Here is a 272016-nt window from a genome sequence, read left to right on the forward strand (position 1 = left end):
TTTCACCAGGGTATGTTTGGCAGCATGAATGAAGGATGCTTTGTTGCGAAATAGGAAGCCGGTTCTAGATTTAATTTTGGATTGGAGATGTTTAATGTGAGTCTGGAAGGTGAGTTTACAGTCTAACCAAACACCTAGGTATTTGTAGTTGTCCACATATTCTATGTCAGAACCATCCAGAGTAGTGATGCTGGACGGGCGGGCAGGTGCAGGCAGAAATCGGTTGAAGAGCATGCATTTAGTTTTACTTGCATTTAAGAGCAGTTGCAGGCCACGGAAGGAGAGTTGTATGGCATTGAAGCTCACCTGGAGGTTAGTTAACACAGTGTCCAACGAAAGGCCAGAGGTATATAGAATGGTGTTGTCTGCGTAGAGGTGGATCAAAGAATCACCAGCAGCCAGAGGTCCGGACAACAGGCCCTCCGATTTGACATACTGAACTCTATCGGAGAAGTAGTTGGTGAACCAAGCGAGGCAATCATTTGAGAAACCAAGGCTGTTGAGTCTGCCAATAAGAATGTTGTGATTGACAGAGTCGAAAGCCTTAGCCAGGTCGATGAATACAGCTGCACAGTAATGTCTCTTTTCAATGAGGTTATGATATCCTTTAGGACCTTGAGCGTGGCTGAGGTGCACCCATGACCAGCTCTGAAACCAGATTGCATAGCGAAGAAGGTACGGTGAGATTCGAAATGGTCGGTAATCTGTTTGTTAACTTGGCTTTCAAAGACCTTAGAAAGGCAGGGTAGAATAGATATAAGAGGTCTGTAGCAGTTTGGGTCTAGAGTGTCTCCCCCTTTGAAGAGGGGGATGACCGCGGCACCTTTCCAATCTATGGGAATCTCAGACTATATGAAAGAACAGGCTAGTAATAGGGGTTGCAACAATTTCGGCAGATCATTTTAGAAAGAGAGGGCCCAGATTGTCTAGCCATGCTGATTTGTAGGGGTCCAGATTTTGCAGCTCTTTCAGAACATCAGCTATCTGGATTTGGGTGAAGGAGAAGTGGGGGAGGTTTGGGCGAGTTTCTGTTGGGCTGTTGACCGGGGTAGGGGTAGCCAGGTGGAAAGCATGGCCAGCCGTAGAAAAATGCTTATTGAAATTCTCAATTATTGTGGATTTATCGGTAGTGACCGTGTTTCCTAGCCTCAGTGCAGTGGGCAGCTGTGAGGAGGTGCTCTTATTCTCCATGGACTTTACAGTGTCCCAGAACGTTTTTGAGTTTGTACTACAGGATGCAAATTTCTGTTTGAAAAAGCTAGCCTTAGCTTTCCTAACTGCCTGTTGGTTCCTAACTTCCCTAAAAACTTGCATATCACAGGGGCTATTTGATGCTTTTGTACATGATTTGGAAAGGCAAACACCTGTCTATATAAAGGTCCCACAGTTGACAGTACATGTCAGAGCAAAAACCAAGCCATGAGGTCGAAGGAATTGGCCGTAGCGCTCCGATACAGGATTGTGTCGAGGCACAGACCTGGGGAAGGGTGCCAAAACATTTCTGCGGCATTGAAGGTCCCCAAGAACACAGTGGCCTCCATCATTCTTATATGGAAGAAGTTTTCAACCACCAAGGCTCTTCTTAGAGCTGGCCGCCTAGCCAAACTGAGCAATCGTGGGAGAAGGGCCTTGGTCAGGGAGGTGACCAAGAACCCAATGGTCACTCTGACAGAGCTCCTCTGTGGAGATGGGAAAACCTTCCAAAAGGACAACCATCTCTGCAGCACTCCAACCAATCAGGCCTTTATGGTAGATTGGCCAGATGGAAGCCACTTCTTACTAAAAAAGGCACATGACAGCCCGCTAGGAGTCAGACCCTGAGAAACAAGATTATCTGGTCTGATAAAACCAAGATGGCCTGAATGCCAAGTGTCTTGTCTGGAGGAAACCTTGCACCATCCCTATGTTTTTTTATTTGTAATAAATTTGCTCAAATGTTTTTGCTTTGTCATTATGTGTAGATTGATGAGGGGGAAAAAACAATTTAATCAATTTCCAAATTGGCTGTAATGTAACAAAATTTGGAAAAGGTCAAGTGATCTGAATACTTTCCGAAGGCACTGTACATGCTACCACACATTCTAATTAGGTCGTGTTTCATGTGTACAGCATAAAGGACAGAGTAGGATACAAAATCTATCCAGAACACTAAGAGAAACGGAATCGCTTATCCATAAATCAGATGTCGTGTGCACACAGTATGACACAATGTGTCAACTATTTGTAATATCTACTTCCCCTCCCCCTTAACCAAACTCTCGAGCTCACAAAGCAGCTTGTTGATCCTGCTAAGTCACATCTCTATTATTTCCCCACATATTGTTCACTGATAGGGGGAAACAGTGCAAACATAACATTACGCAACTTTCACTGGGGATGGCGGGGGGGGCGCATGTCACAATTACATTTGTCTCCCCCAGTTTTATCATTGGAATGTGATACAAAACAAGGCAACGGTGTGCTTTAGGACCATGCAGACGCCTCCGAGTGGTCGGGTAGGCTGTTTGGAGTGTTTATCCAACTGGACACTTTAAAGATTAATGCCCCCCCCCCACTTCTAAAACTAAAGTTGCGCCCCTGGTTTTCCCTCAGCCTGAATGTGGAGGTGGAGCAGCTCCAGAAAGAGCATGAGCGATGCCAGAGAGGTCAGACACCTCTGGAATCAATAGTTCAAAGATTAACAGGAAACATTTTCTCTGTGTGTGTTTATATAGCAGCAGAAGGCCTTCGTTGAGCTGAATAAAGCCCCGTTTTTCCACTGGCACTTTCGAGCTGGCTGGAATGGAATTCTCAAATTTGAGCGCAGTCAGGAGTAAACCCAGGCCAGCGCAGCCCATTTTCAAAACTTGTGCTAGCTCGATTAGTATGCAACCATCAGCTGATCACTGTTGGATGCTGACAACATGTTTTGCTAGCTCATCCGGTCCTGTTAGCTTGCACATAGACAAGCAGTACTGCAGTAGTCAGACATGATACCAATTACCACCATAGCTGGATCCTTCATTAATTTTTGCACTACAAAATAAACTTTTATGAGAACAGTCAGTCCTAGAATGCTACCTAACGTTAGCTAGCAAATCAGAATTGAAAAAAGCTGGCTAGCTACTGATAGCTAGCAGAAATCTTAGCTTGTCAGGTCTTAATGAAAGCTAGCTAGCTACATCATATCAAACCTGTCGTCTGGTATGCTTGGTTAGATGGCTAGCTAATAGCCAGTCGAAAAATCCATGTTAGGGGTATCATCTCATGCAAGACCAAGGGAGTAATCTATCTCATCACCTGTTCATGTGGGAAAGCCTATGTAGGACAAACAAAAATACAATTAAAACAATGCATAGCTGAACACCGCAGCTCAAATCAGGTGTAAGAACATTGACTATCCAGTAGCAGTTCACTTTGTTGAAGCTAACCATCCTCTCAAATACACATGCATTGAGCATGTTGCTCTACCAAGGAGAGGTGGTAACACCGAGATCCTACCACTACAAAGGGAGTCTTACTGGATATATCTAAAAACATTGACCCCTAGTGATCTGAATATTGACTTTGATCTCAGGCCCTTCTTTATGAACAGTTCTCTCTTTTATGAACAAGTCTTATAAATGGACACACCCAATATGTTCCCCCCTGTTGATGATGCTTATTATGCATTATGGTTGAACCAAAAGATTACATGTAACAAAACAATGTAATGAAATAGGTAACAATTACATACATATACACACACACACACACACACACACTTTAGAGGATGATAGAACATGACAAATGTGTGAGGAAGGGTATTGAGGCTGGCTGACTTGCCTAGTTAAATAAAGGTTACATTTATTTTTGTATAATTAAATAATAATGTCAAAGTGGAATTATGTTCTTAGAAATGTTTACAGTTACAGTTTTGACTCACTCTGTGTGCAATAATAGTGTTGAACATGATTTTTTAAACAACTACCACATCTTTGTACCCCACGTACAATTCTCTGTAAGGTCCCTCAGTCGAGCAGTGAATTTTAAGCACAGACTCAAGCACAAAGGTCAGGGAGGTTTTCCAATGGTTCACAAAGAAGGGCATCTATTGGTAGATGGGGGGGATAACTGAGGATGGATCAACAACATGTTAGTTACTCCACAATACTAACATAAATGACAGAGTGAAAAGGAAGCCTCCTGTTTGCAATAAGGCACAAAAGTAATACTATTGTAATGGCATATTTCCTCTTCGTCTGAAGAGGAGTAAGGATCGGACCAAGATGCAGCGTGGTAAGTGTTCATGACGATTTATTAAAAACTAACTGAACACTGAAATACAAAACAATAAACGATGTGATGAAAACCGAAACAGTACCGTGTGGCGACAAACACTCACACGGAAACAAACACCCACAAACCAACAGTGAAACCCAGGCTACCTAAGCATGATTCTCAATCAGAGACATCTATCGACACCGGCCTCTGATTGAGAACTATACTAGGCTGAACACAAAAATCAACATTGTTTGTTTTTCTGACTTTTCTTGCTCAGGACAGACGGGAGACTCTAGCGGCTCAGGACACACGGGAGACTCTAGCGGCTCAGGACACACGGGAGACTCTAGCGGCTCAGGACACACGGGAGACTCTAGCGGCTCAGGACACACGGGAGACTCTAGCGGCTCAGGACACACGGGAGACTCTAGCGGCTCAGGACACACGGGAGACTCTAGCGGCTCAGGACAGGAGGAAGGCTCTGGCAGCGCTGGACAGGCGGGAGCACCTGTAGGGAGAAGACGGAGAGACAGCCTGGTGCGGGGGGCTGGAGGTTTTACCGGATAGACCGGACCGTGCAGGCGCCCTGGAGCTCTTGAGCACCGAGCCTACCCAACCTTACCTGGTTGTATGCTCCCCGTAGCCAGACCAGTGCAGCGAGGTGGAATAGCCCGCACTGGGCTGTGCTGGCGAACCAGGGACACCATGCATAAGGCTGGTGCCATGTACGCCGGCCCGAGGAGACGCACTGGAGACCAGATGCGTAAAGCCGGCTTCATGGCACCTGGCTCGATGCCCACTCTAGCCCGGCCGATACGAGGAGCTGGAATGTACCGCACCGGGCTATGCACACGCACTGGGGAGACTGTGCACTCCACCGCATAACACGGTGCCTGCCCGGTCCATCTCTCTCTCCGGTAAACATGGGAAGTTGGCGCATGTCTCCTACCTGGCTTCACCACACTCCCTGTGTGCCCCCTCCCAAGAAATTTTTGGGGCTGCCTCTCGGGCTTCCAGCCGCACTGCTGTGCTGCCTCCTCATACCAGCGACTCTCTGCCTTCGCTAGCTCCAGCTCTGCCTTGGGACGGCGATATTCCCCTGGCTGTGCCCAGGGTCCTTTACCGTCCATAATCTCCTCACAAGTCCAGGAGTCTTGTGTTCGCTGCTGCCCGTTACCACGCCGCTTGGTCCTTTTGTGGTGGGTGTTTCTGTAACGGCAGATTTCCTCTTTGTCTGAAGAGGAGTAAGGATCGGACCAAGATGCAGCGTGGTATGTGTTCATGACGATTTATTAAAAACAAACTGAACACTGAAATACAAAACAATAAACGATGTGATGAAAACGAAAACCGAAACAGTACCGTGTGGTGATAAACACTCACACGGAAACAAACACCCACAAACCAACAGTGAAACCCAGGCTACCTAAGTATGATTCTCAATCAGAGACAACTATCGACACCTGCCTCTGATTGAGAACCATACTAGGCTGAACACAAAAACAAACATAGAAAAACAGACTGCCCACCCCAACTCACACCCTGACCATACTAAATAAAGACAAAACAAAGGAAATAAAGGTCAGAACGTGACAACTATAAAAAAAAATTGTCAAAGAAATGTACTTTTTGTCCTGAATACAAAGCGTTATGTTTGGGGCTAATCCAGCACAACACGTTACTGAATACCACTCTTCATATTTTCAAGCATGGTGGTGGCTGCATCATGTTATGGGTATCCTTGTCATCAGCAAGGAAGTTTTTTGGGGGGATAAAAAGAAACAGAATAGACCTAAGAACAGCCAAAATCCTAGAGGAAAACCTGGTTCATTCTGCTTGCCAACAGACACTGGGAGACAAACTCACCTTTCAATAGGACAATTACCTAAAACACAAGGCCAAATATACACTGGAGTTGTTTACCAAGACGACATTGAATGTTCCTGAGTGGCCTAGTTACAGTTTTGAATTAAATTGGCTTGAAAATCTATGGCAAGACTTGTAAATGGCTGTCTAACAATGACCAACAACCAACTTGACAGAGCTTGAAGAATGTTAAAAGAATAATTGGCAAATGTTGTACAATCTAGGTTTGCAAAGCTCTAAGAGCCTTACCCAGAAAGACTCAGAGCTGTAAACGCTACCTAATGTGATTCTAACATGTAATGACTCAGGGGGTTTAATACTTATCTAATCAAGATCTACAGCATTAGTGTTTTATTTATTTATTTTATTTTCTATTAAAAAAATAGTTTTCTTCCACTGACATTAGTATTTTGTGTAGACAGTTGACAAAAAATTACAATTAAATCAATTTTAATTCCACTTTGTAGCACAACAAAATGTAGAAAAAGTCAAGGGGAGTGAACTTTCTGAAGGCCCTGTATGCATTAATTAAAGCAGCAATTTTAAAATCAAATGGTACATTTGACTTTGGTAAAAAACAATCTAACAACATAATGTAATAATGTTTTTTAAAGCTAAATCTCTTGATAAACTGGGTAAATTAACATTTACATTTAAGTCATTTAGCAGACGCTCTTATCCAGAGCGACTTACAAATTGGTGCATTCACCTTATGACCTCCAGTGGAACAGTAGTGCATCTAAATCTTTTCAGGGGGAGGGGGGGTGAGAGGGATTACTTTATCCTATCCTAGGTATTCCTTAAAGAGGTGGGGTTTCAGGTGTCTCCGGAAGGTGGTGATTGACTCCGCTGTCCTGGCGTCGTGAGGGAGTTTGGCATAGGCCTATTTACAATACAGGTCGATGCAGTTATCGAGTTGTTTTAGCTGCTCAGCGGAGTCTATGGTGCTACAGATGACAAACAATCTGTTTGCCTTCCATTTGGGGACTTATATTAGCCTGCTGATCAAACTTTTTTTGCATAGAAGCATCACTCTTGCGTGTCACACATCAATCACTCTTGCGTGTATGGAAGGACATCATATAGGCTCTGCTGTTAGTTTGAGAATAAAAAATATCTATTCGATGCAAATTGGTCCAACGTAACATCACGATTTATGATAATTTATGAAACAAGTATTTTTAGTAATTTTCTGTGATTGGGAGATTATTACTTTTTTAGCTGTCAGGACTCATCTCAAAACAATTTGGTTGCCAGGACGAAATTCAAAACAACTCAATCGGGCAAGGAAGTGTTCAGGAAAGATCATCGCAGACCCATCCCACCCGGTCACCACCTCCTCCAAAAATTCACCCCTGGAGGAGTATCTTCCCCGGGGCTATTGCCCCCACCAACTGGCCACTTGGCCTATAAAGACTAAAGGACTATGCACTCTATGCTGAACACCACATCAAGCCATTTGTGAACTGCACACAAAATAACTGCACTACACTGCATTGCACTCTGTCCATCTCCCTGCATTTAGATATACTGTATTCTTACTGATATTGTAAATGTGTACATCCACTGTATATCAACTGTATACCCACTGTACATTTGTATATCTGCTCATTCTCTTATAGCTCTAAACTCACTCTACCTAGTATATAATGTATGTCAACTTTGTTTAAACTCAGTTGTCTGTATGTCTCTAAATGTTGTTTATCAGTAGCAGCACCATATCACCAAGAACAATTCTGAGTATGTATAAATGTATAGTACTTGGCTAATATAGGGGATTATGAGGACTCAAATCTGCCAATAGTTTAAGTGAGAACGGACACACACACGGTGATCTACAGCGTTCTTGGTCCATAAACATGCAGGAAGATTCTTCCTAAACTAAAGCTATTGCCAACCTTTTTTTAGGCATTTTAAAACACTTCTTTCCCTATTACGACAATCATCTAATCCGAATATCAATTTACGGGTACGACTGCGGCTGGTCAGATTAGCACACCAGTAAATAGCTAATGTTACAGCGCAAATCAGATGGCTCCTTGCTGAAAATGGTGCATGTTCAAAATGATAACCAGCTAATGTTAGTTAGCTACATTGGCTAAATATCTCCTATCAAATATCATAGCACCATGTTTATCTAGCAGGCTAGCTAGCATAGTAGTTAATGTAGCTAGCTAGCTAACACCACATATGAATGGGTTAGTTATCGTAATATTTGGTAACAGGTCACATAGCTTGTTTATTGCATGCATGTCCGGATACGTTGACTCAAGCCTTATTTGCAGCATGAGTTCGATTTTGGTCACTGTGTCAATTAATACTTTTCTCAATACTGCACCTTTCTGTTGGAGAATGAGCTATTTTGGTGCTGCTGCTGATTTTCCCACCAGCTAGACATTCCTCGGCATTGTCCAGTGTTCGTGGCTCAGGCGGTGAGTGTTGGCTGGCATAGCAGCAGTTTTGCTATGTACAGTAGTGGGACTATCGTCAAAGCCGATAATCTTTTCTAGTCTATCGGTCGTTCATATAGATATTCCACAATACTCAGTGATTGTGTCTTTGCTGACACCACCAGGTGAAGAAAGTTACTCGAACTGTTGTAATTACTTCATTACAAAAAAGGGAGATTGTAGCTAGTAAATTAAGGATGGCAAAAACACTTAGAAGAAGATTTGGTTTGAGAGTCTGGCAAATATATGTTTGGTTTGAGAGTCTGGCAAATATATGTTTGGTCTTCCTCGGGTCTACAACGAGAAGCTTCAGAACCACTCGTTAATAGGCTTGTGTCATCTGGGGTTGCCAACTGTCGCGTATTAGCCGGGATGTCCATTATATTGGGTTAAATTGATTTGTCCCATACGGGACCTCCCTTGTCCCATATATTCATCCAATCACAGTATAGCGTAAACGCACCAAATTCCTGCAAAGTAATTTATGTTGTTGTTCGGTCGGTTCGGCATATCAAAGAAATATGGATAAACCTGCAAAAAAGTAAATACTGTGCAGCTACAACAAACAATAGGAAGCAAAAATAGACGTGGGTTAAGCCCGTCAGTGGTGACTCGACGAAAGCTTTCTGTACTTTATGCCGTAGGCAATTTTCAATTGGCCATGGAGGAAAGAATGATATAACTCAGCATGCATCCATAGAAATGCACAAGAAGGCCAAATTAGCTGAAGGTGCTAGCAATATCGGTGCATTCTTCGTGAAAATAACAAAATCGCGGCAAGTGAAGCCTTATGGTTACTGCGTACCATACCGTTAAACGCAGACTCAGCTACAACAGCACCGACTGTCTTGTTAAGCTCAAAGGTGCTTTCTTTCATGACTCAAATGATGTGAAGAAGATGCACTTGGGAAGAACGAAAGCTGAGACGATTACAATGAATGTTTTAGGACCAAACACTGTGTGTGGGATATTTTGGATGATCTGTCCCCAACCGAAGGTGAGCCCGTCTATTTCTCAGTTGCCAGTGATGCCTCAAACAAGGGAAATAGAAACATGTTTCCAGTGTGCGTGAGATATTTCTGTGTCTGATGGAGAGCAGTGCAAGTTACTTGACTTTTATGGAGACAATGATGAAACTGCAAATGGCATACATCAAGCTCTGATGAACTGTCTGGAAAAGCATGAACTGGATATTAGACACATCACAGCCCTATGCAGCAGATAATGCCAATGTCAACTTTGGAAAACACCTCTCCGTTTACCAGTTATTGAGCAGTGCCAACAATCGCATTCGGAAAGCTAATTGCCCAGCTCACATAGCTCATAATGCCTGCAAGCACACCTGCGATCAGCTGTCAGTGGATATTGAGACAATTGTTTTAAAGATCTACAGCCACTTCTCAGTATCTGCTTCCTGAAGAGAGAAACCGAGTGCATTTTTTTGGCCATTGTTGACATTGAATGGAGGGAAATTCTGCGACATGTTTGCACACGATGGCTATCTCTTCATCCAGCTGTCGATCGTCTCCTGCAAAGCTGGCCAGCTCTTACTTCGTACTTCAGGTCCCTTGGGGAGACCTGTCCTGTGGCACTGAAGAGTATTTTTGAGTATTTAGAAAAAACAGAAGCTGCTGAGATTTATCTGTGCTTTTTCCACAACGTGGGGTGTGTTTTTGACCAACTCCTAAAAAAGCTGGAGGAAACAACTCTCTGCATCACAGATGTTTACGAGGAAGTCCAACATTTCAAAATGAAGATGTTTCAGCGGAAACAGAACAGTTTTTTGGATACCAGACCAAGCAGCTAATGGACAAACAATTGTCAGCACAAAGGTCCAAGTAGCAACAGGACTTTGTGAAGTTCTATGACACTGTCATTACATACATTTTCTGGTGAGAAATCAAACCACTTATCAATGTAATGGTGAAACTGAAACCGATCAGCCTCTGAGGAGCTCTCCTTCACTGACCTGGAGCAGGTGGTGGTTGCCCTCAAAATGACAGAAACAGTCAGTATGGACCAACTCTACGAAGAGTGTTGTGCCTGGAGGAAATACAGAAAGACAGACAGAATATCACAAAATCCACCAGTGAGAAGTGGGTGGCAGTTTTCCAAAACCCAGGGAAAGACAACTTGATCAACATGTTCAGGATTGTCTCATTTGTCCTCCGTGTGCCAGGCTCAAATGCCTTTGTGGAGAGGATTTTCTCTCTGATGACCATTAAATGGTCAGACTCAAGAAACGGATGCAGCACAGAGGCTCTGTGACAGAGCTGATCAAAAATGAACTTCAAATATCTGTGAGCTATGCAAAAGGACAAAGGACTGCTTGAATCAGTCAAGAGCAGCAAAAAAATATCCATGGAAAAAGTAGACTTGGTGAGTGACTCGTGCCCCTCTTTTCCTCTTTTGCATTTGAAATGTTTTTTTTATTTTGTTTGCTGTAAAGGTCCAAATTGTGAATTCTTTGATAATTTATTTTGAGGTTTATTCCCATAAGTTTACATAATGATAGAGTTTTAGTAAAGCTATAGACTAAATGGAATATCATTTTTTTTTGCCTTTCCAATTGACTAAGAATATGATATACACTGTATATTCATTCACACAAGACCATACCTACACCGCCGTGGCACCGTGCACGCCACCTTTTGTTCCTTATTTGGTAGTGAGAAAGTTGGCAACCCTAGTGTCAACCCCCAGTGGACTCTGCTCAACACCATCAAATATAGGTCAGAACCACATATCTTAATGTACATGGCACATTCGTTGCACAGAGTTGCATGTAGAAGTGCTTTAATATGATATTTCTCTGCTATATAAATACATGCTTGAAGTATTCATATGAGGTTGCTCAAGGTTCTGAATATTTAGCTTTTTTTTTTTTTCAGCCAGGAGCTATTCTGCCCCAAAATATTATACGACTTCGGCAACCTGTGCATCTTGTGGTTATCTATAAGTATGGTGCTCATCAATGGGGCGGCAGGGTAGCCTAGTGGTTAAGAGCGTTGGACTAGTAACGGTTGCGAGTTCAAACCCCCGAGCTGACAAGGTACAAATCTGTCGTTCTGCCCCTGAACAGGCAGTTAACCCACTGTTCCTAGGCCGTCATTGAAAATAAGAATTTGTTCTTAACTGACTTGCCTGGTTAAATAAAGGTAAAAAAAAAAAATGCCTGGAAAATGAATTGAAGTGCCATACTAGAGATTGGTACTTTTCTTATAACCAGAGGCTGTGATTCTGGGCCTGTTTTCACTAATAGTTTTATAGTGGGAGTTCTGATATAGGATCAGTTTAGCATTTCAGATCATAATGAATAAGATAAGGACAGGAAGGACCTAATTCTAGATCAGACACTTTGAGAATACATGCACAAATACTTGGCTCTGAGTGAGTTTGTGACGTTGTATTGTTGCTGGAGCTTGCTATGACCAGGTATGACCAGGCCATAAGATCAGTATGTCTTGTTTGCAGGAAGGAAATCTTGCTGGTTTGCCATTGCTGCTTGACAACTACACCCCTCGTATGGAGGGTCTGCCCATGTTCATCCTACATTTGGCTACTGGGGTGTGAACTGTGAACTATATTCTTGTCCATGACCATGTCCTATCAATATGTGATCAATATGTATCAATAAGTTCTTCTAGACTAGAGTGACTAATTGGAAGGTTTGTGTTATGTTGCGTAGATGAACTGGGACAATGCCAAGGATTGCTTCAGAGACTTCAGCAAGGAGTGCATCCTGTTCTATTCCATCAGGAAACAGTACGTCCTAGAGGTGGAGGTAGGAGAGGGCAGGTATTTCACATGCACCATCTTGGGTTGTGTTCATTCGGAACCAAACAGAAGACAACAGACTGACATGGATGGACTACTGGACTTTGCCAATAACAAACTATCATTTTTACTTTCTGTTGCATGCCTAATAAACACAACACTGTTGAGTGATTAGGATGGGCCTTGCACTTGTCAGTCTAATATAAGTGGGCAGTTGATGGCATCTAGGTTACATTTAGTAGGTACCAAGAAAGGATTCGGGAGCAAATCTTTTTGAAATGGAAGAAGTACTGCCAGAATGCCAAATAGGAACCCAGTCTTGTGTTTTCAGTTTAAACTTTTGGTCCGATTAAAGGGATACTTTGGGGACTTTGTCTACTTCCCCAGAGTCAGATGAACTCGTGGATACCAGTTTCACGCGCCAATGATAACTAGCATTAGCTAAAAATAATAATATTTAAAACGGCCGTTTAATCGGTATCTGCTGTTTTGGTCCTCCAATAATCGGTATTGGTATCGGCGTTGAAAAATCATAATCCGTCGACCTCTAGTCTGAATACTTTCCAAATACACTGTATAACAAAAAATACTTTAATATACGAAATAATACACAAAGGTATGTGGACACCCGTTTCTGACGGATGTATAAATTCGATCACACAGCCTTGCTATCTCCGTACACAAACTTCGGCAGTAGAATGGCCTTACTTTAGAGCGCAGTGACTTAACGTGGCACCGTCATAGGATGCTACCTTTCCAACAAGTCAGTTCGTCAAATGTCTGCCCTTCTAGAGCTGCTCCAGTCAACTGTAAGTGCTGTTATGCGAAGTGGAAACGTCTAGGAGTAACAACGGCTCAGCCATGAAGTGGTAGGCCACACAAGCTCACAGAATGGGACCACTGAGTGCTGAATCACGTAAAACTTGTCTGTTCTCGGTTGCAACATTCACTACAGAGTTCCAAACTGCAACTGGAGGCAATGTCAGCACAAAAACGGTTTGTCGGGAGTTTCATGAAATGGGTTTTCATGGCAGAGCAGCCTAAGATCACAATGCCAAGCGTCGACTGGAGTGCTGTAAAGCTCGCCACCATTGGAGCAGTGGAAATGCATTCTCTGGAGTGATGAATCACACATCACCATCTTGCAGTCCGACGGACAAATCTGGGTTTGGCGGATGCTTGGAGAACATTACCTGCCCCAATGCATATTGCCCACTGTAAAGTTTGGTGGATAAGGAATAATGGTCTAGGGCTGTTTTTCATGGTTTGGGCTAAGCCCCTTAGTTCCATTGAAGGGAAATCTTAATGCTACAGCATACAATGACATTCGAGATGGTGCTGTGCTTTCAACTGTTATGTTCCCACAAGACACACTAAAAATGTTGGTTACAACAAAGGCAACTGACAAATAATATCACTTTAACAACCAAACAATACAGAAAGGGGTTCAAAACGGGTTCTGAAAGGCACCCACTGAAAGTTGGCAAAGCCTCTAGTAATGGGTTCTAAAAGACAACCACCATGGATGCCCACTAGGTTTGCCTCTCCAAAGACAAACTAAAAGAAATGCCCACAACAACTTAGGATAGAGAGCAAAAAGACTATGGAGCAAAACAAACAGGGGTTAACACCAAAACTCAGGCTTCTTTAAAACTTAAATAGGTAGAGCTCAAAATCACACCATAGCAACACCCACCCATAGCATGCGCTCCAGCAGGTATATTGCACTGGTCATCCCCAAAGCAAACACTTCCTTTGGCTGCCTTTCCTTCCAGTACTCTGCTGTCAACGACTGGAACAAATTGCAAAAATCTCTGAAGCTGGAGTCTTATATCTTCCTCTCTAAATTTAAGCATCAGCTGTCAGAGCAGCTTACCGATCACTGTACCTGTACACAGCCCATCTGTAAATAGCACAGCCAACTACCTCATCCCCATATTATTACTTAACCTCTTGCTCTTTTGCACCCCAGTATCTCTACTTGCACATCATCATCTGCACATCTATCACTCCAGTATTAATGCTAAATTGTCATTATTTCGCCTCTATGACCTATTTATTGCCTACCTCCCTACTCTTCTACATTTGCACACACTGTAAATAGATTTTTCTATTTTCCTTTCTATTGTTGTTATTGACTAGGTTTGTTTATCCCATGTGAAACTTTTTGTCACTGCTTTGCTTTATCTTGGCCAGGTCGCAGTTGTAAATGAGAACTTGTTCACAACTGGTCAACCTGTTTAAATAAAGGTGAAATAAAAACATTTAAATAAAACATTAAAGTGTAGCTCTCCCCAACATCTCTAAAGCTCCACTGGAGCACTGGGCTAGCCACTCCTAAATAGCACCTGGGCCAACACAGGTGAAACACCTTCCCACTAACGAGATGGCAACCAACAGAGGTGTTACACATACTGACTGACGAGGTGACACCAATCGATGCACCCTACATGCTATAAGTGCTAAAGTCCAACTTCATAACATAAATGGAAAAACCAAAACCAAAGTTTGCTCACCACCAATAGAAAACAACTTCCATCGCACAACATAATCAACTTAAATGCATCGCTACTTATGCGTCGCCTTCTCCAAAATAAAGGAGCTGTCAATCATTAAATACAAGACAAAAACAGCCACTTAAAATAAATATATTATATATAATATTTATTTTATATAGCTGCTGAAAACGTAGACGTTTTGAAAAACGTACATATTTCTATTACTCTAATCTATTACTCTCATGGAACGAGTGCAACCAAAACAATATTCATATCTAAAACGGCAAAACGTACAGTCAAAATAAATGGTGAGCCAGGGCTACACACGGGCTAAAGACAACTCAAAATTTATGAACTGACCACCCTTGAAAGATAATCAACAACCAAGTTGTCCTTACCACAGACTTGTCTGATTTCAAGGGGAAACTCCTACAATATTCTTAGTAACTTTCCTCTCTTTAAAGGGTTCACTCGATAGGCATGTTGTTGGATTGGGGCAGAGTCCCCAACGTCAATGTCATGCTCGAGTACATTTGGTTGGGTTGACACGTCTGAGAATAAACCCTAGTATTCTAAAAGCAGTGGAACAATGTTGCCTTTTTCCTCTGGAGACAAGTATGCCAAAAATACATCAATGTTTTCCAAAATCTCTGAGTTACTCAACCGTTCAACTGGCACAGGGTGTATTGGACTTTCCTCATACTATTGAGAAGACTATAGTCAACGGTGACAGCAATGGCCACAGGCAGAACATGATTACAGGTTTCCACCAACTTTGCCTCGGATCGTAGTGGATGAAGTGTGGTTTCAACATGTTGACATGACACAGCCAAGTTTCTCCTGAGCTCTGGTGTGGCATTGATGTAATCCAGATTACAATGTTTTTTCATTATGAGGTAAGGGTCTGAAAAGTGAACCTGCAACGGTGACCCCAGAGAACGGACAACAAAACCAGGACATACCCCATGCGAAAGTGCGGTTTCTGGGCCTTTTGATCATACCAAACTTTCATTTTCGTTTGCGCCTTCTCCAGATTCTCACTGGGAAACTCACAGGCATGGTGTAATCTGTATTGAAAAGTGATAACATGCTCTGACAAATTTGTTTAAGGGGTCGCTGATAGAGGAATTCTAAATTCCTTTAATGTTTTAATTGCCAATACCAATTAGCACTCATTTCTAATTCATTTAATGAGTTGTAAGTTCATTAATTATGCATGAAGTAGATTGAGACCAGTCTTAAAAGCCAGGTTAAAGAGCGTTTAATTCCGAGAGTACTCCCCCCATACACAGATTTCCACAGGTTATAAACTCAAAATGACATCATCAGTTTCCCACGATAGCCCCATTGTTTTTTTGTTTAGGTCCGGAGATGCTTTCTACTCCCCTCATAAACCAGACATTACAACCTGTCTAGAAGATATACTTTTCTCTCACCAATGGAACAAAACCCAAACATTTTTATCTTGTCTGAAAAGCTTTTTCTCCCCCTTGACCTTCCCAAGAGGCACAGACAATCAAATTAGTTCTGCTTACATTTTCAGTAACAGCTTAACCAATAACCTTTACTTTTCATATCATAACATAATAGTATTAGAATAAATGGTTTCTAATCATTAACGAATACATAATTGATCATCTAAACTATATTTTCCTCTATCAGTCGCCCTGCAACAATCCTTCTCTCAGCAAACTCAAAGGAAGAGTTCATTCGGACTAAACCCGAGAGATTCCTGAACAACCTCACGTGCTGCAAATAGCACAAAAGGGACCCCTTCATCTGAGTCTCTCAAAGCAAAAGTCTGATAATCTCTCAAGAGCACCTTGAGTCTCAGGGTGGTAGGCACACCAAAACTCAGGCTTCTTTCAAACTTATATAAATTGTGCTCGAATTGTAGCTCTCCCCAACATCTCTCATCAGCACTAGGCCAGCCACTCCTAAATATCACCTGGGTCAACACAGGTGAAACACCTTCCCACTAACAACATGACAACCAAAACAGGTGTAACACATACTGACTGATGAAGTGACACCAATCGGTGCGCCCTACCTGGTTAAATAAAGGTGAAATAGTGGCGGACCCATCATTCAGGGCCTGTTTTGCATGTTATTTTGGCATTAATACGTGTCACACATCAGTCTGCAAACAATGTAAAAAAGAATAATTGAGTTAATAAAGCTGCATACAACAGGTGTAGATATTACCGTGAAATGCTTACTTACAAGGCCTTAACCAACAACTCAGTTCAATAAATAGTTAAGAAAAGATTTACTAAATGAACAAAAGTTTAAAAAAATAAAAATCTAAAAGTAACAAGAAAATTATGTAATAACGAGGGTATATACAGGGGTTACCGGTATCCAGTCAATGTACGGGGATACAGGTTAGTCTAGGTAATTTGTAAATTGACTGTGGGGGGGGTGGGGGGGGGGGTCAATGTATACAGTCTGGGTGGCCGTTTCATTAACTGTTCAGCAGTCTTATGGCTTGGGGTTAGAAGCTGTGAAGGAGCCTTTTGTTCCTAGCAGAGAGAAGAGTCTATGACTAGGGTGACTGGAGTCTTTGACAATTATTTGGGCCTTCCTCTGACACCGCCTAGTATATAGGTCCCGATGTCAGGAAGCTTGGCCCCAGTGATGTACTGGGCCGTACGCACTACCCTCTGTAGCGCCTTAAGGTCAGATGCCGAGTGTTTGTCATACCAGGTGGTGATGCCACCAGTCAGGAATCAGGATGCTCTCGATGGTGCAGCTGTAGAACTTTTTGAGGATCTGGGGACCCATGCCAAATCTTTTCAGTCCTCTAAGGTGGAAAAGGTGTTGTCGTGCCCTCTTCACACCTGTCTTGGTGTGTTTTGGACCATGATAGTTCGTTGATGATGTGGACACCAAGGAACTTGAACATCTCAACACACTCCATTTCATTAAGATTTACCCGTTGAGTAAAATCTTCGGAGAAAATGTCAAAACGGAGCTTGAGGGCATGTTCATATGTCCTATAAGAATGGACCCATGGCTATTTGTACTGGGTGTCTTCAGGGAACAGGCCCTCACTTACTTTAGCACAGCTCAATCTTATTAAAAAAGTATTATTTGTGGCCTGCAAATGCATTCTCCTTAACTGGATAAAAGATCAGCCACCAACAATAAATCAGTGTATTGTGAGGTCTTCAAAGTGTTGCCACTGGAGAAAATTAGTGCTAGGAACAAAGGAGATTCCTATACAATGTGGGACCCCTTTTTGCTATCTCTTCCCCCTAATCTTGCAGATACCCTGAGAATTGTCAATATAAAAATTTGATTAATTTATGGGTCAACCGGACCTTGGTCACTTTCTTGTATAAAATAGATATCTTGTTGTGTAGGTATTTTACACCACTACAGCCACATGTTTTGCGAGTCAAATTATTAAAGGTATGTAAGGAAGAAAAACAAAGTGTTAATGAAATGTAAAAAATAAAATTAAAAGCAGAGAACTGAAAGGGAATGTATAATTATTGTTTTGGTGTTTGTTGGTTATGTTTCATGTTACCGTTTTGGAATTCAAATATATGTACATACTGTGTGTACAATTTGTTGATGTTGACCTGAAACAAGGAAAATTATATAACAATAATAAAAAACATCCAACAATTTGTTCATGTTTGATGGAAAAATGTAACAAAAAAAGGGCAGTTTATATCTGGAATAGAGTTGATTAAGTATTTCAATGCAGTAGGTGCCCCAGTCACAATCACTGTGTGGTCCTGAGACTTGAAACTGCTTGGCTTTCAGAGCAGTGAACAGGGTTTGAGGAGAAAGTGGTATTGTCTGACCTTAGAGAGCCTTTTTATGTCTCTATTTGGTTTGGTCACGGTGTGATTTGGGGTGGGCATTCTATGTTCTTGTATTTCTATGTTTTGGCCGGGTATGGTTCTCAATCAGGGACAACTGTCTATCGTTGTCTCTGATTGGGAACCATACATAGGTAGCCCTTTTAAAAAGTTAACTTTGTTTGTGGCACATAGCCCTTAAGTGTCACAGTTGTGTTTTGTTTTTGTCTGTGTCATTTCTAATAAAGGGAATATGTACGCTCACCACGCTGGTCCTCTTCATTCGACGGCCGTGACAGGTATGTAGTGCTGTCTTCTGTTGATGTTACTTGCCTTTCTTTTTTAGCTCAAAGAACCTCGATTCATCACTCCTCTTCCAAAGACAATTCAATGTGCCATACATGCCCCATGCAAAAAAAATCCACCTTATAAAAAATAAAGGGAACACTTAAACAACACAATGTAACTCCAAGTCAATCACACTTCTGTGAAATCAAACTGTCCACTTAGGAAGCAACACTGATTGACAATACATTTCACATGCTGTTGTGCAAGTGGAATAGAAAACAGGTGGAAATTATAGGCAATTAGCAAGACACCCCCAATAAAGGAGTGGTTCTGCAGGTGGTGACCACAGACCACTTATTAGTTCCTATGCTTCCTGGCTGATGTTTTGGTCACTTTTGAATGCTGGCGGTGCTTTCACTCTAGTGGTAGCATGAGACGGAGTCTCCAACCCACACAAGTGGCTCAGGTAATGCAGCTCATCCAGGATGGAACATCAATGCGAGCTGTGGCAAGAAGGTTTGCTGTGTCTGTCAGCGTAGTGTCCAGAGCATGGAGGCGCTACCAGGAGACAGGCCAGTACATCAGGAGATGTGGAGGACAACAACCCAGCAGCAGGACCGCTACCTCCGCCTTTGTGCAAGAGCCCTGCAAAATGACCTCCAGCAAGCCACAAATGTGCATGTGTCTGCTCAAACGGTCAGAAACAGACTCCATGAGGGTGGTATGAGGGCCCGACGTCCACAGGTGGGGGTTGTGCTTACAGCCCAACACCGTGCAGGACGTTTGGCATTTGCCAGAGAACACCAAGATTGGCAAATTCGCCACTGGCGCCCTGTGCTCTTCACAGATGAAAGCAGGTTCACACTGAGCACGTGACAGAGTCTGGAGACGCCGTGGAGAACGTTCTGCTGCCCGCAACATCCTCCAGCATGACCGGTTTGGCGGTGGGTCAGTCATGGTGTGGTTTGGCATTTCTTTCGGGGGCCGCACAGCCCTCCATGTGCTCGCCAGAGGTAGCCTGACTGTTATTAGGTACCGAGATTAAATCCTCAGACCCCTTGTGAGACCATATGCTGGTGCGGTTGGCCCTGGGTTCCTCCTAATGCAAGACAATGCTAGACCTCATGTGTCAGCAGTTCCTGCAAGAGGAAGGTAAGGTATTGATGCTATGGACTGGCCCGCCCGTTCCCCAGACATGAATCCAATTGAGCACATCTGGGACATCATGTCTCGCTCCATCCACCACAGACTGTCCAGCAGTTGGCGGATGCTTTAGTCCAGGTCTGGGAGGAGATCCCTCAGGAGACCATCCGCCATCTCATCAGGAGCATGTAGGGAGGTCATACAGGCACGTGGAGGCCACACACTACTGAACCTCATTTTGACTTGTTTTAAGGACATTACATCAAAGTTGGATCAGCCTGTAGTGTGGTTTTCCAATTTAATTTTGAGTGTGACTCCAAATCCAGACCTCCATGGGTTGCTAAATTTTCCATTGATCATTTGTGTGATTGTTGTCAGCACATTCAGCTATGTAAAGAAAAAGTATTTAATAAGAATATCATTCATTCAGATCTAGGATGTGTTATTTTAGTGTTCCCTTTATTTTTCTGAGCAGTGTATATACACACAGTTGTCATTTGCACATTTATTTTCTAGAAATCTTTTTAATAAATCTTTTTTTACATTCAATGAAATCTCATAACAATTTGGTTCTATATATTTCATCAAATCATGACTGCACCTTTAAATACATTTTGTACAAGTTATTATATTTGTTTAGAATCTTAAGATAATGTAAAACCCTCAGTCTCTAGGTGTGAGAAGGCACTTCACTGTGTGAGGTATTATAGATGGGTGCAGGCCAGAGAGCAGCCGTGAGGGTTTAACCGTTCAAAAGTCATTCGTGCAACTTATCAAAAAATACAAAACACATAAATAGCCAAGCACCCAGCCAGAGAGAAGTAAAACATTGTGAATAATATGTAGTCCCGTAATGAGTTGCGAATTTCTTAGATTCATCTTCCCCTAATAACTATGGTTTAATAGGTTGAGTCTCCCTTTGAAAGACACTGGCACACAAAAGACAAACCAATGCCTATATTTTATTTAAAAAATAATTTTGCCTCTCTGCTACCAGTGTTCTTTTCTGTAAGTGTTTTTGGTTTTGCTACACAACCGGTGTTCCTGAGGAAGAATGGAAACTGACTGCCATATTGCATCTGGAGCACAAGGTACGAGTTTAACGGCTTCTGTGGCAATCCAGCGGCCTTCACTGCTGAGACAGAAGGGCATTCCGATTGGCCTTCATCTTCTCGAGGCGCTTTACTAGGTGGTTGTTGGTCAGCTCCATCTCCTCAATCTTATCTAGTGCAATCTGCAGCTGTGGGAGAAAAATAGGGGAATGGTTAGAAATAAAAAGACTGTTTTATGTCAAATCAAACATCAGCCACTGACATTTTTAATCTATTTTTTGTTCCTTACCTCTCTTTGAAGTTTCCTTTTTTCAATTTTCAGTTCATCTTCTATTTTCTGAGTTATCCGCACACTTGTCCTTCAAGTCTGTTGCTCTAGATATGAGGATAATGAAACAAAAACAAATGAAACACAACCTTCACATTTGAAGCTGACATTTATTTTCATTTTCTCATTCAAACACAAATGTATGTATATTAATGTGTCTGGTTCAGCAGTTTGCATTTGGTCAGCTAGGGTACATATGGAAAGTGTGTCAGTGTTTCCATGACTTACGTTTTGTTCCATTGTGCCCATTTCCTATTCTGCCTTCGAGAGCTCGAACTTGTATTCACTTATCTGTCTGTTTGCATCTCCTGCAGACAGTAAAAGATTAGAACGTTTGAGTTAGTACGTTTACATTACACAGGACAAGGGAATTAAGATGTGAGCCTTGCTGTTAGTTTCTTTTTGGCAGTGTATGTTTAATGTAAAGAGAAAGCCTTTTAGTGAGTGTGCATAGGCTTTGTATCAATGGTGACATGTATGCCTTTGTATGTTTTCAATGGTGTGAATGGTAGTGTGAACTTTTGTAGGTTTGGGTAGGAACCGAACTTACTTTGCATCTCAATGAAGTGCAGGTCAGTGCCATTCTCCATCCTCTCACCATCTGTAAAGGCATTCTCCATCTTTGAATGCTTCTGCATTTCATCCTCCAGTTGCATTTTCAACTTCCTGATCTAAGGGACAACACACAGAATGGACAGCATGACTTAATAGCTGAACAGACAGTTAAAAAAGACATGAGAAAATAGTCAAGAGGAAACTAGTATAGCCCTGCCAGACATCACTGGGGTCGAAGAGGAAAATTACACATGTACCTGGGCTAAGAGTTCGTCCTTTTCATCCGCAAACTTTTGTATTCTAACATCTGCAAAGGAGAAAAAATATGATAATTATAAAAAAGGTGCCTTGCAACTATGACCGCAGCACCATTGTGCTAAAATAACAATGAAGTGCACCCCCTGGTGTATTATTGACTGAATAACACATGTACATCAGATATTAATTCATTTATTTCTCCCATCGCTCCCTTTAGGAGAACCTGTTCTTTCCCTTCCACTCACCCAGAGACCCTTCTCCTGCTGACTCCAGCACCTGGGCAGCCTCCTGTGTGACCACGGTGATCCCTGCGGCTTGGTCGTTAGACATTCCCTCTGGGATGATGGCCAGGCCGTGTTTCTAAGGAGTCAAAGGTACACAGGGTTAAAAGAGGAATTCAACACAGAGGGGCAATGTCCCAATATCCACACTAGCATACCACTCAGTGTGAATTGAAAGTATGTTCATTGAAAATTGGCCTAGAGTGAGGTAGCAGAGGAGGGTTTACAACTAAATGCATTTCACAGTTTGAAATGCAATAAGCCACAGAGCTGTATGAAGTAATGGTTTACTGAGGTTTCCATTGCTTGTACACAGACTGACAGACACACAGCATACACTTAGTATACAAAACATTAAGAACACCTGCTCTTTCCATGACAGACTGAACAGGTGAAAGCTATGATTCCTTATTGATGTCACTTGTTAAATCCACTTCACTCAGTGTAAATTCAGAGGAGATGACAGATTAAATAAGGAATTTAAGGCTTGAGACATGGATTATCGTTCTTTGCTTCACGGAAACATGGCTCATTCGAGAGACTATCGGAGTCGGTGCAGCCAGCTGGTTTCTTCACGCATCGCGCCGACAGAAATGCATCTTTCTGGTAATGTTGTGAATGGTAATGTATGTTTTGAATGGTAGTGTGAACTTTTGTAGGTTTGGGCAGGAACGGGACTTACTTTGCATCTCAATGAAGTAGGGGGTATGCCTTATGATTAACGAGACATGGTGTGATCAAGTCCTTCTGTTCACCTGACTTACAATTCCTCAATCAAATGTCGACCTCATTATCTACCAAGGGAATTCTCTTCAATTATAATCACAGCCGTATACACAGTGCCTCTTCAACCTCAGGAGGCTGAAGAAATTTGGCTTGTCACCAAAAGCACTCACAAACCTCTACAGATGCACAATCGAGAGCATCCTGTCGGGCTGTATCATCGCCTGGTACGGCAACTGCTCCGCCCACAACCGTAAGGCTCTCCAGAGGGTAGTGAGGTCTGCACAATGCATCACCGGGGGCAAACTACCTGCCCTCCAGGACACCTACACCACACGATGTCACAGGAAGGCCATAAAGATCATCAAGGACAACAACCACCCGAGCCACTGCCTGTTCACCCCACTATCATCCAGAAGGCGAGGTCAGTACAGGTGCATCAAAGCAGGGACCGAGATATCTGTTTTTCAGTATCTCAAGGCCATCAGACTGTTAAACAGCCACCACTAACATTGAGTGGCTGCTGCCAACACACTGACTCGACTCCAGCCACTTTAATAAAGGAAATTGATGTAAAAAATGAATCACTAGCCACTTTAAACAATGCCACTTAATGTTTACATACCGTACATTACTCATCTCATATGTATATACTGTACTCTCATCTACTGTATGTTGCCTATGCCGTTCTGTACAATGACTCATTCATATATCTTTATGTACATATTCTTTATCCCTTTACACTTGTGTGTGTATAAGGTTAGGTTAGATTACTCGTTGGTTATTACTGCATTGTCGGAACTAGAAGCACAAGCATTTCGCTACACTTGCATTAACATCTGCTAACCATGTGTATGTGACAAATAACGATTTGATTTTGTGCCATTCAGATTGTGAATGGACAAGACAAAATATTTAAGTGTCTTTGAATTGGGTATGGCAGTAGGTGCTAGGCACACCAGTTTGTGTCAAGAACTGCAACGCTGCTGGGTTTTTCACACTCGACAGTTTCCCGTGTGTATCAAGAATTGGGTGGTGGACCAAGGACATCCAGCCAACTTAACACAACTGTGGGAAGCATTGGAGTCCACGTGCGTCTGTGTTATGCTTTTGACACCCTGTAGAGTCCATGACCTGACGAATTTAGGCTGTTCTGAGGGCAAAGGGGGGGTGCAACTCAATATTACGAAGGTGTTCCTATTGTTTGGTATACTCTGTAGTTCAACACATTTGTGGAAGAAACAACAGAGTAGGAAAAAAGACAAATGTAGGTACACAAGAAGACATACATAGCCACATACCACAAGTTGCTTTATCATCACTGTTGTTTCTAGCAAGCTTATTCCTGGAACCTACTTCGTCTATTCAATGGGGATATAGACTATTCCCAGCCCTCTGGTGGTGAGACCTACCTCTCCTGTTTTGGCCTTTGCCTTTATGTCAGCCAGCTCATCCCTCTCATTCCTAATGCAATCAAATAACTCTTTCTGCCTTTCTAGGGCTTGGTGGCCACACGCTGGAGGGAGAGAAGACAAAGGAAAGAAAGGAGAGAAGTATAGGAACAGTTGGAAAGACTGCTACGTACAGTATATGCATGCACACTGAAATGACTTTTGTACATGCACATATGTCTGTGTAGACATGCAAATGGTACACCAGAATGGTACGGTTGAGTTGGAAAGGCAAAGTGACAGATGTTGACACAACCACCACATGCTCACATAAAACACCACATGACAAAACAGTTATGTAAGGGAGAGCTAAATGCCAAATAAAAAGATCAATCTGACACTAGACAGGCAGAGCTTTAAGTCTAGGCCTACATAACTTAAATGGATTTCATGCTGTCATTTCAGGGTAAATAAATGAGTTTTAAAGGGGATAAATGTCTATTTTTTTCCCAATACACATCAAATGCTTGCAGGTTCACAGTTTCCCTGCACTGACTAAACTTTACAGATTGCACACACAACCTACATCTTAACCTAAAATGACCACAGCATCCAAAGTTTATTAAATTAGTGAACCCACAATCATCATATCACATGCAAATTTAGGGAAACTAAACTGAATTAGAATTGGTCCAACAACTACTGGCTATTATCCAGAGTCCCTGTCATGCAACTATGAGAGGCAATAAACTGTTTAGGACCAGTCGATTACCCGATACAGATTTCATTGATCGGTGAATCAGCACCAAGTTTCCTTCAGGCAACTCTACAGCTTTATATGGGTGGCCCGATTCTTTAGCCTTCTGCTGAATTGTCCACTGATAAATTTAAAAGGAATTGGACTGATGTAAGGAATATGGTGGAAACTCCCTCCAGCCATGCTTGCACCAACCCAATGCTTTTAAATACACGAGAAGGAAGTGAACGACTGTACACTTCTGGGTGAAGGGTATTGAATCTAAACACAAACCTTAAGTTTCCATTTGGTCAGAGAGAAACATACAAACCAAAACAACACAAGCTGTCTGTGCACATCTATTGCCTCTCACAATCCTTCAGAGACCCTCAAGCGTGACCTCCTACCCCAATGTTTTTGTCCTTCCAGTTTATCGTTTCCTACAGGGCAAACACCTCTCTGGTGAGGGTCTCTAACTTAGTCTGGATTCGCTGGTTCTCCTTTAGTGGTATTGCGTACAGAGAGAGAGAGACAGGGTAAAGTAGAATGAAAAACAGAATAAAATAGATGAAAAGGATGGAAAGAGAAATGACAGGATGAAACATAAATGTAGATAGCCTTGAATAGAAATTGAGTCATAAAGTGATGACAAGTAAGGGACCAGAAAAAAAAGACAGGTGGCCAGAAAATGATCTGGAGTAGAGAGAATTTCAGTATAGAGAGACGAGGCAAAGAAAAGTGACAAAGACCAGTCAGAGAAAACAATGAAATAGGAGAGGAGACACGGATGAGTGTGAGACTATGAGAGGGAGAAGTGTAGTCTCACACTATGGAACTTCAAGCTGCTGCAGTACACAGACTACAGGACTGTAAAGAATGGAAGTGTAGAAAGAGGTGTAGGTGTGAAATGGTCACCAAATGTTGGTTTTCTTAGTGCAGCCATACCTCAATGTGCTCATCTCTTCGGCGGATTCCCTCCTTTAAATCTACTTGTCTGTGCTGCAGGACTGTGCATGTGTGCTTTTGTCTTTCTAGTTCCTGGAATGAGAGAGGGCCATTGTAAGAGTCACAATCAATCAGAAAGTGCAACCATTCTTCATTACACAAGTTAAAAATCACAAAACCACCCCCCCAAAAAAAGAGTGCAGTCATGGGCAGTGAGCAAGATTCCATTGATGTTTACACTTATAGCATTTTTGTCTAGCCAGGTAATTGGATCAGGGAGCATTTTGATTTGGCCTCGTTTCCTCTGGAATTATATAGCTACACCCATTGTCAGTAAAGAGCAGTGGATCTCATAGTCAGACAGACAATGGTGCAGTTGTACTTGGCCGCTTTGCTGATTATAAGACCTGCACACATGAATGAGTTCAAGTATATGAACAAGTTGATAGAGCGGTTGGAGACTTAGCTGCAATTTGCATATGCTCACCTCTGTCCGAGACTGCATTTGTTAACAGTATATGATAAAGGTTATCTACTATGCTGTGTGTGAGTGAGTGAGTGAGTGAGTGAGTGAGTGAGTGAGAGAGAGTGTAACACTTCACCTTAGACTTGTCCTCAGTTTCCCTACGCATCTCTGCCATCTGCTCTTCCATCTCCTCGATGACATCTTTGAGTGTGTCCACGTTGTAGACGAGGTTGGCTTTGTCATTGTCCAGCTGTGCGTTCGACACCATGGCTTTCTTATACTTCTCCTCCACCTCCGACAGCGACTCCTAGCTGACACACACACACACACACCTCTTTACAGAATGAACCATGAGGGAGATACCACAGAACAATAATTACTATAGTAATTACAGTAATAATAGTACAGCTCTGCACAACCACACTTGGGTTGGGCGATAGTATCATCTGTCGACGATGATTGACAGCCATCATCGATGGTGACAACATCGTGATGTGACAGACCACGATGGTTTAGCCTATTTGAACTTGACTGGAGCCGCGCAGTAAAGAAAACAGTCTTGCAGTGCACAGCGGGGCAACACACAAGTGACAGTCAAATTACTCGGCCTATTCTTTTTGCTATAGCCTGTTTCAATAAATATTCTATATAGAGTGCAAGAGAGGAATGTTGGCCAGACAGAGCGGAGAATTCCACCAAAGCAGCGCAAAATGTCCATTCAGACATTATTTCTCTCTCTCTCCCATGCATGGGCATTAGGCTATAGCCTAAACCTATTTATTCTAATTTTTTATCATCAAAAGGACACTCGTGAGATCGACGGTGCATTGATTCAGTCGGCGGAATGATTCAAGCCACTGATTAAAAAAAATAAGGAACCCTCGATTCCAAATAACTAAAATATATCATAAGTGGAGCGAGTTCAGCTATTCTGTTTCAGCTCAACCAAAGTGTAGGACATGCCAGGAATCAGGTGTCTGTAAACTACCTTTTCTAAACACAAATAGTTGGTTCCATTTTATGAGGCAAATAAAGCAACTATTATCCAGTTCTGAAGACTGCAGGCTGCTTCTATCCAGGCCATGATGTAGGCCTCTAACCTAGCTCACTACAGTAAGACAGACAGATCCTCAGACAGTCACTGCTCCATCATGTGCACACCAGACACAAATAAACCTGTTCAACTCCTCCACCAGAAAGGAATATCAGAAAAGATTAGCATTGCCTGCCCTTAGCTTCTGCCCAGGCGTTCAACATCATTTTTCACCAGGATTCATCCAGTAGGCATCGCATATCACAATGTTTTATGGGTACATAATCACAATAGGACAAAGGTTGACGTCGCCAACCCTAGACCACGCTGATAATAGGAGCAACAAAGTATTTGTACATTAATTTAGTCTCAACTAGGAAACCATGTTTGGGATGTTTGAAACACACTGGCGAGTCTTAAATGCAACCTCTACTTCAGTCTCACCTTCAAATGACTAATTCAGTATGACGCATTTAACAGCTTCCTCTGAAGCCCACCTTGGACTTGGCTTACATTGTAATCCATTTCACAAAACCCGAGATGGACAAGTGATACAGCAGATCCACTTGATATCGATGGTGCATTGATTCAGTCGGCGGAATGATTCAAAGCACAAAATAAATTAAATAAAACAAATTGAGACCAAAGATCAAAAATATATCAAACTGGAGTGAGTTCAGCTATTGCGTTTCAGTTCTACCAAAGTGTGGGACATGCCAGGAATCAGGTGTGCTACCCTTTTAAACACAAATAGATTCAGAGAACAGTGAGCTTTTAGAGTGACTACAGAAAATAAACCAGGAGTTCCTCAGAGCTGTGTGAATGAAAGCTAATCATAGATTTTAGCGTAGGACTACAAACCTGGAAACCCATCCAACAGTCAGAAGATTGTTGAAAGACAAGACAATTCATAGTCTTGTTCTTACTGCCCAAGCACTGCTAGAGTTCAAACGAGGCTTTTAATCCATGCCATAAACAGTGCATTTCAAACTGAGCAGGAAAGATCATGCAGGGAACATGCCTTCAGCGGTTACAGTCAGTGGGGCCATAGAGGGGGTGCAATGTAGGTACAGTGGGGTTAGTGATGCCATAAGGCTACCAGGGGACAAGAGAAGGCACACTGTGAGCTCAGGTCCCTCTACCTTCAGCTCTTTAAGTCCCTGCACGTACCGCCCCTCTACATCCTGAATCTGGTCCTTTAGATCATAGATATCCCATGGAGCAGATGGGAAGAAAGGGTTCATGGGTTGGGGTGAATTGGGGGAAACCAGGAAGAATTAAGGACAGATTTCAAACAAAGCACCCATGCTGTTGGCATCTCCAGACAGTAATTTACCCAACGGAAGGCCCAGACATACAGGATGACAGCTTTATAGGAAGTTTAAAAAACATGTCACATATAATCTTCCCGTGCATACATGAAGTCCACATGTTGAATGAGGTGCTGAGTAGCAACGCACATGCCCCGCCCACCTGAGGATCTGTCTTTTTCAGCCATCCATTTCCTGTTTGAGGGATGCAAAATCCACTTGTCACTTATATCTCGCTGGATTGATTGCTTTCATTTTACTCCAGCGACTCTTTCATACTCTTGTTGGTGCCTGTTGTTTTTCCCCGTTAAAGTTACGAATGTGGAAATGTTTAATGACCTGTCAAACACCAAAATGAAAACTTGGATAATAGTGATGTCTGATCTCACAATGTAAGGTATGTATAGATAGGTGATATCTAGAGCCAAGCATGTAGATTTTTGATCGGAGGGTATCTTGCTATTGACATGCTTGTTGAATTATGCAACAGAACGTGACAACAGTAATTAAATGAGGAAATCTAGACAGTGCAGGTAGGCCTAGACAAAGGAAGTTTGTGGTTCCAGCCCTTTATATTAATGTATTCATACCCCTTGACTTATTCTACATTTTGTTATGTTACGTGGCTGAATTTAAAATATATATATATTTTTTTTTTTACCAATCTACACACAATATACCCCATAATGACAAAGTGAAAACATGTTAAGAATTTTTGCAAATTGATAAAATGAATTCACACCCTTGAGTCAATACTTTGTAGAAGCACCCTTGGCTTCGATTACAGCTGAGAGCCTTTCTGGGTAAGTCTAAGAGCTTTCCACAACAGGATAGTGCAACATTTGTCCATTATTCTTGATTAAAAATAAAAAAATTCTGTCAAATTGGTTGCTGATCAATGCTGGACAACCACTTTCCGGTCTTGCCATAGATTTTTAAGTAGATTTAAGTCATAACTCTAACTCGGCCACTCAGGAACATTCTTTGCCTTCTTGGTGAGCAACGAAAGTGTATATTTTGGCCTTGTGTTTCCTGCTGAATGGTGAATTAATCTCCCAGTGTCTGGTGAAAAGCAGACAACCAGGCTTTCCTCTCGGATTTAGCCTGTGCTTAGCTCCATACCGTAGATTTTTTATTCTGAAAAACTACAATCCTTAACGATTACAAGCATACCCATTACATGATGCAGCCACCACTATGCTTGAAAATATGGAGTGGGTACTCAGTAATTTTTTCCAAACATAACACTTTGCTATTCAGGTCAAAAAGTGAATTGCTTTGCCATATTTTTTTCAGTATTACTTTAGTGCCCTGTTGCAAACAGGATGCATATTTGTACTATTTTTTATTCTGTACAGGCTTCCTTCTTTTCACTCTGTCAATTAGGTTAGTATTGTGGAGTAACTACAATATTGTTGATCCTCAGTTCTCCCCCATCACAGCCATTAAACTCTAACTGTTTTAAAGTCACCATTGGCCTCATGGGGAAATACCTAAAGTGGTTTTCTTCCTCACCGGCAACTGAGTTAGGAAGGACGCCTGTATCTTTGTAGTGACTGGGTCTATTGACACACTACCCAAAGTGCAATTAATAACTTTGCCATGCTCAAAAGGATAATCAATGTCAGTTCTTTTTTTTTCTTTTTTTTTACACAACTACCAATAGGTGCCCTTCTTTGCGAGGCATTGGAAAACCTCCCTGGTCTTTGTGGTTTGAAATTAACTGCTCAACTGAGGGACCTTTCAGATAATTGTATGTGTGGGGTACATAAAAATTTAAAAAAAAAAAAAGTTAAACACTATTATTGCACACAGAGTGAGTCCATGGAACTTGTGACTTTATTCCTGAACTTATTTAGGCTTGCCATAACAAAGGGGTTGAATACTTACACTCAAAACATTTGAGCTTTTCATTAAAAAAACAAAAAAAAACAGAGTTCAGTTCCATTTTGACATTATTGGGTATTGTGTGAAATTCAATTTAATGCATTTTCAATTCACGGCTATAACACAAAATGTGGAAAAAGTCAAGGGGTGTGAATATTTTCTGAAGCCACTGGACATCTAGTATATTTATGCAAATAAGGCAAATCTAATTGTCTTTATTTTAACACAAAATAAATACCCGATACCATTAGAAAATGTATACGAGTGAATTCTAAGAAAAATAACCTGTGAAATTTGACTAAATGAATACCTGAATTCCCACCAGAATCCCTGAACTCTATTCTTAGTCTGTGCCAGTAAAACATTTTAATGCTATAATTCAGTAAATACCAGATGCATACCAGTTTGGAGTATCTTCATCATTATCCAACTGTTGCATTTATTTGAATTGTTTAAAACATTAACCATTTTGATTACCGTTGCAAAGGAAAGCAGAGAGAAGTGTGGATGTTTCAGATATTATTCTCTGACCTCAAAACAGTAGTGTGGAAAAGAGTAAACTACTACACAAATGGTTCACTGTAAAAAGTAAATGGATTGACATTTAAATGTTAGTGTTTATTAGAAAACATTGGCATTGTTACTGGTACTGACACAAGTGGAGGAGGTGTGTTGGTGCGCAGGCATCTTACCCTAAATTCACTCAGGCTGGTGTCAGGGTCGACAATGCTGCCTGTGTCTGCACGTCTCGAGGAGGTCCCCCCCAGGGATGCCAAGTTGGCCGCAGAGAGACAGGGAGTCGTGCAGCGTGAAGACGGCTGGAAAACAACAAAACAAAGCACCTTAGTTAGACCTCAAGTCAACACAGCAAATAAAAACAGTCAACACACCCCTGGACGGTCATTCAACACCAACATTGCCATCTAACACCACTGGGCCCTGGCTTCACTTACTCTCCCACTAAGCTTGAGCAGTATATACCCTGTATAATGGGGTATTCTGAAATACCAACTATTTAGGGGGTTGGTGGTCACTGCTTATTATAAATTAACTATCTAAGATGTGCCAAATAAATTATCTCCAGCTCAGGGCTCAAGCTATGCCCCCTTCCATAGACCTACATGGTAACTATGACGAGTTACATTACATTACATTTAAGTCATTTAGTTCCGGAGGACATACTCTAACCAATCAAAGCTTTTGCCGTATGAACTGATATGTTGTCCATCCAATTAGAGGATCAGAGAATGAACCAAGTACTACGCATGTGATTTAGAAGCTTGGTGAAATGGTGACATTGTTGGATAGTTAAGCATTTTTTGTATATTATTCAATTCAAATGAGTTTCTTCAATCTACAGGAGATGGAGGAGGTAGATATATTTTTTCTTAGTTTTAAAAATGTATTTTCGTGTCAAGTTAGCAAGGACGTTTAAATAAATTTCACAAACTTTAGTAGCAAGCAGCTAACTAACTACCAGAATCCAGTTATATCCACCAGAATGACAATTTAGTGGATTTTTCTTTAATTTTTTAAAGAATGCTTTTTATTGAAAAAGCTGCATCAATCAGGTAATGGACGAAGGTCTGCATATTCAAACTGCAACTCAACGAGAAGGTACGAAGACACGGACTTCAACACTACTGCAATTTTGGGCAACATACAGTACCAGTCCAAGGTTTGGACAACATACAGTACCAGTCCAAAGTTTGGACAACATACAGTACCAGTCCAAAGTTTGGACAACATACAGTACCAGTCCAAAGTTTGGACACCTACTCATTCATGGGTTTTTCTTTATTTTTTAAAAACTATTTTCTACATTGTAGAATAATAGTGAAGACATCAAAACTATGAAATAACACACATGGAATCATGTCGTAACCCAAACAATTGTTAAACAAATCCAAATATATTTAATATTTGAGATTCTTTAAAGTAGCCAACTTTTGCCTTGATGACAGCTTTACACACTCGTCACATGGTTGTCTAAGTCTTAACTGAAAGGAAAAAACTAAAATTAGCAGACACCAGGTCCTCCATGGAATGAGTTTGACACCCCTGGTCTAAACCATTCGATTATGAGACGAGGGTGAATTAAAGTTGTGCACATTTTTGAAGATAAATATTGATACATTACTAGCTCAAACACATTTACATTTGCAAAAATGACAAATTAATTCGTGTGTGATTGTGATTTCAGATCAAATGGGTGGGCTCAGGTGCCTACACACACACACAGCTCAGATGGAGCTTATGAGCTCTCTGAGCTGGATCTATCAGCAACAGATTTGAATTTAGAATGGAAAATTGTGTTTATGCAATAAACGTTTGTGCATCGAATCAAATAGCATTGAACCAAATCGATTCATTCCTCTAATCAAACCGAATCGTTTTAAACTAAAACGTATTGTTCCTGTATCGTAACCCATGTACCTAGATACACATCGAATTGTCTTGAAAGGAAAAGATCATCCCTACTGGTTAATATGTCTAAAAACAAGTTTGTGGGTGTCCTAGCAAGCTAAACGGACAATTAGCTAGCTTGTCAGTGACCGTAAAAGTATGTAAAAGCTTCCCCTGGCTGAAACCACAGACATCAAATGTCGCTTGCAGTTGTAAGTTATAGCCAGTTATGTGGATGATCAGGGCTTTATTAAAGAACGTTTCTTGGGCTGCATTGATGTGTTAAGTGGGCGAGATGCACAGTCTGTGTTTGACTTTAAGAATTCTGAGATGTCAGAGTTTAACTTCATGGAGAAATGTGTTGCCCTAACCTATGATTGTGCTGCTGTAATGGACTGTGCCCTCCTGTTCCCCGATTTAAGAGGTGATGACCACTCAACTACAAGGCCTGTGCCTTGGAGTGCACAGCCCCACCCACTTGGCAGCCAGGCCCACCCACTGGGAGGCCAGGCTCAGCCAATCAGAATGAGTTTTTCCCCACAAACGGCCCTTTTGACAGAAATACCTCCTTTTTTTCTTACCCTCGCCCCCCTTCTGAGATATTATGCACACTGATCGCAAATGTCCTTAACATTTGATTCATCATAGTAGCAGGCTAACAAGAGGCAGTAGTCTGAATGATCAGACTGAAACAAGTGAAAGTGATCAGGTGAAATTATGACAGGAGTGGACAGAGAAATACAGCTTCACTATCCAATCAGAGCAGCAGGACCAAGGTACACCCCGCCCTTCTCTTTACAGACAGGCAAACTAGCCAGTTGAGTTATTTAGACCACGTAGAGCCTCACTTGACTGACTAACATGCGAAAGATGCGTGCTGGCACCAGAATATTTTTTTTTCACCCCAATCATGGATAATTACAACATATATTTAGATCGTTATCATATTCAGTAAACTGCCCATATACGTTACGATTCTAATTGTGTCTGACTACAAGGCCTCTACTTCTTAGCAAAGAGTAATAACTCAAACAAGAATTTTGCAAGGACCATCTGGGAGTGGTCCGAGTGGCTGTTATTGGCAGAGAGGTTTGGAACGCTTTTCTATTGGTCTATTAACTAATTTACCACCTGGTGATGTCACCAGGCAGGCCAAAACTATCCCACCAAAACAGGCAGAAATTTAAGGCAGCCTTTTCAAACAGCTCTTACAAAGGGCATTCTCATTTTTACAATGTTATTCCAACCTCAGTGCGGAAATAAAATGAACAAAAATATGAACGCAACATGTAAAGTGTTGGTCCCATGTTTCATGAGCTGAAATAAAAAAACATCTCAAATGTTCCATATGTACAAAAAGCTCATCTCTCACATTGTGCACCTTTTTTTTTTTTACCTACCTGTTAATAAGCATTTATACTTTGTCAAGATAATCTATCCACCTGACAGGTGGCATATCAAGAAGCTGATTAAACAGCATGATCATTACACAGGTGCAACCTTGTGCTGGGGACAATAAAATGCCACTCTAAAATGTGCAGTTTTGCCACACAACACCACAGGTGTCTCAAGTTGAGGGAGCGTGCAATTTATATGCTGACTAGGGATGCCCACCAGAGCTGTTGCCAGATAATTTTATGTTAATTCTCTACCATAAGCCTCCGTTGTTTTAGAGAATTTGGCATTACATCCAATTGGCCTCACAACCGCAGACTAAGTGTAACCACACCAACCCAGGACCTCCACATCCGGTTTCTTTGCCTGCATTTTATCGATGGCAATTTGAATGCAAAGAGATACTGTGACGAAATCCTGAGGCCCATTGTTGTGCCATTCATCCACCACCATCACCTCATGTTTCAGCATGATAATGCACAGCCCCACGTTGCAAGGCCAGGGCTCTACAGTGCGAGTATTTCACTTACATTTGCCCCTAAAAATGTATATGTGCGAGCACAGTGTGGGAGTAAAGATTACAACCTATCGCTACTAATTGTTTAAAAACTACAAGTCCTACATTCCACAAACGGCATGCGCCAATCATAGTAGAGTTTTCTGTGATGACGCAGTCCAGTCAGAGTGAGAGAAAGGTGAACAACACTGGGAAAAAAGTATCGGTTTTAGGCTATAAATGAATTTGCAGACATCTCTAAAAATGAAGCCCATTCAATTTATTAAGCGAAAAAGAGACGAGGAGAAAGAGGAATCCGGCGAGGTGGATTCGCAAGGATCAACTAATAAAGCATTTTCACAAGGTTTACCTGAGGTGGCTAATGTTAGCAATTGGATATGTAGATGGGTGAGCCGGTCAAGGATCGATTCAGACTAAGTGGTAAATTTTATGACAAGTAAACAGTTTATTCAGAGTGAAAATATGTAGTACAGCGTAATTACGGCTCTTCCGTTAGTTCGTGTTGGAACCGCAGGCAGAGAGCGCGTAAACAGTCAGCACAGCCCTTATATACGTCACAGAAAGTAGGTTGACTCTAGGAAGATCGGATCTCCGGATTGGTTCAGCTGGTTGTAGTCTGTAGTCTTCCGCCATTGGCTCAGTTGTCTGTCCGTCATCGTAGAATCTTCTTCGGGCACACAGTGTTCGGTTAAAAGGGAGATTATGTGTGTAATGTGGGAGCTATCCTGTAGGGGACCCCACAGGCTTTACTGTGAAAATACGTTGCTATGTGTTATCTCAGTTATATTCAACTGAGACTGCTCTTCTCTGTATCACGGAGGCCCTCCGCACTGCTAAAGCTAACTCTCTCTCCTCTGCTCTCATCCTTCTAGACCTATCGGCTGCCTTCGATACTGTGAACCATCAGATCCTCCTCTCCACCCTCTCCGAGTTGGGCATCTCCGGCGCGGCCCACGCTTGGATTGCGTCCTACCTGACAGGTCGCTCCTACCAGGTGGCGTGGCGAGAATCTGTCTCCTCACCACTGGCGTCCCCCAGGGCTCTGTTCTAGGCTCTCTCCTATTCTCGCTATACACCAAGTCACTTGGCTCTGTCATAACCTCACATGGTCTCTCCTATCATTGCTATGCAGACGACACACAATGAATCTTCTCCTTTCCCCCTTCTGATGACCAGGTGCCGAATCGCATCTCTGCATGTCTGGCAGACATATCAGTGTGGATGACGGATCACCACCTCAAGCTGAACCTCGGCAAGACGGAGCTGCTCTTCCTCCCGGGGAAGGACTGCCCGTTCCATGATCTCGCCATCACGGTTGACAACTCCATTGTGTCCTCCTCCCAGAGCGCTAAGAACCTTGGCGTGATCCTGGACAACACCCTGTCGTTCTCAACTAACATCAAGGCGGTGGCCCGTTCTTGTAGGTTCATGCTCTACAACATCCGCAGAGTACGACCCTGCCTCACACAGGAAGCAGCGCAGGTCCTAATCCAGGCACTTGTCATCTCCCGTCTGGATTACTGCAACTCGCTGTTGGCTGGGCTCCCTGCCTGTGCCATTAAACCCCTACAACTCATCCAGAACGCCGCAGCCCGTCTGGTGTTCAACCTTCCCAAGTTCTCTCGCGTCACCCCGCTCCTCCACTCTCTCCACTGGCTTCCAGTTGAAGCTCGCATCCGCTACAAGACCATGGTGCTTGCCTACGGAGCTGTGAGGGGAACGGCACCTCAGTACCTCCAGGCTCTGATCAGGCCCTACACCCAAACAAGGGCACTGCGTTCATCCACCTCTGGCCTGCTCGCCTCCCTACCACTGAGGAAGTACAGTTCCCGCGCAGCCCAGTCAAAACTGTTCGCTGCTCTGGCCCCCCAATGGTGGAACAAACTCCCTCACGACGCCAGGACAGCGGAGTCAATCACCACCTTCCGGAGACACCTGAAACCCCACCTCTTTCAGGAATACCTAGGATAGGATAAAGTAATCCTTCTCACCCCCTTAAAAGATTTAGATGCACTATTGTAAAGTGGCTGTTCCACTGGATGTCTTAAGGTGAACGCACCAATTTGTAAGTCGCTCTGGATAAGAGCGTCTGCTAAATGACTTAAATGTAAATGTATAACAATGCAATAGCCATGTATTTAGCAATAGATTGGTCTCCTGCATAATAGCAATTCTTTACACTAACGTTAGGGATGCTGAGAACAATGTTAGCGAAGTTACCGTGACCCCCGCTGTCACTTCAACCTCCAGTGTAGCCGGCGGAGGGAAATCATATAGATTCAATGCGAATTGGCTCAAAATGTTCCCATGTTCCCATTCCCCGCATCTGAAAAGAGAGAACAGAACATCTCGCGGCGGCATGTCCATTGCAGAGATCTGTACCTGTTGAGACGGTGTCAGTCACGGTGTCAGCAGCATTGAGGAGGCAGGTGCTGCTGTCCGAGGAGAAGAGGAGGCAGCTGAAATTGAAGATAAACATCGCATATTCATTGTGAAGGAAGAAACGTTAGTCAAATTTGGGCCGTTTATCAGACTCCACCACAAAAACGGAGTTGACATTAATCTCGCATACGACAATGAGGTAAAATGTTGCTGACCAAACCGGACACGTCGCGTACGCGAGCGTCGCAAATTAAATTTAGAAATCCATGTTATTCAATTATTGCGCCAAAGAGCGTCTGCGACACCAAGGGCTAAAATAGAACTCATAACTATTTCTGACGCAGATCGCGCTGAAAGTCCTGCCTCTCCCATCTCATTGGTTTATAGAAGCAGGTACCCACGTGCCAACTCCTCATTTGTTATACCCACGTGGGTGACTGAAAGACGAACTGTTTTGCTGGTAATACAATGAAAGTTTAGATGCGATCACCATATAAGTTAAACGATGAAAAAGCCTGGAAGGAGGAGAGATGACTAGAAACGATTCGGTTGGCCGTTTTATGTGTGAATTAATTGTCGGAGTAGAGGTCCTTGTGCATATCAGGTAAAATAACAACTCAATGTTTATATCCCAGGCCAAATTAGCTAGCAACGGCAAGCTAGCTAAATAGGACAAATTAACGTTAGCTAGCAATAGCAAGCTAACTAGCTAAATTGCCATACATGTTTAATGATTTTCGACCTGTCCCCAAATTAATGTCATTGGTTCAGAGTTTGCTTTGATAGTCTAACCTGCGCGATCAAGTTTGGGGGCAAAATACATTTATGCACGATAGCGCACGCGCAGCCGGTTTGGGTTCCGTGTGAGAGAGAGCCTGTCAGCAAAGCTGAAATCCGCAAAGTACCTTGCCGTACTAATAGACGGAGACACTGATACATCCAACACCAAATGCAAGATTTTCTACGTGTGCTTGTTGGAGGATGGGAAGCCAGTCAATCTCCTGGTCGGACATCAGACACTTGAGCACTCTCATGCCATTGGTAAATTGTTTCTCATTATAGGCTTTATTCTTGTGTCAAGTTTAATCATTATTTGTAATGGAGATAGAATTTAGTTTGTCAGAAATACTTTTGTATAATCCTTTTTTTATGTTGTCATTTAAGGTGTTTTGGATGCCACCAAGGCTGCAGTTTGTCCAGAGGAGGATGGAGGGTCATGGATGAAGAAGTGCATCTCCTTCGGGGCAGATGGTGCCTCCGTGAACATGGACCACCGTGGGGAATGTTAAACAATACTGTGTGTCTGTGATGTCTGTGTGCATGCGCTAAGTACTGGAATGGTAAATACCACAGAATTGTTTTCTGTTGGCACAAGAGATGGGGGAAGGAGACAGTGAATTGTTTGGAAGATTCTGTTCTGACTTTCACAGGCTAGAGCTGGCAATACTGACCATTCAGAAGAAAGTTGTCTGTCGTGTACAACCTTCTGAATCTGATATGGAAGATGTATCACTTCAGCGGAAGATCCAAATGAGAGCTCTATGTTCTCGGGCAAGAGCTCGGTGTGGATATTTGCACACCGTCTAACGTCAAGGGAACTCACTGGATCCTCCATGTCCACAGAGCCCTCAGTGTTCCTGCAGCATGGACAAGACAAGGACCTTGCCGACGAAGGCCAGTACTCCGTTGTTCTGCAGGACCTGGCAGTAGTATCAACAACAGCGGAAGTTCAAGGGCGGGCAAAGAAGTTCAGTTTTATACAGGAAATGTAATACCACACTAGTTTAAAAAAAATATGTTCAAGACTCAAATTAACTTTCAGAATCAAGTAATTGATAGGTGACAGTTTATTTACTCACTATTTAACAGATAAAGCGGGAAATGGAGAATGCACTCGTGTATTCTGCCATTTTCTCTCAGACATGTTTGATGAGCTATCCTCACTTAGCCTCACCCTGCAAAGGAATGACCTGATCCTCCCCCAAGCCACATCATGAGAGGTGGGTGCACTGTTTAAAATGATTTGGTCTAGGGTCACTACCAGACTGGAAGCACTAAAGCTTAGGGCAAAGGCAGGAGGCATGCTGGAGAAGATCCAGACCATGCTTGCTCAGCAGCAGGGTGATGAGGAGATTCCAGGTGTGTTAGGATGAGAGCTTGTTAGGATGTAAGAGAAATTGATGATTAAGACAGATTCTCAGTGTGAGAATCAATGTACTTTGCCCAATAGAATGATTTGAGGATAAGGAGGTAAATGCAGTGGAGTAGTCTTTAAAACATGTTTTATGGGAGACAGACAAATGGCCAGACATTTCATTGTGTTGGTGTGTGTGTGTTATTTCTGTTAGAGGGAATAACACTGAAGGGGAATCTGAAAGGCTTCATGGACCTCACCAATCCCCAGCTGAAGCAGCACATGGAGCTGGCTATAACATCGGCGTGGATGATCTCAAAGCCAGGATTGGTGGTTTGCTGAAGGATGAGCGTGTCCAGACCCCAGTGGAATCTTTCACAGTGCTAAACCCTGAGACATGGCCAGAAGACCAGGCCAGCCTTCTCACCTTTGGCGATGATGGTGTGGCAGACCTGATGAGGCATTTCAAGGAGCCCTAGAGAGGTAAGAATTTATTTCACACTGCATTGCCATGAGACAATTATGTTTGCAAACTCACTTGCTCTGTTCAATCCTGCAGATCGGAGTGCAACATGGCTGCAATCCAGGATGAGTGGCAGGGGCTGAAAATCCTGGTCAGCCACAATTTCAAGTACAAGTCCTATGGGAAATCATGTTGACAAAGGACCCCTACAGGCACAATTACAAGGTAGGCTAACAGTCCTGAGTGGTTATGAATGGTATCCAATATCTCTCTCATCATCACTCAATACCTAGGTTTAACTCCACTGTATTCACATCCTACCATACCTTTGTCTGTACATTATACCTTGAAGCTATTTTATCGCCGCCAGAAACCTCCCTTTACTCTCTGTTCCAGACGTTCTAGACGACCAATTCTCATAGCTTTTAGCCGTACCCTTATCCTAGTCCTCTGTTCCTCTGGTGATGTAGAGGTGAATCCAGGCCCTGCAGTGCCTAGCTCCACTCCTACTCCCCAGGCGCTCTCTTTTGATGACTTCTGTAACCGTAATAGCCTTGGTTTCATGCATGTTAACATTAGAAGCTTCCTCCCTAAGTTTGTTTTATTCACTGCTTTAGCACACTCTGCCAACCCGGATGTTCTAGCCGTGTCTGAATCCTGGCTTAGAAAGACCACCAAAAATTCTGACATTTTCATCCCTAACTACAACACTTTCAGACAAGATAGAACGGCCAGGGGGGGTGTTGCATTCTACTGCAAAGATAGCCTGCAGAGTTCTGTCCTACTATCCAGGTCTGTACCCAAACAATTTGAACTTCTACTTTTAAAAATCCACCTCTAAAAACAAGTCTCTCACCGTTGCCGCCTGCTATAGACCACCCTCTGCCCCCAGTTGTGCTCTGGACACCATATGTGAACGGATTGCCCCCCATCCATCTTCAGAGCTCGTGCTGCTAGGCGACCTAAACTGGAACATGCTTAACACCCCAGCCATCCTACAATCTAAGCTTGATGCCCTCAATCTCACACAAATTATCAATGAACCTACCAGGTACCACCCCAAAGCCGTAAACACAGGCACCCTCATAGATATCATCCTAACCATCTTGCCCTCTAAATACATCTCTGCTGTTTTCAACCAAGATCTCAGCGATCACTGCCTCATTGCCTGCATCCGTAATGGGTCAGCGGTCAAATGACCTCCACTTATCACTGTCAAACGCTCCCTGAAACACTTCAGGGAGCAGGCCTTTCTAATCGACCTGGCCGGGGGTATCCTGGAAGGATATCGATCTCATCCCGTCAGTAGAGGATGCCTGGTTATTTATTTTTTTAAATGCCTTCACCATCTTAAATAAGCATGCCCCATTCAAGAAATTTAGAACCAGGAACAGATATAGCCCTTGGTTCTCCCAAGAGCTGACTGCCCTTAACCAACACAAAAACATCCTATGGCGTTCTGCATTAGCATCCCCCGTGATATGCAACTTTTCAGGGAAGCTAGAAACCAATATACACAGGCAGTTAGAGCAGAAATTTGCTTCCTGCAACACAAACTCAAAAAAGTTCTGGGACACTAAAGTCCATGGAGAATAAGAACACCTCCTCCCAGCTGCCCAATTCACTGAAGATAGGAAACACTGTCACCACCGATAAATCCACAATAATTGAGAATTTCAATAATCATTTTTCTACAGCTGTAGAAAAATCGGAGGGTCTGTTGTCCGGGCCTGGCAGTCTCTATGGGGGTGCCACAGGGTTCAATTCTTGGACCGATTCTCTTCTCTGTATACATCAATGATGTCACTCTTGCTGCTGGTGAGTCTCTGATCCACCTCTACGCAGACAACACCATTCTGTAAACTTCTGGCCCTTCTTTGGACACTTAACAACCCTCCAGGCGAGTTTCAATACCATACAACTCTCCTTCCGTGGCCTCCAATTGCTCTTGAATACAAGTAAAACTAAATGCATGCTCTTCAACCGATCGCTGCCTGCACCTGCCCGCCTGTCCAACATCACTAGTCTGGACAGATCTGACTTAGAATATGCGGACAACTTCAAATACCTAGGTGTCTGGTTAGACTGTAAACTCTCCTTCCAGGCTCACATCAAAAATCTCCAATCCAAAGGTAAATCTAGAATTGGCTTCCTATTTCGCAACAAAGCATCCTTCACTCATGCTGCCAAACATACCCTTGTAAAACTAAACATCCTCCCAATCCTCGACTTCGGCGATGTCATTTACAAAATAGCCTCCAATACCCTACTCAATAAATTGGATGCAGGCTATCACAGTGCCATCTGTTTTGTCATCAAAGCCCCATATACTACCCACCACTGAGACCTGTATGCTCTCGTTGGTTGGCCCTCGCTTCATACTTTTCGCCAAACCCACTGGCTCCAGGTCATCTACAAGACCCTGCTAAGACCCTGCTAAGTCCCCCCTTATCTCAGCTCGCTGGTCACCATAGCAGCACCCACCTGTAGCACTCGCTCCAGTAGGTATATTTCTCTGGTCACCCCCAAAACCAGTTCTTCCTTTGGCTGCCTCTCCTTCCAGTTCTCTGCTGCCAATGACTGGAACGAACTACAAAAATCTCTGAAACTGGAAACACTTATCTCCCTCACTAGCTTTAAGCTCACAGATGACTGTGCATAGCCTATCTATAATTTAGCCCAAACAACCCCTACAGTATTTATTTATTTTGCTCCTTTGCTCTAGAGGTCGACCGATTTAAATCGGAATGGCCGATTTAATTAGGGCCGATTTCAGGTTTTCATAACAATCGGAAATCGGTCATTTTGGGCGCTGATTATTATTATTATAAAAAATATATTTAATTTATTTATACCTTTATTTAACTGGCAAGTCAGTTAACCTGTTAGTCCTATAGGGGCAGTATTTCATTTTTGGATAAAAAGACGTGCCCGTTTTAAGCGCAATATTTTGTCACGAAAAGATGCTTGAATATGCTTGGAATTGATAGCTTTGGAAAGAAGACAGTCTTACGTTTCCAGAAATGCAAAGATTTTCACTGTGAGTCCCTTAGAACAAATGTTTCGGGCAAAACCAAGATGTATGACCAACCAGGAAATGCACAGGATTTCTGAGGCTACGTTTTCCATGATCGCCTTATATGGCTGTGAATGCGACAGGAATAAACGGACTCTTTCTCTTGTTTCCCCAAGGTCTCTGCAGCATTGTGACGTATTTGTAGGCATATCATTGGAAGATTGACCATAAGAGACTACATTTACCAGGTGTCCCGCTAGGTGTCTGCGTGCCAATTGGTGCGCAAAAGTCAGGTCCCGGTATTTTTCCATTCAAATCTCAGAACAAACCAGGCTACAAGGACGGTGCTTTCAATGGAGAGAAATATGACAAACCACCTTCAGGATTGATTCAAACAACGTTTTCCATGTTTCAGTCGATATTATGGAGTTAATTCGGAAAAAAGTTTGACATGTAGGTGACTGAATTTTCGGTTAGTTTCGGTAGCCATATGCATAGTAACAAAAGGGAACGATGTGTCCTACACAAGAATCTTTCAGGAAAAACTGGACATCTGCTATGTAACTGAGAGTCTCCTCATTGAAACATCTGAAGTTCTTCAAAGGTAAATTATTTTATTTGATTCCTTGGCTGGTTTTTGTGAATATGTTGCGTGCTAAATGCTAACGCTAAGCTAGCTATCACCACTCTTACACAAATTAGTGATTTTCTCTGGTTCTAAAGCATATTTTGAAAATCTGAGACGACAGGATTGTTAAGAAAAGGCTAAGCTTGAGAACAGGCATTTATTTCGTTTCATTTGCGATTTTTAAAAATCGCTAACGTTGCATTATGCTAATGAGCTTGAGGCTGTAGTAACGATACCGCATGCGGGATGGGGCGGACTAAGAGGTTAAGGACACATTCTTATTTTCAATGACTGCCTAGGAACCGTGGGTTAACGGCCTTGTTCAGGGGCAGAACGATAGATTTTCACCTTGTCAGCTCGGGGGATCCAATCTTGCAACCTTACAGTTAACTAGTCCAACGCAATAACAATCTGCCTCTCTCGTTGCATTCCACAAGGAGACTGTTACGCGAATGCAGTAATCAAAGGTAAGTTGCTAGCTAGCATTAAATTTCTTAAAAAACAATCACTCACTAGTTAACTACACATGGTTGATGATATTACTAGATATTATCTAGCGTGTTGCATATAATCTGACTGAGCATAGGAGTATCTGACTGAGCGGTGGTAGGCAGAAGCAGGCGCATAAACATAAATTCAAACAGCACTTTCATGCATTTTGCCAGCAGCTCTTCGTTGTGCATCAAGCATTGCGCTGTTTATGACTTCAAGCCTATCAACTCCCGAGATGAGGCTGGTGTAACCGAAGTGAAATGGGTGGCTAGCTAGTTAGCGCGCGCTAATTGTCGTTTTGTTGCTGGTTCGAGCGAGGAGAGTGACAGAAGCTATACTGTTACACTGGCAATACTAAAGTGCCTATAAGAACATCCAATAGTCAAAGGTTAATGAAATACAAATGGTAGAGAGAGAGAGAGAGTCAAAGGTTAATGATATAATTCCTATGATAACTACAACCTGAAACTTCTTCCCTGGGAATATTGAAGACTCATGTTAAAAGGAACCACCAGCTTTCATATGTTCGTTCTCATGTTCTGACAAAGGAACTTAAACGTTAGCTTTCTTACATGGCACATATTGCACTTTTACTTCTCCAACACTTTGTTTTTGCATTATTTAAACCAAATTGAACATGTTTCATTATTTATTTGAGGCTAACTTGATTTTATTGATGTATTATATTAAGTTAAAACAAGTGTTCATTCAGTAGTTGTAATTGTCATTATTACAAATAAATACATTTTTAAAAAATTGGCCAATTAATCAGTATCAGCTTTTTTTGGTCCTCCAATAAAATCTGCATGTTGGAGACATATCTCCCTCACTAAATTTAAGCATCAGCTGTCAGAGAAGCTTACCGATCGCTGCAGCTGTACACAGCCCATCTAACCAACTACCTACCAATATGTTTTTCTGCTCTTTTGCACACCAGTATTTCTACTTCCACATCCTCATCTGCACATATCACTCCAGTGTAAATGGCTAAATTGTAATTACTTTGCCACTATTGGCCTATTTATTGCCTTACCTCCTTACTTCATTTGCACACACTGTATACAGAATTTTCTATTGTGTTATTAACTGTTTGTTTATCCCATGTGTAACTGTTGTTGTTTGGGTCACACTGCTTTGCTTTATCTTGGCCAGGTCGCAGTTGTAAATGAGAACTTGTTCTCAACTGGCCTACCTGGTTAAATAAAAGGTGAAATAAAATGTAAAAAAGTAAAATAAAGTCTCGGGTAGAAATGACAAATGTATCCGATATCGAGACAAGACCCAGACGCTCAAAATGTGGTCTCTAGACCGGACTCCAGTACTACAACACTGGAATCAGGAATGAGGGGCAGCGTCGGGCACACGTCGAGATATAATAAGCAACTAATTCCCAAACATTGAGCAATATGACATTTAATCGATTACAAATGACATGACCCTCCCCTGGACTATATATATTTTTTACAATTTAAAAATACTCCCTGATTGAAATATGAAAAGCATGACCCTCCCCCATTTTCCTCCAGGTGACAATTGTGTAAATTTCAACGCTCCCTAAGAACATTTTAAACATGTTTTAAAAAACACATGTCTTTTTCCACATTAACAGTGTGCAGGTCTCTCTTTTCTATCAATAACTCTGTAATAATAATTGGATTTATTGCGCTTTCCCCAATATTCAAATCACTTTTCATTATATGGAGGGGAACTCTCCACATAACAATCAAGTAATGATATCAAGCTGAACCTCCAGGAAACAGGATTCTGCGATTGTGTAATTCAATGCCTAATCAACTATTGTGAATACAAAGCTGTATGAAACCTCACACATCTTACAATGCCTAAGGGATTTGATGATAGCCTATATACACCTTTTTATTTAGTCATTGTTTAAACATGACCTCACTTTTAGAAATTACTACAAAAATTAATTGATTAGCTTCCAACTTACACCGTATTCCAGGGTACTCCAACCCTGTTCCTGGACAGCTACCCTCCTGTAGTTTTTCAACCGAAACCCAGTTGTAGTTTACCTGATTCAGCTTATAAACCAGCTCATTATTAGCATTAGGTGAGCTAGATTAGGGTTGGAGGGAAGACCTACAGGATGGTAGCCATCCAGGAACAGTGTAAGAGAGCCTCTGAACTATTCCTTATATAGTACACTATTTTGGGGTCAGGCTCAATAGGAGCAGGAGGACCAGCTACCCAAAGGGGCTGAGGACAGCTGTCCAGCAGCCATACAGGGAGTTCAGGTGTGTATGTGCTTGTCGTCACTACAGGGTGTTCTTGGCTATAGCGTTCAGAGAGCGGACTTTGCTCACGTCTGCCACCTTCAGGCCATACTCGGGAGCTGTCAGCGAGGCGCCCATGTTCACACAGGAGTTTCTGCAGGGGAGAGCAGACAGAACTAATAAATGAAGTACTAATTTAATTTATGTAGCGCTTTTAACTAAAAGCATTGTCACAAGTGCTTTATGGGTAAATGGGCTTGCTTCATGGCAAGGACTCACCTGAACTTCATGGCAGAGTCCTTACTGGAGCGAGCAGAACAATGGAACTCCAGAACCCCAGAACTTTCTAGAATCCTTTGGAGATTCCGCTCTGTAATACCCCCTCCTAGAACAGACACACATATTAAAAAAAGATAAGAACATTAGGTACATTGTTACTGCAGACTTGTATGCAGTATCCAGTGATAAATCAGCTGAAAAGGGGAATTCACTTGACTTAAACGAATGTAGGGAACTTACCAGGCATAATGGTTATTCTCCCTTTAGCCTGTTGGATGAAAAGATAGGATTGGTGAAAAAGTAGCAAAGGACAGATCAGAAAACATGTAAGGGGACAGAGGGGCAAGACAGCTGACATGATAGGTAGGATGAATAAGGTGTGAAATTAGTTTTGAAACCTATTTCTTCGAAGGTGAATGGGAGCACATTAGGCGAGAAAGTCTCTTCAGACTATTGAGGTGCACCCTGTGTGTATGGTGGTTTGGGGTTGTTTTGGAACTGGGTAGGAGGAGTAAGTTTTAGGATTGGATCCCTGCCTATTGTTCCAGACTCACCTGTTCCACCAGGCGTTTGATGAGAGGCAGTCCCTCCAGAGCTGAACAGTCACATCCGCTGGTCAGAACACGCTCAAACCCCAAAGACACCAGCGTCTCCAAGGTAACCATGGGGTCGTGCACCATGTCAAAGGCTAAAACACAGCAATAAAAGGTCAGGGTTGGGGTCAATTTCTTTCATGTGTCAGTCTGTCTTAACATAAATGTCACCAAGACCAGACCAAACAGTCATGAAACCATAGGAAGCTGTTTTACCTCTGTGAAAAGTAACAGGTAGAGGACGAGAAACAGCTGGTGGAGAGGGAATAAAGGAATACATTTGATTAAATTATAATCCGCATCACTGACAGTTTGTCGATTTTCAAACCCTCGCTTAAGGATCCCAGGAATCTCAGATGGCAGGGCCAAGACTCTGTGCCCACTTAAATTGCATGAATTCACACACACTCCTACCTAGCAATTCCATACAGAGTTCAGCGTCTACTCTCCCATCCTCAGTCAGAGCTCCCAGCACCAGTCCATCTGCCCCATGACTCCTCACCAACTCAATGTCCTTTTTCATCACCTCCACCTCGCGGTCAGAGTACAGGAAATCCCCCCCGCGTGGACGGATCATGGCATAGACCGGGATTCGCACATACTGCTTCACCACCTGCAGCAGACCTGGGCCAAACCAAGTGATGCAGAGAAAGAGAGGTTACAACACAAAAGTGAAGACAAATGTGCCTTTTCATTATCATGTGAAAACACTACAGTCATTCAACATAAAGCACTTTGAGACAGTGAAAAGCGCTACATGAACGCAATCTTTTATGCCATCCGTTGACAGACACCCATAAACATGAATTGAGATCTGTATGGGTTTACCCATATACAGGCTGTGGGTCTCACCCTCACCTATACTGGGCGTGATTCCTCCTTCTAGCAGACTAGAACACAGCTCCAGCCGACCAGCACCTGTGGGTTACAGACATACACCAAGTATTTATTTTGATTTAACTAAGAAAGTCAGTTAAGAACAAATTCTTATTTACAATGACTGCCTACTCCGGACAAAGCTGGGCCAATTGTGCGCCGCCCTGGATTCGAACCAGGTACTGCAGTGACGCCTCTTGCACTGAAATGCAGTGTCTTAGACCACTGTGTCACTCGGGAGCAGATTGGTGTAGGGTCTAAACTAGGCAAGTCAGTTAAGCACAAATTCTTGGTTAATGACGACCCACGGTGTGTAGTGATGATCAACTACATATCTCGCCCACCAAGTTAAGCCACGTGAGAGCTGGGTTCAATAGGGTCTGGCTTCAACAGACGTGTGCTAGCTAGCTAGCGTTGTACATTCTAGCTAGCACAAGCTAGGTAGCACACGCTAGCAAGTACACACTACCTAGCTAGCTAGCATTACATCAATACATGCCGCACCCACTAGCATTACGTCACTAGAAGCATTACATGCACACTAGCTAGTACTAGCGTATATTAGCTAGCGTGCATGTAATGACGTAATGCTAGTGGGTGCGGCATGTAGTGACGTAATGCTAATGGAAGTTGTACTCCTACAAGTACCCTCAATGACAGTGAGTGCCACTATAACCTTCAACCTGGCATTTCTGCTTTCCACAACCCGAGTCGTGTTGACAACCTTACCAATGAAAGCTATGAAGTTAACTTTAGTCACTATCAAAGCACATTCATAATTGCAAACCATGCCAGGACCAGCAGAAGCACCAGCCCCGACAGTAGGTACACTTAGTACAGGAGCAGCCATGGAAGCTCCATCAGTCCGCACTGTAGTTCCACCAATCTGTCTTTGTCTCTGCATATGATACATCATGACTGATGATATATCTCAACCTCTCTGCACCTGGTATCCACCGAATACTGCACTATGTTCCCCTCCACAATTACAACACTTAACCTTCACATTGGTCCCACATTCACGTTCCCCTACACACTTGGCACATATTTTCTTTCCTTTACACGGATCAGCTACATGTCCCATTCTTTGACATTTAAAACACTGCAATGGGAATGGCGACAAATTCTCTGACATTAAAACTAAGGAATCCTATCTGTACTTGTCCAGGCAAAACCTCAAACCTCAGCAGCACTGATACACTTTTACATCTTTGACCTGCTTTCCTACTGATCAACCTTTTGGCCTCAATCACTGCCTCCCTTCACATTAATATAATCTATGGACATAGATATTGGAACCCCAGTGATCACTCACTCAACCTAGCATAAGCACCAGGGACATGGCTTTTAATCGTCTCTTTTACTATTGGCACGATCTTCCCTTGCTGAACTAACACAAAATATTATCAATCTACCTTTTCCAACGAACTGGGCTAGTTTGACTTCACCTCTCTCTACAACATTGGTTAGTCGGATATGGTGTAAATGAGACCCTGTGGTCTCACCAAACACCATCACCACTTTCCACTCCAACACATTATTACTCTTGCTTCCTACCATGGCCTTCTTTATGATATCTCTTCTTCCTTGACCCTCATCCTCCCGCTCCATATCATCAGAACTGACACCCATATTGTTCGCATTCCAGCACAGCTGTTGCTTCTCCAACCTTTCCTCCATTTCGTCCACAGTACTGGCTGCCATTTCCAACCCAAGTGTGTTGTCAAGACCTTTCTCACACTCAAACAAGGGCCAACTTTATGTTTTTGATGAGGTAAAGAACATTTAAACGGTTTTCAGCGTCACAAGTCTACTCCTCTTCGGCAAGCACACAGCCAACCCTAATCTAATGCACCTGATTCTAATAATTAGCTGGTTGATAAACTGAATCAGGTTAGTTACAGCTGGGATTGGATTGAAAACCTACAGGAGGATAGCTCTCCAGGAACAGTATGGAAGAGTCCTGGTCTAAAGTCAACTTCACTTAGGGGAGGTTAGTTTACACTATAGCATTACAGCAGCATAGCCTACCTCCCCTCTCGGCGTTGATGGCAGACTCCACACTGTCCACACACACCTCCATCAAAAAGCCCTCTGCCATCCTACGCACACACGGAGAGAAATATTGTTTCCATGAAATGCCAGACTGGTGTAACGTTACTCAAAATCGATTCACACAGCATATGTCGACAAATACCAAACTTTTAAGCTATTTCAAGTTTCGACTTCGGTGTTCACCTACCCGTCAGTCAAATATTTGTATTACTAGCTCCTTGTTCTGTGTGCGTGTCAACTCTCCACCGTTTCAGCATTCACTTGTTGTCAAGAACCAACCCTTCATTCGGCCATCGGTCACGCTCATCTATCTTGCCCTATCTGTGATCGATTAATCGTCCTGGTGAAACGTCAATCATAGAATGAGTTGATTGAATATGGGTTTTTAATCCACAAGTATCAATTTATACATGTATGTTTGTGATATTAAAAATGTTTTAAAAAGTACAACTGTAAAATGTTATTTGTATAGCCTCGATGTGACGTCAGAGGTCAGAGTTGAATTGCATGTCTCTGTTAGGAAACACTTACGGTTGTGTAACGTTTTTTTTTTATCGATGCCCAGTCTTCCTACCGCTGTTGCGTGAGAGGACCATTTTAAATAAGGATGCTGCTCCCTTCGTTACGGACGTTGGTGTCGTGTGGCTGTCGAAATGCTGGGAGAGGATTTCAGCAGAGCAATGTAAGTGGAGGAAATGGGCTAGCTAGCAAGCTGCTAACGTTATCGTGACTGACTAACCTGCATCATGTCGGAAAGTGGTTTTCATGTCTTGCTGTTTTCAAGGCAACTTGGAACTCGGGGAAAAAAGGTCAAATCATGACGCCAGTGATTTTTTTTAGGTCGGAAAGTCGGAGCTCAAGAAAGATGCCCGATTTCCCGACTTGGAATTCTGGGTTGAATGACCGTTCAAAACTATTGTTCCCAGTCGGACCTGGTTTTTCCACGGAGTTCCCAGTTGTCTTGAACGCACTGACATCGGAGTTTCGAGTTCCCTGTTTTAAAAAAAAACTAGGCATACATTTCACTCAAAGGTGAAGGAAGCATACAAGTAGATGCGGTAGCTAAAAGAGGGCAATGTAACGCAGACCGTGTGGTATAGAACAAGGACGCTCGATTGAAGCACATTAAACAACTGATCTAACAAAGTGGATATTCGTCATGATTGATGTATTGTAACACGCCCACAATGTGGTTACTAAAGTCCAATTTGGATATGTGGCTGTTTTTCGCTGAAAAACATTTAGAAGTTGTTCATTTTCAGATTTAGAAGTTACTTCTAAGTCCAGTTCATATAAACTGGTATATAGCTAGCATTCAGAAATCGGTGCTGGTAGGCAGTCGTTTTTAACTGCAATGTTGTGACGATGACATTTATGGGGTCAATTTAACGCCAAATGTATTGAATTAAAACGAAATAAATCGTGAACATGAAAAATAAAGTTGAGAATGTAAACATATGATGACGGTTTAAATAAGTATGTTGAATGCAAATTATTTTAAAGCGAGAGCAAAACTCCGACATGATTAAAAAATATTTGAAAACGAATGCAAAAATCGTTTTAGGTTAAACTTTCCCAGCAATCGATCCTATTAAATACATTTTGCCTACGCCCTTGCCTGCATGTACTACCTTTTGGTTACGCCACTCGTATCTTTGCTTTCACTGCCAGTCTTTTCGATTGCGAGTTTTGTCATTATTTTCCCGTGAAGGGCGGGGTTTAGAGGGAGGCGTAGCCAATGAGTATCCATTGGTCCGCTAATTTTGGAGTGACGGTTCGTCTTAACCCAATCAAATGAACATAATAGACAGGCTTTTTCTTCTTCTATTGCCTATTTAAGTAGATGGTCTGACTTCATCTCGTTTTAGCTAACTTTTTTCACAATTGTCAGTCACGAGTCAGTAATGTACAGATATTAGAAGCATGTCTATCTAATTCATTTAATGACAAACTATCTAACTACTTGGTTAAACATATGAACTACATGTTGCACATGTGTATGGCAAACCAGTTTCCAACACCTGCGCCGAACGTAACGTTGTGCAACAGGTAATTCATATGTTTAACCAAGTAGTTAGATGGTTTGTCATTAAATGTATTAGATAGACATGCTTCTAATATCCGTACATTATTTTGAACTACCAAATTAATAATTTTCTTGCTAAAAACACCAGGTTATTGATGATTTAAGATGATATTTTCCAAATTGTCTCAAAGAGAAATCTTGGCTACCTCCTCCGCTAGCAATGCTCAGGCATCATCCAATGTCGTTATACAGGAGGTAAATGTAAACTGCCACAACTATACTGGCCTGACAGACTCTGACACTTACCGTGTCAGATGAGGATTTTCCTTCTTTGCCTATAATCCCAAGCAAACCTTCAGCTTCCAAGAAAGGCATGTTTGAACTGGGCCCAGATGCCACTGCCAATAATGATGTTATCGCCACTCTTTCCAGGCTCATCAATGCAAGGCTGATGCCATAGAGAAAATGGCCGGTGACAACTCAATGAAATAGAGGGCTTAAAAAAAACAGTTGACTTTGCATGCATGGAAATCAAGGATGTTAAGAAAGTCGCCCACATCGAAAGCGTGTCAAAAAGGAGGGAAAGATGGACTTGTGCTAAAGAAGAATCGCGGAACTCGAAAGCTACTCCAGACGGTGGATTCTGAGATTATGGAGTTCCCGAGGCAGATGGGAAGAACGTGTGGCAAGAGACCATCAAAGTCTGCCAAGCTATCCTACCCAAGGAGAAGGCTAAGCTAGCAGATGTTGTCGACACTAGATTGCCTCGACACGAGAAGGTAGGGTGACTCCATGCCCAGAGGTGTCATTCTCCAGTTCACGTCATGGATCTACAGGGATGCCACTTGGAAAGCAGCCAATAAATCTACCTTCCTACGTGACAACAGCCTTTTGCTGAATACCTCTTGAAGGCAGACAGAGAGAGAAACTGTGGCTAGCTGTGGAAAAATCACGAAAAGAGGGGAAAGCGGCTTACTTCATCAGAGGGTGTGCTTTCATCAACGGATCCGAAATCAACCTTCCTCCATGAGGACTGTCACAGACTGTGCCTGGTGATCAACATAGGCTACCTAGATAGCTAGCTCTGTGATCAGATCCCACTCCTGGCTCTAAGGTTTTTTAACTTTCATTCTAACTGCACAGGACTGCTGGAGTAATGGATATTTACTATTTGATTTGTTCTCTCACTTCTGATATTTTTACCTGCAGTATAGGCAGTGAGCAGTTGTTTCTTGTTCTGGCAGTTATCTTTGTTATGCTAAACTATTCTCACTCAATCATTTATATCTATATGGTGTGCAATGCTGGTTTCTTTTCATTCTTACTCGATTTGGGATTGTTGTTTCTGTTCTGTACTCCACTTTGTCGTTGTCTATAGTTTCTCTCAATAAAGCTAGGGAGTTAAGAAATAATGTAAAGTCGAAAGCCTTATTTTTATTTAAAACAGATTTATGTTTTTGTTCAAGAGTCTTATTCAGTTTCTACCGACGTCAACTTCTGGAGGTCTCAGTGGGGAAATTATGTATGGCTCTCATGGTTCTGAACTCTCTGCTGGAGTTATCACTCTAAAGAATAATTTCAATGGACGCATCCAACCAGGAAGTGCTGTTTTTCTGAAACTACTCTGTTCCATTGCAAGCCTATCCTCCATTTCAAGGGATATCAACCAGATTCCTTTCCCTATGGCTTCCACAGGGTGTGATTAGTCTTTGGACAGTTTCAGGCTTTTATTATGAAAAATGAGCGAGAATGATCACATCGCGTCAGTGGATAGCTAGATGTCCTTAGATTTGTTCATGCGCGCGCCACTGGAGCGAGACCTTTTCTTTCTCTCTTGTATTGAAAAGTTTACCGTCGGTTTGAAATATTATCGATTATTTGTTGTAAAAACAACCTGAGGATTGATTATAAAAAAACGTTTGACATGTTTCCACGAACTTTACGGATACTATTTGGAATCTACTTTGCTGCTAGCTGTTTGTAATGTTTTGTATGCTGAAAGCTGTCCTCACATAATTTGCTTTCACTGTAAAGTTTTTTTGAAATCTGACACGCCAAGTGGATTAACAACAAGCTAAGCTGTGTTTTGGTATATTGCATGTGATTTAATGAAAATTAAATATTTGTAGTAATTTAATTTGAAATCGGTGCTCTGCAATTCACCGGATGTTGACGATAAGGATCCCGCTAAAGGAATCGGTGCGCCAAAAGGTTAAGGAGAAGTTTATCAATATTTCCATGTATAATAACACTTGTATTTTCATCAACATTTCTAATGAGTATTTCTGTAAATTGATGTGGCTCTCTGCAAAATCACCGGATGTTTTTGGAACTACTGAACATAACGTGCCAATGTATACTGCGATTCTTTTGTTTATTGTATAAACAAACTTTATTGAACAAAACACACATGTATTGTGTAACATGAAGTCCTATGAGTGTCACCTGATGAAGATCATCAAAGGTTAGTGATTAATTCTATTTCAAATTTTGTGACTCCACTCTTTGGCTGGAAATATGTCTGTGTTTTTCTGTGAATAGGTGCTGACCTAACATAATCGTTTGTGGTGCTTTCGCTGTAAAGCCTATTTGAAATCGTACACTGGTTGGATTAACAACAAGATTACCTTTAAAATGGTATAAGATACTTGTATGTTTGAGGAATTTATTTATGAGATTTCTTGTTTTGAATTTGGCGCCCTGCACTTTCACTGGCTGTTGTCATATCAATCCCGTTAACGGGATCTCAGCCCTAAGAAGTTTTAACAGGGTAGTTCTGTTAACATCCTTGCCACTCCCCTTACTGATCATAGAGCTATTTATATTGACATTCAACTTTTAATCTCTGATTATGGCCTTGGCAGAGCATCCTACTGGAAGCTAAATGGCTCTATTTTAAAACATGAGTTGGTCAAGATGGAGATAAACAATTTAATCACATACTTCTGGAACAAAGCTATAAATTACAATTCATACAGTAATAACTGGGAGATTTTTTAAATAGGAGGTTGGAAAATATTTACGAAACTATGGGAGTATTCTTGCCAAGAAGAGGAGAGCTGAAGAAGTGTAATTACAAATATCACCTGTCTTGTTCAAAAGCCTGTTGAAAGTCTCTCAGAGGACAAATATGTTCTGAGTTACAACACAAGTTGGAAGATATCTATTAACTTAAAGCAGAGGGAGCCTTTGTCAGATCTAGGAAGAAATGGCTAGAGGGTGAACAAAATTCATATTTTTTTCAGGTTAGAAAAATACCACTCTAAAAATAATACAATGAAATGTTACTTTTCTCATCACAGATTAATTTGGGATCATCTAACTTTAGTTGCAACTTCTACAGTAATTTAATTTATATAGTTCTATGTATTGTGAGGTTTCCTCAACTCTTTTGTTGACTCTCTGGGGAATGTGAAATCAATTGGGGAGGGTGAGAAGGAACAGTGTGATGACCCTATTATAGTTGAAGAGGTCATTTATTCTATTGAACACCTTAAAAATAATAAGTCTCCTGGGACTGATGCTATATCTGCTGAGTTTTACAAAACCTTTTCTCAACAGTTAGCCCTATCTGTTGGAGGTCTTTTCTGAAAACATTGCAAATAATGCTTTCCCTCCCAGTTTGACTCAAGGTCTGATTACATTAATATCTAAGCCCAATAAAGACTTAATTCTCCTCAATAATTGGTGTCCAGTCTGTCTACTCAATAATTACTACAAAATATTAGCCTCTATATTTGCAAAAAGAATGAAGGCAGTATTGGACTCAATTATATATGAGACCCAATCTGGCTTCATGTGAAATAGACATATATCCAACTGGTGTTATTGGTGTTACCTTATTGACTATTCTGATCTAATCTTCAAAGATAGTTTTGTCTTCTTAGACTTTTATAAAGCCTTCAATACAGTGGAACATGTGTTTCTATTTCTCTCCCTTGAAATTTTGTTTGGGGGAATTATTTTGTAGCACTATTAACTTTTTATATGAATGGGAACAGTTCCATTAAATTAAAGCATGGCACTTCTCCTAGATTTTATTTGAAAAGAGGAATTAGGCAAGGTTGCCCAATTTCGCCTTATCTCTTCCTGCTTGCAACCCAACTTCTTACAAGTTCTGTTAAATCCAGCAATATAAAAGGGATCTCTATTGCTGACAGAGATATTATCATAAGTCAACTTGCAGATGACACCACCCTCTTTTTGAAAGATGCTGACCAGATTCCTAGAGCAGTCGATATGATAAATATTTTTTCCAAAGTGTCTGGTCTTTGCCTAAACCTTAAGTGTGAATTGTTTGCTGTTAAAAACTGTGATACCCTCTAAATGCAATGTTCCAGTCAAGGAAAAAGTAACATACCTTGATTACCATATCTAAGGATCAATAGGAAAGATGCTCATGAAATGTCATACCTATTATTGAAAAAAAATAAAAGAAGATGAACCATAGGTTGCAAAGGGATTTATCCTTGAAAGGTCAAGTATTGCTTTCTAAAGCTGAAGGTATTTCAAGACTTCCTTATGCAGCCCAGTCCCTACAAGTATAGGTAAAGCGGTTGTCCAGATGCTTTGCAACTTCATCTGGAAAAATCGTACACATTATATTAGGAAATCTGTTGTTATGAACACATATGAATATGGTGGTCTCAATTTTTTCTTTAATACTTTTAAGATACATTGGGCTAAACATTTCTTAAAGAATCCTACTTCAATTTGGAATTTCATCCCTCATCTTCTCCCGTTTTGGTGGCTTCAATTTCATGTTACTTTGTAACTATAACATTGATAAGATTCCTACAAAATGATCTGCTTTTCAAAGACAAGTATTCTTAGTGTGGTCGTTAATATATAAACAATTTCTCCTAGCATAGGTATTTCATTTGGAACAATAAGGATATTTTGCACAGAAACAAGTCTTACTTTTTTAAAGAACTGGTGGCACACGGTCTAAGGCACTGCATCTCAGTGCTAGAGGCGTCACTACAGACCATGGTTTGATTCCAGGCTCTATCACAACCGGCCGTGATTGGGAGTCCCATAGGGCGGAGGACAATTGGCCCAGCGTCGTCCGGGTTAGGGCTTGGCCGGGGTAGGCCGTCATTGTAAAATAAGAATTTGCTCTAAAGGTTAAATTATTATTATTTTTACGACATTCTAGAGCAAGCATTAGTGGATTGCGCAGTCAGATGGACGAGAGTAAATGTGACCGACCGCCTTGATCTTATGTAGCAACATTTTCGATTTATTTTTACATTGGATAAAAGTGGAGACGCCGAGCTAGAAAATGGTATATCATACACTGCAGTTGATGAACAATGGGAAAATAATTCTACTTTGAAAGTTGATTAACTTGTAACCCCGCTTTTGAGAAAATGGTCCTTGAATGTTTTGGTACATCTACTAGAGCGCTCTTCTTTGTCTACACCCATTCAGCATCATTCACACGCTCTTAAGCCTTAGCCCAACCCGTCTCTTTAAGGATTCACATGTGAGACCATGTGCTAAACAGAGTGAGTAGTTTAGTAAACAACCAAAGATTTCAAAGCTAAAAGTGGTAAAAGTAGTAGCCTACAATAAGGGAAAAACTGCAGGTAAAAATACACTTTAGCTAGCCCTTAGCCTACATCCTAATCTGACTGCAGGTCATATACAGTTGAAGTCGGAAGTTTACATACACTTAGGTTGGAGTCATTAAAACTCTTTTTACAACCACTTCACACATTTCTTGTTAACAAACTATAGTTTTGGCAAGTCCGTTAGGACATCTACTTTGTGCATGACACAAGTTATTTTTCCAACAATTGTTTACAGACAGATTATTTCACTTAATTCACTGTATCACAATTCCAGTGGGTCAGAAGTTTACATACAGTAAGTTGACTGACTTTAAACAGCTTGGAAAATTCCAGACAATTATGTCATGGCTTTAGAAGCTTCTGATAGGCTAATTAACATCATTTGAGTCAATTGGAGGTGTACCTGTGGATGTATTTCAAGGCCTACCTTCAAACTCAGTGCCTCTTTGCTTGACATCACTGGAAAATCAAAAGACATCAGCCAAGACCTCAGAAAATTTTTTGAAGACCTGGTTCATCCTTGGGAGCAATTACCAAACGCCAGAAAGTACCACGTTCATCTGTATCAACAATAGTACTCAAGTATAAACGCCATGGGACCAGGCAGCTGTCATACCGCTCAGGAAGGAGATGTGTTCTGTCGCCTAGAGATGATCGTACTTTGGTGTGAAAAGTGCAAATCAATCCCAGAACTACAGCAAAGGACCTTGTGAAGAAGCTGGCGGAAACAGGTACAAAGTATCTATATCCACAGTAAAACGAGTCCTATATCGACTTAGCCTGAAAGGCCGCTCGGCAAGGAAGAAGCCACTGCTCCAAAGCCGCCATAAAAAATCCAGACTACGGTTTGCAACAGCACATGGGGACAAAGATTGTACTTTTTGGAGAAATGTCCTCTGGTTTAATGGAAAAAATATATAACTGTTTGGCCGTAATGACCATCGTTATGTTTGGAGGAAAAAGGGGGAGGCTTGCAAGCCGAAGAAAGCCATCCCAACCGTGAAGCCCGGGGGTGGCTGCATCATGTTGTGGGAATTCTTTGCTGCAGGAGGGACTGGTGCACTTCATAAAATAGATGGCTTCATGAGGAAGGAAAAGTATGTGGATATATGGAAGCAACATCTCAAGACATCAGTCAGGAAGTTAACTTGGTCGCAAATGGGTCTTCCAAATGGACATAGACCCCAAGCATACTTCCAAAGTTGTGGCAAACTGGCTTAAGGACAACAAAGTTAAGGTATTGGAGTGGCCATCACAAAGCCCTGACCTCAATCCCATAGAAAATGTGTGGGCAGAACTGAAAAGTGTGTGGGAGCAAGGAGGCCTGACTCAGTTACACCAGCTTTGTCTGGAGGAATGGTCCAAAATTCACCCAACTTATTGTGGGAAGCTTGTGGAAAGCTACCTGACACGTTTGACCCAAGTTAAGCAATTTAACGGCAATACACTGAATTAGTATTTGGTAGCATGTAAACTTCTGACCCACTGGGAATGTGATGAATGAAATAAAAGCTGAAATAAATCATTCTCTCTACTATTTTTCTGACATTTGAGATTCTTAAAATAAAGTGGTGATCCAAACGGACCTAAAACAGGGAATATTTACTGGGATGTAATGTCAGGAATTGTGAAACACCTTAGCCAAATACATTTATACTCAGTGTATCTAAACTTCCGTCATATGAAGTAAATGCTATAACCACCAACATTTAGCTAAGTGGCTGGGTTCCCATTGTCTAGACATGTACACATGTTCATGAAATACAGTAGATGGCTGTAATCACCCCCAGACACACCTGGCTAACTTGATGGGCCATGTAATCATCTGGTGAAGTCGAGTCTTTTGTTTAGACATGTAGCTAGTTAAACAATGACCGGCATAATCCCACCTCATACCACTACCAATACAAACATAGCTGTAGTATGAATCTGCAGGCTGAACTAATCACACGACGGATTCTACGTCGTAACTCATGAAATTGCCCCCAGCCTTCCTACGAAAGGAATGTTCACTTACCGCATCCTATTAAACACGGTCATAAACCCTCAAAGTTCCATAATGGGGTGAAAATGGTAGCCATCTCGGTCAGGGAGAAATCCAAAACCAGTCTAATGGGAATGAATGGCAGTAGAGGCATCCCACCTAGAAAAACATGTTGTAAAGACAACTGCCTGACGTTCAATCTACGCTCAGTTTTGGTTGACAGTGAAAGTTAAAAGGACACAGTTTTCAGGTCGTTGTTTCAATGACTTGAAAACGATTTAATTTCAATGTACTTGTTGCCTATACGCATGGACACAGTATATAAAAAAAATGATTCTATGAACAATTTTATTAACAATCATGCATCACTCCAGTATTTACACAGTATTTTTATTACAACATTCAAGTGCTAATTGTTTTTATTCCACTGCTGAAGAAGCATAGCTCAAATCATCATAACTACTCATATTTTAAACATCCACAGTATTTTTCCATGCCTCACTATTAACTTAATTATTGCCAATACATATTAAGAAAGGGGTTTCCATTTGGACTTAATGTCCATTTCATGTAATATTTAGTCATTATTATTTATGCAACCAACTGATAATTGTTTTGTTCACTTATATTGTTTACCAAAACAAGTTGGACAGTGCATCCAATTCTTGCTCTTTTAATCAATGGCAACAACGTATTGCAAAATTAATGAACTGACCAATCCAACCGACTGTTGCAAAACCAATGAACAAATATGTGCAAAAACAACACATCTTGGTCCATCTTAGTATGAGAAACAGGGGCCTCCCGAGTGGTGCAGTGGTCTAAGGCACTGCATCGCATTGTTGAGGCATCACTACAGCCTGGGGTTTAATCCCAGGGTGTGTTACAGCCGGCTGTGACCGGGAGTTCCATAGGGCGGCGTACAATTGGCCCAGCGTCGTCTCAATGAGGGGAGGGTTTGGCCGGAGGGCTTTACTTTGCTCATCGTGCTCTAGCGACTCCTTGTGGTGGGCCGGGCGCCTGCAAGCTGACTTCGGTCGTCAGTGTTTCCTCCGACACATTGGCTGGCTTCCGGGTTAAACGAGCGGGTGTTAAGAAGCAGCACGGCTTGGCGGGTCATGTTTCGGAGGACGCATGACTCGACCTTGCAGGGATGAGACAAGATCACGAAATTGGGGAGAAAAAGGGGGTAAAAAAATAAAACGCAGTATACATTCATACAATTGTCCATGGTATGTACTGAGTGTACAAAACATTTGGAACACCTTCCTAATATTGAGTTGTCATGGACTCTACAAGGTGTCAAAAGCCTTCCACAGGCCCATGTTGACACCAATGCTTCCCACAGTTGTCAAGTTGGCTGGATGTCCTTTGGATGGTGGACCATTCTTGATACAGATGATCAACTGTTGAGTGTGAAAAACCAAGCAGTTTTGCAGTTCTTGACACACTCAAACAGGTGCGCCTGGCACCAACTACCATACCCCGTTCGAAGGCACTTAACTTTTGTCTTAGCCATTCACTCTCGGAATGGCACACATACACAAACTTTAACCTGTCTCCTCTCCTTCATCTACACTGATTTTTTTTTTTTAAGTGGATTTTAACAGGTAACATCAATAAGGGATCATAGCTTTCACCTCGTCAGTCTGTCATGGAAAGAGCAGGAATTTCCTAATGTTTTGTACACTCCGTGTATAGCTGAAGGTCTAACATCCCTCTCTTCCATAACAACAGCGGACTCCTCATTTGCGGCAATGGCTGGCGAAGAGAAGCCAGCACTCCATCACAGCAGAGGCAGGAGCCAACACAGCTCCAGCTACAGTTCCCAACGCGGCCACCAATCGGATCCTCGGCCGATGGCTGTTGGGCTGCAGTGGACTGGTGGTCGGGGCAGTGGTGTTGGGAGGTGTCACAAGGTAATGCAGCAACACATCATGGAAGTGAAACAATGTACTGTAGCTGTAACCACATTGGTTGGATCTTCAGTGTTCAAGAATGGGTCTACTTGTTATTGATCCTGCAGGATAAATGCCTTACTTGGAGCTGCAAGACCTAGCTAGTTAGCTGTAATGTTTGTGAAGACGACTCACTGCAATCATATCTCCTATGTTTTGTATTTTATTGAGAGATACTCTTTGTGTGTGTTCTCCCCATCCAGGCTGACGGAGTCAGGGCTCTCAATGGTAGACTGGCACCTGGTGAGAGAGATGAAGCCTCCTCAGACTCGGGCCGAGTGGGAGGCTGAGTTTGCCAAGTACCGGCAGTTCCCAGAGTTCAAAATGTGAGTGCCTGGCCTGTATGTATCTGTCTTGATAGTTAGGCTACCTCAAAGTCTACATCAATAGAACATGTATAATTATGTTTGAAAGGGATACTGGGAGATTCACCTGTTTTTCTACTTCGTGTATGATGAACTCGTGGATAAAACATTTTTTGTCTCTGCGTGCAATATGAAGGAAGTTAGCAGTAGTTTCGCGAGCCAATGCTAAGTAGTGTTAGAGCAATGACTGGAAGTCTACAGGTACGCTAGCATTCTTCCTCTGACTTCCTTCATACTGCACACAGAGACATGCAAATGGTATCCACAAGTTCACCTGACTGGTTATGTGGGAAAATTTAGAATCTTGCAGTATCCCTTTAAGAACCTGTTTCTGACCTTTCTAAGATACTCGACAGTGGTGTGAAAATGCTCAATTTATACCTGCCTTAAAAAAAGAAGTCCTCCAAATGTCCTCTTAAAATGCTAACAGAATTAACTATCTCAAACCATAGCGTTAGCTTTAATTTCACCTGGGAATCGCTCTAAAATAGCAAGCCTTTCTGTCAAATAAGCTTGTTGCAAACTTCTTAACTTTTGACTACTCATCTCATTGTTGACTCACTGTCCGCTCTGTTTTTCTCCAGAATGAACCATGACATGACTCTACCAGAGTTTAAGTTCATCTTCTACATGGAGTGGGGCCACAGGATGTGGGGCAGGCTGGTAGGGCTGGCCTATGTCCTCCCCACGATCTACTTCTGGAAGAAAGGCTACTTCAACAGATCTATGAAGGGACGTGCACTGGGACTCTGTGGATTTGTGTTCTTTCAGGTAAGAGAGTAAAGATGGGATGAGGGGGGGGCACTGGGAAGGGATGCGCACTGAGACTCTAGATTTTGTCATCTTCCAGGTATGGAGGAGGGTTGGAGGATGAAGTGATGGAGAGGGAGAAAAAGAAAGTGAGAGCGAGCACACGACAGTTCAACAGTTGGGGACGTATATAGTCCTCTTGATACAGCTGCATGTCAACAGTAGGCTGCTAATGATGTGATAATAGTCAGTTCACCAATGTCAACAAGGCATGTTGAATGAATGGTAGCCTAGTAGTCAGACCTAACTTGATGGATTAGGTCAGGTCAGGGATGGGATGGAGACAATGACGTAATAAATGAAGGAGATGATGGAGCTCTGAAACGAGCTCATATAGACCTAGTTCAGTTGCTTCATATTCCAAATAACCTACAGTACGCTAGACTACAAGATGGTATCCAGTAATTTAATTATTCCGAATTTTCTCCCCAACATAACTAGACTATCCACATAAAGACACCTATTAATTAGAATAATCATTACCCCTAAATGTTACCTATGATAGTGTCATGGAGACCACCTTCATTTCATTAAATACCAAACACAAGGCTTTTGCTATAATTAAATGCTGACCACCTCCGGACCTCCCCCTTACCCAACCTTAGGCTTACATCAGCACCACCTTGTCTGAAAATCCTAGGGAGAGCCCTGATTGTACATTTTAAATGTGTTTCTAGTTAGCTACTGAAGAGCAGCCAATTACCAAGTACCCATAACTCTATAGCCTACCATTCCTACCGAGGCAGTCTTCTGCCAACATCATTATTAGGCAAAAAAAGGTGCATTTGCCCATGACTTGAGCAGTGTGAGTGTCGCTCGCGCAGTTGTGGGGAGCAGCCACGATGCTGAAGTGGTACTCATACAAATTATTCAAGGTTGGCAGGTCTGGATTTGCCTCTTCCAGATGATACAGTACACAAATGTTCTGGGACTGTCTGAGAACCTAAGCTGTACATGGCTTCTACAATCTAAGTTGTCTAAAATGGTTTCCCCATGTCTTTCCATTCCCCTCTTGTAGGGCCTCCTGGGCTGGTACATGGTGAAGAGTGGTCTGGAGGAGAAGCCAGAGTCCTATGATGTCCCCCGAGTCAGTCAATATCGCTTGTCTGCTCACCTAGGGTCAGCTCTGCTGCTCTACTGTGCTAGTCTATGGACCGGACTCACACTGCTGGTCGAGCCGCACAAGGTACTGAAACACGCACACACGCGAAAGCTCAAACTTTGCATATTAATCATGTTTTGAATCTGTGTCCCCTCCCTCTACTCCTAGTTGGCTAATACTAAGCGTCTGAACCAGCTGAGGAGGTTTGCTAAGGGCACTGCAGGATTGGTCTTCCTCACCGCACTCTCAGGTAATTGTGTGTGCTGTGTGTGCCAAAGTGGCGGTTGTAGCAGGTTTGGATGTGGATTGTGTATATACAATGCCTTCGGAAAGTATTCAGACCCCTTGACGTTTTCCACATTTTGTTAGGCCTTATTCTAAAATGTATTTAAATTTTATTTGAATTCTCATCAATCTACACACAATACCCCATAATGACAAAGCAAATCTGGATTTTATACATTTTTGCTCATAAAAAAAGGAAATATTACATTTAAGTATTCAGACCCTTTACTCAGTACTTTGTTGAAGCACCTTTGGCAGCGATTACAGCCTCGAGTCTTCTTCGGTATGACGCTACAAGCCTGGCACACCTGTATTTGGGGAGTTTCTCCCATTCTTCTCTGCAGATCCTATCAAGCTCTGTCAGGTTGGATGGGGAGTGTTGCTGCAAAGCTATTTTGAGGTCTCTCCAGAGATATTCGATCAGGTTTAAGTCCTGGCTCTGGCTGGGCCACTCAAGGACATTCAGAGACTTATCCCAAAGCCACTCCTGCGTTGTCTTGGCTGTGTGCTTAGGGTCGTTGTCCTGTTGGAAGGTGAACTTTCACTCCAGTCTGAGGTCCTGAGAGCTCTGGAGCAGGTTTTCATCAAGGATCTCTCTGTACTTTGCTCCGTTCATCTTTGCCTCGATCCTGACTAGTCTCTCAGTCCATGCCGCTGAAAAACATCCCTACAACATGATTCTGCCACCACCATGCTACACCTTAGGGACAGTGCCAGGTTTTCTCCAGATGTGACGTTTGGCATTCAGACCAAAGAGTTCAATCTTGGTTTTGTCAGACCAGAGAATCTTGTTTCTCATGGTCATTGTAAATATAGTGTTTGGCCAATATTCCGTTAGGCCAATTTACCATTAAAGGCCTGATTTTATGGAGTGCTGCAGAAATGGTTGTCCTTCTGGAAGGTACTCCCATCTCCACAGAGGACCTCTAGAACTCTGTCAGAGTGACCATCGGGTTCTTGGTCACCTTCCTGACCAAGGACCTTCTCCCCGGATTGCTCAGTTTGGCCTGGCGGCCAGCTCTTGGAAGAGTCTTGGTGGTTGCAAACTTCTTCCATTTAAGAATGATGGACACTACTGTCTCATAGCTCTACAGACAATTCCTTTGACCTCATTGGCTTGGTTTTTGCTCTGACATGCACTGTCAGCTGTGGGACCTTTTATATAGACAGGTGAATATGCCTTTCCAAATCATGTTCCATCAATTGAATTGACCACAGGTGGACTCCAATCAAGATGTAGAAACATCTCAAGGATGATCAATGGAAACAAGATGCTTTGTCATTATGGGATATTGTGTGTAGATTGCTGAGGATTTTTATGCATCTAATACATTTTAGAATAAGGCTGTAACGTAACAAAATATGGCAAGAGTCAAGGCTGTGATGAGACCAGTATCGCAATATTTCTTTCCACAGGAATAATAAATAAATAAATGTGACTCTGGATGACAACAGGGCGGCAGGTAGCCTAGCATTGGGTCAGTAACCAATAGGTCGCTGGTTCGAATCCTCAAGCCAACTAGTTGAAAAATCTGTTGTTGTGCCCTTGCTTCTGTAAGTCACTCTGGATAAGAGCATCTGCTAAATGACAAAACATTTAAATGTAAACATAATGATGTTTCCAACATTAGGGCTGTTTTCCTAAAGACTTTAAATACGCTTCATATTTTGTTTCCTTGCCACGATACCAATGCGTATCGCCATGCTGGTATCGTCTCTAGTTTTGTTTCCTTGCCACAATACTGGTATCATCCCAGCCATAATAACCCTAACATGACTGACGATGGTGTGTGTCTGTGTTACAGGTGCGTTTGTAGCAGGGCTGGATGCTGGGTTGGTGTATAACTCGTTCCCTCTGATGGGAGACAGATGGATCCCTGATGACCTCCTGGCCTTTTCTCCAACACTCAAGAACTTCTTTGAGAACCCCACCACTGTTCAGTTTGACCATCGAGTTCTGGTACATAACGCACACAGCCTCGTTTTATTAATCTGACTTCTGTTATTTATGTAGGTGATTGATTTCGCACTTCATACATTTTTCAAAACCACGCGGCTTACGCTCATGCATGCATACATTTTCGTATGGATAGACCCAGCGGCAATCGAATCTACAATCCTGGCGTTGCATGCGCCGTGCTCTACCACCTGAGCCACAGATGACCACTATAAACAGTAACTGTTACTCCCTGCCTCTCCCTCCAGGCAATCTCGTCTCTGACGGCCATCACAGGTCTCTATATGTTCTCCAGGAGGATGATGCTACCTAGGAGAGCTAAGATAGCCATATCCTGCCTTACAGCTATGGCCTATGCGCAGGTACACACACACACACACACACACACACACAATACGTCATACACCAATGCTTTCTTTTACACTGATGCTTTTGAGAGTGCTTTTGAAAATCAGTATGTACAATGGGTGTTAATTTGTCCCTGTGTTTCCATCCTCAGGTTGCCCTGGGCATCAGTACCCTACTTCTTTACGTGCCCACTCCCCTGGCAGCGACCCACCAGTCAGGCTCTGTCGCCCTGCTCTCATTGGCCATCTGGGTCCTCGCAGAGCTCAGGAAGGTGGCCAAGTAGATGCCCACTTTGCCATGACTCGATCAGGCCTCCAGAGACAAACCAGTCCAAGGGGGAAAAAAATAAAGAATATTGACAAGATGCTCCAGGAAGAAAGAGAGGAGAGAATCATTCTATAAAACAATGGATTGGATCTTTTGATACTATGTCGGGGAACTTCTATGTTGCAAAGCTGCAAGCTCCTTTCACCGGTTTGAAGTTATATCATAACATTAGAATTCAGTTATATAAAGGTTGTTTTGATTGATGCAATGGCAAGAATGTTCAAGCTTATTTCACTACATTTTTCCCCAGCAGTGCAGTGGTTGGGCCACGTGGTGAGTCGCCTGTAGTTTAGAAATATCACTGAAAGGCATTACTGTAGCTGACGACAGGTTACATTTCAATGTCACTAGATAGCGACTATTAATAAACTGAAATTGAGTTGAGTAGTGTAGAATTTTAGCAACCAGGAAATTAGCGATTTACACTAGATGACACGGCCACAAATTCAGAACAGCTTTCCAAGTTTGAAAACAGATTTGACTCCGGCGGGAGAAATCAATAGGTGAATATCACAGCCGATCACAACACTGCCGGGTAAGTAATACTGTGAAACACTGATTCCAGTGTTAGTGGCAGACATATTACGGACATTTTCATAAATTATATTGCAAAACTTCTGAAAAGAAATCCTATGTTGGCACATTTTAATGCCTTCAGAAAGTATTTATACACCTTGACTTATTGTTGTTGTTAGAGCCTGAATTTCAAGAAATAAAAAAACTCATCCATCTATAGTGCATTCGGAAAGTATTCAGACCCCTTCACCTTTTCCACATTTTGTTACGTTACAGCCTTATTCTAAAATTGATAGTTTTTTTTTATTACTCTTCACACTACCCCATAATGATAAAGCAAAAAACGGTTTAGAAATGTTTGCAAATATATATATATATATATATATAAAAAACGATCATATTTACATAAGTATTCAGACCCTTTACTCAGTACTTTGTTGAAGCACCTGTTTTCATTTTGTCATTATGGGGCATTGTGTGAGAATTATTATTTTTTTGATTTCGGGCTGGAACGCAAAAGTCAACTGATCATTTAAGGCTTGCATACAATAATTACATAATACTAACGGGTACATAGGAAGTGTGTGTGTGCCTTTTGCTTCTGAAAAGGACAGGACATGAATGCTTTTGACTTGAGTTGTTTCTCAAACTTTGACTTCTGTCTGTTTCTGCTGATCAATGCACTGCCTCTTGATTTTTTCTGTATTTTCATACTGAGGTGAATATTAATGCTTGCGGTACCACAGATCTAGGATCAGTTACCCAACCCCCCCCAATCCTTACCTGAACGATTGAGGTATACCGGCATATCTGAGCCAGGATCAGTGGCTGGAGGGCAATCTTTGTATGTTAAATAATGTATTATATATTGGTTTAGGACACTTGTGTTGGGTATGTGTGTGATAAATACATATGGAATCTTGAGTTTGTTTTGTTACTAGAGATGTCCATCTCAGTATTTTCAGAGCTTCATAACTCCACACTCTTAGCTGTTTCCTTCTCAATGGACACCGTTTGGGAATAGGCTGTAGTTATGTAGTGAAAGCCAGGCAAACTGCGAATGAAGCAAAATGATCACTTAAAAACCCTTCACACAAGAAGATGCATAGCAATGTGATTTTTATTCTCTGTACAAAATATACACATCTTAAATATGCAATGCAACAGTTGAGGCTAGCCAACTTACTAGACACGGTCAGTAACAATGGGTTAGTAGGTATCCTTGCTTTATGACAGTACATGCGAGTATAGACAGGTTTCACTGGTGGTCAGTTCAGGAAATCCCCTACGGCACCTGCAAGGGGGCAATCAGAGCCAGACCACTCCCCTGCCTCCCCAAAAAAAGAGATGTGAAAACGTTCAATTGGATAAAATGGAAATGTAAAGAAATCAGAAGTTACAAATACTGTATTGGTGTTGGAAGAAAGTGCAGGTTTTTACAACAAGGGTGTTAACCGATTAATAATACACTTGGTGGAAGTTGGCCTTAACCAGAGTTCTAGGGTCAGTTATCCTTCTCAATCCCAACTGGACCAGGGACCAGGTTTTTAGGGGCAACTTTTATCTACTCCCAGGAGTAGGTAAAAGGGGGTAAAATATGGACATTATTGCTTATGCCGCTGTTGTCGTTTTATTGACCCACCTGATGGCATATTATAATTTTTTGGGGGTTGAAAGTGAAGTAATTAATGTAATTTAATGAAAGACACGGGAAGTAGTTGATGGATACAGGTAGTGTTTTCTTACAAAAGATCAGCATTCTATTCAGAACCATGAGGTAGGCGTTCCACCCCATTTCAAACAGCCTTTTTTTTTTAACACCCAGTAGGAAACGGCATCAAGTTGGCAAAGAATTGGGAAACTACTATTCAATCGACAAATCTTCACTCTCTCACAATGTACACACAAAAACACTCCTACTCTCCTTTCTGCTCCTTCTCCTCTCTTCCCTCTCTCACATTTCACAAATGTGTCTATTTATACCCTGATATAACAGAGGGTGGCTTTAAATACTTTAGTTGGTGTGCCTGACTCTTTGGTGTCAGTGGGGGGGGGGGGGGGAGGCAGGAAACATTACTGCTGTCTTCATGCCCACCTACCCACGCACACACGTAGACATGTAACAAGAGGCTTAATTGGGATTCTGAAGGAGATTCAATTGTTCTTGACATGTTGCTGGTCTTTCATGGTCGATCTAAACAGAAATGCTTTCAGTTTCAACTGTATGATAAGTATAATGCAAAATAATCAGTGTTACAGTTTTGAACTTCAATTCCCACAATTCACTGCATCAGTTAGTCACCTGTAAATACAGAAAGGGGTCTTCGGGTGCCTAGATGGTCCAACCAGCATGTTCATCAATATAGCGCCACAGACTGTTTAGTAGTTCTTGACCACAGGGTTATTGGAAGAGGTACAACAGTCAGCATACACCTACAGCTAAGGTAACAGGTATAAAGGCCAGAGGGTAATTTAGTGTTAGTACGAAGGAGGTCTCGTATGATGGGGTTGAAATCTGAATGGGTTCCTAACGGAGACGGGAATGCCAGTACAGCCTCTCAAACGCACGCAAATACGTACACACGCATGCACAAACGCACACACACATACACTGAGCGAGGCATCTGTGGGTGAGACTAGGACCAGCAGACAGACAACAGACAGGCTGTAGTATTTCTGTAAATATATATAGGTTATTATGAAAGATATCATCATGCGATATTAAAATCAGTCCCTTATTGAAAACAACTATGCCTCTTCTGTTCGTGAAGAGTAAGTCTCATCCTTCAGATCCTCAGTCCCTTCTGTTCTGTTGTCCCTTTTCCAGGTGTCCTTTCCTCCTTTTGTCCACTAAGTGGCGCTAGTTACCTCTGTATTAATGTCAGAAGTGTCATCAGTCAACCTGCTCTGGTAGGAGTTGGCATCCACAGATCTAGGATCCGCTGAACCACTCCTGACCGTAACCTTAACCATTAGGTGGGGCTATGCAAAACTGACCTTAGATCAGTGAGTAGGGGGATTTAATCCTATGTTGAGTCCAGCCAGCAGGCTACAGTAGCTTTCTCAGAAACAGGAGTGTTAAATAATAAAATGATTAATGAAACAAGTGTATTCAATGAGGAAAATCGCCTCGAATGTTGCAGATTGACAAATAGAGCTGATACGATTGACTCCTTATTACAAACGACTGGCAATGATATCTGTTCTGCACAACACATGGGGCTATGCAAAACTGACCTTAGATCAGTGAGTAGGGGGATTTAATCCTATGTTGAGAATGTTCTATCTGAACATTCTGTAAAGCTGCACATTCCTGAACAGGTCCTTGGTGTGGGTGTGGGTCAGAGTCTATGAGCCAGCCCTTCTCTTTTCTGTGTGTGAAAGGTTGGATAAGAGGAGGGGCCTTCTTTTGGCTTGGAGTGGGTGCGGAGAGAAAGGAGTTAGAAGGAGGTGTCAGGATTTTTTTTGGGGGGGCTGAGGGTCAATGTCCAAGCCCCTCTCAGAGCCCCCCCCACAACACGCACAAACACACAAATACAGGCGCACACTCACACCTCCCCTGTTCTTCAGCAACTTTTCTATGTCAGAGGCTCCTAGATGACGTTGTCAAACAGCTGCATGGACTGCATGATGTTCTCATCCTGAAGAGAGTGAGAGGGATGGAGAGAGAAGGAGAGATAGAAATCTCAGTTAAGAGACAGCAAGGACAGCAAGTTTCCAGCTTCTTGTTCTTTCTCATGGAGTCTGACTCCCTAAAACAGACGACAGTAGAGGTGACCCTCAAGAGTAGTCTCTCTTTCTCGTCGGAGTGCATGCTGGGAGTGAGTCGGAAGCAGGCGCGAATAATGGGATTATTTTCACTATATTGGGTAGTTGAGTTGTTTTATATTGTCTCACTATCACTAAACACGTATAGGGGTGGTGGGATCGTTGAGGTTGGTTCTCTCCAGGGCGCAACCAGTGGGAGAGGCTGGTTGTAATGGCCACTCGTGGAGGTTTAGAGTTTGAAAAACTTTGTTGGGGGCATGGGGTGAATATTCCAGTTGTGGCAGGGTGTTCGGTGGAAGAATGTAGTTTAGCAGTGGGCGCTATCATTGGGTATGATAGCATAAAATCAGCCTCAATGATGAATAGCGCTGTAGTAATACTCTTAGATTCCATTTAAAAGGTGAATACGATAGTTGAGAGTTATTCTTTCTAACGTGCCCCCATTTGTTAGAGATTACGTGTTGGAGCGAGAGTTCTCGTCATGGACAACTTGTATCTACAATAAAGAATCTTATTTTTGGATGCAAATCTCCTTTGCTGAAACATGTATCTCATAGGAAACAAGTACACACGATTATACTGACGAACTGAATTGACCGTTTTAGTTTCAAGATTGATGGGTTTGATTATGTGTTCTACGCTTCTACTGAATCAATTAAATGCTTTGGTTGTGGAAGAGGCATTTGGTGCGTAATTGTCAAGAGAACTAGCGTGCAGAGCCCGGTAGCAGCTCTAGCGCTGGTGCTGCTGAAGCACCACTGAGAAGGGATGAACAGGCTAAGGGTTCAGGAGAAGGGAGCAGGTGGGCAGTTGTGGTAGAGCAGGGAAAAGGGGGGGGGCAGTAGGGGGTGCTGGAGAATTAAATGGGAGTTCAAGAGGAGAGTGAAACAATGGAAAATGAAGCAGCTTTCAAAGTCCTGAGGAATAAGAGGAAGACTTTAAGGGGTGATGAAGGTTCTAATTCTAAGAGGAAGGTAGAGATTGATAAATCTAGTGAGGCATCTGATGCATCACAACAAAATAGCGAGAGAAAGGGAGTGGAAGGGAGGTATTGGATTGAAAAAGTGTGTCAATTTCTGAATTTGGCAAAAGGGAATAAATATATGCAGGATTAACGTTATAATGTAACAGATTTGTTTTTCCTGAAAGTGAATTGTTTATTGAATCAGCAAAGTTTCTGATATAAAAAATAAAGGAGGGGGTTTGTCAAGCCCAGAAATTGCTAGACTAAAGAAAGTGGTCACGAGAGTGACAAGTTAGGTCAATTCTAAAGGAAATTAAACAGTTCAGTTGCAGCCTTAACGTTGTATTTCTTTCCAGCCATGAGCAGTTAAGATTCATTCTTTAAATGTAAATGGGGCAAGAGACGTAAAAAAAGAGCCGTAGTGTATGATTTAATAAAGTGAAAGGGAAGTTTTCTACAATGAAATTTAATTAAAACATAATGAAAATGAAAACATCACTATGTGTCTGATGTACATGCCCAATAGTGGCAGTTGAGAGGGTATGTTTTTTAGAGACATTATCAAATACCATTGAGAAATGTAGTACTGAGGATTATTTATTTCTTGCTGGGGATTTTAACTGCACAGTCAGTGATTTAGATAGAAATCACAAAGAACCTCATATAGCCTCAAGGACTTTTTTAAAATGCCTTTTTGTAACACATTAACTATGTGATATTTGGCAGAGTCAAAATGGAGGCACGTGACAGTACACATGGACCAATGTGAGAGAGAACACCATCTCTCTGGCCAGGTTAGATAGGTTTTATTGTTTTGAGCATCAATCTCAGGTCTGTAAATCAAGTGTTATAACCCCAGTGGGATTTTCTGATCATTGTTTAATAACTAAGGTGGTGTATATTAACGCTGTAAAACCTGAAAGCACATACTGGCATTTTAATATTTTTTTTTTTTTTTTATTTCACCTTTATTTAACCAGGTAAGCAAGTTGAGAACAAGTTCTCATTTACAATTGCGACCTGGCCAAGATAAAGCAAAGCAGTTCGACACATACAACGACACAGAGTTACACATGGAGTAAAACAAACATACAGTCAATAATAAAGTAAAAAAAAAAAAAAAAAACAAGTCTATATACAATGTGAGCAAATTAGGTGAGAAGGGAGGTAAAGGCAAAAAAGGCCATGGTGGCAAAGTAAATACAATATAGCAAGTAAAACACTGGAATGGTAGTATTGCAATGGAAGAATGTGCAAAGTAGAAATAAAAATAATGGGGTGCAAAGGAGCAAAATAAATAAATAAATTAAATACAGTTGGGAAAGAGGTAGTTGTTTGGGCTAAATTATAGGTGGGCTATGTACAGGTGCAGTAATCTGTAAGATGCTCTGACAGTTGGTGCTTAAAGCTAGTGAGGGAGATAAGTGTTTCCAATTTAAGAGATTTTTGTAGTTCGTTCCAGTCATTGGCAGCAGAGAACTGGAAGGAGAGGCGGCCAAAGAAAGAATTGGTTTTGGGGGTGACTAGAGAGATATACCTGCTGGAGCGTGTGCTACAGGTGGGAGATGCTGTGGTGACCAGCGAGCTGAGATAAGGGGGACTTTACCTAGCAGGGTCTTGTAGATGACATGGAGCCAGTGGGTTTGGCGACGAGTATGAAGCGAGGGCCAGCCAACGAGAGCGTACAGGTCGCAATGGTGGGTAGTATATGGGGCTTTGGTGACAAAACGGATAGCACTGTGATAGACTGCATCCAATTTGTTGAGTAGGGTATTGGAGGCTATTTTGTAAATGACATCGCCAAAGTCGAGGATTGGTAGGATGGTCAATTTTACAAGGGTATGTTTGGCAGCATGAGTGAAGGATGCTTTGTTGCGAAATAGGAAGCCAATTCTAGATTTAACTTTGGATTGGAGATGTTTGATATGGGTCTGGAAGGAGAGTTTACAGTCTAACCAGACACCTAAGTATTTGTAGTTGTCCACGTATTCTAAGTCAGAGCCGTCCAGAGTAGTGATGTTGGACAGGCGGGTAGGTGCAGGTAGCGATCGGTTGAAGAGCATGCATTTAGTTTTACTTGTATTTAAGAGCAATTGGAGGCCACGGAAGGAGAGTTGTATGGCATTGAAGCTTGCCTGGAGGGTTGTTAACACAGTGTCCAAAGAAGGGCCGGAAGTATACAGAATGGTGTCGTCTGCGTAGAGGTGGATCAGAGACTCACCAGCAGCAAGAGCGACCTAATTGATGTATACAGAGAAGAGAGTCGGTCCAAGAATTGAACCCTGTGGCACCCCCATAGAGACTGCCAGAGGTCCGGACAGCAGACCCTCCGATTTGACACACTGAACTCTATCAGAGAAGTAGTTGGTGAACCAGGCGAGGCAATCATTTGAGAAACCAAGGCTGTCGAGTCTTCCGATGAGGATGTGGTGGTTGACAGAGTCGAAAGCCTTGGCCAGATCAATGAATACGGCTGCACAGTAATGTTTCTTATCGATGGCGGTTAAGATATCGTTTAGGACCTTGAGCGTGGCTGAGGTGCACCCATGACCAGCTCTGAAACCAGATTGCATAGCAGAGAAGGTATGGTGAGATTCGAAATGGTCGGTAATCTGTTTGTTGACTTGGCTTTCGAAGACCTTAGAAAGGCATGGTAGGATAGATATAGGTCTGTAGCAGTTTGGGTCAAGAGTGTCCCCCGTTTGAAGAGGGGGATGACCGCAGCTGCTTTCCAATCTTTGGGAATCTCAGATGACACGAAAGAGAGGTTGAACAGGCTAGTAATAGGGGTGGCAACAATTTCGGCAGATAATTTTAGAAAGAAAGGGTCCAGATTGTCTAGCCCGGCTGATTTGTAGGGGTCCAGATTTTTCAGCTCTTTCAGAACTTCAGCTGAATGGATTTGGGAGAAGGAGAAATGGGGAAGGCTTGGGCGAGTTGCTGTTGGGGGTGCAGTGCTGTTGACCGGGGTAGGAGTTGCCAGGTGGAAAGCATGGCCAGCCGTAGAAAAATGCTTATTGAAATTCTCAATTATGGTGGATTTATCAGTGGTGACAGTGTTTCCTATCTTCAGTGCAGTGGGCAGCTGGGAGGAGGTGTTCTTATTCTCCATGGACTTTACAGTGTCCCAGAACTTTTTAGAGTTAGTGTTGCAGGAAGCAAATTTCTGCTTGAAAAAGCTAGCCTTGGCTTTTCTAACTGCCTGTGTATAACGGTTTCTAGCTTCCCTGAACAGCTGCATATCACGGGGCTGTTCGATGCTAATGCAGAACGCCATAGGATGTTTTTGTGTTGGTTAAGGGCAGTCAGGTCTGGGGAGAACCAAGGGCTATATCTGTTCCTGGTTCTAATTTTCTTGAATGGGGCATGTTTATTTAACATTGTTAGGAAGGCATTTTTAAAAATATCCAGGCATCCTCTACTGACGGGATGAGATCAATATCCTTCCAGGACACCCCGGCCAGGTCGATTAGAAAGGCCTGCTCGCTGAAGTGTTTCAGGGAGCGTTTTACAGTGATGAGTGGAGGTCGTTTGACCGCTGACCCATTACGGATGCAGGCAATGAGGCAGTGATCGCTGAGATCTTGGTTGAAGACAGCAGAGGTGTATTTAGAGGGGAAGTTGGTTAGGATGATATCTATGAGGGTGCCCGTGTTTAAGGCTTTGGGGGGGGTACCTGGTAGGTTCATTGATAATTTGTGTGAGATTGAGGGCATCAAGTTTAGATTGTAGGATGGCTGGGGTGTTAAGCATGTTCCAGTTTAGGTCGCCTAGCAGCACGAGCTCTGAAGATAGATGGGGGGCAATCAGTTCACATATGGTGTCCAGAGCACAGCTGGGAGCAGAGGGTGGTCTATAGCAGGCGGCAACGGTGAGAGACTTGTTTTTAGAGAGGTGGATATAACTGTAGTGACCTGACTAGATCATAAATGAACAATTGTCCAGACAGAGGCTTGAGTTTGCGAATTGACGGTTTATTGAACCAACTTTACACAGGCTACTGTTTGGGCCGTAGCACACGCCAAATAGATGACAGATAACCCACAAGCCAATCGTGACCTTCCCTTGTGAAGCCCAGACGTAAGAGAGAGAGAACAAAGGCTGAACCTGGTCTTAACTTCCAATGCCCAACCCCCCTCCACGCCACTCCGCCAACCACCAGGATGCCCGGCATCAGAACATTCCAGGCATTCCCGTGATTGGCAGATAGCAGGTTGATTGACATGTCGGACCCCGCGAACACCGGGTACTGGTCAGTACAACACAACCACCTCCTAGCCTAGCACATAACACACAGCTGTCTGTGCGGGTCGCTACATAACTTTATTGAGTGATGCTCACTACAGGAAATGTTGTAGTTTTTTCTGGGAGAGGTGGAGGTCACGTCACCCCGCTCCTCCGCTCTCTCCACTGGCTTCCAGTTGAAGCTCGCATCCGCTACAAGACCATGGTGCTTGCCTACGGAGCTGTGAGGGGAACGGCACCTCAGTACCTCCAGGCTCTGATCAGGCCCTACACCCAAACAAGGGCACTGCGTTCATCCACCTCTGGCCTGCTCGCCTCCCTACCACTGAGGAAGTACAGTTCCCGCGCAGCCCAGTCAAAACTGTTCGCTGCTCTGGCCCCCCAATGGTGGAACAAACTCCCTCACGACGCCAGGACAGCGGAGTCAATCACCACCTTCCGGAGACACCTGAAACCCCACCTCTTTCAGGAATACCTAGGATAGGATAAAGTAATCCTTCTCACCCCCCTTAAAAGATTTAGATGCACTATTGTAAAGTGGCTGTTCCACTGGATGTCTTAAGGTGAACGCACCAATTTGTAAGTCGCTCTGGATAAGAGCGTCTGCTAAATGACTTAAATGTAAATGTAATGTAAATGAGGTGGAGGTCTCAAAATGACAGTTTTGTATCCCTTCAACGGTGGTGGGATACAGGGAAAATCCAGATTCAACAATTATGTAATCAGTATACGATGAATGTCACCAGAAATATCACCAGATCAATGAACGCCCTAGAGTCTGAAATAGTGGAACTCCTGACGTTAGTTGAGACCACGGGAGATCGAGGCCATTCTCAAGGCACTCAAGAGGGAAAAAGCCGCATTGGCAGACCTGCTGGGTATCAGAGCACAGGGGGCATTGGTGAGAATACATTTTCAGGGAATCTCTGAAATGGATGCCTCATCCAAATCTTTCTTTGGTTTAGAGATTGACGAAGAATGGACAAAGAAGAATTATTCATTGCCTCAAATCAGCTGTTGGACAGGAGCTCAATAGCACTAGTGAAATTATAAAGAGAGCAGTAGAGTTCTATGCTGAGCTCTACAAGTGTGAGTACAAAGAGGATAAAACATGTGGCTGCAGAAGCTCAGGTCGAACTAGAGCAACCATTGTCTTTGCAGAAGCAATACACTGCATTAAAAGGCATGGAATATGAAAGGGCACCGGGTATTGATGGGCTTCCCGTTTACTTTTTTAAGTCTTTTTGGGCCATGTTGGGAGAGGATTGGCTAGCAGTAGTTAAAGATAGTTTGACCGGTTGGTTACTACTGATAAGATGCAGAAGGGCTGTCCTCACCCTACTGCCATAAAAGGGTGACCCTAGGGAGGTGAAGAACTGGAGGCCGGGGGCTTTATTGTGCACTGATTATAAGATCATGTCCAAGGCTTTGTCCAACAGGCTGAGGGAGGTGATGGGGCAAATCATACACACGGACCAGTCCTACTGTGTTCCCGGCAGGCAGATAGGGGATAACATTTCCCTGATTCAGGATTTTTTTGACATCTCTAGGGCTATTGGATTAGATACTGGTCTAATTTCAATTGATCAGGAAAATACATTTTGTGGCTTTTGGTTTTTAGCTCTGATTATTTATTGCCATTATCAGAGTGATATATGGTGACATTGAAAGTGTATTGAAAGTAACATTGGTTTGAATGCCCCTTTTAAAGTGTGTAGAGGAATGAGGCAGGGGTGTTTGTTGTCCAGAATGTTGAATGCCATATAGAGCCACTACTAAATAGCATTAGAAGTCGCATTGAAGGGGTGCACCTTTCAGAGCGGCAGGGTAGCCTAGTGGGGTTCACCTTTGGGGCGGCAGGGTAGCCTAGTGGTTAGAGCATTGGACTTGTAACCGAAAGGTTGCAAGTTCAAATCCCTGAGCTGACAAGGTACAAAATCTGCCGTTCTGCCCCTGAACAGGCAGTTAACCCACTGTTCCTAGGCTGTCATTGAAAATAAGAATTTGTTCTTAACTGACTTGCCTAGTAAAATAAAGGTAAAATAAATAAATAAAAAAGAGGATATTCCTCCTATTTGTCTCTCAGCCTATGCTGATGATGTATTTATTTAGGTGAAAAGTCAAGCAGAGGTGGATAGTTTGAGACTCTTGGTTGATCGGTTTAAGGGAATATCCTCTGCAAAGGTAAATTGGGAAAAACTTTACAAAAGTTGTGCTTTACCTGGGATGGCAGGTAGCCTAGTGGTTAGAGCGTTGGGCCAGTAACCCGAAATGTTGGTGGATTGAATCCCCGAGCTGACAAGGTAAAATTCTGTTGTTCTACCCATTGAACAAGGCAGTTAACCCACTATTCCTAGGCTGTCATTGTAAATAACAATTTGTTCTTAATTAACTGACTTGCCTAGTTTAAAAAAAAAAGGTTAAATAAAATAATAATAATTACAGATTGGGAAATGGTTTGGAGGGATCATGGCTTTGCCAGGGGGGTTGGAATGGTGTAAGGGAGTTTTTAAGTATCATAGGGGATGAGGGGACAATGGGAAAAAAATGGAATGGGGTGGTTGAAATGGTGGAAGGGGGTATGAGGAGATGGCGGTGGTTGTTATCTTGAATGTCATACAGGGGTGCACTGTGGCATCGGTTGTCATGTTTAGAGCCATGGTCTGACCTTCTGGCCAAGATACAGGCAATTATTGTAGAGATAAATATAATTTGGTTCCACAAAGTGTTTTGTATTTGTCAAAAGAGGAGGGGGGACAAGGTCTTGTACATCTTGCTAGTAAGGCTGCTGCTTTCCGGTTTCAGTTTATTCAAAGATTGCTTTATGGACCGAAAAATGTGGTTTGGAGAGGGGTGGCAGGTCTGGTATTACAGAAGGTCGGGGGATTAGATTTAAAGGCTTTATACTTGGATGATAGTAGTCAGATTTCTAGGGATGGAGTACCTCCGTTTAACAGAGGCCTTCTTAGTGTTTGGAGCATAATGAAAGTGTCCAGACACACTCCAGCGGAGTCAGTGTATTGGATGCTGGAGGAACCTCCGGTGTATTATGGGGCAAGATTGTATTGTACAACTAGAGCTGTTCCACATTTCTCCAGGATGCTGGAGAAGAGCAAAATCATCACCCTGAAGCAGTTAATGGCCATGGCTGGGCCCACCTTAATGGATGGAGGATGGGTGGCTGAACATTTGGGGGTGAGGTCGGAAAGGGTTGTCGGACAACTGCTGGATGTTGCAGGAAGGCTCTGTCAGCAGAAGAGTGGATTATGCGCAAGAGTCACAAGAAACAGGCACAAGATGAAGACGCCCATTTTCCAAGTTACACCTAATATCCCAGAGTCAGACAGAAAGGTTTAATTACTGGATTTGAGAGGATTGGAAGAGGTGGGTTTGGATGAGGTGAATGGGAAGGAGTTACTCCTTCCCATTCACCTCATCCAAATCCACCTCTGTAATGTATAAAGATACATTGGAAAATAGAAAAGACACTCCTTGGAGGCTAAAACTGGGCCTTGTGTCAAGGTATAAAATAAAGATACATTGGAAAATAGAAAAGACACTCCTTGGAGGCTAAAACTGGGCCTTGATGACAAGGTAAAGCCAGCATGGAGAGCCACCGGTACAAAAGGGTACTGGTGATATGCAATGGAGGTTTTGCATGGCATCATTGCAGTTGATGCTTTTGTATCTGTCATTAATTCAGATGATGGAGATGGATGTCCTTTTTGTAATATAAGATAAACACTTTCACTGTTTTATGGAGAGGTTTAAACCTATTTCGAAAAATACTAGAGCCTTTGTTCACAGCTGTAGCAGAGATTCTCAACAACACTTTTTATTTTGGGGTTTCGATACAGTAAGCAACAGAAAATAAAATGTAAACTGTTAGGAAAAGTAGGAAATATAAAATAGACAAGGGATATGGTAAGGATGTAAGATGTGTTTTTAAAGGATTAATAAAAGCGAGAATAAAAGTGGATTTTATTCTCGGCTGTAAAAGATCTCCGATTGTTTGAGGCGAAGTGGACTTAATGAAGAAGCGGTATGTTTTGTGGAGGAGGGGATTTTTTTTTGTTGTTGATGAAATAAGTTGAATGTAAAATATTTACATTTTTTATTTAATTTATTTGTTTTTTATATGTTTAATTAAGACACATTGTTGTGTAATTTCTGAAAAGGCAGTGTGACAATATTTGTGTTAATACTTGGGTATAAAATACAGTCTCCCTTCCTCCTTATCTGGTCACTTAAATAACTTTAAATAAAAACACACAACCTACCTTTTGGCATGACTCGATGAACTCATCAATAGTGACCACCCCATCATTATTACGATCCATTTTCTAGAAGGGAGAAAGGGGAGGAAAAATGGGTCAAATGTCAATCAGTGCCTGCCTGTGGGGCAGTTTGGGGGTTAAGTGCCTTGCTCAAGGGCTTTGATAAACAGAAAGTGTCTGTTGACCTGGAAGAAGCTCTCCACATGTTCTCTGGGCGCCTCGTCCTGCATACAGGGATATGTGTACTTCCCCATCATATCATAGATAGACTTCATTATATCCATCATCTCCTACACAGAGGGAGAGAGAAAGCGAGAGAGAGAGAGAGAGATAACACAGGGTATACTTCCACAGTACAAGATCTGTCAATCACTCTCCAATCTGAGATTGATGGTCAATTTAAGAACTGTCCATTTTAGAATAGACTTTAGATTTGTGTCTGATTTCTCTATTGAGGCTTATGTCAAATGTAAGTGATTTGCTTATTTTTTTAAACATTTTCAAAAGTATAGATATCATACCGTGTAGTTGAGTAAACCTGGGAACATTATGCTGCTTTAAAAGTTGATAAACTTGTTATCCCATTTAGGAGACAACTTGGAGAAAATTCCCATTGCAAGAATTTTGCTAGGACTCTAGGAGTTGTTTTAATGGGGAGGGCAACACTGAACATTTATTAACCGCATGTTGATTTCATCATGGAAGGCAAAAACAGGTTGAATTTGCAGGGTGTCTTTTCAAACAGCTTTGACACTAAATGGGCAATATCTTCAATTTCAAAGTATTATTCCAACCTCATAGTGTGGAAATATATTTAAAACACAGGAAAATCACATTTTTGTGAGTCTGCATGGCGTTGTCCTCCAGAAAGTAGTCTCTTTACTTAAACCCAGCTAAATTATCGTTAATGCCGTTTTTGGTGTGCATATCTATGAATTGTTTTATTTTTTTATCAAGTCTAACAAAAGTGTCCATTGCGTGAAGTTTAAAATGCATTCTGTCATTACTAAATGTGTAATGTGATATATTTTAACATTTTACAGAAACAAACTAAAACATTTGATTAATAAAATATTAAATCAGTTCTCTTCCTTAAATGAAGGGGATGATGCAATCTTTGCAAGAGGGAGGGAATCTGATTTCATTGGTCCTCAACTCGTGGCTCAGTCATTGGATTCAGGGTAAGTGAAGTTAGCCGTGAGTTAGCCTGTTAGCCAGGTTAGTTGTGAAGGATTCGTTGACATAGAAATTTACCTAGCTAAAAGGTGGACAACTTTCGTATGACCGGTTATCTCGAGTTGGAACTCAGAGTTGACCAAAGTTACCTCGCTAACTCCTCACACCTGCTTCATAGGATACCCCTCAGGGAAGCCCCCATTCTGTTATAGACAGAAGCCTGTAACATGACAGACCAATCAGGACTCATCTCTCTGCATTTCCAACGACACAATTATGTCAGCCAATCATAACTAGCCAGGAAGTATCCTGTCTTTCTCCCTGAATAGCTCAGTGCTTTCTCCTTGGGTACACTAGGCTATTTTTGTATTGATATTTACAGATCTCATTCACATTTGTAATTAAAGGCACATGAAAGTTCAAATGTTCAAGAAGGTTTTAAAAAAATAACAAAAATAATGATTTTTAATGGCCTGTGAACTAGGACCTAGTGTCAAACGCCTCCTGTAACCGGTCACATTTAGAACACAGAAAGCTCAGAACTTCTGTGGTGACTCAGAATTCAGAATGGTAGATATTGTGTGCGTGTGTGTGTGTATGTGTGCATCTGTGTGTGTTACCTCTTTGGTGATGCAGCCATCTTTGTTCAGGTCGTACAGGTTGAAGGCCCAGTTCAGCCGGTCATTTATCGTTCCTCTCAGAATGATAGACAGACCAATCACAAAGTCCTGTGAAAAGACAGAAAAAATTCCTCGCCACCTGTCATACCCACCAGTGTTCAACATGTACCATTTTTCCACCACTACAAGTTAATAACCATCCATACAAGCTATTTAAAGCTATGTATTGACATTGAGTGAGAGGAAGGTCATATATTGTGTTGTGATATCACAATACGAGTTGTCTGGGGCTATAGCATCAGCAAAGAAGATTATGTGGATCACTGCAATACATTATATGCTCACCAGTGTGTTCATCAACAATGTTGCGACCCTTAGGTTGTGTGTGTGTGTGTGTGTGTGTGTGTGTGTGTGTGTGTGTGTGTGTGTGTGTGTGTGTGTGTGTGTGTGTGTGTGTGTGTGTGTGTGTTGAAAAGGAGAGGAAAGGCATGTAATTCTGTTACAACTGCATATTTACAGACTGAGAGTTTTTCCTCACTCCCTTTGGAAGTAGACAATAGTAAAAATAGTCTTACCTCGAAACTAACTGATCCATTCTTGTTAGTGTCAAAGGCCTCAAACAAGAAATGTGCATACGCACCCGAATCTGAAAGTACAGAGATGTACAAAATGTATCGTAGAAAATATATCTGGGAATACTTCAGACAAAAAAAATCCTCAAACAAGTGGATGAATATATTGAGAACAAGACCCAAAGACCCTTTCCTACTGTAACTTGATCAAACAAGTTGTGAGTACATAAATGTAATTTCAAACAAGGCACTATCCACCTGTAACAAGTAGTTGAAAAAAACACAGCCGTGTAAGTGTCCTACTGTAAGTAGCACTGACATAATGTTAAAAAATATATATTCTATGGGACATCACATAAATACACGTCATTGGTGTTAAATGTTGCTATCCTGTTCAATTTGTCAGTTACTTTGGGGAGTATCAGACCTTGGAAATACTATGTTAAAAATCAGTGGGAAAAGGTTTAAAGGTCATTAACTCACCACCCTGGGGGAAGAATTTAGAGTAGATGGTTTTAAAGGTTTCCTCATTCACCACTCCACTTGGACACTCCTACAAAACAACAACGCAGAAAAGAACAGAGTCAATTTGCAAGTCTGCTAACATCTATATACTTCTACTATTACAGTTGAAGTAGGATGTTTACATAAACTTAGGTTGGAATCATTAAAACTTGTTTTTCAACCACTCCACAAATGTCTTGTTAACAAACTATAGTTTTGGCAAGCCGAAGAAAAACATCCCAACCGGGAAGCACGGCTGTGGCGGTGCTTTGCTGCAGGAGGGACTGGTGCACTTCACGAAATAGATGGCATCATGAGGTAGGGAAAGTATGTGGATATATTGAAGCAACATCTCAAGACATCAGTCAGGAATTTAAAGCTTGGTCGCAAATGGGTCTTCCAAATGGACAATGACACCAAGCATACTTCCAAAGTTGTGACAAAATGGCTTAAGGACAACAAAGTCAAGGTATTGGAGTGGCCAACACAAAGCCCTGACCTCAACCCGATAGAACATTTGTGGGCAGAACTGAAAAAGCGTGTGCGAGCAAGGAGGTCTACAAACCCGACTCAGTTACACCAGCTCTGTCAGGAGGAATGGGCCAAAATTCACCCAACTTGTTGTGGGAAGCTTGTGGAAGGCTACCCGAAACATTTGACCCAAGTTAAACCATTTAAAGGCACTGAACCAAATACTAATTGAGTGTATTCTGACCCACTGGGAATGTGATGAAAGAAATGAAAGCTGAAATAAATCATTCTCTCTACTATTATCCTGACATTTCACATTCTTAAAATAAAGTAATCCTAATTAACCTAAAATAGGGAATTTTTACTAGGATTAAATGTCAGGAATTGTGAAAAACTGAGTTGAAATGTATTTGGCTAAGGTGTATGTAAACTTCCGACTTCAACTGTATATATCAAAACAGCTTTGCTTAGAGAAAAGCTTGTGAAACCCCTTTTCCAACCCCCATCCTCAGCCGCAGGCTTCTAACATCCCATAACTCCATCCCCAAACCCTCTCCCGCATCCCTAGACTCACATTCTTGAAGCCCCTGTAGAGAACTTGTAGTTCCTTCTTGGTGAACTTGGTCTGCTCCTGTAGTTTGTCCAGACCCTCTGGTCGATGGCACACAGTAGACAACTCAAAGTCGTCTTCTACGCTGTCTGTGGGACAGAGAGAGGTACTGTATGTTATATATACGTACCTATAGGAAACTCCTACAGGTGCCTGCCTGGCACACCTTATAACTGGTACTAGTAATTAAAAACATAACCAAGTACACTGAGTGCACAAAACATTAGGAACACCTGCTCTTTCCATGACATAGACTGGCCAGGTCAATCCAGGGGAAAGCTATGATGCCTTATTGATGTCACTTGTTAAATCCACTTCAAATCAGTGTGGATGAAGGGAAGAAACAGGTTAAATAATTATTTGTTATCCTTGAGATAATTGAGACATGGATTGTGTATGTGTTCCATTCAGATGGTGAAAAGCAAGACAAAATATTGAAGTGTCTTTAAACGGGGTATGGTTGCACACAGGTACACTGGTTTGTGCCAAGAACTGCACCTCTGCTGGGTTTTTCAAGCTCAACAGTTTCCTGTGTGTATCAAAAATGGTCCACCACCCAAAGGACATCCAGCCAACTTGACGCAAGTGTGGGAAGCAATGGAGTCAACATGGGCCAGCATCCCTGTGCAACTCAATATTAAGAAGGAGTCCTTAATGTTTTGTACACTCAGTGTATATCACTGTTAATGATCAACTTTTGATATATCATTACACTATTGTAGCATTACCTGAACATACAGCTAGATGAGTATTCGTTACATGTACATTATATTACAATTCTCTTAAACTGAAGAGAACAAAGGAAGACACGTAGTCGTCAAGTCATCAATAGAAAATATCAACATCACACTGTCAGTTTCCTGAATATCTATGCAGAGGTTAAATAGTAAACTGATGTACTCGTTGACGATAACGTTCAGTGAAAGTAGTGGTAAGTAGTGGTAACCTATCGAAACAACAGTTTAACAACAAAAGCCATCAGATCGTCAACCAAAATGATATGATCCTCACATTACATCTCTCCCTCGTCATCCATGTCTCTTTCCACTCCTCCCTCTCTTCCTCTATCCAAACCTCCTTACACACAGGGTCAGCTGAAGACATCCATCCCCCACTCCTTCTCTCCTCCTATCTCAGCAGGTATAACATGGGTGACTGTCTGTCCCCATCCCCCACTCCTCTCCTCCTATCCCAGCAGGTATAGCGTGGGTGACTGTCTGTCCCCATCCCCCACTCCTTCTCTTCTCCTATCCCAGCAGGTATAGCGTGGGTGACTGTCTGTCCCCATCCCCCACTCCTTCTCTCCTCCTATCCCAGCAGGTATAGCGTGGGTGACTGTCTGTCCCCATCCCCCACTCCTTCTCTCCTCCTATCCCAGCAGGTATAGCGTGGGTGACTGTCTGTCCCCATCCCCCACTCCTTCTCTCCTCCTATCCCAGCAGGTATAGCGTGGGTGACTGTCTGTCCCCAACCCCCACTCCTTCTCTCCTCCTATCCCAGCAGGTATAGCGTGGGTGACTGTCTGTCCCCATCCCCCACTCCTTCTCTCCTCCTATCCCAGCAGGTATAGCGTGGGTGACTGTCTGTCCCCATCCCCCACTCCTTCTCTCCTCCTATCCCAGCAGGAATAGCATGGGTGACTGTCTGTCCCCATCCCCCACTCCTTCTCTCCTCCTACCCCAGCAGGTATAGCGTGGGTGACTGTCTGTCCCCATCCCCCACTCCTTCTCTCCTCCTACCCCAGCAGATATAGCGTGGGTGACTGTCTGTCCCCATCCCCACTCCTTCTCTCCTCCTATCCCAGCAGGTATAGCGTGGGTGACTGTCTGTCCCCATCCCCCACTCCTTCTCTCCTCCTATCCCAGCAGGTATAGCGTGGGTGACTGTCTGTCCCCATCCCCCACTCCTTCTCTCCTCCTATCCCAGCAGGTATAGCGTGGGTGACTGTCTGTCCCCATCCCCCACTCCTTCTCTCCTCCTATCCCAGCAGATATAGCATGGGTGACTGTCTGTCCCCATCCCCCACTCCTATCTCTCCTCCTATCCAGCAGGTATAGCATGGGTGACTGTCTGTCCCCATCCCCCACTCCTATTCTCCTCCTATCCCAGCAGGTATAGCATGGGTGACTGTCTGTCCCCATCCCCCACTCCTTCTCTCCTCCTATCCCAGCAGGTATAGCATGGGTGACTGTCTGTCCCCATCCCCCACTCCTTCTCTCCTCCTATCCCAGCAGGTATAGCATGGGTGACTGTCTGTCCCCATCCCCACTCCTTCTCTCCTCCTACCCCAGCAGGTATAGCATGGGTGACTGTCTGTCCCCATCCCCCACTCCTTCTCTCCTCCTACCCCAGCAGGTATAGCATGGGTGACTGTCTGTCCCCATCCCCCACTCCTTCTCTCCTCCTATCCCAGCAGGTATAGCATGGGTGACTGTCTGTCCCCATCCCCACTCCTTCTCTCCTCCTACCCCAGCAGGTATAGCATGGGTGACTGTCTGTCCCCATCCCCACTCCTTCTCTCCTCCTATCCCAGCAGGTATAGCATGGGTGACTGTCTGTCCCCATCCCCACTCCTTCTCTCCTCCTATCCCAGCAGGTATAGCATGGGTGACTGTCTGTCCCCATCCCCACTCCTTCTCTCCTCCTACCCCAGCAGGTATAGCATGGGTGACTGTCTGTCCCCATCCCCCACTCCTTCTCTCCTCCTACCCCAGCAGGTATAGCATGGGTGACTGTCTGTCCCCATCCCCCACTCCTTCTCTCCTCCTATCCCAGCAGGTATAGCTGGGTGACTGTCTGTCCCCATCCCCCACTCCTTCTCTCCTCCTATCCCAGCAGGTATAGCATGGGTGACTGTCTGTCCCCATCCCCCACTCCTTCTCTCCTCCTATCCCAGCAGGTATAGCATGGGTGACTGTCTGTCCCCATCCCCCACCCCTTCTCTCCTCCTACCCCAGCAGGTATAGCATGGGTGACTGTCTGTCCCCATCCCCCACTCCTTCTCTCCTCCTATCCCAGCAGGTATAGCATGGGTGACTGTCTGTCCCCATCCCCCACTCCTTCTCTCCTCCTACCCCAGTAGGTATAGCATGGGTGACTGTCTGTCCCCATCCCCCACTCCTTCTCTCCTCCTACCCCAGCAGGTATAGCATGGGTGACTGTCTGTCCCCATCCCCCACTCCTTCTCTCCTCCTATCCCAGCAGGTATAGCATGGGTGACTGTCTGTCCCCATCCCCCACTCCTTCTCTCCTCCTATCCCAGCAGGTATAGCGTGGGTGACTGTCTGTCCCCATCCCCCACTCCTTCTCTCCTCCCATCCCAGCAGGTATAGCGTGGGTGACTGTCTGTCCCCATCCCCCACTCCTTCTCTCCTCCTACCCCAGCAGGTATAGCGTGGGTGACTGTCTGTCCCCATCCCCCACTCCTTCTCTCCTCCTATCCCAGCAGGTATAGCGTGGGTGACTGTCTGTCCCCATCCCCCACTCCTTCTCTCCTCCTATCCCAGCAGGTATAGCGTGGGTGACTGTCTGTCCCCATCCCCCACTCCTTCTCTCCTCCTATCCCAGCAGGTATAGCGTGGGTGACTATCTGTCCCCATCCCCCACTCCTCTCCTCCTATCCCAGCAGGTATAGCGTGGGTGACTGTCTGTCCCCATCCCCCACTCCTTCTCTTCTCCTATCCCAGCAGGTATAGCGTGGGTGACTGTCTGTCCCCATCCCCCACTCCTTCTCTCCTCCTATCCCAGCAGGTATAGCATGGGTGACTGTCTGTCCCCATCCCCCACTCCTTCTCTCCTCCTATCCCAGCAGGTATAGCGTGGGTGACTGTCTGTCCCCATCCCCCACTCCTTCTCTCCTCCTATCCCAGCAGGTATAGCGTGGGTGACTGTCTGTCCCCATCCCCCACTCCTTCTCTCCTCCTATCCCAGCAGGTATAGCGTGGGTGACTGTCTGTCCCCATCCCCCACTCCTTCTCTCCTCCTATCCCAGCAGGTATAGCGTGGGTGACTGTCTGTCCCCATCCCCCACTCCTTCTCTCCTCCTATCCCAGCAGGTATAGCGTGGGTGACTGTCTGTCCCCATCCCCCACTCCTTCTCTCCTCCTACCCCAGCAGGTATAGCGTGGGTGACTGTCTGTCCCCATCCCCCACTCATTCTCTCCTCCTACCCCAGCAGGTATAGCATGGGTGACTGTCTATCCCCATCCCCCACTCCTTCTCTCCTCCTATCCCAGCAGGTATAGCGTGGGTGACTGTCTGTCCCCATCCTCCACTCCTTCTCTCCTCCTACCCCAGCAGGTATAGCGTGGGTGACTGTCTGTCCCCATCCCCCACTCCTTCTCTCCTCCTACCCCAGCAGGTATAGCGTGGGTGACTGTCTGTCCCCATCCCCCACTCCTTCTCTCCTCCTACCCCAGCAGGTATAGCGTGGGTGACTGTCTGTCCCCATCCCCCACTCCTTCTCTCCTCCTACCCCAGCAGGTATAGCGTGGGTGACTGTCTGTCCCCATCCCCCACTCCTTCTCTCCTCCTATCCCAGCAGGTATAGCGTGGGTGACTGTCTGTCCCCATCCCCACTCCTTCTCTCCTCCTATCCCAGCAGGTATAGCATGGGTGACTGTCTGTCCCCATCCCCCACTCCTTCTCTCCTCCTATCCCAGCAGGTATAGCATGGGTGACTGTCTGTCCCCATCCCCCACTCCTTCTCTCCTCCTATCCCAGTAGGTATAGCATGGGTGACTGTCTGTCCCCATCCCCCACTCCTTCTCTCCTCCTACCCCAGCAGGTATAGCATGGGTGACTGTCTGTCCCCATCCCCACTCCTTCTCTCCTCCTATCCCAGCAGGTATAGCATGGGTGACTGTCTGTCCCCATCCCCCACTCCTTCTCTCCTCCTATCCCAGCAGGTATAGCATGGGTGACTGTCTGTCCCCATCCCCCACTCCTTCTCTCCTCCTATCCCAGCAGGTATAGCGTGGGTGACTGTCTGTCCCCATCCCCCACTCCTTCTCTCCTCCTACCCCAGCAGGTATAGCGTGGGTGACTGTCTGTCCCCATCCCCACTCCTTCTCTCCTCCTATCCCAGCAGGTATAGCGTGGGTGACTGTCTGTCCCCATCCCCACTCCTTCTCTCCTCCTATCCCAGCAGGTATAGCGTGGGTGACTGTCTGTCCCCATCCCCCACTCCTTCTCTCCTCCTATCCCAGCAGGTATAGCGTGGGTGACTGTCTGTCCCCATCCCCCACTCTTCTCTCCTCCTATCCCAGCAGGTATAGCGTGGGTGACTGTCTGTCCCCATCCCCCACTCCTTCTCTCCTCCTATCCCAGCAGGTATAGCGTGGGTGACTGTCTGTCCCCATCCCCCACTCCTTCTCTCCTCCTATCCCAGCAGGTATAGCGTGGGTGACTGTCTGTCCCCATCCCCCACTCCTTCTCTCCTCCTATCCCAGCAGGTATAGCGTGGGTGACTGTCTGTCCCCATCCCCCACTCCTTCTCTCCTCCTATCCCAGCAGGTATAGCGTGGGTGACTGTCTGTCCCCATCCCCCACTCCTTCTCTCCTCCTATCCCAGCAGGTATAGCGTGGGTGACTGTCTGTCCCCATCCCCCACTCCTTCTCTCCTCCTATCCCAGCAGGTATAGCGTGGGTGACTGTCTGTCCCCATCCCCCACTCCTTCTCTCCTCCTACCCCAGCAGGTATAGCGTGGGTGACTGTCTATCCCCATCCCCCACTCCTTCTCTCCTCCTACCCCAGCAGGTATAGCGTGGGTGACTGTCTGTCCCCATCCCCCACTCCTTCTCTCCTCCTACCCCAGCAGGTATAGCGTGGGTGACTGTCTGTCCCCATCCCCCACTCCTTCTCTCCTCCTACCCCAGCAGATATAGCGTGGGTGACTGTCTGTCCCCATCCCCCACTCCTTCTCTCCTCCTATCCCAGCAGGTATAGCGTGGGTGACTGTCTGTCCCCATCCCCCACTCCTTCTCCTCCTATCCCAGCAGGTATAGCGTGGGTGACTGTCTGTCCCCATCCCCCACTCCTTCTCTCCTCCTATCCCAGCAGGTATAGCGTGGGTGACTGTCTGTCCCCATCCCCCACTCCTTCTCTCCTCCTATCCCAGCAGGTATAGCGTGGGTGACTGTCTGTCCCCATCCCCCACTCCTTCTCTCCTCCTATCCCAGCAGGTATAGCGTGGGTGACTGTCTGTCCCCATCCCCCACTCCTTCTCTCCTCCTATCCCAGCAGGTATAGCGTGGGTGACTGTCTGTCCCCATCCCCCACTCCTTCTCTCCTCCTATCCCAGCAGGTATAGCGTGGGTGACTGTCTGTCCCCATCCCCCACTCCTTCTCTCCTCCTATCCCAGCAGGAATAGCGTGGGTGACTGTCTGTCCCCATCCCCCACTCCTTCTCTCCTCCTACCCCAGCAGGTATAGCGTGGGTGACTGTCTGTCCCCATCCCCCACTCCTTCTCTCCTCCTACCCCAGCAGGTATAGCATGGGTGACTGTCTGTCCCCATCCCCCACTCCTTCTCTCCTCCTATCCCAGCAGGTATAGCATGGGTGACTGTCTGTCCCCATCCCCCACTCCTTCTCTCCTCCTACCCCAGCAGGTATAGCATGGGTGACTGTCTGTCCCCATCCCCCACTCCTTCTCTCCTCCTATCCCAGCAGGTATAGCATGGGTGACTGTCTGTCCCCATCCCCCACTCCTTCTCTCCTCCTATCCCAGCAGGTATAGCATGGGTGACTGTCTGTCCCCATCCCCCACTCCTTCTCTCTCCTCCTATCCCAGCAGGTATAGCATGGGTGACTGTCTGTCCCCATCCCCCACTCCTTCTCTCCTCCTATCCCAGCAGGTATAGCATGGGTGACTGTCTGTCCCCATCCCCCACTCCTTCTCTCCTCCTATCCCAGCAGGTATAGCATGGGTGACTGTCTGTCCCCATCCCCACTCCTTCTCTCCTCCTATCCCAGCAGGTATAGCATGGGTGACTGTCTGTCCCCATCCCCACTCCTTCTCTCCTCCTACCCCAGCAGGTATAGCATGGGTGACTGTCTGTCCCCATCCCCCACTCCTTCTCTCCTCCTACCCCAGCAGGTATAGCATGGGTGACTGTCTGTCCCCATCCCCACTCCTTCTCTCCTCCTATCCCAGCAGGTATAGCATGGGTGACTGTCTGTCCCCATCCCCCACTCCTTCTCTCCTCCTACCCCAGCAGGTATAGCATGGGTGACTGTCTGTCCCCATCCCCCACTCCTTCTCTCCTCCTATCCCAGCAGGTATAGCATGGGTGACTGTCTGTCCCCATCCCCACTCCTTCTCTCCTCCTATCCCAGCAGGTATAGCATGGGTGACTGTCTGTCCCCATCCCCCACTCCTTCTCTCCTCCTATCCCAGCAGGTATAGCATGGGTGACTGTCTGTCCCCATCCCCCACTCCTTCTCTCCTCCTATCCCAGCAGGTATAGCATGGGTGACTGTCTGTCCCCATCCCCCACTCCTTCTCTCCTCCTATCCCAGCAGGTATAGCATGGGTGACTGTCTGTCCCCATCCCCCACTCCTTCTCTCCTCCTATCCCAGCAGGTATAGCATGGGTGACTGTCTGTCCCCATCCCCCACTCCTTCTCTCCTCCTATCCCAGCAGGTATAGCATGGGTGACTGTCTGTCCCCATCCCCCACTCCTTCTCTCCTCCTACCCCAGCAGGTATAGCATGGGTGACTGTCTGTCCCCATCCCCCACTCCTTCTCTCCTCCTATCCCAGCAGGTATAGCATGGGTGACTGTCTGTCCCCATCCCCCACTCCTTCTCTCCTCCTACCCCAGCAGGTATAGCATGGGTGACTGTCTGTCCCCATCCCCACTCCTTCTCTCCTCCTATCCCAGCAGGTATAGCATGGGTGACTGTCTGTCCCCATCCCCCACTCCTTCTCTCCTCCTATCCCAGCAGGTATAGCATGGGTGACTGTCTGTCCCCATCCCCCACTCCTTCTCTCCTCCTATCCCAGCAGGTATAGCATGGGTGACTGTCTGTCCCCATCCCCCACTCCTTCTCTCCTCCTATCCCAGCAGGTATAGCATGGGTGACTGTCTGTCCCCATCCCCCACTCCTTCTCTCCTCCTATCCCAGCAGGTATAGCATGGGTGACTGTCTGTCCCCATCCCCACTCCTTCTCTCCTCCTATCCCAGCAGGTATAGCATGGGTGACTGTCTGTCCCCATCCCCCACTCCTTCTCTCCTCCTATCCCAGCAGGTATAGCATGGGTGACTGTCTGTCCCCATCCCCCACTCCTTCTCTCCTCCTATCCCAGCAGGTATAGCATGGGTGACTGTCTGTCCCCATCCCCCACTCCTTCTCTCCTCCTATCCCAGCAGGTATAGCATGGGTGACTGTCTGTCCCCATCCCCCACTCCTTCTCTCCTCCTATCCCAGCAGGTATAGCATGGGTGACTGTCTGTCCCCATCCCCCACTCCTTCTCTCCTCCTATCCCAGCAGGTATAGCATGGGTGACTGTCTGTCCCCATCCCCCACTCCTTCTCTCCTCCTACCCCAGCAGGTATAGCGTGGGTGACTGTCTGTCCCCATCCCCCACTCCTTCTCTCCTCCTATCCCAGCAGGTATAGCATGGGTGACTGTCTGTCCCCATCCCCCACTCCTTCTCTCCTCCTATCCCAGCAGGTATAGCATGGGTGACTGTCTGTCCCCATCCCCCACTCCTTCTCTCCTCCTATCCCAGCAGGTATAGCATGGGTGACTGTCTGTCCCCATCCCCCACTCCTTCTCTCCTCCTATCCCAGCAGGTATAGCATGGGTGACTGTCTGTCCCCATCCCCCACTCCTTCTCTCCTCCTACCCCAGCAGGTATAGCGTGGGTGACTGTCTGTCCCCATCCCCCACTCCTTCTCTCCTCCTATCCCAGCAGGTATAGCGTGGGTGACTGTCTGTCCCCATCCCCACTCCTTCTCTCCTCCTATCCCAGCAGGTATAGCGTGGGTGACTGTCTGTCCCCATCCCCCACTCCTTCTCTCCTCCTATCCCAGCAGGTATAGCATGGGTGACTGTCTGTCCCCATCCCCCACTCCTTCTCTCCTCCTATCCCAGCAGGTATAGCATGGGTGACTGTCTGTCCCCATCCCCACTCCTTCTCTCCTCCTATCCCAGCAGGTATAGCATGGGTGACTGTCTGTCCCCATCCCCCACTCCTTCTCTCCTCCTATCCCAGCAGGTATAGCATGGGTGACTGTCTGTCCCCATCCCCCACTCCTTCTCTCCTCCTATCCCAGCAGGTATAGCATGGGTGACTGTCTGTCCCCATCCCCCACTCCTTCTCTCCTCCTATCCCAGCAGGTATAGCATGGGTGACTGTCTGTCCCCATCCCCCACTCCTTCTCTCCTCCTATCCCAGCAGGTATAGCATGGGTGACTGTCTGTCCCCATCCCACTCCTTCTCTCCTCCTATCCCAGCAGGTATAGCATGGGTGACTGTCTGTCCCCATCCCCCACTCCTTCTCTCCTCCTACCCCAGCAGGTATAGCATGGGTGACTGTCTGTCCCCATCCCCCACTCCTTCTCTCCTCCTACCCCAGCAGGTATAGCATGGGTGACTGTCTGTCCCCATCCCCCACTCCTTCTCTCCTCCTATCCCAGCAGGTATAGCATGGGTGACTGTCTGTCCCCATCCCCCACTCCTTTCTCCTCCTACCCCAGCAGGTATAGCATGGGTGACTGTCTGTCCCCATCCCCACTCCTTCTCTCCTCCTATCCCAGCAGGTATAGCGTGGGTGACTGTCTGTCCCCATCCCCACTCCTTCTCTCCTCCTATCCCAGCAGGTATAGCATGGGTGACTGTCTGTCCCCATCCCCCACTCCTTCTCTCCTCCTACCCCAGCAGGTATAGCATGGGTGACTGTCTGTCCCCATCCCCACTCCTTCTCTCCTCCTATCCCAGCAGGTATAGCGTGGGTGACTGTCTGTCCCCATCCCCCACTCCTTCTCTCCTCCTATCCCAGCAGGTATAGCGTGGGTGACTGTCTGTCCCCATCCCCCACTCCTTCTCTCCTCCTATCCCAGCAGGTATAGCGTGGGTGACTGTCTGTCCCCATCCCCCACTCCTTCTCTCCTCCTATCCCAGCAGGTATAGCGTGGGTGACTGTCTGTCCCCATCCCCACTCCTTCTCTCCTCCTATCCCAGCAGGTATAGCGTGGGTGACTGTCTGTCCCCATCCCCACTCCTTCTCTCCTCCTATCCCAGCAGGAATAGCGTGGGTGACTGTCTGTCCCCATCCCCCACTCCTTCTCTCCTCCTACCCCAGCAGGTATAGCATGGGTGACTGTCTGTCCCCATCCCCCACTCATTCTCTCCTCCTACCCCAGCAGGTATAGCATGGGTGACTGTCTATCCCCATCCCCCACTCCTTCTCTCCTCCTATCCCAGCATGTATAGCATGGGTGACTGTCTGTCCCCATCCTCCACTCCTTCTCTCCTCCTACCCCAGCAGGTATAGCGTGGGTGACTGTCTGTCCCCATCCCCCACTCCTTCTCTCCTCCTACCCCCAGCAGGTATAGCGTGGGTGACTGTCTGTCCCCATCCCCCACTCCTTCTCTCCTCCTACCCCAGCAGGTATAGCATGGGTGACTGTCTGTCCCCATCCCCACTCCTTCTCTCCTCCTACCCCAGCAGATATAGCGTGGGTGACTGTCTGTCCCCATCCCCCACTCCTTCTCTCCTCCTATCCCAGCAGGTATAGCGTGGGTGACTGTCTGTCCCCATCCCCACTCCTTCTCTCCTCCTATCCCAGCAGGTATAGCATGGGTGACTGTCTGTCCCCATCCCCACTCCTTCTCTCCTCCTACCCCAGTAGGTATAGCATGGGTGACTGTCTGTCCCCATCCCCACTCCTTCTCTCCTCCTACCCCAGCAGGTATAGCATGGGTGACTGTCTGTCCCCATCCCCACTCCTTCTCTCCTCCTATCCCAGCAGGTATAGCATGGGTGACTGTCTGTCCCCATCCCCCACTCCTTCTCTCCTCCTATCCCAGCAGGTATAGCATGGGTGACTGTCTGTCCCCATCCCCCACTCCTTCTCTCCTCCTACCCCAGCAGGTATAGCGTGGGTGACTGTCTGTCCCCATCCCCCACTCCTTCTCTCCTCCTATCCCAGCAGGTATAGCGTGGGTGACTGTCTGTCCCCATCCCCCACTCCTTCTCTCCTCCTATCCCAGCAGGTATAGCGTGGGTGACTGTCTGTCCCCATCCCCCACTCCTTCTCTCCTCCTATCCCAGCAGGTATAGCGTGGGTGACTGTCTGTCCCCATCCCCCACTCCTTCTCTCCTCCTATCCCAGCAGGTATAGCGTGGGTGACTGTCTGTCCCCATCCCCCACTCCTTCTCTCCTCCTATCCCAGCAGGTATAGCGTGGGTGACTGTCTGTCCCCATCCCCCACTCCTTCTCTCCTCCTATCCCAGCAGGTATAGCGTGGGTGACTGTCTGTCCCCATCCCCCACTCCTTCTCTCCTCCTATCCCAGCAGGAATAGCGTGGGTGACTGTCTGTCCCCATCCCCACTCCTTCTCTCCTCCTATCCCAGCAGGTATAGCGTGGGTGACTGTCTGTCCCCATCCCCCCTCCTTCTCTCTCCTACCTCCTATCCCAGGTATAGCATGGGTGACTGTCTGTCCCCATCCCCCACTCTTCTCTCCTCCTACCCCAGCAGGTATAGCATGGGTGACTGTCTATCCCCATCCCCACTCCTTCTCTCCTCCTATCCCAGCATGTATAGCATGGGTGACTGTCTGTCCCCATCCTCCACTCCTTCTCTCCTCCTACCCCAGCAGGTATAGCGTGGGTGACTGTCTGTCCCCATCCCCCACTCCTTCTCTCCTCCTACCCCAGCAGGTATAGCGTGGGTGACTGTCTGTCCCCATCCCCCACTCCTTCTCTCCTCCTACCCCAGCAGGTATAGCGTGGGTGACTGTCTGTCCCCATCCCCCACTCCTTCTCTCCTCCTATCCCAGCAGGTATAGCGTGGGTGACTGTCTGTCCCCATCCCCCACTCCTTCTCTCCTCCTACCCCAGCAGGTATAGCATGGGTGACTGTCTATCCCCAACCCCACTCCTTCTCTCCTCCTACCCCAGCAGGTATAGCGTGGGTGACTGTCTGTCCCCATCCCCCACTCCTTCTCTCCTCCTACCCCAGCAGGTATAGCGTGGGTGACTGTCTGTCCCCATCCCCCACTCCTTCTCTCCTCCTACCCCAGCAGATATAGCGTGGGTGACTGTCTGTCCCCATCCCCCACTCCTTCTCTCCTCCTATCTCAGCAGGTATAGCGTGGGTGACTGTCTGTCCCCATCCCCCACTCCTATTCTCCTCCTATCCCAGCAGGTATAGCGTGGGTGACTGTCTGTCCCCATCCCCCACTCCTTCTCTTCTCCTATCCCAGCAGGTATAGCGTGGGTGACTGTCTGTCCCCATCCCCCACTCCTTCTCTCCTCCTATCCCAGCAGGTATAGCGTGGGTGACTGTCTGTCCCCATCCCCCACTCCTTCTCTCCTCCTATCCCAGCAGGTATAGCGTGGGTGACTGTCTGTCCCCATCCCCCACTCCTTCTCTCCTCCTATCCCAGCAGGTATAGCGTGGGTGACTGTCTGTCCCCATCCCCCACTCCTTCTCTCCTCCTATCCCAGCAGGTATAGCGTGGGTGACTGTCTGTCCCCATCCCCCACTCCTTCTCTCCTCCTATCCCAGCAGGAATAGCGTGGGTGACTGTCTGTCCCCATCCCCCACTCCTTCTCTCCTCCTACCCCAGCAGGTATAGCGTGGGTGACTGTCTGTCCCCATCCCCCACTCCTTCTCTCCTCCTACCCCAGCAGGTATAGCATGGGTGACTGTCTATCCCCATCCCCCACTCCTTCTCTCCTCCTATCCCAGCAGGTATAGCATGGGTGACTGTCTGTCCCCATCCCCCACTCCTTCTCTCCTCCTACCCCACCAGGTATAGCATGGGTGACTGTCTGTCCCCATCCCCCACTCCTTCTCTCCTCCTACCCCAGCAGGTATAGCGTGGGTGACTGTCTGTCCCCATCCCCCACTCCTTCTCTCCTCCTACCCCAGCAGATATAGCGTGGGTGACTGTCTGTCCCCATCCCCCACTCCTTCTCTCCTCCTATCTCAGCAGGTATAGCGTGGGTGACTGTCTGTCCCCATCCCCCACTCCTATTCTCCTCCTATCCCAGCAGGTATAGCGTGGGTGACTGTCTGTCCCCATCCCCCACTCCTTCTCTCCTCCTATCCCAGCAGGTATAGCGTGGGTGACTGTCTGTCCCCATCCCCCACTCCTTCTCTCCTCCTATCCCAGCAGGTATAGCATGGGTGACTGTCTGTCCCCATCCCCCACTCCTTCTCTCCTCCTATCCCAGCAGGTATAGCGTGGGTGACTGTCTGTCCCCATCCCCACTCCTTCTCTCCTCCTATCCCAGCAGGTATAGCGTGGGTGACTGTCTGTCCCCATCCCCACTCCTTCTCTCCTCCTATCCCAGCAGGTATAGCGTGGGTGACTGTCTGTCCCCATCCCCCACTCCTTCTCTCCTCCTATCCCAGCAGGAATAGCGTGGGTGACTGTCTGTCCCCATCCCCCACTCCTTCTCTCCTCCTACCCCAGCAGGTATAGCGTGGGTGACTGTCTGTCCCCATCCCCCACTCCTTCTCTCCTCCTACCCCAGCAGGTATAGCATGGGTGACTGTCTATCCCCATCCCCCACTCCTTCTCTCCTCCTATCCCAGCAGGTATAGCATGGGTGACTGTCTGTCCCCATCCCCCACTCCTTCTCTCCTCCTACCCCACCAGGTATAGCATGGGTGACTGTCTGTCCCCATCCCCCACTCCTTCTCTCCTCCTACCCCAGCAGATATAGCATGGGTGACTGTCTGTCCCCATCCCCCACTCCTTCTCTCCTCCTATCTCAGCAGGTATAGCATGGGTGACTGTCTGTCCCCATCCCCCACTCCTATTCTCCTCCTATCCCAGCAGGTATAGCATGGGTGACTGTCTGTCCCCATCCCCCACTCCTTCTCTCCTCCTATCCCAGCAGGTATAGCATGGGTGACTGTCTGTCCCCATCCCCCACTCCTTCTCTCCTCCTATCCCAGCAGGTATAGCATGGGTGACTGTCTGTCCCCATCCCCCACTCCTTCTCTCCTCCTATCCCAGCAGGTATAGCATGGGTGACTGTCTGTCCCCATCCCCCACTCCTTCTCTCCTCCTACCCCAGCAGGTATAGCATGGGTGACTGTCTGTCCCCATCCCCACTCCTTCTCTCCTCCTACCCCAGCAGGTATAGCATGGGTGACTGTCTGTCCCCATCCCCCACTCCTTCTCTCCTCCTATCACAGCAGGTATAGCATGGGTGACTGTCTGTCCCCATCCCCCACTCCTTCTCTCCTCCTACCCCAGTAGGTATAGCATGGGTGACTGTCTGTCCCCATCCCCAACTCCTTCTCTCCTCCTATCCCAGCAGGTATAGCATGGGTGACTGTCTGTCCCCATCCCCCACTCCTTCTCTCCTCCTATCCCAGCAGGTATAGCATGGGTGACTGTCTGTCCCCATCCCCCACTCCTTCTCTCCTCCTATCCCAGCAGGTATAGCATGGGTGACTGTCTGTCCCCATCCCCCACTCCTTCTCTCCTCCTATCCCAGCAGGTATAGCATGGGTGACTGTCTGTCCCCATCCCCCACTCCTTCTCTCCTCCTATCCCAGCAGGTATAGCATGGGTGACTGTCTGTCCCCATCCCCCACTCCTTCTCTCCTCCTATCCCAGCAGGTATAGCATGGGTGACTGTCTGTCCCCATCCCCCACTCCTTCTCTCCTCCTATCCCAGCAGGTATAGCATGGGTGACTGTCTGTCCCCATCCCCACTCCTTCTCTCCTCCTATCCCAGCAGGTATAGCATGGGTGACTGTCTGTCCCCATCCCCACTCCTTCTCTCCTCCTATCCCAGCAGGTATAGCATGGGTGACTGTCTGTCCCCATCCCCCACTCCTTCTCTCCTCCTATCCCAGCAGGTATAGCATGGGTGACTGTCTGTCCCCATCCCCCACTCCTTCTCTCCTCCTATCCCAGCAGGTATAGCATGGGTGACTGTCTGTCCCCATCCCCCACTCCTTCTCTCCTCCTATCCCAGCAGGTATAGCATGGGTGACTGTCTGTCCCCATCCCCCACTCCTTCTCTCCTCCTACCCCAGCAGATATAGCAGGCGTGGGTGACTGTCTGTCCCCATCCCCCACTCCTTCTCTCCTCCTATCCCAGCAGGTATAGCATGGGTGACTGTCTGTCCCCATCCCCCACTCCTTCTCTCCTCCTATCCCAGCAGGTATAGCATGGGTGACTGTCTGTCCCCATCCCCCACTCCTTCTCTCCTCCTATCCCAGCAGGTATAGCATGGGTGACTGTCTGTCCCCATCCCCCACTCCTTCTCTCCTCCTATCCCAGCAGGTATAGCATGGGTGACTGTCTGTCCCCATCCCCCACTCCTTCTCTCCTCCTATCCCAGCAGGTATAGCGTGGGTGACTGTCTGTCCCCATCCCCCACTCCTTCTCTCCTCCTACCCCAGCAGGTATAGCGTGGGTGACTGTCTGTCCCCATCCCCACTCCTTCTCTCCTCCTATCCCAGCAGGTATAGCGTGGGTGACTGTCTGTCCCCATCCCCCACTCCTTCTCTCCTCCTATCCCAGCAGGTATAGCGTGGGTGACTGTCTGTCCCCATCCCCCACTCCTTCTCTCCTCCTATCCCAGCAGGTATAGCGTGGGTGACTGTCTGTCCCCATCCCCACTCCTTCTCTCCTCCTATCCCAGCAGGTATAGCATGGGTGACTGTCTGTCCCCATTCCCCACTCCTTCTCTCCTCCTATCCCAGCAGGTATAGCATGGGTGACTGTCTGTCCCCATCCCCCACTCCTTCTCTCCTCCTATCCCAGCAGGTATAGCATGGGTGACTGTCTGTCCCCATCCCCCACTCCTTCTCTCCTCCTATCCCAGCAGGTATAGCATGGGTGACTGTCTGTCCCCATCCCCCACTCCTTCTCTCCTCCTATCCCAGCAGGTATAGCATGGGTGACTGTCTGTCCCCATCCCCCACTCCTTCTCTCCTCCTATCCCAGCAGGTATAGCATGGGTGACTGTCTGTCCCCATCCCCCACTCCTTCTCTCCTCCTATCCCAGCAGGTATAGCATGGGTGACTGTCTGTCCCCATCCCCCACTCCTTCTCTCCTCCTACCCCAGCAGGTATAGCATGGGTGACTGTCTGTCCCCATCCCCCACTCCTTCTCTCCTCCTACCCCAGCAGGTATAGCATGGGTGACTGTCTGTCCCCATCCCCCACTCCTTCTCTCCTCCTATCCCAGCAGGTATAGCATGGGTGACTGTCTGTCCCCATCCCCCACTCCTTCTCTCCTCCTACCCCAGCAGGTATAGCATGGGTGACTGTCTGTCCCCATCCCCCACTCCTTCTCTCCTCCTATCCCAGCAGGTATAGCGTGGGTGACTGTCTGTCCCCATCCCCCACTCCTTCTCTCCTCCTACCCCAGCAGGTATAGCATGGGTGACTGTCTGTCCCCATCCCCCACTCCTTCTCTCCTCCTACCCCAGCAGGTATAGCATGGGTGACTGTCTGTCCCCATCCCCCACTCCTTCTCTCCTCCTACCCCAGCAGGTATAGCATGGGTGACTGTCTGTCCCCATCCCCCACTCCTTCTCTCCTCCTATCCCAGCAGGTATAGCATGGGTGACTGTCTGTCCCCATCCCCACTCCTTCTCTCCTCCTATCCCAGCAGGTATAGCGTGGGTGACTGTCTGTCCCCATCCCCCACTCCTTCTCTCCTCCTATCCCAGCAGGTATAGCGTGGGTGACTGTCTGTCCCCATCCCCACTCCTTCTCTTCCTCCTATCCCAGCAGGTATAGCGTGGGTGACTGTCTGTCCCCATCCCCCACTCCTTCTCTTCTCCTATCCCAGCAGGTATAGCGTGGGTGACTGTCTGTCCCCATCCCCCACTCCTTCTCTCCTCCTATCCCAGCAGGTATAGCGTGGGTGACTGTCTGTCCCCATCCCCCACTCCTTCTCTCCTCCTATCCCAGCAGGTATAGCGTGGGTGACTGTCTGTCCCCAACCCCCACTCCTTCTCTCCTCCTATCCCAGCAGGTATAGCGTGGGTGACTGTCTGTCCCCATCCCCCACTCCTTCTCTCCTCCTACCCCAGCAGGTATAGCATGGGTGACTGTCTGTCCCCATCTCACCTCTGCACATCAGACTCTATCACACACCATATCAGACAAAAATATCATAATTTCCCCAGGAGACCAAAACACACAGGCCAATGATACTGAGATACAGTATATCCAGATATATAGTGTGTGTGTGTGTGTTTGCGTGGGTGTGTGTGTGCGCATTTGCGCTCCCGTGTGTTTGTAGAGAGTGAAGAGTCACTTGCATTGACTGACTGAGGCGGCAACGGATGGTGTGCAGCACGGGAGCAGCTTGAGGAATCTCTGCTTTATAGTCTTTTTACTTTTGATGGTGGGAGTGTTACCTGTAATCACCAACCATAGCAGAGGTTAGACAGAGTACACACAGAAACACAATCTCACAGACGTAGACCTGCACATGCACATAAAATGACATGCAAACCCACAGCCATGCATGCACCCACGCACAGCATAAGCGACAAGCATTGAGGCATGCGCGGCAGTCTCCCATAGTAAGGGTAGCGGTTTGCGGTTTGGTTCGCTGACCTGGCTTTTCTAGGACGGGCGTCCATTTCAGCTATTAGCTTACACCACCATACACAGACCTCTACGGGGGAGTCATTGGCAAACACAAACAAATAATGAATACTCAGTATGAAGCCATAATTCCATTTTTAGTCTGAACCCGACTATAGGGAACTGAGGGAAGTCAATGGCAAACAGAGCAAGATAAAAGGTAGGAATCACATTTATGTAATATTTTCAGAGAGATTTAAGGAATTAATGCAGCACAATTTCTAGACAATTCCTAGGCTACCATAATGCGATAAGCCAGTTGAGGGTAATTCCACGATAACAGATTTGTCAGTTAAAATGTATGTATTGATTTCAAGTTTGGTACCAGACTTTCAGTAAAAATCTCCCTCAGTTTATGACTATGACATGACACATTGACTTTGAATAAACTATTTTGGTTATTGAAGTCCAGTAAGTGAAATGGATTTACACACTGTAACGGAATTTCATTATGGGTCCCTGATCTGTACTACAAAGAAATGCATAATTATGGATATGAATGTAATTCTCTTCTTGGTGATAGGTACAGAAAGGTATAACTATTCAATATCCTCCTTTGCATATTTGGGTATTATTTTACACACTGGCTATTATTTTAATGAACTTTGCCCCCAAACAAGACGATATTTGGTTGGTCCGGGACAAATCTGAACCAATCATAGACATCTATGATTTACAAGTTTGGACATCAAAGCAAAGCACAGTAGATCACAGAACAGTATAGTTCAGTACAGTAGAGTTCAGTACAATATGGTGAACCTAAACCTGTGAACCCAAATGTGTTTTTTTAATACTACAATTTGCCATTGTAGCCAATTGAATTGCAGAAATTCACTTTCCGATTAGGTCATGGAATTTTGAGATTGAATCACTTAATTCATTAACAAAATTGATATCAGTAAAAAAAAGACCTTATTGATAGATCTACATTTACTTGTTACTTCTGTGAACTTTCATTATTCGAAAATATCTTAAAGATATGTGGGTTTTTGGAATTAACGGAATTTCAAGGCACAAGGCAATGTTTCTTAAACTTACAGAACGCAGAAAAATGATCCTAAACTAAAATGTGTTGCTATGTCACGTTCGTCGTAAGAATTATCGGACCAAGGTGCAGTGTGATATGATTTTCACATGTTTATTAAACTGAAAGGCACAAAAACAATAAAGAATGAACGAAACGTGAAGACAATGGAGTGCTCACAGGCAACTACACATAAACAAGATCCCACCAACACAGGTGGGAAAAATAACTACTTAAATATGATCCCCAATTAGAGACACCGATTGCCTCTAATTGGGAATCATACAAAACACCAACATAGATATACTAGATCACCCCCTAGTCACGCCCTGACCTACTACACCATAGAGAAACAATGGCTCTCTATGGTCAGGGCGTGACATGCTCTTAGTTGGCAGTGGTCTTTACTTCAACATTATTATGTTTTGATATATTTCTAATACATTTTAAGACTTTTTTAAATTCCTAATTTTAAGGACACAAAATGGTTGAAAAATGTATATATGCCTTCTTTTCTCAAAAATAGCTTTCATTTGACACCCAATTTGACATGAACTTCACATGTTGGTGCTCATGGGTCCCATTACTTGGAAACGACCTTGAGCTATCTGTTCAATCAAGATTCACAGGGACCTTAATCGAACGACTCAAACCCCCACATTCTCACAGAGCATAACTCATCCACTAGAACTCATCCATCAGATCTCCAAAACTAATCCATCAGAACTCATCCACTAGAAATCATCCGTCAGAACGTCTCCATCAGAACTCATCCACCAGAAATCAGCCCATGTTACTCACTACTCACCCCACCTTATCACACAAACAGTACAAGTACAACCCAAGTACAACAATACTGCATCCCTCTGTGTACTAAAGGTTAAGGCAAAGAGAAGGAGAGAGGGACTTACTCTTGCGTCTCCATGGTAACAGCAACTTCACACCTTTTAGTAGAACTCCAGCAGTCTGAGGGATGAAGGCCATGATAGAGACCAGTACTGTATAACCTTAACCCTAACTATACCGATACATGTATACACTTCGGTACTCTGTATTGTATATCAGTACACTCTATCTATCTTACTCTTTACCTCTCTCTTTCCCCCTGTCTCTTCCTCTCTCCTGGTCTGTGCTGGTCGTTGGGAGTCTGTTGGCGTCATTTGAAGGCTGACCAGGCAGCCCATTAGGCCTCAGATAATACATCTGGCCACGTAGCACAGTTCCAGTCAGCCCTCTGGCCCAGGGTGTGTGCACTTGAGAGAGCGAGAGAGAGAGAGAGAGATAGTGTGTATGTGTGTGGATGAGATTCTGCCAGCAAGTACTGTACCTTATAATTTGTGCTTGTCAATAAAGTGTTGTGTGTGTGTGTGTGTGTGTGTGTGTGTGTGTGTGTGTGTGTGTGTGTGTGTGTGTGGATGGGATTCTGCCAGCAAGTACTGTACCTTATAATTTGTGATGGTCAATAAAGTGTTTTGCCGATTACAGATGTCTCACTTTGCTCACAATAGCTCTCTATTGCCCTCTGTCATCTGGTAACCTGAATGCCCCACGGCAGCCCACCCAACATACACACAAACACAGGTTGACATAAAAAATGTTTTAACGACAAGCTGTTGACCTGTTTACCTTGTCCTACCTCCTACAGGTGTGCTGCCAAAATATGCAGCTCAAGGTCAGATATTAGAGCTAGAGGTACTGACACACACACACACACACACACACACACACACACACACACACACACACACTAGCCCGGGGAGATGGGATGTAGTGTGTGTGTTTGTGATCTGGCCCATGCAGGGTAATCATAGCCATATGGCCACCAGGGCTGAGTCACTCACATACTGCTCCGTCTCTAGCCAAAACACACACACACAGGGTGACATTATTACCTACGTAATGAGGAAAAGCAGTTGATGAAATGGACCCTATCATCTCAAGTCAAAGAATGTCTGGATTTTTTGGGGGGTCTTTTCGGCTAACTCTGCCTTGTGTTCCCTTGAGGGTACCCATACACAAACCACGTTTAGGAAAAACATGTTTACTATTAACCTCAAACTGCCACAATTCATGACCCACTATCCAAAAAAATGTAATCTTTCGAGTACTAATATAAACTATAGACTGTCCCAGTCCACAGCTCATTAGGCACAGAGAAGAGTGCGAGAGGACAGAGAGACTAGGCACACATGCAGAGCTATTTCTGCCCACATCTCCCAAACCACCAACACACACACCTGATGATAGGGAGAAATCAGGTCATGCTCATTTACTACGTATGTTTGGGTTAGGGCGCATTAGCATGGCCCAGTGTGACAGTGCCAGCTCATGTGAGTACCGTATTATGGAGACTAATTACTGGGTCACACACACACACACACACACACACACACACACACACACACACACACACACACACACACACACACACCTGAATTATAGCCAATAGAGTCCACCATTTATCGGACAGCTGAAGGATATAGTCTTCTTGCCGCACATAGACAGACGTTCCTGCCTTGAATAACAACCAGAAACATTCCCTCTTTTAATATTTTTTATTATCTCTTTCCCTTCTTCTTCCCCTACTGTTATCACTACCCCGGCCTGAATCACCACCTTCTACACCTACTCCTGCCCCAGAACATGCTACTGCCCAAACCTGACTATCCTTTACCGAAACTCTACAGTTACCCCTATCTCTACCTCCTACCCTTCCCTGTCCCTGGAGCTTATCCTCATCCTAATCGCAACCTACCCCTGTCCCCAAACCTAATCCATGTCCCTAACCCGAAGCTCCTACTTCTGTCCCCAGCCCACAACCTTGCCTATTCTCCTCCCCCTATCCCCTGTCTCATATCCATCACTCAGACCCCTGTATCTTACCTTCTGAGGAGAAATCAATGAGCCCCAGGAAGTGCATCAGTTTGAGGGAGCTACAGACCACCAGGAGTATCCCCACGGTTTGCAATCCCTCCATCTCCCACACCTCACGGAAAAACAACAACTGCATCTTGACACACTGTCCCAGAGAGAGAGAGAGAGAGAGATCTCTCCCTTCCCTCTTTCTTTTTCTCCTTCCCTCGGTCTATCCGTGTCAATCCAAGAGAGCCCACCTTAGCTCAGACCCCCTTCGGTCCCTCAAAGTCGCATTTATATATCTCTGTCCACCTTGATCTCTCTCTCTCTCTTGTTCAGTCTCCCACTATCTGCCAGTAGAAAGCCATGGTACGTCCACTCAGGTCAGAAGTGATGACGATGTAGTGTTTCACTCTCTCTGTCCCCTACTCTGTCTGTAGTAGGTAGTATTGACATTGCAGAGTTGATTCGGTCCATAGTAACAGACCTGTCAAGAACAGCTCACAGGTGGTTGTCTGTCAAAGGGTTGACCTGTTAGCCAGCCTAGTCAACTCTCATCAATCGTCCGTTACTTCTAACGATCGTTATCTGAACTAAGAAGAACTCTCCAATATCATTAGGTAGTTAACCAGAGTAAAGAGGTGATCATAGTCCTCTGTAGATCTAAGCTATATCAAAGGTTTATGATTTTACTCTCACTCCTATGCACTTAGAATAAAGGGTTCCAAAAGGGTTCTTCGACTGTCTCCATATGATAACCCTTTTTGGTTCCAGGTAGAACCCTTTTGGTTTCCATGCTGAACCCTCTGTAGAAAGAGTTCTACATGGAACCTAAAAGGGTTCTACCTGGAACCAAATGGGTTCTACCTGCAACCAAAAAGGGTTCTTCAAAGGGTTCTCCTATAGTGACGACCAAAGAACCCTTTAAAGTTCTAGATAGATACACTTAGAAATAAAGGTGCTATCTACCTACTCCCTTTTCTTTCTGTAATTCTGTTTGTTTCTCTTCCCTCCCTTTTTCCATCTCTCCATCCCCTCCTGCTCAGTCCCTCCTAGTGTGTAGTTGGGTCAGTAGCATGAGTTTCGATAGAGGGAGGAAAGAGTGAGGAGAGAGGGATTAAAGGAGGAGAGAGGGGAGAAGAAGGAGAGGAGGAGATGGTGGAGAGAAGAGACAGGATGGTTGAGTCGGGGGAGAAGAGAAGAGGGAAGGAAAGGGGTGGAATGGGGGAGGTGAGGGAGGAGAGGGAGTGACATGCAGCTAGAATTCACGCGGCGCTGGCAGCAGCGGTGGCCAGACTCACAGATGTGGCTCTCTTTCCCTTGCTTCCCTTGGCTTGCATATCCACTAACATACCCACATGGAGGTAGGTGTGTGCCAGTGAGCTGTAATGTGTAAAATTGGGTGAAATCTGACTCCGGGTGTATCACGTCTCTGTGCCAGTAAGATGCCAGACCTCAGGATGTTTAGACTGAATGTCATAATAACGCCACAACAGCCAAACCAACACCATGCCAACATACCAAAAACAGTAACAGTAAACCAACCAATTATACTAACAGACCAACCATAGTTCAACTTACCTTGCCAAACGAAGCAGACTGACAAACTATAGCCACAGTTAAAGTAACCAGTGAAACTAAGTGATCAAAACTAAACCAAACCAACACTAAACCAACACTACGCTTAAGCCTAAAAGAAATTATCTCACTTTATAGCAAAAAGAGAACGACATTGGGTCACAACATTTTAGGTAAAAGATGTGGGACATCAAGGGGAACATTTCAACAAGTGGTAAATATATCCACTCTAAAGGACTGTGGAAGAAGAGTAAAAAGGAACAAGGGATGAGATGGAAAGTGGGTTGAGGATCAAGGCTGTGTGTGTGTGTTCTCAATGAATTTTCACTCAAAAAAGCAAAAGGGGGGTGAGGCGGGAAATAGAGGGATGAGAAAGGGGGAGAAGAGTGAGGAGGACTGGTCTGTCTGCTCAGTGATTAATAATGCTCCGCATGCACTATTGGAACTAAGCTCCTTGGCAAAAGCTCTTAGGGAACCACGGAACACTCAGAGACACCACTGAGCAAAATGAATCCTCCAAGATTCAGTCCTTGCTAAATCAGATAACCTCACTCAAAACACACACACACACACACAAACACACACCTGTTGCTTATCTGTCTTTTAACCTTTTGCATTACATAACAGTTCAAATGAAATGCCCCTAATATACAGTGCATTCGGAAGCCCTTGACGTTTTCCACATGTTGTTACGCCTTATTTAAATGTATGAAATTGTTTTTTCCCTCATCAATCTACACACAATACCCCATAATTCTAAAGCAAAAACAGGTTTTTAGAACATTTAGCAAATGATAAAATAAACCCCCCCATAAATATCATATTTACATAAGAATTCAAACCCTTTGTCCGAGGCCACTCCTTGTCCGAGGCCACTCCTGCGTTCTCCTGGCTGTGTGCTTAGGGTCGTTGTCCTGTTGGAGTGTGAACACTTTGTCCCAGTCTGAGGTCCTGAGCGCTGCCACCACCATGCTTCACCGTAGGGAATGTACCAGGTTTCCTCCAGACTTTGCGCTTGACATTCAGGCCAAAGAGTTCAATATTGGGTTCATCAGACCAGAGAATCTCTAGGAATAGTCTTAGTGGTTCCAAACTTCTTTCATTTAAGAATGATGGAGGCCAGTGTTTTCTTCTGTGCTTTGACACAATCCTGTCTCGGAGCTCTACGGACAATTCCTTTGACCTCCTGGCTAGGTCTTTGCTCTGCTCTAACAGTATATAGACTCGTGTGTTCCTTTCCAAATCATGTCCAATCAATTGTATTTACCACAGCTGGACTCCAATCAAATTGTAGAAACATCTCAAGGATGATTAATGGAAACAGGATGCACCTGAATTTTTTTATTTCACCTTTATTTAACCAGGTAGGCAAGTTGAGAACAAGTTCTCATTTACAACTGCGACCTGCCAAGAGAAAGCAAAGCAGTGCGACAAAAACAACAACACAGAGGTAGACATGGGATAAACAAACGTATAGTCAATAACACAATAGAAAAATCTGTGTACAGTGTGTGCAAATTAAGAAAGGAGGTAAGGCAATAAATAGGCCATAGTGGCGAAGTAATTCAAATTTAGAAATTAACACTGGAAGTGAAGGATATGCAGATGAGGATGTACAAGTAGAAATACAGGTGTGCAAAAGAGCAGAAAAACAAAAAAATATGGGGATGAGGTAGGCAGTTAGATGGGCTATTTACAGATGGGCTGTGTACAGCTGCAGCATCAGTAAGCTGCTCTGACAGCTGATGCTTAAAGTTAGTGAGGGAGATATGTCTCCAGCTTCAGTTATTTTTGGAATTCGTTCCAGTCATTGGCAGCAGAGAACTGGAAGGAAAGGTGGCCAAAGAGGTGTTGGCTTTGGGGATGACCAGCGAAATATACCTGCTGGAGCGTGTGCTACGGGTGGGTGTTGCTATGGTGACCAGTGAGCTGAGATAAGGCAGAGCTTTACCTAGCAAAGATTTATAGATGACCTGAAGCCAGTGGGTTTGGCGACGAATATGTAGCGAGGACCAGCCAACGAGAGCATACAGGTCGCAGTGGTGGGTAGTATTTGGGGCTTTGGTGACAAAACGGATGGCAACTGTGATAGACTGCATCCAATTTGTCGAGTAGAGTGTTGGAGGCTATTTTGTAAATTACATCGCCGAAGTCAAGGATCGGTAGGATAGTCAGTTTTACGAAGGTATGTTTGGTGCATGAGTGAAGGAGGCTTTTTTTGCGAAATAGGAAGCCGATTCTAGATTTCATTTTGGAATGGAGATGCTTAATGTGAGTGTGGAAGGAAGGAGAGTTTACAGTCTAGCCAGACACCTAGGTATTTATAGTTGTCGACATATTCTAAGTCAGAACCGTCCAGAGTAGTGAGAGTCTCTGTCACGGCAGATTTTCTCCTCTTCCTCTGAAGAGGTGAAATAAGGATCGGACCAATATGCGGTGTGGTAAATGTCCATGGTATTTAATATGAAAACTCAACATGAACACAAAACAACAAAGTGAACTGGCAACAAAAGTATCGTGTGGCACAAACACTGACACAGGAAACAATCACCCACAAAATACACACAGAACATGGCTGCCTAAATATGGTTCCCAATCAGAGACAACGATAAGCACCTGCCTCTAATTGAGAACCAATCTAGGCAACCATAGACTTACATAAACACCTATAAACATACAAAACCCCTAGACAAGGCAAAACACATACATCACCCATGTCACACCCTGACCTAACCAAAATAACAAGGAAAACAAAGAACACCTAAGGTCAGGGTGTGACAGTCTCATAGCAAAGGGTCTCATAGCAAAGGGTCTGAATGCATATGTAAATATGGTATTTCTGTTTTTATTTTTAATACATTTGATTTGCAATCATTTTTTAACCTGTTCTGACGTTGTCATTTTGGTGTATTGTGTGTAGATTGATGAGGGAAAAAATGTATGTAATTCCTTTTAGAATAAGCCTGTAACGTAACAAAAAACGTGGAAAAAGTCAAGGGGTCTGAATACTTTGCGAATGCACTGTATAGTGTGCTGCTGATGTCTTACAGTTGTTTGCTTGTGATGTTGATCATGTCACTGTCAAGCCAAACCCAATGTTCTACATGGATTCAATTTCCATCTTTTCTCAGTGATAGTGACACGTCTGTGATATGAAGGTCATGTGGTGCCATGTAGAGAACATCTTGCTTGTCTGCTTACCTGCGAGAGCGAGATCTGAGTGGTACTCTGGGTCTGACTGCTACAGGTTTGATGCATGTTCCAAATGACAGTTTGGAAGTCGAGCAAACTGAGAAACCTTTTCCTTTTCAAACCGAGTTATCTTTATACTGCAACCTTTTATGCTCAGACTGAAGAGACAACAATAGGATAATTATTTTCTATATCTTGATTGCGTGTCTGTCTGTATGTGTGTGTGCGTGTCCTGATATTCCGAGAATGTGCTCCATTTCACTCTAACTAGCTCAGTTAAATGAGCTGTTTGTCTGTCTGTCAGTCAGGACACATTCTAGAGACATGCCTTCAATCGCTCCCATTCCATGTCATACTAATACACACACACACACACACACACACATGCACGCACACACACACATTCTTGACCTGGATCAGGTCCTTCGTAGATTCTGAGCTTATTGCAAATGGCTGGGCTAATCAAACACAACGTTGTGTCTGATGAAGATCCTGCTGAAATGAACTCATATTCCAAAAACAGGCTCCTCTGCTCTAGCTCCTCACTGTGTATAAGCAATTATTCATTCATCACTGTATTCTCTACCTTACAGGAGGTGGCGACGGGAAGAGAAAAGCTGGAAGATTGTTAGTTTAAATATGGAACAAGTGGGAATTGAACTGGAAACTGGAGGGCTGCTAGTTTCAGATGCCAGGTAAAATCTACTACCATTAGGTAGACCAGCATCTTACCATGAACACCTACAGTAACTGTAAGATAATGATATGTGAATACCTGGTCCTCCATCTCTGTCTAAACACAGCTTGAGGCAACAGAAATGTTGGACATTATTCCCCACGCCCTGTCTGACACGGACCTGTATCCCTCTGTCTATTTCAATCCTGTACCGTCTGTCTTGGTTTGATGACTGCTGCGTCCCTGTAGGTGTGTCTGTTGGCCTGCTGAGTTAGTAGGTAGGGCAGGACGGACACACACACAAAACACACACAGACAGGCTTACACAGCCCTAGACAGAAAAAAAAAGGTTGCGAAAGGGTTCTTTGCAGAGGGATAGGGTTCTACCAAGAACTGTTGTCATCTGAAGAACCCTTTTTGGAGGTAGAGGGTTCTTTGTAAGGCAAAGGGTTTTTACCTAAAACCTTTAACATCCTAAGAACTGTTTTTTTTTTTTGGAAGAAAGGGCTCTTTGATGACTCAAGAAGGAAGGCAATAAGGATTCTTTCATAAAGAGTTTATTTTTAAAGATTTAAAAAAAATATTGTTTGCATATCCTTGTATTTTTAATTTGTGTGACCGTCCTTGTCTATTAGTTTATCAGTGTTTTGTTACTTTTCATGTTTTGTGTTTTTTGTGGACCCCAAGGAAGAGTACCTGCTGCTTCTGAAAAAGCTGATTCAAAAAACGAATAATAAGGAAATAAAGGCTAATAAGGCTGGTGGAACTGTTTATAGAGGGTTCTGGGAAGAACCCTGCGAAGATAAAAGGTTTCTTGGTAGATCTGTGTATAGAGGGTTCTGGGAGGAACCCTTCAAAGTTGAAAGGGTTCTTGGTCAAACCATTTATAGAGGGTTCTGGGAAGAACCCTTCAAAGATGAAAGGGTTCTTGGTAAAACCGTTTATAGAGAGTTCTGGGAAGAACCCTTCAAAGATGAAAGGGTTCTTGGTAAAACCATTTATAGAGGGTTCTGGGAAGAACCCTTCAAAGATGAAAGGGTTCTTGGTAAAATCATTTATAGAGGGTTTTAGGCATAACCCTTCATATAGGTTTCTAGATAAACAACATTTACAGAGGGAACCCTACATTGAGGTTTCCCTATGGGGACAAACTGAATAACACTATATGGTTCTACCTTCTTTTCTAATCAGCAAAACTGTGTTTTAGTTATGATGAGGAAAACTTTGCCTGTGGCCAGACAGTTGAAACACCTCCAAATGTAGACTTCTACCTTTGGAATTATCCCTCTGAAAAGATACTAAGCTAATTCAAATATCTAGCTGTGTGTGTGTTTCCATGTGTGTGTGTGTGTGTGTGTGTGTGTGTAGGTGAGTGAAAGAGGGAGGCATTGACGAATGGCGCTCAAAATTGGGTAGCAATGTTTCCAATTACTGTGAGTAAATGAAAGGGGAGATCATTTGCATAGATCATTAGGGATCTGAAACAAAAACAGATTAATTACAATAACTACACCCTTTTGGCATGAACTACAACAATGGACAAATCTGACTACAAAGTAGGAAAAATCTTCACTGTATTCAAAACAGAACCATGTTCGCACACACACATGCACTGAACTGGCAGCATTGAAGGATCTGCTTTGAGGATGTTGTCTTTTTAGTCACATTATCAAAGTTTTGTTGAAGCCTCCTTTCGAAGCCAAAATACAGCATTACCTGTACCGTATTCTGCTCAAATGATGTTATTCTTGCTCATTGGTACCTAATTTTAATAATGCATAATAAACTAGTCATTACAGTCATTAAACAATTCATGATTGGAATTCACTAACATTCCTCCAGAGGGCAGTGTTGTATAAATCAAACGGAGCATTATCTAACATTTGTATGTCTAAATTCTACCTCCTTTCTTTTTTTCTTTCTTTCTTCCTTTCTTCCTGCCTGCCTGTCTTGTCTGTCTGTCTGTCTGTCTGTCTGTCTGTCTCCCCTCCCTTTCTGTAATTGTCCTTCATTCAGACTGTGACTGCGCAGACAAACAGTGGGAAGGTAATGAAGGATTATTGGCTATAAAAAGACATGCACGCACACACACACGCACACAGCACAGAACTTCACAGTAAGGCATCCGGTTCTTACTGAAACGATTTATACATAAATATTATGTGGTGTTAATGTTATGATTATCATCAACATCATAACCATTTTTACTTTTTACATTTTTTATTTAACCTTTATTTAACTAGGCAAGTCAGTTAAGAACAAATTCTTATTTACAATGACGGCCTACTCTACACTGAGTAAACCAAACATGAGCATTGGCAGTAGAATGGCCCGTACTGAAGAGCTCAGTGACTTTCAATGTGGCACCTTCATAGGAAGTCACCTTTCCAATTCATCAAATTTCTGCCCTGCTAAAGCTGCCTCGGTCAACTGTAAGTGATGTTATTAATGCAGCTTCAGGGAACAGAGCTGGAGAACAGATAAATATAGGGGAGGTAATAAACAGGTGATTGAGTTCAGGTGAGTCCAATAATCGCCGATGCACATGACGGGAGGGAGGCAGGTGTGCGTACTGATGGTGGCAGGAGTGCGTAATGCTGGGGTAGTGACAGTTATTGTGAAGTGGAAACGTCTAGGAGCCAAAACGGCTCAGCCGCAAAGTGGTAGGACATGCAAGCTCACAGAACGGGACCACTGAGTGCTGAAAATTGCTCCTCGGTTGCAACACTCACTACCGAGTTCCAAACTAACCTCTGGAAGCATTGTCAGCACAAGCACTGTTCGTCGGGAGTTCATGAAATGGGTTTCCATGGCCGAGCAGCCGCACACAAGCCTAAGATCACCACTCCCAATGCCAAACGTTGGCTGGAGTGGTGTAAAGCTTGTCACCATTGGACTCTGGAGCAGTGGAAAAGCATTTTCTGGAGTGATGAATCACACTTCACCATCTGGCAGTCAGACGAATTAATCTGGGTTTGGCGGATGCCAGGAGAACCCTACCTGCCCCAATTCCTAGTGCCAACTGTAAAGTTTGGTGGAGGAGGAATAAGGGTCTGGGGCTGACACACACACACACACACACACACACACACACACACACACACACACACACACACACACACACACACACACACACACACACACACACAGGACAGGACCAACGATACTCCATATCTGAATCATGTTACTTTCCTACACCACTCTGAACACTCTGCCAGCCTCACAACTTCCTACACCACTCTGAATAGAATCTGCCAGGCTCACAATCTTCCTCAACGTACAAATGAGCAATAGATTCACTTTTGCCAACTCACATTCAAGGAGTGGGGAGAGGAGGAAGGGAAGAGGGGTAGAGGAGTAATGAATGAGAGGTCCTTTGGCTGTGTGCCCGGGATGAGGTAAAAATTAATTGATTTATTTGGAAATCAAACGAGAGAGAGAGAATGGGAGAGACAGAGAGAAAGAGGAAGGAGGGAGAGAGGTGGAGAGAGTGAGACGAATATAACATTCTCTCAGAGTAACAAGTTATCAAAAGGATTGAAGATCAGCTCACTCAGTGTGTGTGTGTGTGGGTGATGTGTAAGTGTGTGTGTGTGTGTGTGTATGTTGAAACTGCTCCAGTTTCAACTGTTCTGCCTTATTATTATTCGACCATGCTGGTCATTTATGAACATTTGAACATCTTGGCCATGTTCTGTTATAATCTCCACCCGGCACAGCCAGAAGAGGACTGGCCACCCCACATAGCCTGGTTCCTCTCTAGGTTTCTTCCTAGGTTTTGGCCTGTCTAGGGAGTTTTTCCTAGCCACCGTGCTTCTACACCTGCATTGCTTGCTGTTTGGGGTTTTAGGCTGGGTTTCTGTACAGCACTTTGAGATATCAGCTGATGTACGAAGGGCTATATAAATACATTTGATATAAATACATTTGATTATGTGTGTGTTATCGTGGCCCTCCAGCCCCCAGTCAGCAGAGCAACAGTGCATCAATACGACCTGTTCCCTTTTTCACTGACAGAATTACAGTAAAGGATGCCACACAGGCAACACACACACGTCTCTGTCCAAATCCGTCTGATCGGCATGAAGTAGTTAGGGGCTAAGGGAAAGGGAGATCACACAAGGCATCCTTTCATTCATGCATTATACCTCTGCTCGATCTGACTAAAATCATTGAGATCGAAAAACTTGTCTATAAAGGTGGTAATTGTGATCATATACAGTGTGCTGGCCTTTCTGTTCTTTTAATGTATACTTTATTAGCACAGCACCTAAGTTTTTGTGTGTATAACCAAACTGTTTTTTTTTGTACAGACTGTCTTTTGTTGCTGAGAATTTTCCTGCATCTCATTAGATGTAGATGAGCTTCATGATTGACATAAATTCACTGAAAACGTGCAATAACACATGTTTATGTTAACAAGATTGCACTTTCATGCAGCCAAATTTTGGCCAGCTAATATCCTAACCACCGATGAAGCAACATTATGGACTAAACATTAAAATCCTTTTGCTGCAGAATGTTTTTACTGAGCCAATATTGGTCAAATTAAGATCTTACATCTGTGTCTCTTCTCTCCAATATACACTAGGTGTATCAAACATTAGGAACAACTTCCTAATAATGAGTTGCACCCCCTTTTGAACTCAGAACCTTGTCAGGGCATGGATTCTACAAGGTGTCGGAAACGTTCTACAGAGATGCTGGCCCATGTTGACGCCAATGCTTCCCACAGTTGTGTCAAGTTGGCTGGATGTCCTTTGGGTGGTGGACCACTCTTGATACACATGGGAAACTGTTGAGTGTGAAAAGCCCGGCAGCGTTGCAGTTACTGACACACTCAAAGCGGTGTGTCTGGCATCTACTATCCCCAAATACAGGTGTGCCAACCTGTAGTGTCATACCCAAGAAGACTCAGAGGCTGTATTCGCTGCCAACAGCGTTTTAACAAAGTACTAAGTAAAGGGTCTGAATACCTACACTACCGGTCAAAAGTTTTAGAACATCTACTCATTCAAGGGGTTTTCTTTATTTTTTACTATTTTCTACATTGTAGAATAAATATAACAAATGATAATCACACTAAGCCCAAACCAGATGGGATGGCGTATCGCTGCAGAATGCTGTGGTAGCCATGTTGGTTAAGTGTGCCTTGAACTCTAAATAAATCACAGACAGTGTCACCAGCAAAGCACCCCTACACCATCACACCTCCTCCTCCATGCTTTACGGTGGGAAATACACATGCGGAGATCATCCGTTCACCCACACCACGTCTCACAAAGACACGGCGTTTGGAACCAAAAATCTCAAATTTGGACTCCAGACCAAAGGACAAGTTTCCACCGGTCTAATGTCCATTGCTTGTGTTTCTTGGCCCAAGCAAGTCTCTTCTTCTTATTGGTGTCCTTTAGTAGTGGTTTCTTTGCAGCAATTCAATCATGAAGGTCTGATTCACACAGTCTCCTCTGAACAGCTGATGTTGAGATGTATCTGCTTCTTGAACTCTGTGAAGCATTTATTTGGGCTACAATTTCTGAGGCTGGTAACTCTAATGAACAGCAGCAGAGGTAACTGGGTCTTCCCTTCCTGTGGCGGTCCTCATGAGTGACAGTTTCATCATAGCTTGACTGTTGTTGCACTTTAAGAAACTTTCAAAGTTCTTGAAATGTTCCGGATTGCCTGACCTTCATGTCTTAAAGTAATGATGGACTGTCGTTTCTCTTTGCTTATTTTGAGCTGTTCTTGCCATAATATGGACTTGGTCTTTTACCAAATAGGGCTATCTTATGTATACCATTCCTATACCAAGGAAGGAAATTCCACAAATTAACGTTTAACATTCCAGGTGACTACCTCATGAAGCTGGTAGAGAGAATTATAAGAGTGTGCAAAGCTGTCATCAAGGCAACGGGTGGCTATTTGGTTTCTACATGATTCCATATGTGTTATTTCATAGTTTTGATGTCTTCACTATTAATCTATGATACGGAAAATAGTAAATATTAAGAAAAGCTCTTGAATGAGTAGGTGTTCTAAAACTTTTGACTGGTAGTGTATGTAAACATGATTATTAAAAAAAAAATTAAACAACTAAAAACCTGTTTTTGCTTTGTCATTATGGGGTATTGTGTGTAGATTGATTAGATTTTTTAAAAATCAATTTGATAATAATGCTGTAACATAACAACATGTCAAGGGGTCTGAATACTTTCCGAAAATACTGCACATGTATAAAAAACTGCATTTTTCCTTCTCTCTCTGGTATACCTTCATATACTAAAGACCAGTGATAATTTGCATTGTTAATGCAATTGAACAAAGCCCCATGTAAATGTAATGCAAAAAAGACAAAACAAAAGAGATCCCTATGGAATAGACAGTAAATGCACCTCAGACTCCCCCAATTTTGTAATTTTGTAATTTTTGTTTTTTAATTTAACCTTTATTTAATGCTAGGGCTGGGGTCCTTTTTTTCTCAATTTCCGCCTGACTGACGTGCCCAAAGTAAACTGCCTGTTGCTCAGGCCCCGAAGCCAGGATATGCATATAATTGGTACCATTGAAAAGAAAACACTTTGAAGTTTGTTGAAATATTTAAATAATGTAGGAGACTATATGACAGTAGATATGGTAGGAGAAAATCCCAAGAAAAACAAACCGGAAACTTTTTTGTTTTGAGAGCCCATGCTCTTACAATGGAAAGTGTAGGGAAATAATGAAATTTAGCTCCCAGTATGCAATTCCTCTGGCTTCCATAGGTGTCAGCACTCTATGTTCAAAGTTTCAGGCTTGTTTCTTCCAAAACGAGTAAAAAATATGAGTTTTAGTACTGGGACACACTATTGAAAATGTGTGTTTGGGCGTGCGATGAAGACAAGCCGCACCTGCTAATATCGGTTTCCTATTGAACATACTTCTTTCCGTATGAAATATTATAGTTTGATTACATTTTAGGGTATCTGAGGAGTCAATAGAAATGTATTTTGACTTGTTTTAACAAAGTTTAGCGGTAGATTTCTGGATTCCTTTCTCTGCATGTTGAACGAGTGGTTAACTCAAATCGATGGCTCCAACTAAACTGACTTTTTGGGATATAAAGAAGGATTTTAATGTAACTTGTTGACTCTGAATCAGATTCCCTTTTCTACCTTAGGGTTTTTAGGCTAGAGTACTTAAAAGTTCATACATGAAGTCTTGGCTCTTTGGAAGTCGTAGCTCTTTGGTCTCAGGTAAAACAATAGCAATAGGTAGCGTTCATACTTTGTTGTCTTTGCAGATGACAATGCCCAGGTTTGTAAAATCCTCAGTGCAACCCCCATGTCAAACTTCTAAAAAGCCAAATACAAATCCCCATGTTGAACCAAATACATGTCAACACATCCTGTCACACATCAGTCAATTCCTTGGCGATATCTGAGCGTGATTTACCAATCCAAAGCTCACTATAGATTCCAGCCCTTACAGGATTGGCTGTTGATACCTAGCACTACCTACCATGCTACTTGGTGGCATGGAGAGGATCTGTGTCTGCACCACGTGCTCTCACTACTGGTATCCACCCAAATAAAATAAAATGTTATTTGTCACATGCGCCGAATACAACAGGTGTATACAACAGGTGTATACAACAGTGAAATGCTTACTTACAAGCCCTTAACCTGTTACTCCTACCCCCTACTTTTTCGAACATTCTGTTAAAAATCGCGCAACATTTCAGCGCCCTGCTACTCAGGCCAGGAATATAGTATATGCATATGATTAGTATGTGTGGATAGAAAACACTCAGACGTTTATAAAACTGGTTAAATCACGGCTGTGACTATAACAGAACGTGCGTTTCATCGAAAAGTGCAGGAAAATCTGTTCACTGAAAATGGAAAAATATATCCATCCGCCACTTCAACCCATTGTTATAGGCGATCGACATTAAATGGGGCTGAGGTTGCAGTACCTACAGCTTCCACACGATGTCTAGAGTCTTGTCATTTGCTTCGGCTTTGATTCTTGGTCAAACCGACACAAGGGAACCGATTCCCTCCGGTCTCCGACCGGATGTTTTGGTTGAGATTTCTCCGGACATTTTTTTCCAGACGGACACCTATAGAATCTACATCGCCTCCTGATGAATTTTATCGCGTATTAACGTGTACTAATACCTAAAGTTGCATTACAAAAGTATTTCGAAGTGTTTTGTGAAAGTTTATCGTCGACTTTTTTAATTTAAAAAAATTACGTTACGCTATGAAACGCTATTTTCTTTCGTTTATCACACAGTCTTCATAGATCGATATCTAGGCTATATATGGACCGATTTAATCGAAAAAAAGACCCAATAGTGATTATGGGACATCTAGGAGTGCCAACAAAGAGGATGGTCAAAGGTAATGAATGTTTTATATTTTATTGTGCGGTTTGTGTAGCGCCGAATATGCTAATTATTTTGTTTATGTCCCCTGCGGGTCTTTTGGGGTGTTACATGCTATCAGATAATAGCTTCTCATGCTTTCGCCGAAAAGCATTTTAAAAATCTGACTTGTTGCCTGGATTCACAACGAGTGTAGCTTTAATTCAATACCCTGCATGTGTATTTTAATGAACGTTTGAGTTTTAACTAATACTATTAACATTTAGCGTAGCACATTTGCATTTCCAGAGCTCTAGATGGGACGCCTGCGTGCCAGGTAGGAGCAAGATTAACCAACAATGCAGTTATAAGAAAAATACCTAAAACAATTAGAAATAAAGGAACAAATAATTAAAGAGCAGCAGTTTGGTTAGATGTTCAGTAGTTTTATGGCTTGGGGGTAGAAGCTCTAGAATCCTCTTGGACCTAGACTTGGCGCTCCGGTACCGCTTGCCATGCGGTAGCAGAGAGAACAGTCAATGATTAGGCTGGCTGGAGTCTTTGACAATTTTTAGGGCCTTCGTCTGACATCGCCTGGTATAGAGGTCCTGGATGGCAGCATGCTTGGCCCCTCTGTAGTGCCTTGCGGTCGAAGGCCGAGCAGTTGCCATACCAGGGAGTGATGCAACCAGGATGCTTTTGATGGTGCAGCTGTAGAACCTTTTGAGGAACTTGAAGCTCTCAACCTGCTTCACTACAGACCCATCGATGAGAATGGGGGAGTGGTTGGACCTCCTTTTTCTGTAGTCCACAATCATCTCCTTAGTCTTGATCACATTGAGGGAGAGGTTGTTGTCCTGGCACCACATAGCCAGGTCTCCGACCTCCTCCCTAAATGCTGTCTCGTCGTTGTTGGTGATCAGACCTACCACAGCTCTGTTATCTGCAAACTTAATGATGGTGTTGAAGTTGTAACTGGCCATGCAGTCAGGAGTGAACAGGGAGTACAGGAAGGGACTGAGCACGCATCCAGGGCACGGTTCTAGGCCCTCTCCTCTTTTCTCTTTACACCAAGTCACTTGGCTCTGTCATATCCTCACATTGATTCTCCTATCATTGCTATGTAGATGACAGTCAACTGCTCTTCTCCTTCCTCCCTTCTGACACCCAGGTGGCAACACACATCTCTGCGTGCCTGGCAGACATCTGAGCTTGGATGTTGGCCAAGAGCAATCTTGACAAAACAACTTCTTCCCAGGAAAGTCCTGCCCGCTCCAAGACCTCTCCATCATGGTTGACAACTCCATGGTTTCCCCCTCCCAGAGTGCAAATTAGAGGAAGCTGGTTGGAGAAGCTATAGGAGGACAGGCTTATTGTAATGGCTGGAATGCAATAGATGGAACGGAGTCAAACGTGGTTTTGATATATTTGATAACATTCCATTATTCAATTTAAGCCATTACAATAAGCCCGTCCTCCTATAGCTCCTTCCATCAGCCTCCACTGGTGAAAACAACCTTTGCGTGACCCTGAACAACACCCTGTTGTTCTCTGCAAACATAAAAGCAGTGACTTGCTCCTGCAGGTTTACGCTCCACAACATCCGTAGAGTACAACCTTTACTCACACTAATCCAGGCACTTGTCTTCTCCTGTCTAGACTACTGTAACTCTCCATTGGCTGGGCTGTGCCATCGGCTGGGCTGTGCCATCAAACCCCTGCAGCATCCAGAATGCCGTAGGTCGCCTGGTGTTCAACTTTCCTAAGTTCTCTCATCTCTCCCCGCTCCTCTGTACACTTCACTGGCTTCCAGTTGAAGCTTGCATCATCTTCAAGACCCTGGTGCTTACCTACAGAGCAGCAAGGGGAACTGCTCCTCCTTACCTTCAGGCTATGCCCCAACCCTACATCCCAACCGGAGCACTGCGTACCACCTCTGGTTTCTTGGCCCTTCCAATCCTACGGGAACAGCAGCTCCCGCTCAGCTCAGCCCAGTCCAAGCTCTTCTCTGTCCTGGCACCCCAATGGTTTAACAAGCTTCCACCTAAGGTCAGGACAGCAGAGTCCCTGCCCACCTTTCGAAAATGTCTGAAACCCTACCTCTTTGAAGAGTATCTTAACTCTCACGGTGCGACCAAATTAAAATTTCTTTCAAATTCTGTGCACTTTATTTAATAATTTTCTTAACAGTGGTTATGCTTGCTTTAACAACTGTGTTACATAAGGAACTGGCTCAAGTGGGCAGGGAAACAAAAGGTGAATAGGCACAGAGGCTGGTGAAATTGATCCAAAAAACAACAACATTATATTATTATTTTTTATCTATCCTTTATTTAACTAGGCAAGTCAGTTAAGAACAAATTCTTATTTACAATGACGGCCTACCAAAAGGCCAAGGCCTCCTGCGGGGACGGGGGCTGGGATTAAAAATAAAATAAAAATATAGGACAAAACACACATCATGAAGATGATGGCTGACGTTTTACCTGCTCCTGACCAAGTGCTATTTTGTTCATTTTTTTTGCAATGTTTGTTTTGAAACTTATTTTGTACATAATGTTGCTGCTACCGTCTCTTACGACTGAAAATAACTTCTGGACATCAGAACAGCAATTACTCACCATGAACTGGAAGAAGCTTTTTCCTTTAACGAGTCCGACGAGACGGATATACTGCTCTCCCAGGAACAGGCCCAAATCCCCGTCTTTTGCGTGAAGAAAAGACGAAGGAAAAGAGGATGCAGATCGGGCTGCCTTCTAAGAATCCGTAGGCGAGCGAGTAAACTCCCACTGCCTTCTGTTCTACTTGCTAACATGCAATCATTGGAAAATATAATTGATAACTTACGATTATCCTACCAACGGGACATTAAGAACTGTAATATCTTATGTTTCACAAAGTCGTGGCTGAACGATGTCACGGATAATATAGAGCTGGCGGGATTTTCCATGCACCGGCAGAACAGAGAAGCTACGTCTGGTAAGACGAGGGGAGGGGGTGTGTGTCTTTTTGTCAATAACAGCAAAAGAAATCTCGAGGTATTGCTTGCCTGAGGTAGAGTACCTTATGATAAGCTGCAGACCACAATATCTACCAAGAGAGATCTCATCTATATTATTCGTAGTCGTCTATTTACCACTACAGACCGATGCTGGCTATAAGACAGCACTCAACACACTTTGTAAGACCATAAGCAAACAAGAAAAGGCTCATCCAGAAGCGACGCTCATAGTGGCCAGGGACTTTAATGCAGGCTAACTTAAATCAGTTTTACCAAATTTTGTGTGCAACCAGATGGAAAAAAACCTCTAGACCACCTTTACTACACACACACAGAGATGCATACACGCTCTCCCCTGCCCTCCATTTGGCAAATCTGACCATAATTCTATCCTCCTGATTCCTGCTTACAAGCAAAAACTAAAGCAGGAAGTACCAGTGACTCACTCAATACGGAAGTGGTCAGATGACGTGGATGCTAGGACTGTTTTGCTAGCACAGACTGGAATATGTTCCGGGATTCAACTAATGGCACTGAGGTGTATACCACCTCAGTCATCGGCTCCATCAATAAGTGACCATATGTACATATCCCAACCAGAAGCCATTGATTAGAGGCAACGTCCTCATGGCAGGACAGGTGCTGTATGTGGAGGATGAGGGCTGCAGTAGATATCTCAGATTGGGGGGAGTGAGGCCTAAGAGGGTTTTATAAATAAGCATCAACTAGTGAGTCTTGCGATAGGTATACATAGATGACCAGTTCACAGAAGAGTATAGAGTGCAGTGATGTGTCCTGGTAAATGGTAAAGAACATCTAGCCCGCTCGGGAGCACCCTTACCTGTCGATCTACAAATTAGTCTCCGTAATCTAGCATGGGTAGGATGGTCATCTGAATCAGGGTTTGTTTGGCAGCTGGGGTGAAAGAGGAGCGATTACGATAGAGGAAACCAAGTCTAGATTTAACTTTAGCCTGCAGCTTTGATATGTGCTGAGAGAAGGACAGTGTACCATCTAGCCATACTCCCAAGTACTAGCATGAGGTGAATACCTCAAGCTCTAAACCATCAGAGGTTGTAATCACACTTGTGGGCAGAGGGGCATTCTTTTTACCAAACAACATTACCTTTGTTTTGGAGGTGTTCAGGACAAGGTTAAGGGCAGAGAAAGCTTGTTGGACACTAAGAACGTTTTGTTGTAGAGCGTTTCACACAAAATCCAGGGAGGGGCCAACTGAGTATAAGACTATCATCTGCATATAAATGGATGAGAGAGCTTCCTACTGCCTGAGCTATGTTGTTGATGTAAATTGAGAAGAGTGTGGGGCCTAGGATCGAGCCTTGCTGTACACCCTTGGTGACAGGCAGTGGCTGAGACAGCAGATGTTCTGACATTATACACTGCACTCTTTGAGAGAGGTAGTTAGCAAACCAGGCCAAAGGCCCCTCAGAGACACCAATACTTAGCCGGCCCACAAGAATGGAATGGTCTACCGTATCAAAAGTTTTGGCCAAGTCAATAAAAACAGCAGCACAACATTGCTTAGAATCAAGGGCAATGGTGACATCATTGAGGGCATTGAATGTTGCAGTGACACATCCATAACCTTAGAGTAAACCAGATTGCATAGCAGAGAGAATACTATAGACATCAAGAAAGCCAATCAGTTGATTATTGACAAGTTCACCCAACACTTGATAAACAGGGCAAAATAGAAATTGGCCTATAACAGTTAGAAAAGGGAAAGAGTGCTTTTGATTTGATGGCCTGCACATGCGCAGTTTGGCACAGGACGACCGTTATACCGATGACATGTTTCTGCTCATGAGCTTAGCTAGCCAACGTCGCTTACAAGTGTGATCAGGGATTTCTATTGGAGAAGCAGTTTCTGCCTATCTGCATACTGTACTTTCTTTGTTTCTATTATATTTTACAGCATATTTTATGCAGCAATTTATCAACAAACTGAAAATAGCTGTTATTTTGATAGGGTAATTAAAGATAAAAATATTGGTGTGACATTCATCTTCATGACAAATTAATTCATGTTTCTGTATGTTCTCTCTATCAATTTCTCTTTCAGTCTGTCAAATCTGACCTGCAGAAATTACGTTGATTGTAGTTGAACTTGTTCTGTTTCTTTTTGTGGGGGCTCAAACCAAAGCTAAAGCCAAAATGGTAGCCAAATAGGCCAAAATGCCAAGTTCTCTGTAGTAGCCACTCAAGGTTAATATCTAGACTTTGCAATATTTTCTACTGATAATAAAGTGTAAGTAAATTTAAATACAAATAAATAGAAATTGTATGGAATTTGATTAAATACAATTATTTCAGAAATAATAATAACACACTCCCCCCCACACACCCTGTCCATTACCTTCCTCTCCTACAACTTCGAAGAGTCCAAACTGCTCCAGGACTTTGACGAACAGTCCCATCACCACCAGGACAGCTATCATCTCCAACCCATCCAGACTCAACATCCTGGGGACACGATCTAATCAAAACAGGCCCAGGCCCAGCCAAACCCAGTCCCTTGTGCCGGATTACACCTATATCCTTTGCCTTTTTCTCCAAACAGAGCAGTACATCTGCCTGTACCAACAGAACTAAGCTGGGCCAACCAGATTCAAGGTGGGTACACCCAAGTGGTCACAAAGTATCCACAAAAAATTCCTGTTATCCCATAATCTCCTGCAGCAAAAGTTGAGAGAGCTGGTTGGATTTCTCTGATCCCTCCTCCAGAACCTGTCCTCTCCTCAGCGCTCGCTCCACACTCTCCCCATCCTGGGATCAGATGCCCCCCCCCAGAGCTAGAAATAGGTGTCCATACAGCCCCAATAATGTATCAGTCCTGGACTACCATCAGGTAAAAATTCCCCCTTCCTCCTCCAACATCACAGGGAAAGAGTGAAACTCTTCTCCTCTACTCGCTTCCCTACTTCTTTTCCTTTCTGCTCTCTCCTGTCCTCCACCCCCTGTTTGAGTAAAATAATCAGGGGAAGAGTGCTGTCTGCTAGTCCTTTGGCTGTGTGTGTGAAGGAGAGATGACTGAGTTAGGTAGATGCGGGAGACAGCGGGAGAGAGAGTGAAGGGGAGGCGGGAGAGTTAGAGAGAGAGAGACAGGGAGGAGAGGGAGGTATGCCCAGTGATATTACTTTCATTGATTTGCCAAATGTGGTTTCCAAGGTAACTGGCTGAAAATGTTTGGGAGAACCAAACTCGACAACATGCATGACTACAGAAACAACATTTAATCTCGCTTTTAAAGAAATAACTATTTCACTACGACAGAAATAACTGTTTAACTTTTTACATAAATGTCTAGTTAGACGTCTTGTCAGTCTCAATACACTCTTGCAGTATGCAGTAAACCTCTATCGAAATAATGATTGCAGTATTTCATTATCTAGGTTACGTAAACACCAACACAAATTCCCTTCAGTATTAGCTTGAGGAGAAACAGCAACAGATGCATCTTAGCAAAGAGTGGGTGGAGGCAACAGTTATATGGAGGAGCGCTGGTAATATTGAATGGCTTAGACTGATGTTTAATCAAAACAATGAATCACAAAGATGGACCCAATCACAAGAAGGTAGAGACAGATCCAGAGTACCAGACTAGTATTTCACTACATGACAGGGGGAAAGAGGAATGGAGTGAAACGAATAGAGAGTGGATGAGAGCAGAAAAATATTAAAGAATGAAAATAAGAGAGAAAGAGAGAGATGAGAGGGTCACTCCTCCCCACTTGTGAGTGTAACTCTAGCTTATTCATTTCTGTATTCTCTCCTAGACCAGGGTTTCCCAAACTCGATCCTGGGACCCAACATGGGTGCACATTTTGGTTTTTGCCCTAGCACTACACTGCTGATTCAAATAATCAAAGCTGGATGATGAGTCAGTTATTTAAATCAGCTGTGTAGTGTTAGGGCAAAGAGCTCTTCTCCCATGCTTTGTGAATACAGAAAGCATCCCATTGCTGGTCAACTAAAATAAAATGCAAATAATAAATATATTATATTATATTATATATATATATATATATAGTGCCTTTGGAAAGTATTCAGACCTCTTGACTTTTTCACATTTTTGTTATGTTACAGCCTTAATCTAAAATGTATTACATAAAATAAAAATCCTCATCAATCCACACACAATATCCCATAATGACAAAGCAAAGACAAGCTTTAATAAAAAATAAAAATAATTACCCGATATAAATAAGTATTCAGACCCTTTGCTATGAGACTCGAAAATTAAGTTCAGGTGCATCCTGTTTCCATTGATTGAGATGTTTCTACAACTTGATTGGAGTTCACGTCCAATCAATTGAATTTACTTCACATGATTTGGAAAGGCAAACACCTGTCTATATAAGGTTCCAAAGTTGACACTGCATGTCAGAGCAAAAACCAAGACATGAGGTCGAAGGAATTGTCCATAGAGCTCCGAGACAGGATTGTGTTGAGGTACAGATCTGGGTAAGGGTACCAAAAAAACGATGGTCACTCTGAAAGAGCTCCAAAGTTCCTCTGTGGAGATGGGAGAACCTTCCAAAAGGACAACCACATCTGCAGCACTCCACCAATCAGGCCTTTATGGTAGAGTGGCCAGTTGGAAGCCACTCCTCAGTAAAAGGCACCACAGCCTGTTTGAATTTTGCCAAAAGACACCTAAAGACTCTCTGACCATGAGAAACAAGATTATCTGGTCTGATTAAACCAGATTGAACTTCCTGGCCTGGATGCCAAATGTTATGTCTGGGGCAAACTTGGCACCCTCCCTAAAGTGAAGAAAGGTGGTGGCAGCATCATGCTGTGAGGATGTTTGTCAGTGGCAGGGACTGGGAGACAAGTCAGGATGGAGGAAATGATGAACGGAGCAAAGTACAGAGAGATCCTTGATGAAAATCTGCTCCAGAACACTCAGTACCTCAGACTAGGGTGAAGTTTCACCTTCCAACAGGACAACGACACTAAGCACACAACCAAGACAACGCAGGAGTGGCTTCGGAAAGGCTGACCATGACTCCATTTTGTTGCTTCCTGCCTACAGACAGAATCTAAAACAAGAAGCTCCCGCGCTCAGGTCTGTTCAACGCTGGTCCGACCAATCTGATTCCACGCTTCAAGACTGCTTCGATCACGTGGATTGGGATATGTTCCGCATTGCGTCCAACAACAACATTGACGAATACGCTGATTCGGTGAGCGAGTTCATTCGAAAGTGCATTTATGATGTCGTTCCCATAGCAACGATTAAAACATTCCCAAACCAGAAACCGTGGATTGATGGCAGCATTCGTGTGAAACTGAAAGCGCGAACCACTGCTTTTAACCAGGTAAAGGTGGCCGGAAACATGACCGAATACAAACAGTGTAGCTATTCCCTCCGCAAGGCAATCTACAAAGTAGAGTCACAATTCAACGAATCAGACACAAGAGGTATGTGGTAGGGTTTACAGTCAATCACAGATTACAAAAAGAAAACCAGCCCCGCCACGGACCAGGATGTCTTGCTCCCAGGCAGACTAAATAACTTTTTTGCCCGCTTTGAGGACAATACAGTGCCACTGGCACGGCCCGCAACTAAAACCTGCGGACTCTCCTTCACTGCAGCCGACTTGAGGAAAACATTTAAACGTGTTAACCCTCGCAAGGCTGCAGGCCCAGACGGCATCCCCAGCCGCGTCCTCAGAGCATGCGCAGACCAGCTGGCTGGTGTGTTTGCGGACATATTCAATCAATCCTTAAACCAGTCTGCTGTTCCCACGTGCTTCAAGAGGGCCACCATTTTCCCTGTTCCCAAGAAAGCTAAGGTAACTGAGCTAAACGACTACCGCCCCATTGCACTCACTTCCGTCATCATGAAGTGCTTTGAGAGACTAGTCAAGGACCATATCACCTCCACCCTACCTGACACCCTAGACCCACTCCAATTTGCTTACCGCCCAAATAGGTCCACAGACGATGCAATCTCAACCACACTGCACACTGCCCTAACCAATCTGGACAAGAGGAATACCTATGTGAGAATGCTGTTCATTGACTACAGCTCAGCATTTAACACCATAGTACCCTCCAAAGTCGTCATCAAGCTCGAGACCCTGGGTCTCGACCCCGCCCTGTGCAACTGGGTACTGGACTTCCTAACGGGCCGCCCCCAGGTGGTGAGGATAGGTAACAACATCTCCACCCCGCTGATCCTCAACACTGGGGCCCCATAAGGGTGCGTTCTGAGCCCTCTCCTGTACTCCCTGTTCACCCATGACTGCGTGGCCATGCACGCTCCTACTCAATCATCAAGTTTGCGGACGACACTACAGTGGTAGGCTTGATTACCAACAACGACGAGACGGCCTACAGGGAGGAGGTGACGGCCCTCGGAGTGTGGTGTCAGGAAAATAACCTCACACAACCTCAGGAGGCTGAAGAAATTTGGCTCGTCACCAAAAGCACTCACAAACTTCTACAGATGCACAATCGAGAGCATCCTGTCGGGCTGTATCACCACCTGGTACGGCAACTGCTCCGCCCACAACCGTAAGGCTCTCCAGAGGGTAGTGAGGTCTGCACAACCTCTACGCAGACGACACCATTCTATATACTTTCGGCCCGTCATTGGACACTGTGCTATCTAACCTCCAAATGAGCTTCAATGCCATACAACACTCCTTCCGTGGCCTCCAACTGCTCTTAAACGCTAGTAAAACCAAATGCATGCTTTTCAACCGATCGCTGCCTGCACCCGCATGCCCGACTAGCATCACCACCCTGGATGGTTCCGACCTTGAATATGTGGACATCTATAAGTACCTTGGTGTCTGGCTAGACTGCAAACTCTCCTTCCAGACTCATATCAAACATCTCCAATCGAAAATCAAATCAAGAGTCGGCTTTCTATTCCGCAACAAAGCCTCCTTCACTCACGCCGCCAAGCTTACCCTAGTAAAACTGACTATCCTACCGATCCTCGACTTCGGCGATGTCATCTACAAAATGGCTTCCAACACTCTACTCAGCAAACTGGATGCAGTCTATCACAGTGCCATCCGTTTTGCCACTAAAGCACCTTATACCACCCACCACTGAGACTTGTATGCTCTAGTCGGCTGGCCCTCGCTACATATTCGTCGCCAGACCCACTGGCTCCAGGTCATCTACAAGTCCATGCTAGGTAAAGCTCCGCCTTATCTCAGTTCACTGGTCACGATGGCAACACCCATCCGTAGCACGCGCTCCAGCAGGTGTATCTCACTGATCATCCCTAAAGCCAACACCTCATTTGGCCGCCTTTCGTTCCAGTACTCTGCTGCCTGTGACTGGAACGAATTGCAAAAATCGCTGAAGTTGGAGACTTTTATCTCCTTCACCAACTTCAAACATCAGCTATCTGAGCAGCTAACCGATCGCTGCAGCTGTACATAGTCTATTGGTAAATAGCCCACCCATTTTCACCTACCTAATCCCCATACTGTTTTTATTTATTTACTTTTCTGCTCTTTTGCACACCAATATCTCTACCTGTACATGACCATCTGATCATTTATCACTCCAGTGTTAATCTGCAAAATTGTAATTATTCGCCTACCTCCTCATGCCTTTTGCACACATTGTATAGAGACTCCCCCTTTTTTCTACTGTGTTATTGACTTGTTAATTGTTTACTCCATGTGTAACTCTGTGTTGTCTGTTCACACTGCTATGCTTTATCTTGGCCAGGTCGCAGTTGCAAATGAGAACTTGTTCTCAACTAGCCTACCTGGTTAAATAAAGGTGAAATAAAAAAACAAACACTCAACATCAACAAAACAAAGGAGATGATTGTGGACTTCAGGAAACAGCAGAGGGAGCACCCCCCTATCCACATCGATGGGACAGTAGTGGAGAGGGTAGTAAGTTTTAAGTTCCTCAGCGTACACATCATGGACAAACTGAATTGGTCCACCCACACAGACAGCGTCGTGAAGAAGGCGCAGCAGCGCCTCTTCAACCTCCGGAGGCTGAAGAAATTTGGCTTGTCACCAAAAGCACTCACAAACTTCTACAGATGCACAATCAAGAGCATCCTGTCGGGCTGTATCACCGCCTGGTACGGCAACTGCTCCGCCCACAACCGTAAGGCTCTCCAGAGGGTAGTGAGGTCTGCACAACGCATCACCGGGGGCAAACTACCTGCCCTCCAGGACACCTACACCACCCAATGTCACAGGAAGTCCATAAAGATCATCAAGGACAACAACCACCCGAGCCACTGCCTGTTCACCCCGCTATCATCCAGAAGGCGAGGTCAGTACAGGTGCATCCAAGCAGGGACCGAGAGACTGAAAAACAGCTTCTATCTCAAGGCCATCAGACTGTTAAACAGCCACCACTAACATTGAGTGGCTGCTGCCAACACACTGACTCAACTCCAGCCACTTTAATAATAGGAATTGATGGAAATTGATGTAAAATATATCACTAGCCACTTTAAACAATGCTACTTAATATAATGGTTACATACCCTACATTACTCATCTCATATGTATATGTATATACTGTACCCTATATCATCTACTGCATCTTTATGTAATACATGTATCACTAGCCACTTTAAACTATGCCACTTTGTTTACATACCCTACATTACTCATCTCATATGTATATACTGTACTCGATACCATCTACTGCATCTTGCCTATGCCGTTCTGTACCATCACTCATTCATATATCTTTATGTACATATTCTTTATCCCTTTACACTTGTGTGTATAAGGTAGTAGTTTTGGAATTGTTAGGTTAGATTACTCATTGGTTATTACTGCATTGTCGGAACTAGAAGCACAAGCATTTCGCTACACTCGCATTAACATCTGCTAACCATGTGTATGTGACAAATACATTTGATTTGATTTGAGTCTCTGAATGTCCTTGAGTGGCCCAGCGATAACCTGGACTTGAACCCGATCAAACATCTCTGGAGAGACCTGAACATAGCTGTGAAGTGATGCTCCCCATCCAACCTGACAGAGCTTGAGAGGATCTGCAGAGAAGACTGGGACAATCTCCCCAAATACAGGTGTGCCAAGCTTGTAGCTTCATACCCAATAAGACTCGAGGCTGTAAACACTGCCAAAGGTGCCTCAACAAAGTACTGAGTAAAGGGTCTGAATATTTATGTAAATGTGGTATTTCAGTTTTTTTAAACAGTTTTTGCTTGATCATTATGGGGTATTGTTTGTAGATTGATGAGGGGAAAAAACAATGTCATCCATTTCATGATGATGCTGTAACGTAACAAAATGTGGAAAAAGTCAATGGGTCTGAATACTTAGTTTATTAATGTGCAAAAATGTCTAAAGACCTGTTTTTCCTTTGTCATTATGGGGTATTGTGTGTAGATTGATGAGGGGGGGAAACAATTTAATCAATTTTAGAATAAGGCTGTAACGTAATAAAATGTGGAAAAACTCTAGTGGTCTGAATACTTTTCGAATGAACTGTAACAGCACTGGTAAAGCATTCTCTATCTCTCTCAATTCAATGCAAGGGGCTGTATAGGCATGGGAAACATATGTTTACATTGCCAAAGCAAGTGAAATAGATCATAAACAAAAGTGAAATAAACAATAAAAAATGAACAGTAAACATTACACTCACAAAAGTCCCAAAAGAAAAAAGACATTTAAAATGTCATAGTTTGTCTATATACATTGCTGTAACGATGTGAAAATAGTTAAAGTAAACAGGGAAAAATCAATAAACATAAATATGGGTTGTATTTACAATGGTGTTTGTTTTTCACTGGTTGGCCTTTTCTTGTGGCAACAGGTCACACATCTTGCTGCTGTGATTGCACACGGTGGCATTTCACCCAATAGATATGGGAGTTTATCAAAATTGGATTTGTTTTCGAATTCTTTGTGGGTCTGTGTAATCTGAGGGAAATATGTGTCTCTAATATGGTCATCCATTTGGCATCAGGTTAGGAAGTACAGCTCAGTTTCCACCTCATTTTGTGGGCAGTGTGCACATTGCCTGTCTTCTCTTGGGAGCCATGTCTACCTACGGTGACCTTTCTGAATAGCAAGGCTATGCTCACTGAGTCTGTACATAGTCAAAGCATTTTGGGTCAGTCACAGTGGTCAGGTATTCTGCCACGGTGTACTCTCTGTTAAGGACCAAAAGGCATTCTAGTTTGCTCTGTTGTTTTGTTAATTCTTTCCAATGTGCAAGTAATTAGATATATTTTTTCTCATGATTTGGTTGGGTCTAATTGTGTCGCTGGTCCTGGGGCTCTGTTCACAAACACAAACAGACCCCTGTTTGTGAACAGAGCCCCAGGACCAGCTTGTTTAGGGAATTCTTCTTCAGGTTAATTTCTCTGAAGGGGATGGCTTTGTTATGGAAGGTTTGGGAATTGCTTCCTTTTAGGTGGTTGTAGAATTTAATCTCTTTACTGGATTTTTGTAATTAGCTGATATCGGCCTAATTCTGAAATGCATGCATTATTTGGTGTTTTAAATCTCTCTCTCTCTCTCTCTCTCTCTCTCTCTCTCTCTCTCGTAGTTGAGAAGCAGTGAGGAGAGCTCTGTTCTTACTTACTTTCTTGCTTCTTTATTTGTACTTTTCCCCCCCATAACGCTGTCGTTAGGGCATGGATTCAGGTGTGTTCCTGAGAATGGGGTTAAGGTGGAGGAGGTTCTGCTCATGGTCAGTGAACAGGTAGGAGCATTCTGAATTTATGAATTTATGCATTCTGCATCCCGAATGAACAAAGCTGTGGTTGTGTTCATGAAAAGAGTACATTTAGTGGGCAGGCTGATTGCAAAGTGGAATATTTGTAAGGGATGTCTTGGTGCCGATTTTTTCTCTTTTGACAAGGGTTGTATTTGCGAATCTGCCACCGTTTTTTACGGACGATCAAATCAGGAAAGAGCTGAGTTGTTTTCGTAAGTTTGCTTATGTTCGATCTTCGTGTACTGTCGGCAGGTGTTCAGACTGATGCCGTTAAACACGCAGGTTTGCCTATACATATAGTCTACGGTGTTTTGAGTGTGAGGATTTGGGGCTTAAGAGCTTTGCATGCCCACATATAGGCCGTGGACAAGGTGAGGGTACAAGCGCCAGTGGGGTAAATTGAGGTCAACGTGCAGGGGGCCATGAGACGCAGGTAGCAGAGGCTGTGTCTAATCATGCTATGAATGTGTAGTTGAGACTGGGTCCAGTCATGCTACAGATGGTGGTGTAGTCCAAATTTGTCTTTTCTGTCAACAGTATACAGCTCTCTCATCCTCAGAGGCCTCCAGGCTAACTTCGCTGAATTACGTAGGGACCTGGGCAGTTTTTTCCAGGTTAAAGCAATGGGAGCACTTTTAAGAACTAGGTTCTCCATGTTTCAGGAGATGGATGCTCCCAGCTCCTTCTTCTTTGGTTTAGAAAACCGATCGTTGGACCCAAGGGTATGCATTGTCTACAGCTGTGGTGGGGGAGATGCAGGAGCGGACTGTGGAGTTTTATACCGAGTTGTATAGGACAGAACTGTGTGATCCTATGTTTGCTCAGGTTTTGTGCTCCAAATCATCCCTGGCACAGGGACCTGGGATCATTGGACTCCCAGTGGAGTTTTATTCTGGGGAATAATTGGACTGGACTTCTTTTGTGTGTTGAGTGAGCGCGTCAGGGTAGGAGAGTTGCAGATGAGCTGTCGTCAGGCAGCCCAAGAAAGTGGACTCGTGTGAACTTAAGAACTGGAGACCTGTGGCATTGCTCTGTGCGGACTACAACATATTTGCCAAAGTCCTTGCTAACAGACTGAAGTCCCATCTGGACATTATAGTACAGTGCACAAGGATCAGACATATTGTGTACCAGGACGCTCAATCACGGGCAACCGGTTCTTAATCAGGGACATGTTGGACTTGCCGAGAGTTGGACTGGTCTCTTTAGACCAAGAGAAGGCTTTTGATAGAGTGGACCATGAGTGTCTGTTTAATGTGATGTCTGCGTTTGGATTTGGGGAAAGGTTTTGTCCTGTGTGAAGATGTTGTATGCTTGGGAATCATGTATGATCAAGGAGGGAGGGGGGCTCAGTAGGCCAGTCTGGGTGAGGCGGGGCATTAGACAAGGATGCCCTCTATCGGCGCAGTTAAATAAACTAGCCATTGAGCCTTTTTTAGGCCTAGAGACTGCAGGGAGTGTGCTGGACAGGCATGGGTGTGTTGACAGGCATAGCAGTGTCGGCATATGCAGATGACATCTCTGTGATGGTCAGGGATGGGCAGGACACACAGGCACTAGAGACTAGTCTGAAGGTGTATGGGGGAGCTTCGTCAGCTAAGGTGAACTGGGGTAAGCTCTGTTAGGTGTGTCTTCCAGGGGGTTTGCAGTGGGGTTGTAAAGGGCTTAACATTTTGGGGGTGTACCTGGGCTCTGAGAGGTGGGTCAGGAAGAACTGGGAGAGGCTGTCACAGGCAGTGGTGTCAAGACTGGCCAGGTGGAGGTGACTCCGGTCCCAAGTGTCATATAGAGGGAGGGTTCTGATAATCAACAACCTGGTGGCATCCTCCCTGTGGCATAAACTGTCTGTCCTCAACCACCCCGTTGGTCTGCTCGTAGACCTGCAACGCAAGCTGGTGGATTTTTTTCTGGTTGGTCCATCACTGGCTGAGGGCGGCAGTGTTGTACATGTTCTTCCACGAAGGAGGACAGTACCTGGTGGAACTGGAGAGCACGGTGGCTGCTTTCAGACTAAATGCGGAACAGAGACTGCTGTAGAGACAGAGACATACTTATGTCGCCTGGAGGGAACCAGCATGTGCGCTGCTGAGGAGAGCTGGCGGATTAGGGTTGGACCGGCAGCTGTTCCTCATGAAGCTGGAGAGGCGGAGTACAGCAGGTCTCTCTGACTTTTACTCTGTGGTGCTGAGGGCCTAGCAGCTGCTAAGGCCCAAACAAGAAGAGGGTGTGGAGCCTGGGCTGTGGGTGTGGGAGGAGCCTATATTCCACAACCCAGCCATCCTTTTGAGATCGGTTCAGTTGGCCACCCTACAGAGGTGACTGATGGCATCGGGTTTACTAAGGCTGGGTGACCTGCGGCTGCTGGGGGAGGGGTGGAAAACCCCGGAAGTCCTGGAACAACAAGCAGGACTAACATCTCTTAGGCTGCTGGAGAGATTCCTGGGGAGGACCAGGAGGCACTGTCTGAGCCAGTAAGGGGGAGAGTGGTATTTGAGCAGCCAAGATGTTGCACAGCCAATGTTTCTGCCACTGCAGGTGATGGCAGAGACTGGGGACTGGGGACTGGCAAGGGAGTCTGGAGGATTTGTTAGAATTGAACACTCCGGGGGGGAATTTTATTTTTTAATTTTTTAATTTTACCTTTATTTTACTAGGCAAGTCAGTTAAGAACAAATTCTTATTTTCAATGACGGCCTAGGAACAGTGGGTTAACTGCCTGTTCAGGGCAGAACGACAGATTTGTACCTTGTCAGCTCGGGGATTTGAACTTGCAACCTTTCGGTTACTAGTCCAACGCTCTAACCACTAGGCTACCCTGCCGCCCCGGGGTTGGAGGTAAAGCCCTCTACAACCTCTGCATTAAGGTGAGGAACATTAGGAGCTTTACAGGAGTGAAGGCACATCAGTGTCAGGGGGTATGTGGGGTGGAGAGTAAGGTGAGTTTTAAATAGAGGGGGCTCTATGAACTCTCAGTATCAAAGAGGTCAGCGGACCTTCAGTGGAGGGTTCTACATGGAGCCCTAACAGCTGGTTAGCACGGGTCGACCCGGGACTCGGACAGGGGTGTCCTTTCTGTGCCATGAGTGAAACTGTGCGTCAGGTTAATGCCATTACTGTCTCTGTTGGAATGTCTGTGTGCGAGATTGCAGGTGGAATTTACTGTTGGGATGTTTATAATGGGGCACAGGTATTCGAAGAAGGAAAAGGCCAAATGTGTGTTGTTGAATTTTCTGTTTGCTCAGGCGGAGTTTGATTTTTAGCTAACAAGGAGGAACAGGGTCAAAGTTGCAGGGATAACAGACCCTTTATTATTATTTAATGTGATGGTCTCTGCACACATTCGGGTGGAATTTGAGTTCTATAAAATGATGTAGAAGTGGTGTAACGGCCGTTGTTGGTGGAAGAAGGTGAGGACCAAGGTGCAGCGTGGTATGTGTCCATATTTAATAAAATGAACACAGAAATAACAAAAATAACAAAGAGAAACAACCGAAAACAGTTCTGGCTGGTGCAGACACACAACAGAAAACAATCACTACTGAAACACAATAGAAAACAGGCTACCTAAATATGGTTCTCAATCAGGGACAACGATTGACAGCTGCCTCTGATTGAGAACCATACCAGGCCAAACACAGAAATAGCAAATCATAGAAAAACTAACATAGACAACCCACCCAACTCACGCACTGACCATACTAAAACAAAGAAGTAACAAAAGAACTAAGGTCAGAACGTGACAAGTGGTGAGGTTTTGGTTATTGTGATGTGTGGCATTGTTTTATGTCGTGGGGTAGAGTGCAAGGTGAGTATGCAGCACAGAGGCTATTTGATTTTAAAGGGGGGTGGGTCGGTGGGGAGGTTTTAATCAAATTAAATGAGGATATGTCATTAAAGAAAGACAAAAAGTCTAAAAAGTGTGTCTCTCTCTCTCTCATATCAATGTCTTTCTACTTCCCCCTCTATATGTTTGTGAGTCATGTCTGTGTTGTTTGTTTACTAGAGTCCCTGCACTAGACATCTCATTAATATGATGGCTTTCTCAGCAGTACACAACACCAGGGAACACCACGGCATGACATGCACGACTTAGCCTGTCCTTGGTTGACACACTACAGGTGGGCATACAATATGACAGGGAACACAATCTGACATAACTGCTGATATCTGTGGGGGTTTGACAACGAAACAAACACCATGCTGTAACCTGTTCCTCCAGTCGATGTTGACAGTAATGTATATGTCTGTAATAAGCACAGGCTACTTTCAAAAACATGCTAGCCTTCTGTCGGCACACACACACGCATGGACACACACGCACACACACACACACCCAACCAAACACACACCCACACACACCCACACAGACACACACCCACACACACACACACCTCTGGAGGAACGTTTGTTAGAGATGACTCTTGGATGTATTGATGAGGTGTCATCTACTAAGCCAGGGATGAGAGGAGAGAGAGGGAACAAGGGCTTATTTAATAACAATTACTGTGTAAATGAACGTGCACAATGTAGTCATGTATGTCAAAGTGTGTCAAATATGTAAGTTGAACACATTGTATGTTAAAAGCACTGTTTGTGTGTGTGTGGGTATCCCTAACCTTGCCAACAGACAAAGAGTTGTAAAAAGGATCAGTGGTTCACCGATCAGTGCTTGATGGGCTCGCGAACAGCCAGGGTGGTGAGTAAAGAAACATTACTTTTTTCAGAGAACGTTTCTTTGGGAACATCAGGCGACGTCCTAAAAACGTCTTTAGGGACATCCCCGGAACAAGCTGGGAACTAAACATAAACTTCCGGTGGACCATGACAGAACGTCCTATGTTTTATCCATTTGGACACAGGAATCTTCTTGCGACGTCTCCACGAAATGTGTCTAGAATATTCATATCTTATATTCTGAGAACATGCATGGCAATCGTGTTTTGTGTATGTTTGGTGTGACGTTGATGGAATATTCTCCTAACCCTCAGAAAACTGGACACATGAATGTTTTGCAATGTTCCCATGAAACGTGTCTAGAATATTAATATTAAATAGTCTGTGAACATGGTTACCATGTTCTGGGTATGTTCAACATTAAGGGAATGGTCTCTTGGAAACAGTCCTTGCACATCATTGGACCATTCCTATGAAAACGTTATCTAATGACCGAATGAGGCTCGTAAGGGAACGCTCTCTAAAGTTGTGAGAACGTTTGTTTTTTGCTGGGTAAGGTCTGATGACATTGTATGTGTCAGGGAGAGAATGACAGAATGAGGAGAGCAAAAACCATCCCTACTTTATTACCCTCCAGGACCTCTTTTCTCCTGCTAAATTCTTCACCTCATTCTATCTGTCAGCTGGTAAATTGGCCTCGCAGATGTGTTCTCTGGTTGTATAATCAGCTCTCCTCCCTCTTCTCCTCCATTCGCTCTCCTCTACTCTTCTCCCCTGCTCCCTCCTCTGGTCCTCTTCCCTCTCTCCTCTGATCTTCCTCTCTCTCTCGTCTTCTCCCAAACATCCCTGGTCATCAATACACAATTATACACAGGGCCAAAGCCAAAGCTATTGATGTAGTATAAAAAAGCCAATACTATAAACACACACACACTCACAAATACACACACACACACAAACATACACACACACACACAGTGTTGCTATTTAATTCACCATCCCACTAGGCAAGGTGAGGAGTGACACAGTCTCAGTGAATTAATAAACATCACCTCAGAGAGTTCATCTAACTAGTGCTAAACAACACACACAGCTTTCACTTAGCCTTAGCGCCTACCACTCTAACCCTCCATACAATAACGCTGTTATCAAATACACTCACTCATCTGTCAGGATGAGGTCCAGGTACAGAGTGGAGTGGGAGGCAGAGGAGGGGACACAGAGACACAAAAAACACGCATAAAGACCATCAGAAAGATGCTTAAACGCGCGCACACACACACACAGCCCATCAAAACCAAACACAGCCTATTATAAATGAAGAACAGCTTGCCTTGTTATAAAGCTATCTGAAGCCTTGGTAGGGAATGAGATAGAGGTGACAGGCAGGTCTGGCTGTTCCTGTTATTTCCGAAGCGTATGGATGACTGCTGCATTCACACACCGAGCTGGGATAACTCAAACTAATGAGCTCCATTCAATACTCACTCCACTCCATATTTGTTTAGTCGTATATTTTGAACCTCTTCCTCTCTCTTGATCACTATAAACAGGCCAAATGATATTTTCTACAGCAGTGCTTAACTTGTAAATCGGGAGGTGTGAGTGGGGTGACCTGGAGAGCTCTGACATACCGGAACGCATGAGAAAAAAAGATCACCTTTATTATAAAGCATTGCATGCGTATCATCACATTTGCTACCTCACAACTACCTAATACAAAACAAATCTAAGTAAAGGTATGGAATATGAATATATACATATATGGTTGGCCATATAAGTTGGCCTCTTCTAGATCTCTGACTTTCCGACCTGAAGATCACTGACGTCATGATTCGACCTTGTTTTTTTCAGAGTTCCCAGTTGTCATGAAAGCACAAATGGAAATGACAGGCTACTTTGACACTGACAAACTGAGAATCTGTGGTCAATGAAAATAACCTTGCCTTGAAACCATCAATAGCCTAAGGCCTAGGTCATCGCTATCTCATCTGACGTCATCGCCACCTCACCCCCTATTAAAGATAACCTTCGGGCCAACTGGGGGCCCAAGGCTGGTTAGGAGACACTGCAATTGTGATGAGCTGTGATAATATTAGGGTAGCACTGTAATTCATGAATCATATGCTGTCTGCCTCTGTTCTTACCTCTTTCCCTTTCTGTCTTCTACACCTCTCTCCCCACCTCGTCTTTCTTCCTCGTTTTATAATGCACCATATGTGCATTGAAGTACAGCTTGAAATTGTATTTATAATATTACAATTATCATAATTATAATGCATTTATGACACCTGGATAATGAACTTCTTTCAATAAAGCGTTTCACATTCTCCACTGGTTGAAATTAAGCATCTCATTGAAATACTACACCTATCCAGTGTCCTCAGATTAATGCAGATGAAGGGAGTTAGATATGCATATTTTTTTCTGTATATATGAATTACAAAACAATCATGTTTCTAGTCTATTGCATAGTTACAATATGTAATCATTGATGTCCCAGGAGCAAGAGTGGTAAACACTGTTGAAGTGTAAAATTGTAATACATACATGCAGGCACAGCATCATTCAAATAATGGGGTTTGATATGACTGAAAAAGAATGTCTCAGAGATTCCTACCTGAACCACACCTTTATTTGCCAGGGAGAGTACATGATCAGTGAATACATTTAATGTACAGGCTACAATGTGGGAATCTCATACGTGGTAATATCTACAGTACATGTGTATATAGGACTTTCATCCTTGGCACAATAAAGTTATTATATTCTACTCTATCCATAGGCTTCATTAATGCCATTTAGACTTGAAGTTGATACAACTATGATAGCTGAGGTTCATAGATTGGTATGAATATTAGTTCAGAACCTAACGTTTTAGGGTCCATACACAGATCAACTACATACTGTAGCTAGCTACACATCCATAGGCATAGTTATTTTTATCCTCCACTACACAATAAGCAAGTAAATAGTTAGCTAGCTATGTTACTTCAGCTGCATTGCAAGGCAAATATAAGCAAGGCAAGCTTACACAATTGTACATTAAATTTGCAGTAAATGCTTTAGCTAGCTAGATTCTTTACATCCACTGTTCACAAGACGACACAAGACGCCTGGTTTGCTGGTTCTCAGGAGTCCCTAAAACATTAAACAACACGAATTACAAATGAATTATCCTAACACTAGCTAGCTGATTAACGTTAGCTAGTCAGATAACTTGCTAAATAGAGATTTTCGTAAATTAAATTTATAACAAACAAATATGCACAAACGTTTGTCTCTACGTTAACTACGGTATTCCTCTCAATTGTACATGTTTTGCTTGACTCGTTATGACATTATAACAACGTACATCTGTTTTGTCAGCCATCTTTGTTGAAGAACGCCACAAGGCAAGGGTGGCTCGCGTCAAAATTTGTCATTGGGCCCCCTTCGATATGATTGGTCATATAAAAACTTTGGGACCCAAATGCATAACGAGTGCTCTATCTCCCCCTTGTGGTGGTCTGGATCAATGAAGCCGTGATGCTGGGTACCTCTAAGTCCAGCGGGGCAAGCTCGCAACTTTTAAAGGAGCAACCACTGTAGGTGTGTGGAGACATATTGTATGCTACAATATGAGGAGTAAATAATAGACTCCTAAAAATGCTTGCCAGTTTCACTGACTCACTCCCTGATGATGGCATATGTGCTCATGCCGAGAGAGTGACTCACTCACTCACTCACACATACATATATACACATATATATATATATATATATATATATATATATATATATACATACACACTCGCATACAGTGTGACAGGATCACTGCCTGAAAATGTCAATTTCCACACAAAAACACAGCCCCCAGCACGCACACACCAACTCGTACAGAAGAAAGACAAATTGATTCACTGTTGAGTAGAGAAGACAATGCAGAAATGTGAACTGTGTATAAAACTCAGGGAGAATGCAGAGACAGAATAAACAGAATGGGGAAAAAATAATGTGAAAAAATAATCAAAGGAAAGAAAGACAGGAAGAGACAGAGCGAGAGAGATAAGAGAGGGAGAAAGCAGAGGGTGCGAGAGATTCATAGGGAAAAGCACTCAAATAGAGAGGGAAAGAAAAAGACAGACAGAGGAAGAAAGTTCAATCCACAGAAAGAGAGGAAAGCGAGAGAGAGATATGAGGTGTAGAGAGCTAGATGAAAGCTATAGTCAGGGCATGGAGCATAGACACCTATATTAATGATGTTGGTACTAGAGGTCGACTGATTACTGTAATCGGAAATCTTCACCTTTATTTAATCTTTATTTAACTAGGCAAGTCAGTTAAGAACACATTCTTATTTTCAATGACGGCCTAGGAACGGTGGGTTAACTGCCTTGTTCAGGGGCAGAACGACAGATTTTTACCTTGTCAGCTCGGGGGATTCAATCTTGCAACCTTACAGTTAACTAGTTCAACGCTCTAACCACCTGATTACATTGCACTCCACGAGGAGACTGCCTGTTACGCTAATGCAGTAAGCCAAGTTACTAGCTAGCATTAAACTTATCTTATTATAAACAATCAATCAATCAATCAATCATAATCACTAGTTAACTACACATGGTTGATGATATTACTAGTTTATTTAGCGTGTCCTGCGTTGCATATAATCGATGCGGTGCGTATCGTTGCTCCAATGTGTACCTAACCATAAACATCAATGCCTTTCTTAAAATCAATACACAGAAGTATATATTTTTAAACTGCATATTTAGCTAAAAGAAATCCAGGTTAGCAGGCAATATTAACCAGGAGAAATTGTGTTGCTTCTCTTGCGTTCATTGCACGCAGAGTCAGTGTATATGCAACAGTTTGGGCCGCCTAATTTGCCAGAATTTTGCGTAATTATGACATAACATTGAAGGTTGTGCAATGTAACAGGAATATTTAGACTTATGATGCCACCCGTTAGATAAAATACGGAACGGTTTCGTATTTCACTGAAAGAATAAAACATCTTGTTTTCGAGATGATAATTTCCGGATTCGGCCATATTAATGACCTAAGGCTCGTATTTCTGTGTGTTATCATTTTATAACTAAGTCTATGATTTGATAGAGCAGTCTGACTGAGCGATGGTAGGCACCAGCAGGCTCGTAAGCATTCATTCAAACAGCACTTTCATGCGTTTGCCAGCAGCTGTTTATGACTTCAAGCCTATCAACTCCCGAGATTAGGCTCCTGTAACGATGTGAAATGGCTAGCTAGTTAGCAAGGTGCGCGCTAATAGCGTTTCAAACGTCACTCCCTCTGGGACTTGGAGTGGTTGTTCCCCTTGCTCTGCATGGGTAACCCAGGTAGGAGCGAGGAGAGGGACGGAAGCTATACTGTTTCACTGGCAATACTAAAGTGCCTATAAGAACATCCAATAGTCAAAGGTATATGAAATACAAATGGTATAGAGAGAAATAGTCCGATAATTCCTATAATAACTACAACCTAAAACTTCTTACCTGGGAATATTGAAGACTCATGTTAAAATGAACCACCAGCTTTCATATGTTCTCATGTTCTGAGCAAAGAACTTAAACGTTAGCTTCCTTACATGGCACCTTACATTGCACTTTTACTTTCTTCTCCAACACTTTGTTTTTGCATTACTTAAACAAAATTGAACACGTTTCATTATTTATTTGAGGCTAAATTGATTTTATTGATGTATTATATTAAGTTAAAATAAGTGTTCCTTCAGTATTGTTGTAATTGTCATTATTACAAATCAAAAAATTAATCGGTATCGGCTTTTTTTGGTCCTCCAATAATCAGTACCGGCGTTGAAAAATCATAATCGGTCGACCTCTAGTTGGTACTCTCAGAGAGATAAAAACTAAGGACACACACACACACCCACACCACTCAAAACTGACTTTATGAGTTGGCAGTTACTCAGTATACACTCCCTACAGGCCTGCAAGTCTCACATAAGCTCACTCTTCCGCATTTCTGTCTTTCTCATAGACACATACACTACATGACCAAATGATCAAACATTTAATTCCAGAATTATGGGCATTAATATGGAGTTGGTCCCCCCTTTGCTGCTATATCAGCCTCCACTCTTCTGGGAAGGCCTTCCACTACAAGTTGGAACTTTACAGTTGGCACTATGCATTGGGGCAGGTAAGGTTTTCCTAGCATCCGTCAAACCCAGATTCGTCCGTTGGACCGCCAGATGGTGAAGCACGATTCATCACTCCAGAGAACACGTTTCCACTGCTCCAGAGTTCAATGGCGGAGAGCTTTACACCACTCAAGCTGGCGCTTGGCATTATGCAAGGTGATCTTAGGCTTGTCTGTGGCTGCTCGGCCATGGAAACCCATTTCATGAACTCCCGACAAACAATTATTGTGCTGACTTTGCTTCCAGAGGCCGTAGCTCAGTAGTGAGTCTTGCAACCAAGGACAGACTTTTACGTGCTATGTGCTTCACCACTCGGCGGTCCCGTTCTCTGGGCTTGTGTGGCCTAGCACTTCCCGGCTGAGTGGTTGGTGCTCCTAGACGTTTCTACGTCACAAAACACCACTTACCGTTAACCGGGGCAGCTCTAGCAGGGCAGAAATGTGATGAACTGACTTGTTGAAAAGGTGGCATTCCATAACTGTGCCACGTTGAAAGTCACTGAGCTCTTCAGTATAGCCATTCTACTGCCAATGTTTGACTATGGAGACTGCATGGTTGTGTGCTCGATTCTATACACCTGTCAGTAACGGGTGTGGCTTAAATAGCCAAATCCACAAAATGGAAGGGGTGTCCACATACTTATATATATAGATATAAGATATATATAGATATAAAGTTGGAGGTTACATACACTTAGGTTGGATTCATTAAAACTCGTTTTTCAACCACTTCACAAATGTCTTGTTAACAAACTATACTTTGACATCATGGGAAAATCATAAGAAATCAGCCAAGACCTCAGAAAAAAATATTTGTAGACCTCCACAAGTTTGGGTCATCCTTGGGAGCAATTTCCATACACCTGAAGGTACCACGTCCATCTGTACAAACAATAGTACGCAAGTATAAACAACATGGGACTACGCAGCCGTCATACTGTTCAGGAAGGAGATGCATTCTGTCTCCTAGTGACGAATGTACTTTGGTGCGAAAGTGCAAATCAATCCCAGAACAACAGCAAAGGACCTTGTGAAGATACTGGATGAAACAGGTACAAAAATATCTATACCCACAGTAAAACGAGTTGTATATCGACACAATTTGAAAGACCGCTTAGCAAGGAAGAAGCCACTGGTCCAGAACCGCCATAAAGAAAGACATACTACGGTTTGCAACTACACATGGGGACAAATATCATACATTTTGGAGAAATGCCCTCTGGTCTGATGAAACAAAAATAATGACCATTGTTATGTTTGAAGGAAAAAGGGGGAGGCTTGCAAGCCGAAGAACACCATCCCTACCGTGAAGCACGGGATAGCAGCATCATTTTGTGGGGGTGCTTTGCTGCAGGAGGGACTAGTGCACTTCACAAAATAGATGGCACCATGAGAAGGACCATTATGTAGATATATTGAAACAACATCTCAAACAATCAGTCAGGAAGTTAAAGCTTGGTCGCAAATGGGTCTTCCAAATGGACAATGACCCCAAGCATACTTCCAAAGTTGTGGCAAAATGGCTTAAGGACCACAAAGTCAAGGTATTGGAGTGGCCATCACAAAGCCTGGACCTCAACCTTATAGAACATTTGTGGGCAGAACTTAAGAACTTAAAAAGCGTGTGCGAGCAAGGAGGCCTTACAAACCTGACTCAGCTACACCAGCTCTGTCAGGAGGAATGGGTCAAAATTCACCCAACGTATTGTGGGATGCTTGCGGAAGGCTACCCGAAACGTTTGACCCAAGTTAAACAATTTAAAGGCAATGCTACCAAATACTAATTGAGTGTATCTTTGCGACCTTTTGCCACATTTCAGGCTTCAAACATAAAGATATAAAACTGTATTTTTTTGTGAAGAATCAACAACAAGTGGGACACAATAAGTAAAAGGGCTGAATCATTTTGCACGACCAATTTTTCAGTTTTTGATTTGTTAAAAAAGTTTGAAATATCCAATAAATGTCGTTCCACTTCATGATTGTGTCCCACTTGTTGATTCTTCACAAAAAAATAAAGTTTTATATCTTTATGTTTGAAGCCTGAAATGTGGCAAAAGGTCGCAAAGTTCAAGGGGGCCGAATACTTTCGCAAGGCACTGTATGTACAAAAGAGGTTTATCTAATAACAAAACTTTCACACTCATTCTCACACACTCCCTTCCAGCACATACTGGATGCCTGTGTGTTCATTATACAGACACTAAGGGGCAGTGTAGCCTCTAATCGAATAATATGCAGATAAATACAGATCTCTCAGTGGGAGCATCAGAGTGTGTTTGTCTTGATGACTTTGCGGTGCTCTCTAAATTTCAGCTAAGGAGATGATATTCCATAGTAGAATTGTATTAATGCCATGGTTTAAAAACACCTTCAAGCACTTATTTGAAACAGAGAATTGTGTGTGTGTGCATGTACTTGTGCGTGTGTGCATGTACTTGTGCGTGTGTGCATATGCGTGCAGTATTTATGTGTGTGTTTGATATAGTGTTTTGTTTAAAAAAAACGTCAGGTGTGAAATCTTTAGACAGGTGTAGATGATTAAATTATCTGATTGTGATCAGATCTTCCTGACCAGCTCTGGAGGTAGTCAGAGACCAATTGTATCTGGATGTGAATTCATTGGAAACAGATCTGGACGGTCAAACCATTTAAATCATCATTATTCCGGCTAATAAAATCCTTGACAGGTAGCACCATTGACTTTCGGCATCAATAACGGTCTTCAAATAAATACATTCATATTATCTTGAAATAATGTCTATCAACAAATGTGCATACAGTGAGACACCATGAAATCTGGTCACAATGCGGACACAGTGACTGGACAAACCTTGATCAGATAGTGATTGGATCATATTGGTCAGATCACGAAACCTACGTTAGTGCAAGGTGTAAATGAGGCCTATTTGTTGTATAGAAATGAAGTTAGCCCAGACTGTAGACAACACGTCTTTCCTTTAAATCAGCCGTTTTCAAAGTCTGAAACAGTGGGCCTCCCTTCAGAGAACATCATGACAACTGCTTTAAAATGTATTTTTTCAACCATTCAGAATACACTTTACTTCAGTCTATATGCACAAACAGACAAAAGGTACCTGTCATAGACAAAGATCCCCAGCAATAGCAGTACCACAAATTGACATTTGAGAAAAGACAAACTACAGTCATTATGATGAGAGATACGCTATCTCCCTCAAATCATCTTTATATATGAGATATTTACTATAATCTCATTTATTTATACGACATAGTTCAAAGTGGTTGTGGTGAGTTGAAAGCTGCTTGGCAGGAGAGGCTGTCCTCTCTCTGGTCTCTCTCCCTCTCCCTCCTTCCCTCTCTCCTTCACCAATTCTGTTGTTCAGTGGTGTTAAAATGCCAACATCATGCTCACACCCTTGACACCTTTTTTATTTAAACATTTTGTATTTACATTTACATTTAAGTCATTTAGCAGACGCTCTTATCCAGAGCGACTTACAAATTGGTGCGTTCACCTTAAGACATCCAGTGGAACAGCCACTTTACAATAGTGCATCTAAATTGTATTAATATTTAACCAGGTAGGACAGTTGAGAACAAGTTCTCATTTACAACTGCGACCTGACCAAGATAAAGCAAAGCAGTGCGACAAAAAACAACACAGAGTTACACATGGGATAAACAAAAATAGAGTCAATAACACAATAGAAAAATCCATATACAGTTTGTGCAAATGGAGTAAGGAGGTAAGGAAATAAATAGGTCATAGTAGCGAAGTAAATACAATTTAGCAAATGAACACGAGTGATAGATGTGCAGATGATGATGTGCAAGTAGAAATACTGGTGTGCAAAAGAGCAATTAAAAAAAATAAAAACAATATTACATTTACATTTAAGTCATTTAGCAGACGCTCTTATCCAGAGCGACTTACAAATTGGTGCGTTCACCTTAAGACATCCAGTGGAACAGCCACTTTACAATAGTGCATCTAAATCTTTTAAGGGGGGTGAGAAGGATTACTTTATCCTATCCTAGGTATTCCTGAAAGAGGTGGGGTTTCAGGTGTCTCCGGAAGGTGGTGATTGACTCCGCTGTCCTGGCGTCGTGAGGGAGTTTGTTCCACCATTGGGGGGCCAGAGCAGCGAACAGTTTTGACTGGGCTGCGCAGGAACTATACTTCCTCAGTGGTAGGGAGGCGAGCAGGCCAGAGGTGGATGAACGCAGTGCCCTTGTTTGGGTGTAGGGCCTGATCAGAGCCTGGAGGTACTGAGGTGCCGTTCCCCTCACAGCTCCGTAGGCAAGCACCATGGTCTTGTAGCGGATGCGAGCTTCAACTGGAAGCCAGTGGAGAGAGCGGAGGAGGGGTGACGTGAGAGAACTTGGGAAGGTTGAACACCAGACGGGCTGCGGCGTTCTGGATGAGTTGTAGGGGTTTAATGGCACAGGCAGGGAGCCCAGCCAACAGCGAGTTGCAGTAATCCAGACGGGAGATGACAAGTGCCTGGATTAGGACCTGCGCTGCTTCCTGTGTGAGGCAGGGTCGTACTCTGCGGATGTTGTAGAGCATGAACCTACAAGAACGGGCCACCGCCTTGATGTTAGTTGAGAACGACAGGGTGTTGTCCAGGATCACGCCAAGGTTCTTAGCGCTCTGGGAGGAGGACACAATGGAGTTGTCAACCGTGTGGCGAGATCATGGAACGGGCAGTCCTTCCCCGGGAGGAAGAGCAGCTCCGTCTTGCCGAGGTTCAGCTTGAGGTGGTGATCCGTCATCCACACTGATATGTCTGCCAGACATGCAGAGATGCGATTCGCCACCTGGTCATCAGAAGGGGGAAAGGAGAAGATTAATTGTGTGTCGTCTGCATAGCAATGATAGGAGAGACCATGTGAGGTTATGACAGAGCCAAGTGACTTGGTGTATAGCGAGAATAGGAGAGGGCCTAGAACAGAGCCCTGGGGACACCAGTGGTGAGAGCACGTGGTGTGGAGACAGATTCTCGCCACGCCACCTGGTAGGAGCGACCTGTCAGGTAGGACGCAATCCAAGCGTGGGCGCGCCGGAGATGCCCAACTCGGAGAGGGTGGAGAGGAGGATCTGATGGTTCACAGTATCGAAGGCAGCCGATAGGTCTAGAAGGATGAGAGCAGAGGAGAGAGAGTTAGCTTTAGCAGTGCGGAGGGCCTCCGTGATACAGAGAAGAGCAGTCTCAGTTGAATGACTAGTCTTGAAACCTGACTGATTTGGATCAAGAAGGTCATTCTGAGAGAGATAGCGGGAGAGCTGGCCAAGGACGGCACGTTCAAGAGTTTTGGAGAGAAAAGAAAGAAGGGATACTGGTCTGTAGTTGTTGACATCGGAGGAATCGAGTGTAGGTTTTTTCAGAAGGGGTGCAACTCTCGCTCTCTTGAAGACAGAAGGGACGTAGCCAGCGGTCAGGGATGAGTTGATGAGCGAGGTGAGGTAAGGGAGAAGGTCTCCGGAAATGGCCTGGAGAAGAGAGGAGGGAATAGGGTCAAGCGGGCAGGTTGTTGGGCGGCCGGCCGTCACAAGACGCGAGATTTAATCTGATATGGGGATGAGGTAGGTAGTTGGATGGGCTATTTACAGATAGGTAGCGAAAGGTAAACTGCTCAGATAGCTGATGCTTAAAGTTAGTGAGGGAGATATAAGTCTCCAACTTCAGTGATTTTTGCAATTAGTTCCAGTCATTGGCAGCAGAGAACTAGAAGAAAAGGCAAAGGAGGTGTTGGATTTGGGGATGACCAGTGAGATATACCTGCTGGAGCGCGTGCTATGTGTGGGTGTTGCTAAGGTGACCAGTGAGCTGAGATATGGTGGAGCTTTACCTAGCAAAGACTTATAGATGACCTGGAGCCAGTGGGTTTGGCGACAAATATGTAGCGAGGGCCAGCCGACGAGACCACACTTGTCGCAGTGGTCAGTGGTATGTGGGGCTTTGGTGACAAAACGGATGGCACTGTGATAGACTGCATCCAGTTTGCCGAGTAGAATGTTGAAGGCTATTTTGTAAATGACATCGATGACGTCGAGGATCAGTAGGATAGTCAGTTTTACGAGGGTATGTTTGGCAGCGTGAGTGAATGAGGCGGATTTGGGTAGTGGGCCCACTAAATCCATCGCTATCCTCTCAAATGGCGTTTCGATTATGGGGAGTGGCACTAACGGGCTTCTAAAAGCTGGTCGGGGAGCTGTTAACTGGCACTCCGGGCACTCTCCACAATGCCGAGCCACTTCAGCTTGAATTCCTGGCCAGTAAAACCTCCTTACAATCCGGTCTCGGGTTTTATCGATACCAAGGTGTCCACCCAGAATGAGAGTTCTTTCGAACAGGACAGTACCTGTGTGTTTGTTTCTCCATCCTGGTCCACCCAGGCCGTAGGCGAGGTCAAGGATAGCAGGGTTCGGTACACGAATCGGGTTCTCGGTAGGTCCAGGTCCAAACGCCAACAGGTAAGTCCAAAACAATCCAGCTCATACACGGTAAATCCATCCAATCTCTATAGTCTCTTTCTCTATTGTTCATAGCTCCTTCCAGCACTCTCTCTTCCTCTTCCTGGTTTTTCTTGACCCTTTATCTGTGAGTCGGCTCCACCTTCTGAGGGTTCCCCTTGCTTCTGGGACTTGTAGTTTTGGCGGTCGGCCATTTTGTGATCTGTAGTTCTGACAGGGGTGGCCATTTTAGTGATCGGGCAGAGCCCGTTTATTAGTTCTGCTCTCACATATCTGCCACTTATCACTCGACCCCCTTCTTTGCCACAGTATGTATATATATATATATATATATATATATATATATATATATATATGTATGTGTGTATGTGTATGTATGTATGTATGTGTGTATATATATATATATATATATATATATATATATATATATATATATATATATATATAAGGTATATATATATATTTTTTTTTTATTAAACATATTTTTTTTAATGGGGGGAACGTTTAATTTAACAAATCCTTGTTCCGATCTCCTGACCCACAGTATGTAAAAGTACGGCTGACTATGTCGGTTGCGGATGGTTTATTTTTTGACCGGCAGTGCTTAGCAATATAATCTTGAGGCTATATCTTGCTTATCTCTGGGATTGACCCAGGATGACGCTTAAATGCGCAATATGTTTAAGTTGCAACTTATTCGGTTTAGGTTTATTAGATGCTAACTGAACACTTAACTCGCGGGAGCCTCCTCAGTTCATATGTTAGTAGAAGTTCTAGGATAGTGAGAGGTGAACGTATAGTTGGGATTTTATTTTTGTTTTACCTCTTGTTCGAGGTCGCGCCATGCTTTTTTGGCATCGGCCAGACAATGTGTTTATTATTATTTTTATTTTTCCTTTTTTTTCTCTCCTGTTTGTACATGCCTGTTAAATGTGGGTTGATGGGGGGATAAGTGTTGGGGAAATTAGGGGAACAGGGTGGGAAGTAAAGGTGCTTGCAGGGGGGGGAGGAGTGGGTTGGATACTGCTCGGGTGTAGGTGCTACATATGCTGATCGTGATGGTTTGGTGCGCTTTCTTACCTTTTTATCAAGTTACATGGTATGCAGTTCCACCATAGGAACTACAAACGAGATGAGGGCGGGGCTTACATTCACTTCCTGGAATGTCAAGGGTTTAAACGAACCAATTAAGAGGGGCAAGGTCCTAGCCCACTTGAAAGCACTCTCGTCTGATATTATATTTTTGCAAGAAACCCATCTGAAGAATAACTCTCATAGCAGACTTAAGTGTAGGTGGGTGGGGCAAGTGTATCACTCTAACTTCTCTGCCAAAACGAGAGGCACAGCGATTCTGGTACGGAAAGGAATTCCCTTTCTACATAAAACCACTATTGCGGATAAAGAGGGTCGGTATGTGATCGCAATAGGAGAAATCCACTCTACCTCAGTAACTCTACTAAATATCTATGGGCCTAACATTGACAACCCCTCTTTTTTCAAAAGAGTCCTTGCCCTGATTCCAGATCTCCCATACTAACCAGGTCATTGGAGGGGACCTTAACTGTGTGCTAGAACAATATTAGGATAGATCCTCTACCCGGCGAACCCCTACCTCCTATTCAAGCGAATTCTTGAATATCTACATAAAAAATTCCAACTTATTTGATATATGGAGGATCGCTAACCCTACGGGTAGGAAATACTCCTTTTACTCTCATGTTCACAAGGTTTACACTCGAATTGACTACTTTTTGTTGGATGCTAGACTACTCCCCTATACCTGTAATGTGAGGTATCATGATATTATAATCTCGGAACACAGTCCACTCACCTTCTCCCTGAGATTGGGTGACATTGTACCAAACGAGAGGGTCTGGAGGTTGAATCCTCAGCTCCTCACAGAACCAACATTCTGTGAATATCTTAAAGACCAAATTACATTTTTCTTTGATACCAACGACAACACAGAGACCTCCCCAGCATTATTGTGGGAAACACTGAAGGCTTATCTGAGAGGCTGTATCATCTCCTTTCAGGCTGCCAGGAGTAGGCAAAACAGAGGAAAACTGGAAGAACTGGAGGGACAAATTCACTTACTGGATAGGGAGAATGCTAGCCACCCATCTATGGAGAAACATAAAGAAATTACCTCTTTAAAATTGGAATATAATCAGATTCTCTCAGCTAAAATGGCTAAATCTTTTCTCTATGCCAAGCAAAAATATTTTGAGTTTGGTGACAAACCACACAAATTACTCGCCAGACAACTTCGTAAAAATGTGAGTGACCGAATGATTCACAGGGTTAAATCTGCATCTGGGGAATTACTCTCTTCCCCAAAGACATCAATGACAGATTCCGGCAGTTTTATGAGACTCTATATACATCTAAAGCGGATCCTAACCCCTTAATTATGCAAACATTTTTGGAGGACTGTAATCTTCCTGCCCTGAACCAGGAAGATTCTAACTTCCTGAATAAGGAAATATCTCTTGATGAAATTCGAGAAACAATTAAATCTCTAAAGAGTGGCAAGACCCCGGGCCCAGATGGATACCCTGGTGAATTCTATAAAACATTCAGCAACATGCTCTCTCCCTATCTGCACAAAATGTTGATTCAGGCCAATGAGGATGGAGCTCTCCCTTCTACTTTGGACGAAGCGTTCATTACAGTTATACATAAGAAGGGTAAAGATCCAGAAGAGGTAGGGTCATACAGACCAATATCTCTCCTTAATACAGACCAAAAGATTTTAGCAAAAACTCTGGCTAACAGGCTTAGCACTTTAATTGGCAAATTGGTCCATTCGGATCAGACCGGCTTTATCCCTAACAGAAACTCATTCTTCAATCTCAGGCGCCTCTTCAATATTATGTATTCTCAGAGGTTACCCAACGTGGACCTTGCCGTCATATCTCTTGACGCCGAAAAGGCCTTTGACCAAGTTGAGTGGCCCTATCTATTCAAGGTCCTACAGAAATGTTATATTGGAGATAGGTTCATAAATTGGATCCAGCTTTTATATAGGAACCCCTGTGCCAGAATACTCACTAACCAATCATTGTCGCCCCGATTTAACCTCAACAGGGGGACAAGGCAGGGTTGTGCGCTGTCGCCTATGCTCTTCGCCCTAATTATCGAACCGCTCGCTCAGACAATTAGATCTCATGCAGCAATACACGGCTATAATACTAAGGATACTCTAAATAAGATCTCCCTATACGCATATGACATCCTCCTCTATGTAACAGAACCCCAGGCTAGTATCCCAGCTATTCTTGATGTGATTAATTTGTTTGGTACCTTCTCGGGATACAGAATAAATTGGAACAAGAGTGAATTAATGCCCATACGGTCGCAAAATACCTCCTGGCTAGAACATCTCCCATTTAAGTTATCTTCAGAAAAATTACCTACCTAGGAATTGTAGTTACCAAACAATACTCCTTACTATTTAAAGAGAATTTCCCCTCTCTGATACAAAAACTCAAAGCAAACATACTATTTTGGAGAACTCTCCCAATTTCTCTGCTCGGAAGAATTAATGCCATTAAAATGGTCTTCCTCCCACAACTGCTCTACCTATATCAGAACATCCCAGTATTCATACCTAAATCCTTTCATAAACAACTGGACTCAATTATCAATCCTTTCATCTGGGATTATAAAACACACAGGATAGGTAAAAAACACCTCTGTAAATCCAAGATGGAAGGAGGATTGTCTCTCCCAAATTTTATATTTTATTACTGGGCCGCTAACCTCCGCATTGTTACGTTTCTGTTGGATGACGTACTTCCGGCATCCAGCTGGCTTAGTATGGAGCGTGAGGAGTGTCACCCCTTCTCTATTGGCGCTGTGATTTTGTCGCCTGTCAATCTGGAGAGGTCACTTTATTGTAACAATCCTATTATACATAGCACAGTCCGAATCTGGAAGCAAATTAAAGTCCACTTTGAGCTCAGACCAATGTCATTCATGCTCCCTGTCGCCAGGAATCCCTCCTTTGCCCCTTCTAACCTTGATAACACCTTTGAGCGATGGGGAGAGTTGGGGATAAGTACCATAGGGGATTTATACATAGAAGGGACCTTTGCTTCCTTTGAGTTGCTGAGGGAAACTTATAATCTTCCCAGAAGTAATTTTTTCAGATTCCTACAAATTAGAGACTACGTTAGAAAACACCTCCCAACATTTGGGAATGCTAAACCTTCCATGTTTGACGGATGCATAAAAATATGCCCCACCTCAGATAAACTGATATCGCGTCTATATGATGCTTTTCAATCTGTTAGCACACCTTTTACTGATGCCATCAAGGCAAAATGGGAGGAAGAACTAGGGACTGACATCTCGGTGGCAGACTGGGAAGAGAGCTTGGAGTATATCCACACATGCTCCATTAATTCCAGACATCGTCTCATACAATTCAAGGTATTACACAGATTACACTATTCCAAAACTAAACTGCATAGGATATTTCCTGACACATCCCCTACATGTGATAAATGTCAGGCTACGCAGGGTACACTACTCCACTGCTTTGCCCTATGCTCTAGCTTGCATAGTTATTGGTGTGGAATTTTTGGGATCCTCTCTGAAGTTTTGGAGACTTCAATAGATCCAGACCCGCTTCTGATAATCCTGGGAGTATCTGAGTCCCTAAACGGATTAACCAACCCCCAAAAACAACTAATCTCGTATGGTCTCATCTCGGCAAAAAAACTAATCTTGTTGTTTTGGAAAAGGAGGGAAGCGCCCTCTACCAAATTATGGCTCAGTGAATTGGCAAACACTGTACACTTAGAAAGAATTAGATATATTCTGAACAATAATTTATCAACATTTGATCAAATCTGGCAGCCTTTCCTCTCCAACTTGGACGAGTCGGCGCTGTGAATTTGTACTTATTAACGCACTCTCAATTGTAATATTTTAATCTACCTTTGGGCAGCATGTGCTGGCCCTGCCACCCGAGCAGTTGGGGGGGGGGGGGGGGATAGGGGGGACATCTTCCCTCTTTCTTTCTACGTGTCCTTGTTTTGTATGTCGTGTTTTGTATTATTTGTTCTGCACCCAGAACTCTGGGTCTTGTTGTTCCTGTATGCTCTTTTATGTTTAGATAAGAATTGTATACCTGTCTTGTATACCTATACACCATTCTTGTGTGTGTTTAATATAAATATTTGAAACAAAAACAATTATGTATAAGATTAAGAGATAAAAGTAACAAGTAATTAAGGAGGGGCAGTAGAAAATAACAATATATACAGGGGGGGGTCGGTACAGAGTCAATGTGCGGGGGCACCGGTTAGTTGAGGTAGTATGTAGGTAGAGTTAATTAAAGTGACGACGATTGATGGTAATGACAACGATTGAATCTGAACACCATACTTTAGCAACAGTATCGCAACCCTAATCTCAACCCCAACCTTGTAAACACCATTCAATACAACATGCATGTTCCAAACTGACAGAACCCAAACGCTGAGTCAAGGACACCATACATAAATAACTAATGAACTCTAAAGCTTATGGAATCATAAATGTATAGGAATGAAAATGTATTCTGATGTGCACTTTAAATATGTATCATACAAATATGTTTTAAACTATACTTCTAAATATATATAAGCATGTGGCTTAGTAAAGTAGGACAGAAAATGGCATAACGGAGCCGTAGATTTAAATAATTTTCTTCTTGTGAGTGTCAATGTTTTGTTTGCATTGTTCTTATCTCTTGTGTTTAACACAAATTAAAACTGTGTTGCATGACAATATAGATTGAGATTGTAATAACATGTCAGGCAACATGTCCACATACAGTAGAATGTCCTTGATCTATTCTGTATTTTAACTCTCCTACCTACAGTACCTACCCAACAGTAAAACATTGGCTGTGTACCTTCTGACAACTCTGTCAAGGTGCTTCACCTTGATAGAGAGAGAGCGAGAGAGACAGAGAGAGAAACAGAGAGAGTGAGAGAGAGCTGGGTGGTCGGGAGGTAGGTCTACTGTAAGTAAAAACACCCTGTGTCATCCCTCCCTAGATAGAGAAAGAGGTCTTTCATGTGGAAAGAATGAATGTGTGTGTGTGTGTGTGTGTGTGTGTGTGTGCGTGCGCATGTGTGCTTGTTTGTGTGTGTGTGTGTGTGTGTGATAGGGGAACAGATCTCCCTCCCCACCTGCTGTTTTCTCACCTTCAGTTCACTCCCTGTCTCCCTTGTGAGGTGCATAGTGAGACCCAAACGAGACACAGATGAGATGAGAAGAGACGAGACAAGACAACAGGAGACATGACTCTAACGCTCCATATCTAATAATAATACTGTCTTCGAAAGCCACGTCATCCTGAGAGCAACACATTGTTTACACGAACACAGACAGACAGACGGACGGACAAACATCACTCCAAAACACTCCTCCATGAGAATACATTCAGCGAGAGAGGGGGGGGGGACAGAGAAAGAGACAGAGAGTAACGGAAGACAGACGAATGTGTGCTGCCTGTGAGAGCGAGACATGACTCCTGACAAAACAAATGACAGAACCACAGCAGACATGGTGATGAACATGAAGTCTGAAAAGAGGGGCAGACTTGTTCATTATCACATGCAACGGAAAAGGTCTTAATGGGAGTTTCTTATTGGACAAGAAACGGTGGTTTCTTATTGGACAAGTTCAGGTTCACTCCTGGTTCTCTCCAGTTTTCTTCCGTTTGGTGCCTAATGAACACGCTGTTTATCTTTAAGCCCATCAGTGTTATGAGCTTTGAGACTAAATGAAAAGCTCTTTACAAACAATAAGTAAAGTTAAGCTGTGTCAATATGCCACTAACAGAATGTGTAAGGTCAGTGTGCAATATGTTTTTTTTATTTTTTATTTCACCTTTATTTAACCAGGTAAGCAAGTTGAGAACAAGTTCTCATTTACAATTGCGACCTGGCCAAGATAAAGCAAAGCAGTTCGACACATACAACGACACAGAGTTACACATGGAGTAAAACAAACATACAGTCAATAATACAGTAAAAAAAAAACAAGTCTATATACAATGTGAGCAAATTAGGTGAGAAGGGAGGTAAAGGCAAAAAAGGCCATGGTGGCAAAGTAAATACAATATAGCAAGTAAAACACTGGAATGGTAGTTTTGCAATGGAAGAATGTGCAAAGTAGAAATAAAAATAATGGGGTGCAAAGGAGCAAAATAAATAAATAAATTAAATACAGTTGGGAAAGAGGTAGTTGTTTGGGCTAAATTATAGGTGGGCTATGTACAGGTGCAGTAATCTGTAAGATGCTCTGACAGTTGGTGCTTAAAGCTAGTGAGGGAGATAAGTGTTTCCAATTTAAGAGATTTTTGTAGTTCGTTCCAGTCATTGGCAGCAGAGAACTGGAAGGAGAGGCGGCCAAAGAAAGAATTGGTTTTGGGGGTGACTAGAGAGATATACCTGCTGGAGCGTGTGCTACAGGTGGGAGATGCTATGGTGACCAGCGAGCTGAGATAAGGGGGACTTTACCTAGCAGGGTCTTGTAGATGACATGGAGCCAGTGGGTTTGGCGACGAGTATGAAGCGAGGGCCAGCCAACGAGAGCGTACAGGTCGCAATGGTGGGTAGTATATGGGGCTTTGGTGACAAAACGGATAGCACTGTGATAGACTGCATCCAATTTGTTGAGTAGGGTATTGGAGGCTATTTTGTAAATGACATCGCCAAAGTCGAGGATTGGTAGGATGGTCAATTTTACAAGGGTATGTTTGGCAGCATGAGTGAAGGATGCTTTGTTGCGAAATAGGAAGCCAATTCTAGATTTAACTTTGGATTGGAGATGTTTGATATGGGTCTGGAAGGAGAGTTTACAGTCTAACCAGACACCTAAGTATTTGTAGTTGTCCACGTATTCTAAGTCAGAGCCGTCCAGAGTAGTGATGTTGGACAGGCGGGTAGGTGCAGGTAGCGATCGGTTGAAGAGCATGCATTTAGTTTTACTTGTATTTAAGAGCAATTGGAGGCCACGGAAGGAGAGTTGTATGGCATTGATGTATGTATTATTATGTATGTGGCTATACGAGACATGTACATGTATATGACATGGGTAACCTGCAATGTATGTATTATGTTGAGTGTTTAATGTTATGTACAGTGTCTATTTTGATTGCAGTAGTATTGTAGTATTTTGTCTAAGACTATTTTCCTGTCCTGTCATACCCTGTCCTGTCCTAATCCATTATTATTTTATAATCATCGTTTTATATGACTCTGCAGTGCGATGCCTCTGCAGAATGGTGTGTTGTCAAGATACTGTATACAGACATATTTTGCTTTCGGAAAGTATACAGACCCCTTGACTTTTTCCACGTTTTGTTACGTTACAGCCTTATTCTAAAATGTATTAAATAAAAATGTCCCTCATTAATCTACACACAATACCCCATAATGACAAAGCGAAAACAGTTTATTTGACATTTTTCTGCAGCAATACGCCATCCCATTTGGTTTGCGCTTAGTGGGATTATCATTTGTTTTTCAACAGGACAAGGACCCAACACACCTCCAGGATGTGTAAGGGCTATTTGACCAAGAAGGAGAGTGATGGAGTGCTACATCAGATGACCTGGCCTGAATCAGTTGGACCGCAGAGTGAAGAAAAAGCAGCCAACAAGTGCTCACTATATGTGGGAACTCCTTCAAGACTTGTTGGAAAGCATTCCAGGTGAAGCTGGTTGAGAGAATGCCAAGCGTGTGCAAAGCTGTCATCAAGGCAAAGGGTGGCTACTTTGAAGAATCTAAAATCTAAAATATATTTGGATTTGTTTAACACTTTTTTAGTTACTACATGATTCCATATGTGTTATTTCATAGTTTTGATGTCTTCACTATTATTCTACAATGTAGAAAATAGTAAAAATAAAGAAAAACTCTGGAATGAGTAGGTGTTACCAAACTTTTGATTGGTACTGTATATCTCAGATATGTGGAATGAGGAATCATGCAGGTTATTTTCCTGGCATTTCTATCTGCAAGATTTGGTACATTACACATTTCTGACTGCAACCCTGGTCTCAGCACTCACTGGCATTCAAATCAACAATGTGAACATTTTCAGAGAGATTACAAATCTATTGAATATTCAGATGCATGTATGGGAGTTAAATAATGAAGTCATGAGTGACTTGATGTCTCTCTCTCTCTCTGTCTCTCTCAGCCGCTCTCCCTCATATAACTTCAACTCCCCCTCCCGCTCTCTCTCTGCAGTACTCAGTAGGGGACATAGTGAGAGTGTTTCAAGGTCATCTCTCTCCAAGGTCTCGTCTCGTCTCACTAGCTCACTGGAGTAGACAAGCAATTCCCACAGGGTAGTCACACACACATTTAGTGGCCCACACACACATGCATAAATTCAGGCGCACTTACCACACACACACACACACACACACACACACACACACACACACACACACACACACACACACACACACACACACACACACACACACACACACACGCGCGCGCGCAAGGGACGCAGGCACGCACACACACAAAGAATATGTTTGTGTAAGTGTGTGTGTGTTTCTTTGTTCTGAAGCTACTGCTTCTGCAGGCCACACGCACGCACATACACAGGTTAATCTTGGCTACTAACCCAAAGTTAATACAAAGTTAATGGAAAAGATAGACAGGGAACGAGGCAAGAATGTGTGTGAGTATGTGTGTGTGTGTGTGTGTACTTTATGTGAATAGAGAGATCCCTCCGGCATTTAATAGCTATAGTTAGACTAGATCTTTCACTGATTAGAAAACGTATGATTTATCAATATACTACAAAAAATGTCCATGACTTCATGAACTAGTCATTATGTTGAAACGTGAATGGAAATGATTTGTTATGTACAGCCTCTGTCAGTCTCTAGGGGTGTACACTTTGGCTGTCCCCATAGGAGGACCCTTTGTAGAAGCCTTTTGGTCATAGTAGAACCGTTCCACATGGAACCGAAAGGGGTTCTATGTGGAACCAAAAACGCGTTCTCCTAAGGGGACAGCCGAAGAACCCTTTTTTTGTAAGAGTGCAGTACACTGTATATAGAGACACTGTGGAATAGCTCCCCAAAAAAGCTTGGTGATACAGTATATGACAAACTTTTGTGTAAATGAAACCAGCAGGAGGTTGGTTTGCCCATACACACTATGCACAGCAGCTCCCAGTCACACAGTGCCAACAGCTGGTGGAACTTGAGGAGGGTGGCATCTATTCTCTCTCCTAAATGCCTCGTGAGTGTCAGTCACACAACTACAGGTGTGTGTATGTGCGCGTGTTTCCAAGCACATGCTCATAAATTCTCAATGGGAAAGTGGAGGGGGGGGTGAGTGATGTGTATGACAGATCTAAGACTGCATAGGCCATGGGAAATATAGAGAGGCAGGGACAGATGTTCATTAAGTCTACCTTGAAATGATCTCTCTCGCAAGCGCGCACACGAACCCACACACACACACACACACACATCTCTTTCGCTGTTATCCTTTCCTCCCCTCTCTCCTCTCCTTCCTTAACCATTCTCCTCCCCTTCCCTAACTATTCTCCTCTCCTTATGTACACTTTGTCTCTTTTCTCATCTCTTCCTCCCTGTCAGACTGCTGATAATAGGAATTTATTTTAAGTATGACTGTTTTTTTAGTGTGTGTGTGAGAGGTGTGTGTGTCAATGATGGATGAAGGTGATGTTTCACATAGGGATGTAATGATTCACCGATATGCATCTGTCCCAGGTTCAAATGTTTGCATCGGTCCGCAGGACCCCAAACCAATCCAAATGCAGGTTGCATGTATCAGGAAATGTATTCAAACGTTAAGAATCGGCAGTTCACAATTGTTTTTTTGCTCAAGGTACTTTCTTTCTACTTTCCAAAAATACCTCTCATCTTTTGTGACAACTGATGCGTCCTTACCTTCAGTGTCAAACTAAGCATGTAATTGTCTTGACAGTCATTGATCTACAAGTCATTTTGCATGTCGCCCAACAACAGGCAATATCAGTAGCCTAGTCAATCTGCACGCTGTGTGCAGCTTTGGGCACTGCCCAAGGAGAGGTAGGTCTATTTCTGATCTGGCACATCTGCAGGTCACTTTCAGCATTCAAATGTTTGTAAAATGGCTAGCGTGATATTAGGCGTTATTAGCTAAGTGACAATAAGTGCAATTAGCTAAATGCAAAAATCCCCCCCCCCCCCCCTCTAGATGCCCAGTTTCCCTTATGTTACCCAAGATGGTAACAATTTATTTGGAGATACCTTACCATGGACAACCCTTATCCTAACCCTAACCTTTAGCCTAAACCTTATTCTGAACCTTACCCTAACCCTAAGCGTAACCTTAGCAAGCAGTTGCTTATCAACAGATAGTTAGTTGCTTATTAATAGATCGTTTGTTGATATACTGAACAAAAATATAAATGCAGCATGCAACAATAAAGTTCATATGAACAAATTGGTCAATTTAAGTAAATTCATTAGGCCCTAATTTATGGATTTCATATGACTGGGATATGCAGATATGCATCCGTTGGTCACAGATACCTTAAGGAACCCGTCACGGTATTTCTGTGTATTCAAATTGCCATCGATAAAATTCAATTGTGGTCATTGACCGTAGCTTATGCCTGCCCATAACATAACACCACCGCCACCATGGGGCGCTCTGTGCACAACATTGACGTCAGCAAACCGCTCACCCCCGACAAGACGCCATACACGTGGTCTGCGGTTATGAGGCAAATTCTCTAAAACAATGTTGGGGGCGGCCAGCCAGGAGCTGCCAGAGCCGCCAGTCAGCCAGGAGCTGCCAGAGCCGTCTATCAGCCAGGACCTGCCAGAGCTGTCAGCCAGCCAGGAGCTGCCAGAGCCATCAGCCAGCCAGGAGCTGCCAGAGCCGTCAGCCAGCCAGGAGCTGCCAGAGCCGTCAGCCAGCCAGGAGCTGCCAGAGCCGTCAGTCAGCCAGGAGCTGCCAGAGCCGTCAGCCAGCCATTAGCTGCCAGAGTCATCAGCCAGTCCAGAGCTGCCCATCAGTCCGGAGCTGCCCCTCAGTCCAGAGCTGCCCCTCAGTCCGGAGCTGCCCCTCAGTTCGGAGCTGCCAGAGGCGCCTTTTCGTCCAGTGGCGCTCTCTACGATGATCTTCAGTCCGGGGCCCGCTGCGAGCGTCCCCGCTCCTGAGGCGCCACCTAAGTGGGCCAAGACTGAGGTAGAGCGGGGTCCACATCCCGCACCCGAGCCGCCGCCGTGAAAGAGGTCCACCCGGACCCTCCCCTTTAGATTTTTTTTTTTTGAGTCCGCACTACCTCAGTGGGGGGGTACTGTCACGCCCTGTATTCTTTGTTTTCTTTATATATTTTGGTTAGGTCAGTGTGTGACATGGGTAATGTATGTGTTTTTGTACTGTCTAGGGGTTTTGTAGGTTTATGGTGTTTACCATCTAGGTGTTTATGTATGTCTATGGTTGCCTAGATTGGTTCTCAATTAGAGGCAGCTGTTTATCGTTGTCTCTGATTGAGAACCATATTTAGGCAGCTATCTTCTTGGGGTATTTCGTGGTTTATTGTCTATGTGATGTTGCATGTTTGCACTCAGTTTTGATAGCGGTCACGTTCGTCTTGTTATTTTGTTTGTTTGTTTAGTGTACTTTGTGTTTTTTCGTCTTTCATTAAAAAGATGTATTCACATCACGCTGCGCTTTGGTCTCCTCACTACGACGATCGTAACAAGGTGTCTCAGGCTCCTATTCAATTCCTCCCGTGAGTGGAATGCAGGAGTGGGAGTCAGGGGTGGACATTCTGGATGCTTTTCTGCATATTGGTCACTGGCCTTATGGTGTGTGAAGTCAATGCTGTTTAACCTCTTTGGCTCAAGTTTCCTCCGAGTCCCTGCATTCCATTGTCACTGCTCATCTGTGCAGTCTATGGCAGTTATCCCACTGGACACATTCTGCATTCTGCACCTGCGATGGAATGTTTGTTACAATATAAACATTCAGAGAAAATCCCATTATTAACAACTGTGTGACTGAGGACAATGTGATCAACTTAATCAAAACACATGCAAGTTTCATCCTAAACTTGCCTTGCTATTCTTCCCAATGAGATGAGACCACTTGTACTTACCATACTTTAGGCATTACCCCCAACCACAAGGATTACAAACCTTATTCACCCAGAAAAACAATAACATCAAAGAAATACATGTGATGCTGACATGTTTAAATACATGTTATACCCTACTCACATGAACTCCATAAACCTACCATGTTTCACCAACATAACATTTGACATATAGCAGTTCTGTTGATTCACAAATACCTGTTAACATCACCAAGAAATCATGACATTCTCAAATCAGCTTTCATCCAACAAAACGTTTGAACTGTTATGTTAGACCGGGCTATTGTATCATTCTTGTGTCTAGATAAGGTAGTATTGTGCACTTTCACCTATAAAAGGAATGAAGAAAATGGAAATTACAAGACCAAGTGACGCAGAGATTGATCATAGATATCATCTGAGAACTCTATCATAACGTTAGCCTATGGATTATAGTAACTGTCACCACATGTAGGCTGCTTGAATGCTGCTTGTATGTTGTAATCGCTTATGTCAAGTAATGTTAGACTTAGAAATGCAAGTGGCTTTGCTTATGAGCCGACCTTCTACAAAATTGAGGCTGCATGACATTCCAAGGCCAGCGGTGCAAGCGCATCCAGCCGTCTCTACTTATCCGTTGTTGGGATACAAGTACCCAAGCCGAGTGGTAAGAGCTGCTTGGTTGGCTGGGCTGAACATAGGCCTTAAATAATACCAATCCTTTTCCCTCCTCCCGGTGAAGAATGTGAGCCATGTTTTGCTTTTGTTTATTTGTTAAGATGTGATAATGATGCAAGTTTTTTTTATTATTAGCTAGCCTCCGCTCTGAGGTCATTCGTTAGTGTTGACGGAAGTTGTGAAACGGAAACACAAAAACAATCGCGTTCGAATGGAACTGTGTCAAGTGGGCGGGGCCACATAAGGCTAATATGTAAGTTGATTTATACAGACAATTTGGAATTTTTAACACAGTAATGTAAATCTCTTCTACTTTGAGCCAAGAGAGACTGACATGCATACTGTTGACATTAGCCTGCAGTTTACATTGAAGGGCAAGACGTGCTACTCTGTTCTGGGCCAGCTGCAAGGTCCTTTGTTGCAGCACTTCGCCTGCAGGACTTGTTTGATCGACTGTGGTGTTTCCGGACCGGACCCATGAGCCACCAGTACCCAACCTCCAATCCTCACTCTGGCCCCCACTCCCATCACAAGACCCTCAAACTGGGATCCAACTCTACCCAACCCCCAGGCTTCGTTGCGGCCTCCTGCTGGGCCCTGATATTATCTATTATACAGTGTCTATCAGAGCGTCTCACACACAAACACACGCACACAGCGGAGTGTCTCCTCTATTCTTCCTGACGACAGAGACAGAGACACAGGGAGTCCCACTGTGTAGACATGGGGTTTGTTTTGAGTGATTTGTCCTTATGGAAATGAACATTTCTTCTCCTGTGGAGACTATTGACACACTCTTGGATAAAATTCTGCAGTCTGTTAGTCATTTCACACAAAATACACATGTATGTGTGCACAAACACACACAACAAGTGAGCATGTGCACACATACACACACAAACCACACCTCTGCAAGTACTCCCAACTCTTCAGGTGTCATGTCAGCCAGGATGTGGTTTATTCATGATCTATTATATGTTCACAGTTTAAATCCATTTAATAAAGAAGAGAATACGTGACGGAGAGACAGAAGCAGGAGAGATAGGCAGGAAGAGAAAGACAGGGGAGTAGAAAGGTGACATCATTACTATTATACTATTAGAATATAGACTTGAATTAAAGGTCAGAGAAGGATCTCTCTAACACACACACACGAGCAGAGGTGACATCATTAGACATATAAACTCTTGTAAAACTGCATAGAGGTTCAAAAAAGGGATAACTAAAATAGGTTTTTCTTTCTGTATGGGTTTACATTGGGTTCTGTATGGAATCAGTAATTGGACCATCTATTCACAATGCACCTGACCTTGCAGCTGTGCAAGTATTTACTGTACAATTAAGTAATGTGCAAGAAACAAGTAAGAAGCCGTTACAAAGCATGTGAAAACCTATCTTACCTTGTTAGTGAACCACTGATATACAATATATGTAGTGTGTGTGTGCGTGTGTGTGTAGATAAGTATAGCACCATGGGGGCTGTGAAATCAGAGGTCATTAATTAATAGTGTGTGTACTGTATTAACGTTCCCAGGACACTGAAGAAGGAACACTTTGTTTCCTTTAGCACCATGTCACTCTGACTAATTACTGCTACTGATCGCAAGAAGGAAACGAACGGGATTTTAAACTCCCTTTGCTGCTGTGTGCTGTGTGTTGCCTACCTCTTTTTCACTTCTCCGTATCCTCTATTCCTTCAATCACAACAGTAAGTGTGTGTGTGTGCGTGTGTGTGTCTGTGTGTGCATGCGGTCACAGCCGTACATGTGTGCAAGCCTTTATCTACGGTAAATGACTTAGAGACTAGGGCCGACTGATATCAATCTGAACATCATAAGAGACAAAAGACAAAGCTACAATCACAGAATAGCTCATTAGCCATCTGGCAAAACAAGAAGACAATACGTTACTCCGCTGGCATATATTCTACAAGCTCTCACAGTCTCACGTCAGAATTAGATGTTAACAGTTCCTTAAACGTCAAATTTCGAAGTTCTTCCAAACTTAACCTTAACTTAAGGTTATGTTTAGGCATTAACTTCAAACAAAAATATAAAAACAACTTTCTATCGCTGGATTCAAACATGCAACCTTTAGAATCAGAGGCAGATGCTTACGCCCATCTGCCATCCCTGTCCACAATGCCCTAGCAAAACCAAAACCTACAGTACTTGAAGGTAACAGCGCTCATCTCCCGACGTCCTCACACATGGATGGACGTCAAATATCAGAGGTGGTTCATTGAAATAGGCTCAGGTAATGAGTACCTTGCTTGAGACCTGAAAGACTCATGTCAGCTCCCTGAGCTAATGCCTATGTTATGAATCAGATATAGGCCTAGGACTGTCTGGATATTTGGTTTCTTATCATTCAGAGAATGACACAACCCAATGGGTATCTTATCAGACAAGACAATCAAAGGAGTCAGACAAAACAACACAAAACAAGAAACAGACAGACAGCCTAGAGGTACTGAGAGAAAGAGGAGAGAGCAGGGAGAGAAGGAGAGAGGAAGGGAGGGATAGTTTTGCCAAATAGTGTTTAATGCCTGTTAATTAGTCTAAGTAGAGATATAGTTTCACAATAATATAACAGAGCCCTAGGGCAGAAAGGAGAACACACACACACACACACACACCTCAAAACCCAGGTCTACGCTGTGAGAGTCAGTTTAATTATAGTTTTACCAGACAGACTTGATTATCACAGTTACAGTTCTCTCTCTACCTCCCTCCTTTCTCCCCCTCAGAAATAGTGGGAGGTAGAAAAACTCAAGTTTACTCACTCTACTAAAACAACTAGGTGAGATTTCTATGGGTTGCTCAAACTGTGGCATACCTTTTTTTTTACCCCTACAATTAACTTTTACAAAAGTAATGGTTTTGAACTCATTTGAACTCATTCTGTTATTGTATTAAACTCCTACAGGTTTTCATCGTTCCCCTCTAATCGTGGACTGGGGGTCAAAAGTATACACTTAGTGTACAAAACATTATGAACACCTGCTCTTTCCATGACATAGGGTGAATCCAGGTGAAAGCTATTGATGTCACTTATTAAACACAACTCAATCAATGTAGATGAAGGGGAGGAGAGAGGTTAAAGAATGATTTTTAAGCCTTGAGACAGTTGAGAAATGGATTGTGTATTTGTGTCTTTCAGAGGGTGAATGAGCAAGACAAAATATTTAAGTGCCTTTGAACCAGGTATGGTAGTAGTTGCCAGCTGCATCGGTTTGTGTAAAGACCTTCAACGCTGCTGGGTTCTTTAAACTCAACAGTTTCCTATGTGTATCAAGAATGGTTCACCACCCAAAGGACATCCAGCCAACTTGACACAACTGTGGAAAGCATTGGAGTCAACATGGGCCAAGATCCCTGTGGAACGCTTTCGACACCTTGTATAGTACATGCATCGACGAATTGAGGCTGTTTTGTACACTCAGTGTATATGTATAGTCAAAACGATGTGTATCCATCCAGTAAATGTTATCTATTGTTACAGTTGATTGACTATATATTGGCTGGGCCCCTTTACATGAGCCTGTCCTAAAATACCATGATGCTGAAATACAAACCACGATCGACATTGATGAAATACCTACATACTATTAGCTAGCTCCCATACAGAGAGGTCCACATTCCCCTCTATCTGTCTATTTCTTTACCTATGTCTCTCTATTTTCTCCATCCCCCTCTCCACCCCCTCTCTCTTTCTCGCTCTCCTCTTCCTGGAACAGACACGCAAGAACCGGTTGTCATAGAAACCTGGCTCTCTCGGTAAACGTACATTTAAGTACACACACACGCTGTATTTACTAAATACTTAATGGATCTGCTGAGGGGGTTATTATAAGACCACTGACTTACTGACTGGACTGACCGATGCACAGTATTTCTGATAGAAGCTCTGCTGCATGTGTGTGTGTGTATGTGTGTGTGCACTTTCTGAATATGAAAACACTCCTCTGCAAATGTCAAAGTCTAACGAGAGAAAGAAGAACAAGATAAATGAAAGAGTGAAAATGGAGGATGAAATATGTACCTTGACATAAGCTTAGGTCAAAGTGCATATTTACAATAACACACAGTAAGAACTCACTCCCCGTCTTCCTTTCCTCCTTTGGCTCTACTGGGATTTGGACATTTCATTCATCTACAGCTCAATGCATCGGAGAGAAGAAAAAACTAAGGAAGGAACTCATTGACCAGATACTCCTCCTTCTCCCTCCCTCTCTCTCTTCCCTCTGGTCCATACAAGAGCTTAGCATACATATGTATCATGCCTGCATGGTAGGGTCAGCGTTCCCTTCCTTCCTTGTAGGTTTAGAGTTCCCTTCCTTCTGGTAGGGTCAGGTTTAGAGTTCCCTGTCTTCCCAGTAGGCCAAGTCCTGACCCTCAAGTATGTCTTGTGTAAAAAACTAAGGAAGAAACTCATTGACCAGATACTCCTCTTCTCTTAGCATACATAGGATCTTAATTTGATCACTCTTTTGTTGCACACAGTAACCCACTGAACAGGTCATCTGGTATAATTTCATTGCTCAACAGTTTGTACACTATAAAAAATATATAAATTAGGAGCTTATTAAATATTACATCCCCAAAAATGTACATAAAAATACAGGTTTCTGTTTTTTTTTCAATACTTCAATACCTTACTTCATTTTTATATGCTCAAAAAGCATAACATTTGAAAATGTAAATTCAATTCAATATACTGCAAAATCTGAACAATTATTTTGGAGTTACAATGACAACAATGAAAATTGTGTTTAATTTACTTATAACATTTTCAATCAACTTGCCATGTTGCTCAGTTTTTAGAGGATTGTGGGTACTTTTACACAATGTTACAGTATATGTATGTCTATTTCTATACTAGTATTAAGCAGTTTGTTGTGCTATGAGGTGTAATAGACCATGATAAACTGATATCAAAACAGTTGGGCATATTGACCATCAAAGATGAGGTCACACTGCTCACTGGGCACTGTACCCGACGCATTTGTCGGAGGACATTTTTGTTGTCGACAGTAACACGAATGTCTGAAAGTTGTGCGTGCATTGAAATGTAAGTTGCAGGGGAGGGGGGGGGGGGGGGTATTTTGGTTTGTACATGCTGTGCAATAATAGGTAATTACCACTAATTACTTCATGCTACTTAGATAAGTTTCAGCCATATGTTCTACTGTATGTCTTTTACTATTATTTAATGTTAGAGTTGCCAATGCTGCTTTGCATATTGTTTATTGCATGTAGTATTATTCTGTACTGCCATAAGCACTATTATTGCATTGGTTGCACAAGTACTTTTTCAGAAGTGGTGGTTTAATTGTTGTATTGGTAAACAGTCAGTCAAGAGACATGCACACGCTACCACAGCATTTTCCATAGTGGCCACTTTTCACACCAAAGTACGTTAATCTCTAGGAGACAGAACGTGTCTCCTTCGTGAGCGGTATGTCGGATGCCTGGTCCCATGGTGTTTATACTTGCGTACTATTGTTTGTACAGATGAACATGGTACCTTCAGGCATTTGAAAATTACTCCCAAGGATGAACCAGACTTGTGGAGGTCTACAATTGTTTTTCTGAGGTCTTGATTTTCCCATGATGTCAAGCAAAGAGGCACTGAGTTTGAAGGTAGGCCTGGAAATACATCCACAGGTACACCACCAATTGACTCAAGTGACGTCAATTAGCCTATCAGAAACTTCTAAAGCAATGACATACTTTTTGGGGATTATCCAGGCTGTTTAAAGGCACAATCAACTTAGTGTACGTAAACTTCTGACCCACTAGAATTGTGATACAATGAATTATAAGTGAAATAATCTGTCTGTAAACAATTGTTGGAAAAATGACTTGTGTCATGCACAAAGTAGATGTCCTAACCGATTTCCCAAAACTATAGTTTGTTAACAAGAAATTTGTGGAGTGGTTGAAAAACTAGTTTTAATGAATGACTCCAACCTAAGTGTATGTAAACTTCCGACTACATTTGTATGTATATAGTGGGTGAGGGCATTCACAGCTGACTGCTTAGACTGGTGAGGGCATACCAGCCAACCGTTTTTACATGGCCCTTCTAGACGGATTTAGTTACCAACAGTTTTTTACATGGTCCATCATTTCTCTGGATTTAGCAACCAATAGTTCTAACATGGTCCTTCAATCTGGATGAGTTGTTTCCATGCCCCAGGATGCAGACGAGTTATCCTGCATCCCTAAGATGTATGAGACGACTGTCACCACCCACCTAAGCCCATACGAGGTCCTACTACACACCTCTCTCATCTAAGAGACCTGCTCCAGGCATCCTCAGTGGTCAGGGAGTAACCATGCCCTCACTAGTTGGGAGCTGATGAGGGAATATGAGTACCTGCGTCATGAGCAGCAAGAGATCAGGGGGCGTACTCTAGGACCACCCGGCCTGATTCACCGCTGAGGGAGCACTCTTACCACCCCCGCTACTCTAGGCCTTCCCAGCTATCATGGTACTCCCTGAGTCGGCCCGGCAACTCTCCTGAGAGACACTACTCCAGGCCCTCCGGGTGTTCGCCACCTCCACGGAACCGTTGGGACCCCAACTACATCCTGAGGTGGCCTAGCTATTCAACAGATCTTTGTCGCTCCAGGCCCCCCAGGCTGGAACCTACGTTGTATATGCCCTAGTGTCGGGAGCACCCTCTCCCCAGAGGCGGACGAGTTGCTCTCCTGACCGATGTCCCTCTAAGCCCCCCCGGCTGGAACCTACGTTGTATATGCCCTAGTGTCGGGAGCACCCTCTCCCCAGAGGCGGACGAGTTGCTCTCCTGACCGATGTCCCTCTAAGCCCCCCGGCTGGAACCTACGTTGTATATGCCCTAGTGTCTGGAAACCCGTTGTATATGCCCTAGTGTCGGGAGCACCCTCTCCCCAGAGGCGGACGAGTTGCTCTCCTGACCGATGTCCCTCTAAGCCCCCCAGGCTGGAACCTACGTTGTATATGCCCTAGTGTCGGGAGCACCCTCTCCCCAGAGGCGGACGAGTTGCTCTCCTGACCGATGTCCCTCTAAGCCCCCCAGGCTGGAACCTACGTTGTATATGCCCTAGTGTCGGGAGCACCCTCTCCCCAGAGGGGGACGAGTTGCTCTCCTGACCGATGTCCCTCTAAGCCCCCCCCGGCTGGAACCTACGTTGTATATGCCCTAGTGTCGGGAGCACCCTCTCCCCAGAGGCGGACGAGTTGCTCTCCTGACCGATGTCCCTCTAAGCCCCCCCCCGGCTGGAACCTACGTTGTATATGCCCTAGTGTCGGGAGCACCCTCTCCCCAGAGGCGGACGAGTTGCTCTCCTGACCGATGTCCCTCTAAGCCCCCCGGCCCCCGGCTGGAACCTCCCCCAGAGGCGGACGTTGTATATGCCCTAGTGTCGGGAGCACCCTCTCCCCAGAGGCGGACGAGTTGCTCTCCTGACCGATGTCCCTCTAAGCCCCCCCCAGGCTGGAACCTACGTTGTATATGCCACAGCCAGCTGCTGTTTTGGGGCCTGTTCTGGTTGCCGTTGCGGAGTCTTCCTCTCCTTCCAGTGGGAATACCCTGCTAGCAGAGGCAGACGCTCCGGTGCCCGAGGTTCGACTGTCTTCAACCCTGGAACCTTCAGACACAAATAGCCCTGCTCTCCCTCAGGAGCCACTCACTGCTCCTGGCCCAGAGCACAGCCCATGTTGAATTCGTTGCCCGCTCCTTGGAAGGAGCCACAGCCTGCAGCTACTGCAGAGACCAAGTACATTTACATTTACATTTAAGTCATTTAGCAGACGCTCTTATCCAGAGCGACTTACAAATTGGTACATGCCAGACATTGGGGCATCTCCAGTTACAGCCTGGTGGGACCTGCTGATCCCAGGCCTGGAGTCCCTGCTGGCCCCACCTGCTAGCACTGTGGTAGTTCCAGCCCTGAGGGTCTTGCTACCTCCAGATATTGCCTCAGGTGACCTGCCAGACATCACATTCCTGGTAGGGTCAGGTCAGAGTCCCCTTCCTTCCCGGAAGGGTCAGAGTTCCCTTCCTTCCCAGTAGGTTTACAATTCCTTTCTTTTCCGGTATGATTTGAGTTCCCTTCCCACCTGGTAGGGTTAGAGTTACAGTTTTGGGTCTACCTGGCAGGTGAAACGTGTCCAAGCTTTGAGTTTATTGCCACTCAAGTAGGTCCAGTGTATCATGCATGCATGGTAGGGTCAGAGCTCCCTTCATTCTGGTAGGGTCAAGTTTAGAGTTCCCTGCCTTCCCAGTAGGCCAAGTATGTCCTGACCCTCAAGTATGTCTTGTGTAAAAAACTAAGGAAGAAACTCATTAACCAGATACTCCTCCTTCTCTTGGCATACATATGAAGTATCTTCATTTGAACACTCTTTTGTTGCACACAGTAACCCACTGAACAGGTCATCTGGTATAATTTCATTGCTCAACAGTTTGTACACTGTACATTTTTTTTACCCAAGGCTTGGTAAATGTTATCCCCCAAAAAATGTACATAACAATGCAGTTTTCTGTTTTTACTTCAATATTTCGATACCTTACTTCTCTCTTTATATGTTCAAAAAGCATAACACCCGCTATAAGTATACAGCGGGAGAGAGCATTCACAGCCGACGCTCAGACGGGTGAGGGCATGCCAGCCAACCATTTTTACGTGGTCCTTCTAGCAGGATTTAGTGACCAACAGTTTTTTACATGGTCCGTCATTTCTCAGGATTTAGTGACCAATAGTTTTTTTTTTTTACAAATATTAAACAATATGACACGATCACTGAAAGTAACTAATGAAAAAGATTAAGTAAATCTAACCAATATGATAACAGTTTTGGAATTGATAAAATTATGTTGGATCTAAGCAATTCTTTAGATGTTGGACTTAGTTAAGTATATTATTACATAAAAATATCCCATGTTGGAAATTCTCAGAAACCTGCTGTAAATAGTTTATTAATTTTTTTCAAACTAGAACTAGCACAATATTTTTAGTGTAGAGGACAAATGTGTTTTGGTTCTGGAGAGCAACCCATTTGACTGCTGAAGAGAGAGATAGCAAAAATGATTGAAAGGGAAAGAGAGAAAAGAAGGAGAGAAAGAGGGAGAGAAAGAGGGATTCATGGAGAGTTCACTCAGTCCAATTTTCCTTACATTCTACATCCACAGCTCAATTACAGCTTATGGAGTCCTGACTGGTTAACAAAGTGTTAGCCTGTCAGACCTTTACAAAAAACAAAGACAAAACAAATGTGGAAAAAAACAAACATTGTTTACATTTACTTTGTTTACAAACATTGGAGTAAAACAAGCTTACATGTTGGGTTCTGATGGGGTACGACAGTTGAACTAAGCTCATGAGACATTTATACGTTATATTCTACAAGAATCAATAGGTACATATCATTAATTTACAAGTCCAAAAATAGACGTAGCAACTACGGATTGCCACTTTAACTGGCAGTGACCTTCATACAGCAGCAGAACTAGAGTGTGATCCAATAACCTGCCCCCCAAAAATGTTTTCTGTCCACTGTTCCACGAATGTCCCACAAAATCGTTCCCATGTCCCGCATTTGGGATTTTTAGATGCGGTCACCATAAGTTCACCGGTGTAAACATTGCTACTGCAACATGTCAAAACCATCTTTTCACATGTGGAGAGAATAACATTATTTCAACCCCACATGTGAGTCTGCAAATTTGATTTTCACATGAATGTTTTTCACATGTGATCTTGTAATTACATATGAAACTGCTAATTTGACTTTCACTTTCAAATGTGCAATTGCAAGTTCACATGTGAAATACAAATATGTTATTCTCCTTACATGTGAAAAGCTGGTGTTAATATGTGAACTCTACATTTAATACATGGGAAAATATGGTTTCAAGTGTGAAATTGAAGCTCAGCATGTGAAAACAGCTATTTCACATGTGAAAACATTACGTGAAACTGAGATTTTCAAATGTGAAACTGCTAATTTGACATGTGCTTTTTGTAAGGGCAGCCACAGAGTACAATGTCTCACACACACACAGACACACAGACACACACACACACACACACTATAGAAGACCACACAGAACCAAGAGATATAAAATATCAGATACCATCAGTACCACATAGCTTAAACACTCCAACTCCTAGACCTAGAATGACAAAGCTGGAACCACATAGATAGATCCATAGGGCTAGATCACTCCAGCTCCTAGACCCAAACAATCGTATATTGGAGCAACAACCAGGAGCAGCTCCAGACCCAGAGCTCTGCTCCCACCTTACCTGTGGAGGTGAGCCCGGTGCAGGGGTCTGGATTAGAAGTATAGGGGGTTTAGGAGCTGGAGGTAAGGGATGTTACAGTGGAGTGACTGCCTACCTTTCTCGAGTGTCCCTGTGAGGAAGCGGTAGAAAAATCGAAAGACTTTGGTCAGCTGTCGCTTGCATCTCTTCCTGCAATGGCTCATCTTGACTCTGTAGTGGCTAACGATAGTCACAATTGTTGGGGTAAACGCGAGTGTTGGGGGGTATCGACTAGGCAGAAAACAAGTGAAAAGAGGAAAGGAAGTAAAGGGGACGTAAAGTGTAGCTGCTTGCTGCTCCTTTCTCGCTCGCTCTCTCTCTCTCTCTCGCTCTCTCCTCCTCTCTCTCCGTTTATTCGTGGCTCCACCTGTAGGACTCCGGCTGTCAATCAACAACAGTGTTCTGTCTCCTCCCCTTTATCCTTTGAGAATCCCCTAACTCAACCTGATTGGCTGGGAGAGTGGTAGAAAATTCCGGACCAACTGACTTGTAAAATACAACTACTATTGAGTGACAGGTTGTTTTCCTCTCCTATTTTCTCTCCTCTCCTCTTTCTCTTTTCTTCTCTTCTCTTTCTCTTGTTCCACCAGTTACTATTTATTTTTTCCTTCTCGTCTTTCTCCTGTTGTTTGTTGCTGCTTTCAAAGAGACAAACACTGCCTGGGAGGTTTGTTTTGGTGCGAGCCAGCAGGAGAGTAAGTGTGCCTGTTGTGTTTGTGTGTGTGTATTTGTGCATAAGTAATGCGACGGGGAGAAGCAAAGCAAAGCAAACACGGCATTTAGCACCACGCACCACTCTCCTCTCCTCCTCTTGCCTATTTCTCTCCTGCTCTCTCTCTCGCTCTCTTTCTATCTGTCTTATTCATCTCCTCTCTTCTTCTCTCCCATCTTAATTTGAGCCAGTTTGCTACAGCAGGAAAATAATCCCGCAGTAACAGGACAATATTATGTGGATTATAATTAAATTACATTTTTTTTGTAGGGGTTGATACATTTTTTGCTAAGGCAAATCAAGTCTGACATTTTAAAGTGGAAATTACAAACTTTAGAAGCTTTTTTATACCTTGAATACAGTACAAGTTAGCATTTCCTGTGCAGGAACCTTCTCAGCAACAAAAGAGTGATCAAATTAAGATCCCAAATCTGTATCCTAAACTCTAGTATGGACCAGAGGGAAGAGAATGAGGGAGGGAGGGAGAAGGAGGAAAATCAATTAGTTCCATCCTCCATATTTTCTTCTCTCCGATGCATTGAGCGGTAGATGGATGATAGGTCCGAAGCCCAGTAGCGCCAAAGGAGGAGAAGAAGATGGGGAGTAGTACAGTAGCAGTAGTATAAGTAGTATAAGTAGTACAGTAGCAGAAACCCCAGTAGAGAGAGGAGTGGATGAGAAGGAGATGGGGAATATGTTTTTCCACTTGTAATAGTAATCCCAGTTGATGGAGAAAAAGAATGAGATATATACTAGTATCAGTCTGTCAGACAAGAGGATAGGGTTCTAATCCTCTAAAGACAGCCATCTCTCTTGCTCCCTTTCTCTTTCTCTGTCACACATCTGTCTTCTCTTCTCCTTTCTCTCTCACTCTTTCACTTCTGTCCTCTCAGTCCCTGACCCATCACTCAATCAGTACAGTGGAAAAAACCCAGAACTCAGTCGAAGTCTCTCTCGCATTCTAGTAGACCCTGCTTTCACCTCACTCTCTCATTTTATCTCTCTCTCTGTCTATCTAGTTCGGTACACTAGAGGATATTCCTTTGGGCCAGTAACCGAAAGGTCGTTGGTTTGAATACCCAAGCCGACAAGTGTGCCCTTGAGCAAGGCACTTAACCCTAATTTGCTCCAGGGCCGCTGTAGTACTACGGCTGACCCTGTAAAGAAACACATTTCACTGCACCTATCTGGTGTATGTGACCATAAAACATTCTCTCTCAGCTGAATTAGAGCTGATTATGGTTGCCAAGGCAACCACAGATTCCCCAAAAAAGCTTTGCCAACTTTTGCTAGAAGAGCGACTGAGATGATGTTGATCAATGCTGACTATTGAAATCTGATGTATGCACTCACTCTTTCTATCTTAGTACAACTTTAATACACACAATCATGCAAACACACACGTATGCAAGCACACACACAGCGTCAGAGTATGATCTGATGATAATGTAGGTAGTTAATATTTGATGGACTCTGCTATGCCCTGAGGCAAATCCAGGAGAGAGAGAAAGGACTACCCAGCATTCATTTCTCTCTTGATTTCAGAACAACAGACAGCGACTGAATCAGAATGCCAACATCCGACCTCAGGTTAGTGGAGAGTGATTGTCCCAGGTGAAGCTGCAACTGCTTTTCAATTAGTTAATAACCACCAGTAGAGACATAGCCACAGAGTCAAACACACCGACAAAGATTTGACAAAAGGTATGCAGGAAGATAGGAGTGAGAACCAACATGTGGTGTGTATGGGGACCGAGAGGTATGTGTGTGGGGGCCTGGAGGTGTTCTTCTTCCAACTGTGTGACACATGTACAGGAGACGAGCCAAAACACAGCGACCAGCTCTCAGTCTGCGCAGTGTGTGAGTCACCACAAAGACTTCCAGGGTGAGAGACATATTGAGGCAGGTTTTTGCCTAAATTGAGAGAACAAGAAGAACTCACAGACCCCAGGGACCCAATAACACCCCCCCCCCCCCCCGACACACACACACACGGTAATAGTCTATACTTTCCTCCAGTTCTCTTCTAAATCAAATTGTATTCGTCACATGCGCCAAATTCAAGGGGTGGACTTTCCCGTGAAATGCTTGCTTACGAGCCCTTCCTAACGATGGAGAGTAAAATTAATAAATCATAAAACATAAAAATAGTAAGACAAGAGGAAAACAATACACAAGAATGAAGTTATATACAGGGAGTACCAGTAACAGATACAAGGTATTTGAGGTAGATATGTACATGAGGGAAGTCACCGGTGACACAAGTTAGTGGCCACACACGCCTCCAACTTAATCATCAAGTTTGCAGACGACACAACAGTAGTAGGCCTGATTACCAACAATGACGAGACAGCCTCCAGGGAGGAGGTGAGGGCGCTGGCGGAGTGGTGCCAGGAAAATAGCCTCTCCCTCAAGTCAACAAAACAAAGGAGCTGATCGTGGACTTCAGGAAACAGCAGTGGGAGCACGCCCCTATCCATACCAATGGGACCGCAGTGCAGAAGGTGAAAAGCTTCAAGTTCCTTGGCGTACACATCCCTGACTATTTAAAATGGTCCACCCACACAGACAGTGTGCTGAAGAAGGTGCAACAGTGCCTCTTCAACCTCAGGAGGCTGAAAAAATGTGTATTGGCCCCTAAGACCCTCACAAACATTTACAGATGCACAATTGAGAGCATCCTGTCAGGCTGTATCACCGCCTGGTACGGCAACTGCACAGCCTGCAACCACAGGGTTCTCCAGAGGGTTGCGTGGTCTGCTCAACGGAAGGCACACTGCCTTCCCTCCAGGACACCTACAGCACCAATGGCACAAGAAAGCCAAAAAGATAATCAAGGACATCAACCACCCAAGCTTCTATCTCAAGGCTGTTAAACTGTTAAATAGCCATCACTAGCCGGTTTCCACCCAGTTACTCAACCCTGAACCATAGAGGCTGCTGCCCTATGTACATAGACATGGAATAACTGGTCACATTAATAATGGAACACTAGTCATTTTAATAATGTTTACAAACTGTTTTAATAATTTCATATGTATACACTGTATTCTATTCTACTGTATTTTAGTCAATGCCACTCCGACATGGCTCATCCTAATATTTTTTATTTTATTTAACATTTATTTACCTATTTAATATATTTCTTAATTCCATTCTTTTACATTTTGAATTGTGTGTATTGTTGTGAATTGTTAGATACTACTGCACTGTTGGAGCTAGGAACACAAGCATTTTGCTACACCCACCATAACATCTGCTAAATATGTGTATGTGACCAATAAAATTACATTTGATTGTCTGAGGCCGTCAGAAGATGACGTGGAAAACGGCCACAGTGAGCACTGTTACCTTCAAGTAGGTTTTGGAAGGTTATTCTGGAAGGGGATGGCAGATGGGAGTAAGCATCTGCATCTGCTTCCAAAGGGCTGGATGCATGTTCAAATCCATTGATAGAAAGTTGTTTTTGATATTTTTGTTTTAAGTCTGTCCTACACCTAACTGGTTTACCTTAACCATTCGGAGTTAATGCCTAACCTTAAGAATTTTGAGTTAATGCTAGACACTGACGGTTCAGAAACATGGATGAACGTCTAATTCTGACATTTGACTGTGAGAGCTTGTTGGTATATACATGCAGGGTACATTGACTGACTAGGCATCAGGGTAGATAATCATGAGAGTAAGAATAAAGAACGAAGTAGCAGCAGAATATGATGAGTGTGAAAGTGTGTGTATGTGTGTGTGTGTGTGTGTGTGTAGTGTCTTTATGTGTGTGTAGTGTATGGGAATGTGTGTGGGAATGTGTGTGGGTCTTGTGTGAGAATGTCAGTGTAGTTTTGTGTGTGTGTGTGTGTGTAAGTATATAGTGTGTATACAGTGCATTTGGAAGTATTCGGACCCCTTGAAATTTTCCCACATTTTGTTACGGTACAGCTACAATCGTAGCCAAACGTTTTGAGAATGACACAAATATTAATTTTCACAAAGTCTGCTGCCTCAGTTTGTATGATGGCAATTTGCATATACTCCAGAATGTTATGAAGAGTGATCAGATGAATTGTAATTAATTGCAAAGTCCCTCTTTGTCATGCAATTGAACGGAATCGCAAAAAAAACATTTACACTGCATTTCAGCCCTGCCTCAAAAGGACCAGCTGACATCATGTCAGTGATTCTCTCATTAACACAGGTGTGAGTGTTGACGAGGACAAGGCTGGAGATCACGCTACCATGCTGATTGAGTTTGAATAACAGACTGGAAGCTTCAAAGGGACGATTGTGCTTGGAATCATTGTTCTTCCTCTGTCAGCCATGGTTACCTGCAAGAAAACATGTGCCGGTCATCATTGCTTTGCACAAAAAGGGCTTCACAGGCAAGGATATTGCTGCCAGTAAGATTTCACCTAAATCAACCATATATCGGATCATCAAGAACTTCAAGGAGAGCGGTTCAATTGTTGTGAAGAAGGCTTCAGCGTGCCCAAGAAAGTCCAACATGCGCCAGGACCTTCTAATGTTGATTCAGCTGCGGGATCGGGGTACCACCAGTACAGAGCTTGCTCAGGAATGGCATCAGGCAGGTGTGAGTGCATCTGCACGCACAGTGAGGCGAAGACTTTTGGAGGATGGCCTGGTGACAAGAAGGGCAGCAAACAAGCCACTTCTCTCCAGGAAAAACATCAGGGACAGAGTACAGGGTACAGGGATTGGACTGCTGAGGACTGGGGTAAAGTCATTTTCTCTGATGAATCCCCTTTCCGATTGTTTGGGGCATCTGGAAAAAAGCTTGTCCGGAGAAGACAAGGTGAGTGCTACCATCAGTCCTGTGTCATGCCAACAGTAAAGCATCCTGAGACCCTTCATGTGTGGGGTTGCTTCTCAGCCAAGGGAGTGGGCTCACTCACAATTTTGCCTAAGAACACAGCCATGAATAAAGAATGGTACCAACACATCCTCCGAGAGCAACTACGCCCAACCATCCAGGAACAGTTTGGTGACAAACAATGCCTTTTCCAGCATGATGGAGCACCTTGCCATCAGGTAAAAGTGATAACTAAGTGTCTCGGGGAAGAAAACATAGATATTTTGGGTCCATGGCCAGGAATCTCCCCAGACCGTAATCCCACTGAGATTGTGGTCAATCCTCAAGAGGCGGGTGGACAAACAAAAACCAACAAATTCTGACAAACTCCAAGCATTGATTATGCAAGAATGGGCTGCCATCAGTCAGGATGTGGCCCAGAAGTTAATTGACAACATGCCAGGGCGGATTGCAGAGGTCTTGAAAAAGAAGGGACAACACTGCAAACATTGATTCATTGCATCAACTTCATGTAATTGTCAATAAAAGCCTTTGACACTTATGAAATCATTGTAATTATACTTCAGTATTCAGTACACTGAAGCAGCAAACTTTGCGAAAATTAATATGTTTGTCATTTTCAAAACATTTGGCCACGACTGTATATTCTAAAATGTATGAATTTTTTCCCTCTCATAAATCTACACACAATACCCCATAATGATGAAGTGAAAACAGCTATTTGGATATTTTTGCAAATGTATTAAAAATAAAAAACAGAAATACCTTATTTACATAAGTATTCAGTCCCTTTGCTATGAGACTACTGTTACCATAATTCATTCTTGATATGTTTCTACAACATGATTGGAGTCCACCTCTGGTAAATTCAATTGATTGGACATGATTTGAAAAGGCACACACCTGTCTACATAAGGTCCCACAGATGAAAGTGCATGTCAGAGCAAAAAACAAACCGAGACAGGATTGTTTAGGCTTGATTGTGTCGAGGCACAGACCTGGGGAAAGGTACCAAAACTTTTCTGCAGCATTGAAGGTCCCCAAAAACACAGTGGCCTCCATCATTCTTAAATTGAAGAAGTTTGGAACCACCAAGACTCTTCCTAGAGCTGGTTGCTGGGCCAAACTGAGCAATCGGGGGGGAGAAGGGCCTTGGTCAAGGAGGTGACCAAGAACCCAAGGGTCACTCTGACAGAGCTCCAGAGTTCCTCTATGGAGATGGGAGAACCTTACAGAAGGACAACCACCTCTGCAGCACTCCACCAATTAGGCCTTTATGGTGGAGTGGCCAGACAGAAGCCACTCCACAGTACAAGGCATATGACTGCCCGCTTGGAATTTGCCAAAATGTATCTAAAGGTCTCAGACCATGAGAAACAAGATTCTCTGGTCTGATGAAACTAAGATTGAACTCTTTGGCCTGAATGCCAAGTATCACGTCTGGAGGAAATCTGGCACCATCCCTACGGTGAAGCATGGTGGTGGCAACATCATGCTGCAGGGACTGGGACACAAGTCAGGATTGAGGGAAGATGAACGGAGTAAAGTACAAACAGATTGTTGATGAAAATCTGCTCCGGAACTCTCATGACGTAAGTCTAGGGCAAAGGTACACCTTTAAACTGGACAACGACCCTAAGCCCACAGCCAAGACAACGCAGGAGTGGCTTCGGGACAAGTGTGGCCTAGCCAGAGCCCAGACTTGAACCCGATCTAACATCTCTGAAGAAACCTGAAAATAGCTGAGCAGCAACGCTCACCATCCAACCTGACTGAGCTTCAGAGGATCTGCAGAGAAGAATGGGAGAAACTCCCCTCTTTTACGCTTCGGCTACTCTCTGTTCATCATAAATAGTCCCTTTAACCATATCTACATGTACATACTACCTCAATCAGCCTGACTAACCGGTGTCTGTATGTAGCCTCTCTACTTTTATAGCCTCGATACTGTATATAGCCCGTCTTTTTACTTTTGTTTTATTTCTTTACTTACATATTGTTCACCTAACACCTTTTTTGCACTACTGGTTAGAGCCAATAGTGCATTTCACTGTAAGGTCTTACACCTGTTGTATTCGGCGCATGTGACAAATAAACTTTGATTTGATTTGTATGTAAACTTCTGACTCATTGGGAATGTGATGAAATAAATACAAGCTGAAATAAATCATTCTCTCTACTATTATTCTGACATTTCACATTCTTAAAATAAAGTGGTCATCCTAACTGACCTAAGACAGGGAATTTTTACTAAGATTAAATGTCAGGAATTGTGAAAACTGTATTTGGCTATCGTGTATGTAAACGTCCGACTTCAACTATATATATGTTTTGGCATTAATACAAATCACATATCAGTTTGCAAACAATGTAAAAAAAAATACATATATATATCATTGAGTTAATAAAGCCGCATACAAACATGCAAGGCAGCTCCAAAATGCAGGTGTTTCAGCCTAGCTCAGTCAGCAGAAAATAGGAGTGTTGCTCCGTGATTGGCTCAGTGTTCTGTCACTCATATACGTCACAGCCAAGTAGTAAAGGTAGACATCGGAAATTCAAGCCCTTTGGCTCCTGCCATAGAATTTACATTTACTAGTGCCCTTCCAAGAAGGCTCAAGGTCATTGGCCACAGATAAAATGACATCAAATCACGTTATATGTACAGTAGCTTGGTTTGATCATGTCAACATCTTACTGTCAAAATCTTAGCTAGCAGTCATCATCATAAATCATTTCGACAATCTACTGGCAAATCCTTTTTAATCCTTGTCATTATGAAGAGAAATAATGAAGAGAAATTATCGATAAAACGTATAGGTGCTCATCAGCCACTGGACATAAACGTTATGTAACAAGTTGGAAATCACAAATTCAACAATGAGTGGTTTGGAAGGAATCGGTGACATTGGCTAACTGCAAGCATTGCAACTTGGAAGTCAGGCATACATGAGCTCAGACTGGGGAAATACGTTTTGAATGGTCATCCAAATCCAACTCGGAATTATATATCCGGCCTCTCTTTCTTTGATGATAAAAAATTTGCCCACAAAGGATCGCCGCACCACCTTCCTGTTCAAGTGAGCACATCACAACAAGGTGAGTCCAAAAACTGTATTGTATGCTGCTGCATAAATAATATGCCAGGGAGATATGTATACTGTAGCTAAGAAAGTAATACTAAGTGTATGTTGTGTAGTAAGCTGTTAGTAGCCCATGTGCCTCACCCTAATAATTTGGTCTATTCGCCATTGGTATGGATCGAGGGAAAGATGAATGGAGAAAAGTACAAAGAGATCCTTGATGAAAACAGCTCAGAGCGCTCAGGACCTCAGACTGGGGTGAAGGTTCACCTTCCAACAGGACAATGACCCTAAGCACACAGTCAAAAGACAACGCAGGAGTGGCTACGGGATAAGTCTCTGAATGTCCTTGATGGCCCAGCCAGAGCCTGGACTTAAACCCGATCGAACATCTCTGGAGAGACCTGAAAATGCTGTGTAGCAACGCTCCACATCCCACCTGACAGAGCTTGAGAGGATCTGCAAAGAAGAATGGGAGAAAACTCCCCAAATACAGGTGTGCAAGCTTGTAGCGCCATACCCAAGAAGACTCGAGGCAGTAATCGATGACAGAGGTGCTTCAACAAAGTATTGAGTAAAGGGTCTGAATACTTATGTAAATGTGATATTTAATATTTTTATTTGTCAAAAATGTACAACAGTTCCTAAAAACCTGTGTTTGCTTTGTCATTATGGGGTATTGCATGTAGATTGATGAGGGGAAAAACAACTATTTAATCCATTTTAGAATAAGGCTGTAATTAACAAAAATTTGAAAAAGTCAAGGGGTCTGAATACTGAATGCACTGTTTATAGTCTCGTAATTGTGGATAGAGTCAGTGCAAGATAGGGTCAACGCAGATAGTCTGGGTAACCATTTCATTAACAATTTAGCAGTCATATCGTTGGTCCGAGAACCAATGTTCGCTAGCGGTAGCAGAGTGAACAGTTTATGGCTTCGGTAGCTGAAGTCTTTGGCAATTTTTCGGGCCTTCCTTTGACAACCGCCTGCTATTGAGGTCCTGGATGGCAGGGAGCTCGGCCTAAGTAATGTATTGGGCCATCCGCACCACTCTCTGTAGCGTTTTGCGTTTAAGTTCATTTAAAAAATCAAATCAAATCAAATTTTATTTGTCACATACACATGGTTAGCAGATGTTAATGCGAGTGTAGCGAAATGCTTGTGCTTCTAGTTCCGACAATGCACTAATAACCAACAAGTAATCTAGCTAACAATTCCAAAACTACTACCTTATACACACAAGTGTAAAGGGATAAAGAATATGTACATAAAGATATATGAATGAGTGATGGTACAGAGCGGCATAGGCAAGATGCAGTAGATGGTATCGAGTACAGTATATACATATGAGATGAGTATGCAAACAAAGTGGCATGGTTCAAAGTGGCTAGTGATACATGTATTACATAAAGATGTAGTAGATGATATAGAGTACAGTATATACGTATACATATGAGATAAATAATGTAGGGTATGTAAACATTATATTAAGTAGCATTGTTTAAAGTGGCTAGTGATATATTTGACATCAATTCCCATCAATTCCCATTATTAAAGTGGCTGGAGTTGAGTCAGTGTGTTGGTAGCAGCCACTCAATGTTAGTGGTGGCTGTTTAACAGTCTGATGGCCTTGAGATAGAAGCTCTCTCTCGGTCCCAGCTTTGATGCACCTGTACTGACCTCGCCTTCTGGATGATAGCGGGGTGAACAGGCAGTGGCTCGGGTGGTTGTTGTCCTTGATGATCTTTATGGCCTTCCTGTGACATCGGGTGGTGTATGTGTCCTGGAGGGCAGGTAGTTTGCCCCCAGTGATGCGTTGTGCAGACCTCACTACCCTCTGGAGAGCCTTACGGTTGTGGGCGGAGCAGTTGCCGTACCAGGCGGTGATACAGCCCGCCAGGATGCTTTCGATTGTGCATCTGTAGAAGTTTGTGAGTGCTTTTGGTGACAAGCCGAATTTCTTCAGGCTCCTGGGGTTGAAAAGGCGCTGCTGCGCCTTCTTCACGATGCTGTCTGTGTGGGTGGACCAATTCAGTTTGTCTGTGATGTCTGTGACGCCGAGGAACTTAAAACTTACTACCCTCTCCACTACTGTTCCATCGATGTGGATAGGGGGGTGTTCCCTCTGCTGTTTCCTGAAGTCCAAAATCATCTCCTTAGTTTTGTTGACGTTGAGTGTGAGGTTATTTTCCTGACACCACACTCCGAGGGCCCTCACCTCCTCCCTGTAGGCTGTCTTGTCGTTGTTGGTAATCAAGCCTACCACTGTTGTGTCGTCCGCAAACTTGATGATTGAGTTGGAGGCGTGCGTGGCCACGCAGTCGTGGGTGAACAGGGAGTACAGGAGAGGGCTCAGAACGCACCCTTGTGAGGCCCGAGTGTTGAGGATCAGCGGGGTGGAGATGTTGTTACCTACCCTCACCACCTGGGGGCGGCCCATCAGGAAGTCCAGTACCCAGGTGCACAGGGCGGGGTCGAAACCCAGGGTCTCGAGCTTGATGATGAGTTTGGAGGGTACTATGGTGTTAAATGCTGAGCTGTAGTCGATGAACAGCATTCTCACATAGGTATTCCTCTTGTCCAGATGGGTTAGGGCAGTGTGCAGTGTGGTTGAGATTGCATCGTCTGTGGACCTATTTGGGCGGTAAGCAAATTGGAGTGGGTCTAGGGTGTCAGGTAGGGTGGAGGTGATATGGTCCTTGACTAGTCTCTCAAAGCACTTCATGATGACGGAGGTGAGTGCTACGGGGCGGTAGTCGTTTAGCTCAGTTACCTTAGCTTTCTTGGGAACAGGAACAATGGTGGCCCTCTTGAAGCATGTCGGAACAGCAGACTGGGATAGGGATCGATTGAATATGTCCGTAAACACACCAGCCAGCTGGTCTGCGCATGCTCTGAGGGCGCGGCTGGGGATGCCGTCTGGGCCTGCAGCCTTTTGCGAGGGTTAACACGTTTAAATGTTTTACTCACCTCGGTTGCAGTGAAGGAGAGTCCGCATGTTTTGGTTGCGGGCCGTGTCAGTGGCACTGTATTGTCCTCAAAGCGGGCAAAAAAGTTATTTAGTCTGCCTGGGAGCAAGGCATCCTGGTCCGTGACTGGGCTGGTTTTCTTTTTGTAATCCGTGATTGACTGTAGACCCTGCCACATACCTCTTGTGTCTGAGCCGTTGGAAAAATTGGTGTTGGTACTTGAAGCCGTTTTTAAACATAGTGCAGTTCATTGGTGACAATGACAGGAATGTGTATTAGGGTGTACTTCCATATAAGCATTATACTCTGATTGTTTTACCCCCAAATATTGCTTATATGTGTGAAATAGACATATAAGCAATAGCCTAAATGTAGGCTTATTTTGATGGGGGGAGCAATGAGGAGATTCTGAATCTTTTCCGACGGGAAAGCGTGATTGGTGTTGCCATGGCATTTCCATTGCTTTGGTCGACTTCCTTTGATATATTTACCACATCTATAATTCTGAGTGATGTCATCTTTTCCTTAAATTCCAACCCTGGTCTGTCTCCATAGCACACAGTCACAAACAAATGCAAACAATCTGCTCTGATAAACTGAGTCAAATCTGTCCTACTTTGAACAGTTTATTCATTCCTTTACTCATCACAGGGCTTGATTACTCACTGATGGCAGAGAAAACAGAGAGAGGAGGGGGTGAGGGTAAGTGTCAGAGAGAGAGAAAGAGAAAGACAGAATAAGATATAGCAGAAGAGAACTGAATTGCATGCACAGAAAAGGGAAGAGAGCAGAAAAGGTAATAAAAATATGTTTAGAAAGTAGAATAAATCACCTTGTGCATGAGATGAGGAGCCAGAGAACATCTGTGATATGACACACACGCACATACATACAACCTATTCACGTGGCATGCAAAAGCACCAGCTGGTATGACACACTCAACACTCATTTCAATGTGAACATGATGGAGGGAGCGAGAGAGAGAAACAGAGAGATGGAAAGAGGGAGGCACCAGGTGGAAGTGCTTGTGTCAGAGAACTATGCTGACTAATGTTGGACAAGCATGCACACAGGCACACAGGCACACCCACACACACCCACACTTTCATCTTTGGTAGTAAAGCTTTAACTTGAACGCAAACACCATATAGTTATGGGGTCGTATAGAGGTTAGGGGTCAGGGACAGGGTTCAGAAACTGAAAGGATAAAAAGTGCCAGGGCTAACCAGGGCTGATTACCAATGTATCGTGTTATGAGGGGGAGTGATCGAGTGCACAATTCAGAGTGAAAGGACACAAAACAGAGTGCAACCAGAGTGATGCCATCTCCCATCTAGAGGTTGAGACACACAGGCAGATCTGTCATGTCTCTCTGTCATGGGTAGCTGAAGTAAGCAGAGCCCTCAGGGGATTTAACATGTGGACATTCGTTGGCTGGATAGCCAGCCAGGCATGGAATTGACTGTTAAGTACAAATATTAGCAAATATTGAGGAGGCACATTTTAATCTCTGTAATTTATTTGAAATAAACTTCAAAGAGGAACTTTTCTAAAGTGTCATGCATGTCATGTACAGCATACACATATATAGCAACAGCTATTTCTAGACTAGTTAGAAGCAGTGGGACTCTTCATCAGCATAAATCAGATACAGTATATTGTTGATAAAACAACATCACCACTATGTGTGCAATTCAAAGACCTGAGAGTTGAGACCAGCTAGTTGAGAACAATAACAGATCAGGTTTGAATAACCTAAACATGAGTTTTACAGTCGGGACAGACTGCTCGGCTCGAAATGGAGTGAGTGACACAAGCGACAACGTTTAAGCAAGCTATAGCCAGCAAGCTAGCTAACTATTTTCCAATTAGGGCTTCCATTTAATTATCCATCTTATGTTGCTTGCTAGGTTATATACATACAGTGCATTCGGAAAGTATTCAGACTGATTCCCCTTTTCCACATTTTGTTATGTTACAGCCTTATTCTAAAATTGATTAAATATTTTTCTTTCTCATCGATCTTCGCACAATACCCCATAATGACAAAGTGAATAAAGGTTTTTAGAATTGTTTGCAAATTTATAAAACATAAAAAACATAAATACCTTATTTATATAAATGTTCAGAACCTTTGCTATGAGGCTCGCAATTGATTTCACGTGCATCCATTTACCATTGATCATCCTGCGGTAAATTCAATTGATTGGACATTATTTGGAAAAGCACACACCTAGTTATATAATGTCCCACAGTTGACAGTGCATGTCAGAGCTCCGAGACAGGATTGTGTCGAGGCACAGATCTGGGGAAGCGAAACAAGACATTTCTGCAGCATTGAACGTCCCCAAGAACACAGTGGCCTCCATCATTCTTAAATGGAAGAAGTTTGGAACCACCAAGACTCTTCCTAGAACTGAGCAATCGGGAAAGAAGGGCCTTGGTCAGGGAGGTGACAATGGTCACTTTGACATCAGGTTCCTCTGTGAGGATTGGGAGAACCTTACAGAAGGACAATCATCTCTGTAGCATTCAACACATCTGGCCTTTCTGGTAGAGTGGCCAGACAGATGCCGCTTGGAGAATGCCAAAAGGCACCCAAATGACTCTATGACCATGAGAAACAAGATTCTCAGGTCTGATGAAACCAAGATTGAACTCTTTGCCCCAAATGCCAAGGGTCACGTTTGGAGGAAACCTGGCACCATTCCTACGGTGAAGCACTGTGGTGGCAGCATCATGCTGTGGGGCTGTTTTAAAGCAGCAGTGACTGGGAGACTAGTCAGGATTGAGGCAATGATGAACGGAGCAAAGTACAGAGAGATCCTTGATGAAAGCCTGCTCCAGAGCGCTCAGGACCTCAGACTGGGGCGAAGGTTCACCTTCCAACAGGAGAACGACCCTAAGCACACAGCCAAGACAACGCAGGAGTGGCTTCGGGCCAAGTCTACAGAGGATCTACAGAGAAGAATGGGAGAAACTCCCCAAATACAGGTGTGCCAAGCTTGTAGCGCCATACCCAAGAAGACTCCAGCCTCAAAGGTGCTTCATCAAAGTACTAAGTAAAGAGTCTGAATACATGTAAATGTGATATTTCAATTTTATTATAAAAAAATAAAAAAATGTTTTTGCTTTGTCATTATGGGTTATTGTCTGTCTATTGATGAAACATTAAAAACATAAAATAATTTAAAAACAACATTTTTCAACCACTCCACAAATTTCTTGCTAACAAACGATCGTTTTGGCAAGTTGTTTAGGACATCTACTTTGTGCATGACACAAGTATCACTGGAATTGTGATACAGTGAATTATAAGTGAAATAATCTGTCTGTAAACAATTGTTGGAAAAATTACTTGTGTCATGCACAAAGTAGATGTTTACATACACAAAGTTGACTGTGCCTTTAAATAGCTTGGACAATTCCAGACAAAGTAGATGTTTACATACACGAAGTTGACTGTGCCTTTAAATAGCTTGGACAATTCCAGACAAAGTAGATGTTTACATACACGAAGTTGACTGTGCCTTTAAATAGCTTGGACAATTCCAGACAATTATGTCATGGCTTTAGAAGCTTCTGACACCATGAGTCAATTGGAGGTGTACCTGTGAATGTATTTCAAGGCCTACCTTCAAACCCAGTGCCTCTTTGCGTGGCATCATGGGAAAATCAAAAGAAATCAGCTAAGACCTCAGAAAACTAATTGTAGACCCCCACAAGTCTGGTTCATTATTGGGAGCAATTTCCAAACGCCTGAAGGTACCACATTCATCTGTACAAATAATAGTACGCAAGTATAAACACCATGGAAACACGCAGAAGTCATACCGCTGAGGAAGGAGACGAGTTCTGTCTCGTACAGATGAACGTACTTTGGTGCGAAAAGTGCAAATCAATCCCAGAACAACAGCAAAGGACCTTGTGAAAATGCTGGATGAATCAGGTACAACGGTATCTATGTCCACAGTAAAAAAAGAGTCCTATATCGACATAACCTGAAAAGCCGCTCAGCAAGGAAGAAGCCACTGCTCCAAAACCGCCATAAATAAATCCAGACTAAGGTTTGCAACTGCACATGGGGACAAAGATCGTACTTTTTGGAGAAATGTCCTCTGGTCTGATGAAATAAAAATAGAACTGTTTGGCCATAATGACCATTGTTATGTTTGGGGGAAAAGGGGGAAGCTTGCAAGCCGAAGAACACCATCCCACAAAATAGATGGCATCATGAGGCAGGGAAATTATGTGGATATATCGAAGCAAAATTTCAAGACATCAGTTAAGTTAAAGCTTGGTCGCAAATGGGTCTTCCAAATGAATAAAGACCCCAATCATACTTCCAAAGTTGTGGGAAAATGGCATAAGGACAACAAAGTCTAGGTATTGGAGGGGCCATCAGAAAGCCCTGAAATCCTATAAAAAATCTGTGGGCAGAACTGAAAAAGCATGTGCTAGCAATGAGGCCTACACAACTGACTTAGTTACACCAGCTCTGTCAGGAGGAATGGGCCAAAATTCACCCAACTTATTGTGGGAAGCTTGTGGAAGGCTACACAAAATGTTTGACCCAAGTTAAACAAGGCTGGTAACTCTAATGAACTTATCCTCTGCAGCAGAGGTAACTCTGGGTCTTCCTTTCCTGTCGCGGTCCTCATGAGTCCTAGTTTCATCATAGCGCTTGATGGTTTTTGCGACAGCACTGGAAGAAACTTTAAAAGTTCTTGACATTTTCCAGATTGACTGACCTTCGTGTCTTAAAGTTCTGATGGATTGACATTTCTCTTTACTTAGTTGAGCTGTTCTTGACATAAAATGAACTTGGTCTTTTACCAAATAGGGATATCTTCTGCTTGCCAACAGATTTTTTTTTTGTGTAAACACTGTTTAGGCTACATGCATTAACCCTCCACCACACCACTGGATGTGACCACAAGCAACAGTGTGAACCAAAGATATTATGAGGCACCCACACAGAGCATCTGTGCAAATACACATCAGCTCGCTTCACACTTCTCTAATGTGATTGCTGCATGACAACTACTGCTGAGGAAATTCTCTCACTTTGCACTTTCTTTGTTTGTTTCTATTTGCTAATACTAATTTATATCTCATATCACTGAGTCTACTTTTAAGGCCTGACACAAACAAAAAAACAGGTTGGAATCTGTAGATTTTAATTCAGGACTAGAGCAGGTCAGGGGGACAGGAGTACAGCAACACGAGAGGAGGTTTGAGGTGAGAGACAGAGGAAGGAGAACAGGAAAAAGAGAGAGGGAGTGAGAAGAGCGGAGACAGTGGGAGTGAGAGAAACCATCTGAAACAGATATTAAATCTCTGCTGCCTGGTTAAATAAAGGTGAAATTGAAAAAATAATAATAATAACAATATACTTACATTTAGGGGACCAAGCCTGGTCCCAAGTAGCTACAGTGTGCATGCTTTTGTTCCAGCCCTACACTAACACACTTGATGTAACTCATCACAGTCCTGATGAGAAACTGGTTGGTGTAATTTGGTGTGTTAGTGAAGGACTGGAAATGAACCCTGCACAAAGTGTAGCTGATGTGTATGACTCTAATTGCACTAAACTAAGACTCTGGTGACATGTAGTGGTTCAGATTTAGTATTACAGTTTACAAGGGTCTTGGCCAGGGGTTGATTTGGAATTCAGCACTGGTGAATGTCGTGTACAGTCCAATTGGTACCAACAGAGGGCAGCCTAACCAAGGTGGAGCCAGGTGGAGTTACATCTCATCATCAGTGTTGGACCACAAAGAGAAAGTGCAAAAATATTGAACTATTGTCCTTTTCACAAAACAAGAGTAAAGACATACTTTTTATTCAACCTGCTGTTCTATGTTAAATTCCCTTCAGCCAATGAAGGCCAGCGTTTAAAAAGGAACTGCACCCGCTGATTTGGCCTTGGTTTTTGCCTCGATCTTCTAGAAATGCTGGTGGCCTTGACAGATGCCAAACTTGACATAATACCATAGATACTGATATACTAATATAACAATGTGCACCTTTCACCTTTCATTGTCATTCACAGCCGATACAGATACTGTGCCTATCGGCATTTTGTCTGCTGGTAATGGGGCTACATTGACAAACAGAGTGGTCATTCTGTACTTTCTGTGAAAGCCTGTGAAAGGCTTCGATGAAGCCATATTTGTCATTATGGCAGTAACTTGGGTCAAGCTAATTCAAGGTCGTCACTAAATACCACAGCCACAAAGTCATAAAGCCTTTCTATTTCTAAAATCTTATTAAAATCTTATTTTAAACCTAACCTTAACCACCACACTGCTAACCTTAAATTAGGTCAAAAAAGCACATTTTTGTTTTCATACTGTACCAATCAAAAGTTTGAACACAGCTACTCATTCTAGTTTTTATTTATTTACCATTTTGTACATTGTAAAATAATAGTGAAGACATCAAAACTATGAAATAACACATATGGAATCATGTAGTAACCAAACAGTTTTAAACAAAACAAAATATATTTTAGATTCTTCAAAGTAGCCACCCTTTGCCTTGGTGACAGCTTTGCACACGCTTGGCATTCTCTCAACCAGCTTCTCTTGGAATTATTTTCCAACAGTCTTGAAGGAGTTCCCACATATGCTGAGCACTTGTTGGATGCTTTTCCTTCACTCTGCCGTCCAACTCATCCCAAACCATCTCAATTGGGTTGAGGGGTGATTATAGAGGCCAGGTCATCTGATGCAGCACTCCATCACTCTCCTTATTGGTCAAATAGCCCTTACACAGCCTGGAGGTGTGTTGCGTCATTGTCCTGTTGAAAAACAAATGATAGTCCCACTAAGCACAAACCAGATGGGATGGCATAATGATGTGGTAGCCATGCTGGTTAAGTGTACTTTGAATTTTAAATAAATCACAGACAGTGTCATCAGCAAAGCACCCCCACACCATCACACCTGCTCTTCCATGCTTCACCGTGGGAACCACACATGCGGAGATCATCCGTTCACCTACTCTGCGTCTCACAAAAACTCAGCGGTTGGAAACAAAAAACTCAAATTTGGACTCATAAGACCAAAAGGACATATTTCCACCGGTCTAATGTCCATTGCTCGTGTTTCTTGGCCAAAGCAAGTCTCTCTTATTGGTGTCCTTTAGTAGTGGTTTCTTTGCAGAAATTCGACCATGAAGGCCTGATTCACACCGTCTCCTCTGAACAGTTGATGTTGAGATGTGTCTGTTACTTGAACCCTGTGAAGCATTTATTTGGGCTGCAATTTCTGAGGCTGGTAACTCTAATGAACTTATCCTCTGCAGCAGAAGTAACTCTGGGTCTTCCTTTCCTGTGGCGGTCCTCATGAGTCCTAGTTTCATCATAACGCTTGATGGTTGATATTTTTTGCAACAGCACTTGAAGTTCTTGACATTTTCCGGATTGACTGACCATAAACTACGATATAGCCAATGTCTTATTTGAGCGGTTCTTGCCATAATATGGACTTGGTCTTTTACCAAGGGCTATCTTCTGTATACCACCCCTACCTTGTCAAAACACAACTGATTGGCTCAAATGCATTAAGAATGAAAGAAATTCCAGAAATGAACTTTTAACAAGGCACACCTGTTAATTGAAATCCATTCCAGATGACTACCTCATGAAGCTGGTTGAGAGAATGCCAAGAGTGTGCAAAGCTGTCATCATGGAGAAGGGTGGCTACTTTGAAGAATCTCAAATATATTTTGATGTGTTAAACACTTGGTTACCACATGATTCCATATGTGTTACCTCGTAGTTTATTTTTTCACTATTATTCTACAATGTAGAAATGGTAAAAATAAAGAAAAACCTTTGAATGAGTAGGTGTGTCCAAACTTTCGACTGGTACTTTAAATGTTTAGGATATAGCCAATTTTGACTTTGTGTTTGTGGTAACTAATGGAAACCCTAATTCTATGCTTTGCAGATGACTGTACATTAGCTCCAGATTAGATTAGATTAAGGCCATTGAAACCGTTATGGTTTGTTGATCTTAGTTCACTGTACAACTCAGACTCATTATTTAGTTTTGCCCTAGACATAATACAGAATACACTTGTATGAGCTATGAACTAACTTCCAAAACCAACTTGTAGGCTAACGTTAGCTAGTTATCTAACATTAGTTAGCCTGTGACCAGCTAGCCTGCCTTGCAAGCATTATCAATTAATCCAAGATGGCGTAGCAGTCGGACGTGTGTTTTGTCTTGTCCCGTCCTGTATAGTGTAAATATAGTTTTTCCTCGTTTTTTTTCTGTATATATTTCGTACATATTTTAATCTCACTTTCCAACTACAGGCTGAATATACTCTCCTGCAACCCGCATCACCCAATGTGGTACGGATCTGCTTTTTCTATACTTTAGAATCGGAACCCTCATCAGAAGCTAGCCGCTAACTAGCTACTAGCTAGCCACTGCTAGCGGTCTTCAACGCTAACTAGGACACCAGCGCGACATCTACCCAAAGCATATCAGACTGCTTTTTCTCTACCACAACTCCGGATTCCTACCGCAAGCTCTGAACCTTTATACCGGATCATCGTAAATAGCTAGCTGCAATCCGAGTGGCTACTCCTGGCTAACGTCTCTGTCCCAGAGCAAACACCAGTTAGCCTGGAGCTAGCCTCGAGCTAAGCCCATCTCCCGACTAGCCGAAGAGGTCCAAAAATACCTAATTTGCCAATTGGCCTGGACCCTCTACTGACCCTCTACTGCCGACACGGAGCCCCGCCGATCCATCACGACTGGTCCGCCGACATAATAGTCCGAGGGGGTTTCAACAGGCTTTTCCGCTGCGACATCGCCAAAGATCCATCTGCTGGCCAAGGCCCGCGAGCTTTCTGAATCGCTGTATCTCCAGCTCACCGCATGAAGAGGAATAAACAGACTCACCCCATCGCGACGTCCCCCAAAGGTTAACTCTCTAGCCCTCGCTATCTCCCTGCTTGCTAATTCGGCCTGCTAACGGCTAGCTTGTCAAGCTCCGGTCCGCTAACTGCTACCTTGTCTAGCTCGGGCCTACGAACTGTTAGCTTGTTAGCACAGGCCTGCTAACCGTCTGAACCACCGCGTCCCAATCACTCTCTGACCCCATTTACTTTCTATCTCTTTTTGATTTTTAATTTGTTTATACCTTCCGGAAACCTGCCTCACCCAATGTGATACTGAATCGCTATTACTTTTACTCTTATTTTTATTTTTATGACACACTCAAGAACCTCCAGACACTAACCAGCTAAAAGCTAGTTAGTCATTGTTAGTTAAAAAAAAAAAAAAAAAAACCTGGATAACACTCGCCAGCCCAGCCCCCCTGCCCATCCACCGCTGCCCCCCTGGACACTGATCTCTTGGCTACATAGCTGACGCACGCTGGACTGTCCATTAATCACGGTACTCCTTTCTGCTTGTTTGTCTTACCTGTCGGCCCCGTTGCCTAGTCAACGCCATTTTACCTGCTGTTTGTTGTGCTAGCGGATTAGCCTCGCCTACTGTTTTTAGCTAGCTTTCCAAATTCAACACCTGTGATTACTGTATGCCTCGCTGTATGTCTCTCTCAGATGTCAATATGCCTTGTATACTGTTGTTCAGGTTAGTTATAATTGTTTTAGTTCACAATGGAGCCCCTAGACCCACTCTGCATACCCCTGTTACCTCCTTTGTCCCACCTCCCACACATGCGGTGACCTCACCCATTACAACCAGCATGTCCAGAGATACAACCTGTTTCATCATCACCCAGTGCCTGGGCTTACCTCCGCTGTACCCGCACCCAACCATACCCCTGTCTGCGCATTATGCCCTGAATATATTCTACCATGCCCAGAAACCTGCTCCTCTTATCCTCTGCCCCCAACGCTCTAGGCGACCAGTTTTGATAGCCTTTAGCCGCACCCTCATACTACTCCTTCTCTGTTCCGCGGGTGATGTGGAGGTAAACCCAGGCCCTGCATGTCCCCAGGTACCCTCATTTGTTGACTTCTGTGATCGAAAAAGCCTTGGTTTTATGCATGTCAACATCAGAAGCCTCCTCCCTAAGTTTGTTTTACTCACTGCTTTAGCACACTCTGCTAACCCTGATGTCCTTGCCGTGTCTGAATCCTGGCTCAGGAAGGCCATCAAAAATTCAGAGATTTCCATACCAAACTATAACATCTTCCGTCAAGATAGAACTACCAAAGGGGGCGGAGTTGCAGTCTACTGCAGAGATAGCCTGCAAAGTAATGTCATACTTTCCAGGTCCATACCCAAACAGTTCGAACTACTAATTTTGAAAATTACCCTCTCCAGAAATAAGTCTCTCACTGTTGCCGCCTGCTACCGGCCACCCTCAGCTCCCAGCTGTGCCCTGGACACCATTTGTGAATTGATCGCCCCCATCTAGCTTCAGAGTTTGTTCTGTTAGGTGACCTAAACTGGGATATGCTTAACACCCGGCAGTCCTACAATGTAAGCTAGATGCCCTCAATCTCACTCAAATCATCAAGGAACCCACCAGGTACAACCCTAACTCTGTAAACAAGGGCACCCTCATAAACGTCATCCTGACCAACTGGCCCTCCAAATACACCTCCGCTGTCTTCAACCAGGATCTCAGCGATCACTGCCTCATTGCCTGTATCCGCCACGGAGCCGCAGTCAAACGACCACCCTCATCACTGTCAAACGCTCCCTAAAACACTTCTGTGAGCAGGCCTTTCTAATCGACCTGGCCCGGGTATCCTGGAAGGACATTGACCTCATCCCGTCAGTTGAGGATGCCTGGTCATTCTTTAAAAGTAACTTCCTCACCATTTTGGATAAGCATGCTCCGTTCAAAAAATGCAGAACCAAGAACAGATACAGCCCTTGGTTCACTCCAGACCTGACTGCCCTCGACCAGCACAAAAACATCCTGTGGCGGACTGCAATAGCATCGAACAGCCCCCGTGATATGCAACTGTTCAGGGAAGTCAGGAACCAATACACGCAGTCAGTCAGGAAAGCTAAGGCCAGCTTCTTCAGGCAGAAGTTTGCATCCTGTAGCTCCAACTCCAAAAAGTTCTGGGACACTGTGAAGTCCATGGAGAACAAGAGCACCTCCTCCCAGCTGCCCACTGCACTGAGGCTAGGTAACACGGTCTCCACCGATAAATCCACGATTATCGAAAGCTTCAATAAGCACTTCTCAACGGCTGGCCATGCCTTCCGCCTGGCTACTCCAACCTCGGCCAACAGCTCCGCCCCCCGCAGCTCCTCGCCCAAGCCTCTCCAGGTTCTCCTTTACCCAAATCCAGATAGCAGATGTTCTGAAAGAGCTGCAAAACCTAGACCCGTACAAATCAGCTGGGCTTGACAATCTGGACCCTCTATTTCTGAAACTATCTGCCGCCATTGTCGCAACCCCTATTACCAGCCTGTTCAACCTCTCTTTCATATCGTCTGAGATCCCACAAGGATTGAAAGCTGCCGCAGTCATCCCCTCTTCAAAGGGGAGACACCCTGGACCCAAACTGCTATAAACCTATATCCATCCTGCCCTGCCTATCTAAGGTCTTGAAAGCCAAGTCAACAAACAGGTCACTGACCATCTCGAATCCCACCGTACCTTCTCCGCTGTGCAATCTGGTTTCCGAGCCGGTCACGGGGTGCACCTCAGCCACGCTCAAGGTACTAAACGATATCATAACCGCCATCGATAAAAGACAGTACTGTGCAGCCGTCTTCATCGACCTCGCCAAGGCTTTCGACTCTGTCAATCACCATATTCTTATCGGCAGACTCAATAGCCTCGGTTTCTCGGATGACTGCCTTGCCTGGTTCACCAATTACTTTGCAGACAGAGTTCAGTGTGTCAAATCGGAGGGCATGCTGTCCGGTCCTCTGGCAGTCTCTATGGGGGTGCCACAGGGTTCAATTCTCGGGCCGACTCTTTTCTCTGTATATATCAATGATGTTGCTCTTGCTGCGGGCGATTCCTGATCCACCTCTACGCAGACGACACTATTCTATATACTTTCGGCCCGTCATTGGACACTGTGCTATCTAACCTCCAAACGAGCTTCAATGCCATACAGCACTCCTTCCGTGGCCTCCAACTGCTCTTAAACGCGAGTAAAACCAAATGCATGCTTTTCAACCGATCGCTGCCTGCACCCGCATGCCCGACTAGCATCACCACCCTGGATGGTTCCGACCTTGAATATGTGGACATCTATAAGTACCTAGGTGTCTGGCTAGACTGCAAACTCTCCTTCCAGACTCACATCAAACATCTCCAATCGAAAATCAAATCAAGAGTCGGCTTTCTATTCCGCAACAAAGCCTCCTTCACTCACGCCAAGCTTACCCTAGTAAAACTGACTATCCTACCGATCCTCGATTTCGGCGATGTCATCTACAAAATGGCTTCCAACACTCTACTCAGCAAACTGGATGCAGTCTATCATAGTGCCATCCGTTTTGTAACCAAAGCACCTTATACCACCCACCACTGCGTCTTGTATGCTCTAGTCGGCTGGCCCTCGCTACATATTCGTCGCCAGACCCACTGGCTCCAGGTCATCTACAAGTCCATGCTAGGTAAAGCTCCGCCTTATCTCAGTTCACTGGTCACGATGGCAACACCCATCCGTAGCACACGCTCCAGCAGGTGTATCTCACTGATCATCCCTAAAGCCAACACCTCATTTGGCCGCCTTTCGTTCCAGTACTCTGCTGCCTGTGACTGGAACGAACTGCAAAAATCGCTGAAGTTGGAGACTTTTATCTCCCTCACCAACTTCAAACATCAGCTATCCGAGCAGCTAACCGATCGCTGCAGCTGTACATAGTCTATTGGTAAATAGCCCACCCATTTTCACCTACCTCATTCCCATACTGTTTTTATACCGTTTTTAAAAAGAATTTTATTTACTTTTCTGCTCTTTTGCACACCAATATCTCTACCTGTACATGACCATCTGATCATTTATCACCCCAGTGTTAATCTGCAAAATTGTATTATTCGCCTACCTCCTCATGCCTTTTGCACACATTGTATATAGACTGCCCATTTTTTTTTTCTACTGTGTTATTGACTTGTTAATTGTTTACTCCATGTGTAACTCTGTGTTGTCTGTTCACACTGCTATGCTTTATCTTGGCCAGGTCGCAGTTGCAAATGAGAACTTGTTCTCAACTAGCCTACCTGGTTAAATAAAGGTGAAATAAAATTTTAAAAAATAAAAAAATAAAAAAATATCAGATGATTACGTTACATAACCAGCAGTATCTAGACAATACACAATAAACTTGTATGAGCTAAGACCTAACGAAGTTGTAATGAAGTAGCTAGCTAGCTAGTAGGTAATGTTAGCTAAAACTTTAGCTAGGCTGCCTTGCTAGTTAACATTAGCTAGCCTGCCTCACTTTATCACAAGATAGCTACCAACATAACCAGCAATAACATTACCTAATGTCGTTAGCTAAACTATACAAGAGAAGTCATTATTGTCCAATATCTCTGGTTATAATCACCACCACTGGTCGTTGCACACCAAGCTAGCATTACTGGTGCAGACAAACTCCAAGCACCTATTTCGCATACTGATTACTTTCGCAGGGCATGCAAACAATAGAACTTTGGTTGTGGAGGCATTGTCAATCCATATAGGTCCCTTGATCCTTTGAAAGCGTTGGGGGCGATAAAACATAGGAGTTCTATTCAATAAAGGGAAGCGATTTGCAAATGGAGCTTGGCAAAACGGGACATGATTTGTTGATGGGTTGTATTCCAAACCCAACCTTCATTTACTCGTTGTGACACACTGAGGTTCCAAACTCTATTTTAGACGAGACAAAATTATCCTATTTACATTGTGTGGTAAATTTTTTTCACTAGAATAAATGTTTCTGACTCATATCGATGGCACATAGGCCATTTTCAAAGGGATTAGTTGCTTTTTAGGGGCAGTCGCTCTTTATAAGGGAAAAGAGAAAGTCCTCCACACACAAATGCACTCACGCAGCAGCAGTTATACTAGACTATAGATTACTAGTGTGAACAAGATTAGAAGAGAACTTCTGTCTGCTTGATTCTCTTTCTTGCTCTCTCATTTGGCTGTGTTCTCTCCCCCCACTCTCCCTTAACTTCTTGTATACCGTGTGCGTGCATTCGTGTGAGCATGTGGAACCACACCAGGGCTTACACAAACCAGATACAGCTAGTGTGCAGCTATGTCAGAGGGTTTGGAGCATTAGGGCTCTGGAGGAGAGACGAGGATCAGGGTACAGATTGGGGTTGCTCAGAAGCTTTTGATGTCTTGGGACTCACTCGAATCACCTCACTGGGGAACCAGTGGTATTCACACCACTCTGAAATATTTAATATGACACACACATATTCTCCAATTATCTCTCCATCTCTCCCTGTTTTTAAGGTTTTCTACCATTGGCCACAGTACCACTCACTCTGTTCTCCTCTGTGCATAGATTACCACACCCCCTCACATTAGTAAGGGCCTTCTAAATAGAGTCTACCTGATTGTCTCCACTGTCTCCACCCATTCCTAGGAATATATTTACTCGTCCATTCCTACTGTAAATAGAAAAAATAGAAAAACCATTTAGCGACTTACAGTAATGCGTGCACAATTGTTTTTATGTAACACCTCGAATCACGTTTGTTGAGCGGCTTGTACTTATTTCGTTCCAGATATAGATGTGTGTGTGAGTGCGTGCATATGTGTGAATATCAGACACTGAGATCTACCAGTGTGTGTGTATTTAGGAATCTTTCTGGAGCAGGAGAGTGCTTACTCCGCCGCCACCCCTCAGTCACATTGTTTGGACAACGGTGTGTGTGTGTGTTTGTAGCTGTGAGTGTTTGTGTGTGTATGTGTGTGAGAAATTATGAAAAAGAAAGAGGGTGAGGGAGGGGTCAATGTGCAGCATGGACTAATATGACAAAGACGTTAAGTAGCCTAATAATGAACCCATGTATTGACAGATTTGTACTTACACTACCGTTTAGAGTTCCTTTGTCCAGTGTCTGTGTTCTTTTGCCCATCTTAATCTTTTCTTTTAATTGGCCAGTCTGACTGAGATATGGCTTTTTCTTTGCAACTCTGCCTAGAAGGCCAGCATCCCGGAGTCGCCTCTTCACTGTTGACATTGAGACTGGTGTTTTGTGTCTGTTTCCCACACACAATGTCTGTTTCCCACACACGCGTTTGTTAACTTCAACACAATGCGCATGACATTCTTTTTGTGGTTGGTGGAGGCGCCTTTCATTCCAAAACAACGTTATTCTCATTCATCACAGCGCTCTGAATCGCACTGTAATTTGTCAGTTATTAAATGTAACATAACATTAAAATGCCATTATAGAAGGTAAAGTAAAAATCCAAAACGGTAAATAAAGACCACCGGTCTGTAAATGAAGAACGGTATATAATGTTTTACTATACCGTCCAGTCCTAATGGAGAGTGGACTGCTACTAAGTGGACCACTTACAGTGCTACTATCATTCCACAGCTATATACTTAAAATTCCCAGCAAGCCTTAACACCTACTAGACTAGAGCTTTCTCAAGGAGCTCTCTGTACATCTCTCAACCAACACTTATTTAAGTACACTCAACTCCACCTCTCCTTTTCTATGTCTCTTCTCTTTCTCGCCTTGTTTTTAAACATTTAACTAGGCAAGTCAGTTAATTAAGAACAAAATGTTATTGACAATGACGGCCTACCCCAGCCAAACCACAGGACTCCCAATCACGGCCGGTTGTGATACAACCCATGATGCAACCAGGGATTGAACCAGGGTCTGTAGCAACACCTCTAGCACTGAGATGCAGTGCCTTAGAACACTGCACCAATCAGGAGGTGTAAATAAGCAGACTTTGCTGATAGCTATTTCATTGATGATTTTTTTTTACTGTGACTGTGATATGTGGTTGGTCCACCTAGCTATGTTAAGATGAACGCACTAACGGTAAGTTGCTCTGGATAAGAGCGTCGGCTAAATTACCAAAATGTAAATGTCTCTCTCGCCTTGATCTCTCTCTTTCCTTATGAAGTGTCAGTACTCCTGGCTGTCCCCCCCCATCGCTGCACATGTTGTGTTCCTCTGAAGTGTCGTCTCTAGTCATAGTACTCTCATAGTACCTGCTGCATCTTTCTCCCTCCCTCTCTCTGAAGTACGGCCTAGCAGCTACCAGCTTTCTCCTCTCTCCTCTTATCACACAAACACAGACAGCAACTCCCACTGGAAAACAACCCTCTCTCTTTATACCTCTCCATTCTCCTCTCTCATTCTGTCTACCCCTCTCTATTTCTAACTACCTCTGTTTCTCAACGTCCTCAAAACCCACATGTTTAGAACAGACAGAACTACAGGAGCCAAAGAGGGGCCTTAAACCTTAAACTAGAGAGAGAGACAAAGGGTAAATTCTACACAGAAAGTCTCAATATTGTCCCAGACACAAACACACATGCTCTGTTCATATCAGCCCCACTGTTGGCTACAAGGGGTTTAGGGGAATACCCGGGCACTGGGGACTGTAAGCTGGCAAATACAAACACACACACTCACTGCCCAGGTAATCCTCAGGCTGTGATTGTACCAGGCTGTGATTGTACCAGAATCAGTTATCAGAATCACGGCTCAGAAACCTGAGGTCATTTATATAGCCTGAACACACACACACACACACACACACACACACACACACACACACACACACACACACACACACACACACGTGTCAGACACACTCTCTCTGTAGACAATATACCCTGTGTCAAACTTAGACATTAGATGTGTTGAGGTCAATATGAACACACTCAACTGAGCACTTCATGTATGACTTAATTCAAGCTAATAATAAAACAAATTATCATGAGAAAACCACATCAAAAACAAAGAAGAATCACACAAAAAAACGAGTGTGTTAGAGTAAAAAATGTATCTTAGAAAATAAACAGATATTTTGATTTGCTAGGTATCAAGCTAGCTAATGTTAATTCACATTAGCTTGCTTGTCTAAAGTCCAGCAGCTAGCCTCTCTAGCTAGCTAGGTAGCTAACACCAGTCAGCTGAAAGCTAGTTAGCTAACAAACAGGCAAAGAAATGTAGCTAGTTATATTCCTTTATGAAAGGGTTGTTACACAAATAATGTTTGCCATTATCTAGCTAGCTAAAGCCAGATAACAACAGCTGACCTCGACACAGAAGCTAGCTAAACGTTAGCTAGATGACGTTCAAATGCATTTTTCCACAAAACATAGCTAGCTAGCTAACGCAAACTCACCCCATTCCGTACAAATGTGCGCAACCGCAACATTCAAACGAGGCTACAAAGAAAACTAATGGGACTATAGCGACTGTGTTGACGTCCAAATGGTGGGTGTGAACTAGGTTTCGATTCAAGCGTTGATCGACATGGTAATGTCTCTATAGTATTTGAGAAAAGTTGAAAAAACAACCCTCCGTTACATCTTGACGTGTCATGTCGTAACGTACAGCACGCATAAAGCAACTATTTATGTCTTACAATCTCTCTCCACCAGGTGTAGCACTTCTATCATCCCTTAAAAACAAGAAATGGACAGTGACGGGTGTAAGGGGGGATACCTAGTCATTTTTTCATCCTCATTGCATGCGATCATCATTCTCAAAGCTGCTGTTTACTTCTATGATCACTTTAGCACCGCCCTAAAAACCCGATTCAAATTCGACACAAACCTTCAAATAGGTATGTAATTACACATTATATAAACTCTTTATATTGTTTTATTTACATTTTAGAGGCGATAAGGTGATAAGTTGGAGAGATCGAGTGAAAAAAAGCAATTTTCCCACACAACATCTCTCCTTCTCACTATCACGCATTAGTTTCACTTCCCCACCTGCCATTTTTAAAAAGACCCGACGGGGCTCATTGCCTGCTTGAATTATGCAGAAACGGGCAGCGTTTAGGTCATATAATTGATTCTATTGGAAAGGGGAGAAATTGTGCTTTACAATGGTATTGACATTACAGTTGATCTGGAAGTATTACGTTTTTGGGGCGCTAAGATAAGGGCAATTGTACGGACCAAGGCGATGTACGAGTTTACGTTACATCAGTAAAAAAAAAGCCATATCTTAGTCCAAATATGTGCTTATCAACAGTGCCAAACTAAAAATCTGCCATTTGACTATGTTGATTGTGCAGCTGAAGTTGGAAGTTTACATACACTTAGGTTGGAGTCATTAAAACTAGTTTTTCAACCACTCCACAAATTTCTTGTTAAACAAACTATAGTTTTGGCAAGTCGGTTAGGACATCTACTTTGTGCATGACACAAGTCATTTTTCCAACTATTGTTTACGGACAGATTATTTCACTTATAATTCATTGTATCACAATTCCAGTGGGTCAGGAGTTTACATACACTAAGTTGACTGTGACTTTAAACAGCTTTGAAAAATCCAGACAATTATGTCATGGCTTTAGAAGCTTCTGATAGGCTAAATGACAAGGCCTACCTTCAAACTCAGTGCCTCTTTGCTTGACATCATGGAAAAATTAAAAGAAATCAGCCAAGAATTGTGGACATCCACAAGTCTGGTTCATCCTTGGGAGCAATTTCCAAATGTCTGAAGGTACCACGTTCATCTGTACAAACAATAGTACGCAAGTATAAACACCATGGGACCACGCAGCTGTCATATCTCTCAGGAAGGAGAAGCGTTCTGTCTCCTAGAAATGAACGTACATTGATGCGAAAAGTGCAAATCAATCCCAGAACAGCAAAGGACCTTGTGAAGATGCTGGAGGAAACAGGTACAAAATAATCTATATCAACAGAGGGCATCTTTGAGAAGCATTTGATAGTATTCTGTATTGGCATTACCAGAAAATGTTTAAAACTTTTTGTAAAACATAGTATATGTGAATGATTTTGACTTCGCTCTCGGAGCGCAGTAGGGTTGATTTGAATGTTCTGGCCTTACAACGGCAGTCATCACCCAAGCTAACGTTGGCTAGCTACTTTCACAAATGAGACCACTCTGATGATTTTACTCACCCTAGCAGAGCTGGTAAGGCAGTTTTCGTGTTAACCAGAGCGTTGGTGACTGTAAATGTGCTGCTGGAAACAATTTAATTATGCTTTTTTCCCGATGTTTACTGACACCGGCCATATTCAACAGGTGTTGAGCACTCATAAAGTAATTATTCTGCGCTCTGGTACACTCAGACGAGAGTGCTCTGAAATCTGTGTAGATACAGTGCCTTGCGAAAGTATTCGGCCCCCTTGAACTTTGCAACCTTTTGCCACATTTCAGGCTTCAAACATAAAGATATAAAACTGTATTTTTTTGTGAAGAATCAACAACAAGTGGGACACAATCATAAAAGTGGAAGAACATTTATTGGATATTTCAAACTTTTTTAACAAATCAAAAACTGAAAAATTGGGCGTGCAAAATTATTCAGCCCCTTTACTTTCAGTGCAGCAAACTCTCTCCAGAAGTTCAGTGAGGATCTCTGAATGATCCAATGTTGACCTAAATGACTAATGATGATAAATACAATCCACCTGTGTGTAATCAAGTCTCCGTATAAATGCACCTGCACTGTGATAGTCTCAGAGGTCCGTTAAAAGCGCAGAGAGCATCATGAAGAACAAGGAACACACCAGGCAGGTCCGAGATACTGTTGTGAATAAGTTTAAAGCCGGATTTGGATACAAAAAGATTTCCCAAGCTTTAAACATCCCAAGGAGCACTGTGCAAGCGATAATATTGAAATGGAAGGAGTATCAGACCACTGCAAATCTATCAAGACCTGGCCGTCCCTCTAAACTTTCAGCTCATACAAGGAGAAGACTGATCAGAGATGAAGCCAAGAGGCCCATGATCACTCTGGATGAACTGCAGAGATCTACAGCTGAGGTGGGAGACTCTGTCCATAGGACAACAATCAGTCATATATTGCACAAATCTGGCCTTTATGGAAGAGTGGCAAGAAGAAAGCCATTTCTTAAAGATATCCATAAAAAGTGTTGTTTAAAGTTTGCCACAAGCCACCTGGGAGACACACCAAACATGTGGAAGAAGGTGCTCTGGTCAGATGAAACCAAAATTGAACTTTTTGGCAACAATGCAAAACGTTATGTTTGGCGTAAAAGCAACACAGCTCATCACCCTGAACACACCATCCCCACTGTCAAACATGGTGGTGGTAGCATCATGGTTTGGGCCTGCTTTTCTTCAGCAGGGACAGGGAAGATGGTTAAAATTGATGGGAAGATGGATGGAGCCAAATACAGGACCATTCTGGAAGAAAACCTGATGGAGTCTGCAAAAGACCTGAGACTGGGACAGAGATTTGTCTTCCAACAAGACAATGATCCAAAACATAAACCAAATCTACAATGGAATGGTTCAAAAATAAACATATCCAGGTGTTAGAATGGCCAAGTCAAAGTCCAGACCTGAATCCAATCGAGAATCTGTGGAAAGAACTGAAAACTGCTGTTCACAAATGCTCTCCATCCAACCTCACTGAGCTCGAGCTGTTTTGCAAGGAGGAATGGGAAAAAATTTCAGTCTCTCGATGTGCAAAACTGATAGAGACATATCCCAAGCGACTTACAGCTGTAATCGCAGCAAAAGGTGGTGCTACAAAGTATTAACTTAAGGGGGCTGAATAATTTTCCACGCCCAATTTTTCAGTTTTTGATTTGTTAAAAAAGTTTGAAATATCCAATAAATGTTGTTCCACTTCATGATTGTGTCCCACTTGTTGTTGATTCTTCACAAAAAATACAGTTTTATATCTTTATGTTTGAAGCCTGAAATGTGGCAAAAGGTCGCAAAGTTCAAGGGGGCCGAATACTTTCACAAGGCACTGTAGTAGCCTGGACACATTCAATTTTTAACAACGTTCTTTTCTGATAAAAACTAGTTCATTGCATCCACCGTGGAGCCCAGTTTCATAATATGACAATATTTCCCAGCTGCTTGCTGTTGTTTGGAAGTAATTGTGAAAAAAATAGGTCTTATATTAGTGCATTTTTCACCCTGCCAGCTCCTATTAGTTATATTGAGCACCGTGGCACCAACTCGCCTTCCGAACGTTCTATTCCCAGCTTATTGTTCAACGTCTCAATGCCTGCTTCGCTATTGTTGGCAATGAGACCTGTTCACGTTGTTTTATAGTTAAATTGTAAACAACGAAATGTAAACAACAAAAATAATATTGGAACTATGCGGTTTTCTCATTGTTTCCTATCGGGGAAATATAGGCATGTCTGTCTATTTCACCAAATATCTCGCAATGTGTACATTTAGATTTTTTTCAAGTTGGGTGTAACCGGTGTGAAATGGTTAGCTAGTTAGCATGGTGCGCGCTAATAGCATTTCAATCAGTGACGTCAATCGCTCTGAGACCTGGAAGTAGTTGTTCCCCTTGCTCCGCAAGGGCTGCGGTTTTTGTGGCGCGATGGGTAATGATGCTTCAAGGGTGGCTGTTGTCTATGTGCGCAGAGCTAGCTAACATACCGGTACATACTGCTTTAATGATATGCTATGTGTGATAGGAGGGTCTGTGATAGGAGTTTTTTTTCTCACACCTAGCTCGGTTATTAGACTGTTCTTTAGTAAAGATTGTTCAGCTATTAGCTCTCCTCATCATTCTGCTCCTGAGTGACTCGCTTGTGCGCGTGCATCTCAGGTTAGCAGCACTGGGCTGAATTGACGTATCCTAAAAATGACATCTGCTGCTTTATATTGAATGGTCATAGCTCAGTATTTGTTTTCATATCTATAGAAATAAACTGTTTTCTTTACTTTCAGAGAGTCAGTTGACCAAGGGGTCGAAAATGTAGATATTGCCAGATGTTCACTGTCTGAGGAACAGGCCATGGAAGCTTTACTGCTGGCAAGTGTCCATAATCAGAGGTAATTAAACTGTTCTGTGTTCTTTTTCTCCATCTCTGCCCATCTTGTGGTACATGGAACCTGTCTCACATGCATTAATTTAAAAAACCTTAAGATGTCAGATTTAAAATGTTAAGATTTACACAACATAAACACAGCCAAGTCATGATTTCCCTGGAGGTTAGCCTTGCAATAACCAAGTGTTGAGACACAAAGCCCTCTATATTTAAATGTTTCAAGTACACTCTGATAGATGTCTGCATCACATACAGTATCTTCTATTGACATTATCTTCTATACTTTGTCCTCATGTGTCTGTTTTTCAGCATAAAGTACTCTGTAGCCACTTAGTGTGGACACCAGGTGAGACCACACACACAATAACAGACTCTTCTTCACTTCATCCCACTCCCCCTTCTCCCTAAATCCTCTAGGATATAGCAGCTGTTTTGGTGAATCCCTCCCGCATCTGAACTGGCTGACAGAGGGCACAGCATGATCATAGGTGAGATGTCACTTGGTCGGGTCAACAGGAAGTATTGTTAAAGAGATGCTTCACATTGAAATGCAGACAGAGATGTAGTAGTCCCAGAGTTAATGATCCAAGGTCAGTTTTGCATTTCACCTCCTGATTTAAGATGCCTGACCATGTTAGAATAAGAAGAGAGAGGAAGCCAGTCCCTATATCGCTACCTCAGACACTCTTAAGATAACCTTCGGGCCAACTGGGGGCCCAAGGCTGGTTAGGAGACACCGCAATTGTGATGAACTGAGAGAATATTAGGGTAGCACTGTAATTTATGAATCATATGCTGTCTGCCTCTGTTCTTACCTCTTTCCCTTTCTGTCTTCTACACCTCTCTCCCCACCTCGTCTTTCTTTTCATTTTATAATGCACACCATATGTGCATTGAAGTACAGCTTGAAATTGTATTTATAATATTACAATTATCATAATTATAATGCATTTATGTATTTATAACACCTGAATAATGGAACTTCTTTCAATAAAGCGTTTCCCATTCTCCACTGGTTGAAATTAAGTATCTCATTGAAATACTATCCTGTGTCCTCAGATTAATGCAGATGAAGGGAGTAAGATATGCATAGTTTTTTTTCTGTATATATGAATTAAATCAATCATGTTTCTAGTCTATTGCATAGTTACAATATGTAATCATTGATGTCCCAGGAGCAGGAGTGGTAAACACTGTTGAAGTGTAAAATTGTAATACATACAATGGGGAGAACAAGTATTTGATACACTGCCGATTTTGCAGGTTTTCCTACTTACAAAGCATGTAGAGGTCTGTAATTTTTATCTTAGGTACACTTCAACTGTGAGAGACGGAATCTAAAACAAAAATCCAGAAAATCACATTGTATTTAAGAAGCCCTCCTGTTCTCCACTCATGATCTGTATTAACTGCACCTGTTTGAACTCGTTACCTGTATAAAGACACCTGTCCACACAGTCAATCAAACAGATGGCCAAGATCAGAGAGCTGTGTAAGGACATCAGGGCTAAAATTGTAGACCTGCACACGGCTGGGATGGGCTACAGGACAATAGGCAAGCAGCTTGGTAAGAAGGCAACAACTGTTGGCGCAATTATTAGAAAATGGAAGAAGTTCAAGATGACGGTCAATCACCCTCGGTCTGGGGCTCCATGCAAGATCTCACTCGTGGGGCATCAATGATCATGAGGCAGGTGAGGGATCAGCCCAGAACTACATGGCAGAACCTTAAATGACCTGTAAAGTAATGAGCTGGGCACAGTCTCAAAGAAAATCATTGATGTCCCACGAGTCATGGATGAAAACACTGTTGCAGTAATGCAAGGTCCCCTTGCTCAATGGCCAGCGCATGTCCAGGCCCATCTGAATTTTGCCATGACCATCTGGATGATCCAGAGGAGGAATGAGAAGGTCATTTGGTCTGATGAGACAAAAATAGAGCTTGTTGGTCTAAACTCCAGAAAATCCATTGTTTGGAGGAAGAAGAAGGATGAGTACAACCCCAAGAACACCATGCCAACCGTGACGCATGGAGGTGGAAACATCATTCTTTGTGGATGCTTTTCTGCAAAGGGAGGGTGCACCTGTTTGAGGGGAGGATGGATGGGGCCATGTATAAAGAGATCTTGGCCAACAACCTCCTTCCCTCAGTAAGAGCATTGAAGATGGGTCGTGGCTGGGTCCAGCATGACAACGACTAAAAACACACAGCCAGGGCACGGCTGGGTGGCTCCATAAGGACAATCTCAAGGTCCTGGTAAGTGGCAACAAGCCAGTCTCCAGACCTGATTCAAAAATGGAACATCTTTGGACGGAGCAAAGTCCGTATTGCCCAGCAAGATCTCACCCGTGAAAACCTGAAGGATCTGGAGAAGGGTGGAGGGGATCAGCCCAAAACTACATGGCAGACCTGTGTCAAACCTGAAGAAGCTGGGACCACAGTCTCTGAAAAACATTAAACAAAGGTTTCTGGATACCAAATATTATGTTCTGCTTTTCTGATGTATCAAATATTTATGCCATGCAAGAAAATGCTAATCTAATTTTTCCAAAATCTACAAATGTGATTTTTTATTTTTTATTTCTTTTTTAACAGTTGAAGGTGCCTTGATACAAATTACAGACCTGGCCAAATCAAATCAAATCAACAGGAAATCTAATTTTTATTTGTCACATACACATGGTTGCAGATGTTAAACAATTAACAAGTCAATAACTTGTGCTTCTAGAAACAATGCAGTGATAACAACAAGTAATCTGAGGACTAAATATTCCAAACTACTGTCAGATTAACAGTGGGGTGATAAATGAATATGGTACATACAGGATATAGAATGAGTGATGGTACAGAGCAGAACAGTAAATAAATAAATAAATAAAAACATATAAAAACAGTATGGGAAAGTAAACAAAGTGGTGAAAATGGGTGGGCTAGTGACATAAGAATGCAGTCAGCTGATCTAGAGTACAGTATATACATATGCATATGAGATGAATAATGTGAGGGTAAGTAACATTATCCAAGGTAGCATTGTTTAAAGTCCAGTCACAGGTGATATATTTACATCATTTCCCATCAATTCCCATTATTAAAGTGGCTGGAGTTAGGGTCAGTGTCAATGACAGTGTGTTGCAGCAACCACTCAATGTTAATGATTGATGACCAGTGAACTGTTTAACAGCTTTTTTTAATGATGGCCTGATGAGACAGAAGCTGTTTTCAGTCTCTTGGTCCCAACTTTGATGCACCTGCTGATGTTCTGGATGAAGAAGAAGGGTGAACAGGCAGTGGTTCGGGGTGGTTGATGTCCTTGATGATCTTTATGGCCTTCCTGTAACACCGGGTGGCCAAGGTGTCCTGGAGGGGAAACATCAGTTTCTTTGGGATGCTTTTCTGCAAAGGGGACCTCACTACCTCTTGAGAGGAGGATGGATGGGGCCAGTTGCCGTACCAGGCGGTGAACAGCCCTCCAGGATTCCCTCAGATTGTGCATCTGTAGAAGTTTGTGAGTGGCTGGTGACAAGCCATTCTTCAGCCTCCTGAAAAGACAGCCAGGGCACTTCAGGAGCTGGCTCCAGTGTGAGTGGACCAATCTCAGTTTGTCTGTGATGTGTATGCCGAGGAACTTAAAACTTGACCCTCTCCACTACTGATCCATCGAACATTTGGATAGGGGTGTGTTCCCTCTGCTGTTTCCTGAAGTCCACAATCATCTCCTTAGTTTTGTTGAAGGTTGAGTGGAGGTTATTTTCCTGACACCACACTCAGAGTGCCCTCAAACTCCCTGTAGGCCGTCTGATCGTTGTAATTGCAATCAAGCCTACCACTGTTGTGTTCTGCAAACTTGATGATTGAGTTTTATGGCGTGCATGAAAATGCAAAGTAATGGGTGAACAGGGAGTACAAATGTGATTTTCTGAATTTTTTCTTTTTCCCAGTTGAAGTTGAGGATCAGCAAATTAGATGAATCTACATGCTTTGTAAGTAGGAAAACCTGCCAAATCGCCAGTGTATCAAATACTTGTTCTCCCCACTGTACATGCAGACACAGGATCATTCAAATAATGGAGTTTGATATGACTGAAAAATAATGTCTCAGATTCACACCTGAACCACACCTTTATTTGCCAAGGAAGAGTACATGATCAGTGAACATATTTAATGTACAGGCTACAATGTGGGAATCTCATGCGTGGTAACCTTATGCGTGGTAATAACTACAGTACATGTGTTTATAGGACTTGCATCCTTGGCCCAATAAAGTTATTATATTAGACTCTAGCCATAGGCTTCATTAATGCCATTTAGACATGAAGTTGATACAACTATGATAGCTGAGGTTCATAGATCGGCTACATACTGTAACTAGCTACACATCCATAGGCGTACAGTTATTTTCATCCTCCACTACACAATAAGCAAGTAAATAGTTAGCTAGCTGTGCTACTTCAGCTGCATTGCAAGGCAAGCTTACACAATTGTACATTCAATTTGCAGTAAATTGATTTAGCTTGCTAGATTCTTTTCATCCACTGTTTCACAAGACGACAGCCTGGTTTGCTGGTTTTCTCAATAGTCACAAAAACATTAAACAACACAAATTACAAATTCATTTTACTAACACTAGACAGAACTTGCTAAATAGCGATTTTCGTAAATGAACTTTATGACAAAATATGCACAAACGTTTGTCTATACATTAACTAACATATTCCTCTCAATTGTACATTTTTGCTTGACTCGCTATGACGTTATAACAACTTACATCTGTTTCCACCGTAATGTTTTGTCAGCCATCTTTGTTGAAAGCCACAAAGGCAAGGGTGGCTCGCGTCACAATTCGTCATTGGAACCACTAGGTGTGATTGGTCATATGCATAATGAGTGCTCTAACTCCCCCTTGTGGTGGTCTGGAGCAATGAAGCCGTGACGCTGGGTACCTCCAAGTCCCGCGGTGCAAGCTCGCAACCTTTTAAAGGAAGAACCACTGTAACTAGCTAGCTAGCTATATTATAGGTAACTGTGCGGTGAAGTAAATCCATATGAAGTTGCAAAATTAATTTATAAAATGGGTGGTTGAGCTCTGAATGCTGATTGGCTGACTGCTGTGTTATGTCGGACCATATACCACAGGTATGACAAGACATTTATTTTTACTGCTCTAACTTTGTTGGTAACCAGTTTATAAAAGCAATAAGGCACCTCGGGGGTTTGTAGTATATGGTCAATATACCACAGCTAAGGGCTCTATTTTTTTAGCCTTATTTTATCATGTAAGTTGATTGAGAACACATCAATTACAGCAACATCCTGGGGAATAGTTACAGGGGAGAGGAAGTGGGATGAATAAGCCATTTAGAAGCTGGGGATGATTAGGTGGCCATGATGGTCAGAATGGGAATTTAGCCAGGACACTGGGGTTAACACCCCTACTCTTATAATAAGTGCCATGGTATCTTTAGTGACCACAGAGAGTCAGGTCACCTGTTTAACAGGGTGGTATGCTCTGTGTTGCGTCATGCCTAAGAACAGCCCTTAGCTGTGGTATATTGACCATATATTGACCATATACCACATCCCCTTGTGCCTTATTGCTTAAATATAGCTCAGCGAGGAAATCACTGCTTTACCAGTACTAATGCGACTGCTGTCTTACCAAACGCAAAGCTGTACAGTAATAAACCTTGCTGTCAAAGGGAGTGTGTGCTTTCTAGCCAATGTGATACAAAATGTGAGAACTAATATTGTAGTTGCCTATATGCCATTTTCTCTTAGGCTACTATAGCCAGACACACCTTCATTTACATGGAGAACCCTTGAGTATGTCATTGTATGATAGAATTTAGACTATACATTGATACATGGCAGACGGACAATGTGACTATTTGCTAACTTTGTCAGTCAACAGACAACAATTCAGCCTCACTGAAATTTGTCCAGAAAAAATGCAGTGTACACATTCCCTTGAGTAGCTTATTGTGAAGGTAGGCCTATGTCACTGTAAATAACATCATAACTCACACAAGCCCAGAAAACGGAGTGAGGATTCTCTCCCAAAAAATGCAATCAGGTCACCGTCCATTATTGTCCAACCCTACTAAAGTCCTTACCCCACCTAGGTAAAGTAGAGTAGAGTCAGCATTACAAAAAGGCTGGACAGTCATGGGTGGCTTGACCTGTGTGTTGATGTACACAGTGGAAAGGAATCTGACAGCACTGTCTTGACTGTATCCAGAGAGAGAGAATCCCTGCCTGATTCTCAGGTCTCTGGGGTAAGATGAGAACAGCAAAATTGTAATGTATGGACTACATACATGACAGACATATTGACAGCAACCTACTTGTGTGTTTCATGTGTCTTACAGGACTGAGGACTCCTGGGCTGTGTGATGCAGACCAAGGACAAAGACTGAGCACGCAGCAATATTGTAATATTGACAAAGTATGTGGATGAAATTGTAAAAAAATAATACAGAATCACTGTATATCACTGTATATGTTTTGTTATGCTCAATGCCTGTTCTGATAATGTTTACATAATCAATTACAATTACAAGCTGAACAAACAATGGAATGGAGAAAAAAATATTACAATGTTCGTTATAGTCTTCTACTGAGCTCAGGGTCCTATCACACATTGATTACTCTGGGTTCCCGATGTTACAATATGTTTGAGGGGGGCCACATTGACATTTACATTATTATGGGGGTCCCTATGAAATATGTCTGTGCTCTGACAAGCCACCAATTATAGTATACATATTTTGTTACAGGAACACTGGTGTTATTGTTCAGAGAATATAAGCTAACTACTAATTTTGTACTCCATACACATCAGCAGTGTAATATCTGGCTGAAGTTGAAGTTGGATAATACCAAGTAAATTCGTGCAAAACTGATAGCGCAAACCACCGCATTTAACCATGGCAAGGTGACTGGGAATATGGCCGGATAAAAACAGTGTAGTTATTCCCTCTGTAAAGCAATCAAACAGGCAAACCGTCAGTATAGAGACAAAGTGGAGTCGCAATTCAACGGCGTGGACATGAGACGTACTGTATGTGGCAGGGTATACAGACAATCACGGACTACAAAGGTAATACCAGCCACGTTGCCGACACCGACGTCTTGCTTCCGGACAAGGTGAACACCTTCGCCAGCTTTGAGGATAACACAGGGCCACCGACACGGTCTGCTACCAAGGACTGTGGGCTCTCCTTCTCTGTGGCCGACATGAGTTTGACATTTAAGCATTTAACCCTCACAAGGCTGCCGGCACAGGCATCGCTAGCCGCGTCCTCAGAGCATGCTCAGACCAGCTGGCTGGAGTGTTTACAGATATATTCAATCTCACCCTATCTTATTCTGCTGTCCCCACTTGCTTCAAGATGTCCACCATTGTTCTTGTATCCAAGAAAGCAAAGGTAACAACTAAATGACTATCGCCCCGTAGCACTCACTTCTGCCATCATGAAGTGCTTTGAGATGCTAGTTCTTATGGCTGGGGGGCAGTATTGAGTAACTTGGATGAATAAGTTGCCCAAAGTAAACGGCCTGCTCCTCAGTCTCAGTTGCTAATATATGCATATTATTATTAGTATTGGATAGAAAACACTCTAAAGTTTCTAAAACTGTTTGAATGATGTCTGTGAGTATAACAGAACTCATATGGCAGGCAAAATCCTGAGTTGAAATCAAAACAGGAAGTGAGAAATCTGAGCTTTGTATGTATTCACCAGAGTCCCCAGTGAAATCCCCGTGAGATATTATGTTGCACTGCCTAGGGGTTATGCCTATGGTGTTGTGGGAGTGAATGAGAGCAGAATGTATCAGGTGTCCATCAAGCAGCCATTATCTGATCACGCTTATTCCTCATGGTACCCACTTGCGTTCCATTGCTCATGAAGACAAGAAGGAATACTCCAGTTGGAACTTTATTGAAGCTATATGTTAAAAACATCCTAATGATTGTTTCTGTACTTAGTTTGAAATGTTTCTTTGACCTGTAATATAACTTTTTGAAGTTTTTGTCCGATGTAACGCTGACCAGAATGAGCGCTTTGATATGTATACCAAACACGCTAACAAAAGAAGGTATTTGGACATAAATAACAGATATTATTGAACAAATCAAACATTTATTGTGGACATTTATTGTGGAGTGGTTTCTGATGTAGATCATCAAAGGGAATATTTATCATGTAATTTCTTGTTTATGTTGACGCCATCATTGCGGCTATTGTGATTTTTTACTTCTGAGCGCTGTCTCATATTATTGTATGGCTGGCTTATTCCGTAAAGTTTTTTTGAAATCAGACACAGCGGTTGCATTAAGGAGAGGTATATCTATAATTCCATGTGTATAACTTGTATTATCATCTACATTTATGATGAGTATTTATGTTGAATGATGTGGCTATGCAAAATCACTGGATATCTTTGGAACTAGTGAATGTAACGCGCCAATGTAAACTCATATTTTGATAAATATGAACTTTATCAAACAAAACATACATGTATTGTGTAACATGAAGTCCTATTAGTGTCATCTGATGAAGATCATTAAAGGTTAGTGATTAATCTTTATCTCTATTTGTGCTTTTAAAAATTCCTCTCTTTGGCTGGAAAAAAAATGGCTGGGTTTTTCTGTGGCGATGTGGTGACCTAACATAATCGTTTGTGGTGCTTTTGCTGTAAAGCATATTTGAAATTGGATACTGTGGTGGGATTAACAACGAGAATAGCTTTAAAATGGTATGAGATACATGTATGTTTGAGGAATTTTAATTATGAGATTTTTGATATTTTGAAAATGGCGCCCTACACTTTGACTGGCTGTTGTCATATCGCTCCCGTTAACGGGATTGCAGCCATAAGAAGTATTTTAAGGATCATATCACCAATTTGCTTACCGCCCGAAGAAATCCACAGACAATGCAATCGCCATTGCACTGCACACTGCCCTATCCCATCAGGACAAGAGGAATACCTATGTAAGAACGCTGTTCATTGACTATAGCTCAGCATTCAACACCATAGTACCCTCCAAAGTCATCATTAAACTCTGAGCCTCTAGGTCTGAACCCCGCCCGGTGCAACTGAGTCCTGGACTCCCTGAATGCCGCCCCCAGGTGGTGAAGGTAGGAACCAACACCTCCACTTCACTGATCCTCAACACAGTCTCCCCACAAGGGTGCATGCTCAGCCGTTCCTGCACTCCCTGTTCATCCATGACTGCGTGGCCACACACACCTCCAACTCAATCATGAAGGTTGCAGACGACACAACAGTAGTAGGCCTGATTACCAACAATGGCGAGACAGCCTAGAGAGAGGTGAGGAACCTCAGAGTGTGGTTCCATGAAAATAACCTCTCACTCAATGTCGACAAGTCAAAGGAGCTGATCATGGACTTCAGGAAACAGCAGAGGGAGCACGCCCCTATCCACATCAACGGGACAGCAGTAGAGCAGGTGGAAAGCTTCAAGTTCCTCGGCGTACACATCCCTGACATTCTGAAATGGTCCACTCACACAGACAGTGTGGTGAAGAAGGCACAACATCGCCTCTTCAAACTCAGGAGGCTGAAGAAATTTGTCTTGGCTCCTAAAACCCTCACAAACGTTTACAGATGCACAATTGAGAGCATCCTGTCGGGCTGTATCACCGCCTGGTAGGCAACTCCCCACCCGCAACCGCAGGGCTCTCCAGAGGGTGGTGTGGTCTGCCCAACACATCACCGGGGGCAAACTACCTGTCTTCCAGGATACCTACAGCACCCGATGTCACAGGAAGGCCAAAAATATCAAGGACAACAACCACCCAATTCACTGCCTGTTCAACCCGCTATCATCCAGAAGGCGAGGTCAGCACTAAGCTGGGACCAAGACTGTTAAATAGAATTAAATAGCTTCCACCCTGTTACATAACCCTGCACCTTACAGGCTGCTGCCCTAAATTCATTGACTTGTAATCACTGGACACTTTATAATGGAACACTAGTCACTTTAATAATGTTTAGATATTTTGCTTTACTCATCTCATATGTATTCCCTATTCTATTCTACTGTATTTTAGTATATGCCACTCCGACATTGCTCATCCTAATATTTCTACTGTATATTCCTTAATTCCATTATTTTACTTTTAGGTTTGTGTGTATTGTTGTGAATTGTTAGATATTACTGCACTATTGGTACTGGAAACACAAGCATTTCGCTACACCAGCAAAAACATCTGCTAAACATGTGTATGTGACAAATAAAATTGGATTTGATTAGAAATAATGAGGAACATACAGTAGAATTACATGATATGTATACATTATAATATTTTTATTGACAGGCAATGCATTTGGTACAGAGTATGATTTATGATTTGACTAAGTCACAACCTTGTTCTAACCGGCTCATCAAAACAATGTTCAAGAAGTTTGACTATTGTATTAGTAGCTAGCTATATTGCTATAAAAGTATTGGTCCAAATGGTCCACGCTGACACGGTCGCCAGGTGTACGGTGTTTCCTCTGACACTTCCGGGTTAAGCGGGCATTGTGTCAAGAAACAGTGCGGCTTGGCTGGGTTGTGTTTTGGAGGATGCACGGCTGTGTAAGGTAACTTATTTGAAGTCATTACTTTATTACATTGAGTAGCAAGGAGTTGGAGAGGCAATGGGACAGGACTGTAACTCCGTACGGGAGTTGCAACAATTGGATACAACGAAAAAGAGAGGGAAAAAAGTGAGAAAAAAAATAGAATTGAATGGCTTCTTCACATGTGGGAAAGTCTGAGACCGGACACCCGGACAGCTGATGAAACTGTCTGAAATAAAGCCCCTTTTTTGGGAAAAATTAATTCTGATTGGCTGGGCCTGGCTCCCCAGTGGGTGGGCCTTGCTCCCAAGTGGGCTTTGCTCTCTATGCCCTCCCAAGCGCACCCATGACTGCACCCCTGCCGAGTCATATGAACTACATAGATTAGGGCCAAATTAATTAATTTAAATTGACTGATTTCCCTATATGAACTGAAACTCAGTAACATCGTTGAAATTGTTGCATGTTGCATTTGTTTTTATATATTTGTTCAGTATAGCTTCTTTTCAACTACTTAGCATGTTAACTAACACTAACCTTAACCCTTTAACCCTAACCTTAACCCTATCCTTAACACTAACCTTAACCCTAACCCCATAGCCTAGCTAACGTTAGCCACCTAGCTAACGTTAGTGTTAACCACCTAGCCACCGAGTAACATTAGCAACAACAAATTGGAATTTGTAACATATCATACTTTTTGCAAATTCGTAACATATTGTACAAAATGGATGATGGACATCCACAAAATAATACATACCATACAAAACGTAACATATCATACTAATTGGAGTGTCCAGGATTTACGTTTACTATTTACCACTATCTACCCCTGATTCCAGGTTGTCTGAAAACTGTAGACAATGACTTTTGACTATCCATGGTAAATTCTGAACATAATTTAATATTTAGTTCAAAACTGATTTGAGCTATCAGAGGGCAAAAGCCAGCAGACCAGGGTTTAAACCAGCAACCCTCACAGTTATGCAAAAACACCACCTGTGCCATTAAGGCCCAGACAAATTTGGCAAATTCAAGTTTACAATAGCACTGCCAATGGAATACTTGGTTGCTCCCAAAATAATCAGGTTTGCATGTCGAAATACACTGTGTAACCTCCCCTTTAACAAGTGACATCATTAAGGAATAATGGCTTACACCTGGATTCACCTGGTCAATGTCATGTTCTTAATGTTTTGTACACTTAGTGTATATATACACACCGAACAAAAGTTTTTACACAACACAAGATATTTCTGAATTACAGTTCCGGAGGGGATGGTTGCTGTTTTACGGGCTCCTAACCAATTGTACTATTTCGTGTGTTTTTTTGCATTGTTTGTAACTTTTTTGTACATAATGTTAATGCTTCTGTCTTTTATGACCAAAAAGAGCTTCTGGATATCAGAACAGCGATTACTCAACCCGAACTGGATGGAGATTTTTTATTTAATGAGTCTGACGTGAAGGATATAATGTTGCTCCCAAACAAGGCCCCAAACCCCGTCATTCACATGAAGAAAAGAAGGAAATACAGGGGCCGCAGATCAGGGTGCTTTGTGAGAATTTGTTTGCGAGTGGTCTAATCCGCCTATAACATCCGTTATATTGGCCAACTTGCAATCACTGGAAAATAAACTGGATGAGCTCTGTTCAAGACTATCCTACCAACGGGACATTAAAACTGTAATATCTTATGTTTCGTGTCTGAACAACGACACAGATAATATACAGTTGGCTGGGCTTTCCGTGCATCTGCAGGACAGAACAGCTATGTCTGGTAAGACGAGGGGTGGGGGTGTGTGTCTGTTTGTCAATAACAACTGGTGCGCAATGTCTAATATTAAGGTAGTCTCGAGGTGTTGCTCGCCTCAGGTAGAGCACCTTATGATAAGCTGTAGACCACACTATTTGCAAAGAGAATTTTCATCTATATTGTCGTAGCAGTCTATTTACCATCACAAACTGACGCAGGCACTAAAACCGCACTCAACAAGCTGTATAAGGCCATAAGCAAACAAGAAAATGCTCACCCAGCTCTTAGTGGCTGCGGATTTTAATGCAGGCAAATTTAAATCCATTTTACCTCATTTCTACCAGCATGTCACATGTGCAACCAGAGGGAAACAAACTCTAGACCACCTCTACTGTAATGAATCATGTGGAAATTGAGCAAGTTGATGAGACTAAACTGCTTGGAGTAACCCTGGATTGTAAACTGTCATGGTAAAATCATATTGATACAGCAGTAGCTAGAATGGGGAGGTGAAATGCAAAACTGACCTTGGATCATTAACTCTGGGACTACTGCATCTCTGTCTGTATTTCAATGTAAAGCATCTCTTTAATAATTCTTCCTGTTGACCTGACCAAGTGACATCTCATCTATGATCATGCTGTGCCCTCTGTGTCAGCCAGTTCAAATGCGGGAGTGGTTCACCAAAACAGCTGATATAACCTAGAGGATTTAGGGAGAAGGGAGAGGGGATAAAGTGCAGAAGACTGTTATTGTGCGTGTGTGGTCTCACCTGGTGTCCACACTAAGTGGCTACAGAGTACTTTATCTTCTATTCTTGGTCTGTTTTTCAGGATAATGTCAATAGAAGATACTTTATGTGATGCAGACACCTATCGGAGTGTACCTGAAACATTTAAATATAGAGGGATATGTGCCTCAACCCTTGGTTTTTGCAAGGCTAACCCCCAGGGAAATCATGACTTATCAGCTGACATTTTAAGGGTTTCTTAATTAATGAATGTGAGACAGATTCAATGTACAACAAGAGAGGCAGAGATAGAGAAAAAGAACACAGAACAGTTTAATTACCTCTGTTTATAGCTTTATTGCTGGCAAAAGTGTCCAACACGGCCTGTTCTTCAGACAGTGAACATCAGGCAACATCTACATTTTCTACCCCTTGGTCAGCTCGCTCTAAAGAATACAGGTAATTTTTTTGTAGATATGAAAACAATAACTGAGATATGACCGTTCAATCTAAAGCAGCAGATGTCATTTTTAGGATACGTCAATACAGCTCAGTGGATCTTACCTGCGATGCCATCTTCGTAGGTGTCCCGTGTCGGAAAAAAGTTGCTCTAAGAACAATTATTTTTGATTGAATATAAAAAAGGTTTTGCTCTCGACAAAAAGACAAAAATGTACCTTCATAGCATATTATAATTTGCCTGTGAATAACCACACCTTCATACAAACGTGCTACTGTATGCACAATTCTTGACGCACAACCAAAGATGCTGCCATATCCTGCCAGCACGCCCACAAGTGAGCCACTCAGGAGCAGAATGATGATGCGTGGAAGAGGGAAAGGAATGAGATGGGAACAGCAATTTTTTTGCAATTTGGGGAGGAGGGCTAATAGCTGAACAATAGACTATTCAACATTGACTCTCCCTCGGAGAGTTCATCAATGAGCTTGATGCCTTGATAAGCTCCTTTCCTGAGGACGGCTCACCTCTCACAGTTCTGGGCGACTTTAACCTCCCCACGTCTACCTTTGACTCATTCCTCTCTGCCTCCTTCTTTCCACTCCTCTCCTCTTTTGACCTCACCCTCTCACCTTCCCCCCCTACTCACAAGGCAGGAAATACGCTCGACCTCATCTTTACTAGATGCTGTTCTTCCACTAACCTCATTGCAACTCCCCTCCAAGTCTCCGACCACTACCTTGTATCCTTTTCCCTCTCGCTCTCATCCAACACTTCCCACACTGCCCCTACTCGGATGGTATCGCGCCGTCCCAACCTTCGCTCTCTCTCCCCCGCTACTCTCTCCTCTTCCATCCTATCATCTCTTCCCTCTGCTCAAACCTTCTCCAACCTATCTCCTGATTCTGCCTCCTCAACCCTCCTCTCCTCCCTTTCTGCATCTTTTGACTCTCTATGTCCCCTATCCTCCAGGCCGGCTCGGTCCTCCCCTCCCGCTCCGTGGCTCGACGACTCATTGCGAGCTCACAGAACAGGGCTCCGGGCAGCCGAGCGGAAATGGAGGAAAACTCGCCTCCCTGCGGACCTGACATTCTTTCACTCCCTCCTCTCTACATTTTCCTCTTCTCTCTCTGCTGCTAAAGCCACTTTCTACCACTCTAAATTCCAAGCATCTGCCTCTAACCCTAGGAAGCTCTTTGCAACCTTCTCCTCCCTCCTGAATCCTCCTCCCCCTCCCCCCCTCCTCCCTCTCTGCAGATGACTTCGTCAACCATTTTGAAAAGAAGGTCGACGACATCCGATCCTCGACATCCGATCCAAACGACACCGCTGGTTCTGCTCACACTGCCCTACCATGTGCTCTGACCTCTTTCTCCCCTCTCTCTCCAGATGAAATCTCGCGTCTTGTGACGGCCGGCCGCCCAACAACCTGCCCGCTTGACCCTATCCCCTCCTCTCTTCTCCAGACCATTTCCGGAGACCTTCTCCCTTACCTCACCTCGCTCATCAACTCATCCCTGACCGCTGGCTACGTCCCTTCCGTCTTCAAGAGAGCGAGAGTTGCACCCCTTCTGAAAAAACCTACACTCGATCCCTCCGATGTCAACAACTACAGACCAGTATCCCTTCTTTCTTTTCTCTCCAAAACTCTTGAACGTGCCGTCCTTGGCCAGCTCTCCCGCTATCTCTCTCAGAATGACCTTCTTGATCCAAATCAGTCAGGTTTCAAGACTAGTCATTCAACTGAGATTGCTCTTCTCTGTATCACGGAGGCGCTCCGCACTGCTAAAGCTAACTCTCTCTCCTCTGCTCTCATCCTTCTAGACCTATCGGCTGCCTTCGATACTGTGAACCATCAGATCCTCCTCTCCACCCTCTCCGAGTTGGGCATCTCCGGCGCGGCCCACGCTTGGATTGCGTCCTACCTGACAGGTCGCTCCTACCAGGTGACGTGGCGAGAATCCGTCTCCACACCATGTGCTCTCACCACTGGTGTCCCCCAGGGCTCTGTTCTAGGCCCTCTCCTATTCTCGCTATACACCAAGTCACTTGGCTCTGTCATAACCTCACATGGTATCTCCTATCATTGCTATGCAGACGACACACAATTAATCTTCTCCTTTCCCCCTTCTGATGACCAGGTGGCGAATCGCATCTCTGCATGTCTGGCAGACATATCAGTGTGGATGACGGATCACCACCTCAAGCTGAACCTCGGCAAGACGGAGCTGCTCTTCCTCCCGGGAAGGACTGCCCGTTCCATGATCTCGCCATCACGGTTGACAACTCCATTGTGTCCTCCTCCCAGAGCGCTAAGAACCTTGGCGTGATCCTGGACAACACCCTGTCGTTCTCAACTAACATCAAGGCGGTGGCCCGTTCCTGTAGGTTCATGCTCTACAACATCCGCAGAGTACGACCCTGCCTCACACAGGAAGCGGCGCAGGTCCTAATCCAGGCACTTGTCATCTCCCGTCTGGATTACTGCAACTCGCTGTTGGCTGGGCTCCCTGCCTGTGCCATTAAACCCCTACAACTCATCCAGAACGCCGCAGCCCGTCTGGTGTTCAACCTTCCCAAGTTCTCTCACGTCACCCCGCTCCTCCGCTCTCTCCACTGGCTTCCAGTTGAAGCTCGCATCCGCTACAAGACCATGGTGCTTGCCTACGGAGCTGTGAGGGGAACGGCACCTCAGTACCTCCAGGCTCTGATCAGGTCCTACACCCAAACAAGGGCACTGCGTTCATCCACCTCTGGCCTGCTCGCCTCCCTACCACTGAGGAAGTACAGTTCCCGCTCAGCCCAGTCAAAACTGTTCGCTGCTCTGGCCCCCCAATGGTGGAACAAACTCCCTCACGACGCCAGGACAGCGGAGTCAATCACCACCTTCCGGAGACACCTGAAACCCCACCTCTTTAAGGAATACCTAGGATAGGATAAAGTAATCCCTCTCACCCCCCTCCCCCCCTTAAAAGATTTAGATGCACTACTGTTCCACTGGATGTCATAAGGTGAATGCACCAATTTGTAAGTCGCTCTGGATAAGAGCGTCTGCTAAATGACTTAAATGTAAATGTAAATGTAAAGAATAGTCTAACAGCCGAGCTAGGTGTGAAAAACCCCCATCATATCACAGACAAGATTTGCCATAACGGTCAAGGGGTAGCTTGCTACTCAATGTAATAAAGTAATGACTTCAAATAAGTTACCTTACACATTATGTTGGCTGACAATTTGTTAGCAACGCTGTCCTTACGAACCACATAGCATACCATTACAGCAGTGTTGACCGGTATGTTAGCCAGCTACCTAACGTTAGTAGTTATACATCAAACTTGACAGTATATTTACTATAGGCTATCTAACTACCCGACGTTTACTTAGCTTAGCTCAATTGTATAGTCGTTGTGCTTTCTCAATGGACATTCGGGTGCTTTCGTTAAATTCGCTCTGGCTATCTATAGGCTGGACATTAGAACGAGTCAAAATTCACCCAAGGTTTAACTTGAACATAACTGGAACACGTTTTTTATTATTTATTTTTTTACCCCCTTTTCTCCCCAATTTTGTGGTATCCAATTGTTTAGTAGCTACTATCTTGTCTCATCGCTACAACTCCCGTACAGGTTAAGGAGAGACGAAGGTTGAAAGTCATGCGTCTTCCGATACACAACCCAACCAAGCCGCACTGCTTCTTAACCTGTTGCTTCTACTCGGGACGCTTGCGTCCCAACTAGAGCTCTGGAAATGCAAATGCGCTACGCTAAATGCTAATAGTATTAGTTAAAACTCAAAAGTTCATTAAAATACACATGCAGGGTATCGAATTAAAGCTACACTCGTTGTGAATCCAGGCAACAAGTCAGATTTTTAAAATGCTTTTCGGCGAAAGCATGAGAAGCTATTATCTGATAGCATGCAACACCCCAAAAGACCCACAGGGGACGTAAACAAAATAATTAGCATTTCGGCGTTACACAAACCGCACAATAAAATAGAAAACATTCATTACCTTTCACCATCTTCTTTGTTGGCACTCCTAGATGTCCCATAAACACTATTTGGATCTTTATTTCGATTAAATCGGTCCATATAAAGCCTAGATATCGTTATATGTAGACTGTGTGATAAACGAAAAAAACATCGTTTCAAAACGTAACGTCATTTTTTTAAATTCAAAAAGTTGACGATAAACTTTCACAAAACACTTCGAAATACGTTTGTAATGCAACTTTAGGTATTAGTAAACGTTAATAAGCGATAAAATTCATCAGGAGGCGATGTAAAGATCATTAGCTGTCCGTCTGGAAAAATGTCCGGCTAGAAACTCAACGAAAATATCCGGTCCTAGACCGGATTAGATACGGTGTCCTGCATGTGTTTGACCAAGAAAAAACTCGAAGGGAAATGACAAGACTCTAGACACCGTGTGGAAGCTGTAGGTACTGCAACCTCAGTCAATTAATTGTGGTTCACGTTTATCAATGGGTTCAAGTAGCGCATGGATATATTTTCCCATTTTCAGTGATCAGTTTTTCCTGTGCTTTTCGATGTAAATGCCGTTCTGGTAAAGCCACAGCAGTGATTTAACCAGTTTTTTAAACGTCTGAGTGTTTTCTATCCACACAGACTAAGCAAATGCATACACTATATTCCTGGCATGAGTAGCAGGGCGCTGAAATGTTGCGCGATTTTTAACAGAATGTTCAAAAAAGTAGAGGGTCGACTGAAGAGGTTAACACAGCGCGCATCCAACCCGGAAGCCAGTGTGTCGGAGGAAACACCGTGCACCTGGCAACCTTGGTTAGCACGCACTGCGCCCGGCCCGCCACAGGAGTCGCTGGTGAGCGATGAGACAAGGATATCCCTACCGGCCAAACCCTCCGTAACCCGGACGACGCTATGCCATTTGTGCGTCGCCCCACGGACCTCCCGGTCGCAGCCCACCGAGTCTCTGGTGGCACAGCTGGCGCTGCAGTACAGCGCCCTTAACCACTGCGCCACCCGGGAGGCCCCGCAGAGCCTGTTCTGACTGGAGTGATGCTTAGAAATCCATAAAACATGTATCTCTTTATTTTACCACTACAATCTGTTGGACAAAACTGATAAAAAACAACTTGTGTAGAAAGTAAACATCTGCATTTTGATAGTGTCAACTGTGCTTATGTCTGCGTAATGAAAAAGTAGGGGGAAAAAAAAAACTTCTATTTCTGGTCTAGCGATCGATGACAAACGAGCTTGCTGCCCAGACTTATATAATTACAAAGAGGAGATTCTCCTGATTAAAATGGTGCCCGTGTAACAGTCTTGCTTCCGTCCTCCTCGCCCCTACCTGGTCTCAAACCAGGGACCCTCTGCACACATAGACAACAGCCACCCTTGCAGCATCCTTACCCATCGCTCCACCAAAGCCAGAGCCCTTGCAGCGCAAAGGGAACAACTACTTCCAGGTCTCAGAGCGAGTGACGTCACCTATTGAAACGCTAGCAACCCGCTAACTAGCTAGCCATTTCACACTGGTTACACCCAATTTGAAAAAAACTAAATATACACATTGCGAGATATTTGGTGAAATAGACAGACATTCCTATATTTCCCCATAGGAAACAATGGGAAGACCGCAGAGTTCCAATATTATTTTTGTTGTATACATTTTAACTATAAAACAACGTGAGCAGGTCTCATTGCCAACAATAATAAACTGAGAATAAAACGTTCGGAATGCGAGTTGGTGCCTCTATTCAAATGACTCTCTCCTAGCACACACGCCATACGTTGCTGCACCTATAATTTTTTTAATACTGCTGCTCAGACACTTGTATGCATACAACTACCTCGTTTGTCACTATCGTTACTGATATTGTTTGTGTACATACTGTATATTATTTATTTTGACACTATCTATTTCTGACATTGCTACTATGCAAGTAACCATTGGCTATACCGTTTACATTTTCTGTGGAGACCCACCCACTTAGCAAGACTTAGCAAAATATTGATATATAAAATGAATATTGATATATGTGGTCATAACATGACAACATATATACAGACTCACTAAACACAAATGCATCGTTTGTAAATTATGTCTGAGTTTTGGAGTGGCTCTCCGTCAATAAAAAAATCTAAATTGGGCCATCTGGTTTAAGAAACATGTATCTTTCGTCAAAGTTTATGATGAGTATTTCTGTTATCTGACGTAGCTCTCTGTAATTACTCCGGATATTTTGGAGGCATTTCTGAACATGGTGCCAATGTAAACTGAGATTTGTGGATATAAATATGCATATTATCGAACGAAACATAAATATATTGTGTAACATGATGTCATATGATGAAGATTATCAAAGGTTAGTGATTCATTTTATCTCTAATTCTGCTTTTGTGACCTATCTTTGGATGGAAAATGGCTGTGTTTTTTGGGGGATTTGGTGGTGATCTAACATAAATATATGTTGTGTTTTCGCTGTAAAACATTTTAAAAATCCGACACGATGGGTAGATTAACAAGATGTTTATCTTTCATTTGCTGTATTGGACTTGTTAATGTGTGAAAGTTAAATATTTCAAAAAAATATTTTTGAATTTCCTGCGCTGCCTTTTCAGCGGAATGTTGACCTGTGTCCTAGACAGGTTAAAACTCGTTTTTCAACCACTCCACAAATTTCTTGTTACAAACTATAGTTTTGGCAAGTCGGTTAGGACATCTACTTTGTGCATGACAAGTAATTTTTCCAAAAATAGTTTACAGCAGATTATTTCACTTATAATTCACTGTATCACAATTCCAGTGGGTCAGAAGTTTACATACACTAAGTTGACTGTGCCTTTAAACAGCTTGGAAAATTCCAGACAATTATGTCATGGCTTTAGAAGCTTCTGATTGGCTAATTGACATAATTTGAGTCATTTGGAGGTGTACCTGTGGATGTATTTCAAGGCCTACTTTCAAACTCGGTGCCTCTTTGCTTGATATCATGAGAAAATAAAAAGAAATCAGCCAAGACCTCAGAAGAAAGATTGGAGACCTTCACAAGTCTGGTTCATCCTTGGGAGCAATTTCCAAACACCTGAAGGTACCACATTCATCTGTACAAACAATAGTATGCAAGTATAAACACTATTGGACCATCCAGTCGTCATACCGCTCAGGATGGAGAAGCGTTCTGTCTCCTAGAGATGAACGTAGTTTGGTGCGAGAAGTGCAAATCAATCCCAGAACAACAGCAAAGGACCTTGTGAAGATGCAGGAGGAAACGGGTACAAAAGTATCTATATCCACAGTAAAACGAGTCCTATAACGACATAACATGAAAGGCCGCTCAGCAAGGAAGAAGCCACTGCTCCAAAACCTCCATAAAAAAGCCAGACTATGGTTTGCAACTGCCCATAGGGACAAAGATTGTACTTTTTGGAGAAATGTCCTCTGGTCTGATGAAACAAAAATAGAACTGATTGGCCATAATGACCATCATTAGGTTTGGAGGAAAAAGGGGGATGCTTGCAAGCCAAAGAACACCATCCCAACCGTGAAGCATGGGGGTGGCAGCATCATGTTGTGTTGGTGCTTTGCTGCAGAAGGGCTGCTGCACTTCACAAAATTGATGGCATCATGACGACCACATTTTGGGGATATATTGAAGCAACATCTCAAGACATCAGTCAGGAAGTTGAAGCTTGGTCGCAAATGGGTCTTCCAAATGAACAATGACCCCCAAGCATACTTCCAAAGTTCTGGCAAAATGGCTTAAGGACAACAAAGTCAAGGTATTGGAGTGCCATCACAAAGCCCTGACCTCAATCCTATAGAAAATGTGTGGGCAGAACTGAAAAAGCGTGTGCGAGCAAAGAGGCCTACAAACCTGACTCAGTTACACCAGCTCTGTCAGGAGGAATGGGCCAAAATTCACCCAATTTATTGTGGGAAGCTTGTGGAAGGCTACCCGAAACGTTTGACCCAAGTTAAACAATTTAAAGGCAATAATACACTCAATTAGTATTTGCTATGTAAACTTCTGACCCACTGGGAATGTGATAAAAGAAATAAAAGCTGAAATAAATCATTCTCTCTACTATTATTCTGACATTTCACTTTCTTAAAATAAAGTGGTGATCCTAACTGACCTAAGACAGGGAATTTTTACCAGGATGAAATGTCATGAATTGTGAAAAACTGAGTTTAAATGTATTTGGCTAAGGTGTATGTAAACTTCTGACTTCAACTGTAGATAGATATATGTAAAGCAATATTTTTCTTTTTTTCTTTCATGTTCCTGTGACAGGATTCAGTCTTTTGATGCTCAAAGAAACTGACACAAACACAAAGGTAATACAATGGTGAAGGTCCTTCAAATGAAGTGTACGTGCATGTGTGCGTGCAAGCATGCATGCATGTGTCCTTGTGTTCTCCCGCTCCTCAGGAGAAAGATAGAAGGATGGCATGAAAAAGGGAGGGACAATTCTTCAAAACTTCATCCATAATAGATATTGGCACTGATCTTAAATGCATCTCTACCCTCCTGTTCCCCAGTCTAACACACAAACACACTTCTCTAGTTTCACTTTTATGGGTAGATGTGCATTGGCTCATATAATTTTAAAAACCTCCCAGTCTTATTTCATCTGAAAGAAACCGCAGATCCAGTCTGTCTTAAGTTTTCTCAAAAAATAGGTTGTGGGATTCTACTTACTCCTCAATCTCTAGCTATTACTCCTCTATTACCTCTGTTTTTTGCATCCTCCTCCATCTAACTCCATTGCAGCCCCTATCACTCCATGTATCTCTCCCCCATCTCTCCATTCTTCCCCTCTGTCATCTGTTCCTCTCTTTCCTCCTAATTACATTTACATTTACATTTAAGTCATTTAGCAGACGCTCTTATCCAGAGCGACTTACAAATTGGTGCTTTCACCTTATGACATCCAGTGGAACAGCCACTTTACAATAGTGCATCTAGGTCTTTTAAGGGGGAGGGGGTGAGAAGGATTACTTTATCCTATCCTAGGTATTCCTTAAAGAGGTGGGGTTTCAGGTGTCTCCGGAAGGTGGTGATTGACTCCGCTGTTCTGGCGTCGTGAGGGAGTTTGTTCCACCATTGGTGGGCCAGAGCAGCGAACAGTTTTGACTGGGCTGAGCGGGAACTGTACTTCCTCAGTGGTAGGGAGGCGAGCAGGCCAGAGGTGGATGAACGCAGTGCCCTTGTTTGGGTGTAGGGCCTGATCAGAGCCTGGAGGTACTGAGGTGCCTTTCCCCTCACAGCTCCGTAGGCAAGCACCATGGTCTTGTAGCGGATGCGAGCTTCAACTGGAAGCCAGTGGAGAGAGCGGAGGAGCGGGGTGACGTGAGAGAACTTGGGAAGGTTGAACACCAGACGGGCTGCGGCGTTCCACAGGCAGGGAGCCCAGCCAACAGCGAGTTGCAGTAATCCAGACGGGAGATGACAAGTGCCTGGATTAGGACCTGCGCCGCTTCCTGTGTGAGGCAGGGTCGTACTCTGCGGATGTTGTAGAGCATGAACCTACAGGAACGGGCCACCGCCTTGATGTTAGTTGAGAACGACAGGGTGTTGTCCAGGATCACGCCAAGGTTCTTAGCGCTCTGGGAGGAGGACACGATGGAGTTGTCAACCGTGATGGCGAGATCATGGAACGGGCAGTCCTTCCCCGGGAGGAAGAGCAGCTCCGTCTTGCCGAGGTTCAGCTTGAGGTGGTGATCCGTCATCCACACTGATATGTCTGCCAGACATGCAGAGATGCGATTCGCCACCTGGTCATCAGAGGGGGGAAAGGAGAAGATTAATTGTGTGTCGTCTGCATAGCAATGATAGGAGAGACCATGTGAGGTTATGACAGAGCCAAGTGACTTGGTGTATAGCGAGAATAGGAGAGGGCCTAGAACAGAGCCCTGGGGGACACCAGTGGTGAGAGCGCGTGGTGAGGAGACAGATTCTCGCCACGCCACCTGGTAGGAGCGACCTGTCAGGTAGGACGCAATCCAAACATGGGCCGCGCCGGAGATGCCCAACTCGGAGAGGGTGGAGAAGAGGATCTGATGGTTCACAGTATCGAAGGCAGCCGATAGGTCTAGAAGGATGAGAGCAGAGGAGAGAGAGTTAGCTTTAGCAGTGCGGAGTGCCTCCGTGATACAGAGAAGAGCAGTCTCAGTTGAATGACTAGTCTTGAAACCTGACTGATTTGGATCAAGAAGGTCATTCTGAGAGATGACAAGTGTCAGACTCCAGCCTTTTTCTCTCCAGGGCACCACATATAATCACACTCACACCTGTATAGAAAGAAGGACAGAGTGGAAGAGAGAAAGTGAGAGAGAGAATTAGACAGAAATGAGAGATAAATAAAGAAAGAGAGACCACTGAAATAGAATGACAGAGAGCGGAGAAAAGGGAGAAAGGATAGAACACAAAGAAAGGCATTAAAAAATGACAGACAGGATTAGAGAAAGAGAGGGGAAAAAGAGAGTGAGAATGAGGGAGTTTAAAAGCTAGAACAGGTAGTCAATGTGTGACAAAGACACCTGGTGCAGTGAAGCGTGCGCACACACACACACAGACCTGCTGCCATCAAGCAGGGATCAAATCTACGGCTTATCCTCTCTGCTGATATATGCACAAAGACAGTGGAGAATGAGAAAGAAACTAAATGTATTCACACACACGCACACACAAACACTTCCACGCCCACCTAACAAACTAAATTCCTATCTGACTAAACTAGATGGATGTTGTCCATCTATACCATATTACACCAACCTGGTCTCAGAGCATTTCATATTATTCTACAAGTAAATCTGAGACACTCCATTTAGCATGATATGTTACGTTTCGTAAGGTATGTATTCATTTCTGAATGACCATCACCCACTTCGTATGATATGTTACAAATGACAATTCCTATTATGTTCCAAATTCACTAGATGTTCGTGTTATACGCCTACCCATCCACCCTGACCAACCACGTTACTTTATTTTTTTGTCTTAAGTAACCGTCTGTCTTATGTAACCATACTAAACGGAACATATCATACTAATTTGAGTGTCTCGGATTTAAATTTCCTATGTTACGTCTTGTCTGTGAGACCAGGCTGATTACAGACTTGGCCAACAGGGACTGGCTATTGGTAGAATGGGAAGTTATTCATATCTGTGTATTGACAGACCGCTGCAAAGTTTAGCTTCAGGGAAACAAAGGTGTGTGTGTGTGTCTGTGTGTGTGTGTGTGTACCGTGCTTGGCTGGGTGCTTACACCTACCCAGGGGGAAACCCAAATGATATGCCAGTGTCTAAATGAGGATGGATGGTTTAGGGAGAAGAGGTGAGGTAACATTCTAAAATGCTGACATGACATCTCTGCTAGAGGGCACACAGCAGAGGGACTTTAAACCTTGGTACAGTACAGGCGTGTGTGTGCGTGTGCATGTGCGTACAGTATGATTAATCCTTATAATGTGAAGCACAACTCAAGGGCATATAAACTGCTTTCTCACTGTGCAGAAAAAAATGACACTTTCAGATTGAGTAGGGACAATAAACTAAACTTAAAGAATTTGTCCAATGATCCACTGAAGCTTACATGTAGAACTTGAAGTAATAGTTTTACATATGGATGTGGGTCGGGCTGGAAGCATCAGAGCAGTGCTGTTTCTAGACATAAGCGACGTAAGCAGCCTCTCAGGGCCAAAGGAAGTCAGTCTCAACTTAATGTTAGTTAAGGTAGTAGAATACACAACGTACAATTTAGAAATTTGGTAGTGCATCAGCAGTTTTTTCCTGTTGTTATGTCAGTCACTGACAGTCACTCAATTAGTGTCACGACTTCCATTGAAGTCGGTCCCTCTCCTTGTTCGGGCGGCGTTTGGAGGTCAACGTCACCGGCCTTCTAGCCATTGCCAATCCACTTTTCATTTTCCAGGCACCTGCCCAGAGAGAAGTTACAACCCCTACCCATTCCACAACGGCCGTGGGTCCACCGACCTCATTGTGGATCGGTTTTCTAAGTCCTGCCGTCTCCTCCCTTTGCCCGGTTTCCCTACGGCCCTACAGACTGCGGAGGCTCTGTTCACTCACGTCTTCCGGCACTACAGAGTGCCTGAGGACATAGTCTCTGATCGGGGTCCCCAGTTCACGTCCAGGGTCTGGAGAGCATTTACGGAACGTCTGGGGATCTCGGTCAGCCTCACCTCAGGTTTTCACCCCGAGAGCAACGGGCAGGTGGAGAGAGTAAACCAGGATGTGGGTAGGTTTCTGCAGTCATATTGCCAGGACCGGCCGGGGAAGTGGGCGGCGTTCATTCCCTGGGCAAAGATGACCCAAAACTGTCTCCGCCACTTCTCCACTAACCTCTCTCCCTTCTAGTGCGTCCTGGGGTATCAGCCGGTTCTGACACCTTGGCATCAGAGCCAGATTGAAGCTCCTGTGGCGGACGAATGGTTTAAGCACTCGGAGGAGACCTGGGACACCGCCCATGTGCCCCTGCAAAGGACGGCAGAAGGCGAGCGCTGACCGCCACCGCAGTGAGGCGGACCGAGACTGGCTCTCGACCAGAAATCTGCCCCTCCGCCTGCCCTACCGGAAGCTGGGTCTGTGGTTTGTGGGGTCATTCAAAGTCCTGAGGAGACTGAATGAGGTATGCTACAGGTTTCAGCTCCCCCAGATTACCGTATTAATCCCTTGTTCCATGTGTCTCTCCTCAGGCCGGTGGTGGCTGGTCCACTCCAGGAGTCTGAGGTGTGGGAGGTTCCTCCGCCCCCCTCTGGACATCGAAGGGGCCCCAGCGTATGCTGTTCGAGCCATCCTGGACTCGAGGTGTCGGGCGAGGGGCTTTCAGTACATCGTGGAGTGGGAGGTGTACGGTCCGAAGGAGAGATTGCTGGGTGCCAGTGGAGGACGTCTTGGACACTTCGTTGCTGCGGGAGTTCCACCGTCTCCATCCGGATTGCCTTGAGCTTCGTCCTCCGGGTCGTCCCCGAGGTAGAGCCGTGCGTCAAGGAGGGGGGGTACTGTCACGACCTCCGCCGAAGTTGGTCCATCTCCTTGTTCGGGCGGCGTCCGGTGGTCGACGTCACCAGCCTTCTAGCCATTGACGATCCTCTTTTCATTTTCCATTTGGTTTGTCTTCGTCTTACACACCTGGTTTCAATTCCCCAATTATTCATTCATTATTTAACCCTCTGTTCCCCCATGTTTGTTTGTGAGTAATTGTTTGTTTTGCAGTCCGTATTGTGTGGCCTTGTATTTATATTACGTGTATTGTATTTATATTGAGTAAATTGCTTTCTTTACTCATATCTGCTGTCCTGCGTCTGACTCATCTCACCAGCTACACACAGCATTACAATTAACCCATGTCAGCTAACATTTTATAGATTGCTAGGTAAGTTAGTCTTGCCACTTATCTAAAGTAATCATGTCCGAAATTACTGGCCGAATTATGTGCCAAGGGGCCCTGACCTCCAGGGGGCCCCCATTAATGTTGTTAGTCACTCTCACTCAGATATCATGTAAATATGGCATAAATCCCAGCAGAATTGCAGGAAATTTGCTTTAAAAACTTCTTAGGGCTGAGATCCCGTTAACGGGATCGATATGACAACAGCCAGTGAAAGTGCATGGTGCCAAATTTAAAACAACAGAAATCTCCTAATTAAAATTCCTCAAACATACAAGTATCTTATACCATTTTAAAGGTAATCTTGTTGTTAATCCCACCACAGTGTCCGATTTCAAATAGGCTTTACAGCGAAAGCACCACAAGTGATCATGTTAGGTCAGAGCCAAGTCACAGAAAAACACAGCCATTTTTCCAGCCAAAGGAGTGGAGTCACAAAAATCAGAAATAGAGAGAGAATTAATCACTAACCTTTGATGATCTTCATCAGATGACACTCATAGGACTTCATGTTACACAATACATGTATGTTTTGTTCGATAAAGTTCGTATTTATATAAAAAAAATCTCCGTATACATTGCCGCGTTGTGTTCAGTAGTTCCAAAAACATTCTGTGATTTTGCAGGGAGCCACATCAATTTACAGAAATACTCATTATAAAATGTTGATGGAACTTTAGATACACTTTTCCTTAATGCAACCGCTGTGTCAGATTTCAAAAAGGCTTTACGGAAAAAGCAAACCATCCAATAATCTGAGTAAGGCGCTCAGAGACCCAACAAGCCAAAAGGATATCCGCCATATTGTTCAGTCAACAGAAGTCAGAAATAGCATGGTAAATATTAACTTACCTTTGATGATCTTCATCAGAATGCACTCCCAGGAATCCCCGTTCCACAATACATTTTTAATTTATATCGATAATGTCCGTCATTTATGTCCAAATAGCTACTTTTGTTAACGCGTTTTGTAAACAAATCCAATGTCACAAAGCGGGTTCACTAGGAGCAGACGAAATTTCAAAAAGTTCCGTTACAGTCCGTAGAAACATGTCAAACGATGTATAGAAACAATCTTTAGGATGTTTTTATCATAAATGTTCAATAATGTTCCAGCCGGAGAATTCCTTTGTCTGTAGAAAAGCAATGGAAGCTTTCTCTCCTCTCATGTGGATGCGCATGACCAGCTTGTGGCAATCTGCCAGACCACTGAGTCCTTATGAGCCCCTCCTCTGTAGTAGAAGCCTCAAACAAGTTTCTAAAGAGGGTTGACATCTAGTGGAAGCCTTGGGAAGTGCAACATGACCAATATCCCACTGTGTCTTCAATAGGGAATGAGTTGAAAATCCACCAACCTCAGATTTCCCACTTCCTGGTTGGATTTCTTCTCAGGTTTTTGCCTGCCATATGAGTTCTGTTATACTCACAGACATCATTCAAACAGTTTTAGAAACTTAAGAGTGTTTTTTATCCAAGTCTACTAATATTATGCATATATTAGCAACTGGGACTGAGGAGCAGGCAGTTTACTCTGGGCACCTTATTCATCCAAGCTACTCAATACTGCCCCCAGCCATAAGAAGTTAAAACAGAAGACAAAAAAATGTGTAGAACTGCTGGGAATTGTCTTTAAACCCCATTGCAAAATGTGTAGAATTAGGAAATTACTTTTTAAACTGCAAATTTCTTTCAGCCAATGGCAGAATGACTTGAATTGCATGACTTTTGTTTTATAACTGCACAATTTTCTCTACGCCCCCTGGTAAAACTGCAGTGTAGAATTGCAGGACATTCAATTTAAGGCGGCAAAGTCTTCTCTCCGCCACTAAAATGTTTTGCCCACGAGGTGAGGGGGCCACCAACCAAATCTCGCTTAGAAATGGCCCTGGATCAGAAAACAGACAGGAATGGAAAGTGACTCAGAACGTCTGGGTGTTCACCTCTCATAAATCCTGAATGAAGTGTATATTATTTCGTCTCTCTCTCTAGGGAGAGATTAGCTACAGCCAAACAAGCGTAGACATTGGAGGCAAAAACCTGAACATACACAAACCAGAGGTAAACACGTGGGCGAAAGAGGGAACGCATCATTGACAAGAGGATAAGAATGAGAGAGAGAGGGGGGGCTGTAGACTGGGGACAAGTGTCTGTCAGTGGCAGTTGCTCATACAAATATTTCCTATTTCCTTTCTGACACATGGCCTCAACTACTATATCATCACCACACACACCCACCCACCCACCCATACACACCCTAGCTAGCATAAGGAACAACCATCACCACTAACAATACAGGAGATCTTAACAAGAGAGATGGTTTGTGGAACAACAAAACAGGCAGAGAGTCAGAGAGAGAGTTGGGGTCTTTCTTACACTCATTGTTATTTCAGTGTGTTTGTGCCACTGAAGGAAACTCACTGTTCTTTCTCCCTCTTCCTTCCTCTCCTCAGCACCTCTCTTCCTCCATAACCTCTCTCTGACTAGTTGAGTTGACAGGTCTCATAAAACTTTATTATACAACATAATACTTTATGAAATATACTGGCATTAACTTTACCATCATCTTCTCATGGTGTACCTTATTGCAGCTTTAAAGCTTCATTTAAATGGATATAGAGACTTTGACTTCTGCCCTCAATAACTGACTTTCAGCTTAATGAATTAAGGAACCACAAAGTGGTGTAGATACTGTACAGCCTTAAACTACTCAGGTGAAATAATCTGTGGTATCGGCTGCATCTCTTTTAGTCTCTCAAGGACAACCATGGATCAGCATTAGTAGTGTATCCTGCCTAGACGTTATTGTGCCCACTGTGCTGTTGTTTGGAGGTCCAACGCGCACACACGCACACACACGCACGCGCTTGCTCGCACGCACACACACACTTGCAAACACATGTGCACACGCACACACACACACATAGAGGAGGGATTGGAGTGCAGCTCTTGGGTGACATTAAATGGAGAGGTCTCCTCTTCAGTTATATTAAGAAAGACAAGCCAATGCACTTAGAGAGAGCGGGAGAAGGGGCTGGGATGATACCAGTATCGTGATACTCGTTAGGATTGTGGCAAGGAAACAGCCCTAATGTTGGCAACAAAGATCATTATGTTGTCATCCAGCGTCACATTTTTTTAATTTTCCAAGGTATAGTACAAAATATTTTACATACAGCAGGTTTTTAAAAGACCAAAGAGTTTTGTCTACTTCGTGTTTTCATTTTTGCCATGAAAGAAATATTGCGATACTGCTATTGTCCCGGCCCTAATGGATATGGGAAGAGGCATGAGCCAACTTTTCTCATTTTGAATACTGTTATAATTCTAAATATTCAGTTACATAGCATTATTTAAATATTCCCCATGTAATGTTATTGGGGTGCTAACATGGCTGCCATAGAATGTTGTAGAAACCTTAACTTCCCACTCTCTAAATGCATACAGCCTCAAAGTTTAAAAATAGGAAAGTGACAGGGACAGGGTGAGGGAGGATACCTAGTCAATTGTACAACTGAATGCATTCATTTTTTTGCATCATCACTGCAAGCCAACATGACTCTCAAAAGTCACGACATCCGCTGTTTACTTCTGAAGATAACTTTAACGTCGTCCTAAAAACCTGATACAAATGCGACACAAACCTTCAAATAGGTATGTAATGACATATATATAAAAAAGTCTTTAAAGTGTTTTAATTACATTTTAGAGGTGATAAATTGGACAGATCGGGTGAAAAAAGTAGTTTCCTCACACAGTTTATCTCCCCCTTTCCCAATCACACAGTAGGTATCGCTTCCCCATTTTTAAAAAGACCCAACGGAGCTCATTGCCTTCTACAATCATGCAGAAACGGGCAACATGAAGGTCTCATCATTGATTTTCGAAAGGGGAGAAATTGTGCTTTACAAGGGTATTCATATTACAGTTGACCTGGAAGTATTATGTTTTTTGGCCGCTAAAATAAGGTCAGTTGTACGTTACAGCGTGATGTACAGAAGTGCGTTAGCTTACAGTAGTTAGCTAGCTATCATTATTCTATAACTAGCAATGCGTAATGGCATTCTGAGATAACATTACTACACAGATCATTAACGTAATGTTATCTAGCGAGCCAGCAATCTAATGTCATCTAGCTAGCTAGCAGTAAGCTTTAACTTGAAAATAAGCAATGAAAATAACTTTCTGACAAAATTAGGAATTAAAAATCTGAAACTGTAGCTAGACTCTTACCCGTTTACATGGATGAAATAAGACGCCCTGTGTCGTTTTCCGTTTTGTTTGTACAGCTTGCTTGGCCCGATGTGTCAAGTCCCTCTGGTTCACACTGAATGTGTGCAATGCCATAAGAATCATCTTAAGCTTTAGCCCCCACCCAAACTCTGACCACAATTTACTCACCCTAGCAGAGCTGGTTAGGCTGTTTTCATGTTATCCAGAGAGTTGGTGACTAACTGTGCTCCTCCAACAATATAATTACGCTTTTTCAACTGGTGTTGAGCATTCGTAAATTCATCAGTTATTCTGCACTCTGGCACACTCAGACAAGCGTGCTCCAAAACAGTTGTTGCAGTGACATTCTATTGAAATGGATACTTGTATAATGGAGTCTTTTTTGTTAAGTTTTATTGCACAATACACAACAAAAGTTATGTTAGACAGGATTACCTACACATACTGACCAGCTCAAATAGACAAAAGTGTGCTACATGACAGAACAATCCAAACTCATCTCTTGGCATGTCCAGCCCATTCATTATCTCAGCCAATCATGGCTAGCAGGAAGGCTGTTTACTTTTTCTGTGGCTTAACCAACTATGCTCATAATTCAGCAATTTTATTAGTATTTACAGTTGGCATACAAGTTTGTTATTAAGGCACATGAAAGTTCACATGTTCGAGAAGGCATTTCTACCAAAATACACATTTTGATTTAAAAAAAAGCGAGAAAAGAACCGCGACATATGCCTAGTTTCCTGAAACAGGACAGAAATAGGGGAATTACTTTGTCCCAAAATGTTAAATAGAATTCTATGGGAAAGCCATCCATTCCTGGTGCTTTTCTTTGTGCAATTATTTAATCAGTGTCTATTATTTATTTTTGTGTGATCTCTGTTTTTAGTGATACATTTTTGTCTGCTGATAATTGCTTCGCTGTTGTTGAGTCTAAAAAGGCTGTAGGATCAGTCCAACCTTTGTTAAATTCTGATTTATATAGATTTTCATAGAAGATTTAAAAATTGTCATTAATCTCATTGTTGTTTCTAATTAACACATTTGTATGTCTATCCTTTAAAATTATAATTGGTTTGGCATGTATTCGTTTTGTGAGGACTGTGAGATGTTTACCAGGTTTATTTGCAATTAGTTAGTATGCTTTATTTGAGTTTAACCTGTAGTTGTTGGCTCTCTTCAAAAGTAAAATATTATATTCCTGCTTATGTTCAGAAATTGTATTTTTCTTCTTTGCCTTTTTTATGGGCTTTTTCTAAAGTAGGGATTTATTTTTCATACATTTTCATTTTTAACTCTTAACTTTTGTCGAGTATGAGATTATCATTCCCCTAATGTACTCTTGTTATATTTGGTAGCACTTGTTTGTTTTTCCTTTGTCTCCAACCCCTTTCGATGCGTGGAACGGATGTGGGTGGGGCTAGGTCTACATAAGTGTGCAAATTTTTTTTAAATCACAAAAGCTCTGACGGAAGCCATGAGGCATTCTCCATATTCTGTCGCTAAGTGTATAATGTTGGTATAATTAAGCATGATACCGGAGAATGATCCGATATCACTGTCATGGATTTTTTAACCCAGTAAATTGTTGAGAGCATTTTTGGGAAATAAAAATGTAGTCAATTTTTGAATAGCTTTTCTTACTATTAGAAAAAAAGGATTAGTGCTTTGTAGTTGGGAATAGTAATCTCCAGGTGTCCTGTAAATTATTTGTAGAGATGACATTTTTCAGCCACTTTGGAGGTTCCTTGAATTTTTTTATTGCTATATATGTCACTCTTATCAAATATATGATAATAGTTCCTGTCTGGATTTTATCGTATATAGCTTTAATTATATCTAAAAACACCAGAATTGCCCCTGGTGGGATATATAATGAAATCAATGTGTATATTTTACCATGTAAGGTACAATTCAACATTAGAAAATGGCCTTCTTGGTCTGTGTGCTGGGATACCGTATAAGGGAAAAGGGTTTATTCTTATTTATCAGGATGCCTACACCTCTGCTGTTATGTGGCAGCATAGGCTTCTCCAACCTAGCTCCTCTTTGAATATAAAATGTATAATACAAAAATGTATAACTCATGCAGGAAAACCACATCTGCTGACAATCTCTTTAAGTGTTTAAGAGCCATATTTTGTTGGTCTTTACTTGAATAAAATCAAAGTTAACCTTGTCTGTTTCATTTATCATTGAAGAACCAGAAAAACAAACATTTAGCAGACATGTCAGGTGAGGGCGGTGGGCATTTCATGGAATGGGAGAGTCATAGTATGAATACATAGTTATTGTATACATTACACATATAGAGCATGTGAGCTAAGCAGACATTTAAAAAAGGTGTTCAGAGTGGTGTAATAGAATAGGATTTATACTGGCATGTGTAATAGAATTCTATTTAAACTGGCATGAGTCGATTTGAGCCTATTCATTGGTTTTCTTTCTCCTTCTAACCAGTTGCCCATAGGAGATCATCAGAGTGTGTGCATACGTGCATGGCTATGTGCGAGTGTGTTGGCACAGCCCTGCCAACCCATCATTGTGCCGGCCGTGCTGCTATTTGTCCTGTTCTCTCATGCGCCACAAAGGTTAATGGTTGAGACAACCTTTTACTGAACAAACAATAGAGAGACCATACTGGAAATGTACTTACTGTATTTCTGTTTTCTATTTTTTTTAAATAAATGTTCAAACGCTTTATAGCAATGGGGTATTGTGTGTAGATTGATGAGGAAAATGTTGTATTTAATCTATTTTAGAATAAGGCTGTTACATAACAAAATCTGGAAAAAGTCAAGGGGTCTGAATACTTTCCGGATGCACCGTACCAATAGGGGTGCCTAAGGTAAATAATCCACTTCATTACAGAGAAACATTTTAATCAGTTTTTAATAAAGTAGTAAACTGTTAAGTGAGTATGTTTGGGTCAAAACGCACCCCTTCCAGTGGGGCAAAATGCCCCCAGGGCAACCAATGGTCCCAATATTAGCATTTGACAAATCACGTTCAAATCAAAATAACTTATTTGAGTTTGTATTGCTAACAATATGCATGCTTGGAATATGTTTATTCTCTACAAACTTCTTTCTCTCCATTCTGTCAATTAGGCTAGCATTGTGAAGAAACTACAAAGTTGTTGATCCATCCTCAGTTTTCTCCTATAACAACCATTCAACTCTGCAGCTGTTTTAAAGTCACCATTGGCCTCATGGTGAAATCCCTGAGCGGTTTCCTTCCTTTCTGGCAACTGAGTTAGGAAGGATGCCTGTATCTTTGTAGTGACTGGGTGTATTGATACAACATCCAAAGTGAAAGTGTAATTAATAGCCATGCTCAAAGGGAAATTAATGTATTGTTTTTACACATATTTTCTTTGCGAGGCATTGGAAAACCTCCATGGTCTTTGTGGCTGAATCTGTGTTTGAAATTCACTGCTCGATTGTATTAGTGGGGTACAGAGATGAGGCAGTCATATGCTGTAATAGAAAAAAGGCCATGCTCATAAAAAATTGTCCTCCCTGATCTTAAATGGCACCGACTCCCACAGCTAGGGCTCAAGTCATTTTTTTCAGGTATCTATATTTGTGAAATTCAGGTACATTTAAATAGTTGATTTGTTAAAGAGGTTATGTATTTCCCAGATTGTTAATGTCAATGTCAAAAATATAAATTCATTTACCCTCTGTGCTAGTTCAACCTCTTTCTGTTACAATTCATTCTCTCAGACAAGGCAGACACCTCGTGAAAGCCTCCCTTCAGTGGAATAGTAGGGAGTATTGGGAATTTCCAGTACATGTCTGACATCTTAGAGTAAAATAAGTGCACTCTATATGTGTCTAGGTCATTAGGCACCATTAGACATGCACCTGTCTTGGGAGTGGGCATGTCTGTTTATTTTTGTACCGTTGCTAAGGCATAATATTTACTGTTGTTATGGTTATGCCTATTGGGCATTTTCCAGTACATGTGTGCCCATTTATACATCTTAAGAGTAGTCAGCAGAATAGGTGCACTCTATATGTGTCTAGGTCATTAGGCACCATTAGACATGTCTTGGGAGTGGGCATGTCTGTTTATTTTTGTACCATTGCTATTGCTTAAAGGTCGGACTCACGTCGGCTACGGAGTGCGTGATCACACAGTCGTCCGGAACAGCTGATGCTCTCATGCATGCCTCAGTGTTGCTTGCCTCAAAGCGAGCATAGAAGTGGTTTAGCACATGTGGTAGGCTTGTGTCACTGGGCAACTCGCTGCTGTGCATCCCTTTGTAGTCAGTAATAGTTTGCAAGCCCTGCCACATAAGATGAGCGCCAGAGCCGGTGTAGTATGATTCAATCTTAGCCCTGTATTGACGCTTTGCCTGTTTGGTTTGTCGCAGGGCATAGCAGGATTTCTTGTAAGTTTCCGGATTATAGTCCCGCACCTTGAAAGCGGCAGCTCAGTGCGAATGTTGCCTGTAATCCCTGGCTTCTGGTTGGGGTATGTACGTATAGTCACTGTGGGGACAATATCCTCGATGAACTTATTGATAAAGCCAGTGACTGATGGTATACCCCTCAATGCCATCGGAAGAATCTCTATTGAACATACTTCTTTCCGTATGAAATATTATAGTTGAATTACATTTTAGGGTACCTGAGGATTAAATATAAATATATTTTGACTTGTTTTAAAGTCTAGCGGTAGCTTTTTGAATTCTTTCTCTACATGTTGAACGAGTGGATTACTCAAATCAATGGCGCCAACTAAACCGACTTTTTGGGATATTTAGAAGGATTTTATCTAACACAATGACCATGCATGTTGAAGCTGGGACCCTTGGGTTTGCAAATCAGAGGAACATTTTCAAAAAGTAAGTGAATATTTAATCGCTATTTGTGATTTAAGAAGCCTGTGCTGGTTGAAAAACAAGCATGGCATGCTTTTGCTGTGAAGCCTATTGTAAATTGGACAATGCAGTTCGATTAACAAGATTTTAAATTTTAACCGATATAAGACACTTGTATGTACCTAGATGTTTAATATCCATCATTTTAATGATTATTTAGTTGAATTGCGCGCTCTCCAATGTCACCGGAAGCTGTAGACAGGTGTCTTGCTGGCGGGACGCCTATCCCAGGGAGGTTTTAAGGGTCTAAATCTGGTGATATGATGATCGATGCTTGACTGCCGTTTGACAAATACAAATATTCTCTCTTTTATCCATAATAATCTCATCATGTAGACTAGCCTACCCGCACTGTAACTGCAAGCTGTTGGCTAGAGCACACGTGCCAATACCAGAGTAGGCACATTTGTGACTCACAACCTGGATTCGGGCTTATGTAGCAAAATTTGACATTGTTTTTTTTACATTGGTAACAAGAAGAGTCTCAGAGCTACAAAATGATATATCATACACTGCATTTTTGAGGAACAATGTGAAAATAATTCTGCTTTGAAAGTTGATGAACTTGTGAACTCACTTTTGAGAAAAGGGACTTTGAATGTGTTGGTACCTTCGAGAGCTCTCCTTTGTCTACATCCAATCAGCATTGTTCACACCCTCTTAAGCCAGCACCACCCATCTCTTTAAGGATTCACATGTGAGGTCATGTGCTAAACAGTGAGTAGTGTAGTAAAGATTAAGACTAAAATTGGAAGTGGCCTACAATAAGTAAAAATTCCAGGTAAACAGAAAGTGTCCAGATGTAAAAATACCTTAATAGAAAATGACTGAAGTAAAAGCAAAAGTCTAAGTATTATTTGGTTTAAAAATATTTAAGTATCAAAAGTAAATGGAAATGCTAAAATGTACTGAAAACCACAAGCCTACCCCCTACTTTTTCGAACATTCTGTTAAAAATCGCGCAACATTTCAGCGTCCTGCTACTCATGCCAGGAATATAGTATATGCATATGATTAGTATGTGTGGATAGAAAACACTCTGACGTTTCTAAAACTGGTTAAATCACGGCTGTGACTATAACATAACGTGTGTTTCATCGAAAAGCGGAAGAAAAACTGATCACCAAAATCTGGAAAATATATCAATGCGCCACTTGCATGTATTGTCTATTGGAAAGCAAATTACATGGGGCTGAGATTGCATGTTCCTACAGCTTCCACGCGATGTCGCCAGTCTTGTCAATTGCCTGGGCTTTGTTTCTTGGTCAAACGAGTAAGAGAGAGCCCATTCCTTCCGGTCTCCGACAGGATGTTTTGGATGAGAAATTTCCGAACATGATTTCAAGACGTGGAGCTATTGAATACACATCGCCCCGTGATCAATTTGATAGATTATTAACGTTTACTAATACCTAAAGTTGGATTACAAAAGTATTTCGAAGTGTTTTGTGAAAGTTTATCGTCGACTTTTTTAATTAAATAAAATGACGCTGCGTTTTAAAACGCTGTTTTTTCCTGGATCACACACTTTTCATAGATCGATATTTAGGGTATATATGGACCGATTTAATCGAAAAAAATACCCAATAGTGATGTTTATGGGACATCTAGGAGTGCCAACAAAGAAGATCGTCAAAGGTAATGAATGTTTTATATTTTATTTCTGCGTTTTGTGTAGCGCCGGCTATGCTAATTATTTTGTTTACGTCCCCTTCAGGTATTTCGGGGTGTTGCATGCTATCAGATAATAGCTTCTCATGCTTTCGCCGAAAAGCATTTTAAAAATCTGACTTGTTGGCTGGATTCACAACAAGTGTAGCTTTAAGTCAGTACCCTGCATGTGTGTTTTAATGAACGTTTGAGTTTTAACGTGTGCTATTAGCATTTAGCGTAGCGCATTTGCATTTCCAGATGGCTAGATGAGACGCCTGCGTGTCGGGTGGGCTTAACAGGTTAAGTATCAAAAGTAAAAGTATAAATCATTTTAAATTTTTTAAACCAGACGGCCCAATTTTGCTAACTGCTAGCTTGCCAGCCCCAGTCTGCTAACTGCTAGCTTGTTTAGCCCCGGCCTACTAACTGTTAGCTTGTTAGCATCGGCCTGCTACCTGTCTGAATCGCCGTGTCCCCAGTCAGCCCAACCAATCACTGGATCCATATGTTCACTTGGCTACGCATGTCTCTCTTCAATATCAATGTGCCTCGTCCATTACTGTCCTGGTTAGTGATTACTGTCTTATTTCACTGTAGAGCCTCTAGCCCTGCTCGATATGCCTGGACCTCTTGAAACTAGGGGGCACTATTTTTATTTTGGGAAAAAATAACGTTCCCAAAGTAAACGGGCTATTTCTCAGGACCAGATGCTAGAATATGCATATAATTGACAGCTTATGATAGAAAACCCTCTAAAGTTTCCAAAACTGTCGAAATATTGTCTGTGAGTATAACACAACTGATATTGCAGGTGAAAGCCTGAGAAAAATCCAATCAGGAAGTGACTCATGTTTTGAAACCGTTGTGTTCCTATGCACCCCTATTGCCCATTGAAAGGAATATCAACCAGATTCCTTTTTCTATTACCGACCATTTCGAATCCCACCGTACCTTCTCCGCTATGCAATCTGGTTTCAGAGCTGGTCATAGGTGCACCTCGGCCACGCTCAAACGATATCATAACCGCCATCAATAAGAGACATTACTGTGCAGCCGTATTCATCATTTGATCCACCTCTACGAAGACGACACCATTCTGTATACTTCTGGCCCCTCTTTGGACACTGTGTTAACTAACCTCCAGACGAGCTTCAATGCCATACAACTCTCCTTCCGTGGCCTCCAACTGTTCTTAAACGCAAGTAAAACTAAATGCACGCTATTCAATCGATCACTGCCTGCACCTGCTCGCCCGTCCAGCATCACTACCCGGGACTGCTCTGACTTAGAATACGTGGACAACTACAAATACCTGGGTGTCTGGTTAGACTGTAAACTCTCCTTCCAGACTCACATTAACCTCTTCAACCTATGGGGGCGCTATTTCATTATTGGATAAAAAAAACGTGCCCGTTTAGCGCAATATTTTGTCACAAAAAGATGCTCGACTATGCATATAATTGACAGCTTTGGAAAGAAAACACTCTGACGTTTCCAAAACTGCAAAGATATTATCTGTGAGTGCCCCAGAACTGATGCTACAGGCGAAACCAAGAAGAAACTTCAAACAGGAAATGAGCAGGATTTTTGAGGCTCTGTTTGCCAATGTCTCCTTATATGGCTGTGAATGCGCCAGGAATGAGCCTGCCCTTTCTATCGTTTCTCCAAGGTGTCTGCAGCATTGTGACGTATTTGTAGGCATATCATTGGAAGATTGGCCATAAGAGACTACATTTACCAGGTGTCCGCCCGGTGTCCTTTGTTGAAATTGCTGCGTAATCTACAAGCACGCAGTCATCATCCAGTGATTGAGAGGAGAACCTTGAGGAGACTTCATGTTTCAGTCGATATTACGAGTTAATGGAAAAATCATGATGACTGATATGTGAAAAACACCTTTGAAAAAGGATTGATTCATTGAAAAAACAATGCTTTTCTGGTTTTTTGAAAACCATGTTTCAGCCTGCGAATGCTATCAATATTACACAAATGCTTGTTTTGCTATGGTTAATTTTTGAAAAAAAAGTTTAACAAAAGGCTGCTTGAGAGCTTATGATGATTTTCTGAATAGTTAACGTTGGTTATTTTTGCAGATAGCCAAACATGACGCAGAAAATGGAGCGATTTGTCCTAAACAAATAATCTTTCAGGAAAAACTGAACATTTGCTATCTAACTGAGAGTCTCCTCATTGAAAACATCCGAAGTTCTTCAAAGGTAAATTATTTTATTTGAATGCTTTTCTGGTTTTTGTGAAAATGTTGCCTGCTGAATGCTAACGCTAAATGCTACACTAGCCTGCGAATGCTATCAATACTGTTACACAAATGCTTGTTTTGCTATGGTTGAGAAGCATATTTTTGAAAATCTGAGATGACATTGTTGTTAACAAAAGGCTAAGCTTGAGAGCTAGCATATTGATTTCATTTCATTTGCGATTTTCATAAATAGTTAACGTTGCGTTATGGTAATGGACTTGAGGGTGTAGTCACGATCCCGGATCCGGGAAGGCTCGACACAAGAAGTTAAGCATCTCCAATCCAGAATTAAATCTAGAATCAGCTTCCTATATCGCAACAAAGCATCCTTCCCTCATGCTGCCAAACATACCCTCGTAAAACTGACCATCTTACCGATCCTCGACTTCGGTGATGTCATCTATAAAATAGCCTCCAACACTCTACTCTACAAACTGGATGCAGTCTATCACAGTGCCATCTGTTTTGTCACCAAAGCCCCACACACTACCCATCATTGAGACCTGTACGCTCTCGTTGGTTGGCCCTCACTTCATACTCGTCGCCAAACCCACTGGCTACATCTTATCTACAAATCTCTGCTAGGTAAAGCCCCGCCTTATCTCACCATAACAGCACCCACTCGTAGCACGTGCTCCAGCAGGTATATCTCACTGGTCACCCCCAAAGCCAATTCCTCCTTTGGTTGTCTTTCCTTCCAGTTCTCTGCTGCCAATGAATGGAACGAACTGCAAAAATCTCTGAAGCTGGAGACTCGTATCTCCCTCACTAGCTTTAAGCACCAGCTGTCAGAGCAGCTCACAGATCACAACACCTATACATAGCCCATCTGTAAACAGCTCATCTATCTACCTACCACATCCACATACTGTATTTATTTATTTATTTATCTTGCTCCTTTGCACCCCAGTATCTCTACTTGCACATTCATCTTCTGCACATCTACCATTCCAGTGTTTAATTGCTATATTGTAATTACTTCGCCACCATGGCCTATTTATTGCCCTACCTCCCTTATCCTACCTCATTTGCACTCAATGTATATAGACTTTTGTTTTCTTTTGTTCTACTGTATTATTGACTGTATGTTTTGTTTATTCAATGTGTAACTCTGTGTTGTTGTGTGTCAAATACTTATTTTCCACCATAATTTGCAAATTCTGGATTTTTTTTCTCATTTTGTCTGTCATAGTTGAAGTGTACCTATGATGAAAATTACAGGCCTCTGTCATCTTTTTAAGTGGGAGAACTTGCACAATTGGTGGCTGACTAAATACTTTTTTGCCCCACTGTATATTATTCTTAGCTGTCTATTTACCACCAGAAAATGAAGCTGGCACTAAGACCGCTCTCAACCAACTCATAAGGCCATAAGCAAAGACGAAATGCTCACCCAGAAGCGGCGCTCCTAGTGGCCGGGGACTTTAATGCAGGAAAACTTAAATCAGTTTTACCAAATTTTTTACCAGCATGTCACATGTGCAACCAGAGAGAAAAAAATCCAAGACCACCTTTACTCCACAGACAGAGATGCATACAAAGCTCTCCCCAGTCCTTCATTTTGCAAATCTGACCATAATTCTATCCTGATTCCTGCTTACAAGCAAACACTAAAGCAGGAAGTACCAGTGACTCGCTTAATACGGAAGTGGTCAGATGACGTGGCTGCTACGCTACAGGACTGTTTTGTTGGCACAGACTGGAATATGTTCTGGGATTCATCCAATGGCATTGAGGAGTACACCATCTCAGTCATTGGCTTCATCAATAAGTGCATTGACGTCGTCGTCCCCACTGTGACTGTACGTGCATATCCCAACCAGAAGCCAAGGATTACAGGCAACATCCGCATCGAGCTAAAGGCTAGAGCTGCAGCTTTCAAGGAGTGGGAGACTAATCCGGACACTTATAAGAAATCCTGCTATGCCCTCAGATGAACCATCAAACAAGCAATGCATCAATACAGGATTAAGATTAATCCTACTACACCGGCTCTGATGCTCATCGGATGTGGCAGGGCTTGAAAACTATTACGGACTACAAAGGGAAACCCAGACGCGAGCTGCCCAATGACGAGAGCCTACCAGAGCTAAATACCTTTTATGCTCGCATCGAAGCAAGCAACAGTGAAGCATGCATGAGAGCACCAGCTGTTCTGGATGACTGTGTAATAATGCTCTCGGTAGCCGATGTGAACAAAACCTTTAACAGGTCAACATTCATAAAGCTGCAGGGCCAGATGAATTACCAGGTCGGGTACTCAAAATATGCGCGGACCAACTGTCAAGTGTCTTCACTGACATTTTCTGACAGGACTGGCAAAAAGTGCTCTTCACTGACGAGTCACGGTTTTGTTTCATCAGGGGTGATGGTCAGATTTGCGTTTATCGTCGAAGGAACGAGCGTTACACCAAGACCTGTACTCTGGAGCGGGATCGATTTGGAGGGGGAGGGTCCGTCATGGTCTGGGGTAGTGTGTCACAGCATCATCAGACTGAGCATGTTGTCATTGCAGGCAGTCTCAACACAGTGTGTTACAGGGAAGACATCCTCCTCCCTCATGTGGTAGAACAGAGCCCTGGGGGACGCCAGTGGTGAGAGCGCGTGGTGAGGAGACAGATTCTCGCCACGCCACCTGGTAGGAGCGACCTGTCAGGTAGGACGCAATCCAAGCGTGGGCCGCGCCGGAGATGCCCAACTCGGAGAGGGTGGAGAGGAGGATCTGATGGTTCACAGTATCGAAGGCAGCCGATAGGTCTAGAAGGATGAGAGCAGAGGAGAGAGAGTTAGCTTTAGCAGTGCGGAGCGCCTCCGTGATACAGAGAAGAGCAGTCTCAGTTGAATGACTAGTCTTGAAACCTGACTGATTTGGATCAAGAAGGTCATTCTGAGAGAGATAGCGGGAGAGCTGGCCAAGGATGGCACGTTCAAGAGTTTTGGAGAGAAAAGAAAGAAGGGATACTGGTCTGTAGTTGTTGACATCGGAGGGATCGAGTGTAGGTTTTTTCAGAAGGGGTGCAACTCTCGCTCTCTTGAAGACGGAAGGGACGTGAGCCAGCGGTCAGGGATGAGTTGATGAGCGAGGTGAGGTAAGGGAGAAGGTCTCCGGAAATGGTCTGGAGAAGAGAGGAGGGGATAGGGTCAAGCGGGCAGGTTGTTGGGCGGCCGGCCGTCACAAGACGCGAGATTTCATCTGGGAGAGAGAGGGAGAAAGAGGTCAGAGCACAGGGTAGGGCAGTGTGAGCAGAACCAGCGGTGTCGTTTGACTTAGCAAACGAGGATCGGATGTCGTCGACCTTCTTTTCAAAATGGTTGACGAAGTCATCTGCAGAGAGGGAGGAGGGGGGGGGGAGGAGGATTCAGGAGGGAGGAGAAGGTGGCAAAGAGCTTCCTAGGGTTAGAGGCAGATGCTTGGAATTTAGAGTGGTAGAAAGTGGCTTTAGCAGCAGAGACAGAAGAGGAAAATGTAGAGAGGAGGGAGTGAAAGGATGCCAGGTCCGCAGGGAGGCGAGTTTTCCTCCATTTCCGCTCGGCTGCCCGGAGCCCTGTTATAATAACTAAGGTTATTATTGTTCAACAGTGAAGAGGCGACTCCAGGATGCTGGCCTTCTAGGCATAGTTGCGAAGAAAAAGCCATCTCTCAGACTGGCCAATAATAACAAAAGATTAAGATGGGCAAAAGATCACAGACACTGGACAGAGGAGCTCTGCCTAGAAGTCCAGCATCCCAGAGTCACCTCTTCACTGTTGATGTTGAGACGGTTGTTTTTCGGGTACTATTCAATGAAGCTGTCAGTTGAGGACTTGTGAGGTGTCTGTTTCTCAAACTATACACTCTAATGTAGTTGTCCTCTTGCTCAGTTGTAAACTGGGGCCTCCCACTACTCTTTCTATTCTGGTTAGAGACAGTTTGCTCTATTCTGTGAACGAAGTAGTACATAGCGTTGTACGAGATCTTCAGTTTCTTGGCAATTTTTCGCATGGAACAGCCTTCATTTCTCAGAACAAGAATAGACTGACGAGTTTCAGAATAAAGGTTTCTGGCCATTTTGAGCCTGTAATCGAACTCACAAATTCTGATGCTCAAGATACTCAATGAATCTAAAGAAGGCCAGTTTTATTGCTTCTTTAATCAGTATGACAGTTTTCGGCTGTGCTAAAATGATTTCTAATGATCAATTTGCCTTTTAAAATGCTAAACTTAGATTAGCTAACACAACGTGCCATTGGAACACAGGAGTAATGGTTGCTGATAATGGGCCTATGTACGCCTATGTAGATATTCCATAAAAATCATCCGTTTCCAGCTACAATAGCCATTTACAACATTAACAATATCTACACTGTATTTCTGATCAATGTGATGTTATTTTAATGGACAATAAATGAGCTTTTCTTTCAAAAACAAGGACATTTCTAGGGGACTCCAAACTTTTGAACGGTAGTGTATATATATATATATTTTTTTTTTTGGAGTGTATATCTATCTATCCATCTTTGTCCTTAATTAGGGCTACTAGTTCCCCTTTGGGAACTCACCCCATTGAAATAATCCTAAAATATTTAACCTCCACAGAATCGCTTGAAAAATGGCTCAAATGAAAGATAAAGAAGTTATTTATCTACCCAGCAAGTCAGATTTCTAAAATGTTTTAGAAAACATAGCACAAATGTCCAACCAACTGCATACATACTTCATTAGCTTAGCCAAGTAGGAAAAAATATGCAATCAACAAACGCAGGATTAAAAGAAAAATAATTTCACTAACCTTTTGAAATCTTCATCAGATGACAGTAATATAACATGTTACACAGTACATTCATTTTTTTCAATAATATGCAATATATATCCATAAATCTCTGTTTACAATTATGCATCGTTCAAAAAATGCTACTCCAATGTCAGGAGAAATAAATAGCTCCCAGATAACGTCAGCAAACAAGGAATACACATCATAAACTTTGACTAAATATGCATGTTTTACATATGTATGGCAAGATAAACTTCTTCTAAATGCAATTGCTATGTTACAATTATGTTTAACGTTACATTTGGCGTTTACTAGGCTATAATAGAGACGCTCTGTTAGCATGCTACTTCCATAAAATCATTTGCTGTTCTTTTCAGAAGACGTGGAAGTTAATACTCACCAAGTTAGTTCAGTTTGCAAGTCTGTGTCTTTCCGTTCTCAAACTAGACACTTTTTCGAAAACAAATTTCAATGCTATACGTCGAAAGTATACATTTATTTGAGTAAACTTATCAAACTATGTTTATAATTAAGCCTTAGCATGTTATAAAGGTCTACACAATCGTGAGGGCGAACAGATTAGCACACGTTGTTCAGTCTGTCCTGGGAGAAAGAGAAAAACAATTGGTGACTTTTTTTCGTCAGACGGGACTCCAAACAGTTACAGGCCTTCGAAAGAACGCTGAAGACATAGAAGCGTGTTTCCATGGTTATAGCTCTTTGGGAAGTGTGTAAACAATGACGTCAAAGTGATGGCAACTTTTCCCATTTTTTTTGAGAGTTCTGAGCTAGAGACAAAATTTAAACGGTTTTATCTTTAGTGTTTCTATTCATCAATTTTTTGCATATATTAGCAACTTTTGACAAAAATTTATCATGGTTTATATGGGTGCCGAATTCCTCCAGAAGGGGCAGTATTCAGGGCTAGCCCCAACAGGTTTAATTAATGAGGAAATGTTTTTTACTTGTTGAGCTAAATCAACGCTGTAATGTATCCTGTCTTTGCTTTCTGGTTCAGTAGGGGCCACCAGAGAGAACTGCAGGTCTTGACAGGTGGTCTTGCAGTCAGCAAGCATCTTCTGGCAGACAGACCGCTCACTCTGAACAAGCAGGAGGTTCTGCTCTTGCTTCTTCAGCTTGGCTGACTTAACAGCTTCTGGCAGATTGGCAGATCTAAAGACCTGATAGTTGTTCCTCTGGCACTGCCAGCACAGGTTTGTCCTCGGCTTGGTGCTTGAGATGTGGGGCAGCAATTTTCTCCACAGATTCCTGAAAGAAGACAACCCCACTACACGTACCTCTGGAAAATACAGAACAAATGTGAGATCAATAAAAGTAGTGCCAATCATGTTGGTCAATTAAATAATCAAAATGTGTTTATACTTACATACCAAATGTTGTCATCGATTCCTTGTGGAGACGCCACACTGCTGCTTTTGTCACATGGGATGGCAGCAGCTTTCCACCCAAGTGTTTGTGTCCTGTGTGGGGGTCCTTGTAATACTATTGCATTATCCTCTGCGTAGTTATTGATGAAGTTCACCACTCGCTGCAAGTCCTCATGCTTCAAGTGTAACCTGTGCTTGCTTGGGCCAGCTCTCTTTTTGATGGGAGGCATTAGACCATTCTCCTTGTATGACTGGTGGAGGAGAGTTAGATGTGTTCTACTGATGCTGAAAGACAAATTCCAGATACTAACATTGCACACACTTCATACATGTAAGTTAATGTTATCTAGCAAGCCAGCCATGTAACCTCCGCTAACGTTAGCTAGCTAACAGCAAGGTTTAACTTGGGGTCTTAGACATGTAACGTTAACGTTGGCTAACTAAAAAATGAACTAAAATTCCAATCCATAGAGTAACGTTAGCAAGTCAGCCATCGAAGTCCAGCTGGCTAGCTTGTTGAGGACGTGGTACCGAAGTGGGAACCACAATCAGCAGAAATGCTCAAGAGCGCCACCATAGAGGTTGATAAACCTCAAACTTTCATTAAAATTGACATACAATATACTGAATTAAAGCTACACTCGTTGTGAATCTATAGACCAAGTCAGATTTGTAAAATGCTTTTCGGGGAATGCATGAGAAGCTATTATCTGATACCATGCACCCTCAAAATACTCCACCGTCACCAAAAACGACAGATTTTGCGTTATCCGTCGCAAACGAAAACGCTGAAATAAAATATAAAACATTCATTACCTTTGACGAGCTTCTTTCTTGGCACTCCTAGATGTCCCATAAACATCATTTAGGGTCTTTTTTCGATTAAATCGGTCCATAAATAGCCTAGATATCGAACTACAACTCCGTCGCGAGTAAAGAAAAAAAAACAGCGTTTCATAACGTAACGTAATTTTTTAAAATTCAAAAAGTCGACGATAAACTTTCACAAAACACTTCGAAATACTTTTGTAATGCAACTTTAGGTATTAGTACACGTTAATAAGCGATAAAAATCCTCAGGAGGCGATGTGAAAAGATTAGCTTGTCTGTGGAAAAAATGCTGTCTTGAAAAAGTCGCACCAAAATCTGGGCGGGGACAGTAGGAAAGGAGTTCCATTGTTTCGGTTAGACCAAGAATCAATTGCGCAACAAATGACGTGACTCTAGACAACCTGGGGAAGCTGTAGCCAATGAAGACTTGGCTCTATGTAATTCTGTTCGCTTTTAACAATTGCCTGTAGTCGCGGAAGAATATCTTTTTCCATTTTCAGTGAACAGATTTTCATGCACTATTCGATGAAACGCACGTTCTGTAAATGGCACAGGCGTGATTTAAACAGTTTTGGAAACGTCTGGGTGTTTCCTATCCACACACACTAATCATATGCATGTACTATATTCCTGGCATGAATAGCAGGGCGCTGAAATGTTGCGCGATTTTTAACAAAAAGCTGCATGAATTCTGAACTTCCTTAACCTCTTAGTCCGCCCCATCCCGCATGCGGTATCGTTACTACAGCCTCAAGCTCATTAGCATAATGCAACGTTAGCGATTTTTAAAAATCGCAAATGAAACGAAATAAATATGCCTGTTCTCAAGCTTAGCCTTTTCTTAACAATCCTGTCGTCTCAGATTTTCAAAATATGCTTTAGAACCAGAGAAAATCACTAATTTGTGTAAGAGTGGTGATAGCTAGCTTAGCGTTAGCATTAGCATTTAGCACGCAACATATTCACAAAAACCAGCCAAGGAATCAAATAAAATAATTTACCTTTGAAGAACTTCAGATGTTTCAATGAGGAGACTCTCAGTTACATAGCAGATGTCCAGTTTTTCCTGAAAGATTCTTGTGTACGACACATCGTTCCCTTTTGTTACTATGCATATGGCTACCGAAACTAACCGAAAATTCAGTCACCTACATGTCGAACTTTTTTCCGAATTAACTCCATAATATCGACTGAAACATGGAAAACGTTGTTTGAATCAATCCTGAAGGTGGTTTGTCATATTTCTCTCCATTGAAAGCACCGTCCTTGTAGCCTGGTTTGTTCTGAGATTTGAATGGAAAAATACCGGGACCTGACTTTTGCGCACCAATTGGCACGCAGACACCTAGCGGGACACCTGGTAAATGTAGTCTCTTATGGTCAATCTTCCAATGATATGCCTACAAATACGTCACAATGCTGCAGAGACCTTGGGGAAACAAGAGAAAGAGTCCGTTTATTCCTGTCGCATTCACAGCCATATAAGGCGATCATGGAAAACGTAGCCTCAGAAATCCTGTGCATTTCCTGGTTGGTCATACATCTTGGTTTTGCCCGAAACATTTGTTCTAAGGGACTCACAGTGAAAATCTTTGCATTTCTGGAAACGTAAGACTGTCTTCTTTCCAAAGCTATCAATTCCAAGCATATTCGAGCATCTTTTCGTGACAAAATATTGCGCTTAAAACGGGCACGTCTTTTTATCCAAAAATGAAATACTGCCCCTATAGGACTAACAGGTTAAGAGGCTAGCTAACAGCAAGCTTTAACTAGTAATACACACCAGTTGTCATAGCTAGCTAAAGTTAATCAAATTAGGTTCAATATTAGATTCTTACCTGTATACATGGATGAAAGCTTCACTGCAGACTGCAACCCCTTTAATTAAATAAGACGTCCAGTGTCGTTTCCATTTAGTTTGAACAGCTTGTTTGGCCTGTTGTTGCAAGTCACTCGGGTTTACACTGACCATGTGCAATGCCATAAGAATCATCAGCTCTTTCTTCCTCTCGGTCACCGATGCCATGGTTGCCCTTAGTTTGAAGATGTAATCCGGAGACGTGTTTTATACAACAGCGTTCTGTGTTCTCTTTTCGACTCCCTGTGCACTCCTTATCATACAGATTTCAAAACTTGGTCAACTTCTTCTGTGACAACAACACTGTTGATTGTCGCTGTTTCTTTTCCGTCACTGTCATCAGAAGACTCTACAATGTCTTCTTCAATGAAAATGTTTTTACCTAAATCAGGGATTTTCTCATCCTCTGATTCATTTTCAGAGTCAGAGAGAGTCAGTATGGCACAATCGTCCTCCATAAAGGAGTCCATCACAACTTTTTCCCACTGATCTTTGTTGATAGCACCTGATACATTCAGGGCAGCAATATTATTGAGAGCAGTAGCAACATATTTGCAGTTCTCCATAGCTAAGGTTATAAAAAAAACTGCAGTAGAAAGAATTATCTACACATTTACGAGCAGCTAATTTTATAGACAAAAAGATGCAGACCAATCCAAACTCATCTCTTGGCATGCCCAGCCCACTCATTATCTCAGCCAATCATGGCTAGCGTGAAGTTTGCTCACTTTTTTTGTGGCTAAACCAACTAGGCTCATAATGTCCTCCATCTATTTAGCTATCATACTCTAATGACAAAACTATCTGTAAAGTTGAAAATGCGATGGAAACACAGTGACCTATAGAATTTTATTTGGTACATGGTACATGAAAACATAAGCAAAAAAGTACATGAACTATGTCATCAACCACTGATTTTTATCCTCAACAAGTATGTTTGGTGGAAACACACCACTAGTTGGAAAATAAGCATATTTTCTATATATTTTAGAATATTTTAGAATATACGCATGAAAATCTGTGGCCAATTGGATGGAAACCTAGCTAAACCTAGTCACACACATAGCTACACTCCTCTGAGACCAAGAGAAAGAAAGAGAGAGTGACCTTAATCTAAGGACAACCTCCTCCAAACTAAGGATAGCCTCCTCCACCCATCTATACACATAGCCTGGTTACAAATACGTATGTGCTGACAATGACAAAAGAAGCTGGGTATTCAGCACAAACAGATATGGCGCCAGGCTACCCTTCACACTTCTATTTCTACTTGTTTTGTAGCAGACTTTCAGTTTTAGAATTTTTGGGGACATAAGCCACAACTTATTTTGTTCTCAGTCATATTTATACTTATTTGAAAGCTATATTTGAACCGCAGCATCATCAGGGTCATAGGAAAGTCACTTTGGGAAAGAAAACCGTGTTAAGGAAGCCCAATCTCACCGCTGCCCACAATGTGACTGGTGATAAGCCTTAGACAGTGGTGAAGAGTTGACTGTTTTGTTAAATCGACTGAACGTCATTCAGACTGTCACAATAAAATGGGGATTGACCGGAGAGGAGATTGGATGAGATTGAATTGTCACAGACACATGCACACACACCCAAACATGCCCACCCACCTGCATGCACGCATGCACATACGCATTCCTGTCAATCCCTAGACAGATCTACCTAGCTGCCTACGGTGGCACATTTCACCCTTGTGAAATGCCCAGCAAAATCACAGAATGATGCTGTTACAGAATCAGATGGCACTAGATAATATTTTGGCAAGACAAGCTGGAGTATGTGGCGCTTTAAACCTGACGGGTGGTGCATGCTGTACTCTGCTGCCAGATCCGCCTGATAATTTAACAGCATTAATGAACGTTTTGGAGGAATTAACTCATTCATTTGCCCCTTCAGATAGTGTGGGTAGTTCAGCATCATCGTGGTTCTATGATACGTTAGGCCCATGGGGTACTCTGATGTTACAAGTTCTCCTCCCAGTAGCGATTGTGCTATGCCTTATGTTTTGTGCCTGTACTATTATGATAACATGTATGATGGCGGTATTGCTGAAATGGGTAGGGTTGCTCTAGGCCCTGACAAATCCTTAATGATGCCTCTGCTAACAAAGGATGATGGAACAGAGGATGAGGACCTTAATTTGAAAGAGTTGCCTAACTATTTCTGTCATGATGAAGGTGATGATGACAGAGTGCTCACCTGTTAAGAGTAATATTCCATCCTTCCATCCTATCATCTCTTCCCTCTGCTCAAACCTTCTCCAACCTATCTCCTGATTCTGCCTCCTCAACCCTCCTCTCCTCCCTTTCTGCATCCCTTGATTCTCTATGTCCCCTATCCTCCAGGCCGGCTCGGTCCTCCCCTCCTGCTCCGTGGCTCGACGACTCATTGCGAGCTCACAGAACAGGGCTCCGGGCAGCCGAGCGGAAATGGAGGAAAACCTGCCTCCCTGCGGACCTGGCATCCTTTCACTCCCTCCTCTCTACATTTTCCTCTTATGTCTCTGCTGCTAAAGCCACTTTCTACCACTCTAAAGTCCAAGCATCTGCCTCTAACCCTAGGAAGCTCTTTGCCACCTTCTCCTCCCTCCTGAATCCTCCTCCCCCTCCCCCTCCTCCCTCTCTGCAGATGACTTCGTCAACCATTTTGAAAAGAAGGTTGACGACATCCGATCCTCGTTTGCTAAGTCAAACGACACCGCTGGTTCTGCTCACACTGCCCTACCCTGTGCTCTGACCTCTTTCTCCCCTCTCTCTCCAGATGAAATCTCGCGTCTTGTGACGGCCGGCCGCCCAACAACCTGCCCGCTTGACCCTATTCCCTCCTCTCTTCTCCAGACCATTTCCGGAGACCTTCTCCCTTACCTCACCTCGCTCATCAACTCATCCCTGACCGCTGGCTACGTCCCTTCTGTCTTCAAGAGAGCGAGAGTTGCACCCTTCTGAAAAAACCTACACTCGATCCCTCCGATGTCAACAACTACAGACCAGTATCCCTTCTTTCTTTTCTCTCCAAAACTCTTGAACGTGCCGTCCTTGGCCAGCTCTCCCGCTATCTCTCTCAGAATGACCTTCTTGATCCAAATCAGTCAGGTTTCAAGACTAGTCATTCAACTGAGACTGCTCTTCTCTGTATCACGGAGGCCCTCCGCACTGCTAAAGCTAACTCTCTCTCCTCTGCTCTCATCCTTCTAGACCTATCGGCTGCCTTCGATACTGTGAACCATCAGATCCTCCTCTCCACCCTCTCCGAGTTGGGCATCTCGGCGCGGCCCACGCTTGATTGCGTCCTACCTGACAGGTCGCTTCCTACCAGGTGGCGTGGCGAGAATCTGTCTCCTCACCACGCGCTCTCACCACTGGCGTCCCCAGGGCTCTGTTCTAGGCCCTCTCCTATTCTCGCTATACACCAAGTCACTTGGCTCTGTCATAACCTCACATGGTCTCTCCTATCATTGCTATGCAGACGACACACAATTAATCTTCTCCTTTCCCCTTCTGATGACCAGGTGGCGAATCGCATCTCTGCATGTCTGGCAGACATATCAGTGTGGATGACGGATCACCACCTCAAGCTGAACCTCGGCAAGACGGAGCTGCTCTTCCTCCCGGGAAGGACTGCCCGCTCCATGATCTCGCCATCACGGTTGACAACTCCATTGTGTCCTCCTCCCAGAGCGCTAAGAACCTTGGCGTGATCCTGGACAACACCCTGTCGTTCTCAACTAACATCAAGGCGGTGGCCCGTTCTTGTAGGTTCATGCTCTACAACATCCGCAGAGTACGACCCTGCCTCACACAGGAAGCGGCGCAGGTAGTAATCCAGGCACTTGTCATCTCCCGTCTGGATTACTGCAACTCGCTGTTGGCTGGGCTCCCTGCCTGTGCCATTAAACCCTACAACTCATCCAGAACGCCGCAGCCCGTCTGGTGTTCAACCTTCCCAAGTTCTCTCACGTCACCCCGCTCCTCCGCTCTCTCCACTGGCTTCCAGTTGAAGCTCGCATCCGCTACAAGACCATGGTGCTTGCCTACGGAGCTGTGAGGGGAACGGCACCTCAGTACCTCCAGGCTCTGATCAGGCCCTACACCCAAACAAGGGCTCTGCGTTCATCCACCTCTGGCCTGCTCGCCTCCCTACCACTGAGGAAGTACAGTTCCCGCGCAGCCCAGTCAAAACTGTTCGCTGCTCTGGCCCCCCAATGGTGGAACAAACTCCCTCACGACGCCAGGACAGCGGAGTCAATCACCACCTTCCGGAGACACCTGAAACCCCACCTCTTTCAGGAATACCTAGGATAGGATAAAGTAATCCTTCTCACCCCCCACCCCCTTAAAAGATTTAGATGCACTATTGTAAAGTGGCTGTTCCACTGGATGTCTTAAGGTGAACGCACCAATTTGTAAGTCGCTCTGGATAAGAGCGTCTGCTAAATGACATAAATGTAAATGTAAATGTAGTAATACTAAACCTGTGATCTATAAAGTTATTTTCTATAATATTCCATTGTTGCATACACTGCATTATGCATTGAATATTTGCTTTTCACTGTCTATGAAGATTTAGGGTTAAATCGTATAAACTGTATGTACAGTGGGGCAAAAAAGCATTTATTCAGCCACCAAATGTGCAAGTTCTCCCACTTAAAAAGATGAGAGAGGCCTGTAATTTTCATCATAGGTACACTTCAACTATGACAGACAAAATGAGAAAAGAAAATCCAGAAAATCACATTGTAGGATTTTTAATGAATTTCTTTGCAAATTATGGTGGAAAATAAGTATTTGGTCACCTACAAACAAGCAAGATTTCTGGCTCTCACAGACCTGTAACTTCTTCTTTAACCTCTTCAGTCGACCCTCTACTTTTTTGAACATTCTGTTAAAAATCGCGCAACATTTCAGCGCCCTGCTACTCATGCCAGGAATATAGTATATGCATTTGCTTATTCTGTGTGGATAGAAAACACTCAGACGTTTAAAAAACTGGTTAAATCACTGCTGTGGCTTTACCAGAACGGCATTTACATCGAAAAGCACAGGAAAAACTGATCACTGAAAATGGGAAAATATATCCATGCGCTACTTGAACCCATTGATAAAGGTGAACCACAATTAATTGACTGAGGTTGCAGTACCTACAGCTTCCACACGGTGTCTAGAGTCTTGTCATTTCCTTCGAGTTTTTCTTGGTCAAACACATGCAGGGCACCGTATCTCCTCAGGTCTAGGACCGGATATTTTCGTTGAGTTTCTAGCCGGACATTTTTCCAGACGGACAGCTAATGATCTTTACATCGCCTCCTGATGAATTTTATCGCTTATTAACGTTTACTAATACCTAAAGTTGCATTACAAACGTATTTCGAAGTGTTTTGTGAAAGTTTATCGTCGACTTTTTGAATTTAAAAAAATGACGTTACGTTTTGAAACGATGTTTTTTTCGTTTATCACACAGTCTACATATAACGATATCTAGGCTTTATATGGACCGATTTAATCGAAATAAAGACCCAAATGGTGTTTATGGGACATCTAGGAGTGCCAACAAAGAAGATGGTGAAAGGTAATGAATGTTTTCTATTTTATTGTGCGGTTTGTGTAACGCCGAAATGCTAATTATTTTGTTTACGTCCCCTGTGGGTCTTTTGGGGTGTTACATGCTATCAGATAATAGCTTCTCATGCTTTCGCCGAAAAGCATTTTAAAAATCTTGCCTGGATGCACAACGAGTGTAGCTTTAATTCGATACCCTGCATGTGTATTTTAATGAACTTTTGAGTTTTAACTAATACTATTAGCATTTAGCGTAGCGCATTTGCATTTCCAGAGCTCTAGTTGGGACGCAAGCGTCCCGAGTAGAAGCAAGAGGTTAATCAGAAATACCCTTTGTGATTTATTCAACAACTACAGTAATCCTAAGTTGTCATGAACACACAGTCAGCTAGGCTGATGTTATTAAGGGGACCTGTTAGTGTGTGTTCTCCCAGCAGGTTCTAACAGCAGGGAAGATATGAAAGGTCCTGACCCACAGCTTGCTCCCAACGTGCTGATAAATTGCTGTGGACTTGACTCAGCCACACACACACACACACACACACACACACACACACACACACACACACACACACACACACACACACACACACACACAGGAACACTAACCTGCCAGCCTCCTCTCTCTTATCTCTCAGACAGATCAGAGAGACATGGCACAGAGCATCTGGACTGGAGAGGGAGGAAGAGAGAGAAGACAGAGAGAAGAGGAGACAGATAGAAAGAAAGGGAGGGAGAGAGAGAAAGAGAGAGATGTGGGGAGTGAGAACATGAGACAGTAAGAAAGAAAGATGGAGGTAGAGAGGAAAGGAAAGAGTGTATGCCAGTGTCAGTGTGTGAGAAGAGAATTAGAGTCATGCAACAGCAGAGAATACCAGTTCATTTGAAACTCAGAGAACAGCAGAGCAGAGTTTATATTCTATTCATTGTTCCATTCTATCTTTAGAAAGCCTGTCTGAGTGGAGTGGGAGAACTGAGACATGAAGCACACACACAAACCTCTCAAGCATTTCTGCATGCACACGTGCACATACACGCACTAGTCCTTGGACATAGTGGCTTCTGGTACCTCCAGCTTACTTCTTATGATTGTTGAACAAAGCCTGAATATACTTGTATCCTTTAAGTCTCTCGCAACAGACTGCAGATGAGATTTGGTTCTGGGTTCCTAGAATATCTATCCTTTATGGTGCTGTAAGAAACGCATAAAAATATATATTGTATACACATCCGGACAAGTCTTTTTATAGTATTTATGTCAGTTTAGCTGCTAGCTGGGGCATTATCAGGCTGGCTGGCAGATTAGTGCCTGTGTGTGTGTGGCTCTTTGAATGATGAGCATTGACAAGATCAGAGAGATCAGAGGGCACCAGACTACAAAGTCACAATTTACATTTTATGATCACAGAGTATTGAGTGAGGGGGTCCAGACAACTTGACACACACACACACACAAACACACACATGCACATACGCATGCACACACGCAACACGAGGCTGCTGAGGGGAGGATGGCTCATAATAATGTCTGGAATGTAATGGTATCAAACGCATTTATGCCTTTTTAGACATTACTACGAGCCTGTCCTCCCCAATCAAGGTGCCACCAGCCTCCTGTGACACACGCACACCCTCTATGTGTCTTACTGAGCACGGTTACATGCACACAATACAATTATTATTGTGGATAGTTAATTTAATATAATAGTTTGTTTAAAACGTTATCATGCTTTTTAAGGACAACAATTTCCCAGTAATCCTGTTTACATGAACGCCTCTGAAATCAGGCTACCTGATGGGACTTTTGTTAATGCAGAAAATTCTATCACAGTGACTATGTTATTTTTGCGAAGTCCATTTGATTCGGACATACAGTATAAAGTTTCTATGTGAAAACCATTTGTAAGTTGCATACTTTCAGTATTTCCGAACTCACGTCACTCATGAAAAAGAGGGAGGTTTGTGCTACCAGTGCTGACACATGCGCAGAACAAATACACCACTGGAATGCCGATTAATCTGTTTACTTGTCCTAATAATTTTTAAAAATTGCTCAGAAAACCAGGTGTTTTAATCGGCGTATGCTTACTTTGATTTTGACCTTCCGCTGATTAAGATAAGCAGAGTAAGGTATTTACATGACTATTTCCATACTCGGCCTACTGCCATAATCAGTTTAATTTGGTTTGATTTGATTTAATATCTAATTATTAGTGTGCATGTAAACATACTCTTTCCCTCATCCACTACCACCCTCAACTGAGTATATGTCCAATTCAAACCATAAATAGACTTCTAGTCTAATGCAGTGTTCATATAAGCAAATGTCTCCTCTCCTTTTTAAAGTAATTTGCTCATTGGAAAGTGAGAAAGCAACAGTATCCTTATTTCCCTTTTCTGTTCTAACTTATAAACAACAAAAAGTTGCATGTCCTGGTGTCACCTACAGTTGAACTTGGAAGTTTACATACACTTAGGTTTGAGTCATTGAAACTTGTTTTTCAACCACTCTACAAATTTCTTGTTAAAAACCTCTTATGGATAGGGGAGACGGTACTGGCCAATTGCTGGGGGAAATGCCAGATTCAAATAAAATGCTATAAAATTCTAACTTTCATTAAATCACACATGTAAGATAGTCAATTAAAGCTACATCCAGCCAACATGTCAGATTATTTACATGCTTTTCGGCGAAAGCATAAGAAGCTATTATCTGATAGCCTGGAACATCTGCACTAGGAGTAAACAAAGGAGCTAGAATAGCAGGCGCTACACAAAATGCTGAAATAAAATATAAAACATGCATTACCTTTGACGAGCTTCTTTTGTTGGCACTCCAATATGTCCCATAAACATCACAATTGGTCCTTTTGTTCGATTAATTCCGTCCATATATATCGAAAATGTCCATTTATAAAGCGTGTTTGATCCAGAAAAAAACAGCTTACAAAAAGCAACGTCACTAAAAATATTTCAAAAGTTGCCTATAAACTTTGCCAAAATATTTCAAACTACTTTTGTAATACAACGTTAGGTATTTTTAAACATTAATAATCGATCAAATTGTAGACGGGGCAATCTGTATTCAATACAGGAATGAAAAGAAACCAGCACTGCTTTTCACATCTTGCGCAACTCACAAAAGTGTCCCCAGTTCCGAGTTGGCCTACTTCTTCATAACACAAAGGAATAACCTCAACCATATTTCAAAGACTGGCGACATCGTGTGGAAGCGGTAGGAACTGAAAATCGGTTCCTATTAAATATCCAATGGCAAAGACAATATAGTGAACAGAGAGGGGGGAAAAATCATTCTGAACAGTTAGTCCTTGGTGTTATGCCTGCTACATAAGTTCTGTTATACTCACATACATGATTCAAACAGTTTTAGAAACTTCAGAGTGTTTTCTTTCCAAATCTATGAATAATATGCATATATTATATTCTTGGCATGAGTAGCAGGAAGTTGAAATTGGGCACGCTATTTATCCAAAAGTGAAAATTCTGCCCCCTAGCTTTAAGAGGTTTTAACAAACTATAGTTTTGGCAAGTCGGACAAACCAGGACAAACTAGGTGTAATAAGTGTGGTGACAGTCGGGAAGAAAGTTCAGGGAGTGAGTATTTTAATAAATTAAAGAACTAATGAACACGAAACAGAAACAACGCACCGACATGAAAACAGAGTCAATAACACCAAAGGAAAGAACAAAGGGGAGTGACAGATATAGGGAAGATAATCAAGGAGGTGATGGAGACGATGGTGACAGGTGTGCGGGATAATCAGCAGCCTGATGACTGAGGCCGGAAAGCCTGAGGCTGGAAAGGGAGTATACAGTTGAAGTTGGAAGTTTACATACACCTTAGCCAAATACATTTAAACTCAGTTTTTCACAATTCCTGACATTTAATCATAGGAAAAATTCCCTGTCTTAGGTCAGTTAGGATCACCACTTTATTATAAGAATGTGAAATGTCAGAATAATAGTAGAGAGAATGATTTATTTCAGCTTTTATTTCTTTCATCACATTCCCAGTGGGTCAGAAGTTTAAATACACTCAATTAGTATTTGATTTGTCATTACCTTTATTTGGCATTGCCTTTAAATTGTTTAATTTGGGTCAAACGTTTTAGGTAGCCTTCCACAAGCTTCCCACAATAAGTTGGGTGAATTTTGGCCCATTTCTCCTGACAGAGCTGGTGTAACTGAGTCAGGTTTGTAGGCCTCCTTGCTCACACACGCTTTTTCAGTTCTGCCCACACATGTTGTTTAGGATTGAGGTCAGGGCTTTGTGATGGCCACTCCAATACCTTGACTTGGTTGTCCTTAAGCCATTTTGCCACAACTTTGGAAGTATGCTTGGGGTCATCGTCCATTTGGAAGACCCATTTGCGACCAAGCTTTAACCTTCTGACTGATGGCTTGAGATGTTGCTTCAAAATATCCACAGCAAAGGAACCTCACAACATGATGCTGCCACCTGCGTGCTTCACGGTTGGGATGGAGTTCTTCAGCTTGCAAGCCTCCCCCTTTTTCCTCCAAACATAATGATGGTCATTATAGCCAAACAGTTCTATTTTTGTTTCATCAGACCAGAGGACATTTCTCCAAAAATTACAATCTTTGTCCCCATGTGCAGTTGCAAACCGTAGTCGCTCTTTTTTATGGCGGTTTTGGAGCAGTGGTTTCAACCTTGCTGAGCGGCCTTTCAGGTTATGTTGATATAGGACTTATTTTTACTGTGGATATAGATACCTTTGTACCAGTTTTCTCCAGCATCTTCACAAGGTCCTTTGCTGTTGTTCTGGGATAGATTTGCACTTTTCGTGTCAAAGTACGTTCATCTCTAGGAGACAGAACGCGTCTCCTTCCTTAGCGGTATGACGGCTGTGTGGTCCCATGGTGTTTATACTTGCGTACCATTGCTTGCACAAATGAACGTGGTACCTTCAGATGCTTGAAAATTGCTCCCAAGGATGAACCAGACTTGTGGAGGTTTCCATTTCTTTCTGAGGTCTTGAATACGTAGAAAAGGAATCTAGTTGATATCCCTTTCAATGGCCAACAGGGGTGCATAGGAACACAACGGTTTCAAAATAAGAGGCACTTCCTGATTGGATTTTCTTCAGGGTTTCGCCTGCAATGTCAGTTCTGTTATACTCACAGACAATATTTTTGACAGTTTTGGAAACTTTAGAGTGATTTCTATCCTAAGCTGTCAATTATATGCATATTCTACTAACGGTTTACTTTGGGAATGTTATTTTTCAAAAAAAATAGTGCCCCCTAGTTTCAAGAGGTTTTTTAAGGTTGTGAAGTACGATTGTTGATTGTAGAACGTTTTCTAAACGAAGAATAGTTTTCCAAAATGTCCAAAATAAGCATTGCAAGTAACAGCATTAGCAGCCAGGTATGAGACACATCCTCAAATGTCACTTCCTGGATTCACAGCGTCATTTATAATCATTAAACTCTTTAATGACTTTTTACTAAGTATACATCCTAAATATGTAAAAAGTGTTCCCTTAAGTTTGCTGAAAATAAACACAGTTGACAGTGAGGGGACGTTTTTGTGTGTCAGATATCACCTATCCCTTACTGTCATTGGTAATAGAACAGTGACTGTGTGTGTGTTAACAGATGCATGAGATGCAGAGACCTGGAACTCAACACAATGAGATGATTACTAATAATACAAATGTCCAGTAATAGCAACACCCTTTTCATTACATGTGTCACTGATAGGCAGTTGAGGCAGACCTTACTTCTAACGTGTAAATATGTGTATGAACATAAGATTCAACAACTGAGACATAAACTGAACAAGTTTATCTCTTAAATACAAGTAAAACTAAATGCATGCTCTTCAACCGATCGCTACCTGCACCTACCCGCCTGTCCAACATCACTACTCTGGACGGCTCTGACTTAGAATACGTGGACAACTACAAATACTTAGGTGTCTGGTTAGACTGTAAACTCTCCTTCCAGACCCATATCAAACATCTCCAATCCAAAGTTAAATCTAGAATTGGCTTCCTATTTCGCAACAAAGCATCCTTCACTCATGCTGCCAAACATACCCTTGTAAAATTGACCATCCTACCAATCCTCGACTTTGGCGATGTCATTTACAAAATAGCCTCCAATACCCTACTCAACAAATTGGATGCAGTCTATCACAGTGCTATCCGTTTTGTCACCAAAGCCCCATATACTACCCACCATTGCGACCTGTACGCTCTCGTTGGCTGGCCCTCGCTTCATACTAGCGTCGCCAAACCCACTGGCTCCATGTCATCTACAAGACCCTGCTAGGTAAAGTCCCCCTTATCTCAGCTCGCTGGTCACCATAGCATCTCCCACCTGTAGCACACGCTCCAGCAGGTATATCTCTAGTCACCCCCAAAACCAATGTTCTTTTTTCTTTATTTTATACTCTCCTTCCAGTTCTCTGCTGCCAATGACTGGAACGAACTACAAAAATCTCTTAAATTGGAAACACTTATCTCCCTCACTAGCTTTAAACACCAACTGTCAGAGCATCTTACAGATTACTGCACCTGTACATAGCCCACCTATAATTTAGCCCAAACAACTACCTCTTTCCTAACTGTATTTAATTTATTTATTTATTTTGCTCCTTTGCACCCCATTATTTTTATTTCTACTTTGCACATTCTTCCATTGCAATACTACCATTCCAGTGTTTTACTTGCTATATTGTATTTACTTTGCCACCATGGCCTTTTTTGCCTTTACCTCCCTTCTCACCTAATTTGCTCACATTGTATATAGACTTGTTTTTTTTTTTACTGTATTATTGACTGTATGTTTGTTTTACCCCATGTGTAACTCTGTGTCGTTGTATGTGTCGAACTGCTTTGCTTTATCTTGGCCAGGTCGCAATTGTAAATGAGAACTTGTTCTCAACTTGCTTACCTGGTTAAATAAAGGTGAAATAAATAAAAAAAAAAAAAAGTTACACAGACTTGTGACTAACAGAAATTGAATAATGTGTCCCTGAACAAAGGGGGGGGGCACAATCAAAAGTAACAGTCAGTATCTGGTGTGGCCATCAGCTGCATTAAGTACTGCAGTGCATCTCCTAATGGACTGCACCATATTTGCCAGTTCTTTCTGTGAGATGTTACCCCACTCTTCCACCAAGGCACCTGCAAGTTTCCAGACATTTCTGCGGGGAAAGGCCCTAGCCCTCTGATCCAACAGGTCCCAGACGTGCTCAATGGGATTGAGGTCCGGGCTCTTCGTTGGCCATGGCAGAACACTGACATTCCTGTCATGAAGGAAATCACGCACAGAACGAGCAGTATGGCTGGTGGCATTGTCATGCTGGAGGGTCATGTCAGGATGAGCCTGCAGGAAGGGTACCACATGAGGGAGGAGGATGTCGTCCCTGTAACGCACTGTGTTGAGATTGCCTGCAATGACAACAAGCTCAGTCCAATGATGCTGTGACACACTGCCCCAGACCATTATGGACCCTCCAAATCAATCCCCCTCCAGAGTTCAGGCCTTGGTGTAACACTCATTCCTTCGACGATAAACACGAATCTGACCATCACCCTTGATGAGACAAAACCGTGATTCGTCAGTGAAGAGCACTTTTTGCCAGTCCTGTCTTGTCCATCGACAGTGAGTTTGTGCCCATAGGCGACGTTGTTGCCGGTGATGTCTGATGAGGACCTGCCTTACAACAAGCCTACAAGCCCTCAGTCCATACTCTCTCAGCCTATTGAAAACAGTCTGAACACGGATGGAGGGATTTTGCGTTCCTGGTGTAACTCGGGCAGCTGTTGTTGCAATCCTGTACCTGTCCCACAGGTGTGATGTTCGGATGTACCGATCCTGTGCAGGTGTTGTTACACATGGTTTGCCACTGCAAGGACAATCAGCTGTCCGTCCTGTCTCCCTGTAGCGCTGTCATAGGCGTCTCACAGTGTGTACATTGCAATATATTGCCCTGGCCACATCTGCAGTCTTCATGCCTCCTTGCAGCATGCCTAAGGCATGTTCATGCAGATGAGCAGGGACACTGGGCCTCTTTCTTTTGTGTTTTTCAGAGTCAGTAGAAAGGTCTCTTTAGTGTCCTAAGTTTTCATAACTGTGACCTTAATTGGCTACTGTCTGTAAGCTGTTAGTGTCTTAACAACGGTTCCACAGGTGCATGTTCATTAATTGTTTATGGTTCATTGAAGAAGAATGGGAAACAGTGTTTAAACCCTTTACAATGAAGATATGTGAAGTTATTTCGATTTTTACAAATTATCTTTGGCACTTGAATATATTATGCCTCAGGCCGTTTTTAAAAGGATTAGTTGGTATTTAGAGTCAGTCACTCTTTAATATTTAATTGAGAAGGTTTCTAGAAAAGATAGTGATGATGCTAATGAAAAATCTTCTAACGGCTACACAAAGTGGTAGACACGCGCACTGCGCATACACAGGCGGGGAATTCCTGTTGCCTCTTCAGAAAGTTTCCGGAAAT

At 43.5% G+C, this 272016-nt stretch overlaps 3 protein-coding genes and 1 pseudogene across 5 annotated transcripts; 1 reads left to right on the plus strand and 3 right to left on the minus strand.

Annotated features, from left to right (window-relative positions):
- Window positions 1-20518: 20518 nt before the first annotated feature.
- On the minus strand, window positions 20519-37838 carry LOC115112730 (leucine-rich repeat flightless-interacting protein 2-like; annotated as a pseudogene).
- Window positions 37839-45871: 8033 nt separating this feature from the next.
- Window positions 45872-52216, minus strand: cutc (cutC copper transporter homolog (E. coli)). Of its 3 annotated transcripts, none has more exons than XM_065012878.1 (10): window positions 52143-52158; window positions 50699-50851; window positions 50488-50558; window positions 48439-48498; window positions 47995-48204; window positions 47797-47832; window positions 47542-47675; window positions 47228-47255; window positions 46988-47093; window positions 45872-46862 (listed from the first exon to the last, which is right to left on the minus strand). In XM_065012878.1, exons 3-10 carry the CDS (start codon window positions 50555-50557, stop codon window positions 46751-46753), a joined length of 756 nt encoding a protein of 251 aa, XP_064868950.1. In that variant the 5' UTR covers window position 50558; window positions 50699-50851; window positions 52143-52158; the 3' UTR covers window positions 45872-46750. The 3 variants fall into 3 exon arrangements, with proteins under 3 accessions (XP_064868950.1, XP_029496849.1, XP_029496848.2); XM_029640989.2 differs by lacking the exon at window positions 52143-52158 and adding an exon at window positions 51043-51133; XM_029640988.2 differs by lacking the exon at window positions 50699-50851 and having other exon boundaries at window positions 52143-52216.
- Window positions 51103-68689, plus strand: LOC115113400 (heme A synthase COX15). The gene is made up of 9 exons (XM_029640987.2): window positions 51103-51193; window positions 61835-62016; window positions 62259-62381; window positions 63005-63191; window positions 64249-64416; window positions 64501-64582; window positions 66423-66577; window positions 66823-66936; window positions 67074-68689. Exons 1-9 carry the CDS (start codon window positions 51119-51121, stop codon window positions 67203-67205), a joined length of 1218 nt encoding a protein of 405 aa, XP_029496847.1. The 5' UTR covers window positions 51103-51118; the 3' UTR covers window positions 67206-68689.
- Window positions 68690-68877: 188 nt separating this feature from the next.
- Window positions 68878-175917, minus strand: LOC115113402 (Kv channel-interacting protein 2-like). The gene is made up of 8 exons (XM_065012879.1): window positions 175692-175917; window positions 84937-85061; window positions 83871-83940; window positions 83391-83461; window positions 82816-82923; window positions 81205-81309; window positions 81023-81085; window positions 68878-71406 (listed from the first exon to the last, which is right to left on the minus strand). Exons 1-8 carry the CDS (start codon window positions 175777-175779, stop codon window positions 71359-71361), a joined length of 678 nt encoding a protein of 225 aa, XP_064868951.1. The 5' UTR covers window positions 175780-175917; the 3' UTR covers window positions 68878-71358.
- Window positions 175918-272016: the final 96099 nt, after the last annotated feature.

This window comes from Oncorhynchus nerka, linkage group LG28, assembly GCF_034236695.1.
Source record: "Oncorhynchus nerka isolate Pitt River linkage group LG28, Oner_Uvic_2.0, whole genome shotgun sequence".
In the NCBI taxonomy this organism is placed as follows: Eukaryota; Metazoa; Chordata; class Actinopteri; order Salmoniformes; family Salmonidae; genus Oncorhynchus; species Oncorhynchus nerka.

What these genes read in the sequence shown, in the direction of transcription:
- LOC115113400 (XM_029640987.2), top strand. Translation starts at nt 51,119, where the DNA reads ATGCTGCTCCCTTCGTTACGGACGTTGGTGTCGTGTGGCTGTCGAAAT. An exon ending in CTTCCTCACCGCACTCTCAG is followed by an intron (nt 64,583 to 66,422) that starts GTAATTGTGTGT and finishes TCTGTGTTACAG; the next exon opens with GTGCGTTTGTAGCAGGGCTG. An exon ending in AGTTTGACCATCGAGTTCTG is followed by an intron (nt 66,578 to 66,822) that starts GTACATAACGCA and finishes CTCTCCCTCCAG; the next exon opens with GCAATCTCGTCTCTGACGGC.
- cutc (XM_029640988.2), bottom strand. Translation starts at nt 52,207, where the DNA reads ATGACAAAACTCGCAATCGAAAAGACTGGCAGTGAAAGCAAAGATACG. An exon ending in CATCAACGCCGAGAGGGGAG is followed by an intron (nt 48,499 to 50,487) that starts GTAGGCTATGCT and finishes TGTAACCCACAG; the next exon opens with GTGCTGGTCGGCTGGAGCTG. An exon ending in ACTCTGTATGGAATTGCTAG is followed by an intron (nt 47,833 to 47,994) that starts GTAGGAGTGTGT and finishes CCTCTCCACCAG; the next exon opens with CTGTTTCTCGTCCTCTACCT.
- LOC115113402 (XM_065012879.1), bottom strand. Translation starts at nt 175,779, where the DNA reads ATGAGCCATTGCAGGAAGAGATGCAAGCGACAGCTGACCAAAGTCTTT. An exon ending in TCTACAGGGGCTTCAAGAAT is followed by an intron (nt 83,941 to 84,936) that starts GTGAGTCTAGGG and finishes GTTGTTTTGTAG; the next exon opens with GAGTGTCCAAGTGGAGTGGT. An exon ending in ATGGATCAGTTAGTTTCGAG is followed by an intron (nt 82,924 to 83,390) that starts GTAAGACTATTT and finishes GTCTTTTCACAG; the next exon opens with GACTTTGTGATTGGTCTGTC.